General features: G+C 38.5%; 2 protein-coding genes, 1 non-coding gene and 1 pseudogene across 11 annotated transcripts in view; 2 read left to right on the top strand and 2 right to left on the bottom strand.

The window, feature by feature from the left end:
- Nucleotides 1-1,874: 1,874 nt before the first annotated feature.
- EPS8 (EGFR pathway substrate 8, signaling adaptor) lies at nt 1,875-166,057 on the bottom strand. Of its 9 annotated transcripts, none has more exons than XM_024575550.3 (21): nt 165,682-165,821; nt 69,565-69,644; nt 67,581-67,657; nt 58,187-58,254; nt 56,919-57,080; nt 54,488-54,637; nt 52,546-52,628; nt 51,892-52,028; nt 48,786-48,859; nt 47,366-47,492; nt 43,350-43,438; nt 42,914-42,988; nt 37,112-37,260; nt 34,752-34,935; nt 30,282-30,418; nt 25,062-25,170; nt 23,782-23,925; nt 14,515-14,737; nt 7,363-7,543; nt 5,446-5,575; nt 1,875-3,131 (listed from the first exon to the last, which is right to left on the bottom strand). In XM_024575550.3, the coding sequence occupies exons 2-21, from the start codon at nt 69,621-69,623 to the stop codon at nt 3,018-3,020; spliced, it is 2,472 nt and encodes an 823-aa protein (XP_024431318.2). In that variant the 5' UTR covers nt 69,624-69,644; nt 165,682-165,821; the 3' UTR covers nt 1,875-3,017. The 9 variants fall into 9 exon arrangements, with proteins under 9 accessions (XP_024431318.2, XP_045039995.2, XP_045039994.2 ...); XM_045184060.2 differs by having other exon boundaries at nt 30,282-30,415; XM_045184059.3 differs by lacking the exon at nt 165,682-165,821 and adding an exon at nt 113,262-113,382.
- On the bottom strand, nt 12,704-12,843 carry LOC112318734 (small Cajal body-specific RNA 1). The gene has a single exon (XR_002976253.2). It is a non-coding gene; the product is annotated as a small Cajal body-specific RNA 1 (non-coding RNA).
- On the top strand, nt 73,399-73,459 carry LOC112318697 (U4 spliceosomal RNA; annotated as a pseudogene).
- Nucleotides 166,058-232,367: 66,310 nt separating the features above from the next.
- STRAP (serine/threonine kinase receptor associated protein) overlaps nt 232,368-243,793 on the top strand; it is a 21,978-nt gene continuing 10,552 nt past the window's right edge. Inside the window, exons 1-4 of the mRNA XM_024575666.3 lie at nt 232,368-232,809; nt 233,699-233,834; nt 240,905-240,986; nt 241,535-241,607. Of these exons, the coding sequence (XP_024431434.1) occupies nt 232,698-232,809; nt 233,699-233,834; nt 240,905-240,986; nt 241,535-241,607 (403 nt within the window). The 5' untranslated portion in view covers nt 232,368-232,697. The remainder of the gene's footprint in view (nt 232,810-233,698; nt 233,835-240,904; nt 240,987-241,534; nt 241,608-243,793) is intronic.

Raw genomic sequence — 243,793 nt, 5'->3', positions numbered from 1 at the left:
AAAGAACGTGAACTGTAGAGCTGGTAAACTACGGCAACTGCAATGAAAGTCGAACCAACGGCATATTGGAACACAGATCGCAGGGGAGGGAAAAAAGAGCTGGTGAATCTGAATACATATTACCCAAATTTTCTAATCTGAAGACTGGGGGGAAAAGACTGAAAAAAACCCCAGATATTCAAGGATCTTTAAAATGGTATCAAGTGGCCTAACATACATGTAACAGGAGGCTGAGGAGAGGAAAAGAGAAAGGAGCAGAGAAGAATGCTGGAAGGAATACATCTTCCAATAATGGCAAAACACTGACTTACAAATCCAGAAATCCACTGAATCCCACAGAGAATAAATACCAAGAAAATACATCTATCATATATATAAACAAGCTGCTGAAAATAAAAGCTATTGAAAAGAGTCTTGAAAGTAGCCAGAGGAAAAAACACGAATGACTAATTTATCATCAAACACAAAACAGAAGCTAAAAAAATAAATCAATGGAATGACACTTGTGAAGTTCTAGAATAAAAAGGGACAACCTAGATTTCTATATTCGGTGAAAAATATACATTAAAAAGGAAGGTGACTTCAAGTTTGGGCTCAGATGAAGTCAGAGGGAACTAGACTTAACCCTTAGCCCGAAACAATGATAAAACACACGACATATATGAGAGAACAGTTTTCAGGAGAGCAGACACTGGGCAATAAATGACAGTGATCACCACTGCAGCCGTTGGCCTAGAGACGGTTTCCAAGCTGCAGCGCAGGCAGGGAGAGCTCACGTGGAATTAGCAGACTCCTGAGGTGAGGAGCCAAAGCTTGGAGCGTGGCAACCGGAAGGGAGCGAAAGATCACAGCACAGAGTAGGGGAGAGGAGGGCGCTGCGTGAAGAGAGCGTCTGAGATGCACACAGGGTCCCACAGAGTCGCACGCTGAGTACGGATCAGAGCTTATGCATGAGCAAACTGCTCATGACTGAGGAAAGAACCACCAGGGAGGATTAGAGGAATAATTCTCAGAGCTCACACAGGACCAAGAATAGTTCCTGTCACCACCTGCAAGGGTGGACAACATTCCCAATCCATGGGGCAATAGATGGAGTATCCAGAAGAGCTTTGCCTTGAGAGTCAGAGACAATCAGCTCTAATGTAAATGCTGCTCTGGTGCCACCTAACACAGTGTAAAGGCAGGGTCAGAAAGAATCAAACCCGTTCCAAGTAACTTAGCGGTATTCTAAAAAAAAACCCCAAAGAATACTGTATTTATGGGAATACAAAAGTATCTGGCAGCAACAAGGGAAAATTCACACTGCCAAGCACCCCATTTTAATTTTTCTGTCTTCCTTTCTTTTGTGTTATCGTTACGTCTTCAGATAGTTTCAGTGAGGGCTAAGTGATAAATGTGTACCAGTGCTTATGAATGGGAAGGCGCTACGAATATTTGTCATCATTCTCATGTTTGTTTCACTTTATCTGAGGGTGTCATGGAGAGATTGAGAAATGGAAAATGGGAGGCTGCCACATCCCTCGTGATTTGGGGAGAATTTCTTGTCTATAAAACATAACTCCCGGAGTTACTGGAGATACCGAATAAAGCATTTCTGTGGTGAAGGCCTTGGTAATACTAAGCGCTGTGTGAATTTGTTTTCACTACCGTGGCCAACTACGCCGAGACAGAAGGAAGAAATGATGAGATAATACAGGTAAAAAAAAGAGAAACAACTGAGGAAGGTATTCTAGAGGGGATTCTACCCACTCAAAAATACACTGAACATCAGTTTTAAAAAAATAAAAGAGTAAGCCTCTGTTTTCCCCATTCCACTCAGCTTGACCCCAGGCCACACGCCGAAGAACCCCCGCCAGTGATGCAGAAGCCATTTGTTAACACAGAGCAAACACTGTTTATTGCAGACTTTCCAGCTGACTCATGTGAAAAGGCACTATGAAAATTAATGAATCTAGATAATCTCTCTAAATGGGTTTATGTTAAAATATACAACATTCTTACATAACATCTGTTTTATATATGTGAAATAATATAACATTTAATGACAAAAATCGTGTTTTCAAAAATAACATTTGTTGAAGGTTAAGTATCTTTCTTTTCTATATCTAGAATTTTTCACAGGATTAACATATGTGGAAATCGTTTATTACCAGAAAAACTTGACACAGATACACATAAAATGGCCCCAATCTCCTTTTAACTACTAATATCAATATTCAGAACTAAGACCTTCATTGAGCAAAATACTGTAACTCACACTGCTGCAGGCTACTCCCTGTGACATATTTTGAATATATATGACCTCTTTTCCACTTGTGCTTTCTCGTAGATAGGAACACAGAGCAGATGATAAGCAGAATAGAAGCTAAATCAAAACACAAGCTACACATGGAACCGTCCTCAACAGAGCCATGAGAAAGGGCCTTGGGATGCTCCATAGGTTGGTCTTCGTGTGTCCAAGGCCTTGCTGTCTTTTACACTTCATTAAATGTTTTAATTTTTTAGAAAGTGTTGGCATTAAGAACTTTAAATAAGTTGAAATATTCAATCACTGATTATGTCAAACAAGAGACCCAAGTAAGCAGAGGCTAGCCTGACGTCCCACGCCCAGAACGGCAGACGCCACAGTCACAGGCAGAGCTGGAATTGGGAAGCGTTTGAATCACGGGCAGTACCTTTGTCCTGCGGCAGTCCAGTCACCACTGTGACAAATGCCTGCTTCCACGCCGAGACGAGGATGAAATACTTAATCCGATAAAGAAACCCTCACCTTTGGTAAACAAAGTGTTTCCCAAGGTCAAAAATTCTATTCAAAGTGTTTCCGTTTTAATGAACATAATAACGGGCCCAGAAGCACGTCCTCTACTTACTTATGGTTGCACTGTCATTTTATGGCGATAAATGGAGTATACCAAGAGATAAAAAACCTGACATTCCCTTCATGGCTTCTTAAAACAAAGCACGTTGGAATAATGCCGGAAATTTAAATGGAGTTTAAAAACAAAGAAAGAAAGAAATCAGTGACTGCTTCCCTCATCAAAAGACTCCACTCCCGAATCACTGGCAGCGGCGCTGATTTTCTCCTGTCGTCTTCGCATGATTTCTTGCAGTTCAGAGCTGCCGCTGATGTCCTGAAACACAAACACGATCGGACGAGACGGTTACCGGGCTGGGCGGCCTGCAGGGCACACGCTCAGACAAGCTCAGGGTACAAGTCCTTTGTGCTTTTCTTCTAATTTCTCTTGGGGGGCGGGGCACAAGGCTGCCCTTCATATAAGTGATGCTTCTGGACATCATTTAACATATCATGTTAATATGTCTTTTCATTTATATAGCACCTTAAGGCACTCATTCACTATGCCTTTCATTTGGACATGATAAAGATAAATCAATAATATATGTGCAGCTCTAGATTCCCTGGGAGAAAAAGGATATATGTGCACAATAACATAAGAAGATGGAAAATTACCAAAGAACCCTCATGAGCTCAAGAAGACACTCATCGCCCTTTAGGGGGATTCCAAATCAGGCCTGAAGACTGGGCTCCGAATACACCAGGTCTCCCTCCACACCTGATGACCCACCGACATCGTGTCAGCTTTCCTCCTTTCCAAGCCGTCCTACACCCCCTGTGCACCCTCCCCATCCTGCTCTTATCAATGCAGGTATCTGGAAACAAGGCTCAGTAACCTAAAAAAGTGAACTAGATGCAAGAGAAGGGTGTGGTGGAAGGTGTCTGAGGAAGATGAAGAACCTCAGGAACTCAGTCTCTGCCTCAATTCACAGCCAGAGGAACAGGAGCGAGAGACCAGAAGCGTGGGCAGTGAGGCAAATGACAATCATAGGGGGTCTGGACTAAAGGGGTCCAGCAACGTGAAGGATACGGAACTTCTCATCATACCCTTAGGAAGTAATTTATATACACTTAATAAAATTAGAATGTATTATCATGGTAGCAAAACTGCCTCAGAAAAGATATAATTCCCTATTCATATTCAATGCAGAAAGCCAAAGGGAAAATTTCCAAGGGAAATAGAATTTCTCCTGACAGAGAATAGTGATAGGGTTGTATGCATGAAGCTATTTTACTCTGAGTTGACTATGAGTTTATATAATATACATGCTAGAGGTAATTATGTATCAGTTTCACCCCAGAGCCTATATCCTTCAGTTGAGTCCAGGTATAATGTTCAGGAAAGCTATTAATAGCTGTGAGACATAACAGTTGGAAACTATTACCTCTACAAAGCCCATTTTAAGTAGAGCAGGATATTGGAAGCTTATGTCCAATCTAGAAAATATTTACTCTCCTGCTTCCCTACATACAGCTATGACTAAAGAATTACTCTTTAGGGTTCCCTATATCAGTGATCCCTATGTAATATTTTCTCTCTGACTATGAGGTGGGGCTCCCTAAAAAAAAATTAAAATATCTTCTGGAGGGTAAGCCCTCTTGTACAGGCTTTTTCCACTAGGTGAGTGTTCCAGGAAACCATCTGTATCAGTGTACCAGCTGGCGTTGTTGTGAGAGGCTGCATTTGGCCTCAGTGATTTTTTTTGAAGACTTTTTCAATGTGTTAGCCCACACCACGCTGAGTGTTCATGATGGGTGATTTATGAGCACACCTGCCCACACTGCGCTGAGTGTTCATCAGTTTTTGACCAAAAACAGCATGACCCCTGTGCCCCACCCTCCCTATTCACCTGAAATTTCCCCAAGCAACTTTTGTTTGTTTCACTGGATGAAAAAAGTCCTCAAAGGGAAATATTTTGCCAATGTGGAAGAGGTGAAACCACCACCAAAAAAAAAAAGCAGCACTAAAAGGCTTCAAAATCCACGAGTTCAAAAACTGTTTTTGAGCAGTGTAAAAAAAAAGTCTTGATAGGTGTATTACATCAAATGGAAAGTACTTGGTAGGTGACTGAAGTCTAAACATGAAGAATAAATACACAACTTTTTATAAACGAATTCTGGGTTTTTATGGTCCCCCCTTGTATTTATATGTATAACCAGGCCTAAGACATACCACTAGGGTTTTAAGACCTTATAACCTCTAACCTACTAGAATCTCCAAACTAAATATTAAGAACAGGCAAGAGTTCCGACCTCTTAAGGCATTTACTCACAGAGGTGAATGTCCTTTACTATGTCAGAATGAAAATTCCTATGGAAATAGCTAATGCATATGAAATGGGAACATTAGGTTTTCATTAAATGTCCAAAGTATATGTCCAAGCTTCATGCCTGAGCATTTATAAGAAATTAATCTCCCTCCAAGTGGTCACTAACGGTCTCCAGTGACTACGAAAGCTGAATCAAATTCGTTCAGCTCCGCAGGAAGGGGAAGCTGACCAGTATGGACATAAACAGGTGACTGGAGCTTTCGGTGAGCAGGCCGTGCTCTGGACAAATACGGAGCACCACCTTCGCTTGGCAAGTCGTACCTCTAATGCAGCTTTCTGCACGGTGATTTGGTTAAAGACTCTGGCCCCCTCAGGGCAGACTGTCTTCAGTTCATCTTTATTGAGAGAGAAAAGTTGTGCACCATTTAATACTCCAAGACTATTGACAGTCCTGAAAAAACAAAAGGAAGAGAAAAGAAAGAAAGCATTAGAAATACTGTCTACAAAAACAAATTTCTGGTTCTGCTCTAACGTCTTTTCTAAGTGTTCCGTACCCTGGAACTCATAAAACAGTGCTACAGCGCTCGGCCAGGGCAATGACCAGGGACGCTCATGTGATGACCCTGAGGCCAGCTAAGATGATTATGAGGCTTCAGAAAGGGGCCAACGGAGTGTAGTGTCATTACTGTTTAGGACCATTTCCTTGGAACTTGGTGTTTCAAAAGAAGAAGAGAGAACTTTCTAGTAACCAGGTAATTGACTCCCCAGTGGGGATCGCTTTTCAGTCACGCTGGGCAAGTGAGTTTATGATATTCAAGTTCTCTTGAATACGTAGCGGTCAAACAGTTCATAGGGTCAAAACACAGAAGCTGAAAGGATCCATCGTCACCATCGCCAAACCAGTATTACAGCAAAGGTTAAGTAAGGGTCTTCTTTAAGAAGAAAAAATACCAAAAATATGAATAGTAAGTGGCCATAAAAAAGAATGAAATCTTATCATTTGCTACAGCATGGGGGCACCTAGAGGGCATTACGCTCAGTGAAATAAGTCAGTCAGGGGAAGACAAATGAATTCACTTATATGTAGAACCTAAAGAACAATATAAACGAACAAACGAATAAAAGACAGACTCATAGACACAGAGATCAGACTGATGGTTGGTTGGGGGGCTGGGTGAAAGGGTGACGAGATTGAAACGTACAGACTGGCAGTTACAAAACAGTCACAGGGATGTGAAGTACAGCGTAGGGAGCACAGTCAATAATACCGTGATCACCATGTATGGTGCCCATGGGGGACTGGGAATATTGGGGGGTCACTTCATAAAGTACATGATTGTCCAATCACTGTGCTATATACCCGAAACTAATCAAAACAGTATTGAGTATCAACTGTAATTGAAAAAAAATTTAACAATGGCCCTAGCCAGTGTGGCTCAGTTGGTTGGGCACTGTCCCATGAACCAAAAGGTCTCAGGTTTGATTCCCAGTCAGGGCACAAGCCCGGGTTGTGGGTTGAGTACCCGGTTCAGGGGCGGGGAGTACAAGAGGCAACTGACTGATGTTTCTCTCTCACATCAATGTTTCTCATCAATGTTTCTCTCCTCTTTCTTCCCCTCTTTCTCTCTCTCTAAAAGCAATGAAAAAAATGTGCTTGGGTGAAGATGAAATAAATACATAAATAATAAAAGAAATTTAAAAATGAGGGTGTATAAAGACTCAACTAAAACCAAGTGGAGAGAGGCTTTTAAAAAAACATAAGCTAGTAACAAAACTACAGGTAAACCAGAAACTTCACAATGGGCTTACCAAAGGAAAAGCCCTATCAGACTATGTCCTATGGTAGGTATTATCTATTCTTTATGTGCCTGGAATCTCTATCCTTCAGCAGAAGGAGGGGGTCTGCTACATGTCCTGCGTGGTTTGGGGAGTCTCGCTGAGACCCGCCCTGTGCTGTGGGACCTGAGGAGGGAGACAGAAAGCTACCAGTCTCAAAGCTGCTGACAGTTCACTGAGGGGACTGATGACGAACAGGCACCACCATTTAGAGAACGAAGTGCCAGGAAAGAACTTCTGCTTCTTCCAACTCTTGTTTATAGCTACACTCATTTCCTGAGCATGAACCAGGCAGTGTGGGCTCTCACGTTTCTAAAGAGTCATTCGTGACATCGCAGTGGCCCAACTGCAAACGATGCGTGTTTGCACACAACACTGTGAAGTACTCCCAGAGAGACTCACACAGGGTTGAACCCCTTCGACTGTAGCCACGTCTTCACGTCCTCTGGCGTGGACTCGTAAGTGATGTTGACAACTGGCACGTTCTGCCGTGGCACGTGGAACTTCTTCTGGGCGGCGCTCCGGCCAATGGTCAGTCTGTGGATGAGCTCATCCTGCACCTCCTCCATCTGGGATTTCCTTCCTGCATACCGACACGGAGTAGGTTACTTCTGAGAACTCCTAACCCCAGATGGGGCTCTCCCTCCAGAACCCCAGTGCCAATAACCCATAGGACTTCTATGGGGTGGAAGGGTTACTGGAACTAGTGTTCCAACCATCTTCCCTCACTTTCATCCCCACTCAGTATAAATTCCATGATCAATTATTAAAACCACTCCCTACCTTGTCTTCTCTCTTCATTGTACTCATTTGGCAAAACCCCAGCCCTTGTTCAATGTACCTTTCTGCTTACTCTGGGCTGTACCTGCACACTGAGTATAACACGACACTGCTGACTGATCTCATGTTAAATTCATGGATATAAAGCCCGACCGGGTTGTTGATGCTCTCTGCTCATCACACTACATTTTCTTAGGCCAGTGGTCTCCACTGGGTAAATTTTGACCCCAGGGGACATCTGGCAGCGGCTGGGGACACTTTTGGACATCACAACTGGGGCAGGAGGGGGAAGGATACCACCATTATGGAGTGGTTAGAGGCCTGGGTGCACAGAACACTCTGCAATGCCCAGGTCAGTCTCCTGCAACAGAACCACCCGGCCCCAAAATGCCAATTCGGGCTCCGGTTGAAAAATCCTGTCCTAGGCCATATCATTGCCCACCGTTACACGGGTATTTAATATCTTCTTTCTCTGCAGACCTCCAAGACCTATTCCCTAATCCTTACCCTAAGGTGATGATCTCACTTTCCTAATTTCTGAAAAAAATAAAGTTAGAAGAGAATCTCCGTAAGTGCCGGTGGCCGCTGTCCTCAGGCCCCAGCACTTCACCCACACACGCTCCTCCCTTCCTTCCCAGTACTGTCGCCACGCTCCTCGGCCACGCTCTGCACGAGCACTGTTGTGCTCGTGTCCTCTGTTGTCCTCTATTTAATACGTGTCCCCCATGTCCTCTTATTTAATACTTTGACAGTGATGTCTCCCCTACTTATCCTTTTATCAATTTTCCTTTCACCGCATCATTTCATCAGCCTATAAACATGCTACTATTTTGTTACTATTTCTCTCACCTTTAAATAAGCCCTTTCTTGACGACATGCCCCCTCCCACCTACTGTCCATTTCTCTGCTCCCCTTTTAGCAAAACTCTGTGAAAAGCAGTCTATACAAGCTGACTCCAACTGCCGTTCCCCAATTTTCTATAATTTGTTGTAATTAGGCTTTTGGCCCCTCCCTCCACTACACTTCGCTAAACTCCAATGGTCAATTCCCAGTCCGTGTCTCATTTAACCTATGAGCAACATTTGAAGAAGGTGATCCCCCTGCCTACCCCACCCCCCCAAAAAAACACTTCTTGGGCCTTCAATACACCACACTCTGTCCCGATTTTCCCCATCTCCCTGTTCTCTCCTTCTCAGTATCCTTTTCTTAATATTCTCATCTCCCTAACCGCAAGGTTCAAGTGCTTCAGGGCACAACCCTGGGCCCTCTTCTCTGCCTGCAGTCACTCCACCAATGGCCACTGTGACTAGCCTCGTAGCTGTAACAGCCATTTAAAAGCTAATGACTACCACCATTATTTGTCCAGCCCGCTGTTCCTTAGAACTGCAGGTCCACATACACGGACCGGCTGCTTGGTGCATGCATTCAGTTAGGTGTCTACCAGAGAGCTCGGATACAACATGTCCACACCTGCGCTGCTCCTCTTCTTCCTGAAGCTGGCTTTGATGCTAGACTTCCCAACTTCGCTAAGGATAATTTTATTTTTCCAGTTTCCGTGGCAAAATACCACAAAGCTATGCTCTTCACTCCTTTTTCTTCATTCCTCTCTCAACACAACAGTTGAAACGATCCTTTTAAAAGTAAGTCAGCTATTGCAACCCTTCTCCAAACCTTCCCAGCAGATCCAAATTACTCCCCAGAAAAGGCCCTCGATGACTTCCAACTCCTCTACTCTCCCCTAAGGCCCTCTGTCCTCGCTCACAATGGCTTCTTTGGTGCGCTTCACACTTAAGAGCCTTTGCCTGCAATGCTTTCCCCCACACAGCCACATGGTTCATGCCTCAGCCCCCTTTAGGTTTCCCCTTTTTAAAATTGCAGGCTTCTCCCCAGTAGCACTCCCTATCCACAGGCTCTCCTATTCTCCAGACCACGTAGTGCCTTGTAAATGTCACTACCAACTTACCTATCTCCTTTCATTACAATGTACATCTGGGGTGAAAAGAAAGTTTTGCCAGTTTCGTTTGCTTTATCTGAAACAGTGTAGGGATTCAATAAATAACCCATGAATAAATGAATGAATGTATGAGGCATATTAAAATGCATTAGTAACCACGCCCTAAAATAACTAGATAAGAAAACGGCCAAAAGAGGAGAAGTGATGTGTCAAAACATCGTGGTTAATTATTAGCAGAATATACTAGAACTGGTTTTTCTGATTTTGATTCACTCATTTTATGGCCAAAGTCATCGAAACTACCTTTGTTTGACTTACCAGCCATACCTCTCCCCTACTTATTTTATGCTTAAGAGAAAGACATTTATATGAACATATCTTTATAAGAAAAATGGGGAGGAAATGGAAGTATGCGAAGGGGACTAATATGTTTGTGTATTTAAAAAATACACCCATACACACACAGAAATACATTATTTGTGAATCACCTTCAAGGACTACACAAAGACCTGATATGGTAATCCACTTAACTAATTAACTTGGCATTTGACAATGACCAGGTCGCTGGTCACTAAGGGAGCCTTTTTGTGACAACTGTACGGTGTTCTCCCCCACTCCCACCCCCATCGGGGAGAGTGTTTTAGAAAGTTTGGTGTCCCTGGGAAATAAGCAAAAGTGTGGAAAAACACATGCAGTGTTAATTTTTTTTTAATGCTTCAAGTACTTAGGAACCTTTTTGAACAAGTCACCAAAAGAAAATAGGAGAAAGGAATGGAGGGAGGGAGAGAGGGAGGAGGGAGAATGAGGAGGCTAGAGAGAGGGAGAGGAGCTATTATTGATTGCCACAGCTAAGTAACACATTGCATGCATTTCATTTGTTAACTCTTTTAAATCACTACATCACACTGCCATACAGCGTATGAGTACATCTGAAAAGAACAAGAGAAAAATTATCACTTCACTGAAAGATTTGTTTTCTTATCAACTGACACAGCCCCTGCACGGTCCTCTGCCGTCACAGCATGATCGCCTTCCAGGGAGTACAAAAACCTCTTGCAATGTGCTCCTGGCTCTTGGTTTCCATCCGCAATGTTCCAATACACAACAACAAACCAGACTAACTCTACACCTCTTTCTAAAATGACACTTCTGATTACAAAAGATTAAACTCAAATAATAAGGTCTAACATTTCAAAGGAAATGGAAGAAATACAAAACAACTAAAGCACTGATATTCTTCCAAAGTGATGAGAGGGAAACCTTTTTGAATCCTGCAATAAATCAATTTGAAAAGCTTGTATGACTCAGCTCCAAGCAGATAGTTTGAATAGGCAACCACAGTGACACTTCAGCAAAAGGGGTCTGGTTCTTTCTGCTTGTTACATTTAAGAGACAGCTATGTTGACTTTTTCCCTCATTCATGGCTATTTAGTAACATTTTTATGAGTGAGTATTCACTGTACAGTTCTTTCCATTTTTTTTTATCACAAGTTTACGCAGTAAGCAGAAAATCTAGATAAACAGGCAAATTCTGAGAGAAATCTGGCTATCAATAACATGTATATCTGGTTCTGAAGCCTGCTGAGAAGTGCCAGCACTCCCTCAGAAAATAAAATGTTCTCCAAAAGTGCTCAAGAAAAAGCTATCAAAAATACTTGTTTTATAAAAAATATATTTATTTAGTGTCAAACTATACTTCTGAGGTATCTTTAAAAGAAACTTCATATCAGTAAATGCAAAATTTTATTATTTTTAGGAAACAAGTCCATTTTGTTAATCTGGGGAGAGATACTGTATTTTATATGCCAATGTCCCTCTTTTACTTATGAAAAACAGACTTGAAGATCATGAGTCACAATTATCAGGAGAGTTCTCTATCTTTAAAGTATTCTGACTATGCCTCCTTCCCATTAGGTTATTCTCAGTTCCTGAGACGAGAACAAAGAACAAACTGTCCCCATCCGCAGACTGTCCAAGTGGGGGCTGGACGCCGCTGAACTCTGATCCCTCGCCTGGAAAGAGGGCCAGTGTCAAAGATTACTGTGCTGACGTCTCAAAAGAGGGAGATGTTATAAACTTGTGGTAAGAATGAAGAAAGAACAGCAATTTCTAACAGGAAACTTTTTTTCCGTGGGGAAATCAATGAAAACATTTACAGAACTTTCTCATCACAAAAGTATGTCTTTAGTGTCTGAAAAAATATAAACATCTTTTAAATATATACATTATATGTTTTAAATTTAGTAGCATATACTTACACACACACACATTCTCACACACACAGAGACACATACACAGTAGTTTTTGCTGCACAGGGTTCATTGTTTTTCCAAAACTTCATTTTTCCATTAGTTCTTGTTTTTGAGGAGGTGAAGGCACAGATAAGAAAGTGCTTTTAAATCGGCTGCCCCTCAGGGGAGAGTGCAGAGCAGGCTTATGCCTGGCGCACTAACCAGGATTTCTAGGGTAATGAAATAGTGGCGGTTTCAGTGTTCTCTTTAGTTCTAGTTTAATTCATTTAAAATGACCACAACTGAATAGATGTGGCTAGGGTTTACTGAGGTGCGAAAAACCGTAGGATAAAATGACAGTGAAAGATTCAATCATTTGGTCTTCAGCTTGAATCTTAAGCATTAAATCTCACCTATGAAGTTGTTAGTTCAATATGCGTATCCAGATGTCAGATGAGATTTGACATGAAGACAAATTTGGGAGTCATTCCTTTTCCATTGGCACAGATGGTATGGAAACAAGGGAAATAGATCTACAGCGAAAGTGCGTTTATGGAGAAAAGAACCCAGAACTGAGCGCTAGGAGAGGCCATATTGAGTGAGCGACATCCTTCACACACACAATCACACACGCGCACGCACACACTTTATATCCTTTTATCATATAAAAGTGAGGAAATACCTTCTTGGCTCTAGTTTTCAAGAATTTTTATATATTAAGTATAGGTAAAACAAGGTAATTTTATAATATTTTAAAAAATAATTTAGACTTTTTAGAAATTGTGTCACTCTGTTGTAACTCAGTGTGCCTTTCACACACGAGGCTTGTTTTAATGTTGCACGTCTCGAACCCACTGACACAACACGCACAGGCCTCTGACACAAGGCCAGGCCATCGACAGCTCAGCAGTGGTGCTGTGACTGAAAAATCAACCAGACCAGCTATACACAGTCAGGTAGAAAAATAAAAATTATCCTAGAATTATCCTCAGTTGTCGAATTATCTCCCCTGCTGTTCCCAGTACTAAAAAGGATAATCCAAAGTTGGCCATAGTGTCTTTTCTTTTTGTTTATTTAAATCTGATTTTCATAGACACCATTCATATAAAAATCCAGTTTAAATTTATAAAAGAATAAAGCTGAAATCTAAATTATTGGGTTGCCCAAAAAGTTCCTCTGGTTTCTTTCCGAACGATGACTCTAGTAGCACTTAGTTGTCTTTAACTTCACTCAAAACAGTTCTGTTAGAATGTATTGTGATAGATGTCATATCAGCCTGCATTAAAAAAAAAAACATCAAAATTGGTGAATTTTTGTGGAGCCATTTTAATATTGACAATGGAAGAAAATAAGCAACATCTTCGGCATATTATGCTTCATCATTTCAAGAAAGATAAAAATGCAACTGAAACACAAAAAAAGATGCGTGCAGTGTACGGAGAAGGTGCTAGGACCGACCAAATGTGTCAAAAGTGGTCTGTGAAGTTTCGTGCTGAAGATTTCTCGCTGGACAATGCTCCATGGTCGGGTAGACCAATTGAAGTTGATAGCGATCAAACTGAGGTATTCACTGAGAACAATGTTCTACCACGTCAAAATATCCAAATTAATAAAGTTATTGGTGAAAATAAAATACCTATCTTTTATTTTACAAAAAAACAAAACAAAACACTAAACGGACTTTTTGGCCAAGCCAATACATAACATCTGAATCTGGAGAGCAAATCTGAAACTCCTATTGGCAGCGTGATCATATTAAGTTAGCGCCCTTGCGCGTGTACACGTGTGCGAACAGCAAATGTGAGGAAGAGGATCAGTAAAACTACGACGAGATATCAGCAACTATTTACTGACTGCTTTTAATGTGTCATATTGGTCAAAATCAGTCGGTGCTTTTCAACCTCAGCACCACTGACATTTTGGGTCGGATAACCCTGTTGGGGGATGGGGAGTGTCCTGTCCATGGTAAGACATGGCTAAACCTCCCTGAATTCTACTGACTGCATTAGATGTCATTAGCATCTACCTGGCTGTGATCAAAGTATGTCTCCAGACAATACCAAATGTCCCTGGGGGAAGAGGGAGAAGAGCACCCTGACCGGAAACAACGGATCTAAATGCTGTGTGTGCATTACCTTCGAATCTTCATAATCATCCTGTGACACAGAAACCATTATCCCCCCAACCTTTCTGACACTGAAGTGTAGAGGCTTATTAAATTGTTAAAGGTCCCACAGCCAGTAAGCATATGTCACTATGCACACTCAGCTGTGTGCAGCGCCAGAGTCTTCATGCAGCCACCACGATATGCTGGGGTATGTGTAGAAATGCACACACTGGAGAACAGAGGAAACTTCCTGCTTCTCAGAGTTACTTGGAGGATAGAAACTAGGTGGTCTTTGCACTCGGTCAAGTATCATGCAAGTATAAAGGACTATTATTCATATTAATAATATTTAGTAACAGCAAGGCTGATAATAAACAATATTTTACTTAGTAGCGCTTTTAATTTGAAGAACAAACTGTGATTTGTTTTTTTTTTCTTTTTTTGAAGGTGGGTGCTGGTCTTTGCCACCCCCGAAAACTTACGGTCCACAGGAAGTTGTTTGTGTCTCTGGCTATCTCGCACAATACTGCCACCGCTGTCACTGGAGCTGCTGTTCTGACGGGTCACGTTCGCTGGGACCTTGGACACAGGAACAGGTGCTGGCGTAGTTGGCGGGAGGGGGACAGGAACAGGAATCGGTGTTGGAGGAGGAGATGGAGCAGAGGGAGGGTCAGTTGGTCTTGGACCATACTCCATCCTTTGTTTCTATAAAAAGATAAACAATTAATTTAAAATTGTAAAAATATAAACTAGCCTAGGAAAAAGAAATTATACTTTGACAGTACATTTTTAGCTATCCGTAACCTTACTTGCAATCCATAGCAAATTTATGTATGTATGTGTACACATACATACATGTACATCTCCAATCCTATATGGTATAACAATCATTAGAAATCGAGTTTTAAATATTCTATGCATTTGTTCAAAATCAAAATGTAAATTAAGGAGTAAAAAGGATATACCAATAGCAAATAGTAGTGTTAATAACAGTAGCAAATGTCAAGAAAACTAAATTTGAACTTGGAATCACACACAACCAAGGTAGGTCAAAAGATTTCTGATTATTTTATAATTTCCATGAATAAAAACTTCTAATTGCACTGAAAACCTAAATACTAATATCATTAAGCATTACTTATTCCTTACTTTAAATGTATGATATATTGAAAAATGTTTAATATTGTTTCTAAGTAATTTGTTAAGAAGACAAGCAATATTTCAGTTGATAAAAAGACTTTGCTTGATAGTAAACAAGTAATTTTAAAATGGTAATTTATTCAAGTCATAATCCTTTGTGCCATCATCCTAATGCTAATTTATTAACATCAGATATTCCCTTGTTAAAGTGGGGGTGCTGCGGATGGATAGTGGCGAGGGTAATGGTATGGTCTAAGTAAACAATGGCGATTAAAACTCAAAAACATATATTAGAAAAAAGTTTGTGTGGGGATTTGTATTTAAAAAGGTGGATATGACAGAATACACAATAACTTTCAATTATTTAATTAAATCATTACAGGACATTATAAAATAGTATTTATGTATATTCCCTCTTAAACTACACACAAAAGTTAAAACTTTAAACACAGTAATTTTAACTAATAGAAAACTGCACTTATAACAAGTTCCAAATTCTCAAAAGGCACTTTTTTTTGGAAGAGTCATAGATTCAGAGCAATGGACTTACAATTTGAGTAAAGTTTAGATACTGCACTCGCACAATTTTAGTTATTCTAAGTCCATAATTAGCAGATAAAATGCAAAAAGCAGGCCTTTTGTTAATCTGGTCCTTTGGTTAGAATAGTACTATTTATCTTTAATTTCTAAATTGGCCCAAATATAAGATAATGGTGAGTTTAAACGAGGCCTCCCCAATTTCCACAGAGATCAAAAACATAAACACCACACACAAATACCAGGTTTAATTAAATCATTGCTCAAAAACAACACAGCAACCATCATCATAGTCGCCTTCACAGCAACTGAGTAACACCTGTGGAAACCAGGTGCGCAGGATCCGGGTTCTTTTCTGCTGTCTCTTTAAAAGTTACCACTCAGCAGCCAATGGGTGGAGGAGGTGGGAAGAGTCTAAAGCAAGGATGAAAGCAGAACCAGAGAAGTGTTTATAATGTTGCTAAGTATTGGAAGGAGGAAGGAGAGGAAGGAGAGGCAGGAGGGAAGGGAAGGAACAGGGGGCTGGGATTCATGGAGCAAGCAATGGAGCTGGATGGGAGAGAAGCAGAACTTGCTGACCCCTCACCATTCAAGGCCTAGAAAGACTTCTAATATATTAAATAAAAGTTTATTTTATTACTATGATTACTCCCCACCAAACAATGTTCCTATATTTGGGCCAATAACATATTTAAAGCAATCAAAATACAGCAAACATCACCAAAACGTAATACTTAGCACACACCAAAGTCATCTGATTAAAATATATGCAATGTTCCTTGACAGGAATGTCTTTTGCACATAATTACATGAAGGGTTAGTGAATTCTCACAATAGGATTTCAAAAATGTCAGAGTTTAAATTGCTGTTTTTAAAGCTTAAACTAACAAAAAAATGCTATCAGCTCAGCACTGCATGATATGATTCATATTTCCTGTTTTCATGAAAACAAGAGCAATCAGTGTGTTGCTGTCCATCAAATAATACTGTGAAAAACTGAACACACCGTGTCTTACTGTCACAGACAGGCCCCCCAGATCCTTGGGGCCTCCTTTTGTTCTCCTGTCCTTGCTGGGTACTGCAACTTTCTCAGCGTAACCTAACAGAACCCTAGGCTTAAGTATTTCTCCCTGTATCTATCTATCTATCTATCTATCTATCCATCCATCCATCTATCCATCCATCCATCCATCCATCCATCCATCCATCATCTATCTATCTATCTATCTATCTATCTATCCATCCATCCATCTATCCATCCATCCATCCATCCATCCATCATCTATCTATCTATCTACCTATCTATCTATCTATCTATTTTTCTATCTATCCATCCATCCATCCATCCATCCATCTATCCATCCATCCATCCATCCATCCATCCATCCATCCATCCATCTATCCATCTATCTATCTATCTATCTATCATCTATCTACCTATCTATCTGCATCTTTGATTAAGGTACAGAGAAATCATATGAAAATTGTTTCATAAATTACACCATAAATTTTATTTACTTGCATATTTTCCCCTTTTTTTGATCCTCTGTTCCTGCCTCAAGCTTCCAACCCCTGAAGTACAAAGGGGGGAAAATGCCTTCCTCAAATCATTACTCCCTCTTCTGAAATGACAACCAAGTCAGCTTCCCTTTAGAAACTGACTTGTCATTCTCAGTGTGGAGGAAACAGAATCACTTTGACCCTTGAATCCACATTTCGGTGCCCCTCCCTGTCTTCTCCCCTGCCCCTTCCCTGTCACCCAGCACACTGCCCTTCCATTCAGTATTTCTGTCTCGCTGCTACTTTTGGTTGGAAGTAGAGAACCGGTGACTCCAATGTCCCCTCAATGTACGGGAAGTTCTGAGAAGCAGAACTGGACCTTGTACTTTCTTCTCCTGCACCCAGGGCCCTGAAATGTCAAAGCCAAAAAAGAAATCTTAACTCTCCCCAGTACGCCCAGGAATGGCTCATTATTAGCACCAAAGGCCCTGTCCCTACAAAGCCTTCAGTTAAGAGCAAACTGTGATGACTGGTCAGCTGGATGTGACCTATTTTTACACCACAACTGTCACTTCCCGACTTTGCCTTTCGTCTCCCACAAATATATTATAAAACTCTGTTTAAGACAAAATCTTTTTCTCTATAATAAGTCAGAATTACTAACATCCAAGGAAAATTTACATTCCTATTGATAATTAAGTCTGAATGAGTCACTTTTCTTCAGCCGCTAAAGCTTGGTAAAAATTCTCTAGGATTAAAGACAGTCATTTAGAGATAAGCTCCTGATTCATGCAAGACACTGCTTCATGGGGAAATTATGCAAGCAAGCCCAACGAAACCATTAAAACTGAACTGTTCTTAAAAACTTAACTTACACATTTTTCGTCTAAATTTGGTCTCTTTGGGACTCTGCAGTGAAAAATAGGCACAGTTGGGACATTTGGAGGGTGTTAAGTCCAGAGATTGAATACAAAAAATTATATTAAAAAGAAGTGCCACAAGGGAAGAAATGTGGGTTACCTCTGACAGCTCACCAAGTAATTGCTATTAGGAAAATGGAGCAAATCACATCAAATGAAAAAATTAACACAGAAGATGGAACTAAAATAATATCAATCATAATTCACATCAAATATCAGAAAATGTTAGCAAATTAGCTTTTGACAGTAAAATTACATGCCCACAAATCAACCAGTGAGGAAGCTTGTAAATATATAATTAATTTCCATCACTCTTATCTAGCCATGGAAAACTAATTATATAGACTCACAGGACAGTGTTAACAGTATAGAGTATTTCCGTAACTATTTGTGTATTAGAATACTGTGTTTTTAAAATATTAAGTACAGGTTCACCCTATTCTTTCAGGTGATAAAGGAAATACACAGAGTACATTAAACTTTCTATAAAGTTGACTTCACAAAAGGAAATACACATCTATGTTTCAGTGAGCTTTAGTTTTGAATTTGCAAGCCGTCTAAACAGGAAACTTTGTAATTCTGTACATGTTCACATTGGGCAGCGATTTGTATACATGTTTATATACAGGGGTGGGCGAAGGTAGGTTTATAGTTGTAACACAAATAAATAATACAATAAGTGACAGACAATACAAGAATAAACTCTGTTTTGTGTACTCACAACTGCAAACTTTCTTTCGCCCACCGCCATCCAGATAAATAGAATTTCTTTGTCACCATGTGAGGCAACATAAAAGTAACGATCCTTGTCTGAAAACCACACCTCTAATTAACAGATGAGCAGAGTGCTCTGAGCTTATTTTAAAATGTTCTTAAATAACTGAAGATTAGCAGTTGATCTGCTGGAATGAACCTGAAGGCATTTCACTGAAGTGGTCACTCTCTGCCCAGCAGTACCTGAATGTCTGGATTGAGCTTGAAAAAGAGCATTCAGAACATTCATAGCATGAAATTAGTAGAGCTGGTGGTTTAGTAGTTACCTGTGGAAAATCGTTCCACTTTTAATTTAGGACTATTTACACATTATATAGAAAATAACATCGTCTCATATCTAGAGTGAATTGTAGAGATCAACTGACCCCTTCCATTTCAGAGCGGTGCACACTGGAGCACAGAAAAATAAAACGCTTTCTTAAAGGTCACACAGCTAGTTCTGGCAGAACCAGGACTAGAATCCGGGTCTACCAATACCTACACTGGGGCTTTTCCCACAGTATCATAACATCTTAGTGCTAAGAAATAGAGAAGACAAGAGAATTTCTATTGCATTCACAGGACCATAACATCCACTCATAATGATCTGTATCTTGATAAAGGCAGAATACCTATAATAATAATAAGCACATACTTACTTATTAATAGTGAATGTAAGACTTCTTTAATGAAACCTTTGAGTGTATCTGAAATAATGAGGGACTGGTTTCTGCTCTTGGCAAACATGCAGCATGGGAATCTCTATGGGCACGAGGGGAACTCTAGCAGATGAGCAGTCACAGAGCCAGAAATCTGGGAATCGAGTCCAAAGAAATATGGGAAATTGGACATAGCACGTAGATTTCAGGTGGGGACAAAGCACCCTGGACATCCATCCGTCACAGCTAAAATACTACGAAGCCCTGCTGTGTTCTACAACAATATTTTTATCAGAAGATACGCCATTCACCTTCATTTCTCCATAATCTCTCATACGCATTTATTTCCTTTCCCTGTGGTTTCAGTCAGTATTTTTTATGTTCCGTATCTTTCATAAATTCTTTTTTCGCTCCCTCCCTTTTATTTTTATAACTTTGGCAAAGCCGCAGGGGAAACACATTAGGTGGGAATGGCTGTCTTTACCAAGCTGTTAAAAATCACTCCAAAGGTGAGGATATTAAATAGGCTGATTCTCAGGGACATCAGGTGGCAATTCAACACCTCTTCACCACTGGTCCAGGCACTAGCATCCCTGCCATCAAGAGACAATCTCTAATGGAAGAGTGTGAACAACAGGCAGGGGCTGCTCCTTCTGCGGGAGCTGCCACCGTTTGTATACGCTGCTTCTTTACAGGAAGGCGACACAGGGTAAGAAGATAAGAGTCACTGGGTGACATAGGTGCCCCAGGATAATAGTTTACACCTAATTCCCTTATTCCCACCATTCACAAAATGTCTATACCTTAAGTGAATTACATGATTGGGATTATTTCCCTAAATTATGAAAAATTAAATAACCAAAATCCAAAAAACAGATGCACAAGGCAAAAAAATCCAATTCCAAGGATGGTGATTAATCAGATCGACCTTTATCACGGTACAATGCATGGTAAAGCTATTCTAAGAAAGTATCCCTTTAAGCATTCACACAGCGAAAAACCACATGTGTATACAAAATGAGAGGGCAGTCTTTTCCAAGAACTGCTCCCATACTAGCTGAGTCCCTCAGAGCCTGGGCTGTCGGAGCATTCTGCAGGCCTGGGTCCCGGTCCTGGCTGCACACAACTGTGGGCGAGTGACTTCCCTGTGCCTTCGTTTCCTCGGATATTAAATGTGCTCCTCCTTAAGGCGGTGGTGGGCATTAAATGAACAGCATCTGTGGGGTGCCGACTCCATGCCAGGCACCCAGCATGAGCACCGGCCACTGGCACCGTCTACCTCGGGGTACAGTGTCACTGCTCGCTGTGAGCGTGAAGGAAGCTTAGGCAATGAATCATAAGGGATCACTGTGCAGTGCAGCACAGGGACGAAAACTGTTTTGGGAAGAAGTTTCTTTAAATTTCTTCTAAAGTTTGGTATCACTGGAGGGAAGAGATGGGGAAAAAGTGTGTCGGCCGTTTCTGAGGGGAGCGAGGGTCACTGTTCCTGATGCACAAGCACAGAAAGGACAGCAGGCTTTCAGGGAAGGAAGGCTCAGGGCCAGGCTGTCTGTCTCCCTTTTACCACGTGTAAGGTGCCGGCATTCCGTAAATACCTGCGGTGCGAATGAACGAGAACATGAATATGACACAGAACCGCCTTTGACACGTTTGTAATCCAGTGGAGTTCTGTAAGGTGACGGTGTTTGGATCACTGGAATGAATCCACACAAAGCTTTATTGTCAACCTGAAGACAGCTGCAGGACTTTTTGTTAAGATGCTATAGATAAAGGGATCTGGCAACACTGGTAGAGATATGGGATAACTGACGTGTAAGTCCAAGGACTTTTTTCTTTCCCATCTTAGTCTACCTAATCATTTTGTGTGTGGGCATGCATGCGTGTTGTGCTGGCTTTCAGAACAGAAATCCCTTTACAGTCATATTTATGCCGGGTAGCAGAGAGCAGATGGTCAAACTTGCTTATTAAAATTTTACAAGAATCTGGTGGTTTTGTTGGGCTTAGTCCCAAAATTTTCAGGAGGTGATTAAAAAAGTAGATCGTTTTTAAGACCCGGGCCCTCAAATGACATACACAGACACACCCCTCGAGCTTCTGTACACAGCTCCACATACATCAGCATCTTCAGAGTTACATCCAGAAATTTTCAGAAGACAGTCAGGCAGTGTTGAAAAGTTTAAAAGGGAGAAAGCCAAACAGGCAAGCCCCACAGTTTTTATTTTACCATAAAGTAGCAAAACAAACTCCTGAAACTTGTGAGCACTTTTCTTGGTCATGCCAAAACTGACAAAAATATAAGATGAGGCTCTGTTCAAAAAAGGAGAACATTTCATGTTCTCAAAAAGTACGCACTCTACCTGTGATATGTATTTATAGTTACGGTTCAATTTTAAACAGAAGCAATCTTTCAGCAGAAAAGTCCACCACTATGGCTCAAAGCAGGAATCAAAATTGAAGAAAAAGACACGCCTAACAGTAAACATGAAAAGAGAGGTTACACTCCTCAGGAAATCTTGGGGTGAGGGAGAATACTTACAATTTGCATTATTTGCAAATTTTAGACATTTTATCAAAGTTTGGCCATTTCTAGCAACTATGCACACAACTAGAAATAAACTTGGGATAATTGTTTTTAACACCTAAAATATAAACTGTTGGCTTCTGCTCACATACAGCAACTGTGACATCACTTGTGAATAGTGTCTTTTAGAGCCCACCATGAGTTAAGCATTAAGAACAGTCCACAGGGCTCAGCGGGGATATACTCTGTTACTGTTTTTGGCACACATTTCAAGCATACACCCTTTAACACTGTTTAAGGAATTCAGTCAAAACCTCTATAGGAAAGAACATGAAGAGTTAGCATTTATAAACCAAACAGAAGCCTCTATTATGTCAGGTAACCACATCTCAAACTCAGAAAAGTAAGAACTTAAGAAAGAGAAAGGTATTAAAACCAGGTTAGAAAATTCACTTCAAAAATCCACGGCAAATGGAGTAGACCATACCTTGAATAACTCAAACTCCTTCTTTGGCATCAACAGCTAATGACAAACAATGAACATGAAATAAGTACATAATATAGATGCACATCAGGCCAGTCAAAACATGAGCACAGCAAACTGAATTCCCATAGCCATCCCTTTAAGTTATAAAGACATACAAATTGTACACTATTTTTTCCCTTTAAACATGTGTTTGATTCTTGGATGCTACAAGGCCAAAGTTGGTGTGGGTAAGAGCAGAACCTTACCCGGCATGGATGTCACGAGGAGCCGGAAGTACCTAAATGAATGGTCATGGCAGCGCATGACCACAACCCCAGGTTCGCACTTTCTGCATTTCACTAAGCCTCGGCGTGAAAATAAACTATTTCACGGCACATACTATGTAGGTTCTACTCAAATTTATGTGGTCAGATGTAATCTTTTGCTCTAGATTCTGAAAATTAAAAGAATTCTTCCTGGGACATGAGAAAGAAGCCACCACAGGTGCAGAGGCTGCACATGGGACAGTGCATCCATTCTGTCTCTGTTGGCCTATCAGACTCTACAGAGATCCTGTCAGAGCAAAAATCCGCATACTTCAACAGCAAGTGAGTTCAGATGTTAGGGTGAATGAGAGAACCAGAATCACTTAAATTCTGGAAATCTGACTCAAGAACTTTTCGATGATCGAGAAGAGAAAACCTGATCCATGCAACCTATATCATAAGTACATTTTTAATATTAAAATCAAGAGGGGGAAAATAAATAAATACTCAGTTGTAAGGTGAGATAAGTGCAAGTTCAAGGTTGGCCAGGGGCAGAACATTCAAGAGAATAAGGGCAAAGGCTGGTGCAGGTGAACTGCTGGATCCTCCAGCCCCTGTCTCAGCGCCGCCGCCTCTAACAAGAAGCAGCCAATGAACAGGAAGGCTATGAGTAAGAGGAGTGGGGAGGCAGAAATGCTGTGTCTTCAAATGTCAGAAACATTGTAGAATGAAAAAAGCAGCATTCACAGAAACAGTCATTTACTGGCAGACATCTTGAGTAAATCCTAAAGATTTAAACCATAAAACATATGTATAATTCATCCCTATGTCTCTCACCTTGCCCCTGAAATATCCTAGGAAAAAATTGTATAAATTGTACAACCGATTAACTCTCAAAATGATTAACACACAAAATGTATTTAAATCCTAGTTGAGTGATGAATTTTAAAATTTGTTAAAAGTTAATTTTTGCTCAAAAATAATCACCTGTATCGTATGTGTGTACGGTGGGTCAGTGCGCCCTAATCCGGATTCTGTAGGTCTCACAATGTCCAAAATGTTATTTGGCACAAATCCAGAGTCTCCACTTGCATTTCGAACTTTCCACCACTGCTTCCTATCGTCAAGGATCTGTCATTAGGCAAGAAAATAAAGATGTCATTTCTGAACCAACACCAGTCCATAAAGGAAGTTCAATTTTTATTCCTAGACCAAAAAACTTTAACTTCTATTAAGTTGACTTAGCATAAACAGGTTGAGGGATGGATGACTCCCAGGAACTACACTAGGAGTTACAATTATTAGTATAGCACAGGTATGGGACCACTATCATGAACCCATCCCAGACGTATGCTACCTAACACAGACGTGTATTTGCAATATATCTGAAGTATTCATGGATAACTAAGATGGCTCACTTGGAAATGTCTACATGTTGACTCCACCCTTGGAAAAGGAAGGAAAAGTATAAAAACGTCCTTTTGTTTCTTTAACAAAACCTGCTGTGATTATCCCACATTATAATTTAAAAAGATGAACATTCCGTTATAAACTAAGGAAAGATACTCAGGTGTCATGTGGACTGTTCCCACAACCATGAGTTCATTCAGTGCTGGGTATATTTGTGCCAAGGTACTAGGACAGAAAGAAGGGCAATGTTTTCTCTTACTAAAATATTATGGTAAAAACTGACAGTGGCCAGAGCGGGGGGGTGAGGGGGATAACGGGGGACGGAAGGGGAAGGGTCAAGTCAAGGAACATGAATAAAGCACTCATGGACAAAGACAACAGGGGAGAGGACTGAACGTGGGAGGTGGGGGGTAGGTAGGGCAGGGGAGAGTAATGGGGGGAAAATGGGGAGAACTGTAACTGAACAACAATAAAGGATAAAAAATAAAATGTATGTATGTAAAAAAATATTATGGTACGTCTACATCTGAATTGATAAATAATCTTAATTCCAAATTGAATAAAGCCTGGAAGTAGGAAGAGGGCACAGTAAGCCAACAAACCCACCTTCTCCCCGCCTCTCTCCACTCCCACCCCCCACCCAGGAAACGACTGACCAAAAACAAATGGATAAAGCAGCTTCCCCTCCTAAACAGATGCATTTATCTATAACATGTTCTATCCTTGGTAAAATAAAGTAATACTGAAGAAGTATTTCTTGATCTCAACATTTCTTTGAGAAAGATTTAGGTATAAACCAAAAGAGGAATATAATAAAGCCACCTTAGTAAGAGTGCATGAAGGTAAAATTCTATTACCTCTAAAATGTCATCCTTCAGAACTGAGAGCTCACTGTTGTTCCTTGCCACAAAGTCATACTTGGATTTGGCATATTTCTTGGGTTGTGTTACAAGTGGATCATAATTTCTATAAAAAGAAAGAAACATGATTATTCTGCTAGCTCTTCCTAAAGGTTGAAAACAGAAGTAAAACACTAAGGCAAGTGAATTCCAACCAGGAAACGTTCTGACAAAATATGTTGATAGTAGTTTAGTTTTATTGTATGTTATGGAATATAAAAACTAAAAAAAACTTTGGAGCTCTTACTAGTAAAATGAACAAACTATGTCTAGGGCAAAAATAAATAATGCAAAATCACAAGGCTAGTTGGAACTAAGCCAAATCTAGAACGCAAGTCTATGAATTTTTTCACCGCTGAACATACATTCTAGCTATCGCTGTGTTAATTAGCTTCTCCACCATGAAAGAATTAGGATAAAGATCAATGTGTGCATTTTGTGTAAAAGTAAAGGAGACTGAAGATAGTTTCCATAGTGGTAATTTAAATTATAAGTTGATTTCACTAATTGAAGCAATATGTTCAGCTTATTAACCAAATATATATTTAAAAATTGTGACTGTTAATTTTTAGGAAAGCTTAAACTGCAAAGGAAGGTATGGATTAATTTCAAACCAATAATACATCCTAATTAATTAACTAATTCACTATAAACTTATTTTAATAGGAAGAACATGTCTAAGAGTTCTATATTTCAAAAATAAAAACTTTCTTAAAAAACCAAATACTTCTTTTAATCATTAAATTACCATGAACATATTTCACATAATTAAAATACTTTTATATATAATACAATAAAATCTGAGATATATCAACAATGAACTAATATTTTTTCATTTTAACAAAATTAATTTAGCCCTGGCTGGTGTGGCTCAGTGGATTGAGTGTGGGCCTGTGAACCAAAAGTTTCCCAGTTCAATTCCCAGTCAGGGCACATGCCTGGGTTGCAGGCCAGGTCCCCAGTTGGGGGTGTGCAAGAAGCAACCAATCAATGTATCTCTTACACATGGATGTTTCTCTACCTCTCTTTCTCCCTTCCTTCACCTCTCTCTAACAAAAAAAAGTAAATAAAATCCTTTAAAATATATATATATAAATAAATTTAACTGTTTTTTATTAATTTTACCCCCTAATATTCTCTTCCATTTACAGTCCCACATATCTCTGTAAGATAAAAAGCAAAAGGGACTGAAGATGTTTGGTCATCCTTCTCCTATGAAAGTGGCCGTTCTTTTCGCTGCCCACCAAGGTCTTCTGGGATAATGAGTCACAGCAGGGCCTGCAGGACAGTTGTGGACACAATGTACCCTGTCACAAGCACATGGCTACTTCTTAGACTGTAACTCCAGAACCAGAGGGTCAGGGACCAAGACAAAAGATGAACCGTAAGATATCCTACCTGTTGGCTATTCTTGATACATTTAAAAAATGAGAAAAAGTGGAAAAAGTGAAAGTTTTGCCAGTTATTACATGTTATTAATAATAAAAATTTTAAACCATGTTCCATGGATTTTCCACCCTATCTGTAGTGTATATGAGATCACATTCTAAGATTTCCTTGGGGGACAGAGATAAAAGAGATTCAATCACACCAAAACTTACAAAAATAGTAATTTCAGTTTCCATCTTTCCTTCCTCATGTTTTCTCCTATTATCTGGAAAATAAGCACTACTGATAACGGAGAGTTGATAGTGTAACAAAGGGTAGAATAACTCACTGCCACTGTGTATCTGAATCAGTGGGTTAAAAAACAAAACAAAACTGGGCTGCATTTCTCTTTGAAGTCTTTGTTATCTTGTGTGTCTCAGAAATGATTGCCCAGCATGCACTTACAAAGTACTTTTGAATTTACAAATCGTTAGTTTCTCGCTTTCTCTAGATTAAACATACATATCACACTAACATAGCTATCAATCTGAAAAATCACACCTTGTAATTTCTCAGACATATCAAAGTTTTTTAAAAGACCTGGAATGTATAAAAATGATGTAGTCTCTCTCTCTCTCATTAGTAGATATACAAGGTCTACCCAGAAGGTATCCAGCCATGTGCTATGAAAAATAGAAACATTTATTGAAGAAGATACAAGAAACACTGTACACAGGACAATGACATCTTAGTCTCCTTCAAAGTAGGCACCTTGGGACACAGTTCTTCCAATTGCCATCAGCTGCCCTATTATATTTTCCTGAATCAATGGTTTGAAATCTCTTCCCTTTTAAAGGTGATTTTAGTTTTGGGAACAGCCAGAAGTCACAGGGCACCAAATCTGGGCTGTAAAGGGGCTGAGTCATCTGGGTGATTTGATGTTTCACCAAAAAACCCTGCACGAGATGTGATGCATGATCAGGTGTGTTGTGATGAAGCTGCCAGTCACCAGCTGCCCATAGCTATGGCCTTCTGAGTCATCCAAACAGTTTCCACAAAGGAATGTTCAAGCTTAAGATAAAATTTGTTGCAGATTCATTGCTTAGTCATTTTGAATGTGATGGCCACAAAGTACACATGTTCACTCAACAGCATCTACCAACCCCACTGACTAGTACAGTGAAGTCCTCAATGTTCACGCATGTGCATTCCAGTCCACTCTCCTTGGCTGCTATGGATGTTGTGCAAACTGTTCTTGTTATATTAATGATGGCTGGCCTTTTCCCAGACAGACTTCGTATACTCGATATAGAGTAGACATGGAGAGAGCAATGACCTGAGACTTCTCTAAAACACTAATTACTTTTGAATGGCAGTAAAGGATAATCCCTCAGAGGTGAGGGCTCTAAATTCAACAGGGGATTTCTCTAGAGACAGAGTAATTTCACTGAAGAGTGAGTATACTTTGATGGTATTTACTTGTATTCCTGGCATATAACAGAGTTTAAGGTTGATAATAATTATTATAAAAACAAATTCCAAGCTTCTGTGTGTTTCATATCAGATGAGAACTTTCAGTTTTTGCAATACTGATGACAAATTTTCTTAGCAGCACAGACAACCACTGATGCACGTGTCTGATAACTACCCAGCTCCTATTACAACAGCACAGCTGAGGTGGGACCCATAGAGACAGCTGAGTTATACAATGTACCCACCACTCAATGTATTTGTTTAAAATTCTTTCTCTGGTTAAATTTTGGTAGCTCTCAGATCTACACACTTGAATATCTTCTCATGGAATTTCCAGCACTAAGTTCCATTTAAATTTTTTATTCATCAAAAGTTACTAAAATAAATCTTATGAAGTTCACCACAGAATTCTCTGGATGAGGTAAAAATATATAATATCTTTAAAAATAATGCCCCTTATATTATCTGGCATCTCCTATATAAAGTTCTACGAGATAAATATTTTTGAAGAACAGCCAGGATCCTCAAAGACGAATTAGAAATTCAATCACAGTGTCAACCTATACTTCCAAAATTTTAATTCTCATCCTGTCTCTTGAATTCTTAATTATTTTATTTTATTATTTAATTTTAATATTAATATTACTTTAAGTGCATAGAATTTAAGAGAGCTGCCTGAATCTAGTTTGGAAGTGGATAGGGTACAGAGATATAAATAAGTCGTTAAGTCAAAGGTAAACTCCCACGATATTCTATAAAGATCAAGGTAAATACTTAAAAGACTTTGTGGTAAGTGATCCCAAACAAATGGCACAGGTTTTGCCACCAGTGATGCTGCAGACCTTATAGATTTGCAGCTTAAGGACAAAGTGGTAATGACTCTGAAATGGCAGATACTCACTCAGCTATTTAATAAAACAATCAAGTAAATCTACAAACCTTTACTGAGTGGCCACAGTGTGCAAGATGTGGTCTTAAAAATGGAACATGATAGAAGCTTTTTAGTATCAACAGGTATTACAACTGAACACACATGAGAAATGTACTGAAGTTATTTTCTGATTACTTAGCTTTTCTGATTACTTAAACCATCCCAATTTACTGGAGTTATGAAACAAAAAAAGAATCACTAATCTCAAATAACTTCTTGATTATTAACAACTAAGATAGAAGAAAAGAAAACATTATGATGAGTAATGAATAGTCAAGAAGAATTTCAATGAAATAATTTTTAAACTTCAAAATTGATTTTCACCTATACCTACTAAAAACTGAATCTATAATTAAAAGGTGTTTCATGTGTTGGCATCTTCAAAACGTATTATTCATCGATGACTTTTCTTTGTACTCAATTTTACACGTTAGTAATATCTGCATAATTTCTACACTATTTTAGTTAAGTATTGATTCTAATCATCATTCCCAACAGAAAACAAAGATTTAAAATCCCACCTTCTTTAGGTTTTATTAAGAAAAAACATACTGAAAAAAATAATAAAGGGCATGCAACAGTCGTGGTGAGAGAGGCCTCGAGGCAGGAAAGTATCAGAACACGACCTTGTCTACCGCGCTTCATCTGAATGGTCACTCTCCCACACCCTGGTTCCCAACATTCTTGTCTTCGCTTTGTGTATACGGTTGGCCTCTCGGTCAACCTCACTGGTAGTGACTGGAAAACATGACTGAAAAAGTGAACCTATTCCAATTCCTTTATTTTTTCCTCAGCTCAATTTCCCATCTCTGCCTATATTAAATTTAAGAGAGAAAATTTGGGAAAATTAATAAAATGTAAAACTGGAAACTGAGAATAAAATATAGTAAGATGAAATGACAAAAATGGTAAATAAGGCATCGATTCCATTTAAATATTTAGTTTATCTTTAGTTTGAATATTTCTTATCTAAAGGAAGGTTTGTTTGTTTTTGTTGAGAGAGAAGAAAGATGGGAATTATTTCCTTTAAGAGTTACAGAGCTGGAAAAATCCTTAGAGACCATCTGGAACAAACTAGTTGAGAATTTCAAAACAATTCTTTCTTCTTTATTCACAGATTTTGTCAGAAGCATCCTTTTAAAAAGGGAAAGTCATCCAAAGGCGGTTGCACTTATCAGAACTAGAGCCTGGAGGTCCTCCAGTCAGAGTTACAGAGTGGAGGCCCTGTGCATCAGTGCCAGTTCCACAAAGCAACAACGGAAACTTCATCAAACGACTGACACACGGGAAGTTTGAAGTAGTAGTGTGCAATGCAGGCACTAATGCAGGCACAATGCAGGCACCTCTATTTGCACTAAATCAGACAGTCAGCCCCAACTCTCCAAATGATGCCCATGAAATATTACCTATCCGCATGGCGATTAGGAGTTGGCTTAAAAGGAACAGCAGCTTCCCCTTGGTCCTGATGGGGTCCTCTTGTGTAAATGCTATTGAATGCATACCCCTCGGGGGGAGGTGGAAGATACTCTGATACACTGGATTGCTGAAAGACAGAGAAGAGATTAAAGAATCACCAACATTAATCAATTGAATGAACATTGATGTCAAACAATAAGAACACTCAACTATGCTGTGTGATCAACTACACAGTTTCATGTTCAAGTATTTGATCATTAACTTAATAAATTATGAAATGAAGTGGATATATTTTGTCCAAGACCTACTTATAATAAGAAAATTAATCAGAACAAAGGCTACATTTTAGTTCTGGAAATATCCAGGTATAAAAACAACACAGGCATCACTTGGAGATATTGCAGGTTTGGCGACAGACCGCCACAATGAAGCCAGTATCACAACAAAATAAAGCAGGACTACTTCTGCTGGTGAAGGGTCTGGCCTTCAATTTGTAAAAACGCAACATCTGTGAAGAGCAATAAAGTGAGGCCCGATACAATGAGGTGTGCCTATAAATTCTTTCCTCGGGAATTTCAGTAAGAGTTGATTTTAGAATTAGGCAGACTTTCACAGCTTGTATAAAATAAAATTAGTCTAAAAACAACAATGAAACCCTTAACCCTTGCTTTCTATGTGGAAGAAACAGTCCTTTACCACTCCAGCAAAGTAAATATCGTCACATGGAGATCATCTGAACTCAGTGCATTAAAATTACACCACCCTCTCATTTTTTCTCATTTTTAAAAATTTGTACAGACACTGTTTTGTTTTGTTTTGTTTTAATGGCAGCACTATTATCAGATTTACTGTTAAGGAAAACACAAAAAGGTATAGAAACACACTGAATTTAACAGTCAATAAGCCAGAAGACAATGCTGGAGTCACTTCCTCCTGCAGTTAACACAGCTCAGACCTGAGCTCACCGGGCTAACCACGAGGAGAACTGAGGTCTACGGATCTCACTGAGCAGCGTGGTTTTAAAGCTATGGGAGGAAAACAAAGAAACAAAAAAAATTCATCTAAAGATTTGGTATTTTTACCTTACATAAAACGAAATACGGGGGGATTCAAAAAAGAAAAAGGACTCATCAACGCAGACAACAGTGTGGGTACTGCAATGGGTGTGAGACGGGTGGAGGTGAAAGAGGGTCTAAGGGAGATAAACAGTAAGGAAAAATACAATAAAGATTTATTCAAAAAGAAAAACAAAAAAATTAAAAATAAAACTACTATACGATTCAGCAGTCCTACTACTGCAGATGTCACTGAGGAAAATAAAATTAGAATCTTGGAGAGATGTGCACCCCAATGTTCATTTCAGCATTACCCATAATGGCTAAGATACGGAAACAACGTAGGTGTCCATCAACAGATGAGGAGACAAGACGTGGTGTACTGTGTATGCAGCGTGGGGCAAAAGTAGGTTTCCAATTGGAGTACATGAAACATGAAGTTTATCCTTGTATTATTATTAATTACTGGATTACTTTCCATACAAACAACTGTAAACCTACTTTTGCCCCATCCTGTATATACCACAATGGAAATATTACTCAGCCACGAGAGAAATAAGGAAATCCTACCATTTGCGACAATATGGATAGACGGACCTTAAGGACATTATGTTACGTGAAATAAGCCAGAAAGAAAAAGATAAATATTGCATGGTATCACTTACATGTGGAATCTTTAAAAAAAAAAAGAGTCAAAGTCATAGAAAAAGTAGAAAAGTGGTTGCCTGGGTCTGGGGAAAATAGGGAGAGGTTTGTGTACAGGTCTGAGGATCTAGTGTAAAACATGGTGACTATAATTTATAACGCTGTAATGTATAATTAAAACTTGCTAAAAGAGTACACTTTAAATGTTCTCAACAACAACAAAGACAAATTATGTGAGGTGGCGGATGTGTTAAGGTGTTAATCAACCAGATTAGGGACGCCTTTCACTATACATCAAATCACTCTAATACACTGTAGTGGTACTTCATGTAAAGATACTTTAAGATTTTTTTGTCAATTATACCTCAATAAAGCTGAAAACTAAAATAAAAGTAAATGCGTTAATTAAGTCAGTTTATCATTTTCCTAGGGAGGGTAGAGAAATCAGATGGCCAGAAAATTTTTTATTAAAGGCTGTTATAAAGGGAGGAGCTCAGGAAACTGTTAGAATCACCCACACCTTTTGCCCAGCTCAGAACATAACAGTGTGAGGTCAGCCAGGATGAAATCACTGGTCCTGAGAGTGACTGGGCGTATTAGAAGGGAGGAGAGAAATGAGGCCGAATGACTAAGTGTGATGACTGCACAACCTTGGTCAGAACTGCTGCTGGTGCAGAGGAAGTGCGGAAGCTGGGTACTGCCACCCTATCTGCCACTTCGCTGCACCTCTGCCTTCTGATGCTAAACAAAGCCTGAATCATCCAAGTCTTGTCCAGAGTGTATGCATAATAGTAGCAATAAAGTACAATAAAATCGCTCTTCTGGGGATGATTGCATTTTTTATGTATTTTAAATCACCATTACTTTTCCAACAAAATCGTATGGTATAAAATTCCCTAGAACTTCTAGCAGGCACATTTAATTTTATTTTTTTAAACCTCTGAATAAGTACTTAAGCCATAAAATGGAAAACAATTTGCAACAGGAAAATGCTAATTCACTGTAAGAGAGGATTCTCAATAATTCTTCTTTTAAAATTACTTGTTCAGTGAGAACAGACAAACTTTTACACTGGAAGCCCCAAATATATTTGTCTCTCTTTAAATATACAAATTGAAAGAGAACTCACAAATGTGAATTTCTGAGGCTTAATTATAAAGTAGATACATTTTCTTATTTAAGATATGAAGATTGTTAGCTGGAAATTTCTATAATTTGAAAATAGTCAGCCGTAACTATAGCAACAGCAAGTGTATCATAATTTCATGTTTGATTACAACTTTCCTCTAAAAACATTGCCCTTTATGAGGAAAAATAAATTCATACTGATGGGGTCTGAACTGTGAAATTACAAGTAGGGACATACGCCTGCAAACCAACTGCCAGAGCTATGAGGTCATCTTCTTAATTACTCCATTGGAGGGAAGGACGGTTAAGGAATCCACCTATACTCTTATATGCAATCAGAGGGGGGGAAAAGAGTTACATTAGAAAAAAATTGTTTAAAGCAATATGTTCGCTTTATTTTTAAAGTTTCAGAATTTAACCAACTTTCTATAATATTATGGTTATTGTCCAAGGGAACAATTTTAAGAAACTTAATTTATATATATATATTTTCTCTTTAAAAGTAAAGATTTACTCTGGTTTGTTAATTCATTCATTGATATCACATTCACTACATTATAAATACCCATAGTAATCCAAGAAAATTAACCTAAGAGATTAAATGAAATGAACAGAATTTCAAGGAGGATGTAGTTAGTCATCAATTACTGTTTCTTCTTCAAACTAGATCTCATTCATTTACTTCCCAAATTCTGATCATCCTATTCAGTTTAGTTCAGCATTAACCAATGTTTAATATTCTTTTCTGATAGACCAAGAAAAGTTATAGAAAGCCCTGGCTGGTGTGGCTCAGTGGATTGAGCACTGGCCTGCGAAGCAAAGGGTCAAAGGTTCCATTCCCAGTCAGGGCACATGCCTGGGCTGTGGGCCAGATCCCCAGGAGAGGGTGCACAAGAGGCAACCACACATTAATGTTTCTCTTCCTTCCCCTCTCTATAAAAATAAATAAATAACATCTTTTAAAAAAGAGTTATAGAAAAATCATTTTTAAGGAATCTCTTAATTTGCTCCCCAAATAGGTTTACTATCAAGCATACTAAATATATAAAAGATACAATAAATTTTATCATTTCATCAAGGCATAATAGTGTCATAAATGATCATTTGAAGCTGGGACTTCCTTCTAGCCAGGCAGATAGGACTCCAGAGGTTAAAACTAGGGGGGGTTGGGGAGGAAGAAGGGAGGGCGAGGGGAAAGGGCCATTCAGGAAAGAGCTGCTTGGGACAGGCTTAAAGAACCTGGGTTCTGAGCAATGTCTGGAGGCTCTGATGATGGGAGAGGGAAACGGAAAGAATAAGCCAAGTGGCAGTAGGGCAGTTCCCTGACAAGGAGAGAAAGTGTACACTTCAAGAAGACAGGATCACTGGGGCTCAGCAGCACAGCAGGATGGGGGGGTGGCGGGGGCTGGCTCCTGGAAGGAATATGGGCTCATGTCTGGGCTTCCCAAGGAAATAGCAACTGTCACAACCATGACAAAGAGGTGAGAGAAAGAGAGGTAACGAAGGGCAGCAGAACATTCAACCATTGATTCTAGAACAACCTTCGGATGAGAAAGGAATTCACAATCAGAATTACAAGAAAATGCACAGATTATTACATTTTCTGCAAAAGATACGTAAAAACCATGTCACCTCTGTGGAATATCTTTTTGTATCATGTCTGTGTTGATGTTCTGCTACATTGGCCACAGTCCCAGCCAACTGATAAAGGTTTTGTTCCACTGGAGCTCCCATGAAGTTCAGCATTGGGGGCTCCCAACCGTTGCGGAACCGTGGGACGTATGGTGGAATAAACTGTTCTTTTGGCCACTCTGCTCTGTTGAAGGACATTAAGACACACAAAAAATAAAATTAAGAAATGCATTCATGCGAGATTATCTTTAGTAAGGCTGGCCATAAAACAACAGAAACGAGGCATACCTAACCGGCTCTCCTTCCACCAGAAAAGGGAATCTGGTAAACACGTTCACACTCACACGTAATACGTATAAAATGAAAGGAAGACTGAGTTCTGCTTCGTTACCTGTTTTCACCACAATGTCTCAATTCCGCATTAATTCAACTTTTAAACATGGATATAGGCTTTCAAAAATTTGGGACGGAAATGTGTAACTAGAAATGTACTATGTATTTAGAAAATAAATTTCTCTAGCATCTTAAGTAATTTCAAATTATCATCTTTCCCTTCATTCCCTCCCCATCATTATGAAATCTCCCGATATTAGATAGTTTTCAAAAGAGGAACAGCAGAAAATGTTCTTAAGGTTTATGGTTTTTGTAATTTATGAAATTCCCTAAAATAAAACATTACTGATTTCATAAGTTAAATGTATTAGCTACATTTTAATCAGTAAAATCAAGTTAGGACTAATCTGTAATCATCATCATATCCAATTGGTATTTAATGACTCTGAGTGACACTTATTTCTATAAGGCTCCTAATACTTATGAACCATAAACATAAGTAGGACAGAAATTATAGTTTCATTTCTGCTAAAATGTTGTTTTATCTTTCACACGTGATTTAACTCTTCAGATTATACTTTTACTATGAAGAAATAAGCCATTGTATTCAGATTATTATGTACCTTTATGACTATTTTTATCTTTAGGAGTTCTTAAGTCAGTGTATTCATTTCCTAATATTCATAAAAATTAAAATATCTTACCTAGGCTTATCATAACATCACAATCTACATGAATCTAATAGATTTAAGAAATCTATTTAATCAGTTTTTACATGGTATGATATATAAATATTATGATATAGTATGTTATATTAATATATAATTAATATAAGTAAATTTGATATTCTCAATATAAAAACAGTAACTGCAGTGCTTTTAAAGAGTATTCTGCTTGGTAAACTATTCAATGTGTAAACCATATTCTAACAAAAGCAGTTGCCAAAGTCTAAAATGTAAGTGGGAATGGTTTATGTTTCAACAGAAGAAAAGAATGAGAAGAAAATGTGAACTAGGACTTTACTTTCAGGAAGACAAAAGCATCAGGAAGCCAAGCTACTAAGTGACCACAGTGAATGATTCACTTTAAGTACTGAGAGAAATAAAAGGATTTGGGAAAATGAGGAAAGCAAAAATTATTTATTCACATATAATGAAAAAACTTTCATAACTTGCTTTGCTCAGCAAACATTAACACTGCAATTGCTAATGATTTGTTCTCCATGATCACTTTATTTATGATACAATTCTTAAAATTATCCCCTCCTCCTTCCTCCTTTCCATTCCTACTACAATTCTAGTTCTAGATCTGACTTGGGTGTGAACACACAATACAATATACAGATGATGTATTACAGAAATGTATGTTTGAAACCTATATAGTTTTATTAATTAATATCACCCCAAAAACTTAATAAAATTTTTTTAAAAATAATTAACCTGTGCTATAGCATTATCATCCCAAGGGGCCTCTTTTGCCACTAGTTACTTCTGTCCTTGTCCTTACTAGACTTGACTAACAGAGTGGCCTTTCTAAAACACGTGTGTTTATGTCACACTCTGCTCCACAAGGTCATCGGTCATCCTCAGCCTACAGAGCCTTGCTCCAACTGCACAGCGGGGCAATGAGAGCCTCCGTAACCCAGCCCCGCTCGTTCCTGCTGCCTCATGAACACCCTTCCTCCTCCCCGTTCTCCACAGTCACCCACAGTCTCCTGAATTTCTGCTTAAATGCTGGTTCTTATCGGAAAGCTAACTACCCTCCCCTCTAAATCCTCTTCCTGACTGCCTCACCTTGCCAACCAACAGCAGTTTGTTTATGAGTCACCTTGGCATTGATCATGGATTATGTTCCATACGCTACTATCTTTTCCACTAGACATTTAGCCTTTTATGAGTTTAGGTTTTTCCATCTATAACACCTAGTCCTTCATACATAGATGGTTAATAAATGTGTTGTTAGATCATGTATTAAACAGAGAACAATAAGTATGATAGGTATTAAATACTAAACTCATCTATGTTTACCTGGCTTTCATCCAAGTTTCTCCCAATGAAATCCACAGCTGCCTTTCATCGGTATTGACAGTATAATTTAAGAAATCAATTGTGTCCTTAGTCAACAGGGGGCTGAGCACTGAGCTGGCTAGCTCAGGACCTCCTGTTGCCTGCACCACCTGAAATGACAATAAGTTATTTTTTAGCAAGAAGATGGTAACTATTTGTATATTTTCAAAAGCCAAGCCGAAAAATAAGCACTGGTTTATGTACTCAAATTAAATTTTGATGCTGTGCAATGCACTACCCTGAGTGAAAAACAGCTTGCCAAATCATTTTGTCTGGCCCACTGCTGCCTAATAGTCTAAAACAAAAACTTAATAATTTAATGGCTTTCGTAGAATCTAAGACAATACTTTATTTGGAAAATACTAATGTCTATGCAGAAAACTCTAAGTCAGATAGTTTAACAAACTCTACTTAAAAAAATGTATCTCTACTGCAAATCTATTAGGCCAAACCTGAAAAATATGGTTCTAGAAACGAAGACTACAGAGAAAACACGCTCCGGCTAATAGTCTGTGGCTGTGCCTATAAAGATGTACAAAAATAAGAGGATCCAGAGAGAAAGGTGAAAGAATGTATTTTTTTCACAGAATTTAATTCCAGGAAATTGTCTTTATTTGAAATGGATAATTTAATGACTAGCAGAAACAAACAGCTGTCAACTCTCCAATAAACAAAGTGGTAAGTGGATCTCCAAAAACTGCTTCAAATTTACTTCTCAGGGGCCATTTCCTGGCTAAAGAATGGCAGATTTCTCTGAGAGCGGAAACCAGACCGCTTTTATAAAAACCTCACCTTCCCAAAAATATGGCACGAGAAAAATGGAATTTTTTTTGTGAATGGTGCCAGACCAAGAGTCAATTTCTCTCCAGACATCCAGGTGTTCTGAGCCTGCTACGCTGTTGGATACCTCTGTGTATTTGTTCACGCTGCTTCCCAGCTTCCCAGAAGAGGTGGTTCCTGAGTAGGTATAACTCTGATGCACCTCAGGGTCCCCAAAATCATTTACACACATTAGTAACAAATTGCATTGTAATTCATGGCTAAGTTTTCAGCTTCTCCTCCCTTGAGGACTTGGACCAAGGCCTATCTGACTTTGAATTGCAGAAGACACAGTGCTAAGGGAATGAATAAAAACAAACAGAAGAAAAAACAAAGGATAAGGGAGGGAGGGAGGGAGGCTCTTATTCAAGAACAAAATCTGTCTTGACAGCCTCACAGTAATTTCTTTCTTCCAAGCCCTATGAGCACTTCCAGTGTATACGTAGGGATGACTATGAGGAAAACCTAAGAGTAAAGTAAAGGGTAGAGGAGTAGTAAAATCTTTGTTTTGACAGAGGGGAGAGGGAATACAAGGAAAGGAGTAGATAAAAGGCTATGGGCATACTTCCCTCTGGGGAATGTGAGCAGGCTCGTGTGCACACATGTGTACAGACGCTGAGGGTAGAGGGAGAGACTCGCAAGGTTTAAAGCCACTAAACTTTGTCTGGCTCATAGTGACCCCTGAATACATGTTCCTTCCCATCTCCAAGTAAAACGTCCGGGGCTCTGCAGGCAGGACAGTAAATGAGGCGATGGAAGTATTATGATTGGGGAGACCATTCATACAAAGTCATTTCTGAGGGAAAATAAATAAACCAATGATTTTAGATATACGGCCTCATCAGAAAGACTAAATTTTGTATGTTATGGAAATCAGTCCCTTATTCTATACTTCTACTCTATGGAATGACTAGGTATCTACTTATCATCTGTGATGGTGTGAAGTGAGGGAGAGGAGGTGGCAAAACCGGCTTTATGAACAATACTCCCTAATACTCAAATATGTTAAAGAATAAAGAAGATAAATTTTGTTAATGAGCTAGTATCAGTTTCTTTGTATACGAATGGCCTTGATTTAATTGTTAAAAAGTTACACCACAAGAATTATTCAACAATAACTAGACAACAGAAATCTGATGTTCTATGCACAGCAGCAACATATGGAAGCATTCATAAATCACTGACGTCATCTTGGACTTTCATCTTTTAATCTCTTGTTGCTCAGTTCTGATATCATGCTAATAATGCTACTTACTTTCCTATGTTTGTAAAGCAATATTCATTTCATATTCTACTTCAGGCTTGTCTAGTTATCCTTGGTGAAAGAAGAATGAGATTTATTCCTTTTTATTACTTGGACCCTCTCTTTTCCCCACTTTCTCTGATATGCAAGTAAAAGCTATGAGAAATGCTGAATTTGCTCCATTTTTGATAAAGATTGAAGAACTCAATGACAATAATCTTCATATGCTCTAAATCAAAAATAGCAAAATATATCTGCTTCACAGTTACTATTCCTACTCTTTAAAAAAATCCCAGCAGTAACACACAGAGCAATACTAGCAACCATCATTATTGCTACTGTCATTCTATAAAGTAATCATTTGCTCTTTCACTCATGGGGTGAATCACTCACGGTCACTCCACACATTCCTGCCTTAGCCCCCAAAGTAGGAAACTTTGTCCTCCTGGAAGTTTTTAAAAGAAAATTCTACCTTCTTTCCACTTCTTTCTCATCTGTCCTGCCCACAAAAAGGGAAATGACCTATATCAATAGAAAAGGTGATTTGTAGCCCAGGCTCTTTTGGATCTGTCTGCACGTAAGGTCGACAATCGCTTATCTGCTCTCTGTTTCATGCTTCCCCAAACTTCAGCACTTTCCTTCGTGCACCCTCAAACATCACTCCAGCTCATTCTCCCAGCTCTCCTGCAGGACAAGGTGGTTGCGCATAATGTCAGTTTAGAAAACCACTACTATACTGTTTCTAAATATAGGCATGTAAGATGGGAAGGGAAGGACATGACTGTGCCCCCTTCATTCAATGTAGAAGGAAAGGCATACCTGGATATTAAAATTCTAGAAAATTAAGATGTGTATCTTGGATCTTGGCCTATGACACAAGAGGTATTACTTTTCATAGGATGACATTACAGCTCCTTCACAAAGGGAATTGTTCCCAATAAACCATTTTGTTAGCTTCAAAAGTTGTACCTTATACAAAAATATACATGTACAGAAGGAAGGTTTCTGGGGAGAATATTGTGTGATGTGCACATCACTGTACCAAGAACATGGTGTGCAGGCCAAAGACTGCTAACCGTCCCCTAGTGTCCACTCCCCTCTTCTTCCTTCCAGAGGTAGAAGGCTCCGCAATTCGACGCATACATAGCCACCCACAGGGAAACTGTATTCCTTTAGCGTCAGGTGTGGAAGTTTAGAGTTTAGTGCTATGAGGAAGCTCAGGCCAACTGGATAATGGCAGAAATTATCTGTTGAAGTCCAGAGTTACCTCTTTAAAGACAAAACTGTCTCATGGACAAAGCAAAAGTGGGGTAGGGTCAAGGGTGGGAGGTGGGGATGGATGGGGTGGGGTGGCAATGGAGACAACTGTACTTGAACAATAAAAAAAAGACTGCAATAAAATAAAATAAAAAAAATAAAATAAAATAAAATAAAATAAAAAAGACAAAGCTGTCTTTATTTGCCTTTGCATGGCTATTACAAGGACACGGAGATAAGCTTCTGCCCTAGATAGCTAACCTAACAGCTCAATTCTTCCTCTTGGAAACATTTTTCTTCATTTGGCTTCTAGAACACCACAATAAACTTGTATTTTGTTTCTTTTATTTATTTACTTACTTACTTATTTATTTTGTTGTTCAAGTATAGTTGTCTCCATTTTCACACCACCACGTCCCCCTGCCCCCTCATCCCCTCCTCCCACCCTGAAACCTACCCCCTTAGGCTTTGTCCATGTGTCCTTTATAGATGTTCCTTGATGACCTTTCCCCTATTATTCCCCTCCCCCACTCCCCTCTGGTTACTGTCAGTGTGTTCTTTATTTCAATGTCTCTGGTTGTATTTTGCTTGCTTGTTTGTTTTGTTGACTATGTTCCAATTTTAGGTGAGATCACATGGTATTTGTCTTTCACATACTGGCTTATTTCACTTAGCATAATGCTCTCCAGTTCCATCCATGCTGTCACAAAGGGTAGGAGCAACTCCCTTTCATTCTGCTGCATAGTATTCCATTGTGTAAATGTACCACAGCTTTCTGATCCACTCATGTACTGATGAGCACTTAGGTTGCTTCCAAAATAAACTTGAGTTGCTTCTCAGTATTCTTTGCTGGTCCTTCCCATTCTCCTCACACTGAAACAGCCTGAGGCTTAATCAGTCCTTATTCTTTTTCTTTATCTATAATCACTCCCTTGGTGACATCATCCAACTTCGTGGCTTTAACGCCTCCTATGCAATGTAGAGATCCTCAGATTTGTATCTGCAGACCCGATTTTTCCACTGAACTCCAAATTCAAATATTCAACTACGTCTTCAAGTTTTTCCATCTGGATATATCTTAATCTGCACATGACTAAAACGGAATTCCGTATCTTCCTCCAAAAACCTATTTTACCCGGGTTTCACTCTCTCAGTTAATAATCAGTCCATCCTTCCAGTCTTAGGCCAAAAACCTTTGTGACATCCTTGGCTCTCGTGCAGCACATCCAACCTCCCGCCAGATCGTGTTGCTTCTATGATTTATAACCACAATCTGACTTCTTCTCATCACCTCCAATATTACTTGGTCCAAAACCCATAATCTCTCATCTGGATTGTTTTAATATCCACCTCAGTCCCTTCTTCCCCCAAATTTCTAAATATTGCAGCCAGAATGATCCATTTTTGTTGAAACCCCTCCAAAAGTGTCAAAGGTTTCACAATCACCTATAAGGACCAACAAAGTATGTCCGCCTACTAATTTGTTGACGTCATCTCCTTCTAACTGAGATCTCCCTTACTCTGTTCAAGTCACAATACCTATTTATTCCAAGAACACGACTTACATGTTATCATTTCAGAGCATTTGCAGTCGCTGTTCTGCCTGGAACTCTCTTTCTTCAGAAATCCACATGACTCATTCCTCACTTTGTTGGCCCAAATGACACCTTTTCAGTGAGTTGCTCCCTTCACCAACCCTATTCAAAGACTGTCACACACACACACACACACACACACACACAAAACACCCCCTGGTCACCTTCCCTGCTGTATTTTTTTCACATAGCATTTATTTTTCATGAACTGTGTTAGTTATAAATTTATATAGTTTACTAGACAAATAGTAAACTAAATACAAGTTCTAACAGTAAACTAAAACACAAGTTTAATAGTAAACTAAAATACAAGTTCTGAGAGGGTAAGAATTTATGTCGGTTTGGTTCCTGATGAGCTACTAATAATGCCAAGCACACAGCAGGCTGTCAATTAGTATTTGCTGAATAAATAAACAAATGAACAGCGACTGAAGCAGAGACAGCTCAGGTGATAAAAGAAGACCTCAGAGAAAAGAATCTGGGTCTCGGAACAACATCATGGAGGAAAGCCATTCATTCTGGATGCCTAGCCTACTTTGTGAGAAAGAGGAAAATGTCTATATCACTCAAGACGTTTATACTAGAATCTACTGAAACACTAGTATCCAATATATCTTTCGTTCTTTTCATTTCCCTAGCTCTGTCAGGGACATAAGTGTTCTCAGCTATAAAGTAAGGTGTTTAAAATACATGATTTCCAAAGCTGTTTTAAACTCTCAAATTTCACATTCTCAGTGTTTACACAGATGGTAAGGTAATAAAGAAAAACTGTCTAGGTGATCTAAACAGACTCTTGGGGCTGAAAAACATACTAATAATGATTACTTTCTTAAATTAAGAAAATCTTACCATGTTTAATGGAGTAAATAAAAAATGAACCAGATCTGCAGCACTAGGATTCTGAATATGAGACTTCAGTTTGGCCTGTACCATTAAGAAAACAGACAAACATATTACTATGACATAATTGAGCAAAAGACAGACATTCAAGAACGTCCAGCACAGACTCAGATGAAGAGTTCTTTACTCCTAGATTCACTTATTAGTATATTAATTAAGCATGGGTGAGTCCAGATTAGGAAAATTTAGCTTAAAAAAAAGGAGTCATTTTTTTAAATCATGTCTCTTAGATATCCATGTTTTATAATCTTCTGATTAAAGGCAAATAAAAACATATATACAAAAACATCTATGAAACAATTTATCTCATTTTAATCAGCAACACCCTGGCTTGATTTTGATCTCTTTCATTTGTTTCTTTAAGTTATACATAAATTGCACTTACCAAAAGGTTAAATCCATGTTTAAACTTTTGAAAACAGTCAACAAATTCATCAGGGGGTGGAGGTTTTGCCCGCAGAGTTAAAACACCCTCTAAAGAAATAAGTAGGAGGAAGGGTAGGTGAGAGCAAATTGCCAAAAAATACATAAAATGAAAAAAATACAGTAAGAACATACTTATGTCTGTAAAGTTTGGTGATCACACCAGGTACCATGCTACTACTTACTCTATCACATCTCATAGTCTGACTGTAACAAATTAAGATGATCCGACATTGGAAATGCATTCCTCTGCCTTTAGGCACCACCAATTCATTAGATTCCATAAATTTATATTGCAGTCCTTTTTTAAAGAATATTTTATTGATTACGCTATTACAGTTGTCCCAATTTTTATCCTCTGCTTTATCACCCTCCACCCTGTACTCCCCTCCCCCCTGCAGCATCCCTTCTCCCCAAATTCACGTCCATGGGTTGTGCATATAAATTCTTTGGCTTCTCCAATGCCTATTCTATTCTTAACCTCCCCCTGTAAATTTTGTGCCTACCTATTCTGCTTCTTATTCCCTGTACCTTTTCTGCCCATTCTCCCCCACCCCTCCCCACTGATAACTCTCCATGTGATTTCCATTTCTGTGACTCTCTTCCTGTTCTAGTTGTTTGTTTAGTATTTGTTTTTGGTTTTTTAGGTACAGATGTTGATAGTTGTGTTTGTTGTCATTTTATTGTTCATAAGTTCTGATCTTCTATTTCTTAGACAAGTCCTTTTAACATTTCATATAATAAGAGCTTGGTGATGATGAACTCCTTTAACTTGACTTTATCTAGGAAGCACTTTATCTGCCCTTCCATTCTAAATGATAACTTTGCTGGATAGAGTAATCTTGGATGCAGGTCCCTGCCTTTCATGACTTGGAATACTTCTTTCCAGCCCCTTCTTGCATGCAAGGTTTCTTTTGAGAAATCAGCTGACAGTCTTATGGGAACTCCTCTGTAGGTAACTGTCTCCTTTTCTCTTGCTGCTTTTAAGATTCTCTCCTTATCTTTAATCTTGGGTAATGTAATTCTGATGTGCCTTGGTATGTGCTTCCTTGGGTCCCACTTATTTGGGACTCTGAGTTTCCTGGACTTCCTAGAAGTCTATTTCCTTTGCCAGATTGGGGAAGTTCTCCTGTATTAAGTTTTCAAATAAGTTTTCAATATCTTCCTCTTCCTCTTCTCCTGGCACTCCTATAATTCGGATGTTGGAACACTTAAAGTTGTCCCACAGGTTCCTAAGCCTCTCCTCATTTTTTTGCATTCTTGTTTCTTCATTCTGTTCCAGTTAGATGTTTATTTCTTCCTTTTGTTCCAAATCATTGATTTGAGTCCTGGTTTCCTTCCCTTCACTGTTGATTCCCTGTACATTTTCCTTTATTTCACTTTGCACAGCCTTCATTTCTTCCTTCATTTTGTGACTGAGCTCAATCAATTCTGTGAGCATCCTGATTACCAGTGTTTTGAACTCTGCATCAGGCCGGTTGTCTATCTCCTTGTTGCTTAGTTCTTTTTCTGGAGTTTTGATCTGTTCTTTCATTTGGGCCATGTTTCTTTGTCCCAGAGCACCGTTACATAGTAAGGGGCAGAGCCTTAGGTATTGGTATTCTCTGGGTGGGGAAGGGACCATCTTTGCTGCCTTGTGATGCTGTATGTGGGGGAGGGGTCAGAAAGGGAACAATGCCACTTGCTCCACTGCAGACTGGCTTTGAGTCACTTCCCCCGATACCCTTAAGCAAATTGGGCCCTTCTGGTGCTGATTACAAGATGGGTGGGTTTCTGTGCGTTCTAGGACCCTGTGGGTCTCTACAGTGAACTCTCTTGTGAGGCTGGGAGTTCCTTCCGCTGCTGCAATCCCCACAGATTTTTTTACAGCCTGGGAGTCTTTAATTTTCCATGCTGAAACCCTGGGCGTCATATTCTGTCTCTCTTCCCTGCTGTTCCCTGGGTTTGTCTGCACGCAAATGCGGGATTCCTTGCACAGTCTACCAGCCACCGCCTTGCCGTGTATCCTCTCTGACCGGCTGCTCATCTCTGCCCCTCCTACCATCTGGATGAATGTTTTTTTTAACTCCTTGGTTGTTGGACTTCCATGCAAATGTTTTTCTGGCAGTTGTGATTGTTCTTTGTTGTTAAATTGCTTGTTGACCTTCTTTTGGTTGTGCGAGGAAGCAAAGTGTTTCTGCCTATACTTCCATCTTGGCTGGAACTTTATACTGTAGCCCTTTTAAATGTCAGTCATTGTGCTTATTATTATGAACACTATAAAAATGTGTAAGTTACAAGCCCTACTCTTAAGGCCCTTAAAATCTAAGAGAAGACATGAATGTACCAAGTGCTGTTAAAAAGAAACTGTGTCTGGTTGGGAGATAGAGAACTGTATACCTAAAAGAAGTTTCATGGGGAAAGTAGCTTTCAAAATGAGACTGGAAAGTTTTCTTCCAGAGCAATTTGATAAGAAAAACATTAAAAGCAAAATTTGAGAAAAGGAAATTGCATGTACATGAAATTATAACATTAAAACAAAGAAACATGAAGAAACATGAGAATAGAAAAGTAGATCAAGGTTAGACTGTGGATGACCTTGACTGCCAGGGTGAGTAAAGAGTGGACTTAAGCAAGAGAACATGGAGTTAACATGCTTTTCAGCAGAAGAAGAAAGTGACTGTCCTAAGACAACTATCTTCACAGAGTAAGACTGGCAGCTTGATAACTGCTTAGAAAGCTAGGTAAAAACACTGATGCTAGTTTGAAGCACATTCTGGCTATGAAAATGAAAAGGGAAAAAAGTAGATAAAAGAGACTTTGAAAAAATAAAGTCAATGTTGGCTACAAACTAGAGAATAGAGTCACAGAAGAATCTGCGGTGTTGAATCCCAGTAACCAAGAGGATAGCATATCCTTCATAAAGAATACAGGAGCAGCCCTGGCTGGTGTGGCTCAGTAGACTGAACACCAGATTGCAAAGCAAAAGGTCGCTTGTTCAATTCCTAGTCAGGGCACATGCCTGGGTTGTGGACCAGGTACCCAGTAGTGGGCATGTGAGAGGCAACCATACATTAATGTTTCTCTCCCTCTCTTTCTCCCTCCCTTACCTGCTCTCTAAAAATAAATAAATAAAATCTTAAAATACAGGAGCACTAAGTGGTGTGAGACATAATACTGCCTCACACCAGTAGCAATAATACTTAATTTCAGAATATAGAAAGGTAAGGTACCTCCAGATATACACATCTGCAAGACAAGTCTACAGCTCACATGCTTATGATGTAGATATAAGCTAGAGAAACATCTGGAAGTCATGGGAAATGAAAGGGATGTTTATTTGCTACTTTTTAATATATTTCAGTGTATAGCATTTTGTTCCATAATAATAATTGTATACAATTTGGTGCCATTTTTAAATAGCTGAACTACAGCACACTCAAAAATTATTTGTACATGACTTGAATATACTTTTGGAGTATTATGATAAAAAAATTCAAATCCATTGACATTTCAACAAAATGTCAATCCTTTTATTAACAAAACAATGAGGTTCAATATTTACAATAAAATAAATCCAAATATGACAAGAATAGAACTATGACTTTCTTTACCAGACATTAACTCCAAACATGTAGCCACTACCTGAATCCCAGAGTCTCTTTAATTTAGGTCAAGAATCCTAGTGTCCTTCTTTACTGTAGCCAACTCAGAACCCAAAGTGGACTATTCCCTGGGTGAATCTTAGTCTCTCCCTAAAACTATAGCTGTCCCAAAACTATAAAAGGAAACTTGGACAACAGTGTGGTGATTGCAGGGGTGGGGAGAGGCGGGGAGGGGCTGTTAGGTGAAAGGGGATTAAATGGTAATGGAAAAAAATATAATAAATGGACCCTTGGTTCACTGTCCATGGAGTTTTGCTGAGCAGGTCACAAGGGCAGAAATGGCCTACCACTGGAGTTCTGATTGGACTATAGAAGCAAAAATCATCCAACTTACCTCCTGGTCCTTTCCTTTTACCTTTCTTAATTTTCTTCCTTTTAGAAAGCTCAGAAAATGCTTCAGCTGCTTTTTGCAGTTTTGTGATAAAAAATTCAATGTCATCCAAAATGTGGTTTAAGATTTGCTGAAATTAGAAATTATATAATTAAATATAAAACACAACAATATTTTGCCTTGGCTATATACAATCAGTAAAGAGAAAATCAGAAAGTTAAAAAATTAAAGAAAAAGAAACACTTCCTACATGCAAATTTCAAGTTTATCACCAATCCTGAGAATTGAACTAAATACACCTATGGCCAAAGTCTGACATTTACATTTTTGTTTAGTTTAATTTTGCTCTCTTTTCAATACCACAAAGAAAAGATTCAACAATATCTATTCAGATCATTAGTTATTTTCAATTACTCTGATTTTCTCATAGTGTTCTCCACATAAAGTTAAGGAAAAATAATTCTAAGAAACATTTTGTTAATAAAGCACTGAGCATTTTTGTTTTTCTAATAAATGTCCCAGTGAAACACCAACAATATTATGTCATAGGATCAAAGATACATAAAATGCTGTGATAACCTAATAAAGACATAGATGATCTACAATAATGGGCATTAAGATTTTCTACATGGTAAAATAAAATTACTGATGAACTATGCTTTCAGGGGTCATCAGATCGGTTTTGATTATCTTGTATACTGTAAGTCTTAGTTGACTTTCTCTAGTATGTGTGAAACTTTACAGTCTTCTAATTAAAAACTAGAAAGTGGGATTAAATGAACTTTTAAGTACAATAAATAATGTGATATAAAAATTAAACTCCAAACTTCAAATTCTTAAGTTTTTGTTTCCAACTGAGTATGATTATAGCATAAAAAGTAGTTATACTGACATCATATTTTGTGATTACATCACAGGGCACTGCCTTTCTTGCAAGTAAATTACTATGAAAAAATAAAAATAAATGTAGCCTTATCCTTTGTAACAAATTAAAATTTACATATAAAGTGGTACTTTAAAAGTACCACTTAACTCCTTTTATCTTTCAGGCATTATCAAATATTTTCAATAAATTCCAGTAAGACACATTAAAAACACTTCAATTATGAACTTAAAATTATGAACAAAAACGAAAAATCTTTAAATCCTATAATTCCATTTGAATTCCTTTGTAAACTAGTGACTATATTAATTCTCCTATTTATCATTCATTAAAGATCTGCATAAAGTCTACTAGTTAAAATATTGCCATAAAGGCAAAAATAATCAAGAAGAAAAATAATTCAAAGGGCATAACTACCACTAAAAAGAGAAAATACAGTTTCCAGGAAACATCTTTATTTAATGAACTTCATTTTCCTTGTAAATATTTTTTCCTCGTTTAAAATAAAGCCAACGATCTAAAGATGCATGCCGCACTCACCACATCCCTGTCAATTCGGGCTGCCATCATCTCGGGCGTTTCTTCCTGCCCATGGTACTGCCTTAGTTTCTCAACTAGAGAAAGAAGAATCGAAACTCTTTCAACCTGTTGCTCAAGTAATGCCAATATAGATAATTAAACAATGGCTAGCAACCGACTAGAAAAGAGACCACTTGCAAGAGGGAACACCTCCCTTGGATACGAAATCAAAAAATCAAAACTCTGCTCTCATCTGTGACGTCCATCCTTGCCGTGACTAACAGAAGCATTTGAGCAGTACTTGCTTTCAACCTTTATGTTTCTTTTAACCTGTAATTTCCCCTCTAGATTCCCTCTTCCCTATGTCAGCTGCCTATGAAACCAACCCTAACTGAGCACCCTCTAATTCCTAACCAAGAAATACAAACCCACATTTAAGCACCTACTTCATAAATAGTGGCCAAATAATTCTAATGCAACAGAGCTTCTAATTTTTATATATTCCAACACTGTGATTACAGTACACTTTGGGGATTTTGATAGTAAAATGTTTCTTAAAATTCTAGTTGTCATTAAACTTAAAACCCACAATGCTAGGCTCGTTAATTTTAAATCATATTCTTTAAAAGTATAAACATCTGCAGAAACTTGTAAATTAAAGAATAAATGTCTTTTTTAAATTTTTATTTATTTATTTTTAGAGATGGGGAAGGGAAGGAGAAAAACATCAATGTGTGCTTGCCTCTCAGGCGCCCCCTATTGGGAACCTGGCTCACAACCCAGGCATGTGCCCTGAATGGGAATTGAACTGGTGACTCTTTGGTTCACAGGCCTGCACTAAACCCACTGAGCTACACCAGCCAGGGCAGAATAAATGTCTTAAAAGCATTCAAGATGTTAAGTCAGCTCACTTGGCTAAAGCATGATGTTAATCATGAGATCATTATCATGAACTCCTTCCTGGGTCGTATGAGGAAGTTCAAACTACTACTGAACACAGAAACTTGTGCATGTATGTCACAGTAGAGGAACTAAAAAACACTGTATGGATGGAACAGGAAAAATGTATCATTACTAACGGAAATACAGTTCTTAATATATCATCACGACTCATTATGTTTGATATAGAGAACTGCGGAAAATAGTAAACATTCCGCATTGCTGTTTCTTTCAGGCCTAACTTCCCATAAATGGAATACTTGTCAAAAAAAAAATAGAAAAAATCCCTAAATCTTAACGAAACTTAATGAGTAGCTATTAAGTATTTTAAGATAATTAGAATTTATACATATAAAATCTTGCAAGTTAACTGCTGTTTTAACCGTAGGTAGCTACTATCTGGCTACAGTACACACTACCGACAGCAAGCTGAACCTGAAACACAGCTATTAGGAAGCCCAGATAGGTGAGGTGAGCTGAGACGGGAGGCTGAGGTAAGGGGCAGATGCGGTATCTCTCGGGTTTTGTCAGTGTGCCCCACTGCCACTGCCACTGCCACTGCCGCTGTTCCACAGAGCTGACTTCCGGGCATCAGGCTGGAGCTGCCGCAAGGATTCAAAGGAGTTGTCCAGCCTGACTCAGCCAAACCTTCGGAGGGGCCAGAAAGACACTTCTTCTGGGGATCTTTCCAACTAAAAATTGGCCTGGATCCACACAGAACCTCACAGGATAAGTATTGTATTCTGTTTGGCCTAGTAGTAAATTACTTCTGAAAACCTTCTCATATATAGATGAGGTTGCACAGAGTAATTTAGACAAAATCTAATGAGCCCAGGGAGCCATAAAATTTTTTTTATATACAAAATTTTACAGACAAAATGGATTAATAGAAATTTATATAATCCCTAAACACAGAACCTGTTATAAAGTTAAAATAATGAATAATTCTGTTACTTTAATTTTTAAAAAATGGATGTTTCAAAAATTTCTTTCTTTCATCTGTTTGGTAGCTGAACTTATGAGTTAATCTCTGAAAATAACTTTAAGGGTATAAGAAATATAAATAAAATGAAACAATTTCAGAAAGTAAAATTATCACCATTTGATAAAAAAAGAGAACCACCACAAATTATGCTTACTATATTGTACTAGATACTATTATAGATATTAATTGTTTTCGATTCATAGCAACCCATGAGTTATTTATTATCCCCATTATATTTTCCAAAAGTGACGCTAGAGCACTGGCAGATAAAACTGTCCAAGGTCACACAGGTAGATCCCAGTCTTGCTCCAGAGCCCAACTTTTGACTCACCAGACACAAAGTACAGTCCAATGCCACTCACTTGGGCAATCAAGTACACAAAGTACAGTCCAATGCCACTCATTTTGGCAATCAAGTTCTACTCATCTATACTGACAGATATCCTCTATGAATGATGCTTTATCCTACAGAGGATAAGTGATTAAGGAAGTTTCATTGCACTAGGAGGCAAAAGAGTGAGGCTCTAGTCCTCCTCAAATTCAAAAGTGCTGGATCACAATTTATTCACCCTTAAAGTGAAGAGACTGGACAAGCATATTTTAAGGCATTTTCCAGTTATAAAAATTTCAGATTCGATAAAATATATAAAAAGCTACACTAAATTCTATGTTTATGATTATTTGTTTTTACAAAGACTGCCAAGTTAAAATGACAACACACACCAAGGGCCCCTTTGACAAGGGTGTCCCGATGCAGGACGCCTTTTACCCCTTTGCCACTGCCCTGCCGTCCTCACACACAACCACAGCTAACTTGTCCAAAGGAAAACGGTGGTGAGATAATAACAATGGAAAGAATTTGGAAGTACAATCTCAAATTTACAAAACTCTCGTAGTCTCTTGTTCAGTATATATTCTATTACCGTCCATTTAATTGTTAGTTAAGTCAAACTCTCCACCTCTGATTACATTTTTTAGGAAAAAGACTCTAATCCTAACACCCTATCTATTAAATGATTGGTCTGAACTCTCATATAAGATAATCTTACAGTGTTCAAGCTTAACTTTCCTTTACCTAAGATTTAAATTTTTAAAACTAACCTCTAGCTGCAGCTCAGAAATTAGCATCAGAATTTGAAAGCAAGAACTATGTCGCAACCATAAGTAAAAGTTCGTTAAGGATCAGTTCCTAGAAATACTCACAGTCCCCTTGGTCAGCTGCCCATGCAGACCAGGCTGCCACCCGACTTCTAACATCCACCTGGGTAACAGTCCCAGGGGGGACAGGGGCAGGAGCTCTGGGTGGAGGTGGAATACCAGGATCTGCTTTGGAAATCATCCTAAAAACGATGAGAACAAGTTGAATTTTTACCATCCCCATTTCTATAACATCAATTCTCACAGTTTATGGTCTTAGTCCTCCAACCTTAAGAAGAACTTCGTCAAGGAGTAAAACAGAAAGGATTTTCTAAGTATTCCTTATTATACATGAGAAAAACGAAAACTTTAAATTCCGCTGAAACCTAGCTTCAGCCTTTTTCTCGGCTCCTGTGATTGGCTCACATGAGCCAACTGCAGTTCTAATATCCATCTGTATTCCTTAGGCCACCCTCCCTTGAAACGCCGCTCATCTTTCATGACTATGACCAAGCAGGTGGCAGAAGCCACGTCGGGGAAAGACCAGAGACATGGAGAGAAACAGCATGCACACACACCGATGAACCTGGGAGGGCAAATGAGTTGAGATCACAGGTTGTAATCTGTAAACCGTGTCTTCATTGAAAGTAATTTTTATAAATCTTTAGAGGAAAAAGAAGACTTAAAAACCAATCAACTCTACCCCTTAATTTCTTTTACCTCAGGGCCTCAGGCCTCCTCTTCTGCTTCCCTCCCTTACTGTCGCTGATTGCACTTTCAATATCTTCAGTAATCAAGTTTGCCTGCGATGAACGACAAGTTAGCACAGAGGTTATAGATTTTCTTCTCTTGATATGTAGGTTAAAACAGAAAAAGGGATCATGTTCCCTCTGAATCAATGAGTGCCTTGATGCAAAAGAACAGTGTTCTTTCTAATCTGCTTTCAGAACATACTCTTCCTTTTTTTGATGTTGCACTTTATACTGACAAGATTTAAAAACTGAAGGAATTTTGAAATATTGTTTAACCTAGATTCCTTTCTTTAGTTTATAGCTATTCTTGCATAAAGGCAAATAGAAAAAGGATTTGCAAGTGTAAAAGTATAATCATATACTGAAAATGTAACAATGTAAATATCACTTCCTGAGAAGAAATGAAGGAGTTAGAAGCACACGTGCGTTGAGTGGAGTTCCTCCCCTTTCTCATCCTCAGGATCCCCTGGGCACCTATCCCTCCGGCCCCACCGTGGAAAGAAATCCCGTGGTCCCAGCAGTTACTCTCAGTGTAGGACAAAGCCACTATAATCACGGAATGAACCTCAATACTAGGTTGTACCCTTTTGGTTAAACATTTTATTTTGTCAGTTCAGGTAAAAATTAACATTCTCCAAACAAGCAACTCTTCCAACAAGAAAACCTGATTCAGTTTTCTTGGGAACCAATGTGAGATTAGCAGCAAAGAGGTTTATTTTGTTTGGTTGTGAAGTTTCTTTATAGCCAATGATTATTATTGTATAACAGATTCTTGCTGGGATGTATTCATTGCCTATTTTTGTTCCTGCTTATTTTCTGTAATTATGTATATTTTTCATATATCTATTTTATATTCTTTTACCAAAGCACAGGTAATCATAAAATTTTAGAGCTGAAAGGACACTTACAGATTATCTAATCCGTTCTCCTTCCTTTATAACTCAGTAAACTAAGGAACACTCCTGTGACGGCGTGGTCAAGGTCACACTGCTGGTTAGATGGGAGTGTCAATGCGCCCACTCCAGCGTGGTCACCTAAGAACATCCTACTTTCATTTTCAGGAAGGCTCAGCAAACATCAGGCCAAAGGCTTTCTCTTATGTGGGAGATTAAAACTGAAGGTATCAGAAACCCTGAACTTCCTATAGGGGTCTATTCTAAGAAAAATTTCACTGCAAATATAGGCAGGTACATTGTAAAAGTCCCATTGTAAAGAAACTTTAAGACGCAAAAGTGACATTGCAAGGTGATCCATATAAAAGAAAGCATATCATACCTCACTTTATATTTTCAATGGGGCTAGAAAAAATTAAGTCTCACAGGAAATACAGCCCCAATGAGTAAACGTATACAGCTACAGAGTAGTACTTATAGTGCACTTTGAAATACGAATCTTCAGGATATAGCATGTTATTACTCGTAACTATGCTCAACTATTTTCACATTCTCACTTAGGTATTACAAATCTTGAGCAATTATGCAAGTCACATAATCAAAATGGTGAACTTTAAATCAATATCCTGGAAAATATCTAAGTGCTTTATTGCAATAATCCATGCTTTGTGATTGGTGTAAAATAAAATAATATTGTGTGATTATTTATTGCCCATGAAACATGATTTCTGTAGAATCAATTTTTAATTATATGTCCAAATCATTCAATGAATAATTTAATATATTAGCTACACTTTTTAAAATAAATAGAATGAATCTTATTTTTTTAATACCACTCTATCTCCTCTTTATTTATGTGGCCTGGAAATCCTAAGTAAGATACTAAAGGATTTGTTTTCCTTACAAAACTGTGAGAAACTAAAAATCTAGTACCTACTAGCCATATGACCGAAGTAAATAATTCCAAAGCTGCCAGGACATCTGCTTAAAGGGACAGAAAGTTCACTATTCTTTTACCTTAATCTCATCACACTGGAAAAGATGCAGATCTGGCTTGTTCTGAGTTGGCTCTTTGCACACCAGGGCCAGAATGGAATCATAGCTACAGGAGTGCATCACAGCTTGGCAGTGCTGGATTGTATTTAAAGGAAAATTCTCCAGTTCATTCTATAAAGTTAAAAATATAATTTGCCTTAGTTTTTATTGCATATATAAAATCCATTCCACAAAGAGCTCTAGGCATTGTACAAATAATTTTTAAAGTGCACAAATCTTATTGACAAGGAATATTAGTAAATACTTATAAATATGGAGGATGAGTAGGTACAAGGCTGGGCTAGATGGTGGGTGGGAGAAAGAGCAATAAAAATGGAGAAATTTAGTAGGGAAATGTAATTATGTTCTTAATAAACACTGAATTTAGCGTTACTGATTTCCTCAGATTATAAGGTAGAGATGATGTCTTTAACAGCAAAAAAAGTAAACTGAGGGCTCCTTCCAAATTATCCACCGTCCCACATGGTAGTCTTTCCATCTGGCTATGAAATGCCAGATTTTTTTTTAACTTGAACACTCAACAGTCATAAATACAAATATGCATATATACATATATACGTACATCCAAATGTTAGGCTAAGAACAATATATCATTTGTACATTTTCTATTTCAGTCAATCTCTCAAATGCAAAAATTCACTACACAGATAGAATCTGGCCAAGAATGTAAAACAACAGGGTCAGAAGGATCTCTATGAGAAATACACTATCCAAAATTAAGGTATTAATATTTGGTGGTATAGAAGTGAATACTCTGTAACCTATAAAGAATCATGCAAATAAAATACCAACAGATTAAATAATTACAGTACTTCTTAAAACTAATGAGTGTTCTGCTCACAATTACAATTCTGTGCGTAATGAGATATGTAAGGTACTTATCCTTATAGTAATGGCTTTACACAACTTGTGAGTGGGCTTAAACCTTTTATGAAGATTTTCTTGAAAATTTTTCATAGTTTATGAGAATAAATTAAAATAAGAATGTGAAGTTTGCGACATCGACATTTCTCAAAGTAAAAAATCCCTATTAAAGAACGTAAGCATAGCCCCAGCGGGTGGCTCAGTTGGTTAGAGCACCCTCCCCTGCACCCAGGAGCTGTGGGTTCGGGCTTTGTGTGGGAGGCGGCCATTTGATGCTCCGTTCTCTCTTGCTCTCTCTCTCTCTCTCTATTTCTCTGTCTCTTCCTCTCTAAAAATCAATAAAACATATCCTCAGGTGAGAATTAAAAAAATGTTTAAGAATATACGTATAAACAAAAGAAGAGAATGTTAAAGAAAAATAGGTTTCCCAAATTACATTTTATTCTCACTGATAAAGCTTTAAAATGATAATTTTGTAAGACTGCTTTAAGATTTGTTTAAAAATTAAAAAACTAATTTAAATGACTGCTATATATATATTGAAGATAAAGGCTTTTTAAAGATTTGCCCTAAGTTCACTGTATAAAATGTAACTAAAAAACATTTTCCTGAATTATATTTTGCTGGATACAAGAAAGCTAAATGATATTGCTAAATGTTCCAATTGAAAGCAAGCATTTCATTTAATACTTCACACATGTGGCCAGAGTGACTGAATAAACCATTTTCTAGCTAAGAGATTACGGAAATTACCATTTTGGGGCCGTAATGTCAAACTTTTAAAATCTAACTCCCCCAAATTTTAGTAAGCATACTATTTCACAAATTTTCAATAAAATTTCATATCTATTCTTCTATTTCACAAATTCATTCTATTATAGTGATATGTGCATTTGGAGTTGGCTTTGGAAAACAAATGGTCTCATCACCTCCATCATTGAGAATTTAGCAAAAAAAATCACATTTTAGGATTCCTCTCTAAAATAAGACCAAAACAGTTCAATAAAATTTTTTGGTGCTTTATGCATATATATATCTCCTATTCTCCCTCTTTTCTTAAACAAAAACAGAATAAATCTTCAAGATCACTATCTTCCTGACACCCTCCTCCAATCATGTGACCAGAGCTTTCTAATTTTCTCTTTTCTCTACTCTCTTTTCTTACAATCACTATAGTTATCTGTATGTTTCCTCATCTTTCACACTAATGTGAAGGAGATTTAAAGGCAAGAACATCTGTTTTGTCTTTTTTCAATTCCCAACAGGAATCACAAATAAGCAACCTGCATGGCAAATTCAGTCTGCAGATACATTTGGTGTGGTTGGCATAGTGTGTGTGTGTGTGTGTGTGTGTGTGTTTTCCTATGCAGTTTTTAAAAAAATGTACTGGGGTGTATAAAGTATCTTTTTAAATCATTGACAAAAATATTTTATTTGATCGAACTTTCACCTATCTGCAAACGATCTGTAAACATAATATTTGTGGACCTTCCTTAAACGTAAAATAGCATAAATTTTACAAACTTGCCTTTGATTCTAAATCAATGAGGCTCACAGCTCTGTCATCCACTTGAAGAATCATATCTTGAGTCCACACTTTGCCCTTGGCATCAAGCAACTTCAGCTTCCTTATTCCATCATCAATGGTTATCATAGCATCTTTCCGATCCAGAACAAAGGTAGTCAAGTGCTTACGATTGGCAAAAAGAAAAATATTTGTAACAAACACAGTCTCTTAGTACACATTTTCTAGAAGAGCAAAGTTAACTTAATCTAAGTCAACTAGCAAAGAGGTGAGGAACGAAAACGCTACTCTAGAACTTCATGGTTATTTTACCCAGGCAATAAAGTCAGGCAGGTTTGTTGAACATAGGAAATGAAGCCTTGGATCGTAAAATAGCTAAGCCTGTTTAATACTGAGTGATGTTAAACTATATACATAAACATGCCATAAAAACAAATTCTAAACTGTTTAAATAACATCCTCTTACAATCACCCCCCAATTTTAATTCACTGTCACTATGTGAATGCTGTACAGTAGGAGGTATCCACATGGCGTCTTGAAAACGTCACACAGGTAATTGAGAGCAGCAACAGCACTTCCAGGCTGCAACACTGTCAAACTTTTCACTCTACTAAAAGCACGTAATGAAGCAAACGTGAGATAGGGAGAAAAGTGAAAATAAGAGCAATTTAAAAATTAATTCCCCCCTCGTACACTGTCAGTAGGATTATAAATTGGTGTAGCTACTATGTAAAACAGTGTGGAGGTTCCTCAAAAAATTAAGAATAGAACTACCATATGATCCAGTTGTTCTACTTCTGGGTATCTATCTGAAGATATGAAAATACTAATTCAAAAAGATATATATACCTCATTGTTTACTGAAGCCTTACTTACAATAGCCAAAAAATATGGAAACAACCTGTGTCTCTAGACAGATGAAAGCATAAAGATGTAACATATCTACATGCAGAGAGAGGTTATGTGTGTATGTGTGTATATATGTGTATACATACACACACAGACAATCCAATACTAGTTCACCATAAAAAAAAAAGATGAAATACTCCCATTGTGACAAAATGTACAGACCTTGGGGCATTATGCTCAGTGGAATAAATCAGCCAGAAAAAGACAAAAACACTATGATTCCAATCATATGTGCAATATAAAACAAAAGAGAAACAATACAGAATACATCATAGAAACGAAATAAAACACAGTTTTCACTGGTAGTAAATGAACTCCTCAAGATTCATTCTAAATTTTAGCAAACATCCAAGCGTCTTACTTCGACACGGTATTGGGAAATGTCCGACACACTGCTGATGCTGTCACGTGCATAGTTCTTCCTTTGTTCTGAAAGAGAAGTTTACAAAGACATTATTTACCCATCAACAGGCTGACGTGCACATGTCAGTGTCCTGTGGCCAACTATTAACTAATTTATCTCACATAAAATACAGTAGTTGACAAGTCACCATTGTGTCATATCTCTGAAAACAGTCATTATTCACATTAATTGAAAAAGCTACCAGAAAGCTTAAATGAAGTGCATGAAAATTTGACCTAATACAAATTTTCACAATCCCAGAGGTTAACAAGATTAAAATGGGAAGAAGAAAAAGGTATATTGTCTACCGGTTTCATTAATCAGGGATCTACTATTTGGAAAAAGGATAAAAACTGTTTGTAAACTTCATCTTTTAGTATGCTGAGAACAAAACGGAATTACAAACACTGTCACAGATACTGTATTATATGAGTTAGACTATTCAAATAATAGGCACTGCAAGCAACGTCTCCTTTCACAATATCCAAACTATGGAGAGTGTTAGAGGAGATTCAAAGCATGATTCAATCACACAGGCTGCCATTAAACTTTAACAATTTTCACACGTCTACAGAACAAACAAAAGTGCACTCAGACTTGTAGATAGAGCTGTTAGAAAAAAGCAGGCAGTTAGGCAGAAAGTAACTGCACCAAACTATTTTAAAAGCGAAAATAATCCCTTAATTTTCTCTTGTAAAATGCTGCAAAACCAAAATAAAATATAAAATATGTGGAGGCAATCTTTCGCACTGGCTACTTTCCAGTCAAGCAAGTTGCTTATTTGTAAGTTCAGAGTTGCCTATTTCTTCTAAAGGAGAATGGTATGATAAAACCACGGAACAAACCAAAAGTCTCTAGGCGGGAACCAGGGGATTCGTGGTACTAGCCTTGGCTCTGCCACTAAGTAGGAGGCTTCTGGGCCCCAGCACTGTAGAATAAAAGGGTTAAACCAGATCAACCCACAAGCCCCCTCCAGGACTAAAATTCACTTTACACACATGCCCACACAAACTCACACACTCTTTAGCTTTCCTAATAACCAATTTTTGAAATATAATTATGTTTCTTTCAGTTAATATAGAAACATTTAGCCTTTCCTACAACAGAAGTTGAAAGTTCTGCCAAACATAAAAGCAAATCAAGGACAAAAATAAGCATGTAGACAGACTCAGAATGGTAACTCATAGAATTACTTAAGAACATCAATAAATTTTCGTTTAATAATGCTTATAAAAGTAATTATCTTTTCATTTACATTCATCTTAAAACTGAGATGAAAATACCCATATGCCTTATATTACATTATTCTAGTATTATTGCAATATATTCTATTTTTGTTTTTGCAGCATTAAAATTACTTAATAAAAACACACACACTACAAAGGTCAGTTTTTGCTACCTTTCTTTTTTTGTTTGGAGGATGACCTGAAGAAGTAGGATCCATCTGTTCCTACCAAGACAATGTGATCAAAAAGAATAACCTGGTTTCACCTTAAATGTTCTGTTCCAATATGACAAAACATACACCTTCACTTACATGACTGTACTCTACATATTTTAAAAAGTGAACAAGTATGATTTTTAATTATCTTTAGTTAAGGGTTAATCGATGTGAGACATTAATAAATAGATAACTATTGTTGGAGAAACCATTTTGAAATACAGTATGTAACTCAAGGATATATCTAAGAAAAGTACTTTTAGGAATAAGCACTATTTCAGAATCACTTGGCTCGTCATCTTCTATGACAGCCCTCTATGGCAGACTCAGAACATGAAGGTAGTTCTATTTCCTTTGGTGTGACCTGAGGACAGCAAAAGAAGTGGCGACAGTTGCCATGGTACCCTGTTGTGAGATGGCAGCCCTAGCATGTTCAAATGCGCGACTCAGTCTTTCAGATAAGTGAGAGGCAAACAGGTGAAGGTCAAAAATACTGTGTTTTTGTAATCAAATACTCTCATTGGAAGCAGTAAGAATTTGCTCTCCCAAATTTCCTGACACACATATCCCACAGAGACATCCTTTACAGAACTAGAAAACACTATCTATTGCACATAGAATGATGCTAACTGAACACTCTGACTGCCTAGAAAACATGGTGCCATCTCCAATATTCCAAATTAAGAATCCATTTTAGGAATGCAAAAGCTGCTTTCTCTCTGATGTTATACAATAAATAAAATGTACATCTTACGAGAAAAAATGTCCTAAAGGGTAGAATGCTGTAAAAGGGATTTATAACTAAACATAGTTATAGTTATATAGCTCCAGTGATTTAAGTCAATGAAAAAATGAAGATTGGTATTAACGTTTTAATAAGAAATTTTGAAAGAAGGCTTTTAAAAGGTAACTATAGTACATTTCTTTTTTATGAGAATCATACATACTCTGCAAGTACAGCTGTAAATAGTAATTATGCTCCTAAACTGAATTATCTCACCAAAAGCCTTAAAACAGCGTGAAAATCCTAAATAAAGTCTCAACGATACTCGAGATGAAGCTTCTAATGACATACATCGCTTTCTCAAACAGAGATTCCCCACCCTGGCTTCGTATTAGAATAAACTTTGAAAAATACTCCCGTCATCCAGTTGTTCCAGTGTAACTGGTTTAGGGTGCAGTCTGGGCACTGGGATTTACAAAGCCCCCAGGCAATTTTTATGTGCAGTCAAGGTTTAAAATCACTGCTTCAGATTCCGTGCAAATGCCAATTCATCTGCTATATCTTATCTCTTTAAATTTTAAAGTTTTCTTCCCAAATTAATAGTGTAAATCACAATGAAGTAGTGCATTAAATAACCGAATGAATCTGGCGGTAGAGTTTTGGGTTTCTAGCGTTACAAGCCGCTCAACTCCCAATATAAGAGCAAGTGTCAGTCTCTGTCTCTCTCTCTGAATCAATCTGAAGCAGGAACAAATTTTAATTGATTGCATAGTACCTCTGGTTGTGTTTCACGATTTTTCCTAACAGATTCTATCCAATGGACCAGACAGAACATACAAACCCAAAGATATGAAATTAGGTGAATTCAGTAACTAAGGATGAAAATGCTTTACATATCATGTTAACACTACTGAGTTGATATACTGCAACAAAAATGGATATTCAACTTCCAGATAAGGAATATTAATTTAGTTTTCAGTGGTGTTTGGGTGATTATGATACATATCAATATAGGTTCATCAATTATAACAAATGTACCACTCTGATGCGGGAGGTTAGAAGTGGAGGAGGCCATTTATATGCACGGGGTATATGGGAAATCTCTGTACTGCCCCCTCAAGTTTTCCGTGAACCTAAAACTGCTCTAGAAAATAGTCTCAATAAAAAATTAGGCTTCATTTAACTTTTCAGTTAGTACAATGATAACTATAACAATACGCAGGTCTCAGTATTTCAACTTAATTTCCTTTTGCCTGTATAGCTATAGCTACAGCAAATATTCAGAAAATTTTTATTTTAAGTATTTATCTCTGAAAAAAAACCCCACAAAGAATTGCTTAATAAGTAAGGATTTCCGCAATTAGGAAGGGAAAAAATTAACATAAAAGCAGCTGCTAAGTATTTCTTTAAATAAGAAAGGGACTAGAGCTTCTACTACTTTACATTGGAAAAACTTTGAACCACCAGTGGAGGAGAATTCCTTTCCCGCTACCTTGGTGTATCACTTCCATAGAGGAGAGGTGCTTAATGGGAATCCATAAGGAGTACTGAGTAGTAATGACAAGTTCTCATTATCTAGGCAACAATAATCACAGTTTGGCAAATAGTATCTGAACCAAGATACTGCTGTTAAAAAACGAACAAGGCCAAGTTTACAAAATTACATTATATAAGAATTTTACTTGCCAGTTCAACAAATTGGTAGAATAGCTTATCCAATGAGGAGAAAAAGAAGCTTCAAAATTTTCAGATAAGTCGGGAAAATTGCCAAAGTACCCTTTTGAGTCACATGCTCTGGCATCCTCTGAAGCTGAATTGTAACTCCACCACTGCCCAACTTCCTGATGATAATTCTGGGCTGTTAACTTCTTAAGAACCACCAAAAAATTATTGTTTAAAAATGGAACTGTGTTTTCATGTAAAATAAGTAAAATGTATATTGTAAATAACAAGGAGAGAGAAAAGAGAAATGATTTTATCTGTTCAGTGCCACTTAAATGTGTAAGAGATGGCTTGGTTTTCAGTTTTGACAACTGAACAGACTCTCCAAACCAAGATCAGGAGAACGAGAGGAAGATGGGTACGAAAAGAAAAATATGTGGAGCAGACATCTGTTAGCAGAAGTGGGATACTCCAAAATCTTACTCTGTGAAAGATGAGTTAAGCACTGTGTAAAACCACAGGGAAATGTACAGCCGAGTCAATCATAGAAGGTGTGCAGTTTATAGGTTACTGACACCTAATTCGAACCAGGAGCTCCCTGAGAAGAAAAAACAAAAGGAGGAAAAGCACAAATATAGTTTCCTACTTGCTAACATCACAAAAAAATTCAAACTTAAGGCTAAGTGAGACTTGAGAGTGTACATCATATTTATCCATTATTGCTTGGCCTCCCCAAAACACAAATCTCAAAGTTACTATAAATGTTGCTAAAGACAACAAAGTATTATTAATTGGTAATTCTGTGAAACCTGAGGTTTTTCTGGAGATACGATGAGTATGACTTTAAACAGATGATTATTTATGGTAAATGATCATATTCCAAATTCAGCAATATCTAATTTAAAGGGAAGTTACTTTTGCAGGAAGTTCAGCTATTTGGAACACAGCCAACAATCTGTGCTTAAATAAGTCCTCTGAATGACAGACAGATACGTCACAATGTCTATACATGAAAAGCTGCACGTATTAATGAATAGGCTCTAACAGGAAAGACTGAATTCCTCATTCAGAATCCATTTACTAACAGGAGTTTCTATCTAGTGTCTCAGCCCATGCCTATCAAAAGCAATGCTTAAAGTAGTTCCTGTAATCCCCTCTCCTCACTGTCCCCTCCCCACTCCCCCCTGCCCATTGTTAGATTGTTCTTAACTTCAATGTCTCTGGTTATATTTTGTTTTCTTTTTTCTTCTATTTATTATGTTCCAGTTAGGGGGAGAGTGGAGGTGGGGGAGGGAGGGGAGTTTGGCTGGGATGGGGTGGAGGGATGGGGAGAAAAGGCACACAACTGTAATTGAATAACAATAAAAAATTTAAAAAAAAGAAAAACAAACAAACAAAAAAACAAATGTCACTCCAATATATTTAATAAAAATAGTTTAAAAAAAAAAAGCAATGCTTAAAGCAGGCAAGTTAACAGCAGGGAAAACTGACAGGCTTGGGATCCATTCAGAGGAAGAAGCGGACCCAAATATTCAAAAGTGAAGATTCTGAATGTGGTGTAAAGGGAAGGACTGCGGCCTTTGAGCACATCACCCTACAGTAGTTAGTGCCCACACCCATGACCCTATGAGTCACTAACAAGAGATTACAGGGTCTACACCCTGAGGAGAAGGAATGTTTAACACAGTTAACAACTACTTCCCTTTCGAACAATGTTTTTTTAAGTTTTAGTGCTTAAAGACTTTGTAAAACAGCATAGCTGGAATATATATATATATTTTAATTCCTGGATAACAGTAGCTAAGTGATATATTACAATCGTAAGTGGAGAAGAAAAAAATTATTCATTTTCTTAAGCAAAAAGTCCCTATGTTGTCAGAGACTCTAGTGATGCAGAGCCTCCCACATGCTGGCTTTGAAATTTCTTTGAAGAAATGACAAAATATGGTTATTAAAACTGTAGCACATTTCAGCTGTTTTCCTTGAATAAATTAAATTAAAACATATCTAAAGAAAGCAAATGTATTGTCATAATTGTGTTATTCAATAAACATTTATAGGTTTATAAAAATAATTTGTAGAACATAAGCTTAGAAATATGTCCTGAAGATTACCTCTTGATCCTATCAAAGTATCACTGTGATCGTTTAGATGTATTAAAATATTAAATTTGAGGGCCTTCAGTAAGCCGAGGACCCAGGACTAAAAGTGACTCTCCCATACTCCCCACTGGCACGATAGACTCATTACTTGTATTTTCTCATAGGATCTTATCACAATATTGTTACTGTTGTTTTCTATTTTACAGATGAGGACACTGGGGCCCCTAGGGTAAATCACTTGCTGCAAACGGAGCCTTTGGTAGCACACCAGGTCTCAGCTACAGACCACTGGGCCTCCGACGCCACGCTCCCTCTCTGACCACGAGTCTGGCACCGTGGACGCAGGCTCTCCTGAAAGGGGCAAGGTGCACGAAACTCCTGATACAGTGTCTGGCCTGCACTCAGGGTGTGAAAAACAGAGGCCATTATCGTAAAACTCGTGTTCCAAAGAAGTTAATATACTATCCATGAAGGCAGTTAATTCATGAAAGATCTATCCAACTAGTTTAATAACTATGAAAGGAGAAATTTTAAAGAAAATGTATACAATATGACAAAATAAACTACATTACAAATCTCTCCTTCACAAGCTTTCTAGTTACAAAAAGAAAGTTCAAACTATGAAGGCTAGAAAGCTAAAACACTCCCGATGTTAACTAAACACAGTTAAAACTTCAGCTAGACCTGGTCTATTGCAAAGGTTTACTCAAAACATGCATACATTTCACTATTGCCATCCTCTTTCTATCCATTCGTTCCACAGGCACTGACTGAGAGTCTGTGAGCAGAAAGGCATGCGTGTGCATCTGTACAGCGTGTTGGGAGGGAGAGGCAGGTATTACGTACAAAGGGAAGGAAACATTATCTGCAACTTCCAGGAACTTAAAACCCTCTTACCTGTAAGCCCAACACATTGCTGAGTCCTCTTTCTTCCTTGGAAATGCTTCTTGATTTTTGCCTCTCTTTATATCCTCTGTTTTACCTATACACTGTTCATTTTTATCATGTGACATAAAATTAACTGTCATTTCTTACAACCAAGATTTTTAAAGTTATGAGACTGAGAAATCACCTCACCTTAATAAAGGGCCTCAGCTGCTTTATATATAAAAATGGGAAAATAAAACTTTACTGCCTAAAAGCTCAAGATTTTCAATCCTTGAATCTATGATTTTATGAAGTTGCTGCTAATGACATTAGAAGTTGCAGACAAGTCCTACTTTTTTTTATCCGTTATTCCTTTCTTAGCTCCCTGAAAATAAACCTTTGGGCTTGAGTTATTTGTGAGAAGATTAATACTCTTTCTGCTTACGAAAAGTCTTAGGGCTCTTACACAGATGTCTGGTTCACCTATTCCTATCCATATGCACCAAACTGCCCTTAATACCATCACTAAAGAGACCCAAGATGAGCGTGACCTATTACGCCTCTGATTAAAACACGTCAATGGCTAATCATTCCAATTCATTAGTAGGATTCTTCCTAATAGGGACCATGTTTATTTTTCCAATCTTATTTCCTAACTCGCCACCCTGTACCCTCCAGGTAACACCAAACTATTTGTAGTTCACGAATTCATTATATTCATTCCACAAGTATTTACTGAGCATAAATTACTCATTAGCCACTGTGCTAAAGCTTAGTGAATCCTGAACTAAACATGGCAAAGATAGCCCACTGTTATAGAATTTATAGTCAAGTTTTAAAAGAGCATACACTGCTTTTTACAGCACCCTCGGGCCTGGCCCTCCCCGCACCAGCCCCCCTCCACCCTCCAATGCCCGGAGAACACTACTTAACTTTCAGAGTTCACGGCAAGGCTCAACTCTTCTACCTGACTACCTCCTCCTCCCCAGTGCCCCTTACACACACTACCATCCAAACTTATTTAGCTCTTCATTAGGACAATTTATTTGCTAGTCTACCTCCTCACCAAAATGGCGTACAAGCAGTGACCATCTCTTATTCATCTTTGAAATGAATGAAAGGACATGGAAGTGGATGCTATGATGGTCAAGGCCGAGCACACAGACTCACCTAAATATTTCTCTAGATACGAGACTGAAGATATTAATGACTTTATTTTTACCTTTAAAAAGAAATCCCAGTTTCTTAAAGTCATTCTCTAGACTACAAGTGCCTTAAAGTCAGGGATCATATGTCACTGGCCCTGTTTTAAGCACAATTAACCACAAAATAAGTTACTTGTTGAATATATTCTCTAGATCGACAATTCACAACTACTAGACCGTAGTAAGAATGTCACAACACAGTACTCAACAAAACCGACAGCAATACACACCAGACTGACAAGGCCAGAAGAAAATGTATCCATGTATGGCATAAAATCAATTTTCTCAATGTATAATTTGAGTCCTCAAGTATAGTCACTGAACATATGGGCAGAAAAAGATTTTTTAAAAACCTTAGAATTTTTCACTCTTACCATAGCCAAGGCATTATAGATCTAGATGACTTTAAAAAAAAATCCAAATTTAGAAAATGCTGCTGGTTCTCAGATAATAATGATAATGATAATATAATAATAATAATAGCAAATACAAAAGGTTTCCTACTAGTCAGGCACCATTCTAAGCATTTTACATGTAGCAGCTCATTTAATTCTCCTATGAACAAAACGAGGTAGCTCCATTAGACAGATAAGCAAAAATGAGAGAGAGACAAGCAAAATAACTTGCTCAAGATCACTCAGCGAATAAATGGTAGAAATGAATTGGAACCCAGAAAGTGTGGTTCCAGAGTCTTTGCTCTTAACCACAATCATATTGTGATTCTTTATTGCTGTACAATATTAAAAAGCCATAAAAGTCCCATAAAAGCAAACGCCTTCCTAAACATATGTGGTGCCCAGCTTCTTTTTAGTAATAACTGTTATAATCAAAGGTTAAAACACATTATTTATAATGTGAGACCAGCTAGAGAACCATGGAGGTGACAGAGGAGTCGGGGAGAGGCCTGATGTGTTGCAGCGCAGTGCATTTACGTGAAATCACATCAATGCTACTGGGCACACTGTACCGCTACCCCAAAGTTCAAGAACCAGAAGGAAGAAGTTCCATCAACTGACATCCCACACTCAACTGGGTCAGTCACGAGGATCAACAAGCCGATCATAAGTAAGCAGGTGGGGAAAGCCACCTACAGCACTGGGGCCACGCAAAAGACCCCTTAGAAAGCACTGAAATGCATTTCTTCTGTAGTTCTAAAATGCCCGCAAGCAGAGGCCATAGCTTTGGTAGTTTTTTAAAAAACTCTTTTAAAAATATTCTTATTTATCACTACTTCATTCCAAAGAATACAAAAGAAAGCATGGGCTCAAACTATGAATCTGAAAATTTTATTTATAAACATAAAAAGTGGTCAGAAATAGAATTATACTTGTATCAAAAAAAATAAACATACCATAAAGGGCCTTTGCACTTGTTTTTGAACTTTGTTCTCTGTCCATCTGGGAAAAGGTGGATGATGATCCGTAGCCACTGTAATAAAAACAGTCATTGTGCTGGGTTAAAGTCCAGGGTAAGTTAAAAATAATTCAAAACTGCAAATAGAAATTCCAATATACCACAATCATCATGTGCTTTGAACAAACATATTGAATTGATGCTAACTAGAATTGCCACACTAGAACTGCTCGTAGCAGCTCGTGTTCTGGTGGGGGGTCAGGAAATAGAATATAAACCACGCTGCCCAAATGAGGCCTCAGGCCGGGGCGAATCACAGCCTCCTCTCACATGCCAAGTCAGAACTGTAGCTAAGAAGATTCACCAAGGTTGAAAGTATCTCAGAAGAGTGGGCCACACTAAATCAAGTTCAGAGCAGTGATCCAGTTGTACAATGCTCTCTGTGACTCAAGCTATAATGGAATATTCACTGTTTTCGCAAATATTTAAATGCAGTTAACCAAAATAACACTTTATCATTAAATCTGATCAGCTTTACCTTATTTCTAGCCTCCTGTTCCTAATACATTATATGAAGTAAACATATTATCTAAATTTTTAATTAGTTTTCACTTTTTCAGTAAACATTTAAGCCCTAAACCAGAAGAATATGCGGTATGGGGGTTAGGGGAACAAGGTGCTCTTAATAAATCCATTAAAACAGTTACAACAGAATGTGGTATCTGGATAAAACTAATAGCTATAACATGTAGGATCAAAGAAGGGCTAACTTTTTATCAGGATGCCCAAGAATTTACAGCCAAGTTGACATTTAAGCAGAGTCTAAAAGAAAGGAAAGCAGTTCTTCAGACAAGTGGAGAATTAAGTGAGGAAACAGCACCTGGCCCGGGCCCGAGAACAAGCATGGCGTTTGAGGGAAAATGCAGGGAATGTGATGTGCCCAGTCAGATGAATGATTCGAGAAGTGCAGAAGGCAAATAGAGGGCTTAATCATTTAAATTTTATTCTCTAGGTATAGCAAATATGTTTATACAACGAAGTGACATGATCCAGAATGTTTTTTAAAGAAGACATCCCAGAAACTAATGGCAAGGTGACCAGATAGAAAGATGCTGTAAAAATTCAGGTAGGAGACAATGGCCATCAGTAGGCTAGAATAGAAGGAATAGAAGAAAGGGATAGAAACAAGGGTTCTTCAATAGAAGAAATTGTTATAAATTCCTAATTAAATGGATAGTTGTAAGAAAAAGGAAAAAATCAAACTTTCTGGCTCGAATAACTGATGACAAGGAAAGACAGCACCTGACATACCCCTCCCTGCCCCACGTGGGGTGTTTCTTACTGAGCAACACCGAAGAGATTTGCAATCATCTTTGTAAAAAGAAAAAGGGAAGCATAACTCTTTACAATGTGAGTAACCTAGTTTTGAAAAATGAAGAGCAAATTACATACCACAAAGGCCAATATAAAATAACAATATTAACCGCAACGTGTAAGGCAGTGGCCACTCCAGTCAGGCTGGTGATTTCAAGTTCTACCTGGAGCCGCACGGCTGGTTTTGTTTGTGCGCCTGGCCTTTCCGTGTTTTACACAATGGTTACTATCTTTATAGAATGGACTAGACGACACTGAACTCTCCTCAAATGTCACAATTTTATGAAGAACATTAATAGAATGCTCCAGAGAAAACTGAAAGCTTTGAAGCAGAGTATATACTCGACTATAAGAAAGCAATAAAACTTCAAATACCAGAACAAAACATCTTCAATAAAATCACTATCACTGGAGTTGATACTACTTAACCATCTTTGTCTTACCAGAAACAAACTTATGTTATGATATATTAGCATTATAAAGATATTATATATTAATGAGGAATGAACTATATAAAGAACTAAAACTATATTTTCATTAAAAATATAAAACAAAATAACCAAATTAAAAAAAACCCCAACAAATTAAATATAACCCTTCCTACTTACTTCATTTGAGATGCATACATTCCAAAACCACTGGGATGATTAGAAATATGACCATTCATCGTGGCTTTCAATCATATGCTCTAAAAAATGAAAGGTACAAAGATTGAAGGCAATAAAAGGGTCAAGACACCTCGGTTTCACAGTTACTCATTCAACAAACACCTGTCGCTGCCAGGACGGTGCAAGAAACACGAAGACAAATATCCCCACCCTCACAGAGCTCAGGCACACAAAGTGCAAATGGATATATAAAAACAAAGATCAAATTGACATTTAACATTAATATACTAAAGTTGTTAGAAAATTTAGGCAAGTTAAAAAAATCTAAAATTTAGTTCTGAATCCTCTAAGTATATAGGCTTACACTCATAATCAATTGTCAGTTTCATGAAACTGTACTGTTTATTGTTTCATTTTAAACTAACATAAATTAATTCAATTTAAAAACTTGAAAAATATTTAAAAATATAAAATACATAAAAGTACCAAGGGGGAAAAAATATCATCCTAAGTCCTATCATTTAAAGGCAATCATTTAACCATCCTGTCAATTTCCTTCCAGTCTTTTTTCCTGCATCTAATTTTCTTTTCTTCCTCCCTCTCCCCTTCCTTCCTCCAAAGCACTTTGGACAGTATCTTATACATACACACTTGGATACATCTTATTTACAAGATGTGTTCATTTAACCATTCTTTTTACCTTTCATAAAAAACAACTTTAAAAATTACCACCAGATATTTAACTTCAGAAATGATCTTTAATCTGTTTCACAAACTGAACAAATTTCCTTCAAACAAGATAAGTCAAACTTCCTTATTGCTAAATCCAATGGCCTCTACTTTTATCCTCCTAGACCACACTGCTATACTGATTTATTTCAGTTCACTCCAGGATACTTGGTGTTCCCTAGGTCCTATGGCATGAAATGAAATATTTTGTGTACTGTCTTATTTTTCTGATTTTCATATATAGGGTGGGGGAAAAAGTAGGTTTATAGTTTTAAGTATACAAAACACAAAGTTTACTCTTTTATTATTATTTATTAATTACTGTATTATTTTCCCTACAAACAACTGTAAACCTACTTTTGTCCCACCCTGTATATTACTATGTCTTCTCGATAAATCAGAGGTAGGGAGGACATATCCCAGCTTCCTTATAAGACACTGGCAAAGTGACTATTATGTGTCAGGTTTTAGCAAGGTAAAGAAAACAGACATAGTCCCAGCTTTGGGCCAAGAGCCTAGTGGAAAAAACAGACACAGTGAATAAATGTAAAATTAAAAATTGTCGTTACCTTTAAAACAGGAAATCCAGAATGATATAGAGGGTATATAATTAGGGGACTTAATTCAGATTGGGAAGGCATAAAAAAAGTCTATATTAAGAAATGATAGTCAAAACCTAGTAACTTCAAATTAATTCTCATTCTTCAGATGTGTTCAATCACTGTGCTCTCAGGGAAGCTTTCACTAACCTCCATGAACAAATAAAAACCCACTATCAGACACTCTCAGCACTATGAACAATTTCTCAAAGCACCTACCACAGTTATATTTTTCCTTTGAATTAATTCCTGACTCTTCATTAGACTGTAAGTTCCATAAGGGCATAGACTTTTGTGTGATAGTTGGTGTGTCTCAGGCAATAAGAAGAGCAGCAGTGCCCTGACTGGGGTGGCTGAGCTGGTTGGAGCGTCATCCCATACACAGAAAGGTTATGGGTTCGATTCCCGGTCAGGGCACATGAACTGGGTTGTGGATTTGAAGTAACCAATCAATATCTCTGTCTCTGTCTCTCTCACTCTCCCTCCCTTCCTTCCCCTTTCTCTCTCCCTAAAATCAATAGAAACATCTTCGGGTGAGGATAATAAAAAAGAATAGCAGCATGGATATAATAGGTGTTCATTAAAAATGTATTCAAAAAAAGAAAAAAAGAAAGGAAAGTCCATGTCTCACTCTTCAAAGAGTCTACTGTATTCTTAAAGAGACAAATTAATCCATATGAAACACACAGTAAATAAGTCTCAATGTAAGTAGCTCTATTTGAAACCTTCTAGAAGTTCCGAAAAGGGAAAAGCCACACCAACTGCCATAATTTTTGCAAGTGCTGGAACTTGACATAGATCTAAAAAATGTTAGGATCTATGAACACTCAAGCTTTTCTAATTTACAGCTTAGAAGCAGATTTCTAAATTAGGCACAAAGAAACATTGACCTCTACCCTAGATAAGTACTGTATTTATAAAATTACATTACATCTGTAAAAAAGCTGTATTACATTTGTATTAAATTAAACTATCCTGTTTTTATTGTTGTTTGCTTCCCTTCTTCCATTTACACTGCGATACAATGGCATACAGATAAAGCATTTCTCGGGGGGCAGGGAATGAAACCCTGATTTATAGTGCTCACTAGTTGTCATGGTAGCAGTTTTCCCGCCATGGCCCATTCCAAGATATTACCGGTTTAACAGCAGTTTACAAAACTCCTAAATTACTTATAAGTGGATCTCATAAGGCACAGAATCCAGACAGAGCACCTCACTATCACATTCTAGAAGTCTAATCAGCACAGAGGACTAGAATAACATTATGAATCTAGAGCTAATGGTTAAGACACAGGCATTCACAGTTGAAAGGCTGGAATTCTAACTCTATTTCTGGCATAGACTAGCCGACGTAAGTCAATTAAATCTCTGTCTCAGTTTTCTCATCAGTAAAATGGAGATAATTATAATTCCTGGTCTTCATAGCTCACAGGGCTAGTGAAAGATCAAATAAGAAATATATGTGCAACTCTCTCCCAAAGTTTAAAAAAAAAGTTATTTTTCAAACCAAGCTGGTTCATTCCGATTTAAACCCTTAGGGTTTGTACTGATTTTGATCTCCTTAGCATAGCGGCTGGTTTTAATAACAAGTGATAGCCACAGTGTCTCATCTTTTTCATGTTTAATTCTTCATGACAGCCAAATAAATGCATGGTTTGTGTTGTGTTTTTTAAATAGTGATCTGTCAGAATAAGAGAGCATTAGAAAAGGGAATAGAAAATGTTGATCTCCTAAAATGAATTTTAAATATAGAAACTTTTGTCATTTGGCAATCAGAGTTCCCCTTGTCACAATGTTCATGTACCAATATAGAGGTTTTCAAATATTTATTTTTTCACGTATTTTATTGATTATGCTATTACAGTTGTCCCATTTTTCTCCCCTTTATTCCCCTCCACCCTGTACCCCACCTCCCACCAGCATTCCCATACCTTGTTCATGTCCATGGGTCGTCCATAAGGTTCTTTGGCTTCTATATTTCCTATACTATTCTTAACCTCCCCGTTTACTTTGTACCAACCATTTATGCTTCTTATTCCCTGTACCTTTTCCCCCTTCTTCCCACTCCCCTTCCCGCTGATAACCCTCCTTGTGATCTCCATTTCTGTGATTCTGTTCCTGTCCTAGTTGTTTGCTTTTTTTTTGTTTTAGGTTCGGTTGTTGATAGTTGTGAGTTTCTTGTCATTTTACTGTTCATATTTTTGACCATCTTATTTTTCTTAGATAAGTCCCTTTGACATTTCATATAATAATGGCTTGGTGACGATAAACTCCTTTAACCTGACCTTATCTGGGAAGCACTTGATCTGCCCTTCCATTCTAAATGATAGCTTTGCTGGATGGACTAATCTTGGATGTAGGTCTTTGCCTTTCATGACTTCAAATACTTCTTTCCAGCCCCTTCTTGCCTGCAAGGTTGCTTTTCAGTAATCAGCTGATAGTCTTATGGGCACTCCTTTGTAGGTAGCTATCTCTTCTCTTGCTGCTTTTAAGATTCTCGCCTAAGCTTTGAGCAGTGGCAGTATTGTAGCCAATGAGGTTTATCCGAGGCACGATTATTCCTAAGATTCTCTCCTTATCTTTAACCTTGGGTAATGTAATTCTGATATGCCTTGGTGTGTGCTTCCTTGGGTCCCACTTATTTGGGACTCTCTGAGTTTCCTGGACTTCCTGGAAGTCTATTTCCTTTGCCAGATTGGGGAAGTTCTCCTTCATTATTTGTTCAAATAAGTTTTCAATTTCTTGCTCTTCTTCTTCTCCTTCTGGCACCCCTATGATTCAGATGTTGGAATGTTTAAGGTGTCCTGGAGGTTCCTAAGCCTCTCCTCATTTTTTTGCATTCTTGCTTCTTCTGGTTGAATGTTTATTTCTTCCTGGTCCAAATCAGTGATTTGAGTCCCAGTTTCCTTCTGTCACTGTTGGTTCCCTGTGCATTTTCCTTTATTTCACTTTTCATAGCCTTCACTTTTTCCTCTATTTTGTGATCATACTCAACCATTTCTGTGAACATCCTGATTACCAGTGTTTTGAACTCTGTATCTGATAGATTGGTTATCTCTTCATTGCTTACTTCTATTTTTGGAGCTTTGATCTGTACTTTCATTTCGACCATATTTTTTTTGTTTCGGTGGGCCTGTTACGTAGTAAGGGGCATAGCCTTAGGTATTGGCCAGTGTGGGGCAACCCACATTGCTGCATTGTGGCACTGTATATGGGGGAGGGTTCCGAGAGGGACCAATACCACTTGCTTGGCTCTCAGCCAGCTTTCAGTCACTTTCCCCACTACCCACAAGCAAATTGGGCCCTTCTGGTGCTCATTCCTGGGTGGGAGGGTTTGTGTACGTTCCAGGACCCTGTGGGTCTCTCCAATGAACTATCCTGAGGTTGGGAGTTTATCCTGCTGCTACAACCCCCACAGAATTTTTCAGCCAGAGGTTTTGAGGCTTTATTTCCGGGCACTGGAACCCTGGGTTGCGCAGCCTGTCTCACTCCCCAGTTGTTCCTCCTGGTTTTTACACATGCAAATGTGGGATCGCCTGCTCTGCCAGCCGCTGCCTTGCCTGCTCCATCCTCTAGCTGCCGCCTTGCCAGGTCTCCACATGGCAAGCTGCCTGTCTGTCTGCCCAGCTGTTTGTCTCCACCCCTCCTACCAGTCTGGATGAATGTTTCTTCTTTAACTCCTTGGTTGTTGGACTTCCATACAGTTCGATTTTCTGACAGTTCTGGTTATTTTTTGCTTTTAAATATGTTGTTGTCCTTCTTTTGGTTGTGTGAGGAGGCAAAGTATATCTACCTATGCATCCATCTTGGCTGGAAGTCTCAAATATTTAAATATAGCAATTATAGTACACACTTGGCAGAGAAAGAAATAATTACAGATATTTATTTGTTTTTCTTTATGCTTTTAAAACACATCCAATTTATACATATATGGACCATACAATTTAGAGCCATCAACTCTTACTGAAAAATTAGGTTGTTTAATTTTTATTAACCGTTAAAACAACTTAAAAGCCAAGGAGACAAAGTTTTTCTTTATCACATGAAGTTTAAGGACTCACAAGTTCAGATAAATCTACTAAATTATCTATTGAATTCTGCTGAAAGTGTATATTAAAACTGTCACAATAGCTTCCAAAAGATTTGAAATAGAGCATCAGTTTCCTTATAAAAACACCTTTTATAAGTCATAGTTACTATAATTTTTCCCTTAACTTGTACAGAATATTTTTTGGCAATTACAAAGATAAAAATAAAAAGTTTAAGATCTAAGTGAAGCATACCAGAAATGTTAAACCCAAATTTTAAAAGGAAAGTAAGCAGAATGTATAAAAATCACTGTAAGAAGAAATGCGGCTATAATAAGCTATATCAGCAAGTTAAATCTGTGTTAGAAGGCCCTACGATCCAGATAGATAGATGGAAAGCATTTAGACTCCCTTTTCTTTCCTCTTGTTTCTATCTGGTATCAGTTTTCAAACTGTTGAATGTGTCGTCATGACTCAATTGTCAGAACGCCACCAACGCAATCTGGCTAACACACAACTAGTGGCTCTTTGTATGTTGAGCTGTCCTTGAAAATAACTTGTACTCTGAGAAAATATCACAGACTCTATTTGTTTTAAGGTTTTGTTGACTTGTTTGTCTGTTTAGATTTAACAAAGTATCTTGAAGTATGCATACTTCAATTTCAATTTAATTTAATTCATGTCTCTCAGTGTAAGTTAAAATCAAGATGGGGTGATTATTATCATTATTTAAGGCTTTAACTAAAAGACCACTGAGATTCATTTTTTAAGCAATACATTGTGACATTGTGTACCAATGACTGTGTTTAAAACATAAAAAGACAAAGAATCTGCTTTAAATGGTCTGAATCATTACATATTGTCTCCTGCAGGGTGTTCTAGAATGAATACTTTTCAATACCTCTTGCCAGTACTGTCAGTAGAAATGTCACCATCTATTTCTCTCTGTCCTTTGGTCTAGTACTTAGAAATAAAGAGTTTTTGTGTATGAATAAACTGGGACAACTAATAAAAACATTCATCTGTTATAACAGTAATGATAATAAAAATGTTCAAATCAGAATGTTAGTTTAACAAGTAGCTGAAGAAAAACCCTTGTTACTAAAATTCAATAACCCACTAACGTGAAATACTCGGGCACTGATCACATGGTCAATATCACGACAGACGTCACGCGAAGGCCTGACACAGAAGAGCAGCAGGGGCGCCACCACCACTGTTTCCGTGTCTCCCTCCGACTCTGGTTGCTGCGATGACAGCAGCGGCACACACACACACTGCTCGGATGTTACACACAGAAATGACTACTAATCTGCTCAAAACGTCATTAATACCGTACTGATTTGAGAAAATATGCCAATTTTGGACAAAGCAACTGCTCTTTATTGACCATTTACCCTGTACCAAGTTATTGTGATAAATGTTTTCTATCCACTTGTCAATGTTCACATTAAGTCCTGAAGTACTATTTTTCATTCTCATTTTATAAATGGAGAAATTGAGCTAAAGAGAGTAGGTGCCATTTGTGTGTTATTTTGAAACTTAAAAATGATCTAGTGCCACATAATGAACTATTTGTTTCTTGTATCAGATATAGTCACAGGCAGAAAATAAAAAGGGGGAAAGAAAACAACATTCAATGAGCTCCCATTTCATATAATATTTTATAAACCTCCCCTCATTCCAACCTGAAAACAGCATTTTGAGGTAGTTACCAGCTCTACCTCACAGAGCGGGATGACAGCCTCGAACAAGTCATCGGCCTGAGTGGTAACACAAGAAGCTAGGATTAGAACCAGGATTCAATCTGGGACCTGGCTGACTCCTATCAAATTTCCTTCTCAGCAAGTCACACCGCTAGTTTGACCAGAAGTTTTCAGTTCTTTTCATTCTGAGTGTGCTTCAACGACATTCTTTATTTTACTCAACATTTTTTCCTAAAATAAGGTACTAAAAAATGCCGGTGTAAAAACGGAAGGGAAGAGGATTTACTTTAGGGAAGGGATATTGTGAAAACAATAGTGCCGCTATTTTCAGAAATGGCTCTGCTGCTTCATTAGCATACTGTTCTCTGAAGAATGTGAAAAAAAACCCATCATCAGGTCTATACATACCACATATTAACAACTACTTTTAATTAGCATGTTGTAAATGTAGTAGTTAAGCTGAATCTAGCTTTGAGTAGTAACATTTCACTTGTTAAATAAGTATTTATTTGTATTACTTTAGTGGGTTAATTTTTTTTTTTTTACCATAGTTGAGAGAGTTTCAAAACATAAAAGTGGACCAATTGAATGCTTCATCCCTACATTTAAACAGCATGTGATGCCCATAAATTTGCATTTTTCCATTATAATACATATGGAAGGGGGAAAGCAAGTAAGCCTCCAATTTAGCTGGAATCTTCCAACAACAATAGAAATGTGGTAGGAAAGGGAAGGATTCAGAGAGAGAAGAAATTGTCCCACTGGGGCTGGGTGTGGGGAGATCAGATTTTGAACTATTTCTCAGCAAGATTTCCATTAAATTTCACACATGATATGAGGCATTTTAATTAAAATCTCCATATATTTACTTATATATGAGTTTTCCTTCTTACATGTTATTATTTCCATGATTAACAGTGGACTTGCAGATAGCCTCATATAATGTTTAGAAGGCATACACTTTACCAATGGAAGTTTTTGATTCAAAAGCACCCTGTGATGTAAGTGATCAGCCAAAGTAGGTTCAGGTACCTCCTCACTATTGCCACCACCTTGAAGGGATTGTCATTCACTCCTCTGTAAGCAGTTGAGGTCTAATTAAAACTGTAGCTAGCCCTGGCCAGTTTGCTCAGTTGGTTGGAGCATCTTCCCGTACACCAAAAGGCTGCAGGTTTGATTTCCAGTCAGGGCGTGTATGGGAGGCAACCTATCAATGTTTATCTCTCACACTGATATGTGTGTGTGTGTGTGTGTGTGTCTGTCTGTCTCCCTCCATCCTTCTCCCTTCTTCCCTCCTTCCCTCTCTACCTTCCTTTCTCTAAATCAATAATAAAAAATATCCTCAGGTGAGGTTTAAAAAAACTTTTTAACTGCAGCTAAATTTGGGGTTTTTTAAATGTTTTGCAATAAACTTTTTCAAATTTTGAATCATTTTAGATTTCAGAAAAGTAAAAGTAGTCAAGAAAATTCTAACCCACACCCCATTTCCTTATTCTTAACATCTTACATTAGCAGTGTTATATTTGTCATAATTAATAAACCAATATCTATATTTTATTATGAACTAAAGTGAATACTTTACTTAGAGTTGCTCAGTTCTGCTTTTTTTCCCTAGTATTTCCCAGGACCCTACCACAGTACTGCATTACATTTAGTCCTCATGTCTCGTTAGGCTCCTCTAGATTGCGACCACTTCTTGGCTCTTCTTCCTTTTGATGACTGTGTTAGTTTCCTGGGATCGCTCTAACAAATTACCACAAACTAGGTGGTTTAAAACAGAGAAATTTATTCTCTCCTAGTTGTTAAGGTTAGAAATCTGAAACCAAGGTGCTGGCAGAACTAAGCTCTCTCTGAAGGCTGTATAACAGGAATCCTTTCTGGCCTCCTCTAGCTCTGATGGCTGCTAGTAGTCTTGGCTTTCCTTGGCCGTAGATGCATCACTCCAATCACTGCCTCTGCCTTCCGGTGGACTCCTCTGGGTGTCTATGTGTGTCCAAATTTCCTTCTTCTTATAAGGACACCAGCCATAGATTAGGGCCCACCCCAATCCAGTGTGACCTTACCTTAACTATATTTCATCTGCAAAGACCCTATCCAAACGAGGTCACGTTCACAGATACTGGGTGGGCAGGGACTAGGACTTGAACACATCTGCATGGGGGACACAATTCATCCTGCAACAATGACCTTGAGAGTTTTTGGAGGAATACTGTACTTTGATGTCCTATAGAACATCCCTCAATAAGGGTTTGTCCGGTGTTTTCCTCTTGATTAGACGGGAGATACACATTTTGGAGAGGAAGACCACAGAATACGTGCCATTCTCATCACATCTGTGATTAGCATGACCTACCATCGTTTATGCTCAGCTTGGTCACTGATTGAGGAAGCATTTGTTAGGTTTTTCCACTATCAACTGACTTCCCTCATCTCCACTAGACAGGCCTCTTTGGAAGGAAGTCATTATATGCAGCCCACTCTTAAGGAATACAGAGTTCTGCTCCACCTCCTTGAGGAGAGAGTGTCTGCATAAATTATTTTGAATTCTTCTGTATGGGAAATTTATATATTCTCCACCATCTATTTATTTATACTGTGCTTTTAAATTGAACTGAAGAGATGAAAAAACAAAAAGCAGGGTTCAGATTCATCAAACAGGAACTCCTGATTATTCATTCCCTGTAAAACTCCTATGTCAGGTGGTTCAGAAAAGATCTGAGTTAAGCTTCGATTGTGGGCTGGGTATAGGAAGGGAAGAAGGGAGTTGGCGGGGGGCGGGGAAAGGAAGGGGAGCGGGGGGAGAGAGAGAGAGAGAGAGAGAGAGAGAGAGAGAGATATCAGGGCATGAGAGAGATACCAGCCCTTAATAAAAACCTTGGCTAACACCACCAAAAAATGATCAGAATTTTTCAAAGTAAACATTACCTAAGAAGTTCAGGTCTTCACAGAAGCAAAAAGTTGTTGAATACAGATTCTCAGAAGTGGTAGAAGAGTATCACTGTTGGCGTCTTCTCCCAGGATAAGAATTAAAGCTCAACTTTTCCTGCCAATTCGGTTCTCAACTGAACACATTTCAGAGAATAAGAGGTAGAGAAAAACATCTCACCTACCCCGACCCCTCCCCACTGCCCAGTAATTTTTTTTTAAATCTCTACTTTTGTGAAATCAGCCTTGAGGGTTATTATTTGCTGATAGTCTACGCACCTTAGTGCAAAGTTTCCAAAATAAACTTTGTGTCACTAACCAGTGCAAACAAAAACCACTGAGGAAATTAGCATCACATATGATATATTTTTTTATTGTTAAATATCCTTTTTCCATAGGAGTGCCCAACACTAAATTAGTACAGCTGAACATACTTCACAGAGGCAAACAGATAAAGAGCTACCCGGGCCTGATGGAGCCCAGCTAGGTGGAAAGACAGGAAAATGTGTTCTAAAATTATCTGTAATAAAATAAAAACTCTTGAATTCAAATTTCATTATGACGTATTAAATGGCCTCTAAAAATAGTAAATCATAAAACCTTGCAGGTACAGTGAGAGCTCTAACCCACAGATGAGCTGTAACATTTTAATATTTAACTACCCTGTTGCCACATAACCATCTTCCTCTGTATTACCCTGGGCAAAGGACTTCAAGCAGTAAGCAAAATACTGCAGGTGATTCACTCTGTACTTCCAGTACAGTTCCTTAAGAGGATCAATGGTTTCCAAACTGTATGACGTATTTTTATAAATGGTTACAACCTACAAAGTGAGTCACCTTTAAGCAGCTGCTGTACTGACTTCATCCCACTTTTCTAAATCATAAATACGTCTCCCTAAGGTTATTACAAGTAAAATGCTTAATTACTAAAATATACAGGACTTTTCTCAGCAACGCAGTTTTGTTTAAATGAAGGTTAAATAAAGCTTCCTACTGTATTATAATACATTCTTGTATCACCCTTTCCAGATATTGTATTTAAAAAAAATACTACACATCTCAACATCCTCTCCTCCTGTCTGCCATACTACTTAAGCACAGGTTATTTTAATAAGAGGACAAGAAGTACCATATCTTGCCAAGGATTATTCATTCTTTCAATTTGTCCTATTTTAGCAAGATACGGTTTTACAGATCTAGCATCATGGTTACACAGGAGCAGGTGTTTTGCTTTAATAGAATACTTTGCACACTGTGTTAGGTATCAGAGTGTATCAAGTTCAACATGTATAACTTTATAAGCCCAAGGAAAGTTCATGACTGGGCAGATAAGGTGAAACTCTCAAATCATTCTTAACTGCTCCTTATTCCTGTTATTCTAAACCATTTAACATTTTGTTGACAGAAATAAAAATGTACTCCTTTCACAATACCATCTTTCGTGTATCTTCAAAAAATAGAGGCAATCCTAAGGTGCCATTAGAAAGTAATGCAATGAAGAACTCAAAACAAAACAAAAAAATCAATTCCAGTAACCATCAACATTTGTCTGACTACAAAAAACAATTGATTTTCAGTACGTACTCCTACAAAGAAAACAATTCCCTGGCACTTCATCCACCTCACTGAAGATCTAGAACAAAAACTTTATTGAAAACCTTCCCATCTTTCCCTTTTTTAGGAAAAAAAGAAAAAGCATATTTAGAAAAAGAGCACATTACAGACAATGTCAGAATAGCAGAGCACAAAGTTCAGGAGCAGCTAGATGAGGGCTGGCTCCAGAGAACAAAATCTCCCTCAAAGGACTGAACCAGTGCAGGCAAGATAAAGCTCTTCAGACATGTACAGTGGGAAAGAGAGGCATCAAAAGGATCATTTATAGTACTAGGTGGCAAGAAGATGGAATGCAAGGCGCATGCCCTCAGGCTTCACGCTGTGATGCAAGAGCTGAGTTGGGGGGGAGAAGAGCAAAGACTTTAGAGGGCTTCGTGCCTTTAGGAAACCACCAGCAGTGCAGTTACTGAAGAATAACTTAAGAGGCAGAAAGTGAGGAGGGATGAAGCTGGAGATAAAATGAGAATGCATTAAGTTACATTTATATCAAATTGTGTTAGACCAAAATTTGGTGTTTACTTATTGTATCTGTGTAAATGCTAGTCATATATGCTAAGATTACATTTGCTTTTTTATTCAACCTTTTGTATTTTTTTAAAGTTAAAGTGATCTCACTCTCAACCCCTAGGTCTCCTATATATATACCTTTATTAATTCCATTTCTTTAGTCTCGCCACAGTGAAGTCTCCTTTCAATATATTTAAACACTATCACTTTTATCTTTCAGCAGGCATCTCTCCCCAGTCCCTACACTATAATATTCCTGTAAGGGTTGGAACTGACTACTCTCTAGGCCTCCCACACAGTTTCACTGTGGCTCCAAATTCAACATTATCCTGCTCATTACCTTCATCCTTCTCCTGTCTCAGATCCTTGTTTCCTGGATCCCAAGTCTCCCTCCTTCTTACTTTTAATCTTTTTATCTTTGAAGAGCATATACTTCAGGAACTTCCGGAGAAAGAGTATAAAAAAGGTAATTTTACATGACTGAAAGGTGTTTACTGTTCCTTCACACATGATCATAGGAGTTTATCTTGGTTTCAAATTCTGTATTGCAAATTATATTTGCCTCAGAATTTTGAAGCCATTGTTCTTGTCTTCAGTGTTGCTGCTGAGATATTAGTGCCATTTTGTTTCTCAATCTTTTATATAGAATTTTTTTTTAAAAAACTTTCCCTAGTCCTGGAGTTAGAGGATTTTCATTTTTCCCTGGTGTTCTGAATTCCATCAATACATAGGTATAGGTGTTTTTTAAAAATTCAGTATAGTAGGAACTCACTAGATTTTTCAACTTTGAAAATCACTGTCCTTAAAATCTAGGAAATCTTCTTGAGCTATTTCTTTGATAGTTTCTTCACCACATTTTTCTTTTTCTAAAACATTCAATTGTTCAGAATAGGACCTCTTGGACTGAGTCTCTAGTTTTTTGTCTTCTCTCTTTTGTTTTTCATTTCCTGGTAATTTTGTTCTATTTTCTGAGTGGCTTCCTCAACTTTATTTTCAAAAAACATTTTAATTTTTTTATGTCTTCTCTCAATTTTCAATGTCCAGGAATACATTTTTTGTTCCTTTTTCTCATAATACCTGTTCTTATTTCCTGATTGTTGTATATAATTTTATCTATCTGAGAATATAATAATAATATTTTAAGTTTTCTTTTCCCTTCATTGTCTCTATTTCTGTCAATTTCCTTGTTTTCTGCGGGTCTGCTTTGGTCTCAGAATGTCTTCAAAGGCCTGGTGATCATCGGTCACTACTCTCATTGAAGATGGAGCAATAAAAAGCTGATCAGAAAGTCTATGCAGACGGGTGTGCTTCGTGGCAACGCAGTTGGGCTGGGCTATCCCACTGGGGGGCCTCCAACCCTCCGGGTGTGCAGAGCTTTTGCACAGATTTAGCGGATTCTTCAAGGAAACATCTTCCAATTCCATACCTGGAGAACATGGACCTGACTACCAAAATCTTGGTGATGAGTAGAAGTGGGCTGGAGCTTTCTCACTATTTAGTAACTATTTCATTTACTATTCTTCCCTACATCAGTGCCTTGGTATCCCCCACTCAAGAGCTCCCAGTTCACATTCTCCACAGAATAAACTTCCATTCTCGCTGGAGTACAGGAAGGCATCTGGGATGCAAGTTCGCTTAAGTACATTACCATCCAATCCTCCTGTTTTCTGCCTCACCCTCACTGGTGAGCCTGACTGAGGTTCTGAAGTGAAAATCAGGTTGCTTCTCAATGACTCTCTCTAGCAGCTTAGATTTCAGCTTCTCGGGACTCTAGGTAGGTTACAGTCATTCATGGGCTTTCCAGAGTCCCACTGTTTGCATTTTCAAAACCCCTTTACTAACTTTTATTTGGAAGGAGTAGAATAAATACATGGCCTTAATCTGCCTTTTTCTGTAATATATTTTCATTGTCTAAACATTGGCGAACATTTGTTAATGAAAAACTCAGGAGAAAAAAACCAAGTCACCTCTAATATGACCTTGAGAGGTTAAGCTGGACTATGAAATATGAGTACAAGTTTCTACTAAAAATAAAAGTACCATAAGAGCCAGAGTAAAAGTAACACAAAAAATGAAGGGAATTTACCTTACATGAAGTCAGCTGATATTTTGGTAGTAAATGTTTAATTACCTGTTGTTATTATAATAACAAATACTGTTTTCAAATCCCAGAAAAAGGAAAAAAAAGTATTAGTGAGGTAATATCTCCAGCAATATCAGGCACTACAATTAATGAAAATGCTTTAATTGTTTTTCTGGAAATTAAATCATAGCTTTAAATGCACAATTGAGTTAGGTGCTTAAAATGGAGGCGACATCCCCAGCTAAACCAGGTGTCATTGTTATGAAAAATGCTCTAATTGTTTTTCTACGAATTAAGTCACAGCTTTAAAATCACAACAGTTATGTGCCTAAATGAAATCTGAAATTCACCTTTAGGTAAATAACAACTAATTTATTCATTTTAATTATGCAGAATATTTTTCCAAAGAGAAGCCTATTTACATGAATACAGGCAGGGACAAATTCTTTTTGAGTTACCCCAAAACAAAGGTCAGAGGTATCCGGTATCCGTGCATTAGCCTTAAAAGTCAAGTTGCCTATAAAACTGTGAACTTCCTTTTCTTAAGATGTTAGATATTTACATAGTCATAAAAACTAAAAGAAGAGAAAAATTAAGTCTAAGGGGAAATACTTTTAATCTATTAAATTTCATATTCAAAAGACAGTAAATTTAAAGCTTTGATTATAGATAGTACTGCCTTTTAAAAATGTCTGCCAAATTGTAACAATGGATATTCTCAAAAATAGTAGTAAGGTTCTTCTTAGCCCTGAAACCATCCATGAACTGGGTAAATTTAGGCGTATACCTCTTCACTATTGTAAAAACAGTAATAGTAATTCTCATTTATTAAGCATTTTAGTGTGTCAGTCTCTCTGCCAAGCACTTTACGTGAATCATCTTTCTAAATTCCTAACCCTTACAGGGCTGTGCCCCCATCTGGATGAGGAACCCTGGACCTATAAAAGCTCTGGGGGTAACTCAGTCATGCCACCTACACGCACAGCTGAGACACGACCGCGAGTCGCGCTCCCATCCGCTACTGGACGAGCACTTTCCTTAACGATAGATCCAGTGTGTTGAAATCAGCTGGGGACGTGCCAACACTGGTGAATTAAAAGCCAAAATAAACCTTGCAGATGAGTATTCAAGTAAAATTCATTCAGTGTGACTTGGTACCAGCCAATAACCGTACTCATTCTTTCACTCATTCTACCAGTAACCAAGGTGACCACCAGTGCTCTGGAGGAGCGCTGTCGAAAGCAACTTCCTTCGACGACAAAAATACACTGTATCATCACTGTCCAATACAAGTGTTGAACACCTGAAGTGTGGCTAGTGCCACTGAGAAACTGGAATTTTAATTTTATAAATGTGTTAGTTTATATTTAGGTGCATAAAACCGTGTATGGTTAATGGCTACAGTACTAGACAGGACAGCTCTAGATACAGAGGACACAGTTAACAAATAGACAGAGACATGGTTCTTACTTGCATGAAGCTCACAATCCAGGGGGCAGCCAACATGAAATAAGTAAGATAATACATGTAGTATTACAACTTCTGTCCACTGCAGAGAAGAAAGTATTTATAAGGACATAAAGTTTGACTGAGGCAAGTCTAGGTACGAACGTCTGTATGTGTAAAAGGTATGAGAATGAACAATTCATTCTGAAAATGTTATTTCAGGATTTCCTCATTTAAAATCTAGCATAACTAGTAAACCATTGAAACAGTTTACGCATTTTTTTTTCAAAGTGCTTTCAATGTTTCACGACTGATGTACAAAAACTGTTGAAAAGAAATTTATGCAAAAATAACTGAACAAGAATATTGTTCTTGTTCAATTTTAGATAACAGTCTGAATTTCAATAAAAGAGAATAAAAAAGAAAAGAATCAAAAAAATAAAGCAGTAAAATCTATAAAATGCTAACTTCAGATACTTCAAGTTTAAGAACCCGGACTCGATGAGAAATCAGAAAGTGGGCGAAAAACAACTACACTACTCGTTCCACTTGGGCAGCAATGGGGTGTTTTTTATAGAACGTGTCCACTTTGGGGCCAGTATTAATTCATAAATCAAGTAAGAATTTTTTTTTTTGGCCAAGACTTATATTCCCAGACTTGAGCACCTGGAATTGAAACAGAGCAAACACAACTCTCTACAGTGAATTAATAAGTGAAAAAAGGGTTTGGATCAGTGAGGGTATGGGAGAACCACCAAAACCCTCCATGTTCCTGGGTCACACTGTGTGGATTTTTGTTTGGGAAGTTAAGGTGGATTTGTTTGGGTAAGTAGGATATTTGAGGTCAGAAGGAAGCGGAAATTTGAGGAGGGAATTATCACAGGGCTGCTAATGCCACATTTGCATTTCTTTCTTCCCATCCCCACAGTTCCCATCTCTAAGCACCTGGGAAAATGGTCTGTACGCTGAGGTAGAAAATTGGAGGGAGAAGCATGATCTGATTTAATAATAAATGTGTTGCTCATGAGAACAAGTTTATTTTAATATTTCTAAATAGCTACCAAAATTAATTACAGCTCTTTATTAAATAAATTAGGTTTTGATTTAGCTAACATAATCACTGTCCCCATTTTAAGCCAATTGATTTTATGAAGTCAACATAGTAAGTACTAACCTACTACTAGGATAGCTGGCAGTAGTGAAAGGAGGGAGGAGAGGAGGGAACAGCGAGCAGTAGCAGCAGCTAACAGTTACCTAACGCCATGTGCTCCGCACTATTCTAACGCCTGTGTATTATTTTCTTTTAACTGTCACAACAAACTCATGAGGTAGGAACCGTTACTATCCTCACTTTACAGATGAGTTAAACTAGGTATCAAGTTTAATAATATGCCCAATGTCAAAGAGCAAATAAGTAGCAGATACGATATCTAACCACTTTGCCACAGAGAGGAAAATAATGGTTAAACAGTTGTTTTTCACCCCAAATCACATGGTCACAAAGCATCTAGATTGAATTAAAGGTATTTCTTTCTTTTGCTACAAATTTATTATAGATGAACTTGCATACATTTATACAGAAAAGAACTAACAATCTAGCTTTACTTATGAACAAGAAAGAAACTGAATTTTGAAAGTTTATGAAGACAGGCGATAATCAGAACTATTAGAAGTAGTATCAAGGTAAAAAGTCAAAAGTAGCACTGAAATAAAGACAACGGACCTCAGAGTTTCAAAGGGTCACAAATTTCTAACAGGGAACGGTGTCACCTGCTACAGAGTATTTGTCTGCGGGAGCAGATTTCCCACTGCATAAGGGCAATCGAAGAACTAACCTTGGCTCTTACATCCAACTGTGAAGCAACACGTGTTTTTACAAACATGGGGATGTAAGAGTTATTATGAAAGAAATATATCAAAAAGAAAAAAAAAAGACTATGAAACTGTAGAGATTTCCCATTTTACCTCTATGTAACAAAATACTACATAGTAGGCACTTTTCCTCCAACTTTTGCAAGAAATACACTCTCTCAGGAACTTCAACAAATCAACTTAAAAGTATGCATTGCTTTTTCTAACAAAACCTTTTTTGGTTTGACTGAGTTTGATGGGGAAAAGAGTTACCAGTTTTCCTCAAGCACCTAACGTGTCAGCATAGCTTAAACTCAGCAACCTCTTTTAATAGTTTCAATAAATTACACTTCAAGAGAGGAGCACGATTGTTTCTGATAATGTTTTCCCTACATTTGCTCTTATTTCCTAAAGTAGTTTTTTAAAGTCCATACATCTGTGTTATGTAAGCAGTAAAAATCTATGAACGAAGAGTAACATTTTCAATAATCTTTTGGTCTCTTAATGATCTAAACTGAAAAAATTTCAGTTTTTATAGATAAAATTTGAATCAATCTAATACTACACCCTTCTAAAACTTAATTTTTTATTCCTCATTTACTGAAATTCTATCAGAGTTTCCCAGTGCCCTGTAGATAACATCCCGCAGATTACAGCCGATTCAATTGCACAGCGCAGTACACTTTGGTGCGCTGTCCCTCATACCTGTGAAGTTTCTTCTTTCACCATCCTTGACTTCTTGCCACCTCTCCTACTCCCTCCCCTTGCTAACTACGTATCAGTCACACTGAATTGTTTTTCACACTCTTGCCTTTAAGGGACATCATCTATCTGAAGTATCTTTTCACCCAAAAACCTCTCTGCCCCCTTCACCTGGTCAACTCCTATCAAACTTTAGATCTCAGGCTTGGGAGGCCCGCCCTGACTTCCCCACGGTAGGATAGATGCCTCTCTCGCATATTCCCATAAAACTGGAGACTAACACTACGGTGCACTTACCACACTGTACTAACTTCCTATTTTCTTGTTTGTACATAGGATAGTTTCTTGAGAGCAGGGGCTAAATAATTTTAATGAATACCAAGTGCTAAGCAAAGCTCCTAACATGAAGTAAGTTCTTAGTAAATATTCATTTAACAAATAAAAAAGTATGACCTTAATTATTTTTTACTTGACTAAATTATGATGTTTAACTTCAAATCTTCTTATTAAGAAAAGACAGAATGATCATAGATATGGACAACAGGGTGGTGATTGGTGGGCGGAGGGGGTGGGGAGAGGTGGAAGAGGGTATGGAGGGATAAAGGTAATGGAAAAAATACAATAAAAATAATGTAAGAAAATAAAATAAAAATGTAAAAAAGAAAAGATAGAATGAGGCCCTGGCCGGGTAGCTCAGTTAGTTAGAGAACGGTCCGTTGCAATATGCCAAGTTTGCAGGTTCAATCCCCAGTCAGGGCACATACAAGAAACAACTAATGAATGCATAGATAAGTGGAACAACAAATCAATGTGTCTGTGTGCATCTCTTTCTCGTAAATAAAAAATACATAAATAAATAAGAAAGGACAGAATGAAACAATGTTCTAAAAGCAAGAAAAACGTAGTATGAAATATCTTAACTAGTTGAAGAGTTAAAAACAGAAAATATTTAGCAGCATCACTTGCCTCTAACAAGAGCCCTTAGGGAAAGGAGCAGGCAGTGTCAACTCAACTCCCCAAAAGTCTCTCTAAGTCACTTCCATTCACTCTGTAAAACAGACATCTCCTTCTACTTGTCTGCCGTCCTACCTGAACCCACCCACTTTCTGTGAGTGTGGAGGAAATATCATTGCTGGAACATCCTAGATGTCAACTTGATTTAGATTTGTCCTGAGTTTAAAAAGGATGCTGAATGTCGAAGTTAATACTATTCCTTGCTTTGTCAGTACCATTTCTAACTCTGTGCCCTAGGACATACCACTTAAACTAGTGTGTCCCTCATCAGTAGTGATTAGGCTGGAAACTAGGGTACTTCCCAGAGTTCTGTGCAGCTCTAAAGCATTAGCTCAGTGACATCAGTAATAAAGGCCCACATATTAGCTCAGCAACCTGCTTCCTGTCATATAAATTTACCTATACAGACCACATGACAGAACAGAGCATAGGAGAAAGTCATCCTATTTTCTCATTTGTGTGGAGGGGAAGTTACTTAAATGCCTTTGACAATTGGCTATCAGTTACCCTCAAAAACTTCAAGCTTGCCTACAAATAAAGGTGTGGAGACAGGAGGAATTTTATACTTTTATTCCTTTACAATTTAGCAGGTAAGAATCCCTAGGAATAGTACATAGCAGTACACAGTAGCACACTCCAACTAGTTAGCTGGGAATAAAAAGATGATTTTCCCTGCTCTCCCAAGAACTGAAGCTATTTCATTCAGGGATGCTAAAACAAAAATTTTCCCAGGAAACAAGTGTTTGAATTTTATGAGACACGAGGCAGTGTTTACAAGAATGGTGCTTTATCTGAACTACCACTGTTATTGCTTCAAGAAAGGCCAATTTTGCCAAGAGTCGCAGAGCTGCTTCCCTGCCTACAAAAATAGGATGGAACAAAGTGGCATACTCTTGTAATGACTGTAGATGCCAAAGTATTCACAGCATGAATCACCACTACCCCCAAATTTTCCCTAAACATATTCAACTGACCTTGAGAACCTTACAGAGGCTCAATGACAATAATCTGCTGCTAGAAAAAAGATATTCCTGACCCTGAATGGTGTGGCTCAGTTGGTGGGGCGTCATCCCACAAACCGAAATGTCACCAATTTAATCCCCCGTCAGGGCACGTGCCTGGGTTGCAGGTTTGGTCTTGGCCGGGGCGCATGCAAGAAGCAACTGATCAATGTTGTTCTCTCACATCGATGTTTCCCTCCTTTTATTTCTCCCTTTCTTCCCTTCTTTCTAAAAATAAATAAATCTTTTTTTTTTTAAAAAGTCATCTTTGCTGCTCCCAAAGGGTGGGGGGGCGGTTAGCAAATTTGACCATAAAGCAATTTCCTAGCATCCAAAGACAACTTCCCTAGCCCTTAAAAAAATTAATAATATTTCTGCCAAGAAGTAAAATGCTTACTGGATGTTTTTTTCAGAGCTACTAGAAACAATACGCCAATGCTTTTACTGTGTCACAGTAAAAAGAACAAGCTATGAACGTAGGCAGCCTTGAATGTAAATCCTAACTCGACTATCTCCCTGTGATTTTAGGCAAACCATACCCTCTCTAAGGCTCTCTTTGCTCATCTGTAAAACTGAGAATATGGGTGTTAGATGGCTTATATGCAAAAGCACACATAGATTAGTTAAGATCTATTACCTACATCTATCAGTTCCTTTATGACTTACCCTAAACACCCTTCGCCCTTGCAATTTTATACCTTACATCTATTAATTCCTCAATTACTACTCCATTTTTAAAGTCTTCCCTAAATAACTCAACCTTAACAACATCTGGTCATTCAACAATTATTTATCATGTTTAGCATTTTTTAATGTAGCTATGGAGAATCACTCTGATTTATTCCTTTCTATCTCTAACACAGCTCCAAGATTTGGCAAACTAGCACAGCGTTTTGCAAAATAATTCCTGTGCTGAAGTCATGCTATAGTTATGTGTGTGTGCTAAAGAAAGTTCATAGAAGTTCAGTGACCAAGGTGGACATTACCAACGTAGATTTCCTCTAAAACTGACACAAATGGACACCTAACACACATGACTCTTATCTGAAGCAAATTTGATGCAAAATAGAAACTAATTCAGAAATACAGAAATGAATTAACTTTTTTAATTTACTTAGCAGAATTTCTACAGTTTCAATTAGATAAGACCCCTTCAGTGTTAACTGAGTTGAAATATCAGTGAAAGGATTGCTCTTAGTGTGGTCATGTATCAATAATGATTTGAACATCTGATCTGAAAAGCAGAACTTTTGGTAAAAGGATGCCTATTTATATCAAGGAGGCTCAGAACTGACTCAGAGGAAAAAGTATTATCCTCTGACTCAGTAAGACCACTTCCTGAAACACCCAATGTTTTTCTTGGAAGGAAGTCTAGCAAGTGCCATTTCTGTCAAACAATCATTAGACAAAATTGAAGTCTAGTGAAAAATGGGCAAGAGATATATAGCTTCCTAAACCTACCAGTTTCAAAGTAGAGACCATCCCACAAACACACATTATCTGGCCATGAAAGGGAAAACTGTAAACACAGTCAGAACAGATAATCCAAGGTATATGATAATGAATAAATCACTGACAACCTACACATATCCCTCTTTATACCATAATCTCTTAACGATAAAGAACCAACTTTATGATTTTAACCTGCAAAATTAACTAATGTTTTTGGCTTCAAAACAGTCACTTTTTTTCCAAAGTAGTTCGCTTTTTTCTCTCTGAATTAACTGTGTGGCCAATATTTAATAATAATTTACAAAAACAGTAAATAATACAAGTGCTTATATGAGCCAAACATTCTTATATATTCTTGGCACACATTAATTCAAATGATAATCACAATTCCTCTAAGAGATAAGTGCTATTATATCTCAATTTTACAGATAAGGAACCTGAGGCACAGAACCATCCTTACCCAATATCACACACTGTAAGACCTCAGACCCAAGCAGACCAATGGAGGAGCTCAAACTCAGTTTCTACAAGTATGACTGTCTGCAATCCCCTAGCCCTCACATTAGAATGCTTGTTAAAACTTACACATACTTAAGCACACAGAGACACATACACATGTATAATTTTACATATGTACTTATGTACGCTTATAAACATTGACAAAATTTGTGCCAAAATTTATGTATGTCCTTATATATTAGTTAATTAATTCTAGTGTATTGTATCAGTAGGATTTGGGTACAAATAACACCAAGCCTCTATACTCTACAAGAACAATTACTTAGATAAACGCTGAAACATTCCACTGTCCAGATACATTTACGTCAGTCTCAGTTGTTTTTTAGTTCTAAAACATTGAAAATATCTCTCAGAACTATAAAAACACCAAAATGCTTCTGCCCTGGACACGGGCCTTGGGGGAGAAAATAACACATAACATTTTCTTCTTCAAAATAACAAGCAATTAAACTGAATCTTGCTGCTTGTTTCCTCTTGAGTAATCTAGACTGGAAAGATTTCAAACACCTGACCCTCACAGTATTTTGCTTATAGTAGAAAGACCGTGATTTCATATGTTGAGTCAGCTAATAAGTGTTCACTCATATCCGTAACTGATTCAGAGAAACTAGTTTAAATATTAAATGACCACATATTTCTAGTTCTAAATATTTAAAAAAAGAAATTCCTAGTTACTGATGATGCAGACTATGCTCTTTGAAAGAAGCCACATCCCTCTGACCCGCCTATTACTGAGGAGCAGAATAAGAGAAGGGCAAACCCTTAAAGCAGCAGCCTAAGGAAATACAATATTCCCTGAGTTAACGCCACTCTGGAGGTGCTGAAGATTCAGAGGTGCTCTTGGAAGCCTGCCTGCCTGCTCACTGTGATTCTAGGGCCACGGCAGAGTATCCTGCTTCCTGCAAGTATAGTACTTACCCAAACAACACACTGAATAAAATTCTACCACTGGAAATTAATTCATTCCTTTTTGGAATTCAGCATTTTTACCTAGGAACCACTTTCACACTACAAAAACTTCTAGGAATAATAATATATTTTATCAGTAACATTTAAGTATGAATTATTAAATGAATTATTAAATTATTACATACTTGCTCCTAGGACAGGAGGAACCCAGGGTAACATAAGGACAGCCGTGAAGTCAGTGTGGCCAGAAGTGTATGAAGTCTGCATAGAAGTGGGGCAGTGGCAAGCTAGTGAAGAAATTTAAATTAGCCTACTTGGTACTTTTGCCCATGATAAGATATACCCAGTTGTTAGCAATTAGTAAAATTATGACGGGAATCTCAGCTTATCTATGGAGAATAATCCTTTAGTAGAAGCAAACGTCCTGTACAGTGAGCAAAACCACAAAGTAATTCATTCAGTGTGTTTTTGTCTGCACCCACCAGGTGTGCTTCGCACAAAGGCATATGGCAAGAACAGCATCTCTCTCCTCCAAGAGCACTCTGCTTAGACAGACATGCAGAGATGATTTCAATGCAATTCAGTAAATGCTATTGTGATCTGAACGCTGTACCATGAAAGCATCGACCTAGAGCAGCTGTTGGTAGGTTTTGCATGAAAGGAGACTATGGAACCAGGTCTGAAAGACACAGAGGGTGCCAATCAGTACATGAGAGGGCAGTGAGGGGGCATTCCGGACACGCGCAGAGCGGGCACAGGGAAGGACGTCAGGCTCAGGGAGCAGTGAGATATTTGGGGTGGCTGCAGTACGAGGATGAAAAAGATGATGTGGCAAAGAAGAGCTTGACACCAGATTGTGAGGGGCCTGGTAGAGTATATAAAGAAATTTGGACTTAATTTTTATAAAAATGGAAAACTAGCAGTCGTTACTAATTTTTAATGAAATAATTATAGGGGCATTCTGGAGGGCAGACTAGATTAGAAAACAAAGTTAATTAACTTTTAGATAATTTTATCTGTTTCATGCCTGTGGGAATCTTCCCAATTGTATTCCACTCTACCTTTTTTGGAAAAACTAAGACTCATCTACGGCACCCCCCTAATTTTTTCTAACTCCTGAGTTCTCCAGAGAGAAACAGGAAGATAATTTAACCAATTTAAAATGTGCCTACCAAAAACCTATAAGGACACAACCTACATTCTTTTAATTATTAGTTACCTAAGAAATCTAATCTATACAGAAATCCAACTATTATCCATCCTATTTTAGAAAAGTTCATTAAAAAAATCTAGAGAATAAAAGAATTGAAAGTTGGTTTTTGTCTGGTTTTCATTTAAAACACTCCTTTAATGGTGAGGCCACTGAGGAAAACGGTAAGGCAGTTTCTGAAAACAATTCGACCCAGAATTACCATGTATTCCAGCAACTCCACTTCCGGGTTTATACGCAACAGCACTGAAGGCAGGGACTCAAACAGATATTTGCACACCCATTTATTAGCAACATTATTCACAACAGCCAAAAGGTAGAAGCAACCTAACTGTACGTTGATGAATGAATGGCAAGCAACATGTAGTATATACATACAATGGAATATTACTCAGGCTTTTCAAGGAAGAATACTCTGATACATGCTACAACATGGTTGAAGCTTGAAGCTGGGTTAAGTAAAGTAAGCCAGTCACAAAAGGGCAAATACTGTGTGATTCCACTATGATTCCACTGCATGTCTACCTAGAGTAATCTAATCCACAGAGTCAGAAGGTAGAATGGTGATTTCCAGGGACTTGGGCGTGGGGGAAATGGGCATTTATTGTTTAACGGGTACGGCGTTTCCATTTGTGAAAACGTACAAGTTATGAACATGGGTGGTAGTGATGGTTGCACAACAATGCCACTGAACTATACACTTAAAGATGAATAAAATGGTCAATGTCGTGTTTGTGTATTTTACCAAAACAATAACTAAGGAGTGGTTAAACTAGGAACACCTGCGAGTCCATCCGGTACAGGTGCCTGATCTGTAGGACGAAAGCTGTTTCTTATCGCAGCTGTCTCTATAATGTCTCAGGGGCTAAAAACCTCCTGGGGCAAACACACAAGCTCGTAAGTTAAAACCATCTTTATCATCCTTTGTGTATGTATACACGCATAGATAAAGATGCACATGTGTATACATGCTTTGTAATATGAATTAAATTATCCTATACTCCACTTTAATGGAAATCAAGAGACACAATTCCTAATTTACAAGAGCAATCAAACAAGCTGTTTTGGGGAAAAAAGAGCACTGGTTCAGTGTCTACCAGTTCTGGACTGGGGGTCCAGCGCTACCATCTGAAAGTGCCTCTTACAGACGCCTTTTCTCACTGATCCTTACTAGTCAAATGGAGTGGGCCCTCAGTTCCACCTTCACACCCCGATCTCAGAGCATACTGAGGGCATAAAATAGGAAAATGTGTATGTAAAATTACTTTAAAAATATAAAATGATTTGGAATAGATATGTTCCTTTACATAAGGACAATATGAAAGAACTTATAAAATGGCTCAGATAATTTTTTAAATTCCTCTCCATGTTTCACTTCTTCACTGAGCTTTTAAACAATCTAATAAGCATACGAGATTTCAGGAAAACATGCATTAAACAAAATAAAATACATTAGTATTCCCAAGAGGGCGCACACACACACAGAGAATATACATACATTCAATAAGATGGCTTCTAAGGTCAAACTTTTAAAGTGATGAGAAAACAAAAGACTTAGATCTTGCTTTTATAATTAATTAGCCCGCAAATATCAACAGGATTACAAAAGAATGCTAACAGAAGTAGTTAAGACTTTAAAAGATTTAGAAAACACAAGAAACATCTCTAATTTTCATTTTAAAAGTTATCATTAACTTGATGTCTTATGAAAAAATCAATTGGTAACGGCAATAGTTAAAATATCCTCTGTTCCTGGGAACGAGCCAAGTGACTTTGATAATAGCTAACTCAATAATTTTAACTTCAAAAAGAAACCACTAAGAAAATAACTAAGAGTTTTCTACATTCCAGTACCACCGATCCCCCTTATAGTATCTGCTGGGGGAGAGGAGTTGTCCTTTCCCCCCCTCGCTGATCAAAACGAAACAACTCTGAGCAGGCACTGAACCTCATAGGCCAGCCCACCCTGTTTGTATTACACTTTCTGTAAGGAAACAGATTCCTGACAGCCGGGAGGAAAAGTCCTCAAACTTCACATGAAACCCCCAGCAGTCTGATAGCGTTAAACGAAGCTCACTGAAGTTTAAGCATAAGGAAAGCATACACAAGTGTCATTATTAAATTCTTGTATGATCAACTCTACATGTTTTTCCCACTTGTTGCCTATTCTTTTCTAACTCAAAGATTCATATTCACGAATAACTCTGAAAGGTTTTCTTTCCTTCTGTCTCCAATTTCCATTTGGCTTCCCACCTAAAGTTATCATCTCTCCTTCCTTAATTGTTGTAAGCCTCCAACTCACCTCAATTTTATGGTAAATACCTTGTAAAGTGATCTACTACAACTTTATTTCATATACCGTATTTTTCGGACTATGAGACACACCGGACCATAAGATGTACCTAGGATTAGAGGAGGAAAATAGGAAAAACCACTCCACCACTGCCCTCCCTCCCCACAGCAAGCCAGGAAAGCTACTTTGAGACTAGAAGACACACCCCCATTTCCCTCCCAAATTTGGCAGGGCAGGGGGCAGGGGGAGTGCATCTTATAGTCCGAAAAATACGGTACTTGGCAAATATGCAACCCTGTGGTCATTCTCTTTCTACTTTATAAATTCCTTAAGGCACCCAACCTATAAGAAAAATTGTCTTAATTTAGAAGTTCGAATTTGATTACGAAGAAATAAGCCCCACAAATAGGAAGCATTTGAATATTTAACTTCTTAATTGAACCTCTAGCCTGATTCTCATGTGGTATTTGGTGACTGGTGATCCACCCAGAGAACCTGGGATCATGCGTTTTAGTATAGAACACATCCACCCTCGGCTGGTTATTTTTAGAAAAGTGGCTACATTCACTCTAGGTCAGATCTGTTGCTGATGCTGTAATCATGCAAATTCACCCTTCCTTCTCAGAGTCATACCCAGTTAGAGCGGTCTACATTCCTTCTCCCCGACCTTTCTGTGCAGACTGTCTCTAGGTCAAGCTCCATTCAGATACTCTGACAGCAGCAGTTAGGGTTTGGGAAAGCTGGGCTGCCAGGAGCCTATGGTAAGGAGGGACAGTGACTGATTTGAGTACTTAATATAATCAGGTAGGCTTCAGAAAGGAGGGTAGTGTCCTTCATCCAGGCAATCCCTGTGCTCACGATTACACAATGAACTGCAGAGCGAAATGTCCGTTCATTCTTCATGAATTCAATGATCTACCTTGTTGAAGACTCACTATGCATCAGTAGGTACCGTATGTATGAAGCTGGATTTACAATGATGAACAGAACAGATGTAATTCCTGTCCTCAGAGTTGTTAGGAGATACAGTGGCCTTTTTAGACATTTACTTGAACATGTGAAGCTCTTTCCATCCTCAAGGCCTATCGATATTCTGTCTGGAATAATAATCCTCTATGTCTTTGATTTGCCTGCCTAACTCCTAGATCTCAGCTTAAATGGCCCAGCTGCAGGAGTCTTGCCCTGACCCACCAATCTATATTAGGACCCTCATTACATGTTTTCCTAGTAGCCTGAAATCTTCATAAAACTTTACAATTAAACATATGGGCCAATATTTGTTTAACATCTGCTTTTCAAAAACCCACTGTTTCCTGGTACACTTCTATTGACGCTGAACACACTTTTCTGTTTTGCACTTTATATTGACAACAATGTAAGTCTCATACTTCTTTAAGGGTGACCATCATTTTAAGTTTTTAATATGAGACTTGAATTTTTCTTTACATTTTCTTTACAACTCTAAATACAGTTTATCCAAAGATCTTCCTTCATATGCAAATGCTATAATCAAATTACACAGTTCTCCAAGCAATCCTATTCTTTGCGTGTAAAATTTAAATGTTTTGTTTATACTTTAGGTACTAGCTAAAGTTATTACAAATGTCCACATCTGATACCTAGTTAGATATTTTCAAGCCAGAATTGTGTATAGTTATACTCAATTTTTATGAACAAATTTTCTCCACTATTTTCTTATCTCTTATCTGGGAGACTCAGACAAACATGAATCCTACTACTTATTAAATGTGAAACCTTAAGCTTACTTAGCATCTATGAGCCTAGCTTCCTCCTTGGTAAAGTAGTTATAATCCTTCAAAGTTATAAAGTACACAAAGCCCCTAGCAAAACACCATACTAAATAAATATCAAGTCCTTCCTACATGTAAGGGGGGAAAAAGTGCATGTCGGAAAATGTAGCCCTCTATTTGCTCCACTATAATACCAGTTCCTATTACCTAACATGATTTCCTAAAAAAGATGGAGTATAACTTTTGCCTCATGGGCTACACTTCAGGTCAGGGGTTGACAAAAGTTCTGCAAAGGGTCAACTTTGGGGTTTGTGGGCTACATATGGTCTCTGTTATTCTTTGTTTTCATTTTTGTTTTTAATAACCTACTAAAAATGTAAAAACCATTCTTAGCTCAGAGAGGAAAACAGCCCCACTAGCCACAGTTTACTGACCCTTGCTTCAAGTTCATAAACACTCCTTAATTCCACCATTACATATCCTATGATCTGTATAATATTTGGCTCTTAATCAACACTCAACTGAAGAGCCGCTCTATTTATCAAACCTGCAGTTCAACAAACACTGATGAAATACTTGCTTGTGTGTGAGGTAACTGACTACCTACAGAAATAGTGATAGGTGCTGCAGGTACAAAGAAAGCCTTGTGGGTGAGGGCTTTCACTAGTGTCTTTCCTCTCTTTTTGTCTGTGTGTGTGTGTGTTTCTGAGCCTACTACCAACCAGGACTTACATACAGCACAATCAGTTTATTATGCTCCTGGCCTCAAACCCCTCTCACCATATTCCTGTGCTGAAACTGGTGCTCGTTTGGGTCCCTCTATGAAAACCTGATTGGGCTTCACGTACCAGAGAGTCAGAGGCTCCTACTGCTCCTTCTCCATTCCGCTCCCTCCTTTCAGCTGTGACGTAGTCTTAGAAATTCACCTTTTTGTCTCCAAATTCCAACACAATCATTTCTTCTTCTCTTTTTTAGTTCAGCTCACCTCTTTTATTGCCAATTATCTAATTTTTCTCCCTTTTTATATGGGATAAAACTCTGAATTAGGAATCTGTTATTAGTTTCTGTTATTGTTCTGTCTCTGATCATCTGTGTATTTTTTAGTCTAAGATCTTTTATTTCTTCATCTATTATAGGGGTGAGAAGAGTTTGTGATGCCAACCTGACACAGTTAAGTGCAGATGAAATAACACATCGGAAATTATTTATCTATAATCTACAAAGTATTCTAAGAGGCCCCTAAGGTCTAAGGCAAAGAAGGTAGACTTGATTTAAGAACTGGCCCTGACATTTACATCTATGAGTTTTCGACCTTGGGCAAGTGAACTAATCTCTGTAAGCCGTTTTTTCCTCATCCGTAAAATAAAGACAGTAATAATGCCTCCTTTATAGTGTTTGTAAAAATTACATAACATAATCCATGTCAAGACTTATAGTGCCTAATACACAGCAAAGACTCCGAAAATGTTAAACATAATTTTTTTATTTAAGGGTAAGATATAATTTTACTCCAGGGGGGCCACAGACCTTTTGCATTAACTTCGTCTCTCCGTGCTTTTGAGCCTATTTATTTCCACTGGTAAATGCATGCCCCACCTTTTTAACATCACTGTTTAAACAAGTTCTTTGACATTGTGCTGTGTGGTACCGGGTTCTTCCTTACAGGGCCTCTTTACTGTCTTTCACTGTTGAGAGAGAGGGGAGAGGGAGGGTTGAAATGAAGAGAGAGAGGACTATCAGTTCATACTCCGTACGTTATCAATTAGTACAGTCAGCTGTGTGATAATGCAGTATGTGCATTCCTAAAAGTCACGGTGCTGTGCAAAAATCATGTCATTAAAACCCCAGGGCTTATGGGGATAATGGCCATAAGTAACACATAAAAAAAAAGAATCTAATAAAAACCGTAGCACAGTTTTACATATGTTAAATGGTTAAAAAATAAATATGGAAAAAGCTTAGGTATTGAGAAAGACCTAAACTTCTCCAAAAGACCTAAACTTCGCTTGTGGAATTGGCTGTCCAAAGGGTTGCAGCCGGTGAGTTACTGTGAAATGGTGGAAGAAGAACTATCTGACACTGAAGGGAAAATTATAAAACAAGGTATGGATGGGTGTAGCTTATAACAGGCAGTGAAGTGAGGTAGCTGGAAGGTATCTGAGGTGTGCGCACACGCATACCCTGTATTCCTACGTGGCTGGGTTCAGCTAGGTGAAGTTTTCTGCGTCTACCTTCTATTACTGAGATAAAATCACACATAAATGTAAGATTTACAATAGATTCAAATTATTCCCTCATATCAGTAGGGTAGGAATAAATCCTCATTTTCAAAACAAGCATGATAGCAGAACTGACAGTATTTATTCCCTAACTATAAACTTTTGAAAAATGTTCTAATTCAGAACTATAGTCATTATTTACAAAGCCCATATTACCCTTCAGTTTCCTATTCAGCCAAAAGCCTTTACCTAGAAAACGGCTACCTTGTCAGTATTCCTTCCTTGTCAGCATTAAGCCACTAAACATAATCTAAATGACTTCTTAACCGCATTTTGACTATTTCTTCCGATTTCACTGTTGAGAATAGCTCTGATTCAGCCAGCCAGGCTACACTTGTTTAGATCTCTAGTTGATCCTCTGTCCCTAAATGTCTGTTCCGCCGGAGCAGTGAAACGTCTGGCGGTCAAGAACTCACTATCAGGTCATTCCACTTACTCAGTCGCCCAATATTTACAATGAGAATCTACTAAATACAACACGGGCCATACAAGATGAAACCACAGCCAACCCTCAAAAGAGACGCAGGCTTAACTCAGCTGATCAGTTAAACTCAGTCAATTTTATAACAGGAGGTGTAAAATATTATAACACATGGAAAAAATAACACTAAGACAACACAGAACGGGAAGTACCTTAAGAAAACGCAAGAAGTACAAAATAGATTACCTTCATGTTGGAAGAGGGGACCAGAAGAGATTTAATGAGGGTGGATGGTAGATGTTACGGATGAAGCAAATTCTGGGTATCAGAAAGAGAGACTTTCTGATTGTGGTCTGAGTAAAGAGAAAGACAGGAAATGGGAGGTGTAAAGCATTAAGATCAAGACGCTTAGGCCATAAATTAAGCTGCACGTCTACAAATGATAAGTTACATACCCGACTTTGAGTTTCATATGATAGGAAATGAGAAAGCTGCTGACAAGTTTTATCAAGGAGAGTGCAACACAGTTATGAATGGGCAGAAGGGCGCCCTGTTGGCTTTCACAAATCCAGGCTTTGAATAAACTGAGAGACTACATTCAGAGTCTTTGGAAGGAGAGGCAAGAGCAGCAGGAGGGCTTTTCCCAACTACAATCCCAGGCTTTGTGTCTAAGATTGATATTCATGGGCTCTACTTCACGGATACTAACTGTGTCATTGGCTCTGGCAACTGTCTAAAACAGTGGCATAAAGAATAACTACCTGCAGATGAGGGCAAAGTGTTGTTGTACAAACAATGAGAGAAAACAAAGACTGCGGTGCAACCTAACAGTAATAAGAAGTCAGATATTTAAATCTGATCATTAAGATCATATAATTAGTAAAATTAAATAATATGGTTCTGAAATGCATAAATAACTAACACAATGTATTTTTAATACTCAAGAAACTGTATACCAATGTTCCTAAACGCAAAACCTTTTTGGACAAATATTCATGAGAGATTCTACAACAAGCTTAAGAAACAGACACAATTCATCTCAGATTTTACATTACCAAGAACAGAGAGACAATATTTTACAAACTGCTTTAAAATTTTAAAAAATATATTGAGAATTAAAACTATCACATGTCCTCTAATCGAATTCCTAAATCTGGTTAATATATTCTATAGATAAGGTTCTGTATACAAATACTACAAATTTTAACTAAAATAAAAAGCATAATTTTTCACATAGCTGAAAAGCCCACTTCAAGTGCTTACATACTGAATTAAACAATTAAAAACACATACCAAACCTAACTCTATAATAAAAAAAATTAAAGAATACTTTTTAAATTATATTAGAACTATCTTATAAGGTAAATTACCAAAACACTATACAATAATCCATTTTATTATATCATCTGCACGAAATTTTTATACAATTCAACTAAACTATTATTTAAAAGTCTAAAAGCTTCTGGTCAAGATGGTAACAGGCACACATGACTCGCCTCTTCACACAACCACGTCAAAATTACAGCTAGAATATAGAATAACCATCACTCAGGATGGTTAGAAATTGAGGTGAATGGAAGTCTGACAACTACAGAATTGAAGAAAACGCATCCATCCAGACTAGTAGGAGGGGCTCGGATGCAGAACGGGCTGGCCCCACACCCACATGGATAAAAATTAGGGAGGGATATCTCGAGAGCGTGGAGTCCCAGACCCACAGCAGGCCCCACAGCCCAGGATTCCAGTGCCAGGAAGATAAATACCCACAACTTCTGGCTGTGAAAACTGGAAATCTATCTGAAAAAATAGTGAAAGAAAACTTCCCTAATTTGGTGGAAGAAATAGACATGCAAGTCCAGGAAGCACAGACAGTCCCAAATATGATGGATGCAAAGAGGCCCACTCCAAGACCCATCATTATTAAAAGGCCAAAGGTTAAAGACAAAGAGAGACTATTAAAAGCAAGAGAAAAGAAGTTAGTTACCAGAGGGTTGCCAGATGGGAGAGGAGAGGGGGAGAATAGGTGAAGAGGTGAGGGGATTAAAGAAGTACAAACAGGTAATTGCAGAATAGCCATGGGGATGTAAAATACAGTATAGGAAATAGAATAGCTAAAGAACTTATACCCAAGACCCATGGACATGAACAATGGTGGAGGGATTGCCTGATGGAGTTGGGGGGAGGCGCCTGGGTAGAGGGGGGCAAAGGGGGAAAAATCAGGACTACTGTAATATCATAATCAGTAAAATATAATTAAAAAATAAAAGTCAAAATATAATGAGCTGATTTTTGTTCCCTTAAAACTCCAAGGAAGTTGCCCTAAGTAAACTTCATACCTACCTTGATGAATCAATGACACAATTTCATTGAAAAATAAACTAAAAAGGACACTTCTCTACATAATTTCAGAATTATTTATATAGAATATGAGTCTAACATCTTATCCTCTCCATAGTCATTTTCTCTTACATGGGATTTACTTAAAGTGAATAAATGGTTTCTAAGTCTAGCTTCAAAAAACCAGAAATCTCTTGTAAAGAACTCCAGGTAAAGTGGGTGCAGGAATAGCCTCCTTTCGGGGACAGGAGTGGAGGGTGGAGGGTGGGGGGTGGGGGGGTGGGGGGGGGTGGTCAAAAAGCAAAATATTTTATATACCATTCCCAGAGCATATATGAAGCTTATATTCAATATGATACTAACATTTGCCTTTAAATTTGGCCTGTAAAGTTGCCCAAAGCTTTGCAGCAACAGTAAAACTATACCAAGCCATAACTTCTCAAGCTCCCTTACCCATTTATGCTACCAAAAAGCTGCATCTGATGTCAGTGTGGGTAGTGAGAATTTGTACACATTGATAACTGTCCTTATTGCGTAGAAATAAGGAAACACACTAGAAAGAAATAAACATTTTCAAGAATGTATTTCAAAGAGAAGCAATACAGCCAGAGCAATGGCACTTTAACTCAAGAATGCATTATACTTCCCAGCATCAAAACAGTGATATCACCAGTGATTTACTTTTGTTCTTTATCTAATATACTGTGATACAATATTATTCACTCTTGTTTGTTTCTAAATACTAAGAGTAATACTAAAGTATTTAACACTAAATACTAACACTTAGTCTTGCACCCAACTCCTAGTAACAGAACAATAACAAAAAGGCTCTTCCTGAATTAAACTAAATGTAACAAATAAATCAATAACAGCTATAAAAATAGATCTATGTTAAAACTCATATATATTTATCATTAAGGTCAAATTTTATATTTAAAACATCTTAATTATAAAATTGGACTTTTTGAGAGAGTTGTTCTTTAAAAACTCCCATTAATTGACTATTTAAACGTTTACAAGTTCCATTAACATACATGGGTTTAAAAAAAGACAAACTTTAAATACACATATTCACTACATTTTAGGTCCAAGTAAATGTTTACACAGAAATTTGGCAGCGTTAAGTCTGTGGACTCAAAGCCAGTAACAACCTAAGAAGGCTGAACTTGGTTAATAAGCAAATTTTCATAGCACAACTAACATTATATAAACAATCCAAAGCAGTTAATATTTTATAGGATAATCACAGTATTTTGCGAATCATACTAATTTAAAAATAATTTCATGAAAGCATGATATGTCTGGACTTTCCTAACTGTTAACAGTCAACAGATTTCTTCTTGGCTATAATTTGGGGGGGGGGGGAATTATCTCTTAAAAACCACGACTGAAGGGAAGGAAATCCTTTAAATCCCCATCACCATACACAAGAAGCCAGGAGGCAGGAGGCAGGACCCTTTAGAACCTGAGGTACCAATTTCACCAAATTCAGAATCCACTTGAAATATCAAATTGGAATTTAAAAGACTGTTAAAGTGCTTACCAGGACTAAAAGTATTACTACTAGGTGTTTCAAGGTCTACAAATATCCTCTATAATAATCATGCCTTTGAGAGCCCTCCTTAGCAAAGAAAATATTCCACAAACTCAAACTTACCTACCCACAGTCCAGGCAAAACTCCTCTAAGCAATCATCCAGGGCAACACTGAGAGGACATTCTCTCAGTTCACTCTCCGCGCCAAGCGACCTTTGGTGTATCAACAGAAAGGGTGGGGCTGGAAGCTTCAGTTTCAGCAATGTACTACACTGAACAGTTTCTCCTGTGGTTTCCCTAGGGAGTTAACTAAGACTTCCTCTTCTTGTTAAGTAAGTAAACACAGCCTCTACTACATGTCCAACTCTTCCCTAAGGTGGTAAATTAAAGCTTTAAATGGTGAAAATAATGATGGCTAACACTGATTGAGAACTCACTATGTGCTCCAAACTAACACTTTACAGATAGACACTAGCATTACTCCCATTTTAAAGAGGTGGAATCTGAGGATCAGAGGTTAATAAGTAACTTGTGGGAATTTCAGATACAGCAGTATGGTCAACTAAGCAAATGAAGACTTGCCACTATAAACATAAAGGATGAAAAAGAATGAGGCAAAATTTAAAAATTAAATACAGCCCTGGCTGGGTAGCTCAGTTGGTTAGAGCATCAAGGTTGGAAATTCAATCTCCAGTCAGGGCACATACAAAAAGCAACTAATGAATGCATAAATAAGTGAAACAACAAAATCAATCTCTCTCTCTCTCTCTCTCTCTCTCTCTCTCTCTCTCTCAATAAAATGAATAGGTAAAAATTAAATAGTTTTACCTACTATAGAGAAAATCCCCTGGTGCCAACCCAAAGCTGGACCTGATGGCCTAAGTGGTAAGCACAAAAGCAAATACTGCCAACTGCGGCTGCCAGGAATGATCACTGGAGCCTCCTTAGCGCTTACTGCTAATTGAAATTGGTAAGGAGATGCCCTCTCAAGGAAAAATGATCAGAATAAAGTGCTCTCTCAAGACAGCTAGATTTCCAGCCTCGCTTTTCTTCAACACAGGATCCACCGCGCACAACTATACGTAGCAGCCCTGATCATGCCCATGCAGGGGCAGAAGAGGTTTTAAGGGGACAAGATATAAAAATGGTACTGAGATCCTTCTGCAAAACCAGAGCTGTCTTCAAAGGGCTGCGATCACAGTTTAAAAGTGGTGAGGGGGCAGAACAAATCCACTGTTGTCTTAGGAAGACGTCACGGGAGCTTGTCTCTGAGAATCTGGATGAGAGGGCAGGGGAAATGCTACATTCAGAAACTAAAACCCTAAGCTTGTGTCACAACAGTTTTGAGATTTGAATCTTATTTGTACAAGAATCTCCAAGCTACGAAATTAAGATAAATTAGGGCCTGGGCTAATGATATCCTTGGACTAGCTGGAATAAACAAACATAAAACATTTTAAAGTAACACTCCATAAGCAAGGCCACACGGGATTTCTACAAGATAGAAAAACTTAACCAAAGCAAAACAAAAAAAAAACAACCCCCTTGAAGATGAGTTTATAATTTAGGAATTACAAAATATGTCAGGAAATGATTTGCTGTGATTAAGCATTTTAAAAAAGCATAATTATGAAGAAGATAGAGGGAAGGAAAAAAGCACATAAAGAATAGGAAACTGAGCCCTGAACAGTGTGACCTAGGTGGTTGGGCATCGTCCTGAAAAGCAAAAGGTAACTGGAGAAATTCTCCGTCAGGGCACATGCCTGGGTTGTGGGTTCACTGCCTGGTTGGGGCACATACAAGAGAGCCAACCAATCACCTGGGCTGGTGTGGCTCAGGGGATTAAGCACTGGCCTGTGGACCAAAAGGTTGCTGGTTCAATTCCTGGTCAGGGCACATGCCTGGGTTGCAGCCAGTTCCCAGGTTGGGGGCGTGTGAGTGGCAACCAATCCATGTGATGTTTCTCTCCCTCTCTTTTAAAATAAATAAATAAAATCTTTAAAAAAATAGGAAACTGAAAAAATAAGTAGGTTTTATAAAAACCAAACAGAATTTATATAAAGACATGCACATTGCTCTGCAAAGAACACTTAAGAGTTTTCATCAGGTTTTGGTAACTTTAAAAGGGAACTTCATCATTGTAGATAGAAATTTTAAAACTTTTTAGAAAAGCAATAATCAATGTCAGAAGTCAATTATCTGTCAGAACCAACTCCACACCAATTTTTCTCTACCGTCTCAAGCTCCTGGCCAGGATGCCCTGCAACTCCCCATTCCTGGGAATCCTGACCCATCCCCAAGGCCATTCGGAACCATGTCCAGCACCTGGCAAAATATATGGAGTGGAGACAGTGATGTACCACCAAGATCCCCTTTCTAGGACTGAAGGATTTATTCTCCAGTTACTACAGCAGCCAGCCCTCAGCTATCAGCTCTCTTGAGAATGGCCTTGCCTGAAGAGTCTGCTCACATAAGCTCATGCTCCCTTCCCAAGGCAGCCCACATCCAAAGATGGGTGGACATGGGAAATACAAGGGCTTGGACCCTCTCCCCAACTAAGACAACGGTGAAAAGCAATTCTAGTTTCAGAGTTCCCTGTGGGGTCACACCTCCACGAGCCTGCATGGCAGCCTAACTTCCCCTCTGCCCATACGGGTTTCTTCCTTCCCTTCCTTCCACAAGGGTTGGTCCCAAGAGGACTTTCCAGTATACTTCCTGCACATAACTTTCCATCTCAGAGTAAGTGTGCTGGGGAACCCGGACTGCCTGAGACAGAAGAGCATCAGGGAAAAAAAAGGCAGCATTAGCCAGGGAGTGAGATGAGAAAAATAGCCTTGGAACCAATAGGTAGAGCAACAGAAACTACTAATATAATCTCTTTCATGAGACTATCAGATGCATAAGGGAAAGCCTATATTTCTCTAAATGAAAAATACAATCACAAAATTCCAACCCCATATTTCAGTGTATCATGGAACCCAAAGGGATGTTAAAGGATATCCCAATTCCAGCCCCTGTCATTTTGAAGATAATAACTCTTAGGCCCATGGGTATGCTAAATGCCAAACATGTTACTGTTTGGAAACAGGCCCATTTATTCTTCTAAGACAGTCACTTTCCTAATAAGTTAACATGTATATTTAATACCCTGCTGTTAAAGTAACAGAATTCTGATGTATCTTTTGGCTCTGAATCAATGGTAAAGATGTTAATGACAGTTTCACAAAAGGCTAATCTGGTACACGCTGGTAGACTACTAATCATTATCCAGTACACCCGTTAAAAAACTGCATGGTCTAAAACCATAATCATTCATGTGCAAACTCCGGACACCAATGGCATGGGATAAATCTAACAAAGACTCATGGGTATTTTTTAACTCCCTCACCTTTCTAAGATAGGGTAATTAACAGAAGTATTATAAGAAATATCATATGTTTGGAACCTTACAGATTTGCTTACCAAGGATTTTTCCATTAATTACTGAAAGAAGCTGGAAACTGCACATAAACACACACACTCCTCTACTAGTAACCCTGCCCTGCCTTCCACACTTTTATAACCACAAATGTACTGGCAGATAAGACAGGCTGTGTAGCTGAACCTATTACCAAAAACTACCGGATCCAAAATGATAGGAAGTCATTCACATAAGTTGTTACGACAGCCAAGTAGAACGGATGAGCAATGTCACAATCCATTCATCTTGGAAATATAAGCAGAACTTTGCTCTCAGTTCCTAAACACTTCAACTTCGGTTCCTCATTTGTGAATCATTCCTTCCTCTCCTCCCAAGACTCACTATCCGCTTTCTCTTCTCTAAATCAACCCTCCTAAAGTTCTTCTAACTTTAAAACCCTTTCTTAAAAGGAGTAAGGAATTATTGTGTGACTAACAAAACAGAATCCCTGATTTCTAGAAGAAATTTTACACTACATATTGCCAAATCTCAATTATATACAAGCTAAGCAAGCCAAGTTTGTTTGGGCAGAATGACCAACCAAATGCTTTAACAACTTATCTGGAAGAAGAATAGGAGACAAACTATAATTCCTATTTTGGGAGAATCATATCTACTAATATATTGTAAGTATGCAAAAGGGCAAACATGCATGGGTATGTAAATAACAGAAAGAACTAATTGGTTCATATAAAAAAGATTAATGAGTTACTATGGGTTTGGAGCAATTGTTTGCTCACAGAAACTGAATTAAAGACAGAAAATGAAAAACATACAAACGAGCACTTCTTGGGGTATTTATATTTATAAACAGCAGAGCCAAAATTATTCTTCTCACAAGAGTGGGAGAGTAAGATCATAATTAAATCTTCATGTCTACAGATGGTTTGAGCCTCTTGTAAGTTAGGGAAATACTGATTTGACAAAGATGAACTGCAAAATGATGTAACAGTGAATATAAGTGAACAAAATAGTAATTTTCCTTTAAATTGGCAATGTTTAGGTATGCGACGAGGTATGTCCAGAAAACACCCAGCCATTGTTAATATAATGAGAATGGCTTGTGTGACATCAATGTAACCTGGCAGCCAAGGAGAGTGGACTGGAATGCGCATGAGTGAACAATAACAACTTCACTGTACTAGTCAGTGGGGGCGGTAGACACCATTGAGTGAGTGTGTGTACTGTGTAGTCATAGCATTCAAAACGACTGAACAAGTGGAGCAACAAAACTGTATCAAGTTTTGCGTTAAGCTTGAACACTCCTGCATGGAAACTATCCAGATGATTCAGAAGGCTTTCGAGGAAAATGCAATGAGTGCAGTGCAAATAAAAGTGTGGCACAAATCCTTCAAAGAGAGTCGAGAATCTGTTTACAACGTTCCGGAAGGCCTGCAACAAGCAGAACACCTGAGAATGCTGAAGGTGTAAGGGCTGCAATCAACAAAGATCAGTGACTGACAGTGTGAGAGGTAAAGCTGATCTGGGGATTCCAAAAACTACTGGGTCTGAGATTTTGACACAGGTCCTTGGCATGAAATGTATCATGGCAAAATTCATTCTGCAGCTTCTGCTACCAGAGCAGAAGGAACATCGTGCTATAGTTGCTAATGACTTGATTTAAACCGCTACCAATGAACCAGATTTCCTCTAGAAGGTCATACATAAGCAGAGATGAATTGTGGATCTGTCTATGATCTGGAAATGAAGAGCCAGTCATCCCAATGGAAGTCGCGGGGTTCTCCATTCCCAAAGAAAGGTGCAGCCAAATCACAGCAAGATCAAGACCACGTTAACTGTGTTTTTTTGATTGGGAAGGTGTTGTCCATCATGAGTATACCCCTCCAGGCCAAACAATTAATAAGGAGTACTGCCTCAATGTCCTTTGTCAGTTAAGGGATGCAATATGATGAAAACGGCTGCAGTCATCGGCAACAGGTGATTGGCAGCTTCATCATAAGGAGGCACCCACTAGTGCCTAACTGTATCCTGCAGTTTTTGGTGAAACATCAAATCACCCAGGTGACTCAGCCCTGCTACGGCCCAGATTTGGTACCCTGCGACTTCTTGCTTTTCCCAAAACTAACATCACCTTTGAAAGGGAAGAGATTCAGACCACTGTTGAGATTCAGGAAAATACTACAGGGCAGCTGATGGAGATTCCCAACAAAGGATTTTGCAGAATGTTTTAAACAGTGGAAGAGAAGCTGGGAGAACTGTGTGAGGCAAAGGTGCCTACTCTGAAGGAGACTGAGGTGTCATTGTCCTATGTACAATGTTTCTTGTATCTTGTATCTTCTTCAATAAATGTCTCTATTTTTCATAGTATGTGGCTGGATATTTTCTGGACAGGCCTCGTATACTAACAGAAACACCACACAAATACATTTGATTATTAATTTTAAATATAATTTCAACCTAGAAATCACTGTATAGTTCCATCACACTCTTCTTTGGCAATGCCAATCAAAAGCCAACAACATTTTGAAGAAAATGGTGAAAAAATGGAAAAAAGTGATTTCTCATTTCTATTCACATCCTAATAACCAAAAAACATATAAAGTGTAAAGACTTCAGCACTCGGAAACCGAAGGCTTGTTTTTATGCATGAAGTCTGCCACTCAATAGCTCTGTAACCTTGAGAAGGTAACTTAACCTCCCTCAGCCTCCATTTCCTCACTTGTAAAATGAGACCAATGAAACAAATTTGTAAGATCTCATTCAGACCTAATATGCTAGACGATTTTCCAAATTTGATTTTAAAAAGAGAAAACCTACTTAATTAGATTTTGGCTAAACATAGTACTTAGCAGTTTTACTCTTTTCAACATAAAGTAAATTCCCAGAAAAATTAAATTACCAAATAGTTAGACAATGTGATGATAAATGATGAGAAACTTTCAGTTGCTAAGAGGACATCTGTAAATTCACCTCACAAATTATCAAACACTTTGACAGACCCTCCAATTTCTGCTCAAAATTCCCTATTTAAATAGACTCAGCTGAAACACCATAGTTACGAAGAATCTCTGAGAGACCGGGAAAATGGTTGTGGCATGCAGTACCAATATTTCCTATCGTTATTAAGATTTCATTTAGAGCTTCTTCCTTCCACCCAACTCAAGACAGCGTTAGCATTGCACCTAACTGGTTCGGTGAATGCGAATCAAAAGAACTGACAAGGTGTTCCTCATAAAACAGCATTTTTTAAACATAGCATCATCTCCAAAATCTATGCTTTACACAAAATGTTAAACTCTAAAACACATAAATGACTGGACCATTTTAGCTTATTAAAATCATGATTCTTAAGCACCTTTTGGAAAGAAAAAGGCATTTCACTGAGAGTAGTGAGGCTTCCCAGAGCATGTTTACCTTAACTCCGTAATACAGTCAGGAATCACCACACTGCACACAGGATGAGACTTACCCTGTCCTAAATACAATCTCGGGCTGTAGCACCAGGAGGAAGTGAGGGGGACAAATCAGCAAATTCGGAGAAAGAACTGTGAATGCTGATAAGGTACTATCTTATCAAAAAATCAGGAGAAATGCCCAAGTTTAATTCCAAAGTCTGAATGCACTAAAAGAATCATCACATAGATACCTTAACAAGCTAATACTGAGCAAGCAGCCTTGAAGAACTAAATAAGGAGGCCTTACGATAAACAGAATAAAATGCCTGTTTTCAGGGTAGCTGTTTAGAAAAAGCTGTGTAAATAGCTGTTAGAATGATATAGCTTAAGTCATCGTTTGAAAATAAGACCAATTAAATTTGCACATCAAATGATCCTTGAAGCCTGTATGTTACCGGTAGACACGTGTGGTAGAGGGGGCTGCAGTCGGACAAGCTGTGTCAGTGGCAATAGAAGGACTGCGGTCACACACCTGAAGCCATGACAGCAACACTTTAATATGATCTGAGCGGAATGCCACAGTGATACACTGATATTAAATTGCCAGAATATGTATCACTTTTAAACGTGATTTAACATCTTTGAATATATCTGAACTGGAGCTTGCCCAGGCAGCAGACTTTAGATACGGCCTTTGGCTGAGAAGTGTTAATACAATGAAGGTTTACCCTGGGTTGGCAAAATATTAAGGGTCACTTTCAACTGTATTTTCAGTCAATAAAATGTTGATTCTCCAGACCAATTCTTAATCTTTCAGTGTGCAGTCTCAAGACCTTTTAATGACAATTCTAACAATAGCATCTAATTCCTTAGTATTCCTGACAGGTGGCTATGAAAAAATAGATTAAATAAACCTATGTCAAGAGGTGGCAAGTTGTGGTCAGAAGAGCCATGGATTTGAAACCTAAAACCTAAATGTTTTTCCTTTGGCTCTATAATTTAGAACTACCGGACCTTAAGCAGATCGTTAATATAGGCTATGAAATACAGCTGTGAAGAACTTCGGCGCAGTGCAGAACAGGTGCAAACACTGCAGCTGCTACTTACAGGTGTATGACTTTGGCCAAGTAACTTCCCTAAGACTGTCTGCTTATCTGTGAAATAAAAATAATATATTTTCTTCATAGAGACTGAATAAAATAATGCATGTAAAGAGCACAGCACAGTGCTTTATTAATATTTACTAACAAACATATCTTAAAAACATCACTACTTCTCTGAGTTTTCTTTACTTTTTAAGAAATCCATCTTAGAAACCAACACTTTGTAACAGAATAATTTCCTGTGCTTCACACGGTCTTTATCAGGCCTTGATATCTTAAGAAAACCGAGTCTTCTCAATGTTAAGAAAGCAAAGTTCTGTTCACAACTATGTAACCTTCAGTATTTGCTTTGAAAATCTGTTTCACTTAGTTTAAATAATTAAGCCTTATTTCATAATGATCTGTGATTCTATTTAGTCAAGTGTCCAAACCTTTTTATATTTTTGACAAAATTCCCAAAATCAAAATCTAAATAAAATCTTTTTTTACCTCAAACTAATTGTAAGGTTTCCCAGAGGGACCCTGGAAAATCTCCAAGGATTTGTCTCTCACCTCGTAAATGAGAGATGTTAAAATAATTATGTATAATTGTTACGTTAAATTACATGGGAAGCACCGTCAAATAATAGTAATCATAAACCCTTATAGATTATATGTGTATGGATATATCTTATTAATATAGGTATTCCAGAAATTGTGTGAAGTCCATAGATATCAATCAATACCCTCTTTGTCCAATCATTATCTCCAATTGTTACATGCCACAGAAATAACTAAATTCCCTAATCAAATGAATTCTCATCAGAACTTTAACCACGACCATCTTCAAGTCAATTACCATTCAGAGACAATTACTGTCTTACTGTGATTCTTCCTGGAAGGTGTCCACAGTCAGCTCCTTCGAGAACGCTCCCTCATGGCGTCACCTGGATAACTCGGGGGCCACGCCACTGAACTAAGAACTCCCGGGACTAATGAGGAAGCTGATGGGTTCATGGAACTGCTACCAAAGAGCAAGCAGAACAAGAATAAATTACACAGAACTGAGAGAACTGATGTGGATAACTATAATTTTCATGGCTTTTATTTGAAACGTGGTTGTTTTTTTAATGTTTGGTTTTCCAAATTTAAGAAAACCCTTTTCTCTTTTCTCTTAAGCCACTTACAACTTACAGCAATTTGGTAAACAGAGTTAAAGTATTTATCTTTTTTCCTACCTGATCCATCCAAAATTTGTAAACTCATAGTGAGCATTCTTACTTTCATGACAATATAGTTATTTGTAAAAGTTCAGTAAGAATCTGTTCTTCCTGAAATAGAACACAGCTGTAAACACTCATTATATTATCAAGGCTTTGACTAGAATGTCACATTTGAGAATGATGTGCACAGAATCAGATACGACCAGATACCTCTAAGAAACGACAGGTGACTTTGAGCTAATGCACATAAAGTTCCCCTTCAAAGAACTGCCTGGTATCTTGCTGATAGAGGTCCCGCCTAACAGAAGAGTAAGGAAAGTCACTTCCTGCAAGACCCAGAAACCTCAGGATATTTGGGGAACACCAAGAAGACAAGAAGGATTCACCCAAGTCCAACTATTACAAGCAAAGTCTGATGGTGAGTCATTAAAACTAGCTTCCTAGTTTCAAGAGGCTTTTAAAAGTCCAATCTGAGATTCCTCATTAAAAGTTTCAGCAAAGCTGACTTAAATAGAGCCCTTGGCTGGGTAGTTCAGTTGGTTGGAGTGTCATCTCATACACCAAACAGTTGCAGGTTCGATTCCCAGTCAGAGCACATGCCTAGGTTGTGGGTTTGATCCCCATTTGGAATACATATGGGAGGCAACTGATCAATGTTTCCCTCTCTCTCTCTCTCTCTCAAACCATTTTTTAAAGAAGAGCCTACAGAGTCAATCACTATTCTTGCACTAACATGAATAATCAGGCCAAGTTAAGAAGACTAGTCTTACTTTACAAACAAACTAGTCTTGTTTATATTATCTTTGATAGAAATGGGGTGACTATAAAAACAGAAATTATATTTCAAAGCAAAACTAGCAGAGCCTTGTGGATATTAAATCCTAGTGTTGGTCATTGTCTTTAAGTTTTATCTACCTATAAACTGGACCAAACCCTAAATTCATCTAGTCTCCTCCAGTATCTGGCTATAGTCCTCCAAACTAACATTTCCAATTTGTCACCCTCATTTCTGACATGGAAATACTAAAATTATTCCAAAATCCCTGCGAGCTGCAGCTGCACACCTTGATGTTCAGGGAAATTTCCTCAGAGGCATCACCACAGCTCCCGTTGCCAATCGTCATGCCTGTGGCATGGGCCCTCAGAGAGCTCACCAGCACACCTGCGGACGTCACCAGACGTGTTCAAGCTGTAAACCGGGAAGATCTACCACGTTGCCTGTCTCGTGCCATCTAAGATGCTGTGAGTCCAACATCTAGAAGTACTCTCAACAACTGCCCTGTGGACTCAAAAACTGTATTTAAAGTTTGTTTTAACCATTAACCTTTATTTTTCTTTTGTTTCCATATAAATATCCAGAACTGAGAGAATGGTTAATTGGGTTAGGTTTGGGACAATCTACTAATTCAGTTTCTACACTGTAAAACTTCTTGGGCGAGTTTCAGACAGGTGAATGAATGACAGGGTTCAGGACACATGACCCCCCAAATACGGAAATCTTTAATATTTCAAGGTGAAGGAGTTTAAGAAAACAGCAAAAGCAGAAAGGTCACCGTGACTTTCCCTCAGCCTTTCTCCCCCCAGATAAGTCATGAAAGCCTCATGGGAGAAATGCCCTCCCTGCACCGAGAGGGAAGAAGCACCGGTCTCCAAAGACCACGGAACACCAAGAAGAATCTGAACAAACAGGCCCTGCCACATTTCCCAGGTTACCGCACGTAACTCAGACTCTCTGACCTATCGTACACCTCATCTGTCCGCCCAGCATCAGACCCAGCATAACACCTCAGGTCCAGCTCGTTCTGTAGTTTCTCATAACACTGTGTCATGTAAACTTTTTATTAAATAAGCATGTGTTTTTCTCCTATTAATCTCTCTTTGTCAGCTTAATGTGCAAATCCAACCGGGGAACCAAAGAGGACTGAGAAAACCTCTCCCTCCCCTACACTCCATAGACACTCTACTTACACTCTCACCAGCAATGGATGAAAGCTCTTGTTCTTTCACACCCTCCCCCAAACACTGTGTATCGCTTGTTGTAAAATAGCCATTCCGATGTGACGAAGAAAAAGGTTTTACACATCTTTTAGCGGTAATATTGATCTCTCTTTTACAACCATTTCCCATGTTTTTCAAAATTTTCTTACTGATTTTTAACCTTCTCTTTCTTTTGGATCAACAGGATTCAAGTGGATTTCTCATTGTGCATGTATAAGGCATAAACACGTGTAATATTTTTCCTCTAGGCCAAAATAAACATACGTCTTGTATTTATATTTTCAGGGTCAAGTTCTTACTTAGAAAATACATCATAGACCTATATCGATACCTTTTTTTAAGGTACCAGATTAGTTCTTTCCATACTCTCAATAATAACATCAGACTTTATCCCTAAATTAAAAATAACTGTTTACCTTTTTTATAAATCTGATGCATGCGGTAATCCTTTCTCATACCTGCCTAGATTATTCTAATTGTCTTTAATCTAAAACCAAATGTGACTTTTTGACTAATTCCCAAGTTAAGGTCATTTTGTACTTCAGAAGACAAAGCTTACACATTAACCCAATGCTACTTCTTCCACCCCAAACAGGGTTCACCTTAATTTTCACTGTAAACACAGAATTAAGTTTTAAGACAACCAATACAGTGACTAAAGCATCGTTTCATTTATTTAGGGATGCTCGTTGCCATTCTTTCTTTATTTCGTATTAACTTTGAATATTATAGTATTTATTGATATAATGGAAAAGTTCTATGGCTTCTTAGTATGAAATCAAAATACCACCTGTGTCAATCAATCCCTACAGCTATAAACTTTCAGAACTTGATGTCAAAATCTAATCCTCATCCCATACTCCTAGGACAAATTATGCACTTGACATACATGTTTCAAATGCCACCAGAAAGTCCCTATTAATTGACTTCTACACTAGAGAAGACTAAGATTCAGAAAGAACAAGCTAGCTTTTCTGAATATGAATAAATTTTATCAAAAGCTGTCTGTATCTTTAAATATAGAAATTAACTCAAATCAGCTGTAATTCCATCTTAAAATTTGGTGGGTATGGTGTAATGAGTATACAGTCACTTATGTGGATTTTAAGTAAATTTTTACATGGGTCTTTCACAAAGATACATACCTATGCACACACCTCCCACAAGTCCTCTTGGCATTGCTCCATTTTGTAAGAGGGTCTGTTTATAGACATCTCAGTATCTGCAAGTAGTGGATATTGCTTTATTTTTTAAATCTATCAATCTTCAAGGTCCCACCCCCCAAATTAAAATAGCATACAATGCATGAAAATAGTGAGTCTTCAGTACATTTTATGTCATTTTGATTTATTTAACAATGACATAAAATTCAATGTCTATCAAAAAAAAATCACTCAATCCTACGTATCCTGTTAGGGAACATTAAAAAAAAAAAATCCACTTTGTTTAATTCAAGACAAACGCTATTCTGCATTTCATAGGGATACCACTAGTCCACGAATCCACGCCAATAAATCAAGATAAGCCAGCATATCTTACACTCACCTGCTGAATCTCTAAACCAGTTTCTACTTATTTATGAAGTCCATCAAGTAATTATAACAACATACGTTATCTCCTGCCACTAAATGTGCACTGGCTGAAATCACTCCCAGAGTGTATATGTGCACGTACGCATTGTATAGTTTACACGGCACTTTCAGTTGCAGTGTGTTTAATTCTCATGCTTTCGTCACCCTATCAAAAATTATACACTGCCCTGGCCAGGTAATTCAGTTGTTTACAGCATCGTCCCAATATGCCAAGGTTGCAGGTTTGATTCCTGGTGAGGGCACACACAAGAATCAACCAATGAATTTGCAAGTGAGTGGAACAACAAATTGACCTCTCTGTCTCTCTCTGCCTGCCTCTCTCTCTCTCTTTCTCTCAATATACAAACTTTTTTTCAAAACAATTATACATCAATGACTCTTAGTCATATGGTGACTCACTCACTACTCAGTACCAGCCTTCCACATCAGACTGGACATCAGACTTGCAGAAATCTCTTTCATTACAACAGTCTGACCTTGGACACCAGACTTGTAGAAATCTCATTACAACAGCCCAACCCAGCCCTGATCCATCATTAAAGAACAGAGAGATGAATGCAGAAAAAAACATGAAAAAGAAAAAATATGAACTTTAAAAATTCATAAGCTTGGTCAATAAAGTAGTATTTATTTTAAGTTTATTGTGTCTAAAGCATTTGTTGAAATTTGTCTCATGTGAATATGCTAACTGGTTCATAAATAAGACACAGAATATGCCGTTTAAGTTAATCTGTATTACAGATACAGATACACATACTAAAAGCACACAAGTAACAGGTATGTGTATAAACACTGAACACAGCATCTCTCTAATAAAACTGTACTTACATATAAGTAAATGATCAGAAGACTAAATGTGATAGCCAGTGAAGAGTCAGTCATAAAAACTGAACTAGCAGACAGAAAGGTTTCAGGAAGCAAATGGCCACTTCTCTTCCAGTACAGTTACAAAGGCTTTGTGGGAGCTGGTATCTGAAGATTTCGCAACAGAAATTAAAGGGCCTGAGAAAGCAAGAGGTTTAGGAATTTCTTTCATACAAAGACAAGTTAAAGAACAAAGAATACAAGCAGAAAAACAGCCAGAAACAAGAGGGATGATTATTGTCAAGGACGACAGTGCTGAGATTTGGAAATGGAACTGACAATTTTGTATTCATCTGTGGATTACAAAATCCAGTCCCTATAGTTGGCAAGGAAGAAAATCTTAAAAAAAAAAATTCACCAGGAGAAGATAGCACTGGCTCCGTAGAATTCAAATACTGTATGTTCCAAAGTGCAAGTAAAAGAACAAAAGTTCTATTGTGATACATGCCAGGCAGATTTGTGAAAAACAGTCAAGAGGAAAGTACCAGGTTTGTCCAAAGCCTGGGTGTCTGTGGAGTGACCACGAAGAGTGAACAGATAAATGTGTACACACACATGCACACACACACACAATGCTTTCTTTCGGGAGTTATGACTGATATAGTGGGCGTTTCTCGAAATAGTGTGGAGGCAATAAGAGGTCCTTAAGGGGACATTCTGTAGCTTTATCTTTTTTTTTTTAAATTTAATGTAAGTTATCCTCCTCTCCCTTTGTCTCCTGAAAGAAGGCCTACGTAAAGACTTACTGAGTGCCTACAATGTACTGTGTACTGTTTTAGGTAAAAATGAAATCACAGTCATTCTAGAAGCAGAAAAAATTATTATAATTTTATTAATAATAAAGAAAATCTCTTTAATTCTAATTAAATGTGAAACCATCTTGATTATGAGTTATGAGTTAGAGAAGACACTAATTTAAACCAGTATGTCTATTTAAATTATTAAATAGATAACAATGACTTTAATTCAGTAAGTGGTATTTTTTTCATTGGAATTTACTACCTTTCTTAAACCATCATTCCACCTATGACATATTATTATTTTGTTTGGTTACATCTGAGTTATACACGAGTAACCACAGTTCTGAATTTCTCACAAGGCCTGCAGCATCTCGGGCTCTGACTGTTTTCCTGGCTGATTGAATTTCTAAACATCTAGGACTTTGTACAGCTGGGTTTGCTACAGGAGCAGTGACCCCAAGGAGAAAACTGTTATTCTAGCCAGTTTGACCATTCAGCATATAGTATATACCTCCAAGTCAACAACTCAGACCCCAAATTCACTGGTTTGCTTATGTTCACCCCTCCTTATTCTTGGGCTATATTTTAAACCTAACTGAAACACATTGAACTCTCTTTTAATGTTTGTAGATACCTAGAGGTTTAACTTTAAGACTGCTGCTTCAGTTTATGTAAAAATAGCAAAGCAAGGTATTTGAAGTGTTGACGCATTAAAATCAAGAATGGATAAGTCTGATTTCCCTTATCAAGATGGTTTTGTTAATTTTCTTCTCCCTCTCCCATAATGCTTCAACAAATAATGAAAAACTTACAACTGCAGTATAGGATAGTAATTCCCTAACAGTGCTGATTGCAATGGAAAGGTTTAAAGCTGTGTGAAATGAGTAAGCTCATGCTAGTTAGCACTAAAAGGAAAAAAAAAATCAACAGATTAAAAACATTGATGTAGCTAATTCTACTTAATTACTAGTTTTGCATTCGAACTACTTGCTTTTTAGTGATGGAAATTTAACTGGATGGAAAAATTAACCCAAATGGAAGGTAACTGGTAGTAAGAAAACACAGGTGGAAAAAAAAAAAAAACATAGGTGACCTAACCCAGAAGAATCATGGCAACCATAAAACTAAGTAGACTATTCATCACCATGGTAATAACCCTTATAATAGACACAGAAGCCAATTCATAGATTCCACTTTTAAAGCAGGGAGTGATCTAGGAGTGTAGGTGTGTATGTAATTTACACAGTGTCCTGTGCCAAACTAGTAACAGTCCAAGAGATGAAGCTTAAGGAAAATATAGCACTGGCCTGATGCGGACACCAGCCCACAGTGTCCACGGCGTAATGGATGAGATGAGACAAATTCACACAGACTACAGAAATCCTGTGGAGGAAAAGGGATGACATGGCCACTGTCTCAGTGAAGGAGAGGGCCAACCCCGTCCCTTGCCTGGACAGGCTTTTATTGGATTTAATTTCCATAGGAATACAGGACGCATACTTAAAGCTCATCAATCACTGTCAGGCAGAAATGATCAAACAATATATAACACTCCAAAGAACTATGAGGGCTTATTTAGAGGCAGGGTCATTTAGCTAAAGGGCCATAAAACTTTGGGGAAAAACTCATTTCATGCTTGGACCCTTATCATTTAAATTGAGGGTATTAACAAAGTAGGTTTCATAGGATTTTATGCATTCTTTCTTAGGCCTGATCACCCTAGGGAACCCACCCTTTCCAGCACAGGGCCACACTCACCTCCGGCATTGTTTCAGGCTTAAGTCAGGGAGGGGAAGTAAGGCAGCCAAGAGATTAGGAGACTTCTTGCGGACAGAATGAGGACTCAGGCTGTGTCAAAGCCAAGGGGTGAGAGTCCATCACCCCCTTTTTCTATAGCCCCCCAAGTCCTTCCCTGAGGGCCCCTTCATGACCATGCCTGTCTTAGATTGTCCCTCTTTTGAGGAATCTTACCCATCATTAGCTAGCCGGTCATCTGCCCAGGGCCAAGCAGGGTGAGGTGCAAGGGGGCAGAGGTGATGCCCCAACAAGGAAGATAACTTTGTCTCCTAAGTGGCTTCTGGTCCCAGGGTCTTTTTACTCAGCCTTAGTCACAAGGGTACAGCTTCTGAAACCAGGCAGGTTTCCACCACTGGCCCTTTTAAGAATAGTGATATAATGGAAAGATATTCTGCTCCTCAGGACAAAGAATCTCAGAGGATATTACAACAAAGCAGCAATAATCAGGAACATTCTTCTGGGTGCTTAGTCATGAAGTCAACTTGAAAGGTGAGGCATTACTCCTAACACAACTATATCTACTTGAGAAGAACACATGCCTTTTACATGAAAATACAAGTCCAATGTATATGCTTTGTGACTACTTTGAATACAAAAGAATAACACATATCCAAGATTATGAATAAGCTTAAATTAAAATGATCATTTCAGAGATATTATTTCCAGAAATACTTGAAGCACAATGTATTTTGATATCAAGCTTTGTTAGCAAAATAGTCAAGCCAAAAAAAAATGTGCTATAAGACACAATTAAGAAAATAAAAGGAAAAGCCACAGAGTGGAATATTTACACATCGTATTTCTTTTAACATTTCACCCAACACAAGTGTACAGGTGACAAATTCCCAGTTGTGGTGGAGGGACTGTTTTATCTGAGAAAGTATTTCCCCTTTAGTTTTGAAGGGTAATTATGCTGGATACAGAATTCCAGGTTGGTGGTCTTGATTTTGGTTTTCTGATATTTTAAATATTTCACTCTATACTCTTTTCTTGTTTATATGATTTCTGAAGAAAAAACCAACATAATTCCAACACTCATATATGTGAGTGTGTTGGGTGCTATTACCCACTGTAAGAATAAAAGCCCAGCCTTTCCCTTTAGCACTTGACTCCATACTGCCAGCTTAATTTAACTACTATATATCCTAGCACTGAGTTAAGTACTTGAAGACAATCTGAAAAATATTTAATGAGATACACTGGAACCAGACTGCTTATGTCTGTAGGGAGGTCAGAAACTAACGGGTTTTATGATAAATAACTCATTTGAAAATGAATCTATGAACTTTTTGAGGGCAGGGACCTTATCTTTACTTTGCCTACTACTCAGCCTTCTCCAAGTCTGCTTCCTGAGTTACTAAGAATTACAAACTTGACAATTAGGCACACTATAAATTTATATCAGTATTAGTTGGTTTCTGATTACTGCTCATCAATACTTCGTTTCTTGTTGGTTCTGTGAGGTGGCTCAGTTGGTTGGAGCATCATCCCATACACCAAAAAGGCTACAGGTTCAATCCCTGGTCAGGGCACATACCTATGTTGTGGGTTCATCCCTAGTCCAGGCACATATGGGAGGCAAGCGATCAATGTTTCTCTCTCACACTGGCGACCATCTCTCTCTCTCACCCCACCTCCCTCCTTCCTCCTTCTAAAAGTAATAAACATATTCTCGGGTGAGGATTTTAAAAAAACTGTACCTCCCATATACTAACTAAAAAGAAAAGAACTAAACTACCTCCATTATCTACATGTAAATAAGAAAATATTTTTTAAAGAAAATCTTCAATAACACAAATAAAATCTATTAGATGTTAAATATTGCTTCAAAGCTGGATTTACAAATGACATGCATCCATATGACATTTAAAATATTCTATTTACTCATTTCAGAAATTAACCTCAGGCAAAAAGTTCAGTCAACCATATATCTTACAGTGTTTTTAATATCATATGGAAATAAATCCTCTTTCGATAGAATAATCAAAATGTTCTGGGCAACTGTTATCCAGTTTAAACTGATTTAATCAAATCCCCTAAACAGAATCCTGTATTCTTGGAAATGTTTATTTTCTATTCTAAACACTTAAATTCAGAATACAAAATTTTTAAATAAGTTTTTCACCGTTTTAAATGTTCTGCTCACTCAGAACTTTCTCTCCCCATGTGAACTTTGTGCTATAGATTCAAAGAGCTAGAGTAGTTTCTGAATAGAAACACTTTTTCTAATATTCTTCAATAAACAGATTCATTCAGTTTTATGTAACCATCAGTAGTTTCCATCGTCCCCGAACTGAGAGCACGAAGCCCCTGGCAGTGCTGCCGTCTAACCCCACAGCACTGCACTGACACTCTGAAACGGAAGAGAATCAAGTGTGGCTGTGTGCAGGCAAAGGAGGCTGGATGATGAGTCACTGTACACGTCTGTTCTCTAAAACCTGGCTTCATGGTAGAATTTTTTCATCATATCCATAAAAAGGAAACCCAGTGAAAAATAGTTTTATGTTGCTTTTGCAAAGGTAAATAGTATTAAAAACTGCCTACTTGAGAGCAATTAAGTCTGAAGTTAAGCTGTGTATTTCGTAACTCTAACACTTCTCCCAGAAAGAGCTCATTAGTGACCAATTAACCCATTTCCATAAATCTGTGGTAATCTCAGTCAGAGATTACCTATCTCTAACCCTGGAGTTTTTCATCTTAATGAAGATGAATGGTGTATCAAAGAACCTACAAACTATACAGAATGTCTTAAGGTGATCTACAGAAGCAAGGGACCTGCTGTTTCTGTACATAACTCCCTCTGGGCTTTGTCACACAATGATAACGATGACACAAGGTGGAGGAGGAGAAATCAGTAATGACAATAATTATGTAAGCACATACAGTAAGTCCTCAACACTGTTGACAGGTTCTGTGACTTTAAGTGAAACAGCATAAAACAAAACCAATGTTACCACACTGACATAAACAAGAAATAAGTTTTTAAGTCATCTTGTCAACATTATAATAAAATGACATTATTCAAGGACCCACTATATTTGTGCCCTCTACTGTACTAGGCACTTCCTATACGCTGTCTCATTAATCCTAACAATTCCATGATATAGGTAACACTACAGCCATTTTATAACTACAAAGTCTGGGGCACAGAGAGGATGCATGCCCAAAATTTTATAAGAATTAAATGGTGAAGACTAGAAACCAAAGCCTTTCTACTACATCCTACGTGTACTGTCCTGAAAGAGAAAAAATATCGGTAAAACCCCCTACAACTGTGTTTCTTTGGGCAGGTCAATTACTTTGGGGGAAATCAAAGAAACAACTTATAAGTGAAACTAAATAAGCAAATTGTTTACTAAGTAAGAAGCAAGATTTCTTAAAGATACAAAAGAATATAATTTGCAATTGTATAAAGAGAACACAAAAGTAGTTGCCAGATGACTCAGCCAAGTAATAAATTAGAGGTTAAAGTGGCTGACACATAATTAAAACTGTTGAGCTAGCTCTGAAGATTAAAGGACAGGTCACTAATCATTGTGAAAGGCCCTGAACACAGCCCCTCAGTCACACAGCCAGGAACTGAATAATGAATAAGTTAACTGTGCGAGGAAAATATAACATGTTCCTCTAAACTAAGACACAGAGAGAGTCAGCAGCTGCGACATTAGACAAAACATGACCAAATCATCTAACCACACACAGACTAACGACCACCATACTAGAAGCAGATAACAGTATTGTCTAAACAGAAGTCTGTACCTAAAAATAGTAATGTTACTGCCATCTAACCAGTATTTCTCTTTCAAGACATAGGTAAATACTCTCAAAACATAGTTACTAAAAGAAAACACAGTAACCACATTTGCTAAATAACATCCTGGCACTATTAAAAAGCCTACGTGTACATTTTGGGAAACCAAGAATAAAAGGCAATGTAAAAAACAGCCTGAACAGAGATAAGATGACGATATGTATGTGGTAGGTTGAAGAACAACAGAAATAAGGAAAGTTAAAAAGAAAACCAAACAAAAAACTGATGGAATTAGAAGAAACACCCATTCAGTTTTACTAAGCCTCACACCACATATACAAGGCATCCAGGTGAATCACTAAAAAGCTAGAGAAGGGAAAAATTAGAACAAGACTTTTGTTTTCCACAGCAAAAACATAAAATTTGGGATATAAAAATACTATAAAGTTTTTTTTTTAATAGAAACTACATTCATAGTAATCATTCCTTCAAATATTTCTGAGTAAGTAAAAAAATTTCCTCCAATGCTTTTAAGATCATCTCATTGGTTTTGTTGTATTTTCTTCCCTCCACCTCTTCTTCTTCTTCTTCTTCTTCTTGTCAGTTTTTTTTTCAGAAACAGTATATAACATGGCCCTGTCTTACTACTGTTCCAGCAGTACTAAGCTACAAGAAAATTTTCATACTTGAAAAGATTTTCTACAGGAAACTGTTACTTCTAATGTGAACTGTGGCAGTTCCCAATATGAGTACTTCTACCCTACATTTTTAATAAAATGCCCATATCCATGACCTAAATTTATTCTCAGAACGTGTAATCTGGATGGTAAGCAGAGCCCAGAGCCATATCATTCCTGTTTTTTAAAATAGACAAACTGACTCAGAGAAGTCAAGCAATCGGCGCCTCGGGGCCGTAACACAATCAGAGCCCTCGGGCACCTACAGCAGAGTCAAGTGTTGTGGGCGGGGGGGCTCCAGACAAGTCCAGACAAGTCCACTGGAAAGTGGGCTAGAGACCAGCAGGTGAGCTGCACTGTTCCGTCTCTGGCCCCTCCCCCACAGGCAGCACTGCAGGTCAGCAAGGAGGTTGCCCTGCCCCGTGAATACCTAAGGCCCCACCCCCCTACAACCTATCTGCTATGCCAAGACAAAGAAATATGGCCCAAATGAAAGAACAGACTAAAGCCTCAGAAAGAGAGCTAAGTAGATCACCAACCTACCTGATGGAGAATTTAAAGCCCTGGTAATCAAAATGCTCACAGATCTGATTGAGCATAGTCGAAAAATGAAAAAAAACATGAAGGATACCCAACGTGAAATAAAGCAGAATGTTCAGGAAACCAACAGTGACAGGAAAGAAACCAGAACTCAAAGCAATGATTTGGAACAAAAGGAAAAAATAAACATCCATCCAGAACAAAATGAAGAAACAAGAATTCGAAAAAGTGAAGAGACTCTTACAAACCCCTGGGACAACCTGAAACATTCCAATGTCCAAATTATAGAGGTCCAGAAGGAGAAGAGGAAGACCAAGAAATTGAAAACTTACTTCAACAAATAATGAAGGAAAACTTCCCCAATCTGGCAAAGGAAATAGATCTCCAGGAAGTCCAGGAAACTCAGAGAGTCCCAAATAAGTGGAACCAAGGAGGAACACAACAAGACACATCATCATTAAGTTACCCAAGATTAAATATAAAGAGAGAATCCTAAAAGCAGCAAGAGGAAAGGACAGAGTTACCTACAAAGGAGTGCCCGTAAGACTCTCAGCTGATTTCTCAAAAACCTTGCAGGCAAGAAGGGGCTGGAAAGAAGTATTTGAAGTCATGAAAGGTAAGGACCTACATCCAAGATGACTCTATCCAGCAAAGCTTTCATTTAGAGTGGAAAGGCAGATAAAGTGCTTTCCAGATAAGGTCGAGTTAAAGGAGTTCATCATCACCAAGCCATTATTATATGAAATGTTAAAGGGACTTATCTAAGAAAAAGAAGATAAAAAAATATGAACAGTAAAATGACAAGAAACTCACAACTATCAACAAATGAACCTAAAAGAAAAGAAAAGCAACAAAAACAAAAATTAAGCAAACAACCAGAACAGGAACAGAATCAGAGAAATGGACATCACACGGAGGGATTTCAGTGGGGTGGGGGAAGGGAGGAATGTGGGGAAAAGGTACAGGGAAGAAGAAGCATGGTTAGTAGGCATAAGGCAGATGGGGAGAGATAAAAATGGTATAGGAAACAGAGGACTCAAAGAACTTATATGTACAACCCATGGATGTGAACTAAGGGGGGAATGCTGGAGGGTTGGGGGGGCAGAGTAGAGGGGGGATAAAGGGAGGAAAATTGGGAAAACTGTAATAGCATAATCAATAAAAAATGTTTTTTAAAAAATGAAACTATGCTCTAATTCTTATGCTTCTACTTCAGTCCATGAGAATAATTGTAAAGATAACCTGTGCATAAAAATAAGTGAATAAAAGTAAAATACTGTTCATTTTGAAGCATAGTATGAAAGCAATAGTTGCTTTAGCTTAATAAATATACCTTGTTATCTTTTACTTACATTTTTTGTCCTGTATGTGTCCAGATTCAAAATTATATGGATGGAAAAGCTAATTATATGGATTCTAAGACAAATTAGAATGTGAATCCATGTCTAACCCTAAATCCCTCAAAGGTACTTTATTTTGGATTTTTTGAAATTGTTTCTATCATTTTACAATTTGGAAGTAGAAGAGGCATATTAAATTATTTCCTGTATGTAGATGGACTTGCGTATTAAGCTCAAAGCCTATAAATAACCATAGTAACCAAGGTATTAAAAAGTAGACCCATAGTAAAAGTACATGTTGTTAAATGACCTGTGTTTGTGTAACTTATAAAATACGTTTTGGGTATGTCCCTATTCACTAGGTTTTTAAAGAGTCCATATGATAGCCCTGACCAGGTGGCTCAGTTGGGTGGCGTGTCATCCCATACACAAAAAGGTTGCAGGTTCGATCCCTGGTCAGGGCACCTATAGCAGGCAACTGATCAATGTTTTCTCTCACACTGATGTCTGTCTGTCTCCCCACCTCCCTCCTCTCTCCCTCACTCCCTCCCCCTTCCTCACCCTCTAAAATCAATAAACATATCCTCAGGTGAGGATTAAAAAAAAAATCTTGCAGTACATATATACAATGGAATATTATGCAGCCATAACAAAAAAAATAAAGTCTTACCACTTGTGACAGCATGGATGGACCTAGAGGGTATTATGCCAAGTGAAATAAGTCAGATAAAAACAAATAGTGAATGATTTCATTTACATGTGGAATCTAAAGAAAAATATAAACAAACAAACAAAGCAGAAACAAACTCATAGATACAGAGAACAGACTGATGGTTGCCAGACAGGAAGGGTGTTGGGGAACTAGGTGAAAAAGATGAAGGGGTCCAGACTGGTGTGGCTCAGTTGGTTGGGCATCTTCCCACAAACCAAAAGGTTGCCACTTCAATTCCCAGTCAGGGCACATCCCTGGGTTGCCGGGTTGGGACATGTTTGAGAGGCAACCAATCAATGTTTCTTTCTCACATCAACGTTTCCCTCCCTCCCTGTCTCCTTCCCTTCCCCTCTCTCTAAAAATAAATAAAATCTTTAAAAAATTACAAGGTACAGGGACTGAGGATCACAGATTGTTAGTTATAAACAGTCATGGGGATGTAAAGTACAGCACAGGAAATATAGTCGATAATATTGTAACTACTATATACGATGCCGGTTGGGTACTGGAATTATCAGGGAGAACACTTTGTAAAGTATATGATTGTTTAACCATGATGCCGTACACCTGAACTAATACAAAATAATACCGAATGCAAACTGTAACTGAAAAAAATTAATAAAAAAGTAATTGGTTAGACTTACTGATAATGTAAGAAATAAAATGTAAGAAAATTGGCTTCCATCCAACTCATCTGGTGCCCTAGAGCATTTTGCATGTAACTTAAAGCACATCATGTTTGCGAGTCATCCGTTTGCCCCTGTGTCCACAGTTGGAATATGAGCTCCAAAAAGGCAGAGGCAGACGTTTTCTCTCTGTACCATCAGCAGCTGCATGGTACCTGGAAGTAGCAGGTGCTTAATAAATGTTTGTTGAATTCACATATGAGTATACATACCTTCACTCCAAGGACTTCTAGATCAAATCATTAAGCACCCCAGAGTTAAACACTTGTGATGAAGCTGAGTTTAGCAAACATGGATCTAGGACCTCACGAGACTTCTACTGTGGCCTTATGACCCCTTAATCTGTAGAGAGCACATCTGCTGGAGATCATCCTCATTCAGCAGAGACCGGCCCTGGTTTACAGACCAAGCCCAGCCTTCAATCTATAATACTTGCTGGCATTTACTGACAGCACTCCACGTGCCAACGACTACACTAAACACAGCATATGCCTTAATTCCTGTGACCTTAAAATAACCTGGAGTAAGTTAGTATTACTCCCATTTTACAGGTGAAGATGCTGAGGCTTAGAGAGGTTACAAAACCTGTCCCATGGTCATAGAGCAGAGGCAGGATTTGAGGCAGTTCTGTCTGACTACTGTCCATCCTCTTCATCACCGAATCCCTGAACAGAGAAGGCTATGAGCCAACAAAGCTTCTCCAAGGTCACTTTAGATGTTTTTTAATGAGCTTTTAAAAAGTGTTGATAGTTCCCTTTTGGGAGTCCCTCGTTTTTTCCTCTTATGTTCTCTCACACAGAGGGACCCACCAATACAGAGAACAATAACCAAGAGAAGCTACTCTGAGATGACAGAAGACAGAGTTGAGGCTGGAAACCACCTCAAAGAAAGAGATGTGAACGGTACAGAAATCCCGTGAACAAACGACTTGGGGCGGGGAAGAAAACAAACCTGCAGATACACAATCTTACTGCACAGAGGACTGGGTCCCTATTAATAAGTAAAATTATACAGAGCTTAAAACGCACAGAGCACTCAGAAGTATACACACTAATTCACTGCAGCAGAAGTTCCTAAGGCACAAAGCTGCCACCAGAAATCTGATACCTACATGTCATGTAAATCTGACTCTCAAATTTTCAGTAGAGCCAGTAGAAACAGTAGAGGCTAACGCACAGATGGCACGCACAAGGCCTGCGGGCCAAATCCGGCCCTCCACCTTGTTTTATCCGGCCCGTACCTCGTTTCTACCTGGGTGGCAGCACCGAGCTCTCGCTTAACTGTTAAGGAGTAGTTACATGTATACAGTCCTAAAATTACATTCAGCCCTTGGAAGGCAACTGTGAGGCAGATATGGCCCCCAGTGAAAATGAGTTTGACACCCCTGGGCTAATGAATAAGACAGTCTTTCCCAAGTTTAAATCTCAGCTTTGCCAATTACTGCGTGGTTTTAGAAAAGGTACTTATTAACCACTCTGAGCCTCAGTTTCCAGATATGGAAAATAGAAATAATAGCTACCTTGTAGCAAAACTATGAGTAAATAGTTAAAGCATCATGCTGTCCAAAATCATTAAGTTGAGCACATCTATATGGATCAATAACAATAAGGAAAAGGTAACAGTCTTGAAATTCTGAATAACTGTATCTTTGAATGTGGGCTTTGGACGTGAAGGCCAATGGGACTATGAGTCTTGGCTTAGGGCCTTGGTTCATGCGCAGTCCCACCTCCCACTACCTCCCAACCAGGACAAGAAGTCAGTGGTAGTAACTGTATTACAGGGAGGAGTTCAGGGAGGCACTGGCCATCCCCATCCAGAGCTGGTGGCACAACTGTCAGTAGTAAGTGGGTGACTCAGTGGGGTTCTCTTGTCCACCCCCAATTTCGGTACCAAGCAAATCCAGGCACTTGGGGGTCAACCATCTGCAGTTTGGGGCAGCAGCTCATGGGAAGGAAAACTGACTTCCCTGCCCAAGCTGGACCTCCCCCTCCACCTTATCATTTTGCTCTGGACATGTATATTATCAAGCCTGCCCTGCCCTTCACTTTATGATGGCAACAAGAATACTATCAACAAGAGAGATGTTTGGTTAGCACACTATTTAAGTATAAAAGCCACTGAGAAAGTATCAGCTACTGCCAACTCAGATTAAACCAAACTGTTTTCTGCACAGTTTTCTGAACACCATACTGGGATCAGTAAATCTCAGTGACTAAGGAAAAAGAAGTTTTCACCTAGAGTAGAGCTGAGCAAGAAGGAAAGAGCACTCGTAAAATAAAAGAGCTGGCCTCTCCCTGTTTCACCCTGTGAGATTCTGCGCACCTTCCTCTGCCACCTTCCTGACTCAACAGTCCTTAAAAATTTATTAAATGCAGACAATGATCTAGGTCCAGGGCTTACAAGGCATAAACCATCAACACAGTGAAGGCAGACCAGCGACAACAACAATAATATTCGAGCGCTTGCTGTGTGCCAGGCTCTTTCTCAGTGCTTGACATATTTAATAATCGCACTCTCACAACAAGCCCAAGAAGTTAGAAACACTGTCCGTCCTGTCTTAGAGATGAGAAAAACTGAACCCTGTAGAATTTGAATAACGTGCAAATTCAAACAGTTACTAAGCAGTAAAGCTTGGATTCAAACCTAGGCAGATGAAGACAAAATGTAAAAAATGCTAGAACACAGGTTATGGGAACTCCTTGGGCCAAGAATTTAAATAAGCTGGTTCATAATGAATAAAGTTAATAAAGACAGGGTGAGGCAAAAGTAGGTTTACAGTTGTATGTGAAACACAGAGTTTATGCTTGAATTATTATTTACTAATTATTGTAGTATTTTCCATACGAACAACTGTAAACCTACTTTTGCCCGCCTCACCCTGTACGTTTAAAAGAAATCCTTACAAATCCACAAAGAGGAGGTAAACAAAGACACTGGCCCATCTTTAAAATTTTCACAGACCATACAGATAACAGCTTAAGTTCACCACCTCTTAGAAACATCATTGGTTGTTGTATTTGGTTTCACCCATATACACACACATTGTCCAAATGAAATCAGTTAACATTATTAAACTGAACCACAACCACATGTTACCACATCATAAAATATCACAAAGCCACGCTGGTTACGGGTGAAGAGCAATACCACTTCCTGTAATGCACAGTTTTTACATGTGGTTGCACATCCAACTAATACTTTAACTGGAGGAAAAAAAGCAACATACACTCACACATGAGGGCCAATAACGGACTTTTTGAAGTGAGTTTGCCAATACCAGTTCATTAACCAGCTGTTTCATTCAGTGACGCATGTAATAGATAAAGTATCTTTTCTTGAAGTAACAGTCTTACGGAGACTTTTCCAGAATTAAATTGCCCTCAGTTGCACTGTGTGAAGAGATTGGTCCTCTATCACAAGCTATCCTGCTAGTCAATCCCCATTATCTGCAAAATGTAATTTAACATCTATATAGTATCAGTTCCATATCCTTGTCTGCCTAATAAACCACGTCTCCTTGTTGTCCTAATTTATTCACAACCGAACTGGATCATCCTTACAAAACAAGCTTACTCTCCAAATGTACTCATTTATTTTAATGGCACTTCCTTTCTCTTATCACCCAGCTTGAAACTCCAGTCATCAGTGAGTCCTTCATCTCTTTCACTCTGTATCACTTCATGCCTAAATTATCAAAATTAGTTTAACTGGTTTTCCTACTTCAAATAACTTCCCTCTCTAATCCTTTTCCTAACACTGAAAATTTACTCTTAAAAAGCACTGCTTTTTATTTGCAAAGGTATACGCATCCTTATATTCATTACATTATTATTAATATTTTTCATCTTCACCTGAGGATATGTTTGATTTTTTTTGAGAGAGAGAGAGAAACATCAATTTGTTGCCTCCCACACATACCCCAACTGAGGATGGAACCTGGAACCTTTTGGTGTACAGGACGACATGCCAACCAACTGAACCAACCCAGCCAGGGCTCATTACAGCATTATCTACAGTGGCCAGGACATGGAAACAATCTAGAGTCCCTCAGCAGGCGACTGGACAAAGACGTGGTACCTACACATACAACAGAGTACTGCTCAGCCACAAGGGAAGATGGAATACTGCCGCTGCAACAACATGGCTGGATCGCAACACTATCATGCTCAGCAAAGTCAGAGAGGAAAAGTCAAGAACCATGTGATTTCACTCATATGTGGGACATAAACTGAAATCAACAAACAAGACGGCAAACAAAACTCACAGACACAGACAACAGTATGGTGGTTACCAGAGGGGAAAAGCGGGGGTAGGTAGCATAGGGAAAAGGGGTTTATATGGTGACAGAAGGAGACTTGACTTTGGGTGGTGAACACACAATGCAATATACAGATGATGTAATCACAGAATAGAACTGTAGACTTGAAACTCAGATAATTTCATTAACTGATGTCATCCCAATAAGTTTAATTTTTTGAAAAAGCACACTTTTATTTTGCTGTCCTCTGTCCCAGAACAACAAGGGCAACATATGAGATAATATAATAGAAGCAATATTAGAATAATAGTCAAGATGTCTGGGTACCAGCCCCAATTCCTCCTCCACTAACTAATCTGAGTAACTCAATTTGGCTTCCTTACCTGGAAAACATGAATCCTGGGCTAGAGGAGCTCTGCAACTAACTATTTACCTTGAGAACGACAAATCTCTTATCCCGGAATTCATGGTCCACCGCAATCCAGGTAAGTAAACTCCCCTACAACTACCCGACACAGATTCTCCGACTCCAGCCACTACTCTCTGTGGTGCTCCTGCATTTGGTCAGTCATTCTACTGCTGCACTAGCTCCTTCTTCCAAAATGACTTCTCCCTTCTTCTCCCACCAAAAACGTTTTCAAACAGAAGGGTTCCAAGGAATTATTTTCTTCTTTGTCCTTTTCAGACATCTGCCAATTCTCTATAGTCACTATGTGGGAACTAGTAAATGTTCGGAAACAAATACATAAATTTCCTAAGCCAGGACTACAAGGTAAAATTATCTCAACATGTGAAGCCTACTCTAGTAGTGCTCCATATATCCTCTTCTTCTTTCTAGAGATTTTATTTGCTGGAAACATTTGCTCCTATTAACTTCAAAACCGAATCTATGTAAACTCCGATGTAACAACTCAGCAGTGAATGAACCGATTTTGGTTCCGGGCAGTGCACAGTCTCGCTGTTCAGTGCTCAGGTGACGGAGAACCTGTATACAGCTGGGGTGGTTACGTGAAAATGCTTGATTAGTACCTGAATAAACATGCTTCCTGTTTCCTAAAAACTCCACCTGTTTTTAAATATCAAACCATATTACTTTATGAGCAGCAAGTTAATTCCAATAGCTATTTGACTACTTTATAGCTACAATTAATTTTATGAACTGATCTGAGAACCCCCAATTACCATCTACAGCACTGCATTGGTAAGGGAGTGGCAACTGATGAAACAGTAACTTGGTGGGGGAGCCCCAATCTATCTCCCTCCCCCAACAGTCATTCTGCTTGCAGGAGAAATCAGTGTCCCAGAGACATCATCCAGTTCCCCGGAATCGACACTGGCCTGATTTTTACTAAAAACAGAAAACTCACTTAAGAAAATAATTAGGGCTTCACACATACTAAAAAGATCAAAGAAGTTGCTGTCAAAAGGCCAGTGCCCCTAAATGCCTCCCAGTCACAGGCAAGTCTCAGAACCTCTCATCCTCAGATTCCTCATCATCAAAATGAAGATAATCATTCCACCAGCCCTGACTACTATATAAGACTACTGAGGCGCAAATAGTATAGTGTGTTTTGATAACGGACAAGTGCTTCACAAATACAAATTAAGATATTAAGTAATATTCATAAGGCAAATGCTAATTTTAAGTATTTGTTTATTGCCACATAAATTCACTTAGCAGAAAATGAAACTAGGATTAGAAAGAAAAGAATCATCCTTAATAATATCAATTTTCTAAGCCTGGGATTTTATACATCTTGCTTTCTCAAAGTAGCACACAGAAATCTCTACACAAACAATTTCAGGCAGTTAAGTGCCTGAACACCGTTTCTTAAAGATCTCCAGTGACAGAAACTCCACAGCTCTCTTGCTATTTTTCACCTGGATCAGAACAACTCGAATGAAGTATGAACAAGTAAGTTCTCATTTCATTCACCGGATATAAAAAGAAAACAAAATATACCAAGTTGGTTTAAAATTCTATTCTGCAACAAGCTTTATGGCGGTTAAGGACAAAATATTCACAGTATAATGGACCTAAGCTTTTTCTCTTTCATTCAAATTCCCTCCTTGCAGAGGTGGATATAACCACCGTCTAGGCAAAAGAAACAAAAATGCAGATCATATCCCCCCAATTTCATAACGGAAGACCAACCTTGACACCCGCCAACCTAGAATATGAAACACATGGTCGTCCATTCAATCCACACCGTGGGAATCAGCATTTCACACGCTGGTCAAATGTTAACGTTAAACTCCCGACAAGAGCAAATCTTAAAGCAGTTAATATTACAGAGAAATTAACCAAATTTCATTTAACCAAATCCCACAGGAGAGTCTGTGTTCTTCTGGAAGAGCTGAATGTAGTGCACCTGAACTATATTATTTTCACTGTTACCAGGATGTATTTATACTTAACTGTTTTAAGTTATGGCTTCTCACTGAAGGCCAGCATAATAAATAAAAATTAAAAATGTTTTTATTGTTTCCCAACATTATTCAATGTTATTTAATATATCTTTTAATACAGTATTTTCCTGTAGCACTCGCTCTCTGTGGCACTTCATTGAAAATTCACATGTTATAATTTATTGGAATTCTTATTTGCTTGTCTATCACCTCCTCTGGACATAAGTTCAAGGGAAGAAACTTCATCTTACTCAACATTATTTATCAAAACTGATACAGTGTCTGGCACATCAGGAAGCTCAATAATCATTTGTTGAATAAATAAAACATACATTGTAATTTTATTTTTCCAGGACACATATTGAGACCAAAATAGAAAATTACCACCTTATCTCACATCTTTCATTTATCTTCTCCACTCTTCCTGAACTTGCTTTTCTCAGAGGAAGCAATTAATAAATATTTGGTGATTATAATAGCAATAATGACAGTAAAATTATGATAGTAGAAGTGGCAGGAAGACAAATATCTTCATCAAAACAACGTATAGCATATTACTCATCATTAAAATCAAATACAGAAATATTAAGTGACTATCTTTGTATGTTGATTTTTATCAATGGATACTTTCCTCCTTATTTCCTAAGTTTTTCAACATTGGTTAGGAAAGTTTACTTGTGCATTCACCAGGAAGCCTAAAAAGAATCAGTTCCTAATGCAGACAAAATCTAGACTGACTCTAGTAATTCATCTAAGAAAAATGAATCTCCTACCATAGGAAATGTACATTTCAGAAACCTCAAGGTTCTAGTCTCCTGCTTTTTGCCCCCTAGTGCATAATTTCAGATGATAACTTTCCTGTTTCCTCCTGCTGAAGACAACTACCTCGAGAATGGGACTGTATCTTTCTGAACCTGCTGGGTGCTTGGATGAGGATAAAGAGAAAGCAGGGACCCAAGAGTGACAATGATCTCCCACCTCGTAGCAACACACTGCCACTCTGGTGCTCAGTGCGTGTGTGCCACGGCCCTGCCCTAATTCCAACGCCTGTCTTAGTTCACAGCTGACAGAAGCCATGCCCTTGATTAGGAAGCCTGGCTTTATACTCTATCCCCCGGCAGACACTCATGCACCGCCCCCCCAAAAAAATCTTATTTTTTACATGAAACTGTGTATATCACAAACAAGGGGGTGACTGGATCTTATAAGCAGTCCAAGCACTCAATGAAGATGAAACCTCAAGAAGAAATCCATCTAAGTGTATCTATCAAGATAAGCCCTTCTCCTCAATTTGATCCATTGGTTTGTACTCTGGGTAAGTTTCACTTTCCCGAGTACTGGTGTTTAAAAAGCATACATCCTTATGGCCAAAAATGGTCCAAGCCAGAGTCCCGAGATGAAGGTAGATGAAGAGGTGAACCTGATACCTAGAAACACTTACTCTGGTGCCCGGATGCAAAGATTCTCAGTGAATATTGCTTAACACTACAAGATGCCAAAGCACCAGGAAGAATGAAAACAGTGTGTGCCTTTCATCACTTTACTGAGTTATGCTATTGAATAGAAATATACTTCTGGGGTTGATGCGTACAAACATGTTGACTATTCACACAGGCAAATTTGTAAAAGCATGTTTTAGAAACACACCTACCCATTTAGATATTGGACTTAAGTTAACTCAAAAAGGAACATCTTGTGAAAAAAATAATCCCTTCTTTTCCTTAGTATCAGAAAGATTTTCTTCCTGAATCTTTCACTCAAATAAGAGACCACTTAGAGAACAACTCTTAATTATATTAAACAGTAGAAGTAAACAATAAGATCCAGAACTCTGCTGCTTTCCTGCTCACAATAAAAATGGAATCCTTAGCTTAGCATTCAAGATTCTGCATTATCAATTTCAGCATTCTGGCCTCACTCCACTAATCCCAATACTCATTCATTCATTCATTCACTCAGCAAAAACATATGGAACTACACCAATAAACAAAGCTACAACGATCCCAATCCTTAAGAGATCACAATGAAGTACCCTTCAGACAAGCCAGTTAATTCAGCCAATCCCCCAACACTCATTTGACAAATGTTTACTGGGTAGTTTAAATACCAGGCACATTTTCAGACACTGGAGATAACAGCAGTAAACAAAGGGACATCTTTCCTTTACAAAATTCACAATCTTGTGAGTGAAGAAATGCGCCTGCCCCTTTGTATTTTTATGCTGTTTGTGTCAAGTTTCCCCCTCTCCCCTTTCCCTCCCAATACCTTCTCTTCTCCTTAGTACCAGTTCTACCAAATTCTACTTATACCATAGTTTAGATAACATGTTAGACATTAACTAAATTGCTGGTGAAAGAACTAAGACTTAACCAAGACTTAACACCTGGAGTGTGGGGGGATGCAAAGGAGGAAGGAGGAGGAGGGTCAGCTACACCTAGGAAATCAAAGAGAACTAAGGGATTCTGGACAGGAAATCAGGGACAAGGCCTGGAGTGCAATTGAGGATTCTATCAAACAAGCAAGACAGAATCCCAGTTACCAGACTGAGGCTCAAAGTTAAAACAGAACCAGCAGCAATGGTGCTTCACATCAAGTAAGAAGCTAACGAACCAGGGTTCTCCAAATTCTCCAAAGAGCAAGCTGGCGCCTGTGAGCAAGACTGAGCCTTTAATCAGAGATCAAGTACTCTTCAGCAATGGAATTAAAAGAAATTTACCGCTGCAAATCATATATTTGATAATGGGGTTAATATCCAAAATACATAAGAAACACACACAGTTCAATAGCAAAAATAACCAGATTTTTTATATTAGCAAAGGACTTGAATAGACATTTTTCCAAAGAAGACATACAATTACCCAACAAATCCATGAAAACAGGCTCAACATCACTAATCATCAGGGAAATGTGAATCAAATGCACAATGACATACTCCTTTACACCTGTTAGAACAGCTACAACCAGAAAACCAGAGATAACAGCTGTTAGCTAGGTGGTAGAGAAAAGAGAGCCCTTAGTCCCTGTTGGTGGGGCTGTAAAGTGGTACAGCCGTTATGGGAAACAGTATGGAGGTTCCTTATGGAATTTAAAATGGAACTACCATACAATCCAGCAATCTCACTTCTGGATATATATCCAAAGGAAATAAAACCAGTATCTCATAGAGACATACTCCCATTTTCCTTGTAGCATTACTAACAATAGCAAGATACGGAAAGAGCGTAAGCATCCATCAATGGATGAATGGATGAAGAAAATGTGATACACACACACACACACACACACACACTGGAATATTATTCAGCCAGTGAAAAGAAGAAAAGCCTGCCACCTGCGGTATGAATCAACCTGGAGGACAGTATGCTAAGTGAAAGCAGCTAGACAGAGCAAGACAAATACTGTATGATCTGACTTATACGTGGAATCTAAAAACGTCAAGCTCATGGAAACAGCAAGGAGAAGGGTGATTATCAGGGACCGGGGAATGGGGAAATGGGGAGGCGTTGGTCAAAGGTTACAAACTTCAAACGCCAAGTTCTAGGGACCCAGTGTACAGCACGGCGACTAGACTTACTAATACTGTACTGTACACTGGAAACTCACCAAGAGAAATCATACGTGCTCACCACACACACACACACACACACACACACAAAAGTAACTATATGAGGTGCTAGATGTGTTAATTAACTTGATTGTGGTGACCATTTCACAATGTATATTTACATCAAGCCATCACATTGTACACATTAAATATGTACAATTTTTATTTATCAATTATATCTCAATGAAATTTGGGGGGGAAAAAGAAGTTTAGGGGCCCAGAGTCAGGATTATTATATTGAGTCCTCAGATTCTTCAATAAAAAAAAGTTTAAAAAGTCTCTAACAAATTCCAAATTATTGACTGGCATGATTTCTCTTCCCTTTCCTGGTAAGTTAGTCAGAAAGCAGAGAAGATGGGTCTAAGAAATTATACTCCAACAGCAAAGAATAATGGAGATGTTAGTAGTGATAGAATAGTACAAAAGTTAACTGTATTAATAGTAACAATCATAATTACAATGTCTCTTTATCGATCACCTACTGTCTTAAAATACTTTTCAACTTACTATATCATTTCATTTCATAAAATCCTATGAGGAAGGGAAGGCAATCATTACTTTTCTAATGACATCAACAATATTAATTGCCTCATTTCACTAATATTACGGTGCAAGAGGAATTTGTAGGATAACTATCTTTTATTTATAGGATTGTGTCTTAAGAAGTGTGACTCAGGCTGTAACTGGATCCTTCAGAAATCAGGGTATCTCCTCGAGCTGCAAACCCAGTGGTGAACAAGAGAATCCAGTCTGGGATAGCAGGAAAAAGTGATCCCCCCCCAACCTATCAAAGTTATTTAAGGTTTAAGAAACATTTATATGTCTCTGAAACATCATCAGCAAAGTTCTTGGACTTCTTCTAAAAAATAGTTTTTAAAAAATAAGCAAAACTCAAATAAAATGCAGTTGTAAGAATGCTACTAGCAATGTATCATACTCAGTGAAAGCAAATCTAGTGTGAAAATGAAGGATCTGTGCAGATGAAGCTCTATAAAATGAATAGGCCTTTGTCTCTTTTTTCAGAATTCCTTGATTTCATCATATACCTCCAACTACACCTCAAACTTGAAAACAAATCATAACAGTTAGAAAATCTATAACCATTACTCAGATAAGGCACACTTAATACTACAGTACAATCTAGGCACAAAAGCCTAAGTACTATCAGATGCAGTGCATGTATTTCCACTTGAGGGAGAACTTGATGTTCATTTCTGTCTTCCAGATGTCAGAACGTGGCTAAAAGATAAAAGGTACTAAAACTAATTAATGCAAACCTCAATAGGAGCATTTCTAGTGATCAAGACAGCTATATACATAGTTCATGAACTGTGTTAGTTCCATCTAGTTCAAAGCTTTCCACTTCCTATCCCGGGCCCACTCCAGAAGATCTTTTAATACTTAAACAGTGTGGCGTTAAATGGACTACATTCTTGAATTTTAGCAAGCATCTGAAGCTTTCGTATTACCAATGAAAACATATTGGTAATAACACAGTTACAAGTTAGAACAAAATTATGTAAATATCAAGTAACAGTGAGGGCATTCACTGTTTCCACATGGTAAATCCTGCCGAGGAAGGGACAGCTGGGCATTTTACCCTAGACCTACGGGGACTGGGGACAGGCCAGCACCAATGGTTCACCCACCAGGTTGCCATCTGGCTTGGGACCAAGCAGAACAACAGAGCTGGGCAAAGGAGTCACTATGTTGTGCCTCCACCTGTGTATTAGCTTTATCCCAATGAACACTGTGTGGATACACAGTTGCACGCCATTCTTCCACTCTATGAACTCTCTCCCTGTGCCAGGAGGATGAGGGGAAGATTCCATCACAGTAGGTGTTGGCCTGCCCTCACTTCAGATACTTGTCCCATTTGTAAAAAAAAAAACGGGGGTGGGGGGAGAGAGCGAGAGTGAGTTTAAATGAATTCTGCTCTATAAATTCCCAGAGCGCCCAGAATCCAAACCAAAATTGCAGGCAGAAGGAAAGATGCAGTTGGCAGGGGTCATGAGCTTGGCAGGAAAGGAAAAAGCAGGAATGGAAATCCTGAATTTCTTCACACACCATTAGAAATCTGAAATATGGGAGGAAACCACTCAAGAAGCATGAGTCACATAATAACATATTCCTGTTTTATTGAGTAGCTTATCTGAAGACATAGTGGTTGGCATGGCTTGGTGGTAAATGGGAAATAAGTGAATAGGTGTTCCTCTTCAGATCCTGGGTAAACAAAGCAACAGAGATAAAGACATCCCAACAATTCTCAGGCCCTTTTCCCATAACTGGAAATTATCACTGCTTTCCCTGAACACCCAACCCCATGTATTTTCAGCAAACTGTAGAAACAAATTTAGCAAAAAATGTGAATGAAATATGTGAAAGAACCCCCCCAAAAATCTCTATGAGGAACAGTATCGCCTTTATTTTGTCCCCAGGTGTTAGAGACAGGGATGTAGGCGGCCTGTAGAACATGTAATAGGATACGATGTGAGGCCAGGCCAATCATTAAGCTCCATGGGCATTTCTACCACTCAGTCACTTTCTACTCCACCTCTCCAAGGTATGAAGGGAGGGAGGGCTGCTCCTTCTTGGAAGCCTGAGCCTTTGGGACTGCAGTTCCTCTCCCTGAATAACCTCTCCACCAAATACCACACTGGCCTGAAGTGCACGTACCTGGAAAGCTGCCCAGAGGCCAAGTCTGCTTGATCCTGCTGATTAAGGATGTCAGGAGAACCACTGTATATAGACAACATCTATCAAAGGTGTATGTAGATAACATCACTCACATGGAGCACCCTTTCAAAGCCTTTTCAAAGTCTTTTAGCCAATGCTCTCTGTCTCGAGATTTTGGAAAACCAGTACTTCCTCTTTCACTCTTAGAAGTACTCATCTTGAAACCACCTCAAGCACTGGTGCCTCATTCTTTGGGTTTCCTGCGCAGTAAATCCTTAAACTAGTTCCTTTCCTAAGCACCTAAACCCACACTTCCACTTCAAAGTCCAACAAGCTTACTCTGCCCTCTCCTCTTTTCCTGCCTAGTGACCTGCAAGACTACCCAAATAGGCCCTCCCTGCCTCTCCAAGGACTCTCTACTCCGCAGTTTTGTACCATTTCTTAAATAGCCCCATATACCTTCAAGTTTATCTCACACTCCCAAAGTTAAACGCATAGGTCTTCCTATTACCACGTCTCTTAGAATTTTAAGGTATGCAGAACTCATTTTTATTTTGATTGCTCTTTCCCAAGCTAGACAGCATTACCCGTATATTTTCATACAATTCTGGAGCATCTGTGATCACATTTCTCCTCTGTATAAAGATATAACACCATTTTACTCAGCAAGAGTTGTATTCTGATTTACTTTTCAAAACTGTTGATTGATCCCTTCACTCCTATGTGGAATTTTTCCTGCAACCCAAGTTACATGGAAGAAAATGTTGTTGGATGTTGTCTGAGAGCAAGTAACAGGTGAAAGTGTATCGTCCACAAAGGAATTTAATATCATGTACTTGATGACATTAGCATCCTAGTCTGAGCAATGGGGTTTCACCAGAAAGAGACACAATAAAACCCTCTAGGTAGACCTATAATTATACAGTAATACAATTAAAGCAATAAATAGCAGAAATCGACCTTTATTAAAGGGCTCACACAAAGTGATTTTATACTGAGAAAATCCCAACATCGAATATGCAAGAAAATTTTGATTAAAAAGTTTAAGAAAATGTTTTTAAGTTGTTTCCATAAAATATACAGAGATGAAGTCATGCTTTAGGGAAAGTTTAAAACTATTTCTATAACCACATTTGCAACTGTTTGATTATACAATACATACATAATTTGGCACACAGAACATGTTTACATTACTTATCTATTAGAAACACATTTATGATCCCAGGATTTTAAAGTGAGATTTGTTCCTTCTTATTTTCCTTAAATTATATGTCCTACTAAGAACTTTAAATAAAATTTGGGACAGAGAAATCTAGGTAAATTTACCATTATCAAACCAAAACAAACCCCAAAAAGTGCTACCATATTCTTATATTTCAGTCAAAACAAACAAGAAAACTACGGGTTCTCACTTTGGCAGCACAAACTAAAATCTGTGTATCACACTGATTTGATCAAACATCACACTGACATGACACGCCTCCTAATGTGACACAACAGGACAGCGCGCCATCACTTATACAGTGCTCTTGCCAAAACTGTTTAATCTGCGTACGAGTTATCTGTTGTTGTGCATAAATTTCCCAAAATTTAGCAGCTTGAAATAATAACAGTAATTTATTAGCTCTCTCAGTTTCTGTGCACCAGGAATTCAGACAGACCACAGCTAGGAGTGCTCTACTACCCCGAGGGCCTCAGCCAGAACTGACCCATCTGATGGCTATTCACTTGTACATGTGGCTACCAGCTGACCTTGGCTGGTACTACGTAACATCCTCACAGGGCCTGCGCTTCCTCACAGTGTGGAGGCTGGGTTCCAAAGGTCGGCATCCCAAGAGTTCGTCGTAAGCGACATAGCATGACTTCTACCTTACTTCAATTGTCACCTGTCACAAGTCCTTGCCCACATCCAAAAAGGAGAGAACAAAGACTCCACCTCTCAATTAGTGAACTGTCAGTCAGATTTTTTAAAACAGGATGTGGGATGTAGCCAACATATTAGTGCAGCTGTATCTTTGAAGACCAATCTGTCACAGTCTAACTCTAACCACTCTGAACCAGCCAAGACAAATTCATATTGACAACTGGCCTGAACTCTTCAAAAATAAGTTCCATGAAAGACAGAGAGAGGTGGCACATGTCCTGAACCCGTCCAACAGAACTTTCTGTGATGATGGAGCTTCTCTGTGCTGGTGCTGTCCAACGGAGTAGCCACCAGCCCCACGTAACTACTGAGCACTTGAAATGTGGCTAGTGCGACGGAAGAAGTAGATTTTTCATTTAATAAATTTTCATCTATTTAAATTTAAATAGTCACAGTATAGTACAGTCACTAAAACTGCCATAACAAACAACACAGGTATGGATCAGAAGAAGCCTGTCCTGAAGAGACAGAATAATCTAACACAGTGCATTTGCCTTGATTGGATCTTAGCTCAAACAAAGTTTCAAAAAAGCTATGAAAGGCAATTTTAGTCCAAATGGAGGTATTTGAAAATACACTATCTAACTCATGATAGTACTGAATCAGTGCTAAAATTTTGAAGTATAAAAAATGGTATTGTAGCCCTGGCTGGTGTGGCTCAGTGGGTTGAGCACCGGCCTCCAAAACAAAAGGTTGCCTGTTCAATTCCTGATCAGGGCCCACGCCTGGGTTGTGGGCCAGGTCCCTGATTGGGGCCATGCAAGAGGCAACCAATCAATGTTTCTCTCCCTCTCTTTCTCCCACCCATCCCCTCTCTGAAAATAAATAAAATCTTTTTAAAAATGGTACTGTGGTGATGCAGGAGAATGTACCTGTTCTTAGGAGATAATAAGTGCTGAAGTACCCTGATGTCTGCAGCTTAGTGTGAAGTGATTCCCCGTTCTTGCTAACAGGGAACTGAATGCCCTCTTTCTCCAATACACGAAAAAAGTTTCATACTTACCCACATCCCCCAACTCTACATACTTGCTACAAATGGTGATATGCCTTGCTCTCTCCTAAACGTGGTTGATATAATAAAGAAATTTAAATGGCTGGTGGCTGTAGCTCTCCTTCCAGGAATACCTGTCAGAATACCCATTTGTCGGTTTTAAGCTATCTGGAAGTGTATTTTCCCAAAAGGATTTCCCAGATAAAAACACTTCAAGTACAAAAAGATAGAATCATCTTTCCCCGGAGAATGAAACCTAGCTACTTTTTTGGTTGTTGTTTACAAATAAAGTTTTTTACTCACTTTAGGTAAATTTAAAGAAATGGTAAATATTACCTTAAAAATTAGAATCACGCTATTCTTCCATTATAGTTGAGAGAATTAAAATAAAGGTCTTATAGAATATTACAGTTGGAAGATAGTAAATTTTTAAAGACCATTCAGGATTGTACAATTAATGATTGAATAATCCTGGGGAAATGGAGACAATTGGATTGAAGAACTTTAAAAGCAGAAACAATAACAGTTCCCCAGAAAGTTACACAAAGTTGATGCGTAGTCCTTCATACTTCAAGTCACAGAATTATCAGAAGCCAGTTTTTTTAAAGGGGAAGAAAACAGTTTTTATATATTAATATCAAGCAAATATAATCTCCTTCCATTATAGTAATGATCTGGCTATCTACTTACATCCTTACAGAAAAAAACTTTTTCCTAACCCTTGCAGGTGGATGGCTAACAAACAATACTGACAGATGTCTCAGGAAGTAATCTTAAAGATGACGCCAGGGAAAACATGATACAAGAGAGAAAAGACAAAGGGAAAAGCGGTGGCGCTCTCTGCAGATTCTAGCTTTACACATCTTTTGATTCAGCAGAAAAAACAAAACAAAACACTAAAGGGATCAAAACCATTTCTTAGACACATACTATTTTAATCAACTATACTTCGAAAACTAAGCGAAATTAAAAGCACTTGGGCATGTAAAACCTAAAATAAAAATTAGGCACAACTATGGTTGTTCATCACTGCAGTGGGAAGCAGTTCTCTCTCTGAGACTTAAATTCCTGGTGAAGAGATTTCACATTTCCTTTTCCCTATGCCCCCCAAATTAAACCAAACTCTTTGTCACCCCAGAAATCTCACTTTACCTTCCATTAGCCAAATCTGCATGAACTAACCTTTAAAATAAAGGACAAGAGTTCTCTTCCCATAAGATAATGTTGGCAAAATAAATTAGTATGTGGTTATCAAAAAGAATCCAAAATAAGAGGTACAATCAGGAAAATGTTACAAGTCATTCTTACATCATTAATACAAGATAGAAATTCTTCTGTGAATTTCATTGAGACTCATTAAAATAATTGCCATGTTTGACGTATACATAAAACGGGGAAGAAATACATAAAAAATGAATTTTTTTTGAAATATGTAAGGAGGTTTTTCAAAATTTTAAGTAAAATAAGAAAACTAGCTTATGGTTATCAATTAACATTCAAATGTTTAAACAAATACGGAATAAGACACTATTTTTGGCAGAAATTACAATAAAATATTTCCACAATAAATCTTAAGTATCATATCTGGAAAGAAAACACTTTCAGATATTAACATACAAAACACATTTATGACTTAAAAGTCTCTATAAAATAGTGGAAGTATTCAAGATTCTGTTAAATTTCTCTCAAACAATAAGCATCTCTAAATAGTGACCATATTTTCAGTCCTTTGTCTAACACCAACATACGCCAGAATCTCAGCAGAGAGCAAAACAAACTGAACACAGCACAAAAATGCCCCAAGTATTATGACCAAAGCCCTGTTTCATTCTTTTTCAAATGTGTTTTGCAGTTACACTTATTTTTATTCTCAACAGCTGAATACCCCAAATAGTTCCATTGTCATAATTATTTGTAATTTTTAATATTTTAATTGGATTTTATTCATTATAAAAACCTGGATTAGCAATCACTTAAAAAATAATACCCTAATAAGCAACAGTGAATCCAATTCATTTTTAAATGTGCAAAATAAATTCAAAAAAGCCTCAAAAAAACAGATAGCATTATTCACACCATTAAATCTTCACAGCTACCATGGAGCTTGCTAAGAACAATGTGCTGAGGTCTGCCTTGTGCGGCCCTTTTCATGAGGGTGCGGTTCATTGAAGTATCGGAAAGCTCTCGCCGTCTTACCCACAGGCTGGTGTTTTACACGGGCCCTGAACACTGTACTGGGCTGACAGGAACGGGTGGGAAAGCAAGCGTGAGATCGAAGTACTCTCACCCTTATTCGCCTTTCATTTCAAGAATTCGGTTTCTTCACAGTAAGTTATACAACACCTTAAAACAATGGCTCACTTATTAGACCTGTGAGAAGTTTAAAGGGAGTAATCACGGTCTACCCTTAAAAGACTAGGAAGAACTCGAAAAACAGGCACGTTTGCCAGAAGTTTTATCCTAAATAACAGAGTACATTCCAATTGTCTCTATGATTAAACTTTTTCCGAGTACTTCAATTTAGGCTCAGTAAAAACTGTGGGCAGTGTTATAACTTTCCTTTTTAGACTGAGAATTGGGGTGTTATTGGTACAAAACTCATGATGCAATCTGTAAGACAGAGGCGCATTTATTTCATTATTTAACAAACATATACTGAGCTTCTGTCACACATGAAACCACCACTCCAGGCCTGTGGCCTGTCCATGAGGAAAAATGAGACACGGAGCCTACCTTGGAGAAGCCTTAACACCTGGTGGCAGGAGATATACACACGGGCATATGAGTAAGTGCCAAAGGATCCCGAGAAAACATGCCAGGGGGAAGGGAGCCATCGGAGAAGGTAAAGGTGGCATAAAATAAATTTGCCAAATGATAGATTAGATTTCCATATGCAGATAGGCTTAAAAGACTTTCCAAGTAAAGTAAGCAAGAAGGGGACAGAAATTAAAGGCGGAGAAATTGGAAATCGGGCGGGAAGTGTATAGTACTTCGCTTTGGCTAATCAGTCATTTACAGGAAGGAGAATAGTGAGGCTAAAGTTAAAGTGAAAAGAAGCAACCAGGTTATGGAGGACCTCCGCTGAATCTTTTGTTGGACATTTTTTAAGTAATGGACTGCAAGGTCTGAGCTCAGCTGTAACAAAACTGAACTGGAAGTAGTAATTAAAATAAACTGAAGTAATATTGAGGCAAATGCAGAGACCGTTTAGGAGGTAATAGTTTAAGAAAACAGTTACAAGGCCCAAAAATAGTGAACATGGGACAGATAGGGCAAACACAAGGACACGTACTGAATAAAACTAGCAGGATTTGGCAACAAATTAGATATAGTAGTTAAAGGAGAAGGGGTCAAAGCTGTGTTCTCTTAAAGAGCTAGAAATTCTCGCTACCATTGAACTATTTCTGAAGCTACCTCATTGTAAAGATTACTTGTGCCATTATTGAGAGCTAATGTCAAAATACAGAAGAAAGAAGGGAACCTATTTTACATAATTTAATCATGAATTCAAATGAGATAACAAAGAAGTCATCCCAAATTCCCTTCACTCTTTCCTATTTCTTCTTTAAATCTCTGGATACGAATTAGGGTAAACATACCTGTTACATACAAGTCATTCAAGTGACAAAGGAAACACAAAATTCACCTGTCATCTGTAACTTTCTTTTTGAACTACAGGCAATAAGCCCCCGAACATAAGAAGAGTAAGCTTTGCCCAAACACCGAGTAAGGGCTGGAACAGCACAAAGTTAACACTCCGGATGGAAAAGCTATGCTCTCTAGAGAACTGTGGATTCAATCTCCTACATCCCAACACAGGGGAGCTGATTCTGGACACCAGCCCATGTGCTAGTCCTATCCCACGCAATCCACCGTACAATGTGTCGCCAGAAAGAGCAACACTGTCCCATGAACCATGGCTGAGTGAACTTTGTCCTTCATGCTTTTTGCCTTCTTGTTTTAATTTTAGAACACTTTACCACCAGACTCCAATTCAGTTTAATTTCAGTATATCACTTTAGTAGATGATATGAAAAAGGAATCAATTTATCAGCACACTAAGACTTTGGGGAATAGTCTAGGATGCCAAAAATAATATTGACAAAACACAAACTTAAATAGAATAAAGATAATTTAAGATCAAGATAGCTGAAATGACATAAACCAACTTAATCACTTTATCATATAAAAAGAGTGTCTTCTTTTGGCAAGAGGAGTTGTTCTTTTACCCCTGAATCAGCAAAGGGGAAGAGAGATGAAAACCCCTCTCCTGAGGGGAAAAATATATTGCTTAAGCACATGTGAAAGACTAGAGGGAATATTATTCAAGAGTAAGTTTTTGGCAACAGTAAGGGTAGAATATGTTTCTCAGGTTCCCAGATGGATTTCATTGATTCTTGCTCCTATTATGAAAAAAGAAAACTTAAGTCACTATAATTCAGCTCTATTGAGGGTTAAATAAATTTGCGCAAACTCACCTGAGAATATAACATATTTTTACAATGTTTAGGAAAATGATTTCAAGCATAAGACTTTTCTTCAACTCAGTCAACACTGTTACAGGGTCTCTACATTAAACCAGACCTAACCTGTGGCACTGGACAAAAAGTTTTTTTAAAGTTACTACTCTTCAAAATTTTATATGTATAGCTCTAGTGAGGTATAAATGTAAGTTAAAAATAGCTTTTCAGTATCAGAAATCATATAACAGATCACTCTTCAATCCATTTGTTATAATAGGCAGCTTTTCCACATAAATGATTTTCCAGATAATGGAGTACCTCTTAAAAATCATTTTTAATTATTTTATTACTTTCATTTCCATTTTAATAGAAATTTAAAATATGTTATTGTAATGATTTATATATTTGTATATTAGTTTATAGGATATTTATTGCTTAATCACTTAAATAACCATATTAATGCCTTTATTTGCCAACCTTTCTACAGAGAATGTTGACTTTAACATAACCATTTCTCTTTTTTATCCAGTTTTATTGAGATATAATTAGCATGTAACATCACATAAGTTTAAGATACACAATGTGATAATTTGATACACATATATATTGTGAGATGATTACCACAAAAACTTGAGTTAACAACTCCAGGACCTCACATAATTAGCATTTTTTTTAAAATTTATGTGGTAAGAACATTTAAGGTCTACTCTCTTAGCAAATTTCAATAATAGAGGTGTGGGCAAAAGTAGGTTTACAGTTGTAATACAAATAATAACTAATAAATAATACAAGAAAAAATTGTTTTGTGTACTCACAACTGTAAACCTACTTGCCCACCCCTGTATAATACCATATCATTAACTCTATTTACAATGCTATAATTAGATCCCTACAATTTATGCATTTTATAACTGGAAGTTTGTACCCTTTGACCAGTATCCCCCTATTACCCTAACACCCCTGGCCCCTGACGACCACTCTTTCTAGGAGTTTGACACTTTAGATTCCACGTGTAAGTGAGATCATACAGCATTTGTCTTTGTCTGACTTATTTCACTCAGCATCATGTCCTCAGTGCATCCATGGTCTCCTTTCCACTGGCTGAATAATATTCCATTATATATTTATATACCTCACATTTTCTGTACCCATTCATCTGTCAAGAAATTTAGGTTATTTCCATGTCTTAGCTATTGCAAATAATGCTATAGTGAATATGGGGAAGCAAATATCTCTTTGAGATCCTAATTTCATATTCTTCAATTATGGTATATCCAGTAGTGTGACTGCTGAGTTATATGGTGGTTCTATTTTTATATTTTTGAGGAACTCCATACTGTTTTCCATAATGGCTATACCAATTAGTATTCCAACCAACAGTGCACAAGGGTTCCCTTTTCTCCACATCCTCCAAACACTTATTTCTTGTCTTTTTGATGATAGCCATTCTAAAAAATGTGGGGCGATAGAACTGTGGCTTTGATTAACATTTTCCTGATAATTAGTGATACTGAGCACATTTTCAAGTATCAGTTGACCATTTATACGTCTTCTTTGGAAAAATGGCTATTCAAATCCTCTTCCCATTTTTTAATCAGATTATGTGTTTTGTTTTTGCTATTGAGTTGTATAAGTTCTTTATATATAGGATGTTAACCTCTTATCAAATACATGGCTTAAAAATATTTTCTCCCACCGCGTAGGGCTGAGGTAGACTTTGCATTTTGTTGTTCCCCTTGCTGTGCAGAAGCTTTTTAGTTTGACGTAGTCTCATTTGTTTATTTTTACTTCTGTCGCTTATACTTTTGGTGTTGTACTCCCCCCCCAAAAAAAAGTTACACCAAGGAGCTTTTCCCTTATATTTTCTTATAAGTGTTTCATGTTTTCAGATCTTCCATTTAAGTCTTTAATCCACTTCAGGTTAATTTTAGTGAGTGGTATATAAGATAAAGGCCCAATCTCACTCTTTTGCATGTGGACATCCAGTTTTCCCAACCATTTATGGAAAAAACTATCCTTTTCCCATTGAGCATTCTTGGTTCCCTTGTCAAATATTAGTTGACCGTATTTTCATGAGTTTATTTTGGGGCTCTCAATTCTGTTTCATTGGTCTATGTCTCTTTTTATGCCAGAACCGTACTTTTGATTACTGTAGCTTTGTAATAGTTTGAAATCAGGAAATCTGACGCCTCCAGCTTGCTCTTCTCTCTGAGGACTGCTTTAGCTTTTCTGAGCTTTGTGGTTCAATACAAATTTTAAGATTGCTTTCTATTTTTCTATGAAAAATGATGTTAGAATTCTGATAGAGACTGCACTGAATCTATACATTGTTTTGGGTAATAACGGCATTTTAACAATATGAATTCTTCTAATCCAAGAACACAGGATTTCTTCCCACTTACAGTTTCTTCAATCTCGTTCATCTACGTCTCACAGTTTTCAGGGGTCAGGTCGTTCTAAGTTATCATATATGTTGGAACAAAGTCTAAGGAGCTTGAGCAACATTCAGGTGTAGTCAGAAATACAGGGTTGGAGCTCAGGAGAACAGCAGCATCAGCTGGAGATAAAGAATTGAGAATCAATGTTCTGATTAAAACAATGTGAGTACTTGAAGTCACCTTGGAAGATAATAAAACCAAATGAGATGAAGCCTGAGAAAAGAATTGTGGAAAATTCAGAAACATCTCAACTTGAGAATGTTCAGATTATAAACAAAACCAAGAATTGAGGCCAAAATAAAATAATAATAATGTACTGACTCTCCTGCTACCAACAGATGGTGCTAGAACTTACTTGAGAAGATCACTTTGGAACACCTTGTAGATACCTATTCCACTCCAAAAAGCAGAGCTTCTGAATTAACATCTAAATGCAGGTGGACAGCAAACACAGGATGCAAACCAAGGAAGGATAGCACTACGGGAGCCAAAGGAAGAGAACATGTTTTCAAAAAAAAAAAAAAAAAGTGGCCATCACAAACACGCATCCATTTAGCAAACAGACAATCTACAAAGCACTAGAAACTCTAGGTGATAAAAACGCAACAGTGAACAAAACACAATCCATGTCCTCTAAGAGCTGACAAGTAAATGCTGCAGTACTGTCAAGACAGATAAAACTAAACATTTTCCCTTCGGTCCGGCTTTCAGAAGATTGCAGATGACCTAGAGACACGAGCTCAGGCACTAGGCCACAGTGGGCTGGGTGACTCATGTGGGACAAGTGAGGAAAAAGAAACAGGCAGATTCTGGTCAAGATTCTTAGCTGGGAACAAGACAGAAATAAGCAGCAGCGAGAGGACAGTAAGAGAACAGTTTCCAGATATGCAAAATGCCACACTAAGAAACACGGGAACTACAGGGGCTCACTATATGAACACTTTGACATAGACATGTGCATGTAGGAGAGAGAAGAACATTTTAAACTGACTCAGAAATACACTGTATGAGGCAGAAACCTAAATTATTAAAATTACATTTTGATGTTATTGATTTTAATTATTGATGAATCTCTGACTTCAATTTGGTTTAAGTAAAAGTTGAAAATTACAAGGCAATTATGAGGCCAAAGAACTTCCATCATCCTCAGAGGAAGGAGGAAAATGAATGAGATACCTTGATGCAGTCTGGTATGTAAGACATGCATGGGACTAATTACCTATTTAAGGGAGAGGCATCGAATATTTTAGAACTGGATTTATAAGCCCCTTCAGGAAGAGGTTAAGAAAGTGCTGGGAGTGGGAACAGACACATAATGTGGTAGAGCAGAAAGGTGTCCTAATTACAAGTCCTTATTAGACAGAGTGTGGTTTAAGTCTAGCTCACAGAACTCTCTATCAGTTTACCGCAGGAAATAATCTCGGCACAACGTAATTCAACATATAGTATGAATTATGTGCAGAAGTTGTTCCTATCCATGTCTAGCCAGCACATATAGAGGCAAAATGGCAATGAGAAGTCAGTGTATGACCAAACAAAACTGATTCATACTGGTATCTAAAAATTCTCATTTTTACAGTAACAATTTATAAAATTTATAAGAGGCCGCAATCTTAAGTGACTTTAATAAACATAACCAACTACATGTATTTATATATATTTGCTTAATGAGAGAAAAACAGCCTCATCTTACCTGGATAGTAGAAGAACTACCACCGGAAACGCACGAACTAATTTACTGCAGAACAAAAGCACAGAAACGATTCTACCATTGCTTACCGATATACTCACATACTACTTCTTTCTTTAAAATTGATTTTCTTTAAAATCTTTAAAAAAGAAAACAGTCCTCAGAAATAATCTTCAGTATGCCCTCAATTAGTTTAATCAGATCATCTGGTAATTATTTGTTTGAGAGAAATATAAGAAGGAATTGCCAAACTGAGAAAATAGTAAACTAAGTAATTAAGTTTTCTTTTAGAACAAAAGTGCTTCTATGTTATGGATTTGGCAAAACTGCAGAAATGGATTTATATATCTACCCCGCCCTCCTTCTCTCTCCATCACCCCAACTTGTATACAAGCCTAGTGCTATTTAAGCTAACAGCATACAGCTGTAATTCTCTAGTTAAGTAGACAAGAGCTTGGAAATTTAGGTCACAAGGCTGTCACTGAGGCTTCAAATCATCTGTCTGGCAAGTGTGTGTGACTTCCTCCTCCCTGTGGTCCTGCTAAACACTGACAATAGGCAAGAAAAGGGAAAGGTTATCAGGGCTGTCTATAATAGCTACAAAAATATTTGATCCAAATCACTAAGAATGTGGGGAAACTTAGGCACACTTATCCTTCTAGAGTCAACAAGTAATCAATGATTTGATAAATATTAATTCAGAACCTTCTTTGTGCAGAGTAATTTTTTCTTAGTTCAGTACCAATCATGGTCCAACCCATAGATGCTTATGATTTAAAAGCAGTTCTTGATTATGTTTCCAAACAATCAAGTTCTTAGCAATGCAAATGAAGAAGTTTTTTTGAAATAGATAGTTATAAATCTTTCATTCATAGTAGCTAACTAGAAACACATGAGCCAAATACATTGTGGGGATCATTTCAATGGTGTGTAATCTGAGAGGTGTGTTAGAAAGCATTCGGTCCACTAAGGGAGGGGTCCTCCACATTTTTCTTTCTTGTAAGTAAAGTACAACGCAATGTTACTTCATATGGCAGTCTCAAAGTTATCCACATTCCAAACTCAGGATAAGAGATACTTCCCCATCTACAGTAACACTTTACAAACAGCCTGAGGTTTTCAGTATGATCTTCTTTCCTAAATTTCCAGTCTGATGTGATCCTAAATTGACCTTAATAGTCAAAATTCTTTCTTCTTTTTAAAGATTTTATTTATTTATCTTTAGAGAGAGGGGATTGAAGGGAGAAAGAGGAGAGAAACATCAATGTTAGAGAGAAACACTGATCAGTTGCCTCTTGCACACCCCCATCCAGGGACCTGGCCTGCAACCCAAGCATATGCCCTGACTGGGAATCGATCTGGTGACCTTTGGTTTGCAGGAGGAGGCCCAACCGACTAAGTCACAACAGTCAGGGCAATAGTCAAAAACCTTTCAAAGGGAGTACTGGTAAACTGTAATTTTCTCCAAAGCTGTTCATAAATAACAATTGTTCCTTTGTGGAATTATTGTAAAATTACACATAATTTGGAAACTGACTTATAAAAATCCACACCATCTATACATGTAAAAATTATTAACATAATACAAAATGTGAATATCTTCACTCTTTTAGGAATTAAAGAGAAGGAAGGAGGGAGAAGAAGAGGGAGGAAGGAAAGGAGGGATAGGCCAAAAAGTTATTCTTTATTCTAAACATTTTGTATTGTTTACCTAAAATTTATGCTTCTTCTATACTTCTTTTCATTGAGGTTTCTGCCATTGTACACTCAATAAAGACAGGAATCTTTTCTGTCTTGTTAATTATAGTATCTTCATTATTTAGTAATATGTCTAGCACTTAATAGGCACTTATTTAATATTTCTTTATTGAGAGAAAAATTTCATTAACTAAAAAAAAATATTTTCTATTAAATAAAGCTGTACAGTCCAGAACTGTTAGATCAAGAAATTAGATTGGGCTGAATAAAGCCAAAGGGCCTGCTATCGGTTTAGCCAAACCCCTAATCTCACACAATTATCTCCTATCACAAGAAGGATCACTGGATAAAGTTGAAATGGATCAAACATGATCGGTCACCACCATACCAAACAAGACACACCTCCACACACAGTGGACACTTCAGTATGTATTTTAGTATATTCATATGCATTTGTTTATACATACCTCTCCTATAGTTTTTCTTTTAAAGAAATTTTATCCAAGTATTACCCATTCCAGCCACTGGTATGGTTGACAGCAATAACAAAAATTTAGTAAGAGTATTAGAGAGGGGGAAATAGGCTGAAATTATCACAGCTAGAAGTTTTTAAAAGTTCTTTTAGGAAAAAAAAAAAAAACCACTGTTGGTTGAATTAGTTTCTTTGGGTTTTTTTTTTTTTTTTTGCTTTTCTTAAAAAGTATTTTATTGTTGCTCAATTACAGTTGTCTGCATTTTCCCTCAACTCCCCCCACCCCAGCTAAACCCACCTCCCTCCCTTGCTTCCACCACCCCTCCTTGGTTTTGTCCATGTGTCCTTTATAGTTTTCAGGAACATCTTTGGCCTTTTAAAAATTTAGCCATGTTCTCAGATCAACCCCTTGCAAAAATCTACAGACTCCTGTCCTCCTCTGGGTGAGAGACAAACTCAGCAGGCTTGGACCAGCCACCTAATCTAAAATGCTTCTCCCCAAATTCACGTCTGCTTTCTCAAACACGCAACTGTATCAGCATCCATGGAGAGCAAGCATTTGTTTCACCGAATGTCTACAATTCAACTAATGTCCACTTTACACTAATGAAGTCAACGTTAGCCAGAAAGACCTGGCTGTTAAATCTTGCAAGAATAAGAATTTCCATGTTTAGAACCGAAACCTTTTCTTTTTGATCTATTAATTGAATAAATATTTAATATATACTTCTATCAAACAACACATTACTCTTTCCAGCACTTATAATCAAAGTTCCCCATATGTAGCTCATGAATGGCACAGCAGTGATTAAAATGGCTTATAGATTCCTGAGAAACATCTGTGTTTCTACTTTGGTTACCGCCAAACTACTTCTGTTACCTACCGCATACTACCACAACTAGTTTTACTACTTTATCCACTAGTTTGGAATCTTTTAGTTTGATTGTGTAAGTGCCTTTAAAAACTATAAATATAACACAAAATGTAATTGGTAGCCACTGAGTTAAATTATCCTATATTCTTGGGTCTTCTATTCTGTAGTACAGTGATAACTCATGACCTCACTCTTCAAATATTCTATCAACTACCTGGCAGAGAGAGAAATGAAAACAACTGTAGGTAATGGATACAGGTGGAGGGGAAAAGGCCTTGGCAGTAAGATGAGACTTTTACTCCTATTTGAAGACCCTTTAGAAGGCCAAGGAGTACTCCACATAAAATTACTTTTTATATTACATGACTCCACTTGAGATATTTTGAATTCAAATTCTAAAATTCCCTACATTGTTAAAGGGCTACTACAAAACAAATGGTTAACAGAAAGTCAGTAGCATAAATTCTAACATACAAACAAAACCATGGTGGATCTTTTCTCATTAGCACAGAAATTGAACGGAGTTGGGGTAAGCAATGGGGGAAAAGGCGGGACAACTGTAACTGAATAATAATAAAAAAATAAAAGATGTATTCCAGTTAAAGTTAATCACTGTTAATGTATTTACTCTGGACAAACCTAGATTTAATTATCTTCATAATGAGGCTTTACTACTCCCAAAATAATTTACTTACTACCCAAATAAAATGAAGGTGATGAGACAGCTTCAATCATTCCTTTGTTTCACACCCTCCAGCAGCCTCAACCTAACATCCACTGTCATGACCATCCTGAGTGTCTTTTACTCCGACTTCACTCTCCGTGACTGAGGTCTCCCCAGGCAGTGAAAAAGAGAACAGTAACTGGAAAGATAGCAAAGTTATGAAAGATACATTTTTAACTAAAGTTGTGTGAGGACTGAAAACAGCTGTCAGATGCTGGGACTGGAGGACAGGACTGGGGTAAAGCAGGGAGGGGGGCGGGCAAGGGAAAGCCCACATGATCACTTATCTGCTTCAAGGTCTTTATGAGACTACTTTCTACATGAGACCGTGGAGGTAGCAAGTCTTAAGATAGTGTAGGAAAATGTGAAATACAGCCAAGTACAAATCAGCCTTAAGCATTTTGATTTAAGATTTTGGATAAAAACATAAGAAAATTAAAATAACATGAAAAGATGATATTATAAATACTTTATTCTATAATTCTACAAAGATAGCAAATATACTAATAAACATAAAATATAAAGCTGGTATTTTTTATATTCTTTATACATTGGTGTTCAGTTTTGGCTATCACAGATTATTCATTTTAAAACAGAAGATGAGATTTTAAGCATATATGTGAATTAATGCCCATTAAAATCTTCACAAGGTTATTTTCCAGTAATTAAAAACACTGTCTTTAACATTCATTCTTCAGGCACAACACATTAATTCTACAACTTTACATGCACGGATATCACGTGAATAATGTTACAAGATTTGGCCCAATGACTAGATTTTTATCACAGAAAGAATTCCGTTGCTTTTAAATTACTCACAATCTAACAAGGCCCCACAAAAGAGCAAAATAAAAGAACTGTCGACAAAATTAGTGTCATCCCTAGACTAGGAGGATCCTGAGAGGTAAAAAGCATTTCAGCACTAACTGTAGTACACAGTACTGAAAAGAGACACACCACACATCAGAAGTTCTGGTGATGTGGGTAAATACTAAAACAGTAAGACAACCTTAAGACAGGACTTCTAAATTAAAGAGTAATATTGTTAAATCTCAACATACAGTTAGTCATAAAACAGTTAGAGTTTTGAAAACACACTGAAAAGAGAAATTGGAGATTCCTTACATATACAAAAACACAAACAAGCTGAGCACACTGATATGGGGTGGCGGGGGTGGGGGGGGTACATATAATAATGTTCTATTTTCTCCCATTTACTAAAGTTAAATGGATCTTCCCTCTCTATCACAAGTAAATCTTTCTTCATATCTAAAACTGTCTTACTGTCTCATGTCTAAAATTAAAACCATCTTATTGTCTGCTGAAAATTGTCTTATTGTCTCCATATCTAAAATTACGATATAATTTCAAATGTAAAAATTAATGTAGAATACTAAATAAATTGTATTCAATGTCTTTTCCAAAGGGACAAATTTCACTTCTCTTTAGAGAATTGTTTTGCCACTTGTACTTTATTATAAACATTTTATTTTCTAGAGAAAAATAGAAACACACAATATGACAAAACATTAGAAATATCAATCAACAGAAAAAAGTTACAATGTTTAACTATCACAAATACTTCAGATAATGGAAACATTCTATTATTGCATTAAATCAATAAACGTATCAATATATATCAAAATATATCAATAACACACATGTATTTCTAGAATAAGAAATAATATTCTAACAGAGGTAATAGTCTAATGGTGCTAAAAAATCTTCTAAATAAAAAAAATTCATATATCAACAGCCTTCAATAAAAAACATTAAAAATATATTCTAAATTTAAAATGTTTTTCCTTCTATAGATCTTCATCTCTTTTCTATTCTTTTCTGTTTTTTCTTTTCTCCTTATATTAAAAACACAACTTTTCAACTATAGAACTCTGAGCTCTTATCAAGTACATAACTGATTCACTAACAAATTGTTTTAGCACACTCCCAAGTATTAAGTTTTGGGGTATGGTCAGAAACTGCTTGTGGTTCTTCTGAATAGGTTAATATAGAACTAGATAATACTTCTGTGGAATGTTACATTCTGGTTGTTGCTATGCTACTAAATATAAGCATGGTTTGAGACAAGACCTCTGATTTCACCCCAAAACACACAAGTCCTTTTCCTTAAGAAACCCACTTGAGAATCACAGGACTGAAAAAGAATACAACAATGTATCTACTATATAAGGACTATATTCAGAAAGCCAGAATATAATATTAGAAGAGGAGACTCATGCAATTCTTAAAACAGGTTTGGTATCTTTATTCTTTCCTACTAAAAAATGAAAACCCACTGGCTCTTCAGTTCTTTCTCATAACCCTGTAGGCTCTGCATGCAAGAAAGTGAAGAATTTCCCATCATGCCCACACATTCTGCACATGTCAAATACATTCATACTTTCAGTCTGGGCCTCTAAAACTCAGCCTATAAAACAAATGTCACATCCTATAGTAAAGGCTTTTCTTTTTTTTTTAATAATTAAAAAAATTTAAATTACAGTTGCTATGCAATATTGCATAGTTTAAGGTGTACAACATAGTGATTAGATATTTACACCACTTACAAAGCGAACCCCTTGATAAGTCTAGCGCCTGCCTGACACCATACAGTTATTACAATATTACTGACTATATTCTCTGCACTGTACCTTATCACTGTGAATATTTTTTAACTGCCAGTCCTACTTCTTTATCCCTCATCTTTCCCACCCAACTTTCCCCCTGCCCCTGTGGCACCTATTAATTTGTTCTCTGTATCCCTGAGTTTGTTTCTCTTCTGTTTATTCAGGGGTTTTGTATGTTTTTGAGATTCCTCATATAAGTGAAATCAGTAAAGGCTTTTCTGATTCCCTCGGCCACGGTGAGCCTCTCCTTTCATCTATATGCTGGGCTACATTTTTTTTTAACCTACACCTCAACAACTATGTCAAGTAGGCACTATTAGAGTTGCCACCTCTTAGATATGAAAACTAAGGCAGATAAGGTGTCTCTGATTTCAAAGTGCATTACTTACTCGTTTAATATATACTCCCTTTAATTCCACACTCTACTGAAACACCTGCTTCCCTCAATTCTCTGAGTTCCCTGATGGCAGAATACAAAGATGCTTACTCAACTTTCCGTTCCCAGTATCTGGCACAGAACTTACACTCAACAAATGTGGCAGGGAGGGAAGGAAGAAGGAGATATCACAAGTGGTGCGCTATGCTTCAAGATAACTGAGACTTAGTTCCCTGCCCTCAAGAAGCTTGCAATTCAGTGAAAGAAATGGAAAAACAATGAACTATTATTGCTTGTTTTTCTTTTTCTTAATCCCTACAACTTCCTCTCTCTAAAGGAACTTCATTCTGTATAAACACATTCCAGCACTTCATACCTCAGGGGGATGTAGATCTGTCAACTGAAAAAAAATGGAAAGACCCTCTGTGCATCTCAAAAACACAATCTTTTGCTCCATTCTCACCTAGCTCAGTAGTCATCTAGCTAAGTAGTGCACAGTGTTAAAGAAAAGAATATCAAGGACACCCGATACTATCCTGGCACTTTTTATTTTATAAGACACAGCACAGCCAAGTACAAAGAGCATGGGTTTTGGAGTCAGAAAGATCAGGGTGCCCACCCAGACTCTGTCCATCTCCCCCCATGTGGGCTGTAGACAAGTCACTCTATCTTTCTGAGCCCATTTCTTACCTGTGATCTGCAATAAGGAGACCTGCCTTAAAGAGCTCTTGTAAGAATTAGAGAGATAATGCATGTAAGACTTAACAGTCATAAAACTAGGCGCCAGTTTTATTGTGTCAGATCCGACTAGATACTTCTGGAAGGCTATTGGCTCTAAGTGTAGTGTTACAATACAAATACTTCTGGTCCCAACACCAGTAACACAAAGTGTTTATTAAAAGAAAGGTACTTTGAAGAAAGCCAATTGTTGCAAGAGTAGTGGCCTGGGTGAGATTCAAGATCATTCTCATAGGGTTAAGCCTCAAGTTTCTAGATGGTACATACATCACCTGCTTCTCAGAATACATACTACAGATCCCTTACTTCAAATCCTTTTTGTGAAAATGAAAACTTTATGATCGAAAAGAACTGACAGGTATTTTTCATATTAACAATTCCATTTTCCACCAAGAAGAATCTCTGAGTTAGTGAGAAAGAGGGAAATGAATTACAGTTGGCCCTCAATAGTCACGGGTTCTGCATCCACGGATTCAAACAACAGATGACCAAAAATACTCAGGGCAGAAAAGGTTAAGTTGCTGCTGATGTGTAATGTGTCGTCAGAGGTAGGACGGTTGCATCTTTACAGGAAGAAAATATTTGCAAAACATATATCTAATAGAGTGCTTATAGCAAAAAAGATATAAAGAATTTTTAAAACTCAACAATAAGAAAACAGACAACCCTATTAGAAAGTGGGCAAAAGTTCAGAACAGACATCTCACCAAAAAAATATACAAATGGAAAATCAAACATGAAAAGATGCCTGACATTAAATGTCATTAAGGCATGGCAAATTAAAGCACAATGAGATATTACTACACAGCTCTTAGAGTGCATAAAATAAAAACTGAGAGACAACAATGAGGAGCAACAGGAACTCTATCAAACCACAGTAAGACATGATGCATATTGCTAAGTGAAAAAAGACAGTCTGACAAGGCTGTAAAATTGCAATTATAGAACATCTGGAAAAGACAAAACTATACAGACAGTAAAAAAAGCAGTGGTTGCCAGGCATACAGAGTTAAGGAAATGATAGGTAAAGCACAGGAGGTGTTTAATGTGTTGAAATTATTCTGTATGATACTTTGATATTGTAATGATAGACACATGAAATTATGCATTTGTGAAAATCCACAGACCTTGACAGAACAAAGAGTGAAACTTAGTGTATTCAAATCTTTTTAAAAATAATTTAGAAGGTCAGAGGAGCCCAGGATGGAATGCAGGTGCTGACAAGAGGATCAAACTCTATTATCCATTTCTGCAGCAACTTCAGTAAAGGGGCAGAAGAAAAAGGAGTAAGACTAAAAGCAAAAGGAACTGCACATAAGCACTGTACTCTAATTGATAAAGTGTTTCCACTCTTTGTAAAGGGAGTACAAGCTAACCATTTCGATACTGTGATACATATGCAACAGACTGAACAATTAAGTAAATGGATGGCAAATGGGGGGAGCCAGCTTTCTCCTCACTGTTGGAGTTTACAGATAAGCAAGGGGAGAAGGCCAGAATGATGTAGGTGATAATGGATTCGCTGGACTAAGAGACATCCATATGAACTCATATTTAGCTTAATATGATACACGTGGCTACATAGAAATATGTACAGATAAGTGTATATATACAGGTTTCTATACACACACGTATTTCCTGCTGAATCAGATGAGAGGGGCTAGAAGCAATGACACCTAGGAGCAACAAGAACACCTAGCACCCACATCTTGATTTCTAATACCATTTCCCAAGAAAATGAACCAGATTCTGGCTGAATCTAGGACTGGGGCAGGAAATGGAAATATACAAGACGATCCTGGAGCACGTTTCAGTGCTAGAAAGTGTGGAAGTGATTTTTCAAAAGTGGTGGAGCCAACAGAAAAAGCTGGTCATATGGTTATAGCTGAAACATTTTGAGCAATAAAATAAAGTAGTACTGGCTGATAATCCACAGTGCAATATATATATCCAGATCAATGTCAGTAAATGATTGAGTACATAAATAAATGGGGAGAAGAGGCAAATCTGTCATGCAGAAGAATTCCAAATAACGTTACATAGCTGTTCCACCCATAAGGAGCGTAACTCTCCGCTCAAGTGTGGGCTGCACAGTGACTTCCTTTTAAGAGTACAGCCTGAAAAGAAAGAAAAGAGTAACTTTTCAGTGCAGAAACCTAACAAACACTACCTTGGCCAGATGACCAAAATCACTACCAACAGGGAAAAATCATGTTGAGAGCATGTACCCTTTCTATGATGTAATAAAAATAGCATTTTTACTTCTGTGATCATCCCCCACAAAACCCCAAACCTCAGTCTGATTATGAGAAAAGCCTTAGACTAATTCCAATATAGGGCCATTCTAAAAAATACCTGAGCAGTACTCCTCACAGCTGTGAAGGTCATCACAAAGGAAAGTCTAACGAACTGTCACAGCCAAGAGCAGCTTAGGAAGACCTGGCCACTAAGCATAATATCCTAGACGGTAGGAGCCTAGGACAGAAAAAGGAAATCTGAATAAAGTATAAATTTTAGTTAACAATAATGTACCAATACTGATTCATTAACTCTAACAAGTATCCATGTAAGATGTTAATAAGAGGGGTAACTGGGTAGGGGGATAGATGAGAAATCACTGTGCTAACTTTATACTTTTTTCTGTAAATACAAAACTGATCTAAAAATTCAAATGTACTTTTTAAAATGTCATTTAAGCATGTATCTAGAAAACACTGAAGATGTTGTAGTGAAGCACGGAAGAACTTCACACTGCATATATTAAACTCAAAATGTTTACAACTATTCTGTTGCAGGATTTTTTTAAGAAAGTATTTTTCAATCACTAACAGCTGCAAACAATTTCATGCAGTAATTCCCAGCAGGGGTGTATTATAGCTGAAATATTTTAACTAAAATTCCACTTTTTCCCTTTATGTACCATTGCAAATGTCTGGAAGTTTGTAACCTATTCTTAACTTACGCTGTTTTCTGATGACCTGACTATCAAATATGCTTTACAACTCAGAAAAGCTAACCTAGATTTTATATGAATCCAATCAGTGCTAAAACACTCATCTGACAAGACTCCAAGCATCTAAAGAGAGACATGAGGGAAACTACCATCTTTTATTCTGAATACTGTATTTTCTTATATAACCATGGTTCACGTGAGCTGCTGTAGAATTAATACAGGTAAATGAAGAAAACAGGAGAGTCAGAAGAGGAAGAAAAAAGTAGTGGTGACCATGTGTGTAGTATAGTGTAAGCAAAAGATGGGTACTAGGATTTAAAAGGTTATCAAATAAAAACACTGAAAGCAAAGAACATGAAACCTATGTCATAGTATATTTAAAAAAAAAACTGATATCTGAAAAGTATCAGCATAGATAAAAAATTCACCTTGGCTGGTGTGGCTCAGTAGATTGAGCCGGGGACTGTGAACCAAAGGGTCACAGGTTCGATTCCCAGTCAGGGCACATGCCTGGGTTGCAGGCCAGGTCCCCAGTAGGGGGTGTGCCAGGGGCAACCACACACTGATGTTTCTCTCCCTCTCTTTCTCCCCACCTTCCCCTCTCTTTAAAAATAAATAAATAAAATCTTTAAAATTTTTTTCAAGCAAAAAAGCTAGAAGCAAAAACAAAATGAAATATTTACATTTGGTCAGACGCAAGCAAAGTGTTCAAAATTAGACATTAGATTCCTGATAGGGAACAAGAATAAATCACTTTGAAACAAAAGTCACCCTGAGTACAACTTAAAGTATTCCCCACTGAAAGACTGAAAATTACTATATGATGATATTGAGTGATACTGGAAAGTGGAAGAAAAAAATATTTCAAAGAGAATATACCAAATACTATAAGAAGTGGTATCGCAGTGGAATTAAAAGCAAGTTTTCTTGTTTTCTGCTGTGCAATGAATAACTTGTGGAATTTTTAAGTCTTAATCTATGAATTCGGCACTAAAGACATTCTATGCAATGTCATTACATTTGTGATACATTCTAGTCTACCCTTCACATAGCAAGGCTATAAAGTGCATTATTTTTCAAATTATAAGTAAAAGTATGAACCCATGACCCAAAATTTTCCAGACCAGCAAACTAAAAACTGTAGCAATATGTCCAGAGAACTACAAGTGAAATAGAAAATCTACACTAGGTGAGAGAGGATGACACTTTTAATTTCAATGGCCACATGATCTAAATTACTAGTGTACACTTTCCAAAACCCAAGTCGCTACAGAAGAATGGCATCCTTTCAAGGGAAATAAATTAGAAGCAACACACAACACTGTTGTTTGTTGTTAATACATATATAAAGAAGCCTCCTGGAAACCCTTTCTCCTATCTCCCCAGAATCCCTTTCTCCTATCTCCCCAGAATAACGAAGCCAAAATCAAGCTATTCACATACATCTGGAACCAAGTTTTATCTGAACTCTTAAAATATTAGCTGTCCCTCTTATCTGAGGAAAGAACTGAAACCTTTAAAAGAAAAGCAATAATGCATTTCATTAAAACATATTTTATTTTTTACATTTCTTTTTCTTCTTTTATGAAACATTTTGTAAAGGGAGATTCTGACTCCTAAAGCTCTACCGCTCTGGACATCTATGCATTTCAAATCCTAGTACCACGGTGTCCTACCCTCAAGGAGATCACAGCAGGACTATGGGAAAAGGAGGATGTGAGATACAATGCAAAGGAAGAGAACAATCGATGCAAAGATTCCGCATACAGGTAGTCCTCGAAAGGAAAGGAAAGAGAGTGAGCAGAGGAGGAGCGAGCAGGGTCTCCGGAGGTGGGAAAATCCACTCCAAAGGCACTGCCTGACAAAGACACCAGAAAGGCCATCTTCCCAAAAGTAAAATGATGAGTACAGCGGCGCAAGCTAAGAAAGGAAAGTCAACAGTAATTAGAAGTGACAACTACTCAAATATAATAAGCTGTATTAATGTGAGGAGAGAGAGGCTGGTGAGACCTTGTCCCAAAATGTCAATCTGCAAAGCCGCCCTCCGCCTTCGAGGGTGGGGAGGACGGCTCCGCGAACCCCGTCTAACAGAAACTGTGAAAAGAACACTCGTTCTGCAGCCGCCCCACCGCTCCGATCGGCGCAGGTGTATCTGCGGGAGCTCGGGTTACAGGAAACATTGCTGGGGCACCGCGAATCTTCTCCGCTCTCCCGGCCCGGAGCCCCGGGCGCGGCGGGCGGCGCGGGGCAGCCGCCCGCGGGCGGGCACCGGCTCCCGGCGCGCCGAGCCCCGACGCGCGGACGCGCACACCTGGCTCCCACCACCAGTTGAAAGCAGTGAAAGTGAAGGGAGGCGGACGCGGCGCCTGGCAGCGCTCCATCCAAGCACACAAAGGCGGATCTTTGAAATCAAGGGAGAGTTCAAACCGTCGGGTCCCGGCGGGCGCCTTTCGCCGAGGGGCTCTTACCTCGGACCCGCCTTCGGGGCGGCGGCTTTCCCGGGAGGCGCCTCGAACCCAGACGATCGGCAGGAGGGGGCCTGGAGAAAGCCTCCGACCCGGACAGCGCCCTCCCTAACGCCCGCGGGCCGCCGAGCCGCCGAGCCGCTGTCTGCACCCAGCCCCGGAGCAGCGATCACCCAGACCAGCACGGCGCGGATCCCGCGCTCGCCGACACCGCCTCTCCGAACGCTGCCAGTGAAGTCTGGATCTGCCCGCCCGCTCACCCGCTCGCCGCTGGGGTGGCCGCGCGCCGCGCATGCCCAGTACCCCTGTGAGGACCGTGCGCGCGCGCGGCCGGGAGCTTGCTCCGCTCTCCGGGTCTTGCCAGCAGCCGAGTCGGCGAGTATCTGGTCTACCCCCCAGCGCCCCCGGCAAATAGGCGGGTGAGATCCGTGGGGGAGGAAAGTTATCGAGGCACCTAGTTATCAAGGCTGCGAACGAAGCCGGACCGAAGTTGATGGCCGCAGACAGGTTTCCAGAAGTGCCCTAGCTGGACTGACCAGCAGCTGGGAGACGCAGGTAGAGGTTCGCCCAGGGCAAGGCTCTAGTTCATAACGCCAGTACCCAATCACCTGCCTGCCTTCGTCTACCTCCTGGAGCCTTCCAGCCTAGCTCTTCTCTTTGGTCGCTTTGCTCTTTCTTGTCTTCTCAACTCCTGCTGTAAACTGATGAGATCAGAGGACCTCCGTTAGGTTCCTGGGAGTTTCTAAACTGCCTGTCCTTATTAGTTCCTGCCAGCAAGTCCAGACCCGCTTCTCACGCCTGACCTGAAAGTAATATTTTTCACTTCACTCCTGCCAAGAGTTTGATGTGGTTTGTAGTGGCGGCTTCTTTCAGTTAGTGCCTCTCGTAACACGCCAAACGTGCAACCTTCGCCTCCTCCTGGAGTGGCTAGCTCATGGAGCCACTAAATGAGAAGACCTTCGTCTGTGAGCCTTGTATTCGGGAACTCTTCAAACCTCATTTGTCCTAGCTGCGCGCCCAACCTGTTCTGACTTTTTTAGAGTCGATTGACTTCCAGAAGTCAACGAAAGAGTATAAAGTAAACTTGATTAAAGTAGATTAAACCTGATTGCTTTCTGAAGCAAAGAAAAAGCGGTTAGGGGAAAGGAGATTTCAGGCCAAGGTGGAAATTAAAACCTTTATGCTAAAAGTTGTAATAGACCTTAAGTCAAGTCCCCTATCTTAAGTAGGAGTCCTCTTTCCACTGTTCCCACCACACCACCATCCACTTGAATTTTTCCACTTTTGGGAATCTCTATTATTACCAATTTATGTATAATCATGATTGTTTATTGAATATTTACCTATGCTAGGAACTAAGCATTTTTATTTATTATTTCTAATCCTTCAAATGGTAAGCTTCAATATACCTATCTAGTATATTAGGAAAATGAAGCTCAGAAGCTTTATTCCTTTCGCCAAAGCCAATGCTGATGCCAGAATGAAAACCCAGGTCTGCTTAACTCTAAAGCCTATGTCATATGATTTGTGATCATCAAATCAACTTTCCTTAACTTACACAGCTGGTACTGGTTCTGCTCCTAGGAACCACACAGAATTACTCTCATTCCTTACAGACATTGCAAGCCTTAAAATATTTGAAGCAAAACATAAAGAATTCTTAAAACTCAACAGTAAGAAAACAGACAATTCTATTAGAAAATGGGCAAAAGATCAGAACAGATATCTCACCAAAAGAAAATGTATTCGATGCATATAGAAAACCAAATATAAAAAGAAGCTTGACATCAAATGTCATTAAGGAATAAATTAAAGCAACAACACGATATTACTCCAAACCTATTAGAATGCATAAAATTCAAAACAAATGACAATATCAAATGCTGACGAGGATGAGGAGCAATAGGAACTCTGTCAAACTACAATAAGATATAAATGAACCTTACATGCATGTCGGTGAGTGAAAGAAGTCAGTCTGACAAAGCTGTAGAATTCCAATTACAGATGTCTGGAAAAGACAAAACTATACAGACAGTAACAATATAAAATCGGAGTTGCTAGGGGTATAGGTTAAGAGAGCGATAGGTAAAGCACAGGAGATGTTTAATGTGTTGAAATTATTCTGTATATTTTGGTATGGTGATGACTTTTTCAATATAATACCAAAGGCATGATCCGTGAAACAAATAATTGATCAACTGGACTTCATTAAAATTAACAACTTCTGCTCTGTGAAAGACAATGTGAAGAGAATAAAAAGACAGGCCACAGCCTGGGAGAAAATATTTGCAAAAGACACATCTGATAAAGGATTGTTCTCCAAAATTTACAAGAAACACTTAAAACTCAACTTTAAGAAAATAAGCCAATTTAAAAATGGGCCAAAGACCTAACACACTTCTCACCAACAAACTATACAGATGCCAAATAAACATAAGAAAAGATGTTCCACGTGTTATGTCATCTGAGATATGCAAATTAAAACAAGAATGAGAAACCTATTAAAATGGCCAAAATTTGGATCAGTTACAACACTAAATGCCGATGAGAACGCAGAGCAACAGGAATTCTCATACGTTACTAGTGGGAAAGCAAAATGGTACGGCCAGTTTGCTAGAGTGTTTGGCGGTATATTACAAGACTAAACGTACTCTTTTCATACAATTCAACAATTGTGCTCCCAAAAGGCTTGAATACTTACGTTCATACTAAAACCTGCACATGGATGTTTATAGCAGCTTTATTCATAATGGCCAAAGCTTGGAAGCAGCCAGGTTGTCCTTCAGGAGGTGAATGGGTAAATAACTGTAGTACGTACAGAGAGTGGAATATTACTCAGGGCTAAAAGAAATGAGCTAGAGTCATGAAAAGACATGGAGGAACTTCACATATTTCAATCTGTAAGGCTACATACTGTAGGATTCCAACTCTATGACATTCTTAAAAAGATAGAACTATGGCAGCAGTAAAGAGATCAGTGGTTCCTCAAAAGTCTCTGCCATCTTCTCCCACCCCTTCCAGGTAGAAAGCGGGACTGATCCTAGGCCTGGGTGGGAGGAGAGAACAGCAGGGTAGCTGGGCTCCTTGGCCCAAAGAAGGCCTCCTGGGCTGCTAGTCTGTGAATAGGGACACTGAGCATTCACCCTTGTGGGAGAGCTTCTAATACTCTCCTCTTCTTCAAATCCAAGAATTCCTCTGCTACTCAAAGACTATACTCAGAAAGCCATAATATCAGAACAGGCTCATGCAGTTCTTAAAACAGGTTTGGTATCTTTATTCTCTCCTACTACAGTATAATGAATACTCTATTGTATTGTTACTTATGAAAATGAAAAACAACTGGTTATTCAGTTCTTCCTAATAACCCTGTAGGCTCTGTATGTGAGGAAGTGTAGAGTTTCCCACCACTCCCATCATACCCACCCATTCTGCACACATCAAACATGTTCATCTTTCTGCCTACAATGCCCTATAGTTCCAACTCATATTCTTACTCTGGGCCTCAAAAATTCGTCTATAAAACTCAAATGTCACATCCTACAGTGAGATTTTTCTGATGAGCCTCTCCTTTCAACTCTGTGCTGGGATATACCTCTCCAGGTTCTCTGATGACAGAACACAGACATCCCGTCTTACTCAACTTTCTGTTCCCAGTACCTGGCACAGAACAGATACTCAACAAATGTGGGAGGGAGGGAGACAAGCAAGGGAGAAGGCGAAGCAAATGTAATAATGTTCAAACTCACCTGTGAGGAAAAACTCATCCCTTTCTACACATTCTAAACATTGATCTGTAACAAGAGTGATAGTAGGTACTAATTTCATTCAACATTTTGTAACTATGTATCACATGTGGTGTGAGACACTTAAAGATAACTGAGATTTAGTTCCCTGCCCTCAAGAAACTTGTAATTCAGTGAAGGAAAGGGAAAAACAATGAACTATCATTGCTTGTTTTTCTTTTTCTTAATCCCTACAACTTCCTCCCTCTAAAGGAACTTCATTCTGTATAAACACATTCCAGCACTTCATACCTCAGGGGGATGTAGATCTGTCAACTGAAAAAAAATGGAAAGACCCTCTGTGCATCTCAAAAACACAATCTTTTGCTCCATTCTCACCTAGCTCAGTAGTCATCTAGCTATGTAGTGCACAGTGTTAAAGAAAAGAATATCAAGGACACCCGATACTATCCTGGCACTTTTTATTTTGCAAGACACAGCACAGCCAAGTACAAAGAGCATGGGTTTTGGAGTCAGAAAGATCAGGGTGCCCACCCATGTGGGTCATAGACAAGTCACTCTATCTTTCTGAGCCCATTTCTTACCTGTGATCTGCAATAAGGAGACGTGCCTTAAAGAGCTCTTATAAGAATTAGAGAGATAATGCATGTAAGACTTAACAGTCATAAAACTAGGCGCCAGTTTTATTGTGTCAGATCCGACTAGATACTTCTGGAAGGCTATTGGCTCTAAGTGTAGTGTTACAATACAAATACTTCTGGTCCCAACACCAGTAACACAAAGTGTTTATTAAAAGAAAGGTACTTGAAGAAAGCCAATTGTTGCAAGAGTAGTGGCCTGGGTGAGATTCAAGATCATTCTCATAGGGTTAAGCCTCAAGCATACATCACCTGCTTCTTCTCAGAATACACACTACAGATCCCTTACTTCAGATCCTCTTTGTGAAAATGAAAACGTTATGATTGAAAAGAACTGACAGGTATTTTTCATATTAACAATTCCATTTTCCACCAAGAAGAATCTCTGAGTTAGTGAGAAAGAGGGAAATGAATTACAGTTGGCCTCAATAATCACGGGTTCTGCATCCATGGACTCAACAAGAAGATGATAAAAAATATTCAGGAAAAAAAGCTGGGCTGTTGCTGACGTGTACTGTGTAGTTAGGCCTGGGATGGTTGCACGTGCACCACACAAGCCAGACTGGAAGGAAATATTTGCCGAACACATATCTGATAGGGTGCTTGCATCCTCATGGGAGAGCCTTCGTCTGACAGCACGGCCCCCATGTTGTTCCTCTGCCCTCCTCCAGCTGCTCTCGTCATTGGCAGTAATCTGGGCACCAGCTAGTTACATAGCAGTCATTTCCCTCACTTCTCATCTCTTGGCCTTGTCTTTTCGTCTGGACACTGTTGCCCCTTCTCTCAGGAGAGACACCATCTGGAGCCTCCATGGCCACCTGGAAGGAGGCTGGCTAGGGCTACAGGGCTAGGATCCTCTGCTCTCCACTGGCTAGGGGGACAGACAGGCCAAGTGACTCCCAGCTTGCTAACCTTCGTGCCCAGTGTAGGAGTGGCTGGTTATGGGCCCTTGGCTGGTGACAGCTGCTGCACCCCTTACTGTATTTCTCTGCTGATCCTGTTCTTGAGAAACTGGGGGAGGGTGTCCTACTAGGATGCCCCTACCCTCCACCCGAGTTGTATATTTTTTTACAATGGGTTTTATTTTATCATTATTATTTTGTGTGATGACTCTACCCCTACTCATCACCCCCACTTCCAAGGCATGCTGTATGGCAAGTCGAGCCCTTGGGTCCTAGGAACGGGACTTGCCAACCTCAGTCCTCCTGCTTCCAAGCTCAACTTCAAGCTCAGCTCTGACTATGGGCTCCACCTCCTTTCTTCCCTCCCTGCTTCCCACCCTATGGAATAGCTCTGGTGCTGGGAGGGCATGGCTTGGCCCCCAAAAGGGGCAGTGAGGTGCCCCGGGAACTCCCAGGCAAAGTGGCCCCTCCCCACCCAGTCCCCTACTCTTGCAATTAGTTTCTCCTCTGAATATAACAAGTAATAAAGAGAATGATTGGAATCTGGGGTAACATCATTGGTTACCAGGAATAGCAGTAAGGGAATGGCAGAGCACAGAGGATTTTTTAGGGCAGTGAAAATAATCCATATGGTGCCATAATGATGGATACATATCATTATACATGTGTTCAAATCCACAGAATGTACAATGCTAAGAGTAAACCCTAAAATAAACTATGGTCTCTGGGTGACTGATGTATCAGTATAGGTTTCTCAATTGTAACAAATGTACCACTCTTGTGGGGAATGTTGATAATGAGGGAGGCTATGCATGTGTAGGGGGTAGGGGGCAGGGGTATACAGGAAACCTCTGTGCCCTCGTCTGAATTTTGTTATGAACCTACATTTGATCTAAAAAAAAATAAAGTCTTAATTAAAAATAAATGAATGAATATACAGCACTGCTTATGCACGGGAAAAAATCGTTTCCTTTTCTGTCTTTTTTAATATTCAAGAATTAGTTTTCCACAAAGGAAAGAAAATCCAAGTGTTATTTAAGTAAAAAGCATTTAAAAAGAAGGCCTAAATCTTTGAAAGAATTTGATAATGTGAAGTAGTCATTCATCCAACAAATACTTTGGAGGCAACTAATTATAAGTTAAAATAATAATGTAGTTGAGCCCAAGATTATAGCTGATATAGGAGGATAAATCCAGTGAAAGAAGGAAAAAGAATAAAAGAGACCACATGAGACACACAGGAGAATTAATGAAAATCTCAAAAAAAAAAGGATGAAACAAACTAGAAAAACAGAGGCCACTGAGAGTCTATTCAGGCAAGAATGTCTTCATCTTATAGCCTATACTTGTATGGCTATATAGAGTTCGCATTCATATCTACAGAGAGGTGAATTAGATCATCTGAAGAGTTCTCCAGCTTCACAACAACTAGAGCCTGCATAAAACAAAGTCTGGTGTTCACTGCTGGACTCCCAGGAAGTGAAGGAAATCTCTAACAGTCCAAAACACAAGCAAAGCAACATCACCGAAACTGGTGTGGTGAGCAGTAACATTTTACATAAGTCTTAAACCACCTGGACGGGGAAGCTGATCTTTAAATTTCCATATGTTAGCCAATCACCCCGAAGGGAAATCACAGTAGACTCAGATTCTTGGACCCCTAGCTCCTAAAAGAGCTACATGTATGCAAATTCTATCTGGAGCCAAATAACTTTAAGTTAATATGCCTATATTCCCACAAACTAACATCAACCAAATAGGAATTCATAATCAAAGACCATAAGACATATAAGAATATTAATCAATATGAGTGAGAGTAAACAGTAAAAAAGAAGAATTAATCAACATTTAGATTTATGAGCAAAAAAACTATGATCTAGCTGTTTAAAGAAATAAAAAATAAAATCATATAAAAAGATATCTAAAATGACTAGGCAAACATGAAAAGGAATCCACCAGAACTTTGGGAAAGGATATATGTGTTTCCTAAAACTTGAAACTCAGTGGGTTAGACATAGTTGAAGAAAAAAACATAAACTAGATATGAAGAAAATGTCTAGAATGCAAGACAGATGGGGGAAATGGTAAAGATAAGAGAGATGGAGGGTAGAATATGAAGATTTAATGTTTATCTAATCAGAATTCCATGAGAGACTAGGAAAAAAAAATGGAGTAAAAGCAAGAAATCATTTATATTATAGCTAATAATGTTTCGAGATTACTATAACACATGAAACCACCAGGAGAGGAAACCAAACCAAGATACACTATAATGAACCTGCAAACCGTCAGAGGAAAAGTTGATCTTAAAAGCATGGAAAGAAAAGAGAAACTTATCTATTGAAATACACAGGAAAAACAATTAGACCAAAGAATTTTCAACAGCAATAATGGCAGCCTTCTAAATACTGGAATATCTTCTAAATGCTGGGGAAAAAAAACCTGTCTATTTATAATTTTGTGTCTAAAACAGTTGCATTTCCATAACAAAAATGGAATTAAGAATTTTTCAATAAATAAAAACTTTCCTTTTTACCATCTTCACCAGATTAACACCTAAAGCACACTTTGGGATAAAGAAAATGACCCAGTAAGAAATACTGAGATACAAGAAAAAATGGTGAGCAAATAAATTGATAAACATTTGGGTTAATCTAAAGGAATTTGGTCTGTCTAAAATAGTACTGTCAAATTTGTGGGGATATAAACACAATTTAAATATTGGACAATAACATATAAATCAAGAGGAGGATGATCAGTTAAACTATTCTGAGGTCTTTGTTTTGAGGAGGTTAAGATATGAATTTTAAGCATCCTTAAGAAAAATATTTACAATAAAATTTGGAGAGAAACTATCCATATGATATTTGCAATGTCTAAATGCCTTACATGTATTATCTCACTGAAATTCTCATAATAATCTTCTGACAGTCTCCATTTATTAGGAAAATAAACAAAAAAACATGAGTCATAAGTAATCCAACTAATAAGTAACGAAGTTGGGATTTGAATTCAAACAGCCTTGCTCCAGAGAACACGGCTTTGACACTTTTGTTGTACAGTACCCTAAAGATTCTGGAAGAATAGACACAGAGCATAGAAATTCTAAACCAGTAGAGGGAGGAAACAGCAATACGAAATAAATGTAACAGTCAATCTCTCTACCCCTTACCAAAAAAAGAATAATATTATAAGAAAAGAATATAGAAAAGAGGGATCAAGTTCAAGATAGAAACTAAAGACATTCAAATAGTAAGTTATCATAACATAATGGACTAAACTCTCCAGTTAAAAGATGGGGTGAAAGTAGTTTTCAAAAATATAAGCTACGTGCTATTTACAAATGTAAGTACATGGAAAATATAAGATCTATTAGGTATATAATAATGAAAAGCAGATTGGTGTAACTATATTACATCACACTAAATGGACTTTAAGATGAAACAGCATCATTGAGGCCCTGGCTGGTGAGGCCCAGGGGGCTGAGAGCTGGCCTGTGAACCGAAAGGTCGCCAGTTGATTCCTGGTCAGGGTACAAGTCTGGGTTTTGGGCCAGGGGCCCTCCTGGGGGTGTACAAGATGCAGCCAAACCATATTTCTCTCACACATCGATGTTTCTCTCCCTCTCTTTCTCCCTTCCCTTCTCTCCAAAAATAAATGAATAGTCTTTTTAAAAAAAATTGTAAAGAGCATTTTTAAGGATAGAGAGAGGGTCATCACATAATGATAAAATTAGAAGAAGAAATCAATCAATCTACTAGCATAGGGGGGATATTTCAATCTATTAAAGTTATTGATAACTCCAGGTATATAAATATAAATATAAAACATTCAGAAGCTACAACATCGGCATACAGCAATTAGAGAATACGCATTCTCATCAAACCCATAAGAAATATTTACATAAATTACCTTGCATAATACATTAAAAAATTTGTATTGTCTAGACCAGGGGTGGGAACACCTCTTTTTGTAAAGGGCCAGATAGGAAACACCCGAGGTCTGCAGGGCAGCGTTCTCGTTGCAACCGCCCGCCTCTGCCACTGCCCTGTGGCAACACCCTAGACCACGCGCGCCTGTTCACAGCCTTCCTTCCGCGGGAGCAAGGGCAGGGATCAAACAGTTGAGGCCTAATTCCAAAACAACCCTATTTGGGCTCACTGGATTTAAATATCGTATAATTTTCACATGCCTCAAAATATTACTATTCTTTTGTGTTTTTCAACCACTCGCAATATGCTAGCCATTCTTAGTTCACCGGCCATAGAAAACCATGCAGCAGGCTGGTTTTGCTGGCCCCTGATACAGGCCGCAATCTCTGCCTACAAAGCAATACATTTAAAAATCAATAGCAAACTAATTTTTAAAGATTTAACTTAAAGTTTAAATAAGAGCGTATTTTAATTTCTAAAGATTAACCTTAAAAAATGGGATTTAAAAATAGACTACCAAATAACCCATGGATCAAACAAGAAATCATAATGAAATTTTTAAAATACCCAGAACTGAAAAATAAGTAAACTTTAGTATATTCGGATCATGCAGTATCTCCTATTAATGACCACGAGGAAGCAACAGCTACATGGTTTACTCTTAGAAACTTAAAGTTGAGGGAAGGTCACGGAAGATTATGTACAGTGAGTCCCCCTTTTTACAAAGATCAGAAATAAGCCAAACCAAATGACATTACTTAGGGAACACATATATATTTGTTAAAAACTAGTGTATAAACAAAGGAATGTTTATCATAAAACCCAGGAGAGTGATGACATCTGAGGGGCAGGAAGCTGGATGGAATGAGGAGGCTAACAGACAAATCACAACAGCATTATGAGGCTGACAGAGGTGTTCAATCTTAACTACTACCCTTGCTCCTGCAGGAAGAAAAGAATGTTGATTTGCCTACAGCAGGGAGTTAAGCATTGTCAGGGAAAGGCTGAAAGAGATAAGACAGAATGACAGAAGAGGGACAAGGCAATTTTTGCTCTAATTTTTGGTGAAGGTGATTCACTCACACGCTCTCATTTACCTGAACACAGGTGATCAGAAAGCCTCATTGCCTATTATTCTTGAGCTCTGAGTGACCCGTGAGCTCCATAGATAAAGCTTGTTCTTCCGAGCAGGACCATGGATATTTTGTTCCTAATTTTAAACGTGCAAGTTTATTTTTACATGGTTTATTTTCTCCAGAAATTCTAATGCTTCTGTATAATTAAGGGAAATTTAATTTTTGAATATGGGAGTTATTGATTCATTTACTGGTAAAACCTGAATATTCTTTAAAATGCAAAAGAGACATTTATATATTTTATCTTTTTGAGATAATTATACTGCTCATTCCACAGAACTGGAAATTTGCCATTTGAAACCACCACTTATTTTGCTATTTACAGATTTTTCTAATCAAATCTAGGCTTTTCTATTTCTACTTTTGTCTAAGCAAGAAAGCAGGTGAGCATCAAAGGAGAAAAATAAAATAACCACGGGAAAAAATAAACCTTCAAAAAATCATCAATTTAAAATTTTAGTATAGCCATAAAATGAAATTTTATCTCATAATTGAAAAGAATGAGATAGTGGAAAACACTATGTATAATAGTGTGACTTACTTATGTAAAAAAGGAATAACAACTAGAGAAATATAAGCCAAAATTTTAACAATATTTGTATGAGGTGGGGTGAGAGTATAGCTGGTAGTTACTTTTTAACTATGGACCTGTACTGTTTTGTAGCAAAGAAAATTAGACAGTAATATTTTGTTATCTATTGTGAAATTTGTGTGTTTCTAAATTCTTCACTCCTCCTTGAACTCAGCTAGATTTTTAAAATTTTCATCTCTAATGTCTAAAGTTGCTCTTTTGTGTCTTTAAGTTTACTGAGCTAGAATAACCTTCAGCCTATTTAACAATTCCCTTGGGGGATGCTCATTGGCATTGCAAACACAGACTTTGTTTTCTTAAGTTGGCACCCAAATTTATTTCTTCATTGACAGCCGAATCCTCAGGGAAAACAAAAACAGAACAAAAAAACTTCTATTACGAATCTGGAAGGCTTTAAGAAACAAATTCACATCTCTGAGTAACTTTCTTACTCAAAATCCCTGGTGCTCAAGAAAACTCCAACAACCTTAAAGATAATTTCCCTGATAACAATGCATAATTCAAAATTATGGCAAGACAAGGGGAAAAATATGCCCCAGATTCCAAGTCTAATTTCATTTTAAAGAACAAAAACACTCACTCACAGAAACATCTCTAAAGTGCATTATAAATGCTTGTTCACTCTCCAAGTAACACTACAACTTTCCTTTCCTTTAATGAACACCTTTTTAAAATGCAAAGCTTTCCAAGCATTTTGCACACTTCCTTTTTCACTAAGCATAGCATTTCTTGCTAACTCTGGTTATCATTGTGTGCATTCACAACCGAACTACACAGGTGTGCACCCTCATCCCAGGCCCATGCAACGAGATGTTAGGGTTCTGTGAAGGAGTGTGGTGCTTCTTCTACATATTCATAACACGCTTAGCTGGGCCTTTAATTAACACATTATTTCTGCAGTAAAATATATTTACATAAATTAGACTGAAGTTCCTAAGTAGCCTCATATCAGTTCAGATCAGATATGCTGTGAAACAAGAGAAAACCAAGTCAGGCTTTGCCATCAAATGTAATTTGAAAAACAAATAACTTCTGTGAAAAATTTGAATTTTTGTGCTTGACATTGCAGATAAAGCATTAGGCAACTGTGTGGGAGTGCCACAGGGGGTAACTGCATCTCTGCCCTGGATTTAGGGACCCTGAGTAGCTACCGTCTTCCGAATACTTCATGCCAGTTCCCTACGTCTGTCTGCCTCCTCTGCGCAGTCCGGCAGGCTCGCACCCGTTTTGTTGCTGAGACTTCCTCTGCCTCCTCCCTGCCCTTATAACTTACTCCTTTTTACTCTGATGTGACTTTTCAAAAATGTAGGTAACCAAAGTATTACACTCGTGTATAACATCAGTGGAAGCAGGTTTTTTACATAAGGTCCCTAAAAGGTTTTTATGATAAGATATCTGAAGTTTTCTCACATTCTTACTAACAACTATTTCAACAAGTAGAGGCTTTTGGGTTTGCTAATGATTGTCACCTGTGTTCGCAGTTTTTGTGATTGTTGTCCTTTAAAAAAGAACTCCAACTTCTTGCTCTAGAAAGAAAACAAGAGATACAGCATCTCATTTTATAGCTGTCACCTACTTTCAGGAACTCACATCTTGTGAAAGCATGTTATTCTAATATATGCATATATGACCTTTTGGTCACATGAAGATAAACTAATGTCTAAAGTTTATTTACCTTTGCACAAAAAATAGGTTATGACAAGAAATATTAAAGTATCTATAAAACCTTAAAGTACAATCTCAGGGTGACATTACTAAATAATCAGTCAGTCGCCAGTATTTTCCTTTTCTGCTTAACCTGCACACCCTCTCATAGCCTGCCCCACCCCCATGCATTTATTTTCACTTGTTATTGCTCCTGGTGGAAGCCTTTCCACAGCTTCAATATGTAGAGCCCTTTGGTGGCGTTGCCCACATGGGCCACACTTACCACCGCAGCACATAAGAAACCTGGGGAAGAGTGGAGTGTCACTGCTGGAAATCAGCACAGGAATGCTGTGCATCAAGGGTCCAGGAGGGAAGTAGCCAAAGCTGTTAAAGAAGTAAAACCAGGAGCTACGGGAGGGAGGCGATGAAAGGAGACTATTGATAGTAGTGGGAGCGTAGACACTCAATCGGGTAACTCAAGCACAGGAAAGCATCTTGAGGGCCTCTGACTCATCCATTCCGCTGTGCTCCAAGTAACTGCCAAGGACAGAGATAGGCCCTGGTGGTACAAAAAGGAATGGAAAATGATCCCCACCCTTGAGGACTTGCAGTCTTAGTAATTAGACAGAAACAAAGGGTGACAGCCACAGGGCATGTTGTAACAGCCCAAGGTGATACCAGGCACTCTCTGAGCACAGAGGAATACAGGGTCCAGCAGAAGTAACCCCTGCTTGAGTGTGGTTGGTAGGGTAATAATATGGGTGTAATAATTTATAGTGTTAATTTGAACATTTCACCTAAAATGTCCTATGGTGTGCTTGAGAGTGATATTGTTATGTTGCAGAATTACATGCTTATGATTTTGCAATCAAAGATTTTGCAATGAACAAGGGGTGTTATTTGTGCTGGACCCAGTACGGGAATGCCCAACTCTGCCGTGCAACACCAGGCTGGCATGACTAAGCCTCGCTCCACTGCCTTTCACTGACTGCCTTCCAACTCCTCGCTGTTCCTCAAGCACGCTGGCACACTGCCACCACAGCACCTTAGCACCTGCTGTTCCCTGGCCCTGAAATGCTCTCCTTCCAGATATCTCCACCGCTCACGCTCACACTTCATCCAGGTCTCAGTTCAAATGTTACCTCATCAGAAAAGAATTCTCTGACCAATCACTGTTTAAAACCGCACCCCCAACTCCCATGCACAAACTCTCCTCTCTCTGTCCCTATTGCCTTACATTTCCTTTTTTCTCCCTACAGCACTTATCTCACAATCTGAAATCATCCTGTTCAATTATTTGGTGTCTGTTTCACTCGTTTAAATTTCGTGAGAGCAGGGATTTGTCAGTCGTATTTATTGCTATATCCCCAGGGCTGGACAGAGTGAAATGCATGAATGAAGAGAAATTTGAGCTGAGTTATGAAGACCATATAGCAGTTTGTCAAGAGAATGAGGAGGGGGTGGGGAAGACAAAGAACATACACAGGCACAAGAACGATAAAATGAGTCAAGTCACCTTTGAAGAAATGTAGAGGGAAGTAAAATGATCTGTGTTTGGCACACGGTGGGTTTTCATTAAGTGTTATTAAATAAATAAGTGAACAAGTGAATGAGCGATTGTGTGAGTGTTAGTGAACACATGATTGAATTAATAACCTGGTTTGTGTTTTAGAAAGTGTGTGAGCAGAGATTGCTAGAAGATAGGAAGTGAAGACAGCTTAGAAGTCTAGTCTTCTATAATGAGAAAAATAGTGAAGGCCTGCACTAGGAGTGTGGGGATAAAGAGAGACAGCATTTGAGCCCTGGCTGGTGTGGCTCAGTGGATTGAGCGTGGGCCTGCGCATCACAGGGTTACTTCGATTCCCACATCAGGGCACATGCCTGGGTTGCAGGCCAGGTCCCCAGTACGGGGCATGCGAGAGGCAACCACACATTGATGTTTCCCTCTTTCTTTCTCCCTCCCTTCCACTCTGTCTAAAAATAAAGAAAATCTTTTTAAAAGAGAAAGAGACTGCATCTGAGAAACAAGTGGAATTGTCATGTGACTGATTACGGAAGATGTCAGTGAAGGAAAAGGATTCTGCTGTGGGTAGAAGGATGAGTGGTTATACCATTGACTACAAGGAAGAACCAGGGTTGGTGGGGAGAAGCTGGATTGGAGGCATCCATGCCATGTTAGACATCTTGGGACTGAAGTATTTTTGTAACAGGTGGAGACGACTAATATGAAGTTGAAAGGTGTAGACCTAGGAGTAAAGTCAAGGCAGAAGACGGGTGTGAAATAACAGAATGCCTTTCTCTTCAGGAAAATGTATTAGAATGAGAACAGAAGTTAAGGATTATATGAGAGAGAGAGAGAGAGAGAGAGAGAGAGAGAGAGAGAGAGCGCCTCCACAGAAAACTGAAAAGCATCTAGTAGTGAAAGAGAAAAACTAAGAGTGTGAGCTCCCTGAGAACAAGGAGGTGCCATCTTGCTGACAAACTATAGCCCCAGGGTCCTGGCAGAGTAGAGACACTTGAGTATTTATAAAATAAGGAAGTAGAGAAAGACAGAAATAGGGAGCTATGGAAGGAAACTGGCAAGGAAGGAACTGGTTAACAATACCACAAAGGTATCAAGAAAGATAACGATAGCTAAGAACTCAAATTTATTTTATTAAGGGATCATAACATGCCAGAGACCATTTTAAGCAGTTTACATGGCTTATCTCATTCAGTTTTCACAAAAACTTGTGAAGTAGGGTTTATTATTATTATTTTCACTTTATGAAAGAGAAAATGAGGCGCAGAGAGGTGAACAGGAAGTACATGACAAAGGCAAGATTTGAAGGCCAGCCATCCTTCTGGGAAGCCGGCGTTTGCACAGTGTACTCTGCGAGGGAACTGGAGTGAGGGCAATTTCAGGGAAGTGCCACAGCTCTGTGGCCTGAGGAGGGGAACAGAGGTTCGGAAAGCAGAGAGAGCAAATGTGGGCTGCTGTTGCATGGAGCTTAGCTAGGAAGAGAAAGGGAGAGACTAGTAGCTGAAAGGAAACGTAAGAGCAACAGAAGCTGTTCTGTGTTTTTAACGAACAAGTCTGGAGCATGTGGACTTGATAGATTCTGTTTACATCACACTCCAGAATTTCTAGAAGAAAAATGAGGGGGTTGGATGAAGAGACATGCAGGTTACTTCCAGCTCTGATTCTACTATTCCACAACTGTGAATTCTTTCTTAGTACAGCCAGAGGGAAGATTTCAATAAAAATAGTTGGAAAAACAATTTAATACACTTTTAAAGAGGCATTTAAATAGAAACCTAAGGGCCTGTTTATTCTAGCTTCCTTATAATTTATGAGCTTTTTATTTTTTCCCATCCTGGTCTGTGACATTTCTTGTCATTATGAGAGACATGAAGTTTTTGCTGTCTATTTAGATTTTGTCTAATTTTACTATTATTATTTTTACGCTTTGTTTTCTAGGGTTAGGAAAGAAGGAGCCAAGGTCATCTGGGTTCACATTCTTGTTCTCCATTACCTTTTCACTTTTATACTCTACCTTTCCTCCCACAGAAAAAAAATGATTTAGGTGCCGGCGGTTATAGAGACACCATAACATCTCTTTCACAGTATGTCCTAAAATAATGTAATTACTAATGTTGTTTCCCGCAATTCTCTCTCTCCTAAATATCCCTTAAAACACCTCAGCTTTTCTCTGCATCTTGTATCTTTTTCTTTTATGCTAAATTTCTTTTCTCCTCTTACGAGTTGCTGCAATGAGCACATATTAATCTCAGAAATTATACTAGAACCTGATTTTACCTCCATAGTCAGCGCACGAAGCCCTTTCTCAGCACCGTTCTTCAATCACACATATTCCTTCTCTTTCTTTCACACCTTGGAACAACTTTCCTATCTCGGTTTCTCCGTTTCCTAGCCACACAAATGTCATTTTTCAATTCCCCACTAGTAGGGCTGTAAGATGGGAGAGAGATTGGCTGCAGAAAATATAGAACTCATTTCTTTTCTGGCTTTGGGATAGGTTTTTCACACTTACAAAAGTTGGTATATATCCAATTTTGGAAAATCACAACACTTCAAACGAAGGAAAGCTATACTTGGAAAGCATGTCTCAAAAGGAATTCGAAAGCTACCCCACTTAGCAAATCTTTGCTCCTTGCTCATTTCTCTTCTGGGCACCCCTCCATATAATGGAAGAATTGTGTTATCTCTTAGACAAATGCAAATAATCTTCTTATAGAGATCTTTATTTTTCTCTCTAAAGCATGATGTCTTTCTAGCTCACAATTGGCTGGAGCAAAGTGATAATTAAAGTGTTTCAGGTTCAAAGACATTGGAGCTAAAAGTTCTAAAGAGCTAGCTTTGGATAGGAATGAGTGTAAACAGAGATGGTGATGATATCACAAGTGAATTAGGTTATAATGTTAATAAGAAGTTGAAAATAAGACATCTGCTTGGTATAAATAATTTACTCTATTCTCATTTTCCCTGACACATGTGAATCCAAATCCCATTGTTCCTAATAGCAGCTATTTTGGCAGGCGCGTGCACCGGGCAAAGACGAAGAGAGTGCAAACGGAAAACCTCTGTCCGTGCTGTGGCCTATACCACGATAGCACCTCATTATGAAGAGACCTAAAACATTTTGTGACAGCAGGCAACCCTTTTCTAGAAATAGCAGAAATTTCCATACCTCTGAATCCAAGTAATGATTTGCATGCTTTCTTTCTACAGGCTGTGCTTTTGAAACTGTAAATTATTTCAGAGCACTCAGCAGTGATCTGGGGCAACCCAAGTACTTCTCTACGGAGTTGAGCAACATTTTCAAACACTGGCGACCCTGACTGGTGCTAAACCATTGTAAGCAGCTTCATCAAGCGAGTGTTTCTGCATTTTACTCTGGTAAAAACTGTTTTTACAGCATTTGGTACAATAAAAAAGTAAGTACTTCTTTCTGTTTTCCCTATTTCTGTTTTTTTCTTGGTTAAAAAAAAAAGCTGAAAATCTAATTTGAAAACCAAGAACATGTTCCATTGGTTAATAACATGGAATTTTTAGCTTAAAACAATTAATTTGCAAATGATTGATGTGAATGCTTTCTGTCTATTAAAATTTTATATCTATTTTTACAAAGGCTAAAAACAACTAGGGTGTGATTTGTGCCTTCTAATAATCAGATTTCATCCGTATTCACCTGTATCTGAGATATATGTAAAAGGAACATTTTTCCCTAAATGAGTTTTTGAATGGACCCATTTCCTATATTCCTGGGGCACAATAGGTTCTGGCTTTTCGACGTAATTCATCTGCTTGCACTTTGGGTGGTGAACACACAACACAATGTACAGATGGTGTATTACAGAATCAGACACCTAAAACCAATACAATTTTATAAACCAATGTCACCCCAATAAATTCAATAATTTTTTTTTTAAATAAATAAAGATTAAAAAAATATGCTAGTGCTTCTAATACTTTCCCTACTGGTCAGTGGGAGAAGCTTCCCTTTGCTTTTTCTGGGAAGAAAAGCCAGAACAGCTCTCAGGCCACTGTGACCTTCTGCCCTTCCCCGCTCTTAGCTCCCAGACGTCTTGCCAAAGATTACCAGTTGGTTTTAATCCGGCTACAACTTTTTAAGTGAGGCGTTGGAGAGACAGCAGATTTTTATAACTTTCTTCTCTTGTTTTATAACTCAAGAGGTCAAAAGATTATTGTAAAATTTTGACTTTCAAACACCTAACTGGCCTTGGCCAGGCTTTTATTGGCAGAGTCTAGGAGAGCACTCTGCTCCCAAGACCCTTTAAGAGGTGGAATCTTATTTCTGAAATGGATTTGGACCATATGAAATACATATAAGAAACTTGTGTTTTGCTGCCACAGAGGAAAACATCTGTTTTGCTAATGGATTTGACTCTACTTGAAGAATATTTTTCCAGATGTTTTGAAAGCTCTAAACAACTGCCCCCTTTCTGATCTGCTCTGGTTCAGTAACTGTCTGTTGAATGAGTTCCTGATTAAGTCTGTGACATAAATGAAAACAAACATTTTTCTCTCAACCAATCCATAATACCAAGATATTTTAGACATAGCCTTGGATTGAAGGTATTTTATAATTTTTTTTCTTTCTAAGACATGTATACACATAATCTCTTGGAAAGGATTAGAGTGTGAATGGAACATTATTCCCACTCTCTTAATGCATCTAATTGCTACAATAGACTATTTATGCTCCTTTGTCATTTTCCCATTTTTTGGTTGACTTCAATAAATGATATCATGGTAAGATGCAAGCATATCCTGCATATATTTGATCTGCCTTAATTAAGGACACAAATAATATGAAAAGTATTTTACATTATCTATTGTTCAGCCCTCTTTAGCTTCTACCCTCATTATTTTTTCCTACTTAGCCTCCAGGTACTGTTTTATTATTATTGGTTGTTTGCCATCTGTTTGTTTAATATTTGTATAATTTAAATGGACTATTTTTGTTTTGTTCTTTTATGATCATCTGCCAAACAATACAGTATTTTTTTTTCTGTCTCATTACATCTACTGACTTCACCCAATGCTATTTTTCCTAACCCTGTTTGGATTTAAGTCCTCTGTTTCCATTTCATTTATTTGTTCTATTTAATTTTTCTCCTTCTTCCTTTAAAAAAATCCTCTGTCCACTTAACTACAGAAATGTAAATGCTTTAAAAGGAAATTCTAAATAAAACATAACAAACCTATTGTGTATTAAAATTCAATATGCATTCTCCCATATAAATATTTGCCAACCTTTTAAGTGTTTCTTTATTTCATATTAAACGTAAATTTCCAAACATTAGGAATCTATATTTTGAGGTTTTTTAATGCTAAATTTGGTCAATCATTTCCAATAACCAATTTTCTTTCATTCTCCCCCTAGAATGTAGGCTTCATCTTGTTCACTTTTGTATTATCAGTGCCTAAAGCAGAGCAGCTGGTAGGCCCACAATCACCACTTTTTGAATAAATCTAACATTTTCTTTGGGTGGGGGGTAGGTGTGTTATGTTCCAGGCACTATGCTAAGTAACTTTACACACACACACACACACACACACACGATATATTTCATGTAATCTTGTCAAGAACTCTGCGAAGTGTTATTATCCCCATTTTATAATTTAGGGAGTGGAAACTCAGGGAAAGAAGGAAAGAACTTACCCAAATTTACACAGGTAGCAAGTTGCAAATTATTTGCTCCAAGGACAGTCTCTTTGAATAGCATGAAAGATAAACATGACCCATACAAATTCCTTTCTTTTCCATTTCCCTCTCTTGTGGCTTGTCCTTTAAACACTTAAAAATAGAATTGATCTTTAGTTCTTTTTTTCCCCTTGAGACCTAGCATTTGGTGCCCAAACCTTTCACTTTATCCATCCCAGCCAACCCAAAAAGCTTCTGCTGTGGACACTCCTTCCGTCATCCAGGGCAAATGTGCCTTGGGCTATAAGAGGTCAAATATTCGGTGACGGAAGGAGACCAGAATCTGGGCGGTGAGCACACAATGCAACATACGGATGACAAATGAAAGAATTGTACATTTGAAAGTCATATGATGTTTCTAACTAATGTCACCCCATAAATTCGATTAAAAAGAGAGAGATGTCTTTCCTGATGTGCTGTTCTGTCCACCACTGAAAACCACCCCTCATGTTCTTGGATAAGAATTTGTATTTGGATTGTATTATTATAACACTGTCACAATCATCATTGTGGAAACCATTGTTTGACAGCCCACAAAAGAACAAAGTTTTACTCATTATTGCCAATCGATCAATCAATGGATCAATAAGGCAGACTGGAGGCTTAGGGCAGCACTCCGGCAAGAATCTAGTTGTTCATCTCCAATAAAAGTAGGCTGACCTCTACTCCATTTCCTAAGAAGAATCTTAGTTGAGATCACAAATAGCTTTAAATTTTCTTATGTAACTTCTACTTTGAAGTTGAAATTAGAATTATAGTATTCAATGGTAGGGTCCAAAAGTGAAAACAGAAATAAAACTACCAGAAATATGGTCATTATTGTGTCATTCTGTTGAATTAAACACACACACACATCAAGGGTACAGTCCTCCTTGAAAATTATGTCTACTTTTTGCATATTCATTTAATTTAAATATACTGACTTAATCATTAACTCATCCAACAAATAGTTATTGGATATAAGGTAACTGGTGGTACAAAAGAGACACTGAAATCGAGTAAACAATATAAATCATGTTCACAGATGATTCAAAAGGAAAGCATGTGTGATTATTTTTTCTAAAGGACAAAATATTTTGAGATTTTAGAAGCCAGACAATTCAGTTCCTCCCCATATGTCCCTGGCATTTTTCAAGCTGCTGCCTCAGTGCTAGAGCTCAGAGTGAATAAGTGTCAGTGTGGAAACTGCCATAATTTTTGTCATTAAAAATAGTCTAAATTAAGGCTTCAGCTGAAAACATCAATACCCTCTGATCTCTAAAATATCTGAACTGTGTACTTATAGTTTACAAATTATGCTAATACTACATATTACTTAGATAATTTTTGTGTTTGGGTTTTGAGTATCAGAACGATCTAACTTGACTTTTTTCTCTTTAAAAGCATTTGGAAAATATTTGCTAATTTGGAACTGAGATTAATAACAATTTCTAGTTACAAAACCCCATTTTCTCTGGGTCTGTTGTTGTTGTTGTATCACTTTACAGCCTGTGGTGGGAAAGTTATTTTCATCACACTCTTCTAGACAATAACAACAAAGCCTAGGTGTGGTAATTAATTTTCTCCTAAGATTACTAGAAACATTAGCAACAGAGTCAAGGCTCAGGTTTAGTGTCCAACTAATGTTTTTCTACTTAGAAAAGTGGTCAAAACAAATTCTCACCATGAAGCAGTGTTGGGGTGATATTAAATATGGTAACAATTACTAAGTAAGCAATGTTTCTTCTTATTGTTTGTTTTAATTAAGTAATTATAATTGAGTAAGGTTTTCTCTTAAAAAACAGTATTTTAATTCTATAATTTGTTAAATATTCTTAAATTGTATTTTGATGTGTAGTTGTAAGAAAGTGAACTAGAACAGGAAATTTTTCTATGTAGAGTTCAATGGAACTTGGCAGATAACTTATGATGAAAAACAATTATATACTTAAAAATAGTGTTAATTCAATATAAGGCACACTGAAGTATTTTTCAATTAACTTTTTATTTTTGTAAGGATGGTATGCTTGAATTTTATAAAAATTGAATGACTTCATGGTACAGTAAAAGATCAGTCTTATGGGGTTTTCTTCTATTTGCTGTTTTGCTGCTATAGAGAAGAATGCCATTTCATGTAATCTGATTTGTGAGAAAGCTTTGTTCTCTAGTTTTACAGGCGTCATTAATTGTTCATTGCTTATTGGCCAAAAACCATGTGCAAGGTTAGCCATGAGCAGTCAAAGCAATAACGTAAGAGAATGGAAAAAAAATGAGTGTTTGCACTGGTCATGTCTTTCCTTCCAAGGATAAGCTATTCGGTCTCTTGTGCTCTCAATGAGATGACCGTTTTTTCCTTGAAAATTTTGATGGTACTACTTTGTTTGCCCCATGGGCTTTATTTTACTTATTTAATGGCTTCTTCACAGTCTTTATCAGTCCTCCATTCTCTCTCTGTCTGGATAGTGTCGGGGTCTGTAGTGTTGTTCCTGGCCTTCTTCTATTATAACTCTATATTTCCTGGCCACAGCTCCTAATATTCCTACCTCTAGCCCAATCTGCCCACTGGGTTTCACACCTGCAAGCTATCATTTCTGTCTGCTCATCCTACAGGAATCTCAAACTCATCAGCCCAAATTATAGATCATATGTCATTATGATCTATAAAATTTGACCCTTGAAAGAAAACAGGATCTTATATTTAGTCGTAGGCTGTTGAGACCTAGACCTTTAAATTATATTAATCATATCAGTGCCCTGCTTTACGATCTTTAGCACCTCCCTACTGTTTTTAAACAGAAACTCAAACTCCTTAGCATGGAGTTTGAGTTTCCAAACAAGGCAAATGATGTACAGCCCTATTGCTAATGTGTCTCTTGCCACCATTCACAGGCCCTCAAGCTCAAATAGACTTTATTATGAGCATTTCTCCAATTATACTCTTCTCTCTTTTGCCATGGACACATGATCCTGTCTTTAGGTATAATTTACTTCTCCAAACTGTTTACCTGGTTCTGTTTCTGAAACTCATTCTTGGGTTTCTGAAACTCAAACTCAGCTTAAGAGCTGTCTTTCTAAGAATTTCATGGTTAGAATTCATCTTAGGTACCCTTCTCTATCCTCTCTTAAAAGTCTATAGAGACTTATACTTTATATTTTATCACTCTGTACTGTTATGATATTTACTTACCTGCTCCTTTTTTATGCCATGCGCTCCTGGAGTGTCTGGCCCGTGGGAGAACGCGATAATACTTGTTGAGTGAATGAATGGCCAATAATTTTCTCATCATGCATAGTCACGGCTATAATCCTAGGAGATTTGCACACACCCTTTCTTTTGTGAAAGTCCTGTAGGCTGAAGCTGGAGGAAAGGGGAGTTCTTCCTTTCATTTGCAAATAAGTGTGACCAAAATTGAAATTAGCGAGGAGGGCAGAGAAGGACTTAAGAAGAAAATTTGACAATATTTTCTTTTCCTTCATTATTTATATTCATTAAAGTTATTACTCACTTTTTTATGTATTATACAAATTAAGTTGATGATACTTAAAACATGTCCAAATGTTTAAACTATAGATATATTACTTACTGTTTCCCACATGGTTGCTAAAGGAGGTACAGCTGTATTTTTATGCGCTCACTTCGTGAATTTTCTCATAATGAACATTTTCTAATGTACCTTTCTCACTTAAAAAAGAAAAACAATACACCTTCCTTTTTAAACAAGGCATGGTATTTGAAATGAAAGTATTTCAGGAAACTAAGATTTGATTAGTTCTCCCAATTCCAACCAACTAGGACTTCCCAGCTCTCCGCAACGTCATTCATCCTCGTGTTACTTTCTGGCACTATTATTCCACTCCTGAAGTAGAAGAATGTATTGATCTGATTCTTGACCTAATAATCAAATTTCATCATACCTCTCAATGAATTTGAATTATAATAGTCTGTAATAGATACAACAATGTGCTTCTTAACTTAATATGTTTTTACTAAACAGACTGTTTGTGCTAGAAGTTTCTGTTCCAGATTTTATTATCTCTATTTTAAATTACCAAGGGGAAGCACCAGCTAGCCTTTCTGTTTCACTGCATTCCAATTCTACTATTTTCCTTGTATTTCACTGCACAAAAATAGATACGGATAGTGACTCATCAATGATGCTGACACCCTTACACAGCTCCTTCTAATTGTGAAACGGAGGTTGTACATTTTCATGTAATGCCATTAACCATCTACCAGCAGCTTGTCTCTCTACCACCGAGTGAATATTGCTCCTGCTCATGATGTCTGCAGTTTAGCCCCAAATATGTGTCTGAGAACAGTAGTTACAATATTAATCTCTTTCAATATACACCCAAATCAATGTGAATAGACTATATGCCATCAGCTTCATGTTGAGATTTAATATGCACCATGTGGTACTACTTCACACTCAATAGGATAACTACAATCAAAAAAACTGATGGACACAGACAAGAGTGTGACAGTTGCAGGGGGGACGAGGGTAGGTGGAGGTTGAAGAGGATATGGGGGGATGAATGGTGATGGGAATAAATAAATAAGACAATAGTGCACTAGCGAGGATGTGGAGAAATTAGAACCCTCACCCCTTACTCATGGGAATGTGAAATGATGTGGCTGCTTTGGGGAACAGTTTGGCAGGTACTCAGTATGCTACACATAGAGTTAGCGTATGCCTTGCCTGTTCCACTCCTAGGTAATATGAACGTATGTCCACGTAAGAACTTGTATGCAAATGCTCATAGCAGCATTGTTCATAATGGCCAAAAAAGTGTAAAACAATCCAAATGCCCATCAACTGGTGCATGAATAAACAAAATGTGATATACCCAAACAATAGAATATACTTGGCCATAAAAAGACATGAAGTACTACAACATAGATGAACCTTGAAAACATTAAGTATGAGAAGCCAATCACAAAAGAATACATATATTCAATTTCTAGGAAACACTCAGAATAGGCAAATTTTAGAGAAAGAAAGGAGATCAGTGCTTGTCCAGGACTGCACAGGCTACGAAGGAATGGGGAGTGACTGCGAATGGGTGCGCGGTTTCTTTCTGGAGCGATGCCCAGGGCAATGCACACACTCTGCGAGTATACTGAAGACCACTGAACCGCACAATTTAAATTGGTAAGTAATGTGGTATATGAATTATATTTCAATAAAACTACTAGAAAATATATAGAATGAAAAAGCCTAAGTATTACATAGAGAATATGCAGTAGACTCCCATTAACATAACTTCAACATTTAAAATTACATTGTTTTGCTGTTTGTGCACCAATTTTTTTTAAGAAAGGAAAGGCTACAAAGTAAGGTAAATTCCCTGCTCTTCATATCTCCACCAGGCCTTAGAAATGACACTGCCATAAAGTTGATGTGCATCGTTCCCATGCATATTTTTTTATTAATTTACTAGTTATGTGTATATCCAAAAAGCAAAAAATAAATGTTTTGGAAGTTTTTGACACTATACATAAATGGTTTAATAAAAGTAGTTTTCACAGCTTGCTTTTTACACTTAGCATGGTGTATCACATATAAAAATGTAGGCCTAGTTCATGCCTGTGTATTCTGTGTAGTACTTCATTGTGTTAAAATAGCACAACTAATTTATCCATTATTCTAGAAATGAAAATCCAAGTTGTTTCCAAACTTTTATTACTACCAAAAAAATACTAGAAAAAGTCCTCGAATATGTTTCTGTGGGTATGTTTACAAATGTTTGTCTAGAGGTAGACTGGAAGTTAAAAGTTTCTGGGTTACTGGGCATGATCAGCTTAGGCAAAGTATAAGCTAATTTTCAGAGCACTTGTGCCAATTCATACCCTTGCTAACCAACAGTGTTTGACAATGCTATTTCCTCTCACCCTGTCTATGATCTGGTATCATCATTTCAAAATTTTGCCAAAGCGATAGTGGTGAAATAATATCTCATGGTATTTTGATTTTATTTTCTTGAATTCAGGTGTGATTGAGCATCTTTTTGCATGTTTCTTGCCTTTTGGATATTGTTTCTATATTTTTTTCCTGCCCATTGCTTGTTTTCCTATTAAGTTATGTATCTTATTCTTACTGACTTCAGAGACTCATCATGTATTCTGGATTGTGATCCTCTATTAGTTATATGTATTTCAAAGCTATTTCCCAATTTTGGTTTGAGTTTTAAGTTTTTAAATAACATTTTACTCAGATGTGGATTTTTAATCTTTATATCATTAAATTTAGCAATGTTTTCTTATGGTGGTTGCTTTTAGTAACATAAACATATTCTGCTGTTTTTTCTAAACACTTGAAGGCTTCACTTGTCATATAAAGATCATCTTCCACAAGACAGCTGTTTTTTTTGTGTGTGAAGTAGAGAAATGCTTTTCTCTTTTTCCCTCAATGACCACTCGTGCCAGAACCCTTTCTCTGCTGACTAATAACTATTATACGTCGTAACTATTGTACTTCAAGTTCTCTGTATAGATTTTTGTCTGTTTATGGATTACTGATCTTTCCCCCGGGTCTGTTTGTCTTTCATGTGTTAATATAATACTGTTGTAATTATTGTACAGTCTGAGTCTTGTTATCTTGCTAGTTCTTCTTGCACCCTGTCAGCATTGCTTTGACTGATCACAGAATAAACTTGGGAAGCAAAATACTAGGTGAAATAAATTTGGTCTTGGTTCGGGAATGTTATTTGGAATAATTCACATTGGTGCTCTTAGTGATATGTGCAATTATGTAAAAATGTTTTGAATCATGGCCAGTTGCTATGATTTGGGCTCACAAAGGAAATTGCCTCTGTACTTTGAATGTTGTGTCTGCTACATGGAAGGATTTTCATTTTAAGCTGCATAGAACTCCATTGAAACACGGGTGCTAGTACATCAGAGCCTAACTTTTAAAACTGTGTGTGCATGGAAAAACTGTTTTAGAGAGGTAAAATAACTAAACTCTGGAATAGTAAGACATATAATCATAATGGTTGTTTCTATGGCCATAGCAAACTTCCATGTGTACTTTAAGTGTCACGGACACTATTGAATATATCGAAATTAGCAAAATTCACAACATTAAAAAGATCTTACCACAGTAGTAATTAGCACTAATCAAATAACAACTTTCCTAACACTGAGTTTTCAATAGTAGCCTGTTGGGAAATTTCATCTAAATATAACACATTAATTAAAACTCAACATTTCTCAAGATGATTTACCCAACATATCAGTTTTCCCTCTCAGCTTCCTTATTTTTGTCCTTGGTGTCATTGTCTTTGCAGTTTCCCAAGGTCAAAACCTTGGAGTTATTCTTCATTTACTTTTACCTTAGTATAATCTATGCGTGGTAGGCAGGACGATGACACCTCCTTCCTCCAAACCCCAAAGGACACCCATCTCCTAACCCCAGAGACTGACCATATTATGTTACATGACAAGAAGGAATTAGGGTTGCAAATGGCATTAAGGTTGCTGATCAAGAAGTTATCCTGGTTTGTACGCAGGGCCCAGTGTTTTCACAAGGATCTTTAAGGCCTGAAGAGGGAAAGAAAGGGTGAGTGTTGGAGTGATATGTCTTCAGATAGAGGTGACAGGCCGTTCTGGTTTTGAAGATGGAAAGGAGCCACAGGCCAACAAAGGTGGGCAACCTCTAGAACCCGGAAAAAAGGAAACGGATCTTCCCCTAAAACCTCCAGAAGGAATTCAGGCCTGTCAACTCCATGATTTTAGGCTGGGGGAATGCAGACTTTTGAATTTCAGAATAATAAGATAATTCATTTATGTTGTTCTAAATTATCAAGTTTGTGTAATTTCTTAAAGCAGAAATAGGAATTGAATACACTATCCAATCACCAATCACGTCTTCATTGGTTCTTTTCATTTCCTCTCAAGTGTCTTTCATCTCAATTTCAAATGGCAGTATCTAGTTCAGGCCTTCATTTGTTAGCTCTGCACATTGTAATAGATTCACAGCAGTGACAGAGGAGAAATAGTCCTATCAGGGGTGTCCAACCTGCAGCCCGCCGACCGCATGCAGCCCAGGATGGCTGTGAATGTGGCCCAACACAAAATCATAAATTTACTTAAAACATTGTGAGATTGTTTTGTGATTACCTGTTACAATGTATTTAATGTGTGGCCCAAGACAACTCTTATTCTCAGTGTGGCGCAGGGACACCAAAAGGTTGGACACCCCTATGTGAGTGAGGATACCTGAGTTTTAGTCTGTTTCTGCTGTTAATTAGCTTGTGACCTAAGGAAATCTCTGTGCAAAATGTCCTTGCCCTCTACCCCAAACACACACCCACACACACCCAATTACATTATCAGAAAGGGGTTAAATAAGATGATTATTTAATGAATTTCTGGCTTTTGTTACAGTCTGACTACCCCTTACCTCCCCACATCTTCGGTCCATTCTGTACATCAATCCAGAATTCCTCTCAAAACCTGCTTGGTATAACTTACACACTTATGTAGAAACCTGCTTCAATTTTTCATTGCTTACAGGTTAAATAAATCCCTATTAAAGTTCTGTTACATTCTGCTCACGTCCTGATACCTCTCCAACATTTTTTTTCTTTTCTAATGTTTCCTTTTCCCACTGACTTCAGCAAAACAGGGCTACTCATTCACTCCTGCAACATGGCCAGCTCAGACCCTTCCGCCTTCCTGCAACACCCAGGCCACACATGTATGGTGTTGTGAGTGCTGCTCTTTCTGTAAGAAGCGCAGAAACTACTTCCCGACCAGTCACTGCCGCAATTGTTCCTCCCCAATTACTGACTACACTGTGTTTCTTAAATTATGATGAGAATTTATAAATGATCTAAACTTTCCGACTCAACACTTAGGGTTGAGGATCATACTAGGATAATAAAAGAGAATGAAAGAGAAAAGAAACTACTTCAAGGGACTAACTTTGTCTTTCAATTTTCTGGAGAGAGTAGAGAAACAAATGTGTTTGAACTAATCTGACACTATCTTGCCCTAGTATTTCTCCCTTCATGGGTGTGTTTTTTCTCTTAAGGTACAAGCCCTTATTGACAGGGTCATTTCTGATATTTAAAAAAAAATCCCTGTTATTTAGAAAAAGTTTTATGTCTTACCAGCAAAATTTACTTACTTCTTTGCTCAGTGTTATAATACATAAATGGTAATGATATTAACATACCAAGTCCAGTTTTAACTTCCAAAATTCATGAGGAATATAAAATACTTAGAGAAGATTTGATAAATGAGTTCATCCATCAAGTATTTATTAAAAGTCTACTTGAGCTCAGTATATGTTAGCCAAATAATCCCCAATGCTGGAATATGTTGCCTCTCACTTAATCTCCCTCATTTCTTGGCCCCCAAAGCCCACCTTCCTAAAGCACTTTTTGCTATGTGCCAAAGATGACTCATAGTTTTCTGATCCCTCTTGAATTTCTCTAGATTCTGGGAGGAAGTTCCCCCAACCAGTGGTCTAAAGTCTACTAATTGTGAGCTGTACGCTCACAGCCAGATCCCTGGAGCAGTCATCTTCAGCTGGTGGGCAAGGCAGTGTAGCTTGAATGAATTCAATAGGTGGCTCATTTTTTCAAAAAGAAGAGCAATTTCTTAAGAAACTGGACATTTGTGGAAGGCAGTTAAAAAAAATGATTCCCCTCCTGCAATTTTATGAAACATTTTTAGCTTTCTTTAATTTAGTTAACTCATTAGAGCACTTAGTCAGGTTCTTTGCCTCAAACTCTGCGTCAAAACCATCTGTTGAGCCAATATTTGCAATTCTGACCACAGCATCATCTCCGTGGGGCCTCCGTAACTTGGGCATTTTATTCTGAAACCAGTAGGTCTCCTGCCTGATCAACTTACAGTCTTATATACTCCATGACGCTAATAGCTGTTTTACCATGATGAAGGTAAGCTCTTGGCTCAAGTCTGGAGTAATGATTTTAATCCAAAGTGCATACGCGTACTTGGCCTAACTTTCCAGGCATTGCCTCGGCACAGATCCATCACGGAGAATCTAATGCGATATTAAGAGTCATTACATATGGCTAAACATTTAGTTTTTTTCTGCTGGTCGTCCCCTCTGTATAGTTTTCTTCTCTTTCAGTTTTCTCTTTACTTTTTCCCCCCACACTTAAATTCATTTCCACATACATATTGTACCAACTGTTAGTAGCATACAAATACCTCTTTCTTTGGCTTTTCGGTGACATAAATTTTCTCTAATGTATCCTGACAAGGGCATTGAATTCAAAATGTCATTTCCTTCTTTCACTTAGTCACAGATTTTAAGTCTCTTTCAAATAATTTGTATCATTCTCATACAAATTCCTTTGCCAATACAACATTTTCTCTTTCCCACACAGAACACGTATCTTCATATGACGTAATGAAACTGGCAAGGAAGTGACCAATCCAGCTTTCTAAAACCATGACAATACCTTGGACCTAATATACCAAGAGTGAGTCGTACCAGTCATAGGTAAGTGTAAATGCATAGATGTACTTACAAAACACAACCACCTCTAAACTGTGAGTCATGTGGAGACTGATGCAGATACACAGTCACACAGAAATTAGCTGTTGCTGATTGAAACATACAATACAGGCCCACCCACACAGCCAAGTCTCTTACACGTTCTCCCTCTCTTCTTCCGAACTATGTTCCCTACCACCAGGACAGTAGTGGACTGAAGAGTAATCTGGCTATTGTGCCCAAAACTCCCTGGAACAGCATTCAGATGCAAGGCTTTATCAGAGGATAGTGCAAAATATTTATTTTTATATCATATCCTCAAACCTTTCTCTTTCTAATATTAGTCTCCATTCAAAGCAAAATTTCAGTGCACAGTCATGCTATAGAGAACCAGAGCTGAGGATAGGAAGAAATAAAGGGATAAAGAAGAGATAACCTTCTCCTAGCACAAATGTGTAACAGCTAGCTGGACATGGCAGACACAGGCCCAGGGTCTTGAGGCCCAGGTCAGGGGGACCCAGGCTAAATAATGGCCTGGGCAAAACTGACTTACCTGAATTTTTAGGCCTGCGTAGGACAATTGCTTCAGACATGAGAGATACGCGGAATAGGTAGTGAAGCCTTCAGGAAGTTGGCTAAAAATGTCTTGGAGAACTCAGTCCAGCCTTAATGACAGTAGTGTAGCTTCTGAGATATAGGCGAAATTTGACTAATGTGTAACACTTAACAAAGAAAACATAAATAGCAATGGAAGATAAAGCATCAATGAGTATAAAAAACTAAAAATGGGGAAGAGACCAGTATAAGCTTCAAAATAATGTCAACAGTAGTTCAGAAGTAGTAAAATAGCCTTGGATAAAACCCCTTAAGCCAGTAGGACTATGTCAGAACATAAGCTCTGTAAGAATAAAGATCTAAAAGCTTTTATTGGGAAAGGCCATCTGTAATGGGTTCTAAGATTCCCTGCAGTCTTGCTAAGTATGCCAAGATTGCAAGGCCCTCACTGGTCTTTTCCTGAGCTGTTTTTCAGGGTTATGTTTGTAGCAAGCAGTTATGGAGGGAAGAGGTAACATCCTTCCCCAGACACAAAAGAGGCATGTTACCACTCACTCGGAAAGTGATCCATTAGTGCTTCAAGCAGTGTTCCTCTCCTGCAGCACAACCCGGTTCCTGTGTAGGCATCCATGGAGGCTGCGCCCTGGCATCCTGTGCAATTTGGGGTCATGAGAAACTGACACGAGCAAGCATAAAGCTCAGCTGTCTGCTGCGCCATGAGTAATAAAGTCCTTTATCTCTGACTGAAGAGTCTCATGTCTTTTGCCAACACCCATGACGCAGCAACAGGCTAGGTTATTAGCTTGAAAGTAGAGTTAGATCCCACACCCTTCAGGGTTCCTCACAGCGCTGCGCTCAACGCCTAGAATAATATTCAACAAACAGGGGTCATTCAGTTGATTAAATGAGTTTCTTAATTAATAAATATTTGAACCTTACTATGAACCTCATTTAGGAGCATTAAATTAGTCAATGTACAATTGTGAAAACATATAGTATGTTATTTATTCCACATTAAAAGTCAACGCTGAGTATTTACTACTCAAATTTAAAAAAAAATAGTTTGTTTCTTGTTCGTTTTGTTGATTAAGTTCCTGTTAAAGGTGAGATCATATGGTATTTGTCCCTCACTGCTTGGCTTATTTCACTTAGCATAATTCTCTCCAGTTCCATCCATGCTGTCACAAAGGGTAGGAACTCCTTCTTTCTCTCTGCTGCATAGTATTCCATTGTGTAAATGTACCATAGTTTTTTGCTCCATTCATTTACTGATGGGCACTTAGGTTGCTTCCAACACTTGGTTATTGTAAATTGTGCTGCTATGAACATTGGGCTGTATAGGTTCTTTTGGATTGGTGTTTCAGGGTTCTTAGGATATATTCCTAGCAGTGGAATTGCTGGGTCAAAAGGCAGTTCTATTTTTAGTTTTCTGAGGAAATTCTATAGTGTTTTCCACAGTGGCTGCACCACTCTGTATTCCCACCAACAGTGCACTAGGGTTCCCTTTTCTCCACAACCTCTCCAACACTTGTTTGTTGCTTTGTTTATGATGGCCATTCTCAATGGTGTGAGGTGGTATCTCATTGTGGTTTCAATTTGCATCTCTCTGATAGCTAAGCGATACTGAACATCTTTTCATATGTCTCTGGACCCTCTGTATGTGCAAAATATAACCAAAGACACTGAAATTGAGAGCAGGCTGACAGTGACCAGAGGGGATGGGGGAGGGGATTAGATGGGAAAGGGTGAAGGGTTTGCAGGAACAATTATAAAGGACACATGGACAATAACAAGAGGGGGGTGGAAACAGGGGAGGGAGGTGGGGAGGGCTGGGGTGCTGGGGAAGGGTGGTGGGAAAAGGCAGGAAACTGTTCTTGAACAACAAAATAAATGTTAAAAAAGAGGGAAAAATAGATTTAATGGGACTTCCAATAAGAAATGCTTCCAATAATTTCTGAATATTTGTTGCATCATGTGCTAATCAGTATCACAGAATATTTAAGGAAAGACATAAAAATCTCAAATTATATTATATATCATATATTTACATTCACAGGTTTAATATAAATAAACACTTAATAAAGACACTGAATAACAATTAATAAAGGGATAAAAAAAACCACTTCTCATCATTAGCTTTTCAGTGTACCAGACCAGGATTCAGATAAGCAAGCCGTTCAGAAATGAACAGCTTAGTTTTCTCCTTCACCCTAAGGAGGGCATTGCTTTCAGATCCCCTGAGGCTATTTCCATTAAGACCTCAGGGGTAGTCTTCTCACTTGTGTCTATAATTGACATATCAAGAAAATAACCACTGATTAATGGTAACTTTCAACAGAATCTTTATCAATTTATATACTAAGGAATAAGACAGTTCAGACTTGACCTGACATTTGCCAGGTATGTGTTGTAGACCGGGCTCTGTGCTATGTACTTTCACACAGTGATGCATAATCTCTTAGCAACGCATGGCAAGTGTCACTTCTCTGTTACTGGTTCGTTGTATTTTTCTCAGTATGTTGCAATCCTTTTTGCATGTAGGCTCCACACCTTTGTAAATACTCAGTAATTTATGAGAAAGGCAACTTTTTTTTTTCCCGGTGAGATGTTGTCAAATTTGTTTTTGCTAAATGGAGAACTTCCTTCTCCTTTTAAATAATGTGAAAACTGTAAGCTGCCAGCAGTAGCTTACAAATAGCAAAGTAACACAGGAACAAAACTTTGGTGAACAAAATGGATCATCAATGTTTAATTCAAGTCTTATAAAATAATGATTGCCTTGAAATGATCTCCCTGAATAATAATCTCTAGATGTCTAAAACTATACTGAAGATGAAAAGTATGATTTTGTACAGAGAGAATAAAACAGGACCCTGTAGATATAACATTGCTATTCTTTTCTCCAAACAATTCACTCACATTGGATTCTGGAGCCATAGGATTTGAGATAATATGACCACTAAAGTCCAATCTATAATAATTAATGTCAAAACATGCAGACTATTCAGATCATCATATTTGGCTGAAAAATAATGCCCTTTAAAGAAAATGAACCATACAAGTATGTGAATTTACCTAACAAGGGTACCTAATAACAATCCAAGATTTACTAAAATGTATACGTTTTCTATGTCATCACTTAATCAACACGATGAACACATAGATTTGCCCCAGTTCTGCTCCAAAACAGAATATTCAAAGATGATCAATGCTCTCACTATAGGCAAATAAAATTGGCTTTCTTCTGACTTCATTTTTTAGGCCTTTCAGACTATTGCCAGTCCTATCCACTTTCTTAAATACATTTCTTTCTCCGCCGAATGCATATCACAATCATCTCCTCACTAGTCTGTCAGCACCACTGTAGGACTACAGATCTTTGATGGTGGATACTGTTTGCTACTCCTTTCAATGTACTTGTATAATTTTGTGTAGCTAAGTGCTTGGAACATTCTAAATGGTTAATAAATGTTGGTTAAATAAATAAATGCTTATAAGTAAATGTTAATAAATAAATATTCAGTCCTCAACTCAAATCTTTTTTATCTCTTACACATGCTACTTTGGCTTTCACCTATAGATGGGAATCATCGGAATATAACCATCTATCCGTCTACTCCTTCTGGATCTTGAGTCTTTCAAATCCAGCTGATAGTCAGATATTTCCCTCTGAATGTCATGCAAGTCTGTAATCTCAACATGTGTAACACTGAGTTCCTTGTAGCTTCCACAAGTTTTACTCACCTTCAAAACTGTGGTTCAGAAGACATCCCTGTCAGAAAAGAATTGCAATAGACAGCACAGATCGAATGAACAAGTAAAGCACTATGTGTAGTAAGGGAGATGAGCACTTTCAAAGTACAGCGTGATGAGTATTGTACGTACAAACCAAGAACTGAAAATTCTAGAACTAGCTCACAAGCACCAACTCTTTGGGAAAAAAGAAAGTTTCATCTAGAGCTACACGTGAACATCAAAAAAAATTCTCCAGTGTGTTATGTGCCATGTATACGCCCTGGGTCAACCGTGGATCCTTCACATGGACCTTAATGCTTGAATTGCATCAAAAATTTTGACTACAAATCTTGGATTCTGACCTGGTTTCCCACTTGCTCTACATTCTGAGCTCTAACATGATGGTGGTAGTGTTTGTCTCTCTCCAACCTCTAGACCCTTACTTGCTGTCCAGGAACTTTGGCATCCTGCCTCTCATATATTTGGGCTTTAATGCTCTCATTGTACCTCAGATTGCTTATAAATCTGTAAGACCTATACTGTGAGGAAGAAATAAATCATATTTCAGAAAATATTCTAAGAGAGAATAACATTTGACTTAAGTGTTAAAAGATGGGTTTGATTATAATAGAACAAGAGAGTGGGGAAATTAATCAACATAGAGGGATGATGAGTATGAGCAAAGACACCAAAGAAAACCTAGTGGCATCGTCCGAAAAGAGTGGATAGAATAGTATTATGTGCTTTGGCTTCTTTGGCCCTGGTATTAGGAACAAAAGAAATAATATCATACTAGGAAAAAAGGGAGTCTAAGGATGGGGATAGAAGAAAATACGTAGTAAAATAAAGCAGGAAATAGCTTGAGGGGATAGCAAAGTTAGACAAAGGTAACTTGGGCATGTTGGTGGCGATGGTGTACGCAACGATTCCCCATTCATCAGCTGGAGGCAGAACCATCAAGGAGTTACGAGAAACATAGTTAACAGAATAGCAGACACTCCAAAGAGCCTCTGGATGAGCACCTACTAGGTTACAGTTGTCCTCCTAGCTATCCTGAGTTCCTTTCCCTCACCAGGCAGTACCAATGGAATGCAGAACTCTCCGAGTTGGCCCACGGGCACCACTAATGGCAGGAGTCTCCACTGGAAGCCTAAGGACTGAAAGCAATGCTGCTTCTGATGATAAATGCCTCAGCCCCTCGTGTCCATGGGATGGTCCTGGTGCTGCTGCGGCCACCAAGTTTGCCTCTTCTCCCAATCTCTCTTCTTTCTGAGGCTGCTGCTGCCTCCCCTACTACACCCAAGCTAATCTGCTTAAAGCTTTGTGGTCTGAACCCTGGGCTGTACCAACCCAGTTGTGGGTTATGGAAATGAACAGATGGGGTGGAGGAATATGCAACCATAGAAGAGAGAAAAATGAAATGATTCTTGAATAAAGTAGAATTTGTCCTGAGCTTCGAAAAATGGAGGGAGGGAGATTTTAAAAGGCAGGGAAGACAAAGGAGAGCTTTCTGAGTTTGAATAAAAATGTTGACTATGAGATTTAAAAGTATGTTTGCAAGTCACACCCAGAATTGTTGCCAGGTGATGATCTGTGTAAGGGACTAATGGTATTATTTTTTGTCTTGGAACAAAATATTTTTTTATTTCATGACAGAAAGGGAAAATAGATATAAATAATAGCCTTTTAGGGAGCTGAGATATTTTCTCTTCTCTTCCTTCTTGAACAGAGTTGAGAATTGTCTTAAACATGAGTTGAGGATTTTCTGCTTTTTCACGTGATCTTCACACAGGGAGAGGACAGCACAGTTCTGACTAAGGAAGACAGAGTGAAAACTTCATGGCGGTGGCTCAGGCTTCTCCCGGCACAACCAGTGCATTTGCTTTGGGGACCAACAGGATGGTATTTAGTGGGGCCAAAGCCAATGCATCCAGAGCTTCTGTGTGAATGAGAAAAAATACCCCCTGACCCAAGCAGATACGTTCTCACACAGGTGCATAGATAGGCAAGCCAAGTGTGAGCCAAAGTTAACCCCTCTTGTCCCCTTAGCCAGTTGTCCCTGGGTAGGGCACAGCTTGCATTAAAAAGTCAGTCAACCGCAGGCTCCAGCTACACTTAAAGTCAATGCGGGAGGCCCACCCCTCTCTTCTGTCTCACTTCGAAATTGATAGAGGTTTCAAATGACAATTAGTATATATTCTGGCGCAGTAAGACATATAAGCCTGAATTCCTTACTTCCCTCACCTATTTTTTCTCCTATTTTTCTTTGAAATTACCCACATTATTTGTCACCTTGAATGTTCAGAAAGGAATATCAAACCCCTTTTTTCAGTGTGACAGTCATACAGAGCTCAGGACTGTCTACTGGAATAGATGCGCGGTAGGCAGCGTTCACCATGGCATTCAGGAATTCAGGGAGAATTTATGAGGACAATTCTTATTTCAGTTAGAAAGGAAACACATTCGAGATGTACTAAAATAGCTGAAAAGAACTGTAGTACCTGATTTTATCAGCGCAAGATGAGCTTTTACTTACTAGACAAAAAATTTATAGTTGGGAAAGTAGATTTTGGCTTTTAAGAATTTCTATCTTTCTACTTCTCCAATAGCTCATTGTAGAAAACTGGTTTATGGGACACTCTGAAAAGTGATAAGGTTATAAACTATTGGATAATAACATTCAATTACTAGCTTTCTCAACTAATAATATTGCCTGTATGATTTAATGCAATTTTTAAATATCCACTTAAAGTACATTCTCCATTATATATGGTGAACTATATAACTTTGTGGATAGGTTATTACAATAGCACGTAGCTACCTATACAGCTTGCTTTCTATTCAAAGATTTGTTGTGGAAATCTAAAGGAAGTATAGACCCAAAAGTACTTGTTCAACTTACATAATTAGAAGACAAGATAAAGAATTTTACAGACGATTATATATTTTTAAAGATTTTATTTATTTATTTTTAGACAGGGAAAGGGAGGGAGAAAGAGAGGGAGAGAAACACCACTGTGTGGTTGCCTCTTGCGTGCCCCCTACTGGGGACCTGGCCCGCAACCCAGGCATGTGCCCTGACTGGGAATCGATCCAGAGACCCTTTGATTCGCAGGCTGGTGCTCAACCACTGAGCCACACCAGCCAGGGTGAGATTGTTGTATTTTTTTATTCGAACAAGATATTAATATCCTGTTTTGTTGTCTCTGATATTCATTTGTAATTACATGTAATGCTAGTCACAATTTTTAAAAAGTTGCATAATGTTGAAAAAATTCACAGTAAGGTTTTCTGTTTAAAACAAACACAAAACTAGATAACTGGATCCCACATAAACACCTTGCAGTATGACATTGATATTGAGAGTGGCCCTTCCCAGTTTGGCATTTTGTTTTCCATGTTTCAGATGTCCCCCACTGCCCTATGATCTACTGTGACAAAATGAGAGTGATAATAACCTCATATAGACTAGATAGAATAAGTGTTTTACTCACTCTCCCTTACACACAGTGTTCACTCTACTCTCCTTGCTGTCTTGCAGAGAGGTTAGAATCGGTTCTTACAGCCAACTGGTGTTCAAAATACTTCTTGTCCTTGAATGTGTTTCATTACTCTCTACCGCTCCAAATTCTACTTATAATTCAAACCTTTCTCAAACCTCTCTAGCACCTACCTAATCCCTCCTCCCTCCTTTGAGTCTACCCATACACTCATTTACCTCATTTTAATGCAATCCTATTCCATCTTATATTATGTCTGTCTAATATGTATGAGCTTTGTTTCCTTAGCAACACTGTAAGCCCCAGAATAGAAAATGAGGCTTATCTCATTTTTGTTCCCGTACAGAGCTTGGTGTATAGCTGAGCACAGAGTTGGTACTACTCAGTTTAATTCATTAAACCTGATCCAGCTTCCCTGCAACACGCAGACTGCAAATTTCCAGGATGTTTGCTTCTGTGATCAATGCCCGCTCCCACACACACCTCCTCATCCACCATGCCAAACTAAATATATGTAAGTATATTTTTTAAACCACCAACACTGACCAGATTTTATCACTCCTTAACCACAGTCGACCACTCACCCACAGCTAAAGAACAAGACACATATAAAGAAAATATGTTCATATTTTTTTATATTAAGAGTCACTTCGCTCAAGAGAATTTTTAGTAGTTTAGAAATTAAAAGTGTTGTGGGCCCTCGAGGAGCCTCGAGGAGCCGAAGACGAGGGGAGTGCACAGCCCAGCGCCGGAGCCCCTGCTTGGGCGCAGACTCGGAGGAGCCCTCCAGCACCCCCACAGGTCAGAGGGAAGTCAGACTTCCCTGGGGGGCGGTGCTCTGATGAGCGACGCCAGGATCCCACTCAGCAGTGCGGATGTCTCCTCCTTTGACCCTGGAGTGCAGAAGCTTCTTGGGAACTTGGACTTGTGCAGACTCCTTGCAGCGTCTGGCCCTACGTGACACTGGCCAAGCTTTCCCACCAGGATATCTGGTCGCTGTAATAATACAGGTTCCTTGAAGGGCTGCTGCCTTGTCCAGATACAGCCGGTCCAGTACATCGGAGCATTTAAACTGCTGGCGCTGGGTGCATTCAAAAGAGAGCTATTTTATAAATATTTGCTTTAAATATGAAGAAAGTGTGAAAGTAAAATTGTGATATGGAAACAGAAGAATAAATGTGGAGTACTCCCACCAAATCCTTGAATAGAAGTAAGGAGGTGTTCTTACAATTGAGAAGACTAGATAGGATATACCAAAATATTTACATCAAGAAAAATACACAGGTTTAAGAATAGATTCTGATAAGTTTATGAATGACATGCAATACAAATTTTCAAGAGAGGAATAAGGAATGTAAAATAACATCTAATGCTGACTAAGTACTTACTATGTCAGGCTCCATTTTATTTTATTACATTCAAGAATATTTCAATTACAAGGGACATTCAATATTATATAGCATAGTGGTTAGATATTAATAAAACTTTCAAAGTGGCCCCTCCCCCAATAAGTCTCGTACCCCCTGGCACAATACATAGATTTTACATTATTGACGCTATTCCCTATGCTGTACTTTCTACCGCCATGATTATTTTATAACTACCAGTTGTGCACATCGATCCCCCCATCCTTTCACCCATGTCAGGCCTTATTTTAAATGATGTCTCCTCGAGAGGGATACTAACGTCTTCATTTTGCAGAGGAGAAATTGAGGCATGGAGAAGTAAAGTTGCACAGTTCATTCATGACAGATTTGGGGTTCAAACCCATATAATCTGATATCAGATCTAAAGTTCCAACATAGGATACCATTTTCATTTTTTGAATTGACATCCCGGTGTCAACTACTGGACAGTCAACATCTCGCGGCTCTGTTCGCTGAACTCAAGAAAACTGAAAACCACTTTGATCTGAACTTCTTCCACAGTTGCTCCGAGCCTAGGTTTTTTAGGTAGACATACCTTAAGGTCACACCCTTTTTCAATCTTTTCCCCTTGAGTGTAAGGTAGAAGCTGTAAATTGCTTCTAAACAAAATATGACAAAAGCAATGGGAAGTCACCCCCTGATTACTTCATGTAATGTAAGATTCTCTCTTAGCAGACTAGAGAAAGAAACTCTCTCACCAGCCTTCGGGAAACAAACAGCCGTGTTATGAAGTGCCCCGGACAGGGTTATATGGTCACCTCTGGGACAAGTGAGTGGCTTCTACCCAACAGCCAAGAAAAACCCAAGGTCCTCAGTCATACAGCCACAAGGAAGCGACTTCCATCAACAACCTGAATCAGCTTGGAAGCACATACTTTCCGAGTCAGACTTCAGATGGTGACATCACTTAGCTGACACTTTAGTTCCAGACTTGGGAGACTGATAAGCAGCATTCTAAGATTGTTCATATCGCCTGGTGTACACACATAGTTTCCTAGTTAGTAAGTCAAATATTAGCCTAGGTGCTGCTGTGAAGGAACTTTGCACATACAATTGAGATCTCAAATCTTGACCTTTTAGGGAGATTACCCCTGGTGTCTTAACCTAATCAGGTGAGCTTGTGAAAGGGACTTTGACTTTCCTTGAGAATTTTGAAGTGTGAGGAGTATTCAACACAAGGAAGATTCTCCATGGCTGGCTTTGAAGGTAGAGGGGCCATGTGGCAAAGAATGCAGGCGGTGTCTGAGTTGAGAGCAGCTTCCTCCTAACAGCCAGTGAGGAAATGTAAGTCTCCTCTTTATAGTCACAGGAACTGGATTCTGCCTGCAAAAGGACCCTGAAGTCCAGAGGAGAACACAGTCTGGCTGACACCTTGAATTCAACCACGTGAGACTGAGCAGAGGTCCTCGGCACACCTTGCTCGGATTTCTGACCTAAAGAACAATGATGTAATAAATGGGTGGCGTTCTCAGCTGCTAAATTTGTGATAATTTGCTTAATTTATTACACAGTGGTAAAAAACTAATATGCTTTTCAGATTTGCAGTTGACATAAATTGAGTCATCTCAATTAAATAAAAGTGAAGTTACCCAGAATAGTGCTTTGCAACATATGACATGCTAAATATTTGTGAGACTTTTTTTCTAAAGAGCCTCTGAAATACAGAATTTCTTCCATCATTGTCAAGTGGTCAGTAACATTTGCAAAAAAAATTTTTTTTTCTCCCTCTAGGACGAATGAAAAGTGCTATGCGATCGGCTGTTGCAACACTGCAGCCAAACTATCCTCTGGACACCTATGAGTACCCAGGAACCAAAGCAAAGAGGATAAAAGTCTGCAAGTTTTACCTACACTTCTCAGAATGAGAACACAAAGAATTCAGGTCACTATCCTTGTTCTTAAAAGGTAGAGTTTAATATTTTAAATTAGCCCGCAGCTTGCTGTGCTTCAAGTTCCTAGCCTTGCAGTTACTAAAGTCCAAGGGTACCGAGGTCCTGGAAAAGGCTTCAGTAGATTGTCCCCTGACTGAATCATAAAATTCGGCAACTCCAAATTTATTTGTCGTCCATATAAAATGAGCTCTGTGCTGAGAATTCAAATGCTTAAATTCTGGCCCATGTAACATAAATAGTTTGAGTAACAGTTCCAAGGTTTTGGGACACATTCCAAAATAAATATGTGTTGTCTGAAATTTAGGAATTCTCCTATAGTTTAAAGCTTCCCTCTTTCTGTTTTAAGAGAAGCTATGCATCAAAAGTTGGTACTTATTTGAGATTTGTTTGCATGGCCCCAGAGGGGGTTTCATGTCATGTTACAAATAAATGATTCTCATATACTATTTGTGGGCCATTTCAGCCCTTTGGTTTTTAAAATTTGTAAGTGATCTTTACCATTTCAGGATCCTAAGTAGTATGATTGAAACATGTGTATTTACCATATGATCTCACCTATAAGTGGAACCTAATCATCAAAACAACAAGAGAGCAAAATATAACCAGAGACATGGAAATAAGGAACAAACTGACAGTGAGCAGAGGGGAGAGGGGAGAGGGATAATGGGGGAAAGAAGGGGAAGGGTCAAGTCAAGGAACATGCATAAATGACTCATGGGACAAGGACAATAGGGTGGGGAGGATTGAATGTGGGAGGGGGGTGGGCAGGGGAGGGGAGAGCAATGGGGGAAAATGGGGACAACTGTAATTGAACAACAATAAAAAACAATTAAAAATATTTACTCCTTAACAGTGAAGAAAGATTCAGCTCGAGATATGCAGCTTTCAGCAGGGTTACAATTGATATTTGAGCACTACAGAAAGCCTTCTTGTAAAGAAAAGAGTTCTTTTCATTAGAAACACATTTGAAAGATGAACTAAGATACTTTTTTTCTTTTTAATTGCCAATCCTTTTATTTGATTTTTCTTTTTTATTGAATTTATTAGGGTAAAATTGGCTAATAAATCTATATAGGTTTCAGGTGTACAATTCTATAACACATCATCTGTATACGGCATTGTGTGTTCACCACCCCAAGTCAAGTATCCTTCCATCACCATTTATTCCCCCCAGACCATCTTCTACCTCCCACCACCCTCTTCCTCTCTGGTAATCACCATGCAGTTGTCTGTGTGTATAAGTTTTTCTTTTTTCCTTTTGCTTAATCCCTTCACCTTTTCACTCAGCCCTTCAACCTCCCTCCGCTCTGACAGCTGTCAATCTGTTCTCTCTATCTACCAGTCTGTTCCTATTTTGTGTGTTAGTTTATTTTATTCATTAGATTACACACATAAGTGAAATCATATGGTACTTCTGTTTCTCTGACTGGCTTATTTCACTTAACATAATGCTCTCCAGGCCTATCCATGCTGTTGCAAAGGGTAGGGTTTCCTTCTTTTTTATGGCCAAGTAGTACTTCATTGTGTAAATGTACCATAACTCTTTTATTTACCCATCTAGTGATGGACATGGGCTGCTTTCAGATCTTGGCTATTGTAAATAATGCAGCAAAGTACACAGGAGTGTGCATATTCTTTCAAATCGATGTTTCAGGTTTCTTCAGATGTATTTCCAGATGTGAAACCTCTGGGTCATAAGGCAGTCCCACTCTTAATTTTTTGAGGTAACTCCATACTGTTTTCCACAGAGGCTGTACCAATCGGCATTCCCACCAACAGTGCACTAGGGTTCCCTTTTCTCCACATCCTCGCCAACACTTTGATTTATTGATGATGGCCATTCTGACAGGTGTGAGGTGATATCTCATTGTGGTTTTAATTTGTATTTCTCTGATGGTTAGTGGCATTGAGCATCCTTTCATGTGTCTATTGGCTGTCTGTGCATCCCCTTTGTAGAAGTGTCTATTCAGATCCTTTGCCCGTTTTTTAATTGGATTTTTTGGGTTTTTGGTGTTGAGTGCTCTGAGTTCTTTATAAATTTTGGATATTACCCCCTTATCAAATGTATCATTGGTCAATATGTTCTCCCATTCAGTGGTTGTCTTTTCATTTTGTTGATGATTTCCTTTGCTGTGCAAAACCTTTTTTAGTTTGATATAGTCCCATTTGCTTATTTTGTTTGTTTGTTTCTCTTACCTGAGGAGATATATCAGAAAAAATATTGTTGTGAGCAATGTCTGAAATTTTAATACCTATGTTTTTTTCTAGGATTTTTATGGGTTTGAGTCTATCATTTAAGTCTTTATTACATTTTGAGTTTATTTTTGTGTATGGTATAAGAAAATGGTCTAGTTTCATTTTTTCTTTTTTTTGCATGTATCTTTCCAAATTTCCCAACATAAGGTACTCTTTCAGGTCTGTACTGGTAAGGGACAGGATGCAGTGAGATGTCCCACATCTTTACTCACATGAAACACTTACTTATGGCCCCCATGGGTATCAATTCATACTGTTTTAATAAAGTGACAATTTTGAAACAGTGAGATGTTTTATGTTGGTTGTGAATTTATCACAGTTTATTTTTTTAAAGGAGGCATATTTGCTTTTCAATAGAGCATTAGTTTAATAGTCAATTAAACATGAGATTTTTTAAACTTTTGAATTCCAGCTACCTTTGCTATCTGAACCTCTAGTCCTGCCCTTAGAAATAATTGTTTGTTCTGAAAGATAATATATTGCTTTTAAAAGGTAGAATTCATTGTTTGTTTGTTTGTTTGTTTACAGATCATAACATCTTTTGGCTGTGCAAATATCTTCAGAGATTCTGTCTGGGACCTAGAAACTTAAAAATTCAATTTTAAAAAATTTTATACTGATACTCACTAGAAAGGTTAATTCACAATTTCATACAAAAAAAAGGAAAAGTGTTACACTTTGAGGGTTCTGAAATATCCAAGATGTTCTCATTATTTGTTTGTGAAATAATGTCCTGTTAGAACAACCTAGTGGCCTACTAGTCTTCTTCACAATTTTACACTTGGGGCAGAGGGACGGGATGGGCTCCGCAGGAACAGTAAAATGCATTGAGCAAGATGAAGCTTCCTTTATAGATGGGGAAAAAATAGAGGATTCTGGAAGGGCTCTTCCACACATAGTGTGAATATGAAGAGATTCTGAAAGCCTGAAAAAAGGATTAGAAAGGAAGAACGAGGGCCCAAGTTATGGAAAGATATAGCATAAAGTAGAGTATTATAAACAACTCCTTCTTGGTTCTCCCGCTATCTCTTGAATGAAATTTCCTCAGTTGGCTTTATGAGCCCCATTATGTTCCCACTTCTCAGGTCCCCGAACAGAATTCACTGTCTTTCCTAAAGCACTGCTGTCATGGGTGGCACTGCACTGGGCTGTCTAAGAGTTTCTAGACTCTCTGTCTTTCACCACCTGTGTCCTCCTTCCAGTCCTGTTGCTTAAGGCTTCCGGGTATTTATCACATCCCTCCCTTTGGCTTCGTTCCCATTGCTCTGGCTTTAGGACGAGCCCTAATCAAGTCATTCGGAAACACTGTAACAACACTGTCACAATAGCTGTCCCTCTTCCACACTCCCAGCCAACCTTTACTCTGCCAGAATGATCCTTCTAAAACACAAGTATTTTCATCTGCTGGAGTGATTTCCATTGCCTAAAGAATGAAGTCCAAACTCTTCAGCATGACATGTGAAGTTCTCACAGCTTGGCTTCTTCTAGTTCAGCTTCTTTTCTCTCAGTGCCTCCATATACGGAACACACGCCTGACACTTCGATGTCTTTCTCACGTGGTCCTCTCTCCGCCTACAATTCCCTTGTCTGCCTTGTCTGTCTGATCAACTGCTACTTTTCCTTCTCTTTCTTCTGATTGCCTCTTCAGTCCATCCCACGTCTTTCATTCATTCACATGCCCATAGCTGGGAAGATGTAAAACTGAATCGACGTGCAGCTTACCCTCAAGAATCCTGGTCATGTGCAGGGGAGTGGAGATGTGAGAGCAGGATGAAGTGGCTGCATGCACGCCGCAAGGGATGCGTGGGGCTCTGCGGCAGGAGTTCACAACACAGAAACAAAACGACAGTTTTTGCACTCGTATCCTATTGGCATCTTTCTTGCAAAAATTTAAAAACCACAGGCTAAAGGCTGATCCAATATCATGATTCAGTTATTCCACAGACATTTTATATTTAAATTTATTACTAATGTAAACCACAGCTAAATGCAACAAAGGTATTGCTATAATACCATATACAAGCTAATGTATTTTTTTTTTTACGTATTTTTGCCAGGTGCTCGTATGCAACAAACACTTGATGAAAACATGATATTGAAATTTGTTCAGGTTTGATATTGTGCTTTATATTTTGTTCTGGTTCTGAATAAAATATTTTTCCTAAATGTACGTCGGTTATCTGCACAATAATTCAGCCCCATTTACTGTGTGTTGTGGCTTGGTGTTGAATTAGAGCACTCGCTGAAATGCTGTAGTGGCATTTGCTATACTGTATTATGTGATCTCCAATTACCACTCAATTTGCTGTGTAACTGCTTGTTGTATGCCAGTATTTCATGACAGCAAAACATTTCTTTTGAAGTTTGTAATTTTTATTTTCCAGGGTTAAAGTTTAAGAGTTCTGCATACTCAGAATGTACGCCTTCCTTATAGTATTCCGTATTTGCATGAACCAAATAACACATTGTTCTTCACAAAAAATATTTCAGTACACTGTGCACCCACCCCCATCTCCCACAACACAAATTTCATTATAACCTAGGGGCATATTTTATATTCCCGCAAATGTCAGCAAACAGAGTCCTTCCAGGTAAGGGATTTGGGGGAAGATCCATGGAGGAAGTAAAATCTGGCCTGGGATGTGACGGATGGTTTGGAAGCCACGCAGACACGACTGACTGAGAAAATAAAAGCAAGTCTACGAGGAAATTTCGTGATGTTAGGAAAGCTCAGAGCATAATTGTGGTCCTGCTGGAACTCAAGAAGACTTTGCTGTGTATGAAAGGAATGTTAGCAGGTAAAATTGAAGAGCTAGACTGGAGCTTAATCCTGGAGGCCTTTGAATGTAAGCTATGGATATACAAGTTCATTTTGTAAGAAATTGGGAGCCATTGGAGGGTTTTGTTTTTATTTAATTATTTATCTATTTATTTATGTATGTGTTTATTTATTTATTTAAGAGCAGAAATGGTAGAAGCAAGGCTGCCCTTCAGGGTGAATCTGGCAGCAGCACTTGAAGTAGGTCCGGAAGAAGAGCTGGGAGGTGGCAGATACTCGCAGGGAGGCCAACAACGCAGGTCACGGATCCCAAAGATAATGAGGTCACAACTGGAGCAGCAACATCGGGAGCCTGCAGCAGGGACAGAAGGAAAAACTGGGGTAGAGATCGGATCCACAGGATTCATTAGATTTTGGGATCTGGAAGGCAAAGGAGAGAAGTAAAGATTGCCTTTGGTACTTGGGAGAATGGTAATACATACTAGGACAACTGATACATTCATTTTGGAAGGCCCTGAATCACTGAATTTGGGTGCCAGCAGATCATTTCAACTGAGCTTTCCAGAAGGCAGGCCACAATTTAGGAGCAGAAATCAGGAAGGAAGCCAGGTTTGGAGATGCTGGTTTGGTGGTTGTGGCAGCCGTGAGAACGTGCCTGACAAAGGGAATGTGAGGTCGCAAGCTACCGGACTTCACCCTCACCTCAGTGTTTGAACTGAGGACGTGTGTCTCACAGGTGCGCAACGGCAGTGTTAACAGTAAAGCAGACCAGCCTGGGAAGACAAAGGACTCCTTTGTCAGCCAACTTTGGCTCAAGGACTCAGCAACGGCTTTGCTGAACCTTCCGTTGACTACGAAGTTCCCACCCAAACTTCTTTCTTCCAAATCTTTTCTTTCTGCTCCTTCACGTGATATTAGATTTGCAACGGGTCTGATCTGTGTGGTAGCCTTCTCTGGCTCTCTCCCCGTTTTCTTTAGCGCAGACATTGTACACCAGCCATAAAAGCTTTCCCTGTTTAATGCTGTCTTGGCATCTGCTTCTCACAGATCACCTAGATTAACCCAATAGCTATTCGAAAGAGATAATAATATTCCATATACCATTCCGTACAATTAGAATTAATGTTGAAAATAAGGATCTTAAAGTTTTTTTTTAAATCTTGAATCATTAAAGCATTATTAAATTAAATTCATAACGTGTAAATTGTGTTTAGTAGATTATATCTTTTAGTGATGATGTTCTGCACTTATATTTTAAAAGTGGAAAGGCAGAATCATTATAAGAAACTGTAATGGGTGGCTATATTAACCTCCAATACAGATCCTAAAGTTATGAATCACGGAGGTAGAGTCCCAAGAAAGAGAGACCTTTCAAGTAATGCAAAGTCCAAGGTATTTCATATGTTTTATTTTCTAGCTACTCAGAAAGATGTGGGTCCATATATATTGTTCTTTGGCATCCATCTGCTACATTTCTAACCTTTTGAGTAATATTACTGCTTCTAATATTAAAAATAAATGCTAGTAACATATATATTTCACAAATAAGAAACTACCTGACTGACCATCTACTATAGAATGTTACAATTTAACAAACACTGAAGGTCTTTTTGATTGTAGGCTGCAAATAGCTGAGGTTTCTCTTCCCATTGTTTCAAAATAAAATGCACGCTCTCTGAAAAGTTATGGCTTAGAGTGAATCAAAATGAGATGGATTAATCAATCTAATAAGTAGGCTAGCATCTGAATCATTCAATCAATATGGTTCTCAGGTTTACTGATATGCTACAAAGGCTGACGTAAACTGAGAATTGTGGCTTCCTCGGGGGCTACAGATATGGTAGTGTATCTCTTTAGATGCTAGAATTTAAAGAAAATAAATGGATGAGCCTTTACTCAAAAAAAGTGTTTCTTCACATTATTGGGAATTGTTTACTTTCTCTTCTGCATTAGGTTGTGGTTTAGAAAGCTAATATGTTGTGAATTCTGTCTCTATTGGAAGCCTTTTGAATCAGGAGATTAACAAACAATGTTAGTGGGAACATCTGTTGATCTTTTGACAGGCAGCCAATGAATTTGGAGTTTCCTTGGCCAGACAGGTCACGGGATCCCAGCCCAGGCCGGAGCTAAACGTGACAACAATGATAAGCTATGACATCTAGAAAAAGAATGGAACACAAGGGAAAATGCTAGACTTAGAAAAATTAATATTCTCTGATTTTTTCACAGTTAATATGAATGGAAAGTTAGGATTCATGTTAGCTAGAAAAGGTGTAAAAACTTATATATGCACAATTAAAATAAAGGTTCGAATGATTATACAGAAAGTTTGGATCATATTATATATACTCTGCTATGGAAAAAGAACAAATAATTGGTCTGATACTGCTCAAACCTGATGGTTCATTAGCAAGAGAATTATTACTAAACATTTGATATTAAAATGCTTAAAATAGTTGCTAGTGATAATGTATTTTTCACTAATGCTGACTACCCTAGGGTATTGTAGATTATGTCTTTGTAAAATCTCAGGTTTCAATTCCTTTCGGGTTTTTCTTAATCCTTTGCTACTCAACCAGAAAGCTGCCCTGTCCTCACAGACCTTCCATGAGGCGAGCTCTCACAGGCTCTTCAGTTCCCCGAAACCTTTACTCCTGTTCTGCTGATCCGTGGTGGTGTGAGCTCCCTTGGCTCCAACTGCTGTTATCTATGTGCATTCCACGCACACATCCATCCTCCCATCCCTGTCGTACTCGCCGCCATTCTAACTAGTTGAGTCCCACCTCCAACAACCTTATGAAGATAATTCCTAAGTGTCTTTGAACTGTCATATACTCACAAACCTACTGACGTTCTCCTCTGTGTTATCGCTGTGCCATGACACACGTAGCTTATTTCTCAACTATATTTGTAAACTTTTTAAAGGCTGGTATATATGCTACTCTTTTATCTCCCTCATATGTAAAATTAATTTTATTTTATCTTGAGCCTAATACTATATAAAATTTTCTTTCAATATCTTTATTTTTAATTCTTACTTTTTAAAAAAGATTTTATTTATTTATTTTTAGAGAGAAGGGAAGGGAGAGAAAAAGAGAGGGAGAGAAACATCAATGTGCAAGAGAAACATCAGTTGGCTGCCTCTCATATGCACCCAACCAGGGATCTGGCCAGGCATGTGCCCTGTCTGGGAATCGAACTGGCGACCTTTCAGTTTGCAGGCCAGCAGTTCAACCCACTGAGCAACACCAGCCAGGGCTTTAATTCTTACTTTGAACAAAAATAAAACATGATCAACTCAGACAGATGCCTCATCCTTAAAACACTCTCTTCCCTTGGCTTCTTAGTTACTACAAATTCAGCTCATTCCATTACTTCCCAGACAGTTTCTTTTCCGCCAACTTTACTGACTCCTCTTCTCCCAGCCCTCAAATGCCAGGGTTCCATGGAACTTTTTCTAGGTCGTCTTTTCTCACATATTCCTCTCAATTTAGATGATTTCTCCTCTTCTGTAGCTCCCATTGCCTTCTCCATGGACATGCAGTTTCTAACATATGGCTACAAATTCTTTACCACTCCAATACTGTCAAAACATTGGGATTCCCAAATAATGTTATCTGCATAGGGAATACTTAATTCCTTGATATTCACTAGTTACCACTTTCAGGAACTAAAAACAGAATGCTTTCCCCAAATCATGTCCCAGTAGAACTGTTACCAGACTTTGAATGCCACATTCTTGAGTCTCAACGACATAGAAGTGGTCACTAAACTCAGTACAAGATCAAACAGACAGAGCTTGTTCAAAAAAGTTTGTGCCCAAGGGAGTCGACCAGGAAAGAGAAGGCGAGCTCCCCGAGAGTTCTTATGGATGGCTTACGTAGGGGCCTGGGGCTGGGGTAGGGCTTGGGAATCAGGATGGGGTCACTTGTCTGGGGATCACCTTCTGGCCGAGGTTGGTCCTGGGTAGTCACAGGATGTTCCCCATGGCCAGTGGCCTGCTAAAGGGCCTGTAAATTAATGCATGCACCAATAGTCCAGTTATTTAATTGACAATACAACTGTTTTGCAGAACATGATGTTGAGAAAGGATGCCATTATCTTATATTCTTTCCTTGAAGGCTATGTTTAGGTTAATTTCAACTGTGGAATTTCATTGAAAGCAAGGAGTCATAGCCTGGCCTCCAAGAGGGAGTTCTTTTGGTCAAGGTAAAGTCCAACGCTGCCCCTTTACTATCTCAGAACTGTCAGGTCACTGCCCCAGTTATTGATTGCCTCATAACAAACCATACCAAAATGTAGTGGCTTAAAACAACAATAGTCGAATATTTTGCACACAAATCTGAAATCTGGGCAGGACTTAAGCTGGATTGCTCCTCTCTGCTTCATGTAGTGTCAGCTGGGGTGGCCTGATTCGGGGTTGGAGGGTTCAGTTTCAATATGGCTCACTCATGTGCTTGGCAAGGTGGTGCTGAGCTGGAGCTCCGCTGTGGCTGTGGCCGGGGGTCTCTGTTCCCTTTCACTTGGGTCCCTCTTTGACCGTCTTGGGCCCCTTCATAGCACAGCTATTGTTCCAGTAGTGAGTGTCCCAAGAAAACAAATAAATATGGATGACATTTTTGTGACCTTATTTTACGAGAAGCAGTCACAATGTCCTGCCCAGGTTCAAAGGGAAGAGACCTACACTCCACATTTTGGGTAGTAGCAAGTGTCTTGAAGAACATCGAAGATACCATTGCAAATTGTGTTTAAAAAATCACAGTCTGTTGCAGGGACGAAAGTAGCAAGTAACTATCTGTAGGTTAATTCTGGATCATCCACATAATCCAAATGCCAGCCCATATGTCTCTCCAATTCTAATCAGTGCAACTTTTTGTTTATCTCTCCCCAGGTGTTTAAAGATAGGAGGAAATTGCTCTCATACATTATAATATCAAATCATTACACATTATATCATATATTATAATAATGCATTTTATGTATATAATATATAATATACATTAATGTGTGTTCTAAATGTATTACATATTTTATACTCATATGTACTATATATAATATGTGTTGTATAATGACTATATACATAATGTAATAATGCATGTCATGTATATACTTTCTTGCATTACAGTATCCAATTAGGTCCCATAGCAGTTTCCAGGTTAAATGCTGATCAATAATCAAATCCACACCCCTGAGTGTGTCAGTGTGTCATTTTTCTCCCTTCAGATTTTGAAGATGGAAGAAAGTAAAACAAGCAAATTAAAACTCCCCAACGTGTCTTTGACAAATAAATCATACAAAAGTGAGAAAGTCAAAAGGACAATGTTATTCAGTTTATGTCCCTCAATTTATTTCTGCTAGAACATAAATTTTAAAGATTGGAAAAATCACAATCAGCTCTGAAGTAAACTTAACCCAGAGACCCTCAATGTTTTATTTTCAAAATTTGATACAGTCTTACCTTGGACTCAGCATCACTAGCTAAAATATAGCATAGCAGAATGTAACTTTTAGGATCAGCTGTCATTTATCACAGGCAGAAAATAACAACTAAATCAACATGTGACATTCTTACATCTCCAGGGTCACAAATATATTACTGTTTCATAAAAGACAAAAGAAAAGGAAGAGATAATATGTGCCAATTTATTTCCTTCCAAATACAAATTATACAAAGTATTATCTTATTTTCCCAAGAAAGTATTTGCCGGAGCCTGAAGTTCACACATCAGGTTTCCAGTAAGAGTCTCAATTCTATTTACTAGAGCCACACCCGAGTTATAAACCTTTTGGTGGCTATATGGGCTTATAGGTGAATGAATTTAAAAAGTGATTCACTTTCCCTTTTTGTCTACACATATGCATTTACCTCATGAGTTCAATTTCAGGTTAAATAACTCAAATAAAATTCTGTTTAGAAAACAGCAAACCACCTATTCCTTATTTTTCTTTAATAAAAAAATGAAGTACACTACCAAAAAAGAGGGAGAGAAAAAAAGGAAACAGCAAACCAAGATACATGTGATGTAATTTATTTTAATAACTTGTGCATTCTTAAGTTGGAGGAGTTGTAACATTCCCCTCATAGTTTTAAATGCTTTTATTATGTGCATATGCTTTTGCAACGTTACTATGAATCAGAATTATGTGGTGAGAGTTGTTTCAATAATAGACACCACCAAAAGAATAAGTTACAAGGAGAAGAACATTGCTAACCAACTGATTACCTTTTTTAGGTACATAGTATCTGTGTAAGAATGAGTTCCATACTTAGTTCAAATTCCAGTTAATACATTTATTGTGAAAGGAGAATGATTAATAGTATCTGCCTTTTAGGGTTAGCAGAATAAAATAAAGGGATTCTGGTAAATCCCGTTAGCATAGGGGCTGACACATAGAGAGGACTTGATGACCATGAGCCATTATTCTATTGTTGCCAAGCTCAGCCGTGACCTCGTCGGTGTAGCTCATCTTTCAAAATTTCTCAAATACCTGAATGAGAATTGTCTCTCACTCTCTGTACTACCTTGGCATTTTGTTTGCCCCTCTCTTAGAACACATCTGTTGTGAATTATGGTTATTAATATATACGTCAGTCTTCCTCATTAGATACTAGGTTTTAGAGCTAGGATCATGTCCTCTTCACTTTTATGTTTTTCTCTTAGTACACCTTTCCCAATACCTAATTCCAGGTTTATACACACTGGACTTTAAATGAATGTTTATTAAGATGGCAGTTTCTTTCTCGTCCTTCAGGGCTCATGACAAATGCCACCTCTCTGCTGACTTATTCTAAAGAAGCCTAAACATCTTACCCACCCCCCACTCGATCACATCACAGTTTATTTCCTTCACAGTCCATATCATTTGGGGCAATTATTTAACACATGTATTTGTTGTTTGTCTCTCCTGACAGAATGTAAGCATCATGACAGCGAAGCCCTTGTTGACCCCTGGATCCTTAGCCCCAGGACAGTGAGTGCAATTTAAGGACTCAGGAAGTATTTCTGAAATGGATCGTGACATGTCTTAAGGCCCTGAAATGACAGTGGCAGTAGCAATAATGTGTCCCAGTGCTTCTTGTTTAAATAACTAGTGCCTTTGAGCATTTAAAAGGTGATATTCAGGCCCTGGCTGGGTGGCTCAGTTGGTTGGAATGTCATCCCATACACCAGGGGTGTCAAACTCATTTTCAGTGGGGGCCACATCAGCCTCGTGGTTGCCTTCAAAGGGCCAAATGTAATTTTAGGACTGTATAAATGTAACCACTCCTTGACAGTTAGGCGAGAGCTCGGCGCTGCTGCTGGGTAGAAACAAGGTGCCAGGCTGGATAAAACAAGGTGGAGGGCCGGATTCGGCCCACGGGCCTTGTGTGTGCCGCCTGTGCCATACACCAAAAGTTTGTGGGTTCGATTCCTGATCAGTGCACATGCTTAGGTTGCAGATTTGATCTCTGGTCCCAGTGTGTATGGGAAGCAACTGATTCATGCTTCTCACACATATCAGTATCTCTCTCTCTCTCTCTCACTTCCTCTCTCTCTAAAATCAATAAACATATCCTAGGGTGAGAATTAAAAAAACTAAAGAGGTGATATTCAGGCACCACCGTGAATGATGTGTTAGTCCCTGCTTCACTTCCTTTGCCTCTGCCAGTCCCAGCTACCGCTGCTCACAGACAGCACCACCTGCAGGTTTAAGGCCAAATGAATTCCCAAACCAACCATGGCATGAGGAAGGAAAGCCTTAAGCAGCTGCTGGAGCCATGACTGAAACAGAATTAGCAGGACTCAGTCATACCTGGGTGCTTCAGACAAGATTTGCTTACAAGAAAGAGTCTGCCGAATAATACTCCCCAGGCAAGCATTGTCTCTTGATACAGGTAATGAAAGACTCTTTCTGGCTCTCGAGAAAGTAGCTAGGACATGGTGCCTTTTGAACTAGGCCACCAAAGTTTTGAGTTACCTTTATTAAATGTAATAGATGGAGATGGTCTTCCACTTGGCGCATTTCCAAATTTGCATCAGCGTCTGGTGAGTGATCTGGTGCTTTGAAAACTGATCCAAAAGATCTGGTAGGATCTGTGGTAGAGAAAGTGGTGAAGCCTGATAGTCATTGCAGAACAAGGGTGTCTTGTTCTTTTTCTGATTGCAGATTACAGGAGTCCTGACCAGTTATATGGGGTGTGACATATATTAGAGTTTGGAGAGGAAATAAACCCTTTTTGGCAGACATATATGACTTTGGTGTTAAAGAAATTATATGGGCTATGTCACAGTATACAATTCACAGTATAAAATTATCAGCTCAGTTTTTCATTCACTAAAAGTATTATTACTTGGACCAAACATCTTGACTGTGGAGCTTCCAGGCGAGTGAACGTGTGGAGAGGCGAGGGACAGTGCCATATCTAGAAGTGCATGGAAACCCTGCAGCCCTTCCCACAGGCCTTACCCCGAACATCTTCCCATCCGCCTGTTCCTGAGTTATATCGTGTTATAAAATAATAAGCTCATAATCTAAACCACAAGACACACAGCGAGAGCACCACATAAAAGACACCGTCAGAGATTGCAGAGATGCATTTAGAGCCAAGGAACGCCAAGGGCTGCTGACAACGCCAGAAGCTAAGAAAGAGACGTGAACCCGATTCTTCTCTAAAAACTTCAAAGGGAGCTTGGCCCTTGCCAACATCTTGACTTTGGACTATGAGCCTCCCAAACTGTGAAGGATACATTTCTGTTGCTTTTAAGGCACTCAGTTTGTGGTTCCATGGTAGGGCAGCCTTAGCAAGTGACTACAGGTTCCTTCACATGCTGCCATGCCTATTAGTGGATCAATTAAATAGTAACAAGCTTTTCCTCTGAGCAAGCATTCACTTCATAGGGAGAGAAGCCCCAAAATGGCTTGGTTCTCAGAGGGAGTTTTGCACTGGCTGGGTGCTCTCTTACTGAAGACAGATTGAATGCATTTTCACCTGTGGTGGTTCAGGGTGATAAGATTCACGAAGGGTACATTGGAGCATGTTCTCTTCAGTGAAAATTGTAGAAACAAGCTTGAAAAGAAGGACTTTCAATGTTTATTAGAATGCTGGGTATGATATAAAAAGACAATTGGTTTATTTTGTTTTCCAGAGGTAATTTGATGGTTAAGGATTTTACATTCTATTGTCTTTTCTGACAAAAGCTAGATCCCCATGTTCTCAGCTGCATTCCTTTGGAATGACAGTTTTGATGTAACATGAAGACTTCGCAGGACAAATAATTGATAAAACAGATGACAAAGAAACACGTAAAGTTGTAAGTAAGTAGGTTTTAGAAAAGTAAAAACCAGCCTCAGGGTGTAGCTGCTGGAACAAACACCAGTCATAGCAGAATAGGACTTACATTTTATACCACGTAATATGGGCATTTAATAAATGTGAATATTTTCATTTAAAAAAAACAACCCAAAACTGAACTCTCTCACAGCCTCCATCCAATCTGTCAGTGTATTTTGTCAGCTTTTCCTTCAAAACACATCTAAAATCTAGCCACCTCCACTGCTGCCACTCCAGTTCGAGCTTCTCTTCTCTGTCCCGGGGGTCACTGCGACATCCTGTGAACACGTGTCCCTGTGCCAGCCTCGGCTCCTTGTACTCTTCCGTCAAAACTCTCCGCTTGACTGTTATCTCACTGTAAGTGTATACGCAAAATCTTTACAATGTTTGAGGCAGGGTAGTAAGAAGCTAGAGAAATTCCTTGACAAGTGGAATAGGGGAAACTGAGACAAAATAATTAAGCAGGGCCAAACAACTGGAACAATTCACAGCCAGCTAATAAATCGTAAGGTTTTATCTTCCCTAACCAGGGACACTTTAGGGCAAATGGTTTACACATTCCAGAATGTCCTCAGGCACACTGACCTCTGTCCTGGTCCCTCTTCAATGAGGTTCTTTAAAAATAGGATGAACCAGAAAATAATGCTGATACCCTTTATACACACAATTCTGATGAATAAACATGTTGAAGGACATACCTAGAAAGCTAATGAACCTTCCATTAAGACCCTCCCGTGAGATCTCCCCTAGGATTCCTGCAGGTCAAAGAAAGGTAAAAAGCCTTAACACAAAGGACCCACATGAGCTCTCTGCTCTCTTTCTTCTAGACTCTAAGGGACCCATGAGACTTGCAACCAGGAGAGCAGTGGGCAGCGGCAGCTTGTCCCGGGCTACCCCCTGCACCTGTCTCCAAGGCCCCCTTTTCCTTTGACTCTCCAGTGAGCTGACAGCAGCCCCGCCCCAGCTCAGTTCTTTCCTATAAACTTTCTGGAGAATCAAAGCAGCCCTGCCAAGGGTCTCTCCTGTTGCTTCTTCTACCTGAAGCCCTTCTTTTGTTTCACTGTCCCCAGCTCTACTAAACCTACTCTCAGAATCACCTGGACTTGAATTGTGAAATCTTTCCTGCACGAAGCTGAGAACCCACACACTGTCAGCCAGCCCAAGGCGGACCTGCTCTGGGCCCAGTCCCTGTTTAGTAACATGTTCCCAAGACCTGTGTGACCTCCCCAGCTCCACCCCCCACCATCACCTTTCTCACTGCATTCCCCACCAGCCTCCATCGTGATCACTCTCCCTTGCTCTTCCCTTCCTTTGCAACGTTCATTCAGGTATCCATGTGGCTGACTCCTTTACTTCCTTCAGGACTTTGCTAAAATGTGGATTTATCAATGACACTCCCTATATTCCATCGTTTTTCCCCCACAGAGCTCATCGCCGTGTTGTATACCATGTGCACTATTTGATTAGGTACCTATTCTCTGTCCACCCCCACTAAAATGTAAGCTCCGCGAACGCAGAATGTTCATAGGTTTGTTCCTTGCTATGCCTCATCTTCACGACACTGCCTAGAACACAGTGACACTAAACAAATAAGTCTTTATATATTGTAATTCTACATCTTCCTGACTGTGTCACTATGCTCTAAGTAAAAGCGGTGTCTTATTAATCTATCATAGTCTTCCATAAATCTTCTTTAATGCATTAATGTGAACTGTTTTGAAAAGAAATCTATGATTCCGTTCATTTTTAAATTTCACTTTTTACTCACACCAAACAGCAATTCATAGGCACAGATGGTGTTATTTTTAAGTTTGTTTGAATAGATGAGGAAAATAATTGCAAAGCAATCAATTTCACTTGAATATTGCTTTCTAATCTTATTTTAAAATTCAAATTATGCTCTAAAATGTACTAAAGAACTGAGGCAGAAATTTTGAATTCTGTAGACATTGATCTAACCCCTATTTATTAGTTTGATGGAAAACTTAGGTTCCCTGTTCTCTTATTTTAATTCTCTCTCTTTTTTCACCCATTTCTATACACAGAGCATAAAGAGAAACATTCATCCTCATAGAATGGCATAGCATGCAGAAGTGAGGAGGGCTGCACTCTAAGAGGATTAAGCACACAAAGAAGATAATTAACTTGCTGAGGCCCCACAGAAAATTGCAGAGTAGCCAGAACAGCATTTGGAGTTTCTGTAATCCTAAGAAAGATCAATTCAATGAAATGGCTACAGTTTACACCTCAGGGTTCATTTGTAGCCCTAAGTATTTCATAAATTGAGAAAAATATTCAACCTAAACATAATGTAAAGAAAGCAGAATGTTAATTTACAAAAGTGGTTTGTTTTTAAATGTAGGTTGACAACTAGTTTAAGACCAAAACATACTATATATATTTGCTAAATTCTTTTAAATAATTAACAGTAGCAATAGAACTCCAAATAATGAAATTTCACTAGGGAAAATGATGAAAATGCAGAAATACTAGACTTCTCTAAGTACAAACCCTTATAATATTACAGCCACTTTATAGGATACTGGCCTTGAGCAGAAAAATTATGCGTGATTTTAATCTTTCTTCTTTGAGCTTTAGTGTTTGGAAATTTTTTATAAAGAACATATTTTTTAATCAGAAAAATGAAGATGTGCTAATATATTCTTTTCTGATATGTAGTGATTCTCCTTGCATAACATGTTCAGCCCTTAAATTCAGACATTAGAAATGCACCCCGCGTGTCTGAAAGCGAAAGGCCCAGTGGTTCTGGCAGGAAGACAACTCGGAGTCCAGCGGACTTGCCCCGTTCCCTGAGTGCTGTCTATTGTGAGTGCAAAGTGTGCCGCCAGGAGAGCAAGTCCTCGTCTGACGGACGGGAAACACAGAGAGGAATAATTTTTGACGAGCAATCTGGCTTTGGAAAGAGAGGAACAAAGAGAAAACTAAAAGTGGATTTCAGATTTCTTTGATGCGTGCAATACCCTATGTGCAAACAGTGGTGAAAAATGGGTGAGAGTAACTTTTGAAATCTTGCCTAAGGATCTATTACTCTCTAAACTCCTAGGAGTATTCATTAGTATCCCTGAATGTATTATTTCAGACGAGAGTTAAAATCATTCTTAGTGAGATATGTCATCAGGGCGTTCCCCCACAGGAATATCCCTTCTCCTCCACTCTCTGACTTTGGGAAATTTGATTTGATTTGACCCAATTCTTAGGTCTCTGCCAATGCAGAACTGGTATACATAGGACGGGGGTCATCTCCTCTGCCTTGAATAACGCTAGCTAGGCTAGCTAGGCTGTAGGTATCATCTGCAAACCTAAAAGGTCTAAATCAAGAAGAAAAGCAAAAGAAAATTCAAGGCTGAAGGGAATTTCTGCCACCTTTTAAGGACTGAGGTAGGGCTAATTAGAATAGAACTGGTTGGGAGGCTACCAATAAATGTGAGGTGTTTATACGAAATTGATTGAAGTTTTAGATAATTAAACCTAATTTTCTTAGTGTGTGATGAAATATCTTCTAAATGTAAACAACATACAATTGTTAGTTGAACAAAGTTCTTTTGGTGCAAACCATGCATAATCCCTATGAAGCTGAGTACCCACTGTGATGGAAGGTGGGGGCAGCAGTCAGAGAGGGCTTCCTGAAGGGAATCTACCCCGGGTGGAGGAAAGGAAGAACCACGCCTGTTTCTGGAGAAGGTGGAAGGCAGGCAGGAGCTGGTGGTTTCCAGCCAGGAGGAGCCAAGGTTGATGGCAGGTCAAGACAGCCCCATTCCAGATGAGACCCGAGAAAGCAAAGTCCTGTTGTGTTTGCTCCACGAGGCTGCTCTGGGGCTGCCTTGCTCTTCCCAGGGCCCATGGGACATGCAGGAGGCAGGAAGGCCAGAGGCGCCCACATCTGGGAATGGGACTGGGGGCAGGGCCCTGAAGGGCTGTCACCTGGCCACTGCTCCAGGCCCACACTTCTGAGTGTGTGCACCTGGCTGTGCATGGGGGGCTTGGTGTTGTGGTTTGTGACTGAGTGTGTGTGAGCCTGCAGAGCTGGGGAGCCCGGAGGAGGAAGGTAGGCAGAGCTACTGGAGGAAGGCCCTGAAGAGCAGGGAGTGGCGATGATCCAGGCCCTTAACGCCCTCCGGCAAGAGTTGTGCCTGAGAGGATGGGAGGGACCCCAGGAGACTCCACTAATCTTGTGGCTGCCTGTCCTAAAGGCTTCTGTGACAGGAGGAGACCTGAACCCCTCCCGAGGGTCACAGGGATTTGAACCCAGACCCAGAAGCTGAGCCACACCCCTGAGGTGGGCCAGATAGGGGTTGGAGGAGTCCTCTCTGCAAGAAACCCCTCCCTCTGTACATCCCCAGGTCTCCAGGGGCTGCTCCTGCACAGGGTGCCCCCGTGCACCTGGGGCACTGCAGGTGGCAGAGGTTCCAGAACGACCCACAGCACTGGATACAGGAGAGGGTTCTGTGAGTAGGGAGAGAACAGGGAAGGAGAATGCAGCGGGAGGGAGAGCCAGCAAAGCCCTTTCATTCAAAGCTTTTGTCCTTTCCATGGAAACCCTCTCCGAGGAGGGCTGGGGAGGGGCAGCCAGAGGTGGTGGACCAGGGCCTGGCGGAACCTTGGGCCCCTAAGCTGCTTGCTCACCTCCACTCCCTTCCCACCCCCCATCCCATACACAACAGAAGCCCTGCCCCTCGGAGCTGCCCCAACACCTGTGTTTCCCCGTGGGAGACCTCGGGGTTTCCTTAGGCAAAGCTGGCTCCCCACCCACCATGCCCTCCCATTCTCCATGACCAATCTGTCCCGGGGTGAGGCCACCGCCGCAAAGCCACTGCCCTCATAGTTTTTCTGCCGCACCCTGCACTGTCTCCTTTGAGGCCATCACCTCAGTGCACCTGACACAGGGAGCCCCTGTCTGTGGTTCTTGCTTCCCTGACAACTTGTGGGTCTGCCCCTCTCAAGTGTGACCAGTTGAGCATTTGCTCATTGGGCCCCCTACTTGCAGCCCTCACCCATCTTTCCACAGAGTTTCTTATTTCTTTCTTTACAATTTATAAAAGCTTTCTTAGTACAAACTGACTTTAACCACTTTCATCTGCCTTAAAATATTTTCTCAAATCAAAGATTTTTCTGCTGTCTTAGCTGGTAGAATACTTTTCTTTGTTCAGGTTTTATCTTTCATGTATAAATGTGATTATCAGGAAATACAGAAATTTTATATATATATTTACTGTGATTCTCCAGACAGACTCTGTGCCAGGAGAAAAAAATTTTAATCCTATTATTAATATCCTCAAAGAGTTAGAAAATATTTTGATCATGGAAAAAGATTAGAATGCTACAGAAATAGATATTCGGAGAACAAAAATGACTCTTGGAAATTAATATAATTTATTAATATATATTAATATAGTAGTAGAAATGAAAAGCTCAATGAAAGAGTTGGAAACCAGAGTCGAAGCATCTCCTTGAAAGTAGACTGAAAGCTCAGGAAAAGGGAGCAGGAAAGGCCACTGAAGGCCAGTCTGAGGTCAGAAGATCCCAGTGCTATTTACCACAGACAGAGAGAGCAGAGCACACAGAGGGAGGAAGTAAAAATTAATAATCAAGAAAATTTCCTGGAACTGAAGGACAGGAATTTCCAGATTGAGAGAGTCACTGGGGACCTAGCAAAGGGGACGAGAATAAACCCACACAAAGGTCATTTTCATAAACAGTCAGAACACTGGGAACAAAAAGAAAGCCCTAAAAACTGCCAGCAAGAAAACGATCAGGTTTCCTGCCACAGATCAGGAGTTACAGTGACACTGCATTTAGCCACAGCACTGGGAGATGGGGCAAGGTTCAAAAGTCGGAGGGAGGTTCACAATTCAGAGCTATCTCATTATAATGTAACTTTGATGTAAACCCAAGTGTACGAGGGGCAGAGAGCAGTGAAGAAGTAAATGCCTGCCTCCTTAGGGTGAACTCAGTAGGTAACACCTAAAGCGAAAACACCAAGAAGCTGTTACCCAATTGTGTTATTCCATAAATTCGGTAAACAGCACAAGAGTTGTCTGGAGTATGAACGTGGTGGCCTCTGGGGTCAACAGGGCCACATGGGCGGGAGGCTGTCCGTCTAGCCTCCTTGAAATGTCAGACTCTGAAACCACATACATAGGCTCAGCACCTTGAAGGGAGCCATGTGTATCAGAGGGGCTGAGCTTGGGAGGGACTCTCGTCCTGGCCCACGCTGGGAGTAAACCTCGGGAGCACACATGGGGGTCAGGGGCCAATCAGGATGGGCCCTCTCTCGCAGTGAGAAAAGAGGAGACAGGCCATACCCGGCTGGGCAAGCCTTAAGGCCAGGACCCTTGACGGTAGAGGAGTGGCCTACTGAGGTGCCTGGCACCTGCAGCCCCAGCTATGCAGACATGCCTCCACCCAGGTGGTCCGTATCCCTAGCCAGGCCTCCCTGGCACAGTCCACACGGGGTCCCGTTGCCTACACACACCAGCATTCTGAGGGTGAGAGGGCCTCTCCTCTAAATGCTGATGGGCTTGGACATGTCCCCACACGAGGCCTTCAGGCTCAGGGTCTCTTGTTCTGGGACATCCTCATTCACAGCCTTTGCTTGTTTCTTCACCAGCAGGAAGGTGGGCAGTGCACAGGGTCAGGGAAGGTCCCAACACCACAAGCTGAACACCAGGCTTTTGATCACAATGGACGGCCTCCCTCCAGCCCCCGCCCAGTGCCCATGTTTTCGATGCAGAGCAGTGGGGTACAGCAGTGAACACCATGTGCAGGTCCCTTCCCTGACACACCAGAGCATCACAAGGTCCCCTTGGAACTTGAGGGGCCATTGGTGGAGTCATCATGGGGACTCTGCAAGTGTTAGCATGAAAGAAGTGAATTGTAACGGCGTTTTAAATGCTTACACCTTTCTCAGGAAAGAAGATGCGGGCAAAGGGAACAGAGACAGCATTTCAGAAAACAAATCATCACATGCAGGGAGGGACCCGGAAACGTGTCTCATCTTTTCCGGTAGAAAACATAATGGGATAAGAACTTAGTGCCTGACATATAAGACACATAAAGAACTGACACGTTAGACTCCGCAGGCTCTTGCAAAAATCCTTTCCCCAAGGGAGGCACCTCAGCAAGCTGGGCTTGGGAAAGTGTCCAGCGCCAAGAACCAGAGACACACAAGCCAACGCAAAATGAGGGCAAGTGTATTCAGATGGTAACAGGGCTCTGGGTGCCAGTGCCCCGCTGTTATCAACTGGTGAAAAGCACAAACCAAACAGACGCATCTCAGGGGGCATGCATGCCGCCATCACCCAAACCAGCAGCCCTCCCATCCCCTTCCTGGGGCCACTGCCCATGCTGCATCAATGGGCAAGACCACCCAGAGGTCGGAGGAGCAGAGAGGGACTCTAACCACCCCTAGGTGGTGTCCGTGAGCTCGGACCACGGAGCTCTCTTTGCCCTTGTGAAAATCTTTGGGCCGGGTATTGTAACTCAGCTCCACCCCACCTCCCCTTTCACTCTCTCCTGTGTGATGGTGGCGCCCAGACTCTGCAAGCCCCTTTTTTTGCTTCCTCAGGATGGTCCACTTTAGGCTCTCCCAGCAGGAGGTGCCAAAGGAAAACTGCAACATTGAAGAGGGAGAGGATTTTGCTCTCCTGTTTTCTTCTTGGTGCCCATCCGTTTGATTTATGATGGCCAAGTAAACAGTACTTTTTATAGAAGAGTTCAATCATTTAAACAGCTACTTTTATAGAAGAGTTAAATAAGCCCTCCCAATCACTACAAAGTAGAAGAAACTAGGAGCTGTGACTTCCATTCTTTTTCTTGTACCACACAAGAGGGAGAGGAAGAAGGGAAGGCCCTCAGCATTTAGGCCTTCGGATAGCCCCCACTTGTTTCTGATCTTAATTACCTCAAGCTCTAACCTTCTTCCTGCAGACCCTGAGCAAACCTTCACCCTCTAGCGTCCCTACCTATTTCTCTCGGGAATCTTGATGTCATCCCACACGGGAAAGGAGACACATCATTGTGTGTGGTTAGACCACACAGGCTTTGTGCAGATGTGATGGAGCTTTCCTTGGCCTGGGGTTTGCCGGAGGAACACAGGAATTTTCTAGGGGGCCTGTGGGCTCTGTTGGACGAGATGAAGATGGTAAGTGATCTCATTCCATACGATCTCTTCATCAGGGAGTGCTACTGCCACTTTTCACCTGGAAGAACAAGGGCAACTTGCTTCCATGAGTGTTAATTTTCTTCCCAACACGACATGATCTAGCGTTACATGAAGAAGATATAATCTTCATACTGATGTGACTTTTACTCTGTTCTTTTTGGGAAAAGATAATCCTTGAATTTCTGGATATGCATCTTCTGTTTTTCCCCTGAGCATTTTCGTATTACTAGAACTGTCACTTTAGTTTGGAATTGCTCTTTATGAGTCATTTAGGGAAAACGGTGCTAGCTCCAAATGGATTCTTTCTGACAATGTAATATTTCCTCACAGAAAAGTGTAGGTGATGGTGAGGGGCAGGGAATCTCGTTTTAGTCAATCAAACAATGTGTATCCGTATCTCTACCTCTATTCACAAAACCGTGACAGCTGATCTTTTTGTTCAAAACACTTAGGAGAAGCAGTACCCAAATTATTCAAATTAAGTTGTCCTTTCTTCATCAACACATAATTTGAGATTTCTCACCCTATAAGCAGCTGATTTCATTCCAAAATCATAAACTAATATAGATTCTTCTAGCTAAAGTTCTAAGAATATAACCAAAACACTTTCCAATAAAAAGGGGAGGAGAATCAAAAAGAATAGCCCTGGTTGGTGTGGCTCAGTTGGTTGGAGCATCATCCCATACACCAAAAGGTTGATGGTTCGGTTCCCAGTCAGGGCATATACCTAGGCAGCGGGTTTGATCCTCAGTAGGGCCATGTATGGGAGGCAGCCAATCAATGTTTCTTTCTCACATCACTGTTTCTCTCTCTTTCTCTCCCTCCCTCTCTCTCTAAAATCAATAAACATATTTCTAAAACATTTTTTCAAAGAACACACACTGTTATTTCTTGCACAAATAACAGACTAAATTAATAGAAATGTCACCATTTAAAGATTAGTGATATGGGATTTCTGCACTGAAAAATGTATTGTTATTAAATAAAAGAAATATAAGCATACAAGAATTACTCAAATAATGAAATGTTTAGCAAAAACTTCCCTACATCCTCTTAAAAAGTAAAAATAGGAACCCTCTATAACAAGAGACAAAAGAAGAAATAATGTGAAAACAAATGAAGATGTAAAGGCAGAGCTGAAAGAAACTGAAGTAAAAAATAAAACATTAATATATGAAAAATAATATAAATGGAACCACTTCAAAATAAAATTAGAGCTGCCATCCCAGAGAAGCTGCCTTGTATCTCCCCCCAACTCCTCAAACCTGTGGAATGTCTCAAAGGGGCAAAACAACCTCAACTGGTCCAAGCAATGGTGTGCGGCAAAGGACAGTTTGCAAAGCTGACAGGAAAGCGTCCGTCCTGACCACCAGACTGAGGATAAAGACATCCATGAGTACCTGAACAATTAGCTTATTCGCACCTATAGAAATTCCTTCCTTGGCTAACTAACATGGATGGAAATTCCTTCCTTCTGTTCACGTAATTATTTCCCCTCCCTTTGTCACGAATACCCTTGTCTTCACCTCCTAAGTGGAACACTATTTGGGTTTCTGCCTGAATAAGTGCTTCCACGAATTGCAATTCTTTTTTTATCTCAGATAAATGCTGGCTGCCTCTAACTTCAACCTTTTATTTTTAGGTTAACAAAGGATATAAAAAAAACTACATGTGAAGCAGTAAGAAAGAGGTTTGACTCAAAGGAAAGTAAAAAAAAAATGTGGAGAAAGCACAGAGTGCAGTAGAAAAGATGTAACTCAAAGAGAAGAAAGCGAATGAAAATAGGTAACTGTCCGACCTTCTTTCAGCTGCACTGAAATTTAGTCTTGTCTTCCTGAGCACATGCATGCCCAGCTAGACTATATTTTCACGACTCCCTTGTGGCTACATAGTGGTCATGTGTCCCAGATCTCACCAGTGTAATGTGAGTTAGGCAAGGTATTTGCTTGGACAAGACTTTTTGAGATTTGCTTTGCAGTCTGAGTCTGTTTCTATGCAATCCTCTTTATTTCCCACTCTCTTTTCAGAAGTATCAGGCCAACAATACCTGAAGTGGGTTGCCTGCAGGAAGACCATACTACAGTTTCTACTTATAATTTAGTTTTTAGAGTCTTCTAGCATTAGTATCTTGCCTATGTGTTATAATGTTCATGTATGTAAGTTACAAGTTATTATCTGTATATTTGGAGTGTGGGCTCAGGTTTTATTAGAGTATTAACAAAACTAGACCACTTCTCTACAGTTGTCTGAACTCCTCAAAAGCAAAATAATTTGAATTTAACTGTATTTAAAGCCACATAGCACTCATGTCTAAAACACTAGCAGTACAGGAATATTACATAATAGAAGGGGTAGCTGGGGAAATTTTCTTGAGGGCCTTACTTGTAAACAATCCCAGAGGAGCTACCTATAAAGTTATTAAAATTTAAAATACGTTGTTTGCTGTTTTGCACCGCCGTTGAAAACTCTGATTTTTACAGTCTACGTGTTCAGATACTCCGAGCATAATCCACAGCATCCTCCAGGTACAGGGTCCGAGCAAGACAAATTTGCACGAGGCAAACTCGGCCCTGGGAAGGCTGATCGCAGCTCAGAAGAGGGACCTCATTAGAGAGCCTAGAGCGCCCCCAGGCGCCAATGCAGCCGGCGCCAGGCCAGCGTCACGTGCCCGACGAAAGCTGAGCTCGCTCATGCGCACTGCCGTCCTACTCCCTCTTTTTATGGAGCAAACCCGCCTTCCCACCGAATCGTCATTTCCGGCAGACCCTAGCGTCATTGGCGTCGTAACTTCCTGCCGGTGGCAGTGTGGACGGTGGGGGCTCTGGCCGCCGGTTCTCTGCTTCTCCCCTTCCCCTACTTTCCTCCCTTCTCCCTCCCTCTCCCTCCTTCCGCGGCTGTCGGTAGCCGCTCGCAGACTCCCGGACCCATCCCTAACCCTTTCCTGACCTCTGCGTCTCGCGATTGGCCTCCTTTTCCCGTTTCCCGGGCCAGCGCCAGTGTCAGGGCGGGGGCCTGGAGGAGCCGGAGGCACTGCAGTTGAAAAGAGGAAAGAACGAGACGACCCCCGGCTCCCCATCCCCCTCGCTGGGTTCGCCGCCGCCATGGCCATGAGGCAGACTCCACTCACCTGCTCCGGCCACACGCGGCCTGTGGTCGATTTGGCCTTCAGTGGCATCACGCCTTATGGCTATTTCTTAATCAGCGCGTGCAAAGGTAAGCAGGGCCGCAGACCCGGGTGGCCAGAGGGCCAGGACTGGGCCGAGAGGGAGTGGAGCCAGCACTCCCCGGTGCCGAAGGGGTTGTGAGGATCCCGGCCTTGGAGATGGGGGCCAGAGGAGCAGTGTTTGGGATTTCCTCGCTGTAGCCAAGAGAAGCTTTTGTGACGCCTCTAACAAGGCTAAGGATTGTTTCCAGCTAAGGCTTCTCATTTTACGGTTATTGCTATTTCTGGAGAAGGGGGACTGCTCACTTGTCAAGACGCCCGGCCCAGCAAATTGTCAATGTCTTAAAAAGGCCTGGGAATTGGAAAAACTAGGCCAGACTAAGTAGTAATTCCTTACCTTATTTTACAAAGACTTGTCACCCCCATTACCTCATTGGATATTCCTTTATGGTATTAGCCCCATATTTCAAATAGGCACTGAGATTTAGGTTAAAAAGTTTGTCCAAAATAAGGCTCAGTTCTAGATTTTGACACAGATCAGTATTCTTCGCACCCAATTACAGATGCTGCCCAGAGCGCTCAGTTCTTCAGTTAATTAAGTTAATTTATTTAGTTCACTTATATATGCAGGGTGTGGCAAAAGTAGATTTACTTTTGTAAAAACAGAAGAGTATATGAAGCAGTTTATTCTCGTATTATTGTTCATTAAGTATTGTGTTAATTTGCATATAAACATCTTGTAACCTGCTTTTGCCCCACCCCGTAGTTAACTGTAAGTTAATTTACTTCTGGACGTTCGTTAGTGACCTCAGTGTGAGAATAGTCAAGATAGCAGATGCAGTTTTCCACTTGTTATTGAACATGACCATTTTGTGTTTGAATCTGAGATATCAAATAATCTGAACTTCTAAATCATGTAACTTTTTAAATGTTTTGTAGACGGTAAACCTATGCTACGCCAGGGGGATACGGGAGACTGGATTGGAACTTTTCTGGGTCATAAGGGTGCTGTTTGGGGAGCAACGTTGAATAAGGATGCCACCAAAGCAGCTACAGCTGCTGCAGATTTCACAGCGTAAGTATAGCCAAAATGGCCAGATTTGGAGGTCTTTGTGGGTCGTATTCTGAAATAATGAAACTTCAGTCCCAGTTATTCATAAAATTCTGATTCAATACCACATAGACCACATGATGTTTATTCTCACCAAAATTCCGCCCCTGGTCCTGTCTGCTGCTTTCTCTTCAGTGGTTCTCAAAATTTTCAGACTGACGCGACTTACTCTGCGTGTCTGGATTGGATCGGGACCCAGGAATCCACATTATTAACAAGCACTCCCGATAGTGCGTGTTGGTGCCTTGTTTAGAAATGCTGCTCCACCCGTGCTTCCTGAGTGGCAGATACACTCCGTGACTTTCTAGAGTGCCGATGGCCCCAGATATTTTCACTGGATCTCACTCTCAGTTTTCATTAACTGGCTTTAGACATATTGAAAACTCCCAAACTGATTTGCTCTTCATTTTCTAAGCTTTTAAAGTTCTTTATTTTTCCCTAACATCCAGATATCTTCATCTGACCGATTCTAGCAGCAGAATGCCTCCCCACTCCAGTGTTTCTTCTGCCTCTGCCGCTGCCTTAGTTCACACCCCTGCCACTAGACGCCCTCTGTGTAGTCATCTTTCACATGCTGCCAGTTGTCTTCCTGAGAGCAAATTTCCTCATCACTTCTCTATCTAGTAATCTTCCCGTTTTCCTCTGCTATTTCAGTGGTTTGTGACCTTGGCTGTACAGTTGAATAACCTGAGGAGCATTGAAAGTACTCAGGTGCATGTGTCCAAGAAATTCTGATTTGGTCTGGGATGGAGTGCAAACGTCAGTTTTTTTTTTCTTCCCGAATGTTGTTCTAGGTGATTCTGATGTGCTGCCTCAGGAGCACTGGCCTAAAGGTTAAACTTCAGTTGCTGGCGCTTTAAAATTTGGCCTCGTCCTAGTTGTCAGCATCTTCTGGCACTGCACACCATATGCCTTACAGTCTTAATTGTATTACCTGTTGCCAGAATACACCTTACCTATTTTGAATTTTGGCTTTTGTAGATGTTATTAGAGTGACTTAAATTAATTCACTTTCCCCTTTAGGGCATGTGTCATATTTTATATAATCTTGTTATCTCTAGTCCCTAACTGACTTAGCAGACACTTAAATGTTTAAACTAATGAAGGCAATGTCAAGAGCTGTTGTACATATTAACAGACTTTATTAGATTTAAGAGTCTGGAGAATAAAAGAACTGTGTTTTTTTTCCTAAGACAATTGCACACTGAAGAGCAAATGTAAATGTGTTATCCTTTGTTTTGAACAAATTAACATACCAAGTTTATTATGAAAAATAAAGGCACATTGATTGCGGTAGTGAATACATGATTGTGCATTTGTTGAAACTCAGAGACTGTGCCACAGAGTGGATTTTACTGTAGGTATTGGGTTGGGCAAAAAGTTTGTTTTTTTTTCAGTAACATAGCTCTAGTTAGCACTCAGTTGTCTTTAACTTCATTTGGAACAGTTTTGTAGTGTGCATTAAAAAAACACCAAAATCGGTGAATTTTTGTGTAACCATTTTAATATGGAAGATGGAAGAAGATACGCAACATTTTTGGCCTGTTTGCTTTATGATATCAAGAAAGGTAAAAATGCAAGCAAAACACACACACACAAAGGATTTCTGCAGTGAATGGAGAAAGTGCCGTGACTGACTGTAACTGTCAAAAGTGGTTTGCGAAGTGTCATGTTGGAGACTTCTCCCTGGCCGATGCTCCATGGACGCTCCAGGGTCAGGTGGACCAGTTGAGTTGACAGTGATCAAATCAGGATGTTAATTGAAAAGATTAACTTAAAAAAAGACGTTAATTGAGACCAATCAGCCTTATACCATTAGGGAGATAGCCAACATACTCAAAATATCCAAATCAATAATGTTATTGGTGAAAATGAAAAATGTGTCTTTTATTTTACAGGAAAAAACTAAATGGTCTTTTGGCTAACCTAGTAAAATTTTAAAATAAATTAAAACTTTTAAAGAAGGAGAGGGAGATACACTGCTTACATGGGGTTAAATTTGAAATGCTGAGAGATTAGCAAGAAAAAAGTTACCATTTTTAGTCTGAACTTTTTTCCTGCGTTTTAAGTGAATATTGTCTTTATTCATAACCACAGTAAGGCTTCATGCTGTGCCCTGTTGTGATTGTACGTAATACTAATAAAATAAGGAACTGCTTGGTTTTTATATATATAAGTCCTTTTAATGTCAACAACTTCAGGTCAAATGTTGCTTTGGATATCAGCATGCATGCTTATCATGTGGCCGACTCCTTCAATTGTTAATTACGGAAGTCAAAGCAGAAAATAAAAGGGATGCTCAGACAGGGAAACTTAGGGAGTGCTGGAAGATGAAAGTGTATTCCCTCTTCTGTGCTCACACCATTTCCTGTGTTAGAACTTCTGGCACTTTCACAGCACTTGACTGGTCTGTGTGTCGTTGCTTCTTGAGGTCAGGGGCCATGTCTTACATTTTTTGTATCCCTGTCTTATTTAGTACTTTATGTTTGTTGAATAAATAACTTGAGGCAATTTTCTAAAGTAGAAGAATAAAGGATGGTTGAATTACAGATCCCTTTGGTTTTGCTTCTGGAACATTGTCATTGGGAATGAGTGTCATTGATTTTATAACAGGTAGAAAATTAGGGTTAATAACTCTAGATTTTGAATATTTGGTAAGTGGATTTTGAAAATGTCGTTACTGAAACTAGGTCTTGCTCTGTTGGTGCAAAGTTAATACTTAGTAAAATGTTTTTTTAAATGAAACATGATTAAGTTATTGATATAAATATAACAAGATTTAGACACTCGACATTAGCACTAAAAGAGACAACCTTTTTGAATTGCAGTTCTGGAAAGATCCATTTTGTTGACTTTAAATCTGTGTTATCTGGCCCTAACAGTGTTAATTACAGAATGCTTTATCACCTCCTGCTTGATGGTCTTGCTCTGATTTTTTTATATTTAAAAAAATTTTTAATCAATTTTTTTTGAGAGAGGAAGGGAGGGAGAGAAACACCCATTTGTTGTTCCACTTGCTTATGCATTCATTGTCTGATTCTTACATGTGCCCTGACCGGGGGTCCAGCCTCCAACCTTGGCGTGTGGGGAGCACGCACTAGCCAGCTGACCTCTCTGGCCAGGCTTGCTCTGATCTTTAAGGGACCTGTGCAAAAGCTTGTTAGGAAGGATATCCATCTCTAAAACCTGTGAAGATTCTCATTTGTTCATTTGGCCAAATTGTAATGCCAGTCCTCGGGAAAAGAAAGAAAGGGCATTAAATAGAAATTACTATTCATGGGATAATTTTATCTTGCGGCTAGAGGAACAGTTATCTTTGGTTAGGTCAGTTACAGAGCATTAATAACCAAAGTCATACATTTGAAGGGAAGTGTGTGGATTGGTATTTGGTGGTGGTTTTGTGCTTTCTTAACATTTCAAGTCCGCGTCTGTATTAACAAATGGTATTAAAAGTGTGGATGCTGGTTTAGACTTGAATGCTGTACTTAAACTCTGGCTCCATCATTTAAGAGCTCCGTGACCTTGGGAACTTAACCTCTCTTTTTTTCTCAGTTTTGTCTGTAAAAATGAGAATGGTAATAGTGCTTACCTTATATGTTGATTGTGAGTATTAAATAAATGTATATGTCCCTACTATTTAGAATATTGCCTGAAATCTAATAGCGGTATAAGTGTTTCGTACGTAACAATAATAGCTACCGCCCCGTACTAGACCGAAATATACATGTTACTCTGTAATTTATATGGCTGAAGCCATGAAACCTTTTGGTTTCATGCAGGGAAGTTTGAGTAGATATAAATATCAAGAAGGAATGCTAGTTTTCTCCCTCAGTTAAGGCTTTTAGGTGCCATGATCCAGTGGGAAAGGTGTAAGCCTTCCAATTAGGCATGGCTGAGTTCACGTGCTAGCCACACTTTGCATTTGACCATGGGATGCCCCGTAAACGTTGGTTTTTGTATCTGAAATGGTTGTAGGACGAATGCTGTTTCGGGGAGAATCACAGAGGTCTTCCCCCATTTACAGCCCTGGAGTCTGGCATAGTGTTTCTTATGTAATAGGCGCTCCATAAACGGGAGCTGAGACTTCCCCTCACTTGTTCCGTGTCTGCCTGTGAGGTGGGGGAGTGTGTGCACTCATTGTCTGTACTCCCCTCTTTCAGTGGCGGGCTGGGCCTTGCAGTGTTACAGAACTTGGTCCAGCTCAAGAGTAGCTCCCTCAGCTTACCTGATTAATCTTAGTTGGTATAAATCATTCTTAGGAACTTCTTTATTGTCCCTCATTCTTTTGTTTCTCAGAAAATTCATTAATGTCATGCTGATGCAGAGGTGAATTTTGTGCCTGTTTCTTGTGGAGAAAATACAATCAGCAGGCTGACCTGGGGGTCAGTTTGGAATGTTGTCTTGAGGTGATTGGGCAGTCCAGGCAGGGCATGAGTACACTGTCCCCGAAACGCCATTCTCTTTATATCTGTTTTTGAATTTGTAAAGCTAGTGTTAACCTTACTTGCCATGATCCTCCTCCTTAGCGCCTCCGCTTTCCTCCCATCAAAGTCACCGGGAGAGAGTGCCAACGGAGGGAAGATTGCTGTGCTCTCTTCCCGGGAGTGTTTAGGTAGACCTGGGGTTGGGCCCAGGAATCTATACTGGGTAGCCCACGTGTTGTATGATCACCTTTTTTCCTTGTAAACGTCAGTAGAAAGATCTACTTTTTCTCTGAATAAGTTCTCAGTAAATCAAAGGTGGTATTACCTCCTTTCTGATGACTTGGTCAACATGCTAAGATAGGCGCTTGGTTCCCCCTAAAATAGTTTGTTTTGTTCAGGCTTTAAGAAAGTTAAGTAGTCCCTCTTTTGAGACTTGTGCCAAGTCCATTCTCAGAACATGAAAAGTGTTGAACAGATAGCACTGACTCTTGTGTGCAAGAGACTGGGGCTGTAAGAGGCATCAGTAGTTCAGGAAGATGACGAGTGCCTCATGAGCTGTGCATGAAATAGATGCTGCAACAGCTGATGAAAGGGAATTAGTGAGGATGCTTCAGCGACTCGATTTGCATTCTGCAGCCAGCTAGTTAACACAGATTTATTGCCTGGAGATTGAGGGTACATTAGGAAACAGGTTCTTCCAGTTTCTTTGGAGGACTCTACACCCTTTGAGGACCCTTACTCTAAGCAATGGAAATATGCCCAGGTTAGTACAACCGGTCAGCGAGAACGGGCTTTGTCAGAGTGTCGTCCTCAGCTTTAGGAGTGTTTCTAAATATAGGAGGAAGAAGGCTCCTTACTTTGCCCCCCTGGGTAATACTGCTTTGCTCACGCCAGTACCTTCCTCTTCATGAGTGAATGGATGTGGTTTAAGCAGAATCTTAAGATTTTAAGGAGACTTTGGAGATCATTCAATATACTTAAAAGTATTTCAAAGAATATTGCCCAGTGTCTTTGAGACTTGGTATCATGTGAACGACTAGAAGTTTCAGGTGTATTTGCTATTTTCCCCTCTTTAGACACTTTTCATTCCAACAGTCCGGAGTCCTCATGTTTGTGAAATCTTACCACTCATTGATTTCCTTGTGATTAAGAGTAAACATATGCTAAAAATAAAAGCAAAGCAAAATTAAACACATAATCTACTGATCTAGCTGAGCTCTGTGGAAGAAAAGATAGGGGTGGTTCCTGGAGGTCAGATAAAGAAAACGTTTCATAAAAAGATGGCATTTGAATTGAGCCCTGAGAAGGAGTAGAACTCCGGGTAGCTGAGAACAATTTCTACAAGACACAGGAAGAAAACGCACAGCTTGTTTGAGGAATAGTTTATAATGTGGTGTGGCTAGATTCAGAAAAATAATACAAAATGAGGTTGGGAAAGTAGGTTTGGGCTGGAATTGAATTGGAAATGGGAGAGATTGGGGCAGGTTTCCTTTGCAAAGAGAAATGAATTCTTGAGAATTTAGTATCAATACTACTCAGAGTTGACTTTGTTTCTCTCGGAATGTTTATTTAGCCACTCATGACTCAAATATGTAACAGGTAAGATTTATATCATTAGTAGTTTTTACTCTTAGGTGGTCATTCCTGTGTTTTTACCATATTACATGCTATTAATGCTTATCTACAATATCCTGTTTTTTCTTTTCTTTTTTTTCTTTTGGTGTATGTCTCCTTGCTCTTTAAGACTATTGGCTTTCATTGTTTAGAATTTCTGGACTTTCTGGTATAATTAGTAGCGTGTTTTTTTTTCTGTGTTTAGAGCCACATAGGTTTGTATTTTAATTATGTTTATTTAATGTGTTTTTTAATGGGTGTCTTTCTCCTCAGCTAAAGCTCTACTAAGGCAGGAATTTCTCTTGGATCCCTTCTTTTCTCCCGTTTGTGCCCCAGCACTAAGCCCAAAATGACATAGAATACGTACTTGGTATATTTACTGTATGTTTATTGAGTAAATGAAGAAAACATACCCCTTGCCTTTCTTTTTTTCTTTATTTTCCACTTATTCCTGGAAATATCAATTATAAAATAGAAACCTTTATGGAGGATAGCTGTTTGCTGTTAGTAGTTCTCCTTGTATGCAAAATTTAAGTATTTTTATTTGGTGGGAACCCCTTACAGTATTTTGTAAAGTATTTTTTAACCATTATTCCCTGACATACAGACAAAATGTATGTTTATAGACACAACCACATATATTTTTGGTTGGGATGGGTCAGGGAAACAGCGAGCCAGGTAAACTACAATCGGACTATAAGATGCACCCCGCCTTTCCTCCCAGATGGGGGGTCTGTCTTATAGTCCGAAAAATGTGGTGCGCGTGTTTATAGATCTTACCTACCGTCAAAATTAGATTGGTTATATGGCTTTACAGAGAAATTTCTTTTCCTTTAGACTTAAATGTTTCATCAAATGAACTCTTAAGAGTGGAAGAGTATTAGAAATATGGAGATTTATAATGCATTTATGGAACATTTCACATATTTAAATTATTTGGTAATTAATCATCAAAACGACCATTATATTTATCTTAATTTTATTTTCCATTTTTAGCAAAGTGTGGGATGCTGTCTCAGGAGATGAATTGATGACCCTGGCTCATAAACACATTGTCAAGTCTGTAGATTTCACGCAGGTATCAGAAAATGGAGTTTTTTAAAGGAGTTAGATTGTTGTTTGTATATTATGTTTGGGTGGGGAATTTGGGGTGTATATTGGTTTATATTTGATTTGATTGTAGGTTAAGCTATACAAAGTTACTTTTTCTTGGTTAATGATACCTGAGGCTTGTAAAATACCCTGGAACTCTTGTATCAGTCCCCCATCAATAGCAACAAACATTTAAAATGCCCAGTTAATGTTTCCCAACTACTTCAGAAGGGAGAGGATGAATTTGACATGATCGAAGAACTGCTACTCAGGAGGGAGGGGAGCAGGATCAGAGCAAGATTGAGCCAATTTATTTGGTAGTTGGTAGAAGATGCTTGGACTAGGAAGTTTAAAGGGCTTTGGCATTATGACAAAGATAAATGCCCTATAGTATCTTCTCAGAAGTAATTGGCATGTGTGGTATCTCTTTGTGACAGGTGAGCTTTGTTTGGATTTTATTTGATGTTCAAGAAGTTTTAAAGAGATAGAACCATTGCAGTGGTCACTCTCGTAACATTTTCCTTGTGTTTTCAGGATAGCAATTTCTTGTTGACTGGGGGACAGGATAAACTGTTGCGCATATATGACTTGAACAAACCAGAAGCAGGTAAGTGTAATTTATACGTGTTTATGGTTTTATTTTCTTTTAATTTAAGAGACTTTTCTTAATTCCTGTTCATGTGGGAAAAAAATTAAAATGTAATCTATTCAGTATTAATCACTGTTTACATCTTTATTTTTTGGTTCATATACTTTCAGTCCATTTTTCTATGCAAATGTATTTCTGATTATTACATAGTTTAAAAATGTATACTGATAAATTTTTTTATGTTACTAAGTTTATTAAGTTTTTAAGGGTAGATTACAGTGTTACTACCTTCTGGTAAGAAAGAATAGTTTTCTGTAGTAGGTGAGAAGGGTGAGATGTTTGAACCATGTCACTGTATTAGCGATTCAGAAGAATTTTTTAAATCTGCAGTTAATAATTTTTTTATGTCTCCCTATGAATAAGTAAATTAACCACTCTCTTATTATAGCCTATTTGGGCGATTTACAAATTTTAAATGTAAGCAGTATTATGCTTAACATCGTTATAGTTGTATTTATTTCCACAGTTGTTTCTGTAGGGTAACTACACAGAAATAGAATTGCCGGGATAAAAGGAACTACACTTGAAAGCCATTGATACATATTACCACAGTGCCCTCTAGCAAAGTACGAAATATATCAATAGCTAACCTGTTCTAGCAAACACTGATAACTAATTTTATCTTTTCCAATTTAATAGAAGAAAAATAATTCCTTTGAACTGAACTTTTAAAAATAACATGATATTAAAATACTGTTGAATTCTGTTGATCAATTGATCAACAGTATTTCTTGATTTGTGAACTTACTACCTGGTCACACCCTTTGCCCATTTATTGTTGTGATATTCATCTTTTCTTACTGGTTTTAAGGTTTCTTTATTGTATTCTAATTTGTCATTTGCTTTTAGATTTTGTTAATGAGCTTTATGATACACACATTAAAAATTTTTGGTGGTGAAATCTTTTCATTTCCTTTCTGAATTCTGTCCTCGTACAGAAGTAGTAAGCCACCTTTTCTTTCCTAGCCCAGAGAGTCACCTCTGTATTGTAGTATTTTAATGCCTCCCTAGCCACATAATACATATCTTAAAAGCTACCAAAGGATGACAAACAGAATTTTGTTGTATCTGTTATGTATTAGTTGGTATCTTAAATTTTGTATCATGAGCATTTATTGTTGGTTCACAAATCAACTTTGGAAGTTTGTGAGAAAGTCAAAGCTACTTTGGTAATTAAGCAGTTATTCTCAAGATACCTTTTCTAAAAGCATTTCTAAGGTGAGAAAACAAACCAGATGATTCTAGATAATGAAAAGTTTTTATCTTTATTCTCTTTGATAACTTTATGCCAAAAAAGATAGCAAAGTGTACCTGTCTGGCTCAGCAAGGTAATTCAGGGGTTAGGGGGGCATGTTTATATCTTTCACCTTTCTCAGAGCTGCTTTTTGAAAGAGTTTCTTCCATTCTACTGGCGGTAGAAATAGTAACTGAGCTTTTACTGTATGTCAGAAACTAGGTTAGAAAGTTTAGATGTATATTCTCATTTGATGTTTAAACTGAAACTATGAGGCATAGGAACTACTGTTACCCATTTTACTGTTGAAGACATGTAGCCTTCAGAAGGTCGAGTAACTTGCCCAGAGTCAACAGTGTTGAGTAGCATTGCCTCCAGTATCTGTGTTTCCCAGAGGTAACAGTGAGTGTTGTTTTTTTTTTAAATCTTTCAAAGGGAAAGCTTCCAATAGAGAAAGCTTCCTTTTTTCTTTTCTTTCTTTTTTTTTGATGCTTTGCTCTCCATGTAGAAATTCAGGGTGGGACAAAAGTATAGAACATAATAATAATAGTTAATAAATAATATTACAGGAATAAACTTCCATGTGCTTTCAACTATAAACCTACTATTGCCCCACCCTCTACTCTTGAGAATACTGCATTGCTTTTCATTACCCTTTTCTCCTTGTAGCCTCTACCCCCCCCCCTTTTTTTTTTCTGTTACTACTAACAGTGGCTTGGATAAGGGTCCCAGTACTGGTGATAGTGTTAGCATTAACTCAGGCCGTCTTGTTCCTTGGTCCATATTCTTATTAAATTATGCCACATTAGTTACTCCTTTATTTTATTGTCATACAGTAATGCTTTTGAAAGCAGAAAAGTAGCCTGGAGGGAGTGGTGTATTTATTTTTGCTACATATAGAACCATAGTT

Source organism: Desmodus rotundus, chromosome 3 (assembly GCF_022682495.2).
Source record: "Desmodus rotundus isolate HL8 chromosome 3, HLdesRot8A.1, whole genome shotgun sequence".
Classification (NCBI taxonomy): domain Eukaryota; kingdom Metazoa; phylum Chordata; class Mammalia; order Chiroptera; family Phyllostomidae; genus Desmodus; species Desmodus rotundus.
The sequence above is the reverse complement of the archived record's forward strand: the minus strand, read 5'-3'. Positions and strand labels throughout refer to the sequence as shown.

Excerpts from the sequence above, each read along its gene's own strand:
- EPS8 (XM_024575550.3), bottom strand. The coding sequence starts at position 69,623 with ATGAATGGTCATATTTCTAATCATCCCAGTGGTTTTGGAATGTATGCA. Across the intron at positions 30,419-34,751 it reads CAAAAAGATATTCCACAGAG|CAATCCAGTGTATCAGAGTA; the intron begins GTGACATGGTTT and ends TCTGTCTTTCAG. Across the intron at positions 5,576-7,362 it reads TCGAAGGGGTTCAACCCTGT|GACTGTCAATAGTCTTGGAG; the intron begins GTGAGTCTCTCT and ends TTGTTTTTTCAG.